Source organism: Grampus griseus (genome assembly GCF_964374135.1).
Source record: "Grampus griseus genome assembly, chromosome: 6".
NCBI lineage: Eukaryota > Metazoa > Chordata > Mammalia > Artiodactyla > Delphinidae > Grampus > Grampus griseus.
The window spans coordinates 10,747,806-11,021,514 of NC_139000.1; the positions used below are offsets into that span (position 1 = coordinate 10,747,806).

Consider the following 273,709-nt stretch of genomic DNA (forward strand, 5'->3'; position numbering starts at 1 on the left):
CCAGCTGCCAGGCTGATTTTCACAATGCACTGATGTGAGGTCCTGCCTGCCTTGGTCTCTGCCGAGTTTCCATCTTCCCACTCCCTCCCATTTAATGCTGTCCAACATGCTTCCACGTGTCTGCTCAGACTCTCCTTCTGGAGCACCCATTCTTCCTGCAACTCCAGCCAGCCAACTTCTACTCATCTGTTTAGCTTTGTTTACAATGCCATGTTTCCGTAAAAGCTCCCCTTGGGGAGCTGTCCTCTTTCTCCCCTTTGGGCCTCTTTGTACCCTGTGCGGTTTCCATCAGAACCTCTGGTCCTCTAGCTTTCTTACATTTATTCCTGTGTCCGTTTCCCTGAGGGCAGAGTCTTTGTGTTACTGAGCCCAGCACAGTGCCAGACACAGAACTGGAGTTTGTTTAAAGGATGCCTGGATGAATGAATGAATGAATGGGATAGCATTTGCCTCACTGTGGAAGGGCGTGGCAGGTCTAGCCAATGGTGAAGATGTGGAGCTAGATGTGCCTGGGAGGCATCCGGGGTCCATATTCAGAGGCTTGGCTTGAGGAAGCATCTGTCAGCTGTGGTCCAGCAACCTCAGGGCACCTTGTTTTGGGTGACACACTCTGCTCAAACTCCCTTTGTCAAGTGGGAATCCCATTCTTCCAAGAGAGGTCACATTGCTTCTCTGCCTACACGCCTCCCATGGCTCCCCAGTGCCCTCGGGACAGGCCCAGATTCTGAGCTAGCCTACAAAGCCCTTCATAATGGGACATATTCTCGTGATTTCCTTGTGACTTGCATACGTCCCAGATGGGAAGAAGGGAAGGATGCCCATTCCTGCTCACCACTGGCTGGGGGCAAACTCATGGCTCATCTCATCTGCTGGGGTTAAGTAGTTAAACTCCCATCTCAGGCCCCACTTGCAATGATTGTGATTCAGTGGGTCTCGGCAGGGTCCCAGAATCTACTAAGTGCCCCAGGAGAGTCTGCAGAGGGTGGGGGGAATTCACATTCGATGCTGCCATGTGTCTGCCATGCCCTCCCACCAGAGCTGTGTTTCTGTGGCCTGTGCAGCAAGACTTGGCACTTGGATGCTGTGCCAGGGCCCTGGAGCCGGGAGCAGCTGCTCTAATTCATGCAAAGGAAGGCGCCCAGGTTTGCCCTGTCTATTTATAGCTTATTTATGAAGAAGGAAAAACAAGGGCCCAGTTGCCTTAGCAACTGGGAGCATCATGGGCTGCTTTCCCTGCAATGGGAAGATGGCCAAGTCTCCTTGTGGGGGGCACCCCCGGATGTGTGTGTATCCTGATAGAGGATGGGGGTGAGCCTTCCAGGGCCCGTCCCACGCTGGGCTTCTAGCAGCCTGCAGGTTGGGGGAGGGTGCTTGCCAGGGCCTTGGAAAATCCAGGCTGGCGCAGGGGCCATGCACAGCTGAACCCTCCGTATGGGATGCACCCTCTGGTCTCCTGGCCTCAGTGCTAACTCCTGTCCTCCGGGTGTCTACCCTGCTGCCTCAGGCTCTCTTGGGAGCCGTTTCCTGGCTGTGCTCTGGTATGTGTCACTTAGGGCACTTAGCACAGTGAACTGGAGGTGCAGTTCCTAGACCAGCGCCCCTCAAGACTATGATGTGGCACAGAGCCTGGCACCAAGGAAGGGTTTAATAAATACTGAATGAATAAATGGATGAACGAATGAAGGAATAAAATGCCTTACAGTTTGCACTGCATGTTCTTACTTGGTATGCCCAAGGCAAGAGAAACATTGTAATGTGCTATCATTTTATAGAAGAGGAAACAGATGAGAGATGAAGAGACCAGCCTCCAATCACACAGCTGGGAACTAGCTGAGTTTGCCTTGCTTTTGTTCTGGCAAACCCCCGGGAACATGGGAGCTCGGGTTCCGGCTGGACTGTAATTGCCAGAGGTCAGGGAAGTGGAGCTGTGTCTGGTCTGGGGCTGGGAGGCATGTGGTTTGAATTGTGGCTCTGCCAGTTAGCTGTGCGCCATGTATCACCTTGAGCCAGTGACTTCACTTCTCTGGGCCTCAGTTGCCTCATCTGTATAGTGGGGCAGTGATACTTGGTCCTCAGGGACTGCCAGCTCCCTGAGGGCAGCCCTGTGTCTGTCTCTTGATCATCTGTTTTCTGTGTTGGCACATTCTAGGTGCTTAGGGTGACCATGAGGCCCTGTATATAAACTGGTTAGAACAGGTTGTGGGGGGCACGCAGGGAATGTTGCTTGTTCCTATATTATTAGGAAACGGAGGCCCAGAGAGTCTGATGGCTCCCCTGAGGTCACACAGCCAGATCCAGAGCAGAAGTGGTAGCTTTACTAGTCAGTCAGTTTGGGTGGCACTGCCAGGGATTAAGTGGGACTGTGTCCAGGTCCAGGCTCTAGACTGGGCTGCAGTCCAGGGGGCTGCAGTCCCAGGGGGCAGCAGTCATGTTGGACAGGGAGGCCGAAGCAGGGTCTCTGGGCGCTGGGGATCTAGGGCTGCCCTCCCTACAGCCCTGACCCAGGCTGAGCGGAGTTGCTGGGGCCTTGGACTGCGCGCCTCAGGGGCCGAGTCAGGCTGCCTGGAAACTCTCTGTCGCCCTCTGCTGGCTCCAGCTCGCTCTGCTGGGCCACCTCTAGAAGCCACAAGACAGACAGTGCCACCACCTCAGCTCATCTGGGTGTGAAAACCATACCAAAGAGACCCAGTTAGGAAGAGAAATGCCCCGGGACAAACTGAGATCACAAATCATCTCCACATCCTTCCCTGGCTCCTCCAGCTGGACACAGATGCCTCGCCACTGTCCTCTGGGGGGCTGCAGGCTGCTGTGCTTCCCTTTGCTGCAGCCGCATCAGATTTGTCACTGTTTCCTGAAAACAAATCACGCCAGGGCTTTTTGTTTGGTTCTGTTTGCTTCATACCCCAGGACTTCGCTTGTGTGTCCATCCCTCCTATCTTCTCACCCCACGAGCTCACACTCTGTCCTTCTGAGCCTCTTGGCTTCTGCAGCAACCCTCCTCCACGCAGCCCTTAGCATGCCAGGCTGTGAGTCTTTCTGGGGTCTTCTCTCCTCCCTCGGACTGTGAACTCATGAGGTGTATTCATTTCTTAGAGCTGCTGTAACAAAGTACCACAAACTGGGTGGCTTAAATAACAGAAATAACAGAAACTTATTGTCAGGAATTCCCCGGCGGTCCAGTGGTTAGGACTTCGCACTTTTACCGCTGAGGGTCCAGGTTCAGTCCCTGGTCAGGGAACTAAGATGCTGCAAACTGCACAGCATGGCAAAAAAAAAAAAAGAAAAAAAAGAAAAAAAAAAAAAGAAACGTATTGTCTCACAGTTATGAAGGCTAGAAGTCTGAAAGCAAGGTGTCGGTGTTGTCAGGGTAGGTTCCTTCTGAGGGCTGTTCCGGGCCCCTGGCCTAGCTTCTAGTAGTTTGCTGCCAATCTCTGACATTCCTTGGCTTGATCTCTGCTGTCACGTTCACATGGTGTTCTCCCTGTGTGAACGTCTGTCTGTAAATTTCCCCTTTGAAAAAGACCTCAATCGTGCTGGATTAAGATCTACCCTAAGGACCTCATTTTCACTTGATTACCTCTGTCAAGGCCCTATCTTCAAATAAGGTCACATCCTGAGGTATTGGGGTTTGGGACTTCAACATGTCAGCTTTGGGAGGGGGGACACAATTCAATCCACAACATGAGAAGAGGAACTCCATCTGGTTCACCTATGGGTTCATTCCCTCAAAGCTGAGCCCAGAGCAGGTGTGGGAGAGTGTAATGAACATTGTGAAAGCAGTCCTTCATTCTATCATTATTTACTGACCCTCACGGCATCCAGGGCACGTTGAATTATGACCTGTCCTGTCTAGGTCTTATGGAGTCGAGCCTCTCTCATCAGGAAGTGGACATTTCTAGGACAGAGCCCGTCTTTTTACTTTTCACATTCACCAAAGCAGAAACTCGGTGACACTGGAGACACTCAAACCTCTTCATCAGCAGATCCCTGTGGGGGTGGGTGGTGAGGCCTCATTTTCCTATGTCGCACAGAAGACCCAAAGAAGTAATGAAAAGGAATTGAACCTTTGACAAATATTTATTGAACACATAGTTGTGACAGGCACGGTTCTGGGTGATTGGGATGCCATTCATTCATTCATTCATTCATTCCTAGAAACAAGCTTGACACATAGTAGGTGCTGAGCAAATAATTTCATTACATAATTGAATCATTTAAATATTTGCTGAGTGAATAAATTAATTCAGCCCACAATTATTGCTGCTGTGATCTACTTGCTATGTAAATTTGAGCAAGTTACTTTACGTCAATGAACCTTAATTTCCATCAGTAAAGTGAGTTGAATTACATAGTTACTTTTGAGGCTTGTTGGCAGGATGAAATGAATGTGCTATTAACAATAATAGCTATTTATGGAGAAGTTCTACATGCCGGGATAAATGCTCTCTACATACAATTTTCTTTTTTTCTTTTTAAATTTAATTAATTAATTTATTTTTGGCTATGTTGGGTCTTTGCTGCTGTGCGTGGGCTTTCTCTAGTTGCGGTGAGCAGGGGCTACTCTTCGTTGCGGTGCGCGGGCTTCTCATTGTGGTGACTTCTCTTGTTGCGGAGCACGGGCTCTAGGTGCACAGGCTTCAGTAGTTGTGGCGCACGGGCTTAGTTGCTCTGTGGCATGTGGGATCTTCCTGGACCAGGGATTGAACCCGTCTCCCATGCACTGGCCGGTGGATTCTTAACCACTGTGCCACCAGGGAAGTCCTCCACATACAATTTTCAATTTTCACAGCAGCTTTTTAAAAACTGAAATTAACATAACAAAAATTTCACCATTTAAAAATGTGCGGGGCAGTGGCTTTTCGTATATTCACAATGTTGTGTGACCATTACAACTACCTAATTTCAGAACATTTTCATCATCCCAAAAGGAGACTCTGTATCCATTAGTCACTCCCCATTCTCTCCTTCCCCCCAATCTCCCAATAACCACTAATCTACTTTCTGGCTGTATGGATTGGTTTAGTAAGGACATTTCATAGACATGGAACATACTATTTGTGGCTTTTTGTCCCTGGCTTCTTTCACTTAGCACAGTGTTCTAAGTTCAATGCTTCATTCCTTTTTACGGCTGAATGGTATTCTGTTGCATGGATGTACCACATTTTGCTTATCCATTCCTCAAGTTGATGGACATTTGGGTTGTTTCCATTATTTGACTATTATGAGTAATGCTGCTATAAATATTTGTGTACAAGTTTTTGTGAACAACTGTTTCCAGTTCTCTTCAGTATATACGTAAGAGACAATTGCTGGATCTATGTTTAATTTTGGGAGGAACTGCCAAATTATTTTCTGGAGCAGCTGCACCATTTCATATTCCCAGCAGCCACATGTGAGGGTTCCAATTTCTCCACATCCCAGCCAACACTTGTTATTTTCTGTCTTTTTGATTATAGCCATTTTAGTGGGTGTGCAATGGTATTGCACTGTGGTTTTGATTTGCATGTCTCTAACGACTAATGATGGTGAACAGCTTTTTTTACAGGCTTCTTGTTCATTTCACAGCAGCCTTTTGAGGCAGCTATTATCCCCATTTGACAGCAGAGGAAACAAATTCAGGCAGTTGAGAGGACTTGCTCATTGCAAGGAGGTGGTGGAGCTGTGCCTGGAACTTCAGTGTCTCTGTCTCTGAAGCTCCATGTAGTCGAATTAGCAGTAGAAACCGCTCTGGTCTGGTGGGCAGGAGGCCTAGTCTCTGGTGTGCCCACCTTGGGTAAGTCCTTTCCCCACGACTTCTCCGGGTGTCAGTTTCTCCTCCGCGCCACTTGGGGTGCTATACTCCAAACATCTCCAGGCTCCTCTAGGAGCCCCTAAGATCCATCACCCTAGCGCGGAGTTTCCTCCGCCCCTTCAGCCCTAGGTTGCCGGCGGCGCCGGAAGTGCATGGCTACTTTCGTTTGCTCCCGCCCCCGGCCCGGAAGTACTTTTTCGGGAAAGATGGCGGCTGTGTCAGTGTATGAGCCACCGGTTGGAGGTTTCTCTTTCGAAAACTGCCGCAGGTGTGGCCATGTCCCGGGCAGGGTTCAGGGCGGGAGTGGGAATGCGGTGCCGGGGTCGGAGTTGGGTTGCGGTCTGAGCCGGGAAGTCCGAACGAATGGTGGAGCGCGGGGCCCGCGGCCCGCGGCACCTGTGACTCAGGGGAATTAGGGCCTGAGCGTGTTTCTCCTGAGGCCGGGTCGGCTCTTCCACTTCCCCAGCGCACCGGGACACCCTCTATCTCCGGTGGTGGTGCGGACCCTCTCAGACGCTCCCTTCGCAGAAAAGCGGGACAGTAGTCCTGCTGTTGGGAGGAGCCAGTGAAACAGATGGGCTTGAAAGCAAATGCTAGTAGTTTTTGCTTCTCCCGAGTTCCCTATTAGAAACTCTTCGTGCCAGTGCGGCGCAATGTGGTCCTGCCCTTCAACCCTTTATTCTCTCATTTGCTCTCAGAAATGCCATCTTGGAAGCCGATTTTGCAAAGAAAGGATCCAAGCTTCCAATGGCCCGGAAAACTGGGACGACTATCGCAGGAGTGGTTTATAAGGTAAGCCGGGACAGGCTGAGAGCAGCAGTGTCAACTAATTTCAGGAACCAGGCCCCTTGGCCTCTTTTACTTCTCTGGGCTGTGTGAGGAAGGGCACATCTTACAGAGTACTATATCAGGAAAAGCTCCTTTAGGAGAGACTATGTCAGTTTTGTGCACTTATAGGCAGTTTATATACTTTGCTCACTCTGCAGTTTTCGACAGGAAGCTAGTTTTCTGTCTTAAGTTACTACTTTAGGAAGCAGGATGATGTAATGGGAGAAAACAAAAATGTTTAACCATTTAGCTTTTTTGCGGCCTCTAACTTTGGGCAGGTCATTTTCCTTCTCACAGCCTCACTTTCTAATCCATCAGGTGGACATAATAACTCCTGACCTAAATTGTTGTAAGGATCAAAAGAGATAACTGGTTATTGTTGTTAATGGTAAAAAGTGACATCTTTTAAAAAGAAATTGACAGGCGTGGCTATTTTTTTTTTTTTTTTTTTTTTCCGGTACGCGGGCCTCTCACTGTTGTGGCCTCTCCCATTGCGGAGCACAGGCTCTGGACGCGCAGGCCCAGCGGCCGTGGCTCACGGGCCCAGCCGCTCCGCGGCATGTGGGATCTTCCCAGACCGGGGCACGAACCTGTGTCCCCTGCATCGGCAGGCGGACTCTCAACCACTGCGCTACCAGGGAAGCCCAGGCATGGCTATTTTAATGGAAAGATTTCTGCATCTTAATCCAGACTTTTCTGATATTGGCTCTGTGATTTGTAAGGAATTCACTGAATCTCTGAGCCTCATTGAAAACAGGAATGATAGTTCCTACTGCCTACTGAGGGTTCAACCAATAATGTTTATTAATAGCTTTTCGTTGAATGCCGAAAGTATAGCACAATATTTCAGCGCGTGGTGGGGTGGTTGGGGGAGCAGGGGATGGTCAACATTGTTTTTCCTAAACTAGAGTAGAGAACTGTGGTTTGTATATGTGAAGTTGTTTTAAAGTATATATTTCTTAAAAATAGGATGGCATAGTTCTTGGAGCAGATACAAGGGCAACTGAAGGAATGGTTGTTGCTGACAAGAACTGTTCAAAAATACACTTCATATCTCCTAACATTTAGTAAGTATTGATTAGTTTGAATGACTCATTTTTAAACATGTCAGGGGTAAAATTGAATTTACTCTTTCTCTCTAAAACCTGTTGTTCAGCCTGTATTTTCTTTCTGTCTCCCTTAAATGGCATTTCCATCCATCTGAGCTAGCCATCCCCAAGTCCTCTTTTTTATTTTAAAAAATATTTATTTATTTATTTATTTGGCTGTGCTGGGTCTTAGTTGTGGCACCCTGACGCGTGTGGGATCTTTAGCTGCAGTGTGCGGGATCTTTTAGTTGCGGCATGCAGGCTCTTAGTTTCGGCATGCGGGATCTAGTTTCCTGACCAGGGATCAAACCCGGGCCCCCTGCACTGGGAGCACAGAGTCTTAACTGCTGGACCACCAGGGCAGTCCCTCAAGTCCTCTTTTTGCTTTAGTCTTCAGTTCATTTGGTACCCAGTTCTGCCTTCTGTGTGCCTTTTGAATCCACTCCCTTCTCTCCTTCCCTCTACTAAGGCCTTAGCGCGGATTCTTTTTTCTCAGCTGGATTATTGCAGTTGTCATTTAAATGGTCTCTCTGCCTTTGGCCTTTTCTTTATTTGTATTGTTCACTCTTCTGTCATGTTGGGTTTTGTAAAACATGGATCTATTATGTCCCTTTCCTGTTTAAAAACTTTTCAAGAGATTTTTCACATTTCCACACTGCTTTCAGGATAAAATCGAAACTCTAGCATGATATTCAAGGTCTTGTACAATTTCACAGAAAGCTTACCTTTTCATCCTATTTAGCTGCTATCACTCTATGTTCCAGTTATACCTGCGCTGTCCCTATTTCCCTCATGTCCCTGTTCTCCACATGTCCAAGCTGTTTTACCCTTGCTTTTGCTAGCCCCTCTGCTTAGAAATGCCCTTTCTTCTTCTCTGTATAGTGTTTTTATTCTGTCCTTCCAAATCCAGCTCACATGAAACCTCTTCTCAAAGATCAGAGTTAACTGCTCTCTTCTCTAATTTCCTACAGCATTTTCTACCTATGCTACTATATTGTATTATGTGTCTCCTCCACTCAAGTTTGAAATCAAGTGCTATTACTGTGTCATATTTTCTTTATTCTCAGCACTTTGGAGCTTAGTACTAGATATTTGGTATCTAGTACTAAATACTTGGTAAATGTAAATTGCAAGGCTTTTGACATTCCTTGCTCTTTTGTACAACTTGGATATTTTCTAGGATCAGTAAAATGCACACTCTGTTCAGAACATAGAAACTAATGATTTGAAATATTCCAATGGGCTACAGAAAATATATTTGTATATAATTAGATGTGCATTCTTAATTTTATGTCTATTTAAGCTTGGTTAGAGCAGTTACAGTGCAGGTATACTCAAAAACATCTATGTCCCTGAACTTTGTGGAAGTTTTCCAAGAAGCTCCACTTCTAATTGAGCCCTTTGGTAATTGAATTTCAGCTACGTTTCTAATTGTATTTTTTAGTTGTTGTGGTGCTGGGACAGCTGCGGACACAGACATGACAACCCAGCTCATTTCTTCCAACTTGGAGCTCCACTCTCTTTCCACTGGCCGCCTTCCCAGAGTCGTGACGGCCAATCGGATGCTGAAGCAGATGCTTTTCAGGTAAGGTTCCAGGATGGGGATTTCTGTAGTATTTTTTTCTCATGTCTTAGATTTTCAGCCAAGGGAAGCCTGGAAGCTCGAGGAAAGGCATTAAGAAATACACATTTTATTCCAGAAATCAGTTGTTACTAAAAAGACACTTTAATTTCATAAGGCTTTTGATAATGTATTTGAATTTACAGGGTCTGGGTTTTTTTTTTTTTTCATGAATGAATCACATGTGACCAATTGAGTCATTTCCTGAGGCTTAGGGTATTGCTGGATAAAAAAACCTTTTTTGTTCATAGTAAGAAAGAGCTGGAAGGAACCTTTGAGTTCTTCTTGTGAACACACACAAACACAAATGATTGTTTTTTCTCCCTTTTTTAGGGGCAAGATAACAGTGAAATGAAAAGTGATTATTTGTAGTTGGCTGTAAGTGGGTAGGATAGCGTTACTATTAACCAACATTTATTTGTTTGTGCCAGGCCCTGTGCTAAGTGCTTTATGCATGATCTCACTTTATCCCTTTAACTCTGAGTTACGGGCTATTAACATGTCTAATTTGTAAGTGAACAAACTGAGGCTTAAAGAGATGCATTCATTTGCCTGACCTGACGTTCACTCCCTGCTGACTCCCACAGAGTTCCTCTTAGTAGTTTTGTTTCTCTTTAGTCCTTAACGATCACATCATCACTTTGTGTTTGTATAGGTCTAGACAGTTTTCAAATTTTAAGTCCATTTTCTCATTTGCTCCTCATAAAGAGAAGAGAAGCAGTGTAGTATAGTGGAAATAGCCTGGACATTTAGTCTTGGGTTGGAATCCTGGCTTCTCCTTTTGTGACCTACCTTAGCTTTAATAAATTCTCTCCTCTTTCCTTCTTTATAGAATGTGTATCATGATACCTTTTTAAAATTTTTTAAAAAGTTGGTCAGAGGCCTATATTCTGGTCCTCATCATTTATTAAGCAACCTGCACAAGACATTTTCTTTTTCTCTGTCCCAAGTCGTAGCAGCTGCATCCAGGCCTGTGAGAGTTAAAGGGGAGCAGGAACAGAAGGCAAAGGTTGTAAGCCGGCAGCTCACAGGCCGTATTCAGCTTGTAAAGAAATTTCATTTGGGTCACATAGTGTTTTAAAAAAAATAGTGGCAAATAATTATAAATTGGGAGCTTTGAATTTAAAATATGGATTTCCAGCTTCTGATAAAAGCTCATAAAGCGGGCGGTGATGTGGGACTGAGTGGCCGTTGTTGCCTTTGGAAGTGGGAGCATGTGTTCTGGCCTGTCAGACCTTGCATGGCTCACTTCTCTGTTTCCTGCCTGGCCCTTGCCTTCCTGTGAACTTGCAGGTCTTCGTCTACAAGTGTAGCATGGCCCCTGGGCTCTCAGGAAGTGGATATGAGGTTTAATATAGCTACGCAGCAAGGCCGATAGAATAGTTCCCATTTTACAGCAGAGGATACCAGGGTTTATGAGTCATATGGGCAGGAAGCCTGGTCCATATCTACCCAATTCCTACTCTGGCTGTACTGAGCCTTTATGTCAGTGATTTCCATTTATTTATGTACATAATCATCATCCTAATCCTGGAGAATTATCACCTATCAAATAAATTCTTCCAGTGCAGTGTGAGAACTTGTTAAAGCACATCTGTTGTCAAGATAACTGAAGACATTTGTGATTTTGAATGTAAAGCTCCCTCTGGTGGTTTGTGTGTTGCATTACATTTAAAACAATTTTTAAATTTGTAAAATTGCAGTAAATATCATTTCAAGATTGCTTGCAGTGTCATTTGGCATTTAGCTAAATCTAGCAGATGTTTCTGTTAATCTCTTTAGAATGTTTCAGGAATTCTAAATTCTCTTTTTTCAGTGTTTTATTATCTTTAGTTTAACATACTTTGTAAAAGTTAAATTTTATCAAAGTTTTGAGAAGAACACAAAAATTTAAACCAGGATAATTATGGTTCTTTATGTCTTTTGACATTTTTGTTGAGTTACGTAAAGTGGGTCACTAGTATAAGAGAAAAATCATAGGATTTGACTTTAGAACTTTGCCTCAGATCCTGTCTACAATGCTCACATTTGTGTAACTTTAGGCTGTTCACCTCACCCTTCTTATCCTCAGTTTCTTCCTCAATAAAATGGGGATAATAGTTCTGTCTCTCTAACTTTTGGGGAGGAAATGAATAAAGAAACAAGGCTTATGCAATGCCTAGTACAGGGCCTGATACATAGTTAGATCCTCATTCAGAGGCTGAAAAAAGAATACAAGGTGTACTCTTGCTGTTTTCTTCCCCCTGAATAATCTATTTCCTTGTATGTGAATAAGTGAGAAAAGAGGGTTTGATAAACAGAAGTGGACGTCTTTTTCCTTCCTTAAGCAGTACTTTTATTTAACTTCTGTGGTGGCTATATGTAGAAGATACCTGTGATACTTGTTCCTTCTGAACATAGAGGCTTCTTGTTGAGTCTAGCAGAAAGCTTTGATATACTGTTCTGTATATACTATTCTGTATATACTATTCTGTATATACTGTTCTGTATTCTGGAAACTATTTGAATATGTAGAGGTTTTAAAATTTTATTTTATTATATTGTAATTTTTTTTTCCTTACAAAAGTACTATATATTCATTGTAGAAAATTCTGAAAATACTGTAAAGCCCAAAGAAAAAATAGGCGAGAATCACATTTTGGCTGGTTGTATATACTCCTAGACTTTTAAATTTATTTATTCGTTCGTTCATTCACTTGATCATCCCTTCCTCCCGTATTATAAGTGCATGTTCACAGTAAAAAAGCTAGAAGATATAGATAAAAAATTATAGAAATTATCTGAATTTCTACCACCTATAAGCAGTCGGTGCTAACAGATTATGGTACACTCTTCAAGGTTTTTCCTATGTTAAATAATACATATTTTGTTCTATAAAAATGGGATCATAGTTGTGCTTTCTATCCCATAATGTAACCTAATCTTTTCACCTACCAGTGCCTCTTCAGTAGTTTCCATGTTGGGGTATTTCAAAAAGAAAACCTTTTTATAAATTATTATAAAAGTAATGTATGATCATTGTAAAAAATTCAGACACTATGGAAATGTGAAAAGAAGCAAGTAGATTTCAGCTGACACTCTGCCACTTAAGCACATACACTGTGAATCTTCGAGATCTGTTTTCTTAGACCTTTTATACTAGGCATGTATACGCATGTATGTATTTGCAAAAATGGAATCCTGCTATATGTGTTGTTTTGTAAGTGACCCTGTTCACATAACAGTATATTGTGAATATTGTTCCCATCAGTAGACGAGCTCGGCATCCAGAGATTTTACCTTGAGCCCATGGAGGACTTCTGGAGATCTGTAACTCCTGAAATAGTGAAAAATTTTTGTGTGTACACTTGTTATGGGCGAGGGTTCCACAATTTTAATCATTTTTTCCGTGGGGTCTGTGCCCCCAAAAGTTTAAGAACCATAGATCGGTATCCTAATTTTTGTTGGACCACAGTAATCTATTTTATTAACCAATTTTTGAAGATTAACAATATTGCTTACTTTAAAGTGTTTAAGGTATTGTAAGGTATTCTGCCGATCCTTTGGAATATAGAATCTTTAGGTACTTGTGTTATTAATTCTTTAAGCTATATTCTAAAATAAATTCCTAGAAGTAGAATTGCTGGGTCAAAGGTAGGCACATTTAACATTTTAATATATATTGCCAAAATTGTCCTTGAGAAAGATTACCATCGGTAGTGCATGAAAAATGCAGCATGGTTTTTAACGATTGTGTAGTGTTCCATTGTATAGCTGTATTAGTTTAGCTAATTCTGACTGTGTCCACTTTTTTAGCATCATAAGCAGTTACCACAAAAAACATTCTTATGCATTCATTTCTGCGTATTTGTCCTTTTATATCAATAGAATTAGATTCCTGGAAACAGAATTTCTGAATCCATTTTTAAGTATTTCATTGACTTGCCAAAATATCTTAGACTCTTCTAAAGTTATCGAACAGATTATGTTTTAGCTTGGAAGGGAACTAGCTGGTTATTAATTGACTTTAACTAAGCAGCGTGTTTGGCAGGCAGTTGATATAGTGGATCAAGCACTGGGCTGCGGGGGGAGTGGTGGATCTGGTGATTCTGGCTTCTCATCCCAGAGCGCTGGGATCTAGTCTTGACCCTTCTGCCAGCTCATGTGGCTTAGGACCAGTTTCTTCCCTTTTCTGGGCCTCTGTTCCCTCTTGAGGCTGCTTTTAAAATCCTTTCCTGCTCTTTATTTTTTCACTTATAAATGGAAGATTTGAAATAATAAATTGGTAATCAAGGGACACAGGAAATACTGGACTCGACCTAGAGCGCTTTCTGATGGGTAGCTATGTCTCAGACAGTCTAAAATTATGACTTTGATTGGTTCTTGTGTTATTTATATCAGTTTTAATGATTGTATCATTAGGCAGATTCAGCATGTGTTGGTTTCATTTTTCTTCCCAGAGATTTAAAGGCTCACAGTGGAGAACTTTAAATCCAGCATGTTTATCTAGCATAGCAGTTCTAATGGTAAAAAATTGAACCAGATACAAGGAAAGCAATCTGTAGAAGCGGAAAACCAACTAAGTAGAGGGTCCAAAGGAACAAATACGTGCAGAATTCAACAGAGGTGGGGGTGAGGCGGAAAATGTATTCTTGCCCATGTTCCTGAGAGATACAGTTTTAAACTGTGGGCAGGAGCAATGGGTTTTATATAGGCTGTCATGGAGTTACTTCATTCACTTCCCTGCATGATGAAATACTTCTTTCTTTTACTCAGTATGAGCTCATATCTGTCATAATTTTGTGGATTTATTCAAGGGAAAGGTTTTTTTTTTTTTTTTTGCGGTACGCGGACCTCTCACTGTTGTGGCCTCTCCCGTTGCGGAGCACAGGCTCCGGACGCGCAGGCTCAGCGGCCATGGCTCAGGGGCCCAGCCCAGCCGGCATGTGGGATCCTCCCGGGCCGGGGCAGGAACCCGCGTCCCCTGCATCGGCAGGCTGACTCTCAACCACTGCGCCTCCAGGGAAGCCCGAGGGGAAAGGTGTTTTGACATTAGCTATTTTCCTATGAGGCTATGGTGAGGTTGATAATTTGAACAGCTTTAGTTGAGCAACAACTCACTGTTGACTTGGAAGGGAACTTATCTGCTAAACACAGAGAGGTATGATGGGAGGGGTGCTGATGATCTTTGGAGTAAGCCAAGCTTGGCTCTGAGGCTTAAAAATGTCTTTGGGTTGGTTTTCTCTTCTCTACCATGAGAATTATAGTGTCTTCTTTTGAAGGGGGTTGTGAGACTAAGATTATGTAAGGCACATGGAATGCCTCACACAATTTACAGTTTTTATTGGCTGATAGTAGATGTTCAAGTATGTTCGCTCCATTCCCTATTTTTTTCCCTTCAAAACAGTAATTATTTAATGAAGCAGTAGTAGTGTAAGAAAAGATTTTTATTGTCTGACTTCAAATACAACTTTCAGTTAAGTTATAGTGATGCAATGTAGACTCATTTTTGTTTTTTCTTATGCATACTCTTATCACCAGGTATCAAGGTTACATTGGTGCAGCCCTAGTTTTGGGGGGAGTAGATGTTACTGGACCTCACCTCTACAGCATCTATCCTCATGGATCAACTGATAAGTTGCCTTATGTCACCATGGGTGAGTGTAATGTTTCCCTGATGTTTCAGGATCGTCTTATTTACTAAGGTGGTCTCTTAAAGTTGGTTTATTTCCTGATAGAGGAGGCAGTGCAGTACAGTGCTTTGATTCCTTCTACAAGTATTACTGAGTTCCTCCTAGGGATTAGGCCCTGTTTTATGTGCTTGGGATATAGCAGTGAACAAAATTTAGATACAGATTCTTGCCTGCAGGGAGTTTATATTTTAGTGGGGGTGGACAGACAATAACAGCAACAATTATAAATATATTTATATGTTAGAAAGAGATAAATCGTAGAGAAAAAAACAATGCAGGTGATATTATACTTCAGTTATGCAAGATATTACCTTTGGGGGAAACTGAGTCAAGAGTGTACAAAAATGTGATGTATTATTTCTAACATCTGCATGTGAATTTACAATTATCTCAAAACAAAAAGTTAAAGAATGTTAATGCAGTGCAAGGGGACTTGAGAAGGTTAAAGTAGGTTCATGAAGAAGGTGAGGTCTGAGTGGATGGGCCTCCTGGGCAGAGGGAAGGCTAGAGTGGAGGCCTCACTGGGGGAATAGGCCCACGCAGAGATTTCTTTTTAAGCTAGAGTGACCAGAGTTCCTCTTTGCCACTTAATCTCTGAGGGATCCTGGGCATGTAATTCCTCTCTGAACCTTGATTTCCTTACTTGTGAAATGGTATCAGTAATACCTACCATGCATACCAGGTTATTTATAATGATTAGAAATAATGTGTATAAAGCATCTGGTCCAGTGCCTGGCCTATAAATAGTAGCTACGCCTGTTAGATCAGCCTTGTACATTTGTATTTTAGCTCTAAATGCTAGATAAGAGTACTTTTTTTTAAATGACTACAAAAGTGATAAAATTATATTTAGAAGAGTTGGGATTTTTGAATTTAACTTTCATGCTAAATTTCTAAGTGAAGTTGCATATGTCCAGGGACTTCCCTGGTGGTCCAGTGGTCAAGACTTCACCTTCCAATGCAGCGGGTGCGGGTTCTATCCCTGGTCAGGGAGCTAAGATCCCACATGCCTCACGGCCAAAAAACAAAAAACAGAAACAATGTTGTAACAGATTGAATAAAGACTTTAAAAATGGTCCATATCAAAAATAAATCTTTAAAAAAAAAAAAGAAAGAAATTGCATATGTCCAGTAACTTGAACAGGTCATTTGTAGCTGGCGTTTTTCCAGCTGTTGTTTACCTTTTGCATTTTTTGTCTTGGTATCTTGGCTCTGCAGAGCCAGGAATAATGGCTGCCTTGAATAGTTTGGAAATTGCTAGCTTGAGACTTTGCTATTCCATTCCATGTAATGCACAAGCCGCTTATAAGATTTGTATGCAACAGATGTTCCATGTTTGTGAGAAGAATGATTTGTCCCCAGATACCGTATGGAATAATTATTTTTAAATGAAGATACTTACAGTAATTTTAGAATTGCTCTGTTCCATTTTATTTGTTATTTCCGTCAAAGTAGTGTTTTTATTTCCCTCCATTTGATGCCTTTAAATGGTAGTAAAGGTGGAATAGCCTTTTCTATTAAGTAGTTTCATTTCTTCTTTTTTTTATTTAAAAAAAATTTCACACTTGCAGGAAAGTAACAAAAATGTACAATGAATAGTCATATATACCCTTTACTCGTGTTTGTCAATTGTTAACATTTTACCACATTTTTGCTCACTCTCTCATACATTATTGTTATTTTTTGGTGTATGGAACCATTCGAGAGTAAATAGCAGACACCATAACCCTCTATCTCAAAATCCTTTAGGATGTTCTCTTACATCACCTTGATAAAGTCATCAAAGTCAGGAAATTTAATATTGATACAAAGCCTTTTCATTTTTAAGATGGAAAAATTGAATTGGTTTCTGTTGCTTTTGAACTGTAGTAATTTGTCTTACGAGCATAATCCTGAATTTAGGAAAAGTTGTTGAAAGTGAGTAAAGCAGATTTGTGTCTGCTCATTTCATTCCTGCAACTCCACTTTGTGCTCTGTCCTGGCTGACAGTGATCTTGCTTCCCTCCAAGTCCAATGTGAGTCCAGGGTGATGGCTCCACAGCTTTGATTTTATGGCATACTTCTGCTCAGAAATCATCACTCTCCACAGTCTGGTTTTGCTTTCATAAGAGATTAAGAAGATTAAGAAGAGCAAGACATCAGTAACACCTGATTTTAGATACACAAGTAAGTTGTTACTTTGAGGTTTAGTTTGTTTGTTCATCTGTTCATTTATCAACTATTTCTTGAGTGCCTTCTGTGTAAAAGCACTGTAGCAGGCTCCACAGAGAGAGGTTGAATGTCTGGATCCTTACCCTCAACATATTCCCAGTGTAATGGGGGAGATAGCTGTATAAACTGACAAGGGCAGTAGGTACAAAGGCCATTGGAGGCCCAAGGGAGAAAGGGTCTAAACTGGAAGATTTCACGGAAAGCTTCACTTCACTTGAGCTGAATCTTAAAAGAAGGATAAGTTACTTTCATTCATTTATCAGATATTTATTTAGCATCTGCTGTGTGCTAGGCACTGGGAATATAGTGGTCAACACAGCACCTATCCTCAGAGCTTATAGTCTCTGCGGGAGATAGGAATTAAGTAAATACACGTTAATCTAAAAGAATGCACTGTGCTAAGTGCCCTGGAGGAAAAAAACAGTAATAAGAGAGAATACAGGAAGGAGCATGTGGATAATGGGTGTTTGGGAAGTCCTTACTGGGCAAGTGACATGAAAACATTTTCTAATGAAAGTAATTTATGAACATGACAAAACATTCAAGTGGGGAAAAATATTACATGAAAAATAAGTCTCTTTCATATTTCCCCAAAGTAACCACTGTTAAGGGTTTATTGTGTTTTTTTCTCAAAAAATGTTTTATGATCCATCTATATATATCTCTATCATCTGTCATCTATCTGTCAATCCCTATTAAAAATACACAGCTGAGGTCATGCTGTAGATGCTGTTCCATTACTATTAACTTGTTTTGAATAAGTTTTTGTATCAGTGCTTGTAGATCTATATCAAATCTACAACAACACCTTCATAGAATTGTATTACATGTCTCTACCATGATTTAGTGACCCATTCTCCTATTGATAAGCATATGTCTTGGTGTACTTGTGTAAGTACATCTGACAAATTCCTAGTAGTGGAGTTCTGGATTAGGGTGTGTGCATGTATTGCTCAGAATTCTCTGTTGTAATCATTAGAATCACTGGATGATTTAGGAAAGGAGGAATTTTTATTTTTTAAAGGATCGTAGGTGGCTCACAGAATAGGTAGGAGGGCAAGAACTGGGTTTGGGGCCAAGAACAGTTTCAGAAATAATGCTGCAGAATGGGCCATTGCAGGCGAAGGCAGAATGCTGCAGATCACACTGCTGGCCCAGCTGGCGCAGGCCCTGGCTCGCTGCTCACTCTGCTGCCCTGGCTGCCTCATCTGGAACTGAGGCTTCCTGCCATCTCATTCACTGTCCGAGAGTTCCTTATAGGGAAGGGTGGTCACTGTCCGAGAGTTCCTTATAGGGAAGGGTGGATGCTTGGTTGGTGATGATTGGTGAGGCTCAGTCATCTGTTTATAAGGTGGGGGGGTTCCCCAGACATAGAAAGGAAGTATAGCTACTGGGCGGCCCCCAAAAGTGACAGATGGCTGGTCATACAGTGCATTTTACCTTTTGAGAGCTGTTGCCAAATTGCCCTCCAAAAAGATTGTACTTGTTTGTATTCCACGAAGAGAATATGAGAATGCCTTTCTCTTATAAACTCTCCTACTTTGGATATTCTTGCCAGTCTGGTAGGTGAAAGATGGGGAAAAGAAACACTTAAGCTGAGACCTGTATGATAAGTAGGAATTAGCCAGGAATTTGCCACCCTACTCCCTACCCCCAAGGGAAAGACTTTTCAGGCCCTGCAGTGCACAAGGGACCAGTATGGTCAAAGAACTGAAAGGCCAGAGTTTGCTGGATGGGTGAGGCAAGTGCAGTGGGTGGGGGGAGTGTTCCATGCTGGGGGCACAGCGGAAGAGGTAGAGGGATGAAGATGTACTGATGTTTAGGAGGGTGGGGCAGAGGCAAGGCTGGAAAGCTAGGCCGGAGAGAGTCCGGACGGTACAGGCTAAGTTGTTTGATTTTGTCCTGGAGGTTCCCATCTACTCTTTTCAAGCCAGGGGATGATAGGATAAGATTCGCTTGTTAGAGCAGCCTGACAGCTGTCGGAAGGAGGATTGGCATGTGGGAAGTCTAGAGGCAGAGACAGAGATTACACCTGGCCAGAAATGTTTATGTGTGCATGGGTCCAGTGGCACAGGGATGGTCACGGTCGTCACAGAGAGCACTCAGAAACCAGCCAGCCATTAGGCCACATGCCGGGTCTCTGACCATCCTCTCCTGTCTTCCTCAGTGCCAGTTCCTTCCTGGCTCTTGACCACAGTGTTGCAGTAACTCCTCCACCGGGGTCATCTTCCTTCCAGTCTGGCTTTAGACCCTTTTTCTTCTTCCTCCTCCACATGTACCTTAGGTGTTTGTGGCAATAGGCCCCTTGCCCCGCTCTGAACTGCCTTTCCCACCCCGCTGCTGCTGTGCTGCCTTCTTTCAGAAATGCGTTTCTGCCCGGAGCGCTCCTGCTCCTCATCCAAGGCCTAGCCCAGAGGCCGTTCCCTCGTGACTGCCCCAGGCTGTTAGCAAGTCCCTCTCTGTAATTTGGTGTGCAGCTTGATTCCAGGATTTCAGCCGTGTCCAGACTCTACTTTCCCCAGCTCTTGTCCTTCCTGCCCCTACAAGAATCTGAGATCTCTGTCAGTAGAATCTGTCTCACTACCAGAGTCTCACGGAGTCCTGTGTGACTCAGTGAATATTTGATGGTGAATTAATTTTCTGATTCTCTGACTTGCTTGTGCCAAAGCATGTGTAACACCTAGTGTTAGAAACCTTAACTGCTGTTTATTGTTTGTGAACAGTTTACAGTACCCCTGGAGTAGAGTTGGTTTAGATTGTGTTCCATCTGTGTGACTCCAGTTGAGCTGTAAGGGAACAGCACAAAGCACTGCATATGTGATAGGTCTTTTTTTTTTTTTTTTTTTTTTTTTGCTGTATGTGGGCCTCTCACTGTTGTGGCCTCTCCCGTTGCGGAGCACAGGCTCCGGACGCGCAGGCTCAGCGGCCATGGCTCACAGGCCCAGCCGCTGCGCGGCATGTGGGATCTTCCCGGACCGGGGCATGAACCCGCGTCCCCTGCATCGGCAGGCGGCCTCTCAACCACTGCGCCACCAGGGAAGCCCTTTTTTTTTTTTTAAAGCTTAGTATTATTTTAAATTTAAAGCATATTTGGAAGTGTCTCTGTGCCAGTGTCTGCTGGTGCCATCGCATTATTTTCAGTTAAAATTCTGTGCAAGGGATGCTATCATTACCTGCTTATTGATGAGAAACCTGAAACTTAGATTTACTAACCTGCCCATTGCTGCCCTGCCTGTAAGCAGCAAAGCTGGGATTTGTCTTTCAGCGCAAGCAAGCCTGAGCTCATCACAGCTGCTTTGATTTTATCATCTTACAGATGTTCTTTCATTAAGCTATTAAGTTTTGCTCCTGAATACTAAAAATATTTATACAAATTCCCAAGGGGCATTTATTTGTTTGGCATATTTTCGACTGTTCTTTGTGTGGATTTTCTTTCCTGCGTATTAAAAACAGTATTTACTGAAACAGCTTTATAGTATCAAAGGAAATTTAAAGAAATTATACACAATTCTACCATCCGAAGACAATATGAATTTTATATGTCATTTCTTTCTGATCCAAGTCCGTTGTGAAGAGGCGCCTTTTATCGGAGAATGTGAACTAAAATACAGTTTTTGTGCTGTCCAGGTTTTGTCTTTGCCATGCTTTTAGTTTCTTTTGGCCGTTGTTCACTTTTGAGCAGGGCTTGATGCCTCTCCCTGCTGTGCGAGGTGTGCTGCGCTGCCTTTCCTCCTGATGGAGTTCTGGCTTCCGTGGAGGTAGTGGTGGTTTTTCTTTCTTCCCTTTTTTTTTTTTGAGGGGATGGGGAGCTGGATATTGAGAGAACCCCAGAAGTGCCAAAATTTGGTGGTTTTGTTTTAATTCATGCGACTTATTTTGGGTGAGCTACAAACCAAACCTCCAGCTACAGATAAAATAGAAGGCCCTCCTAACTGAAATGTGCCCACAGAACGTTAACATTCCCTGTGGGATTGAGGCTTTCCGTAAGTGTGGTGTAAGTGAGAAAATGAATATTTCATGTAAATTCTCATGTTTTAGTGAAAGTAGGAGTTTTTTATTATAAGTAATAAAAATACAACTTTGTAATGAATCTTTTCTTTTTCGTGAGTGATTTGACAGTAAGAGCTGGAAGCTACAAATTACCTGTAAGACAAGGGTGTCTACATTTTGTCTACCCATGGGCCTGTATTGGCGACTAGCCAGGCGCCTGAAGGCTACTCTTAATTTATATCGAATAGAAGACACCTGTCTTGTCTTGCGCATCTCTGACATGCTGGCACAGCTCCTTGAGCACAGGGTCCAGGAGCCTCCTCGCTGAGAGCTTGCTTTCCCAAGGGTTTGCTTAAGAGAAGAGGGTATCAAACTCCTCGTGGTGTGGCCCTCCCTAAAACCTTTTTTGTGAACGGGGTGTTGGCCATATCATATCATGTCATGTGTGGCCATGATAGCAGTGTTCGTCCAGCAGCTTGCCAGCTGCAGCGCCAGCAACTGTTGTGAGACACTTGACTGATTTAGTCTTTGTACCGCTGTGAAGTGGGTACTGTCATCCCTGTCTTGAGGGTGAGGAAATTGAGGCTCAGAGAGATATGCTGGGGTCACACAGCCTGGAGGTGAATGATCTGGCATGAGAGCCCTGGTGTCTGTGACTTTTCCCCCTTGGCTTTGTTATTGCTGTGAGTAGTGTGTGGCATGTGGTCCAGACGAAATGTGTTTTGGTCCATTCTCAGAAAAGAAGAAAGGACCCCTTAGGTTTCATTTAATTATTTATTTTTTAAGAAAATAATTTGTAAGAGACTGCAGGTGGTTGATTAGTGTGATTGTGGAAAACCAGGCAAGATTTTTGACTTTCCTTTAGTAAGAAAGGGAAAAGGGTTATAGTTTTTTTTATAGACAAAATACGGGTTCTTTTAATTCTCAGATTAATTAGCTTATTCTTTTAACTTGCCAGCTTTTCTTTATTAAGCAAACTGAAGTACTGTCAGGAGAAGCTTGGGGACCATCTTTTGCTGTTAGTTTGGCAGTGTTCCTTGTAGCTGCATTGGCAACATATATAAAATTTTTATTTTGCCCACTTATTCACATAGAGAATTAATATGAATGAAATTTAAAGCACGACATTCCTGGAAATGAGGCCCTTGGACAATTTAGGAATACTAACTTAAGGAATAAACATTGATATGCACCATTAGGGAAGACTTTGGGTCACTGCCAGGGCCGTCCAGGTAAAATTCTATCTCTAGATAAACTGGTTATACAATTTCCTAATTACTGGAATGTACCTCAAGTCCCAGTTTACAGAGCCCCCTAGCAATTAAAAAGATTCGGGACAGAGTAGTAAACATACCAGATGTCTCACCTTGTGGGCAAAGAAGAGTCTTAGAATTAAGTTGGAACTTAGGAACATCAGTAGGGAATTCAGACCTGCCATTTCTCCATATTTTTACACTAAAGTGCAACCTTTGTGCAGACATTTTGTTATCTCCACATGACTCGATTTGAAAGATTGTCCTGCGCTGTATCAAATCAGTGCACTATAAGATGGCAAGTATTTCTTCCACATTCATTTTCAATGCTGAAGTCAGATGTGAACTCAGCAGCACTGTATTTAGTTTATAGGCCCACGTAAAGCCTTCTCAGAGGGCACATGACCTTGTAGCTCTAGTGTTGCTGGAAATTCTTTTTCCTGACTAGTGTGGGCCAGGTGACTGTGCAGGCGTTCTGTAAGCATGGGTCTCCATCAGGACTGGAGTGAGTCTTGTCCCCTGATCTCTGTGGGTCAAGGACCATGCGGTGGCGGGAACCCCATCCTGGTGGGAGCTTTGTCTGTACAGCCAGTGACCATCCAGAGCCGGCTCTTCTGTAACCAGCTGAGGTATTACCTAGAATGCTAGAGAAAGGGATGGAAGCCCTGGCTTCAGTCACAGCCCTGATTGACCAGAGCTAGTCATCACCTAACCTCTCTGAACCTCAAACCCCTCATTTCTAAAAAGAAGCTGATTTTTTTTTGACTTGAAGGTCACTGGGTTATTGGGATGCTGCCATGTCATGTGTGTGAACACGCTCTGTAAAGCACTGTGTGCTTTTCCCCTGCATATGTTGCTCTGGAGTTGTTTTTAATTTTCTGAAGTAGGGTGGGATAGTGAAAAGAGCTGGGCTTTGTAGTCATACTGGGTTCAGATCTAAGTCCAACATTTATTAGTTGTTTGACTGTGAGTGTTGATTTCTCCTTCAGGAAAATGGGGGTTAGAGGATCTGTTCCATGGGTAATGTGTGAGGATTAGGTGAGATAACCACATGTAAAAATCTTTGTGTGTAGAACATCATTGATGTTTGATGCATGGTGTTCTGATAATTTTAGTGCTAACACATTCTGTGTGCAGTTCTGTGTACTGAGATTTTTCTGGCAGTTTTTCCTGCTTTGATTAATATATATAAGATGAATTTCAGAAGATTTAAAATGTGCGATGCATGGATATTATATCTTAAAATTTGTACCACTATGGAATGCCAGGAATTAAGCAGCTGGGAACCAAAAGCCCATGAAAGCTGGGTTATGCATCTTGATTCTGGTTGTTGCAATGGTGGTACTAAGCCAATAGATGGTGCCATTATGTTAGGAGATGAGAAAATATTTACTTCTGCAAGTCATCATGTTGTTTCAGGGAATGTAATAGAACCAGTCCTTGCTGGTTCTTTATCTGTTATAATTAGAGTAGACTTTGTTCTTGATTCTGTGTAGAAAATATTAAATGTCTCATAGGTAAAATAGTGAGATATTGAATTAATGTTAGGGTGCTCTTCCTCCTGTTTTTTCTGCTCTGACATTTCACCATGAAGCCTTTTGTGATTTGAGTTCAGTCCTTAGTCTATAACCAAATAAAAGCCCTTGCTAGGAGTACATTTCAGAACTTAAATGCAATGCGCACAGTTTTAAGTCCTTTGCTTTTTAAACCCCATTTCAGAGAGAGTGGGGTTAATTAGTTCATCTTTACCTGCTTTTGTTTCAGAATTGGCCCTACTACAAAAAGTGCCTTTACATTCTCGTAACCTAGTGCTTGATGATCTTTTACTTTCTTGTTGGACAGACCAAGTGGAAAGTCATTTTATACATCAGAAGACTTTTCATGTGGAGATCATGTAACTAGGGATTTGTTGGCAACCAGATCTGCCATTACTAGCTGTGTGTTTTTGGTTAGTTTCCTTTACCTCTCTGACCTTAGTTTTTTTTGTTTTGTTTTTTTTGCATCTATAAAGTGGAGATAATGCCATCTAGTCCACAGAGGAATAAAGTGAAAAAATATATGTAACAGTGTTTTGCACATTTTTCCGGTAAATAAGATTTATTATTGTTTGCACAAGGCTCTATGGACAGATAAACCTTTACTTACAATTAAGACTAAGTGTGTTTTTATAAATTATTAAACTCTGTAGTCCTTTGTCCTAGAGGGTTCTAAGGGACAGGAAAACTTGGAAAAGGCCCGCAAAGGAATTAACTTGCAGTTTGGGAAGATATTTTGAAATGTGGGCCAGAGTAAAGGGAGCCTTTGAAAGACCTGTCAGCTCTAACTGCCTCGAACTCCTGCAGCGGGAGAGAAGTGTGTGCCCCGCGCTCTGCAGTGCTGAGTGAGAGCTAGTTTCCTGGTGGGGCCTGATGATTGTGGGAGCCTGATGATTAGGAGAGGTAATTTCAAGGTAATTTTCATCCTCCATCTTATCCTTTACACATAGGGTTAGGTGATGACTCCTCTGTTTGAAGAAGAACAGTTTTCTGTCCTCATACCTTGTGGCATTTCATAAAATACATTAATAAAACACAGCCTTTCACTTTTTAGGCCTGAATGCCCCAAATGTTAGTCTTTTCTTAAGAATAAGTGTTTATAACCTGTCAGGTCAATGAGACATTGCAGCTGCAATTATAAGAAAAATCCCTGTTCTCTTCGAGTGGTGTTTTACATTATTTACGTAGAGCAAAATTTAACTCCTTTTTGACTACATTACATTTAGAAAAGGAACTGCATTTTTTGAGAAATTAGTTTCTGAATGAAATGTTGTTGGATGCTTTAAAATCTATTTCTTAGCATATTAAATGGAATATATATATATGTATATTTTCATTGGGGATAAAATGACATTGAGGTACATTTGCTGATGAAAAGGAAGCATTCTTTCCCCTCACGAGGGGTTTAAATGTAATACTCAGTGCTTACTCAGGAGTGAAAACATCAAATTAAACTGCTTATGCTGACAAAGGGCAAATCTGGATTTCAGCAACCCATGCAAGATTGTCTGATTGCTTGGCCTGCCTCTCCTGGAAGCTTTTGGCCAAGACTTACAATGAAATGCATGCATACATTTAAACCATTTCAAGTCAGTGTCTGAGTTTTCCCAAGCTCTAAGAGGAGTTCCACTGCTCTCTAGTGGCTGAATGTGGTCCCCCGACACCAACATTCTTTTATTTTCATGAATCAGCTCTTCACACATTGGCAGTATTGGCCTCCAGAGCAGGCACCAACACCAGGAGACCAGACCTTGTAGACAGAAACAGACTGAAAAATGATCCCCATCCATGGGTCCGTGGAGAGCACCAAATTTTGTCCAGGATGAGTGGCCAGTTGACTAACAATGAGCAAGTGTGAGTAAGCACTCTGTCAGGGAGAGCTGACACTGATGGATGAGAAAGTTCTTGGTGTTACTCTTTTATCGCTGCATACATCTTACACGTTGGCAGGCCACGGTGGCAAACAGGTCCTTGGGTGCTTAAAATGGACCACTTCTTAGCAGAAGGAGCAGCTCTTTTCCTGAAAAGATCTGGTTGAACTGATTTGGGGGAAAAGCAGTTAGAAATCCATTTCCTGCTGCCTCTCAGAACTTCATGACTTTGAGAGAAGAAATTTTAAAGACCTCCATTTCTGTTAAAGACCTGAGACTTGTTGAGAATGATTGTATAAAAGAGCCCCTGGAGGACGGGGACCTTGTGTTAGAGTATTTGTAACAGCTGACTTTTATTGAGCTTTTACTATCTGCCAGGCATTCTGTTTTACTTGTGCCATCTCATTCAGGTCTCAGCCGACCTATGAGGAAGACGCATTCTGTCATCTTCCCCTTTGTGCAGGGAGGCAGCCAGGGCAGTAGGGCTGCTGTCCTGTAGTTTCTGGGGCACCATTCACCTTGTGCTTGCTGTGGTGGTGCCACCTGGAGCAGCTTGGCAGTCGTGCAGGGCTGGGAGGGCCTCAGTGGTGTGCTGTGGGAAAACAGGCAGGAAGCTCAGCTGTGCCACATCTTTTGCATCCGTGTTCCAGAGCCTGCCGCTCAGTGGGCACCTGGGATGGTTGGTTTGAAAGAATGCGTGGAGAGTTGCCCTTCTGAAAGGTGCATGGGCTAAAGAGCCACAAGACCTAGATTTGAATCTTGGCTCCTCTTATTGCCTTTAAGTCAGCTGAGCCTCAGTTTCCGTGTCTGTAAAATGAGGAAATACCTGCGGAATTTACCTGAGGAAATAACAATAAATGAGTTAGGGTCTGGGACCGATAAGGTCCTAAGGGTAAATATTTTCCCTTCCCCAGTGTGAGAATTTGTGAGCCTAGACCTTATTAGAAAAAGCAGATTTCTACCTGCTGGCTTTCAGATCCTTCCTAGAGCTTGACTTAGAGCAGCATGTTTTAGAAAATTATTTGTCTTTTATAGTTTCTTCAGCATGTCTGATAAAATAGGTTCTAGAATTGCCAAGTTTGATTTCATACTTGAGTGAACCCTGACATGTATAAAAATAACACGTTTCATGTTTTAAAAAAATTCCCACTCTCCTTAAGCCATATTAATGGAGGTATTTTTTTAAATATATAGAGCAAGTAAAAGCAATATCTTAGTAAAATTTTCTTGATACATTTCAAATTTTGTCCTGAGTTGGATTGTTCTCTCAGAAAAAGTTAGGATTCAAATTGAACTACTAATACTAATGCTGATAAACTAAAATCAGAAACACTCTCAGAGGGTTTAGAAAATGGAGACTAATTTCACTGTTTTATTTTATTTTTTTTGAATGGGGCTATTTAAAAATAAATGCTTAGATACTTGAACAGCATTGCTAAATAGTGAATGGCATCTGTTTAATCATTTAAAACATTTAACTGAAATCCCAGTCTCATTTGAATTTCCAAGCAAAACAACACAAATTAACTGTATCCAGATGTGTGGAAATCATTCTGCTGTAATCTGAGCAAAAAGTAAGTTAGAAAGCATGCTTTTGAGGGTGGAGAGTTAAGAAAATAGAGCTGCTTCCATGCTTACTTGCTAATCTTAATTTCAAGCATTTGGCTCTGTAATTTAAGAGGCAGCACATGGAACAGAAGCAGTGTTGGACACTTTAAATTTAGGATGATTGGGGCTCACATTCCCAGATTTGCTAATCACTAGCTGTGTGATCTGGGCAAGTTCCTTATCTCCAAAATTCAGTCTTCCCTCCTGTGAAATGGGACTGCATTTACCTGCCATGTCTGAGGAGCAGACAAAACTCATGTGACTGTGCTTTGAAATTTCATAAAACACCACGTGGGCTGTGTCTGTTGTGGTCTGTTTAGTAATTTGTTTGCCACATAGTATATACTTCTGGATAAGTGAGATCTGGCGTGGTGCTGATATGCTCAAAGGACTTCATTGTTAAGATGATTTTATCTCTTTTTAAAAAATTTTGGTGCCTGTTCTAAGGAAGCCCTCCTAAGGACTGTGGTAGAGAGACATGGTGTGTTTATTTGTGATGATTGACTGCTGTTGTTCCTTGGGACTGTTGACGCATGCGTGGGTTGACCTTCAGGCCCCTGTGTACAGATTTCAGGACTAAGCTGCCTGCTGCTGCTGTTACACAGCAAGACTGTGACAGCTGGCAAGGTCTTGGTCTTTTGGCTTTTTTTTTTTTTTAATCCCTTAACAAAGTTGAATTCTTATTTTCTCCAAGTGTATATCTTAAAAAATTGTAAGTAATGCATTGTCTTTGAAAAAAAATAAGAAAACACAAGTAAACAAAAGAATGTAGCACCACCCAGAAATAAGCATAATTTTTAAAAATTTTCTTGCAGATGTGTATAATATGTATTATATAAACATATCTGTTAATTTTGCTTGGGAACATCTTTTTCCCTCAGTAAATATTGTATCATGGACATTGCCAAAAAATATTCTATTTAATCACCATGTATATAGTATTTTTTAATTTTCCCTATCTCCTGATTGTTGGTGTTGGACCTTTACATTTACCTCCAGTTTTTGTTATTGTTGCTGTTGTTACTTTTGCTTTTTTCTAATCTAAACAGCGATCATAATGTCATTTGGGTACTTATCCATTTATTTCTTTAGAATATGTTTCTAGCAGAATTGCAGGTTTGGTGGGTGTGTATATAGCTTTATGCTTTCTGATTGATGTTTCTAAATTGTGTGTTAGAAAAGTTCTATCCGTTTGTGCTTCTACAAGAATGTTAGATTGCCCTTTTTACTACATCTTTATCAGCACTGGGTATTATTCTTTTTAATTTTTGCTAATCTAAAAGCCAAAAAGTGGCTATTTAGTTTCAATTTATATTTCTTTGATTACTAGTGAACTTGAACAGTGTCTCTAAATGTGTATAGGCCTCTGCTTTTTTTCTTTTCTGTAAACTGCTGTGTCCTTTTCTCTGTTGGTGTATTGATGTTATTTATCTGTGAGCTCTTTTTACTTATTAATGCCCTGTGTGTTGCACATATTTCTCTGAGTTTCAGGGCTTATATTTTACATTGTTTACAGGTGTTAGTCTTTTTTTTTTTTTTAAGCCAGTCGCTTATTATTAATAAGACAGATACTTCATTTTAAAAGCATGGCTGGTCACAACTACTGAGCCTGTGCGTCTGGAACCTGTGCTCTGCAACGAGAGGCCGCGATAGTGAGAGGCCCACGCACCCCAATGAAGAGTGGCCCCCGCTTGCCACAACTACAGAAAGCCCTCGCACAGAAACGAAGACCCAACACAGCAAAAATAAATAAATAAACTAACAAACGCCTACCCCCAACATATAAAAAAAAAAGAAAAAAAAAGAAAAGCATGGTTGGAGATATGACCCTTGTGGCGTTTATGCCTGAGCCCTCTTCTCCTGGAGGTCTGCAGTGTGGGTGCCCCATGGAGTCATCTTGAAGGTCTGAGGGTGAGTCAGGCCCTGGCAGTCAGAGATGGGGAGCAGGACCGTGCTTTCTGGGACTCACAGGGGCGTCTGTTGAATTCTTTTAATAAGCATCAAACCTGGACAGCCAGGGTAAGGCGGTGCCCACCCAGGTGGCTGCAGTGGATCAGGGGGTGCAGAGCAGTTTCTGTCCCTCATGGATGAAAGAGGGCTGAGTTGCGTACCCTTCCCCCCATCCCTGTCTCTCCCCACAGCCTGCGTGCTGGGCGGTTTGGGAGTTGGTGGTTGAGCAGATGGGTGTGTGTGGATGGCGTGGGTGAGCTTGGGGAAGGACGGTGGGTGCAGAGGCAAGTCAGTGGGTAACTAGGTAGCCGTCACAGTGTCGTGCACACCCTCTCTCTAAATGCTGGTCACTGGATTGTACCTCGTATTGCTGTTTTGAAGAGCTTTGTTCTGGAAGCTGGCTTCTAGTAACTGTGGGTGGGCTGAAAAAGGCAGACTTGGTGGAGGTTGCTAAGGAGCAGCTACCTGGAAACTACTGATGAGACAGAGCTTTGGTAGAAAAATGCAGAAATCCAAGGAGGGCGTTTCATTCCTGTGATATCATAGAGTTCAGACCAGACTAGGACGTATAATAGGACATGGTTTTGTGGGTTTAAAGGCTTCTTTTCTTTTGAAAATTGACTTGCTTTACATTTGAGTTTGTCTTATATTCATCCCGGTATGATAAATTAGGTAATAAATGTTCTTTTACACTTTATCAAGGCATTTATTGCTGTCACTCCTTCAGGGCCAGCTCCGTTTCCCCAGCTCCTCCATTTGAACCGTTGTACTCAAATCAGCCCAGCCTAATGTAGCAAATTCTATTTAGTGCTCACTGTGTGCCAGAGACTGCTAGGTATGGCGGATGCAGCTCTGAAGGGATGGACAGTTGGCAGAGATGAGAGTGATAAACTCTCATGGGGGTGTGGTGGTCAAGGAAGCCTTCTAGGAGGAAGTCATCTCGCAGTTGGGGTTGGATGGGTGCCTCGGAGTTCTGTGGACTGTCAAGGGGGCAGAGGGAATAGCACGTGCCAAGGTGGGATAGGCTTGAAATGGTCTGGGCATTTAGGAAATTCTTGTCAGTTTAGTGTTGATAGAGTGTCAAGTGTGTGTGTACATTGGGGAGGAGGAGGGGCTGAGCGAGCCAGAGACCTGGTCATGGAAGGTCATGTGTGTCTGCTCTGAACTATATTGTGGCCTGTAGAACTTTATGTTTGAGAGAGTGACATAGGGTCACACCTGAGACAGGAATCCTCCCCTGTGCTTGTTAGTCCTGTAATCCTAGACAAGAAGCTTTATCACTTCATTGGGTTGCTGTGAGGATGACCAAATGACAACATACGATGTGTGGCCCACGGTGGGTGCCCAAACAGAATGCTCTTGTTCTTCCCTCTTGGCTTCCTCCTCTCTCCTATAAGAGAAATTGAGGGTAGGTCTCGTACTCCTTGCTCTTAGAGCTCGTCCTGCATTTGTGGAAAGCATATTCCCTCTGACATCCATTTCCTTCACCTGACACGCCCACTGTCTAAAGCAGAGCCCCCTATACCCGGTACACTGTCCCCTGGCTTTTCTGTTTGTTTATTCCTTAATGGGAAACCAGGCCGTTCTGACTGATTGTCTAAGGTGGCCTTGTTTTTGGAATAAAAAATCAGGGTAAATCCTTCAGAGGATTTTTGCCTTGGTTTTGGGTATGAGAGTGCCAGGTTAATAGGTTGATGCTGAAATCATGGAATATCTATGGACATTATTATTATTATGGTTTATGGGGAAAATGGGATATAATATTTAAACATTTTGTGAGTCAACTGGCTGCTCTATTACTATGGAATTTGATGATTTATTATATATAGTTTTAAGTGGCATTGAAATAAAATCTGGGAAACTTGAATTGAAATTATTTAAAAAGACCTGTCTCATTGAGTTTACCATCTTTTTTCTTTTTAATGGCAAACTCCTTGTTCCTTCCCCCGGTTGCATTGCCTTGAAATTATGTGAAGATTTGCATGTTCTCTTGCCATTTTGGGCGTTTGCAGTCATATTTGAAATTCTGTCTTCTCTTTTCTAAGCAGCAGACACACATTCAGAGTTTCCTAGAAACCTGTTGACAAAGTCAATTGCACTCCATTTCCTAGCACTTCTGTGTACTTCTGAAAAGGGGGCGCCAAAGTCCTCCTTTCCTAAAAATGCTAGGAGCAGGAGCTAATTTGCAAGTGATTTAGAAATTGTTTTTAATGTTGAATTTCCCCTTCTTTTCAAGTTTATTTGGAGTCCACTTATCTTTGATCTCAGGGGAAGCAGAATCAGGCAGTTTAGCAAGCTCCTGTTTTCCTGAAAACATCTCAACTCTGTGCACGTGCATGTGTACACCTGCATGTATGTGTGTGTGTGTGTAAGTTGGTGTGTGTGTTTTGGGGGGGTGTGATGTAAATGGGGAAGCAGAAATACAGTGTAATAGGGATCCCTGTGTCCTTTCTATGTTTACCTCTCCTACACCTTCCACTCTAAAAAAAAAAAAAATCACTGTGATGAGAAGCATCACTACATTGATAGACACTTTTTGTTCTAAGAATTTAGATTTAGCATGTACTTCCACTTATGGAAATTTTTTCTGTGGTGGTGTTTCTCATGAAAAAAAGCTTTTGATAAAGGAAGAATTATTATATTAGGAGGGAAATAGTTTTCATTTCTTAAAGTATTAGGTGAAGCTAAGTAGAAGGAAATATATGTGCCTGGGAAAAATTAGAGTAAAATTAATTTCTTGTGAAACTGCGAAAGAAAGGATGGCCCAGGAGAAAATACAGGCTAGTAGTCTTTAGGGAAAGATGTCTTTAAGGTAAGTTGTGTTTCCCCTTTTACAGTAATTGATTACAGTTTTCCACAAAATTGTTAGCTCTTAGGTAAATAGCCGTCCTTCCCCTGTCCTTTTCTAATGTGTATTTCTGGCCTCTGGTGCGTTTACCCTTGGGCTCTTTGCAGAGACATTCTTGGACCTGGTTGGAAAAGAAGTATTTTTTTTCCTGAGGTTTCCTTATTTGCAATTTTCTTGTTTCTTCGTGACAGTTGTCCTCTGTTTTCCATACAAAACCAGCTCGTTTTTTTACTACGAAGTCTGAGACTGGTTCTCACCAATGCCTTAAAACAGGTTACTTTCCCCCCTTGATCCCTGAAACTCAGAGTAAATGTGAGTCACAAAACATTGGTGAACTTTGACTCTATTTCCAGATTTTCCAGGACACATAAACTATGAAATTGCAAGGTTTGATTTTGGTGAATTTGTGTATATATATCTAGTTTTATTTGGGTACACTAGTTTTATATCTGTTTAATTTCTCTTTCCTTTCTAAAGGGCTTTTAATATCTCTTTAGGTTCCTTTTTTTTTTTTTTTTTTTTGTGGAGAAAAAATTGTGAGAGGGGGAAAATGGGGTTGCCTTTTGCTCCCAAAGCTTAAATGAATAGTCATTGCCCGTAATGCCGTCTACGCTCATAGCTTCCCCCTGCTTTAGATGCGATGTATCCGGTGCTGTGAAGGTAATGATCCTCAACCACAGCAATATTCCCTAACAGGAGTATCTGTCATATTCATTGGGATTACCATGTTCATTGATTTGTGTCTGTAAATCTGCTGTTTCTACCCTTTAAATTTGATCTATAATTGGACCTCCTTAAATGGTTCAGATAAGGTAGTCTGTATTTTCTCAATGCAGCGATGCTGTCAGCTTCTCCTTTTTCATTATACATTCAGCAGACTTGATAAAATCAGCAGGACACCTCATTTGAAACTGTTTAATCGCTGCCTTTTTCCTTTGCTAAACCATTGAGGTGGTCAAGCGATGTACACAAATCATTTTAAATAGAAAATATGGTTTTCTCTGTGACCCAGCTAAATAGATAGTGTTATGCAAAACAAGTTAAAAAGTAATAAATGCCAAAAAAATCTTCTAATTGGAGTAAAAAATTGTGGGCAACTCTATCCTCTCTCCAAAAGTAGAGTATCCTAAAATATTGCCAGGACCCTGTAAAGACAAGATGATGGTTTTCTAAAGATTCTCTGGTTTCTGAACAAAACAAGTTTAAATTTTCATAGTGCTGAGCTGCCTTTTATATCCATTCAAAGGGAGCCCATACTTATTTGTAATGCCTTTACATCCTGCTTTTGTAGGGAGAAATTTGCTGTCTGTTAATATCTGTGCAGCATAACCTTTCAGCCATTTGCTATTGTGATAATAAATTTTTGTTTCTTTGTCTGTCATTTTGTCTACTCAGCTGTTACTCCTCAACGTACGAACTAAAAATAATAGCTCCAAATAAATGCCACATAATAAAGTGTTTTACAGTTGTAGCTGGAATAACCTGGTGGCCGTAGCTCACAGTCCTATTACCATTGCTGGTGCTGTAGTTTCTTCCCCGTGTGTCAAGGTGACTCTACCGGGGCCAGCTCATTAAAACAATCTATTCTTTCTAACTGGCTTGGTATTTAGCGCTATACCCAGCAGCCTGCCAAGGCACAGCTTTGGAGCACAAGAGTCACAGCACAGGATATATGAAATTATGTGGCATTCATTTTTGAACAAATACAAATTATCCATAACCTCATTTTCATGCTTCAGGATTTTATTGTGAATGATTTACAGTTACTCCTGTCAATAGTAGAAGTAGGGCCAGTTGCAGGTTTACCCGAGATAGTGGTAAGTGTGACTCCAGGCTTTTGAAGAGCAGTGTTTACCTGGTTTTTGTGGCCCTATAGTGTTAATATTTACATTGTACTTGAATGTGACATTGGGTGTGTTTTGCCATTTTTACTGCCCCGAGGTAAACTTGAGATGGAGAAGCTGGGAGTTGGTAAATATGCTAAAAATGCATCTTTTTTCCTACAGGTTCTGGCTCCTTAGCAGCAATGGCCGTGTTTGAAGATAAGTTTAGGCCAGATATGGAGGTATGTAAGTTCCTGCAGTTTTATTCTCTTTCACATTATCTTTCTAGTTGTATGTTGGACATTTACAAATTGATTGCTGATTCCTCCAAAGTTTGAACAGCACTGCTGTTAGTTGGAATGCTCTTTGGCACAGGTACTGTGTTTGCTGAGAAGACTGGTTACTTGGGAAAGCTTCATTTTGGAGTGGCCTGCTATGCCCTCCCTCAGGCTTGAGGAGCCTGTACTGTTCAGCTTTTTGCTCTGGCCTTTGGGCTGTCTGGGAATCTTCTTGGCTGTAAATGCTGCTGCAGTGTAGCATGTTTTCTTATGCGTTACCACAATATCTCAAAATGACAGGTGTTTTGTTTTTTCACGAAGAATAGAGAAACTGTGTACGTCTTTGCATGTCACACAGACCTGGCCTGAAAACGCGGGCAGTTTGAAAAATCCCTGAAAATGCGGGCAGTTTGAAAAATCCCTATAGGTTGTTCTGCGTTTGGCAGAAGATGGGGACAATACCATGTGTGTAGTGGCCTGTTATCAGACCATGATGTATGTATCTGGTGTCTCACATATATTTATAAGACATTCTTTTGTTATATTTTCTTTGGTAGTGGGGAGGGTGGTATCTTCTGAATGACATTCCACCTGTGTCTGCTTTAATGATAGATGTACCTCCATTAAGCAACCCCCTAGACCCCAAAATCTCCAAGAACAAGCCACAGGTCTTTCATTGTCGCTTTGGATGGAGTGTTCAGTATGCTTGGATACTTTATGGTACCATGTTATTCCTCCACTGTGCTTTATCCTCGCTGCTGAACTAGCTTGTAGGCACATTACGTCCTGAAGGCAGCCCTCATCATCTGCCCTTGTTTTTTCGATAGATGTTAATTTTTTCATGGGTAGTATCAACTTGTTTTCAACAGTTATTAGGCTGTTTATGAGTGGTTTGCCCTATTCCTTAATATGTAGGTTTCTGCTCTTCCTGCTTTTGCAGTAGTGTTTTGTGTAGATACCAGCGGGTGTTTCTGGGAATTACTTTTTGACAATGCTTTATGCCTAATCATCTTTGGAAAAGATTGCATGTTTAAAAGTTTTTGTTCTTCTCTAGCTCATTGTCATTAGCGCATCAAGTGTCATTGGAGCTCGGAAGCTCTCTGATCTTCAGGTTTGGGCCAAGTGCCAGGAGAGCAGAGAATGTAGGGTCGTGGATGCTGCTCAGCCAGGACAGGGGTCTCCTGCCAGAAGCCACTACATCCTTGGTATTTGAGGATAGCACATGTAAGGGACTTGGTCACTGATGGCTAGTTTTCTCCCCTTTCTTGAATTATCTGCAGGAATTAAAACGTGTGACTAAAGATAGAATTTAGCTATAGGTGTTTTGTACTAGAAACAATAGTCTTGCTCCAATTAAGAATAGTAAACAGGTCCAAGTATCAACTGTAAATGAGATTAGAATTCTGTTCTCATTTCTCAGTGTGAACATTTATTCCCATATCAGCATTATTTTCTGTTTGGGGTTCTTAAATACAGAGGAAAAATAAGATATACTAGGTCACTTAAAAAGAAAAATTAAAAACGATCTCCCAGTTTTCAAACTAAAGGAGAGGAATTCCTAATGCTCCACAAATCCATTAGAACTAATGCAGGTATAGAGAGAAAGACTGATGATTTTCATTTAGAAAATCACCTCAGTAGTGTCAGGCCCTCCTTTAAACCACATTAATCTTTTCAAATTTTCTTGAAAGCTGTGTCTGTTTCCAATTGATTGGGACTTCCATACGTTAAAGAAAAATGAGAATTGCATAAAAAGTTGAAAGCATGAGGTATATTAAAAGTGATTTTACAAAAATAAGCTCAAAATGGATTAAAGACCTAAATGTAAGGCCAGAAACTATCAAACTCTTAGAGGAAAACATAGGCAGAACACTCTATGACATAAATCACAGCAAGATCCTTTTTGACCCACCTCCTAGAGAAATGGAAATAAAAACAAAAATAAACAAATGGGACCTAATGAAACTTCAAAGCTTTGCACAGCAAAGGAAACCATAAACAAGACCAAAAGACAACCCTCAGAATGGGAGAAAATATTTGCAAATGAAGCAACTGACAAAGGATTAATCTCCAATATTTATAAGCAGCTCATGCAGCTCAATAACAAAAAAACAAACAACCCAATCCAAAAATGGGCAGAAGACCTAGACATTTCTCCAAAGAAGATATACAGACTGCCAACAAACACATGAAAGAATGCTCAACATCATTAATCATTAGAGAAATGCAAATCAAAACTACAATGAGATATCACCTCACACCAGTCAGAATGGCCATCCTCAAAAAATCTAGAAACAAATGCTGGAGGGGGTGTGGAGAAAAGGGAACACTCTTGCACTGCTGGTGGGAATGTGAATTGGCACAGCCACTATAGAGAACAGTATGGAGGTTCCTTAAAAAACTACAAATAGAACTACCATACGACCCAGCAATCCCACTACTGGGCATATACCCTGAGAAAACCATAATTCAAAAAGAGTCATGTACCAAAATGTTAATTGCAGCTCTATTTACAATAGCCTGGAGATGGAAACAACTTAAGTGCCCATCATCAGATGAATGGATAAAGAAGATGTGGCACATATATACAATGGAATATTACTCAGCCATAAAAAGAAGCGAAATTGAGCTATTTGTAATGAGGTGGATAGACCTAGAGTCTGTCATACAGAGTGAAGTAAGTCAGAAAGAGAAAGACAAATACCGTATGCTAACACATATATATGGAATTTAAGAAAAAAAAATGGTTCTGAAGAACCTAGGGGTAAGACAGGAATAAAGACACAGACCTACTAGAGAATGGACTTGAGGATATGGGGAGGGGGAAGGGTAAGCTGTGACAAAGTGAGAGAGTGGCATGGACATATATACACTACCAAACGTAAGTTAGTGGGAAGCAGCCGCATAGCACAGGGAGATCAGTTCGGTGCTTTGTGACCGCCTCTAGGGGTGCGATAGGGAGGGTGGGAGGGAGGGAGACGCAAGAGGTAAGAGATATGGGAACATATGTATATGTATAACTGATTAACTTTGTTATAAAGCAGAAACTAACACACCATTGTAAAGCAATTATACTCTAATAAAGATGTAAAAAAAAAGTGATTTTAACACCCTGCTAAAGTAATTTTATATTATTTATTTAGACTTTGGATTTGAAATGATTCAAAGGCCATGAACTTAATATTGCTGATTTAGGGAAGCAAAGGGAAATGTGAATCATCCCTTCAATAAAATTTCTGATATTATCAGTCTGAAGAGTTGTGTTCCTTAGATCAATTTTATCTATAATTCAGAGCACTTGTTGTTTTGTATTAGCTGCGAGAGCTTGAAACAGGTTTACTGAATTCCCATTTCAGGTTGTTAATTAAATTTACAATTTTAGGTGAGTGGTTTTTATTCACTGAACTTATTGACACTTGACACAGACTGACAATCAAAAAAAGTCAGTTTATTAAGGAGAAGGTAGTACTTGCTTCTCCAGTGAAGTGAGTTTAAAAGTAAATAGAAGGCAATGGTAATACTTTTAAAAATCTAAAGGGAGGGCTTCCCTGGTGGCGCAGTGGTTGAGAGTCCGCCTGCCGATGCTGGGGACGCGGGTTCATGCCCCGGTCCGGGAAGATCCCACATGCCGCGGAGTGGCTGGGCCCGTGAGCCATGGCCGCTGAGCCTGCGCATCCGGAGCCTGTGCTCCTCAATGGGAGAGGCCACAACAGTGAAGGCCCACGTACCGCCAAAAAAAAAAAATCTAAAGGGATATTAGATAATAAAATTATTGTGAAGACCAGGCAACTAACTGCTGGCCACCCTCCTTTCTTCTGGTGATGATTAAGTGATGTGGTTTCAGTGGAAGGCCGAGACTGCTTAGGAAAGTTGAGAGAACCCTGTTTTAGTGACTTTGCTGTGAAAGAGAATTCGGCCAGGGTGTCATTTCTGGCTCTGCATTTGTATAGAACTCATGGAAACATTTGGTTTCAAATTTCCAAACTTTATTTTTCTTTCCATGGAGGCTTTCTGTCTTTCTGTGGCAAGAAGCCCTCCATAACTTTTCTTTCTTGCCTATTTTGAGACTGAAGGGTTGGAATGACTAAGTCTGCTTATTTCCCTTCAATAGGGGAAAGGATTCTGGACGTGTCTCAAACAAACCCAGGAGACCTGCCTCTCAGGTCTTGCATGGATCTCCAGGACAGTAACTGCTGCTCACTTCATAGAGAATTGCATGGGGAGGGGAAGTTTCAGGCTCTCATAATTACAAATCGTTTGCCAAACAGTGATTTTTAGGCCAGACTCATGAAACAAACTCTTGGCTTTATTGTTAAAACAAATAAATTAGGAAAAGCCCATAGTCTTTTTTTTTTTTTTTTAAACTGCAAACCTGTGCCTTGGACAGTGCTGGGCCTAGACTGTAGTATTTATGGAATGAAAGTCCCTGCCTCCTTAAAAACCTTTAATGTTTTCTCAGTGTCTTTGGCTGCACAGTCTGGTATGGTAGCCACCAACCACATGTAGCTGTTGAGCACTTGAGTGTAGCTAGTCTGAATTGAGAGGTGCTGTAAGTAGAAAACACATCCCAGATTTCAGAGACTGGGTCCAAAAGTTTAAAAACATATCTCATTAGTAATACGGTTACATGTTGTAACAATATTATTTTAAGTATATTGGGTTAAATAAAAATATTATTAAATTTTTTTCACCTATTTTTACTTTTTTATACGTGGCTACTAGAGAATTTAAAACTAAATATGTGGTTCACATATTTCTATTGGACAGGGCTAGTCTTGAACTTGTCATTTGCATACTACATTTAAGGATTCTGCCATGTCTGGATGCCACCTCTACTGTTATTTTTCTTGAAAATTTTCTTTTACATCAGCTCACTGTTTTATAAATTGAGTTATCATTTACATAAAATAAAATGCACAGATCTGAACTGTATAGTGCAATAGATTTTGGCATTTGTAATTACCCAAGTAACCGTCAATCAGATCAAGACAGAACATTTCCTTCACTGCAGAAGTTCTCCTTGCAAGTCAGTTCCCTTTCCTCTCTTCCCTACAGCCACTCTAGTTCACCTATTTAATTTTAAATTTATTTTTAAAATACAGTTTGTATCTATGAAATCCTGGGTTTGATATGATGGTTATTTTCCCCCCAAGACATGAAAATGAGTGCATACTATTAATATAAATAAAAAATGTATTCCTGTATCACCATCATGTAAGCCCAGGGGTATTAATATTAAACTTAGGAAACATAGGTCTGCATTCCTGCTCCACTTCAACCCTTCTCGCCTGCTTGCTGTTCTTTGAATACAGTGTGTACTGGCTTGCTGTCGAATCCTGCTCGCTGCTGGTGCCTGCCAGCAATGCTCTCACCTGCTTCCTCACTTATTTGTGTTCCCGTACTGCATTGTACACACCTGTCCCATTGTTTTATGGCTGTTTTCAGGGGCATCTCCGCTACTTGCCGAGAGAGGGGAGACCCTTGAGGGCAGGGACCATGAAATCATCTCTCCTCTTCAGCTCCTGATGTTCAGTACATGTTTATAGAGTTGAGACAGGATAATCCGGAGCTAAAGCAAAATATGAGTCATCAAAAACCACCTGGGAAACGGAGGGGACTTTCTCTTCTTCCCATCTGGAAAGTGCTGAACTTTTTTCTTTTCTTTTTTTTTTTGAGATAACAGAAGAAGATAACTAGTACATTTCTCATATAATACACAGTATTGGGCCAGAGTCAACAAAGCAAACACCCCATTGAGTACACGGCCAAAATGAAGATGGGCCAAAGGGCAGATGCTCATTGGGAAATTACAGGCCAAAAAGCAGAACAGTGAAACCTAGCTGGGATTCATAAATGCCTAAGATGGGCTTCTGCCTTTAGAAGTAATCTGAACCAGTGATTTGCTTCAGGTAAAAGCTCTGACTCAAGGTTTCGGAGAAACTGCCAGCTAACTGTGAGTTTAAGTCCCATTAAAAATCTTTTAAAATTCTCATCCAGTTGTGGCCCTAACACTGCCTGTCCTAGTCTTGGGATGCTCATTTTCTTGTTTTTCTCCTTGCTGTTAGCCTGGAAGTTCTCTGAGGGCAGGAACTGTGCTTATTCGTTTCTATTTACTCACACCTAAAATGGTGCATAGTAGGTAGTCAGCCAGTATTTGTTGAATGAGTGGATAAAAAGATGTCAGAAGCAACCTTTCTTAGTTGGTCCCAGATTTACATTCCTTTGAAACAGTTTGATAACTTCACCTTTAGTGTTCATAGTTCTCAGATGGATAAAAATGAAGGCATTAAAAAATTGTATTACTGCTGATAAATCTCATTCTTTGTTTTTATCAGCAAAGGTGCTTATTTGGACACTGTACCTATGTATTAGCAGAATAGTGGATTTTGAAATGTGTGAGTTGACCTAATGACAGGGCTCAGTTGTATTAGAGGGTTTTTTGGTGACGATGAATTGTGTGGAGCCATTCCCCTAGAATTTTTTTTTTTTTCCTATTGTTAAGGCTGGCATAAGAACTAAGCCCCTTATCCTGGTTATTATCCACAGGCTAGCTGGACAGGAAATTAGTGATAAACACACTGTGGCCTTCTGAGTCCATTTTCCAGTTAAGTTATGAGGAATTTGACCATTGTACCTGGAAATATGGTGTCAGCTTTGTGTGAGTATGTATCTTGAAAATTGCTGAAATAAAAACTTTTATTTTAGGGTGGGGAGGGTTAAGGAAATGAATCTGATAGCTTAGGTTAGTTTTCCTTCCATCCTGTTTCTTTGTAAGAAGGAATGTTTCCATTTGGCCCAGTGAGAAATTTAAAGTCTTGAAGATTATAATTCATAAAAATGGGTAGAAGATTAATATTTAGTCTGTCAAGATCAGTACTGTCCCCTCTTTGCACTAATTGTCAGAAAGCGTGTGAGGGCTGCTGAAGGGTAGCGGTGTGCGGCAGGACCCTCACATCACAGGGAGATGATTCAAAGGCAAACTGTCCTGCACCCTCTGGTATCGACTTGCAAATTAGCATCTGGAATCTAATTAAACAAGCTTAATGAAAGTAGCAGCTGAATACTGCTGGAAAAGACAATCAGCTTTTTTCCCCTCTCTGATACATACTCTGTACTATTGAAGTTGGTCAACAAACACATCATGTGAGCACAGTTAAAAAAAATTAGCATTTATTTGAAGAATAGAAACTGTTTTTCATTCTGTTACGCATTTGGCATGCTTTGGCGTCCCATGAGAGCCATGCCACAGCAGATAGTGCACAATATTTATAAATCCATGACAGGCAATAATAGCAACTTGAAAAATTCTTTTGCTAGAATCTCAAGTTGAGAGCTGCCAAAAGCTGAGAGGATCAGATCTGCAGTGGCAGCTGCTGTGCCCTACAGTTAGAATTCTAGACTTTGAAGATGCTCAACTTAAAGAAATGAAGACTGCAGGCTTAGCCAATTTTTGCAGGTTTCTAGAGCTCTGGCTCTCTGCCTTTTGAAGATGAGTTGCTGAAGCTTCTACCACTGCCTGAGGCGTGCTAACACCAGCAGGATCTTTTTTTCCCCCCAGTCTTAGTGTGTCTTCAGTTTTAAGTAGCACATGCTTAGTCAGTGCCAACTGTGATGGTCCTTTTTCTGGTCACAATACCGAGGGATGAGCTCTTACCCTATACCCTTTAGAGAGAAGCTGCAAAGATAGATGGTGACGTATACAAGTGCCACTTCAGCCGTCTGATTTATGGAGTCATATTTTATCACTTGGCAAGTGCTGGCCTCTAGAGAAGCCCTTATTGCTAAAGATGTGAGCAGTTATCGCCCTAAAGGCTTGTGTTTACCTCACAAACGTGATGCCAAACACGTAGCTATGGAGGAAACAGAATTAATCTGTCATTGCAGGCAGCTATAGATCCACTTTACATAATGAAAGAGTTGATACCAATATGGTGTTCTATAGCAAATTTTAGAAGTGACTGTAGTTTTTTGTTTGTTTAAGTCTAATAGTAGAAAGACACTGAAGCTTCAGATTTATTTGTGCCATGCAGATGGACAATAGTGTCAGAGATCTGCATTATTTTGATTAAAAAAAAAGAATCTATTCAGTTTGGCACATAGACTGGTCCCAAGGGGAAGCATAGAGCATGAGTTCAATGTGGTCAGATGGAAAAGGGCACAGGAGCTTAGGAGCTAGAGGATTGGCCTGTGAGTGTGTTTCCACTGTACGCACGGCACGACTGTGGGCAAGCCACAGCCCGGCACTGTTCATCCAGAAGACGGGGATCCAGAGACCTGCCTGTGTGTTGCTGTCAGGATTAGATGTGGTCTGTAAAGCACGTCATATGACGGCTCACACAAAATTGGCTCTAAAATATGGCAGCTGCTTCTGTTTTTTAGTAATTCAGTAGTAGGATACAAACATCACATAGCAACGACTAACATTATTTGTACTTGTGTCAGGCTTGATGATATAGATAGATATGATTCTTTTTTAAAAAAATTTTATATTTTATTTATTTATTTTTGGCTGCGTTAGGTCTTCGTTGCTGCACCCAGGCTTTCTCTAATTGTGGCGAGCAGGGGCTACGCTACTCTTCGTTGCAGTGCGCGGCCTTCTCATTGTGGTGGCTTCTCCTGTTGCGGAGCATGGGCTCTAGGTTCGTGGGCTCAGTAGTTGTGGCTCGTGGGCCCTAGAGCGCAGGCTCAGTAGTTGTGGCACACAGGCTTAGTTGCTCCGCGGCATGTGGGATCTTCCTGGACCAGGGCTCGAACCCACGTCCCCTGCATTGGCAGGAGGATTCTTAACCATTGTGCCACCAGGGAAGTCCTAGGTATGATTCTTCTTTCTTATCTGAAAGCTTAAAATCGGAAACAGGCCTAGCTAGTGGTCATGACAGTAGAAGAAGCCTGTTTAACACACAGCACAGGCTATGGAAATATTTGCCTTTTTGCTATGGGGCGAAGGTATTGAAAACACAGCAGTCATAGTAGCTGATGCTTTTTGAGTGCTTATGCTGTGCCAAGCTCTTTTCTAACAGCTTTGTCTGCATCATCTTATTTACTTTTCAACAGTTGTGTGGGGTCTGTACTTTGTTATCCCTGTTTTGTTGAGAAGAAAAATAGGGTGTAGGGAGGTCACATATCTTACCCGAGGTCACACAGCCGGGCAATGATGGAATCATGGTTTGAACCCTTGTCAGTCTGGCCCTCCGATGTGATCGATCACCCTGCTCTTCTGCCTCTTTGCTAGGCCTGTAGTTCTTTGACAACAGAGTGGGGAAGACATCTTATTCCAGGTGAGCGGAGGTGTGGGCTGCTTGGGCTATTCCTTTTCTCTGATGAGGTCTTGTGAAGATGGCACGAAGCCAGACGAATGTCAGAGAAGGTGTATAAACCTCTTTGGTGAGCTCAGTGACTGGAAGGAACCCAGGGATGGAAAGATGCAAAGTTAGAAATACAGAGATATTAGGAAATATAAGTAAGTCATTTGGCTATGGAAGGTTATTTTTTTCTTCTCTTTGAATTCATCAGAATTTATTTTCATCTTTTAATTGTCCTCCCCCGCAAATATCCTGAGGTTGTTTTTTCCCTCAGAGTTTTCAGATATTTACAGGGGAGCTGTTTTTCTCTATATAGCTAATGTTTAGATGGCATAGCCTTCTTCAAATTTAGTAATGAGACCAATAAGCCTTTAAATATTGGTGAATGGCATTTGTCCATTTGAGGCAAATCATAAATAACTTGAACCAAAAATAAATAAATAAGCAAGACTATCATATTTGAATAATGAGGTGTTCTTTTTACCCCAACTGCCAAAACTTTTTAATCTTCGTCAACAATTGTTCTGTCCTCCGTCTTATTTAGGTTGCATCTGTGCGACTCAGCTCAGGAGCCCTGACAAGCGGCATATGAATTCTGTATTCATTAGTGATCTTGATCCAAATGCCTCTGTCCCTGCCACGGGGGCTCAGGTGTGGAAGCTGCTGGCTAATCCCACCAGCTGACATTCAGAGGTTTAATGACTCCATAGGAAGGTGACCACTCGCTGGGAGGTTTTGCTGGCGGAACCCACACAGCAGACAATGGAGATCAAGGAAGATGATCAGTGTTTAGCCGAGCACCTTCCTGTGTGACTTGAACCCTGCTAGCATCAAACAGAGTTTTAAGTAAATGCAAAATTAAAAACAAAACAAAACAAAAAACTTGCCCTCGATAGCTATCATAAACAATGATTTTCCTGTCTGTATTGATATTGATGGTGTTTAAGACTGTTTTTCTTGTAGCAGTTTAATAGGTGTCAGCTTGATAAGCTGAACTGACTCACTTTTCCAGATTTTTAGATTTTAAGGTTATGTTTGTCTGGTACTACATCTGTTTAGGTATCTTGTATATCTGGGAAAAATTATATATATTAAAGCCAAAATTAATTCTTATGAAATGTTCCTAAGAATCTATGCTGACATTTTTGTTTCTTGTGATCTCTAGCTTTAAAAAAATTACTATCACAATGTGAATTCTTTGATTGATGGGTGACATGTCACTAGATGTTTTGACTCTTTTTTAGGTCCTCTGTTCTAAAAATGTTGGATGCCTTATTATTTTAATAACAGCTTCATTGAGATATAGTTTACATGCATACAGCTCACTTACTTTAAGTGTACAATTCTATGGTTTTTAGTATATTCACAGAGCTGTGCAGCTATCACCATAATCCATGTTAGACCATTTTCATCCCCCTCAAAAGAAATGCCATATCCATTAGCAGTCACTCCCCATTTCTCCTCAGCCCTCCCAGCCCTAGGTAACAGCTCATCTGCTTTCTGTCTCTACAGATATGCATGTTCTGGACATTTCATACAATAGGAATCATACAATATGTCTGTTGTGACTGGCTTCTTTAACTTACAGTATTTTCATAATATTTCATCCTTGTAGCATGTATTGATACTTCATTTTTTTATGGTTGAATAGTATTCCATTGTATGAATATGTCACATTTTATTTACCCATTCATTAGTTAATGGACATTTGGATTGTTTTCACTTTTTGACCATTATGAATAGTGCTGCTGTGAACATTTGTGTACAGGTTTTTGTGTGGACATATATTGTCATTTCTCTTGGGTATATATATACCTAGGAGTAGAATTGCTGAGTCATGTGGTAACTCTCTATGTTTAACTTTTTGAGGAACTGCCAGACCGGTTTACAAAGTGGCTGGGTCACTAGTAGTGTATAAAGATTTTAGTTTCTGCACACCCTTGACAACATTTGTCATTTGGCTTTTTGATTATAGCCATTCTGGTGGGTGTGAGTTGGTGTCTCATTGTCTTAACTGATGGATTCCTTATTGGTTAAGAACTAATGCAACTACAGAAATGTTTAAATGTAACTATTGAAACATTTGACACACTTCTTTATGCACTGGATTTGGGCAGTAATTGGGATAGTTGTGTGTTTAACTATTGGAAGGTCCCTTTTAGAGGCTCTCCCTGAGGCTGTTTCTGTCATTTGCTTTTGGTCCTAATTCCTGCTTATTTGTTTTCCTTAAAACCTGAAACATTAGACATAGTAAAGTGTGTCTTTTTTGTTAGATCAAAAATGTATTAATTTTTCTCCAGTAATTTTCTCTTGTTGTATTTAACGTTAAAAAAAAGTTTTTAGAGGTGTCAGAACCCAAAGATATAATCCCTGGGGCCCTGTATAGAATTATTCCTGGTAGTGATTTCCAGTGGAGTTAAAGACTTAATTTTAGAAATGAACAGATACTAAAGTTGGCCTTATGATTCAGTGAGTGATTTGGAGAATTACCATTCAACCTTTAGAATAGATGATAAGACACTGTTGATGGTTTAAAGCTTCTCACCAGCATCAGATGTTTTGAGTTGCCCCCTTTTGAAAGAGTGAGTTTGTTCTCCTGAATTTGAACCCACTGGTGGGCCAGCTTTGGAGAGGCAGAAAAGAGAAAAGGACTTCTTGAGTTAAGTTTACTCCCTTGGATCTTCTTGCTTACATTTTCATTTTGTGGTGTTTTGTAAGGCAGATGCAAGTTCTCTCTGCTGTTTCACCTGATGATTCAAGAGCAGGACTTTGCTCCCTACCATACAGAGTTTGGAATGTCACAGATATATAATTGCTTCTCTCCCTTTGGATTCCTTCGTCTTCCTTGACTTAGAAATGGCCACTTGGGGCCAGGCCTCTGGAATTCAAGAATCAACAAATGTAAGGGAATTGACCCTCTGTAAAATTTGAAGTACTCCATTTCGAATTCTTTGAAGAGTAATGAGAACACTGCAAATGGTATACTGCCATAGTTATTGACTTTGAAAACTCGTTGTTGATTTTTCCACCAAAAATATTTCTGTGCAAAAATTTTTCCAGGTCTTCTGCCCTGCTGCGTATACACTGAACTTCATTTTCTTATATAATCAATAATATGTAATCGATCAGCAGGTGCTAATTGGGTACCAGCTGAATGCATACACTTGGTGCTGTAATTCAGAGGTAGTATTGAAAGAGACCATTCTGTATGATGGTGGAAATTCCTTTAACAGCTATGGGCAAAGTAGCTTGAAAACAAGGGATTATTTTACTCGGTAGTAGATAGGTGATTATTTATGATGCATTTCTTTGGAGCAGGTGTTCCATTTGAGATGTTTTTGCTTTACATATTTACTGTAACTGTGGAAAGGTAGGGGAAAATACACTGTACAGGAGAAATAGTTCACAAAGTATGTTGCTTGCTGCACCTGTGGCAAGGATCCAGCAGACAGAATGTAACTTCTTTGTGACCAGAGACTCTTGAATCAGAGAGAGGTAAGAGCTAGGGATAATGCTGGATAGAAATAAATGTTTGGTGACTTTCAACTGTACAGGTGGAATTAAAAGGAAGGTGTTATTGCTGATATATTCGGCATCATGATATCAAAGAGAAAAATAGACTTCTTTATCTCTTATCAAATTGAATTGCCTTTGCTAACTTGGGACTCAGGGACATAATTTAAGGTACTAAAAAATGCTTCCTTTATGTAGGTTGTCTTTTTTGTTACTCAAGCCAAGCCAAGACTTGGAATGTCATAGCTCCTTGGGAAAAGAAGTAAAAGAAGCTCTTTTATTACTTACTGATTTCATTCCATTCTAGAAATCGTATTTTGTAAAAATTTTGAATCATAAAAACATTGAACGGTGGCTTTCAGGAGAAGATGGGAACCCACACCCTCCACCCCGGCTGCTTGAATTTCACTGTCAGAAGTGAGGCTCTGTGTCTCAAATCCAGGAGGTCATCTGTGGGTAGAGACTTGCAAGCTCTTGAACAATGGATTTCTACTTTTCTTGTGTATAGGTTAGAGAAATATAAGAAATGAAATATAGGACTGAGTGTTACTGGGTGGTAGCTTAGAATCTTATAAGTTTTGCCTTGGCAGGTAATTTGGCATAAATTGTTAATGTAAATCTGGGTTAGTGGTGAAGACGTTATTTTAGTAAAAAAGATAAACTGCTGATTAATTCAGCATAGAACTCAATTACAAATTGAAAGTGTCTCTGCGGGACTCCCGGACCCTAAAGACAGCAGATGTTGAATTGATACTCCAGCATATTTCACAGTGGTATGAAATATTAACATGGTTTATTATACTTGTGTGGTGTGCAGTATTAGAAAGGGGGAGGTAGTGGGCATGTGGGTGTGCAAAGCAGCCACACATTATACATTCGCTAATGTACACTGAAGTGTGATTAAGGATTTTGAGGAAGTTTTGTCTTCTTATTTTTAAAAAATCAAATAGCTCTGTGGAAAAATTAAGTTTAAAATAACATTTGGGGCTAAATATTTAAATGTGGTACCTATGTATGTTTACATTGTACATGTAAATGAACATAAATATGGTAAACTTACTGACACAGGATATTTAAATGTTAAATGGGACCACTGCCTACAAGAGTAGGGGAACTTGAGGGCTTGAACTGTATTTTAATGAGTTAATTGTAAGCTTTCATGGGCTGGAACGTTTTCATGGGCTGCTGTACTGTTTTTACCTTCTGATCTAAAACATATGGTAATTTTTAAATGCCCCTATAATTTTCACAGGCAGAGAAGTTTCATTTCTAGCCAAAAAAAAAAAAAAAAAAAAAAGCTTTTATAAGGTTTTCATATATCTGCATCAACTCAAGGGGGGAAAAGTCAGCAAATTTTATGTATCAGAAGACCTGAATAAATGGAGCTGCCAATATTTGAAGGGATTGGCAATTCTTAAGAGGTATGAGAAAGTTGGCTTAGATGAGATATTTCAAAGCCATTACTACTATTATGACAGTTATTTTTTTTGCATCTCAGCCTGTATCAAGTCTAGGTTTTGCTAACCGAAGTAAAAACAGTTCCAGAAATAGCCAAATGATTACAGTAAGAACAAATGTACCTTGGATACCTCTGCTGTTTTGAAGGCTTTTTTAAAAAGGTGCTTTCTCAAAGACTTCTGAGACACATAAAAATTGGCAAAGGCAAATGCAGTGGGCAAAGAAACCAGAAGTTTCTTGGTACCTACACCACCGGAAGAACATCTTCTATATCCCCATTAGAGTCACCATTAAGGCTTCTGTAAACTATTGAGAGATGGTGGTCATTCTGAGATGTGAAGGGCGGCCTTGAGATCCATTCACCTGAGTTCTATTTATCTCCAACCAGGTGCCAAGCTCTGTGATTATGAGGCAGGGCCCTTTCTTAGTGACATTTACAGCCTAGGGGGGTGGTGGACAGGCCCACAAACAGTACTGAAAGTATGAGAATGGTGCATATAAGGGGGGTGTAGTGGTCACGATCAGAGGAATTGGTGAAATCTGTCTGGGGAACTTTAAGGTGGCCTCAAAGAGTATGTGACTCCTCACTTGAAATTCTTTTTGTCTTGGGGTTTGACGAAGGGGTGGGGTAGGGAGACTGAAGAGGAGAGGAAGCTATTCCAGAAGAGGGGCATCACCACATACAAAGGTGTGAGGACTCCTGCTCTAACTTTCTCTCAGTTGTGTAATCCTGGAAGTTTGGGCAGCTGAACATGTTTGGAAATAGGAAAACAGAACTCCAGACAGTGTCTAAAGTTGTCTGAGTGGTCATTTCCCAAGTCAGTGTGGGCTTTTAATTAGCATCCGCTCTTCAGTGTGGGATAAGGCCGCGCTTAGCATCCCTGTCCCGGCGTGTGAATATTAGTTTAGAAAGCTGCCACGTTCCATTAGAGGTGGTTGTGTTTCGGCAGTGGGTGCAGGAGCTGTGTAGACTTTTCAAATGTCCTTTGAGATTTACGTTACAATGTAATTGGGAGATGCTGGTACTTAGTGTGTTGTGCATGGCAGAATGTGAGATTACCTGCTGTAATGAGACCCCAGCAGCATACCTCAGGAAGGTAGTTAAAGTTTTAACCTTAACAGATAATGTTACTTGCTGGTTTCTGTGAGGTAATTTATACCACTCTCCCCTAACCCTGAAATTGTGCAGAAACAAAAATTTTTTTAAATGATATGAAGTTGTGCTAAATAGATATTTTAAAATTCCACCTAGTAGTACAGATTTTTGAAAATATTTGCAATGAACATTGTATCTGTAGAACACAATCACTCATAGTCGTTGTCACCCTGTCATAATGTTGGAATATGTTTTTTTCTAAAATCAGAACTGTGGTGATATTGGAATGCTGAAAAGACTTAAGGCCTCATTAACTTTGATTCCTTGACAAATATATTAGTTTCTTTTAACTCAGATAAATTGAATTGGGGTGGTAGAGGAATAAGAACAGGGCATGGTGGAAAGTGTATGCATGGACTTGGAAGAGGTTTAGGTTGAAGATTGATTTTTGCTTCTTCTGTAACACCTGTAGCCCCAGTTTGTAAAATATAAAACTCATTTGTAAAATGGGCTTAAAGTCAGTACCTGAAGGAATTGTTAGGAGGACCATATTTGTAAATTGCAGTCAGGCTTAACAAAAGTTTGCTCTCTTATCCTCTGACTACTTCTTGCCCCAAAATGTTAAAAGAAAATTAAAATGCCTTTTCTTGGTCTGTTTCAGTTAAGATTTACAATCAACAAATGGCCTGATGGGAAAATTAAGTTAAATGGTATCTTTTTTATTGACATACAAGGTGGTTAAAAAACAATTTGACTCATTCTGTTTGCTGAGAGGTTTATGCTTTTTTTTTTTTTTTTTTTTTTTTTTTTTGCCGTACGCGGGCCTCTCACTGTTGTGGCCTATCCCATTGCGGAGCACAGGCTCCGGACGCCCAGGCTCAGCGGCCATGGCTCACGGGCCTAGCTGCTCCGCGGCATGTGGGATCTTCCTGGACCGGGGCACGAACCCGCGTCCCCTGCATTGGCAGGTGGACTCTCAACCACTGCGCCACCAGGGAAGTCCTATGCATGTATTTTAGGGAGATATAAACATTTGAATGTAGTACTGATACAGTGAATTTGATAGGCTTTTTGCTTTGGGATTTGATGAATGTACATTCTGTATTAGAAAAATTCATCAGGATGTTCTTAACAAGCCAGATGAATGATGGAATGATAGAGTAGCATTATTTAAGCAATATGTTTGCAACTTTGAAGAATTTTAGAGGTACTTTAAAAAGATAAACCCATGAGTGATTAACCAGTTATATCTAAGGACTAGACAAGTATCATTACTGTTTTTGGATGCTAATTGTTTGGAGGTTCTGCTGTCCTGAGCGAAAAATCCATGGGCTCTGGAGTTAGACAAAACTATGTTGAACCTCAGGCCTTCTAGCTGTTGGCCATATGCCTTTGGGTTAGTCATTTTCCCTCTCTGAGCCTTGGTTTCCTGGATTTGTAAAATGGGTGTAAGGGGTAGTACCTACCTTAAAGGGTAATTTGGAAGAGTAAGTGGAAGAATGTACTCGGCACAGTGCCTGCAAACAGTAAATGTAAGTTCTCTTTTCTCCTCCTTTTAGAATAGAATTTCTAGTGAAGTATAATAAGTGAAAATGTGCTACTTAGTACACTTCTTGACACGGCAGTGAAGTTTATGGAAGATGCTCATGTGAACAGTTTTATGGCATCATTTTGAATTTTATTTGCAGTATAATTGCTTGTTTCATAATTGATTTGCTTTGAACTAGAGGTTGAAAAAACAAAGTGTACTGAGTTATTATCAGTTGCCCACTGCATTGGTAGTTCTGAAAGGGTTAAGCTTTTTTTTTTTTTTTTTTTTTTGCCATACCCGGGCCTCTCACTGTTGTGGCCTGTCCTGTTGCGGAGCACAGGCTCCGGACGCTCGGGCTCAGCGGCCATGGCTCATGGGCCCAGCCGCTCCGTGGCATGTGGGATCTTCCTGGACTGGGGCACGAACCCGTGTCCCCTGCATCGGCAGGCGGACTCTCAACCACTGCGCCACCAGGGAAGCCCAGGGTTTAGCTTTTGATAACTGTTTGTGTAAGTTAGAAAGAGGGGTAGAATCCAATCAGGTTAACATTCATCATGGGTTTCCTGCATACCAGGCACTGTGCTAGCAGTTTCTCCTGTGCAAAGAGTCTTTTAATCCTCATAACTGCCCTAGTGCTAGATGGTTTTAGGCCTTTTTTGCAGATGAGGAAATTGGGACTTAAAAATGTTGAGTGACTTTACCACCGGGGTAACATAGCTGTAAGTAACAAGACTAGATTCATACCTGGATCTCCTGGATCTTAATTCTCTTGCCTCTGCCTCTTCCCTCCTCCTCCCCAGCGCCCATCACCATGATCAATATGGCAGATATATCCATTGGCTCCAGAAGTTTCCTTACGCCCTTTTGGAAGGCTCCCTCTTCCCCCAAAGAACCTTAAGTAACAGTGTATCTGAAGGCCATGTGTGCCTGGGGTCCCAGGAAAAGGTGGTTGCGGAGGCCTCATGGAACAGTATCTGAGTTGGTAGCACCTCATGATCGGGCTCACCTGCCCCATCCTGTCTCTGCTTGTCTGCTTTACTTAGGCCTGTCTGCTTCCGCTTCCTCAGAACTGTACCTTGCACATGGCCAAACCTTCGTGACCATGAATCTCCCGTAGAGCTTCCTTCTTTACAGTCTTTTGGCTCTTGCCCCCGTAGGTAACTACTCCCTTATACTCTTTCTACCACGCTCCAGAGGCCAGACAGGAGTATTTTGAAAGCCCTGCCACCAGTGAAGTGGCATTTACAGGTTGGTTCCGGCCCAGGTCATTTTTTCCAGAACAACCTCAGTATACTTTCATTGGCTTTGCCTTTATCTTGTGCCTTTTTGGTGACACCTTCAGAGTTCCTGCTGCAGAATCTATAATTAAGTTAATCATTGTCTCCCATCAACCCGCCAGAAAAACAGCTGCCAGGAAGTTACAAAAGGCCTTTCTGTGAAGGCTGAGTTTGCTTAGAGTTTGGTCAGTGTTCACGACTGATGCTGAACGTCCAGGTGGCACTCTCTGCTTCTCCCTCTCCTGCACGCCCCCCTGCCTGCTGCCTCCTCCTCTCCCACATTCACCTCCCAGTCCTGCTGTTGGTCCTCCCCCGCCAGCCCAGGCCCACCATCACCGGCATTCCCACCATCACCGGCACTCGTGGGGAATACTATCTCCTGCTTTCCTGTCGCCTGCCTTTGGCCTCTCCTCCCCCACTGCTTCCAGGCTGCAGTTTCAAAAAGCACACATCTAACTACATCATTTGCCAACTTAAAATTTTCCATGTCTTCCCACTAGTGTGAAGGGTCAGCTCTCTGCATGGCCTGTGAGGCTGTCTGGGATTCAACCATGCCAAACTAGCTACCCGACCACACCCTTTCTCCTTCCCATTTTCATAGCTTTATTCCTGCCATCACTTCTGCGCCTTGGCTTGGCTGCCATTCACGTGAGTGTCAAGACTCAGCCCAGTCTTTATCACCCGAGCCCCGTGAGACCTCTGTACGCTCGTAGTTCCATTGTCAGCCTTGCCTCTTAAGGACTCTCACCATATTGTACTTGTTTCCCTCTGGACTCTACACTCTTTGTGGGCAGGATCTGTATCTGTTCAGGCCTTATTGCCAGTGTTTGTCATAGTGTCCGTGGAGTGTATTAGTATCAGAGCAGAGCATTAGTAAATGTTTGCTGAACTAAGCTGACCTGTACATTTGTTTCATGGGTTTTGCATCATTTGAAATTTGCCTCATTTTTAGCCATCTTTTTTTTTTTTTAGCCATCTTTAAATGTCCTAGAACAAGGGTGCTCTGTACTTCCTTGGATCTCCTTCCAGTCCTTCCTGATCCCTGTGGGGCTATAGAAGCAGGATCATACAGTGTAACAGCCCCTGTAGCCTTCCCACGCACCCTACACTCGGCACAGGTTTCCTACCCTACAGGCTTTGGAGGTAGATAGGCTCCATGTGAACGTGGCTATTTTTTACCTTTGTTGTGACCAATTTACTTCATTTCTCCCCCGCCCACCTCTTTTCAGGCCATAGCCCTTGCAACATCTCCAGGAGTTTATCGGCAGAGTTATCACTGACCGCATTGTTTTATGGAGAGAGAGAAATATTATTAAGATCTTATTACTACCTGGGGCGGCTTGGTTTTCATTCGGAGGATTCTTGAACATGTTTCTCACTCTTTCTTTAAACCCAGTCTTTCTTGTATTTTGTTTTTTTTCTCTGATTATATTTGATTCAGTGCAGCCTTGGAAATATATATTTGTATACACATATGCTGTGACTGCTGATTTCTTCTCCTTGTGGAAAGCAATATGTTCCCGTCTCTCTTGGTCCTTTTCCCTCTGGAAGCCTAGGTGTTTTTCCTTCCATTCGCTGTCTCAGAATCCAGCAAAACCTCTTGCCCACCACCTTTTTTCCTGTGGTGGGATAGGAAGACGTAGGCTTTGGTGGTGCCAGGCACTAACTTGGCACAGATCCCTGAGTCCCACTTACACACAGCTGTGTGCCTTGATTGCACCAGCCAACCATTCTTGCCCCTTAGTTTCCTCTGGTACAGGTGGAGATAATGAGGATTAAATAAGTAACATAAGTGTTTGGCTCAGACCCAGGGATGTGGTGGGTGCCATGTTAGTTCTCTCACACCCTTACCTCTTTCCTTCTAACCCTTGAACTTGCTGCCACTTCTCTTTGTAAAGTCTGTGTGTCAGGGGCATTCCCTTCCCTTTATTCCTCCCAACAGCCCTTGGACAGAGGCATTATCCCCATTCTGACGGCCCCCTATGGCTCAGAGAGAGTTAAGCACTGTGTTCATTAGTGACCCAGTTCTTCCAGGCTTCTCTTGTTCTGGGATGGCCTTTCCTGGCCCATTGTGGTTGTGCAGCCTTTCATATCTCTCCTAGCCCGGGTTGTGCTCAGGCTTTTGCATCATTCAGTGATCTGGGACAGGCCAAGTTGGCAGGGACTTGGTTGGCAGTTCCTTGAATATGAACTCCCCTTCCCATCCCGGCTACAAACCTCTTAAATCACTCCTGCACCCTCAGCCGGCTTGTCCTTCATTATTTGCATCATCCAGATATTGGATGCCACAAAAGCTTCTGAGGGAAGAAATGGCAGCACCATCTAGACCTTAAAGACACAGTCACTAACTCACCCCCCACTCTGGACACACTTAGCACCCGCTGCAGCTCAGTTACACCTGACAGTTCAGGTGTTTACACAGGCAGACCGCGTTAACCCAAACAGCTCAAGCCAAAAACAAAACTCAGACACCTTTGCTTTTGTCACACAGTCCACTCTGAAAAAAAAAATTAAATTAACTTTTTCCATTGTAAAATATGTGGCTATACAGGGGATACATCAGGTCTGTTGCATGGTACAGGAAGCACACTGCTTTTGGGGGGACTGTTTTAAACACTTTTTTGAGCTGTTTAAATTTTATTCAACCATCAGCCATGAATGACTCCTTCAGGCCACATCAGTGGCATAGTCAGAACCTCAGCTTGTCAACAGGCCACTGCAGAACATTGTGTTTAAACCTCTTCCTTTTGTGTGTTTAACTGTCTTTGAATCCTCTTGCTCCCTGGTCCCCAGTTGGGACTGGTGCAGTTAGGGAATTAGCCCATTTTGGTATTGATCTGTTTCATAATTAATTTTATGCTTTAGTTTGGCAAAGCCGTGAATGCATTTGAAGTTGATGTGTCATTTTTTTCATTTGTCGACATTCATGCCAAGCACTGTGCTAGCTGCCTGGGATGGAAATGGCATGATTTTGGTCCTCTTTTTAGAGTCCAGACTCTTGTCACACCCAGACTTTAATCTGTTCTGCTGCAGATCATCAGAGCAATAGCTTTTTTTTGCTGTTTCAAATCAGAGTGACAAAAGATTATGCAGATTTTTTCCAAGATGAATTTGGACTGCTTCAATTCTTATTGAGTAAGATCGTTAGTTTTTAGTAAAGGAGCAAACTGTTGTGAACTAAATGGTCCTTGTAGATTTAACTGCAAATAGGAAAATTGTTGAAAATTGTGAGAGAGTTCAGCTATGATGCCACCCACATCCTTATTCCCCTCGAGCAAAGGTAGGAGAGCCACTGTCCCCTGACTCTTGCCTTGCCGGTGGGACAGAAAGCAAAGGGGTGCCTCTGAAATGCCCTGAAGGACAGTAGAGCCAGGGGAGCTCCCTTCTTTATGAAGAAGGCTGAATATTTCTTTCTTTTTCAACCGCCTTAATGTTAGCGCCTCAGCCACATAAATGGAATGTATTTTCCAGCAAATAACCAATTTTATTTTAACTTCCTTAAAAAATTTTAGTTACAAATCTATTGTTTCAAACGACTTGCCATATATGTGTATTTTCAGATTCCAAAGCTGTATTTTAAATAGTATGTTAGGTTTTTAGTCAAATGCATATTTAGTATTTCGCCTGCCCCCAATGTAAGTAAAGCACGGTTCAGAAAGTAGAACTGAACAGTAGAATGTCGAGGGTTTATTTAAAGAGTGTTAATTTGATGCTGAACTGTCCAGGGTGCCCACTGGCTGGAGCACCTACATTTTACTCTGGTGACATTCCCAATCTAAAAATCACTTAAGTGAGAAGAGAAATTTGATTGTAGCTGTAGACAAGAATAATGTGGAAAAGTTTCTTTGCAGCACTACTTTGGACTTGCACCATAGCGGATGCTGAGGTAATCTATCAGTTTGTGAGTGTCTACAAAATGCAACTCTCTAGATAACAGGTTTAAAGTAAAGATTTAATACAGCCTCCATCTCCTGTGATGTTGCAGTGACAGTTTAAAACTCATTCTCTGAATCTCAGCAGACTTTATAGCTAGCAGTGGGCCAATATAAAGTTTAATAGCATTACAACACATAAATCATCTTTTAAAGATGCTACTAGTAGCTGCAATATTAAATGCAGACAATCGCCTGTGTTATAAATAATTTATCAAACACCGTTTCAGATTAGCCTTCCATGCTGAGTTATTTATTTTAGCCTTTTCTGTACGATTCCTAAGGCACTTTTTGAAAGATCCATTACTGGTCAGTTTAATGAACTTGGGGGTCTGTTTTGTCCCCTCAAGCACTTGGGTACAGCTGTGGTGACCATTACATGGCCGACATGGACCTCTTTTTGCCTTTTACAAGTGCTGCCCATTTGTCATGTAGCGGTAAACGGAGCTGCACATTGGAGTCCAGGGACACATTGTGCGATGCAGTGATGGAGACAAACAGATAGCTCTATAAAGTGCTGCTTGTCACAGCTGACTTGTAGTACAAGTAGTACATCACTCTTATTGTAATCTCATTTAAGAAGCAGGGGCGGCCCGGGGGACTGATATTCCCAGTTAGTTTGGTCTTCGTAGCCATAAAGCAGGAAGTGCTCCTTTTATATTCTCTGAACTTTTAGGGGGTGTGCTCTTTGCTTGGATTAATTTTTATAGGAGCTTCTCCACAGCACTGTGTGAAGATTTGTCAGCAGGTTTGTTTGGACCTCCTTCTCCTGGCCTGGGGTTTGGTACAGGCAGTCACTCCTTAGAGATAAATTGTGTTTCTAGGAGCCCTCTGGATTGCTGTATTAATAAATAAGTTACCATTTTTTAAGTAATAGCTATATGCCAGACCCTATAGTAGGTGCTTTCTATACTGCATTTTTATATTACAGAGGAAGAGCATGAACTCAGAGAGGTGAAATGACTTGCCCAAGGTTGCACAGCTGTAAGTAAGTAGGAAACTGGAGATTCAAACCCAGTCTGTCTGCTTCCACATCTGCCAGATGACCTTGAACCTGGGTTGCCCAATTAACTTTCGAGCACCAGGATCATGGTGATCTTTTGGCTGAGCAGCTCAAAGTAAAAGGAAGCTGCCATTGGCGTGGAGAGCCTTTTTTAAAAAAATTCATTAATTTATTTATTTTAATAGCCTGGATGAGTCTGGCCGCTCTGTCTACACATTGAATCCAAGTTCCCTTGTGACTAGCAACGTAAATCCATGAGCAGCTGGCCAGGGGAGCATGCTGGCCCAGCAGTGGGAGAGAGCCTTACAGCTGGGGTCACAGGCTCTGCAGGGCCCTCGTCAGAGCCCCTCTGTAGCAGCTGTCCCCAGGCGGATGCTGCTCAGAACTTATTAGGTCACTTTGCCTCTTCCAGAAAAGGGAGATGCAATTTCCTCATGAAGAATGAATCCTAAAGGAAGAAACAATGCTTCTGCATTTATTGTAAGCCAGAGACAGATAAAAATGTGGTGTTTTCCCCACCTCTTGCTTTTAGTTTATGGTTTTTCTCAGTAGTTTTCCTAAATATTTTGTAGCACGTGTTAAAGACAAGACTTGTTTAATTATGAAATTCACTATAAAGAAAACACAGTATGAATATGCCCAGTAGCATATTTGCATATGTGTCTAGAATTCTGGGTATGGAAATACTGTGGTAAAAGACCATATTTGTCATATGATACAATTCCTGGCACATAGTAGGTGTTTGTAAATATTTGTTGAAGACATTAACTATGTAAGTAATGGGCAGACAAAAGAGCCTTGGTAATTTTCACTCTGCCTTTTGAGGGTTTTTGGTGGAGGTGAGGAATACGTGAAATAAGACTTTGGATCTTAATATTGATTTCTGCCATATCACATTGTAGAAATGTTTAAGTGGTGATCTGTGGGCAGTTTGGGAAACAGTGCCTCCCCCTGCCATGGAAATGACCATCAGAGGGACTGCTAGCTGGCTCAAAGAGAAGTTGGCAACCACCATCTTTCTCTTAAACTTGCTCAGGTTCTGAAGATCCTTGCTGATGGGGGAATGACACCCTGAATCAAGGGACTGCTGTCCACTGTCCCCAACTTGCTCAGGAGCCCCCAGCTCAGAGCTGAGACAGATTACTTATGAGCTGGTGTGGTGCTGTGGCATTCTGGCTCTGGAGCCCAGTGGGCCTGTTTTAACTATTTATTAGCTATGTGACCTTGGGCAAGTCATTGACACTCTCTCAGCCTTAGTTTCTGACAGTACCAACGTCAGAAGATGGTCAAGGGCAGGGGTAAAAATGATGATGATCATCAAAGTGCCTAACTCAGCAGTTGGCACATTATAGTAGGTGCTTAATAAAATGTAAGCTTTATTCCATTTCATAACATCTTCAGTCCTGTGTGTATGAGAGGTGGGTAGGACTGGGGAAAGAAAATCAGGGACTTGTGATATTTCCTTCCTTAATGAATTATCTTCCCTGGAATTGGGGGTGGGGGGGGGTGGGAGGAATTTAAACGGTATATTTCTCCAATTTTTATTTATTTTTATTTTATTATTATTAAATTTATTATTTATGGCTGTGTTGGGTCTTCGTTTCTGTGCGAGGGCTTTCTCTAGTTGTGGCAAGCGGGGGCCACTCTTCATCGCGGCGCGCGGGCCTCTCACTATCGCAGCCTCTCTTGTTGCGGAGCACAGGCTCCAGACACACAGGCTCAGTAATTGTGGCTCACGGGCCCAGTTGCTCCACGGCATGTGGGATCTTCCCAGACCAGGGCTCGAACCCGTGTCCCCTGCATTGGCAGGCAGATTCTCAACCACTGAGCCACCAGGGAAGCCCCTTCTCCAATTTTTAAAAGCATTACACTTAAATAATAGCACACATGATAACTTTATGAGTAACTCAGGCTATATGTAATATATTTTACACATTTTTAAGTTTTATAAGTTTATCTACTCACATTAAAGAATATTTGCAAAATAGAGGAAGATTCACCTGTAATCTCAGCATTGTCAGCATCCTGGTATCAGTGGATTGTAATGGATTGATGTCAGATATGCATGCCTAATATAATGTGTATATTTCAGTTTCTTGTAAGTCTTCTCCCATCTCCGTCCCCAAATATAAAATAATTTGGGAAATTTAAATCTGCAGTACTAAGTGCTGCCCGTAGCATTTGTGACATCCACTTGGTACTATTGGCTGGCTCAGGGCATCAGCAGCAGTGATGAGAAAAGCAGTGATGACAAAGCAAAATAATAAAACAGCAGAGAAGAGAAGAGGAGATGTAGGTCAGGAGCAGAGGTATAAGCAAGATGCTCTGATACACAGGACGCTCCCCACACCCCCACCCCACGGGTTATGTATTAACAGGCGCAAGTTGGAATGGTTTTGCGTTTGTTAAGTTAGTGGTTGGATTTTGCCGTCTCTGTGGTAGCAGCAGCAGCAGCGGCAGCGGCCATCTCCTGCTCTAAGGTGCTTTATTTGCTACCACCTTCACTGGTTCTGGTAAGGCTTTTGGCCTTCTTAGGCTTGGGAATCCCAGGAGAGAACTTCTGATTAGAGGATCATGTTTGAATGAATTCTGTGGGGCTGTATGTGCACAAGAGAATAACTGGTTCCGTTGACCCCACATAGGTGCCACTCAGGAAGTGGAAAAACCTGGTGGGATAAAGGTTAGAATAACCCCCCCAGCCCCTGCTGCTGGGTTGCTGAGGATCCCATTTCCAACAGGGCCTTCTCTATCCTTCTCTGAGTCTGAAGAGGGCGCTCATGTCACTGGAATCCCACTTACTGGCTTAGGGCCGGCAGAGGAGCAGGAGCTCTGAGAGCTCTCTCCCATCTTCTCAGGGCTTGAAGACAGTGGACCTGCTCTTTGATCTCAGGCTGGAATTTTGGGCAGGGCATCCGTGCTTCTCCAAGGATGTTACTTGGATGAGCTCTTTGCTTCAGCTTGCATGTTTATGGACTCTCATGCCCTGGTGTACGGGGAAAGTGGGCTACAGCTCAAGTTAAAGTCTTATTTTTGGGAGATTGGTTCATTTTTTGTCCTTGTTACATAGAGAGCTTGAACTTGGTGTTCCCCGGGTCCTGCCCTGCTGCCTCTGGCGCCTGCCTTCTGTTTCACTGCCCTGTTTTCTGAGTGCCTGGTGTGCAACCTGTCCTTCAGCCCTCCCTGAAGCTTTACGGACCCCAGCCAGTGTTCTCACAGCTTCTTCTCAGTTATCCGTTAGCCCTTATTACACTGCATTGTAGTTAACCTGAGTCTGATGCTTCTTGGTAAGAAATAAATTAATCTACTTTTCCACCAGTAATTGTTGGAGACTTAGACTTGCTCTTAAAGGAAAAGTAAGAGAGTGATTCAAAGAAAGGAATCACTTCAGTGAACATGCAGACTCATTAGTGGGAGGGGATAGATTCTTTTGGGCAAGAGGTCCCACCCTTGGCTCTGCCAACATTTCCCCAGGGCTGTGTTTTGGTGTTAGTTTTTTCCCCATGATATTGACTTTCTTCATTATGTTACCAGGAAGCAGATTCCAGCCATTTTTGGACGTTTTTCATCAGGGGCCTGCAAACTACACTCCATGGGCCAAATCCAGCCCAGCGCCCATTTTTGTTTTACGAAGTTTTATTGGTACAAGCCACGCCCACTCGTTTGCATATTGTCTGTGGCTGTTTTGTGCTACCATGACTGAGTTGAGTAGTTATGACGGAGACTGTGTATCTACAAAGTCTAAAATATTTACTACCTGGCCCTTCGTTAAAAGTTTCCCAACCCCTGTTTTAGATGATAAATTGCCCTGTCAGCCTACAGTTCTCAGTTAGGTGGTGAGCGTCTGACGTGAAGCAGTTTGTTTAAGAGGGAGTGTGTGCATAAGGAGCTTGAAAGGCCTGGGTCTCTCACTTACCAGCTGATAAACCTTGGGCAGATATTGAGGTACTCTGAGGCCTTTCCTTCATTTATAAAACAGGCACTGAAAACAATGCCTACCTCACAGGTTGGCTTTCTTTTTTTTCCTTTTCCTTTTCTCTTACTGCTTGTGAAAGCACTCTGTGGACATCAGAACAGGCCCTCCATTTGACTGTGGACACTATTGTTACTATTTTCTTTCTCAGGAGGAGGATGCCAAGAAACTGGTGAGTGAAGCCATAGCAGCTGGCATCTTCAATGACCTGGGGTCTGGAAGTAACATTGATCTCTGTGTCATCAGCAAGAGCAAGCTGGATTTTCTCCGCCCGTACTCAGTGCCTAATAAGAAGGGGACCAGGTAAGTGAAGGAGATTCTTCCTGTGGCCACCCTTGTTATATTCATGGCATCTGGACAGGGTTTTCTTGATTCTTACCCACGTGAAGTAAAGCCAGAGTCCCCAAGCCAGCTTTATTCAAGAGACCTTTGAATCATTATTTGTTTTATGATTGTGGGCTGCTGTCAGGTGTAGAAAAGTGATACAATTTGTAAAATGTTGATGGAAAGACTCCTAGACTGGGGATTGCGGGGAGAGCTTTGAATCACGTGCTGTCCTTTCTCTAGTCTCTTAAAGATGCCTCAGAATTCCGTATGAAATTCTGTAAGAAGGTACATTCTCCAGGGCATCCAACCCATAGCTTTTCCTCAGAGTGGTTTTCATTCCCTAGATGGTTATCAACCATTGGTTAAGAGTCTCTGAAAGTTAGCCTTGGGAGCTAACTGTTGCTTCCTGCTCTGGAGGGAGCCATGCCATTGAGCCCATGGCACGTGCCGAGCAGGCACTGCTCTCCGTGGTGCAGTCCAGCTCGGAGTCAGGGGCGAGCTTATAGTTGATTTGCTGGCGGAACTGGAAGATGTCCAGCCCTGGTGGCAGGTGAGCTGCTCATCAGCAGTCCTGTATGGCCGTCCAGCTGCCTGACCTCTTCCTGGAGGCTGAGCTGCTCAAAATGTGGCTTCTGAGCTCTGCTCCAGCGTCTTCATCTGAATGCACACAGCAGCATTTATAAACTGAGCCCCAAGCTCCGCTGGAGGAGAGCAAGCACATCACCAGCCACGATGGTGCTTTAACTCCCACCACATGTACTCAACTCCAAGTCAGGAGTAATTCACAAGGAACAAATAGAACATTGAGAACCAGCAGGTATTCACCGCAGTGTGCGCTCAGCATTGCGAAGACGTGTTCACGATGGGGTAGGGCAGCACAGCAGCAAAGAGCTCTGGCTCGGGGTGGGGACCTGTCATGGCCTGGTGTGGTGACTTTGGGCACCTGTCTTGGAAATGATGGAGCAAGACTAGGTGATCGCTAATGAGCCCATGGAATTCTCGGGCCCTAGGTGGGGAGGGAAGCAACCTTTCAGGCCTGGGGCTGTGTTGGACCTGGCCTTGCAAGTTCCCATTGGCTCCTCTGCAGCCCTGTTTTGCAACCCACTGTTGCTTCAGGTAGAAGCCCTCCCTTCATGCTGCTGAAATAGGTGCTGTAAGCCAGGATGGTGAGGAGGCTCTTGTTGTGTCCAGACCTCCCACAGACGTTGTGGTTCAGATGAGTCAGGCGCACAGAAGTCACATGGGGCTCTGGCTCCAAGGCCACAAGCTGCCACGGGTCCATCCAGTGTGGGGGAAGGAACAGCGTCTTCACACCAGCAGGGGAGGGGCGGGGCACATCTTAAAAAGGTGCTGCTGCTCGGATCCTTTCAGAGAACTTTGTGGGGACTGTGGGAAGGTTTCGCAGAAATAAAGGCCAGCTTTTCTTGGCTGTGCCTACTCCTGGTTTTGTACAGAGCTCTGTTGTGTCGCCCTCTTCGAGCACAAGCTCCCATTTGAGAGGCTGGCTTTTCAGGGAGCACGTAGTCGTGGCACAGCCAGCAGCCTCCTCCTAGTCCATGTCAGGCTGACAGCTGGGGACAGATAAGAGACAGCTGGACTTGTGCTGCTGCTTGACAGTGTTGTAATTCCTGGCCCCACTGTAAAATCAGCCGTTGAGATTTTTATCTTCTAGACTGCCTTGTGCTCAGAGAAACCTCTGTCAGATTCACCTTGAGAAGGGTGGTGTTGGGTGTGTCCTCATGCTGAGCTACCATGTCCCTCTTGAGTCTCAAAGAGTGTGGTCAAAAGTGACAAGCCCAGGGCTTCCCCAGTGGTGCAGTGGTTGAGAGTCCGCCTGCCGATGCAGGGGACGCGGGTTCGTGCCCCGGTCCGGGAGGATCCCAGATGCCGCGGAGCGGTTGGGCCCGTGAGCCATGGCCGCTGGGCCTGCGCGTCCGGAGCCTGTGCTCTGCAACGGGAGAGGCCACAGCAGTGAGAGGCCCGCATACCGCAAAAAAAAAAAAAAAAAAAAGGTGACAAGCCCAGAGTCTGGCTGCAGGTCATTTTTATACTGTTTATGCTTCCAAATATTTTTAAAGTGTTTAAGGTAACAGTTATGTCATTCTTGTTACTTCAAGAGAGTGGCCATGGCAGCTTAATGAAAAGGATTCGCTTCCTCCTGGTTACTGAAAGGTACTTTAGGGAGGTTGAAGCTTGAAGGCAGAGGCCCAAATGCTTTCCAGCATCTTCTGGGGATGGTGAGGTGGGGAAGGAGATTTGAATGTCCACCTAGTGCCAGGTGCTCTGTATTATCTCTTTTCACGTGCATCATGTCTATGAGGTATCCCCATTTTGTAGCACTTGAAAGCCGAGGAAAGTGAACCTTGGGGGAGCTGAATCCTCCCAAGGTCGCAGAACTGGGAGTCAGGAGAGCCAGGATTCCAGTCCAGGCGAGCCAGGATTCCAGTCCAGGCCTGCTTGCTGCCTGCATACTTGTCCCTCTCTCCAGCCCTCCATCAGGCCCCTTGGGGGGATCCTAACTCTCTGCGTTTGTTTTTCTCTCATTAGGTTTGGCCGGTACAGGTGTGAGAAAGGGACCACTGCAGTCCTCACTGAAAAAGTCACTACTCTGGAAATTGAGGTGCTGGAAGAAACAGTCCAAACAATGGACACTTCTTGAATGGTGTTGGTGGATGTCTGGTTATTGCTCTAGAAGACTGGGGGCAATGGAGGCTCCCCCTGTAAGACATTCGGCCAGTGTTTGCTGAATGAACCCATTAAAAATGAAAACCAAGTTAAGTGGCTGAAGTCTCGGGGCTGTGTGGTTTTTTGGGCTGCTAAGGCCCATCGACCTGGCCTCCCCTTCAGGATGTTACTCCCTCCCTGAATACTACTCTGCGTGCAGGTGGGTGTAAGAGCAGTTTAACCCTTCTAAAAACAGACGGGGCCTCATTTGTTGCAGGAAGTCAGACTGGGTTGCTCTGATTCTTCAGTTGAACATTTATTACACGCAGCCCTTGTGCTAACTTACTTACTTTCTTTTTGTTCAGGGTAGTCCCAGGTTTTTGTTTTTTTTTAGGATGAGTGCAGCACAGCCTTTTACCCCAACAGCCAAGTAGGAAAGAAATAGAGATGATCAGTTCTGAGTACCAAGAAAAAGCAGGTAGGTGGACAGTTTTGCTTTGCTATAGCTGCATGAACCTGGGTGAACTCCACTTTGTTTGGCCAGTTTCACGAAGTCAAAAGAATGCTTTGAGCCTTACTATCATCTGTAATAATTAGGATATGATCGTTTCTCAAACACTCAAGCCTGGTGAATGGTTGAAATTGTATACCTCCAGAGGGTCCGAGTAGTAGGCAGAATTGTTCTCATGGTGTCGAAAGCGGATGGCATGCAGAAAGCAAGTTCATCTATGTCCAACGCTGATACTGCCAAGGGAGACAGACACAGTAGGGATTCTGAGAGCCGTAAGCAGAGTATTTGCAAAAAATCTGTCTGGAATCAGAAAAACTTTCAGTGGTGAGTGCCTGACTGTCCCCCAGAGTGAGTGAGCATGGCTGGGGGGACAAGAGAAAGAGGCCTGGTGCCATGGTCTTCCAGAGTGAGCCCACTCTTGGGCCAGCCTCCCTCGTTAAACTGCCAGGAGTGGGTGGGGAGAACAATGGAATTATTTAGGATAGCAACTTGGCTGACGATTTATCAAAATTATCTGGGGAGCTTAAAAAAATTCCCAGATTACTTAGAATGTCTGGGGCCTGAGAAATTGTGTTTTTAAAGGAGGCTCTAGAAATTGTGCTGCGGTGTGAAGCTGTTGTAAAATTACTCATGAAATCGTACTCATTCACAGAAGGAACCCCACTTACCCCATTTTATTTCAACCATGGAGAATGAGTACAAAGCAGAGGCTGCATCTGAAGAAAATTTCTCAAACCCGACAGTGTTACAGTAGAACAGAGTTCACACGTGGAAACAGCGCAGTGGCCCAGCCCAAATCCTTTATCCCCAGGGAGGCCTGGTCAGAGCTCCTGACCAGGACACCAGTGGAGCGGACAGGCATGTCCTCTTTCTGGAGGGCTGAACTGTCACTAAGTCGTGGGTGACAACTTAGACCATTTGAGGATTAACTTGAGTGTAAAAACAAAATTCAAACTATTTCCTTCAGAGCTTGAGTTTTCCTTAAGTTCACATTTATAAATTAGTCTTCACAGTTAATCCTATTTGGGAACAAGAAATAAATGAACACATTTCTGGTTTCCTACAAATAATACAGTTGTACATTAACTCTTGACTTACATGGTCCATGGACTTCAGCTTTGTGAAGGGGTGAATGGCTACCATTTTTGGATCATCTACAATGTACTGTAAGGTAACTTACATATTTTATTTCAGATTCTGTCAGCAACCCTGAAGGTAGATGTTATTAGTCCCATTTTACAGATGAGGCAACAGGCTCAGAGAGGCTAAGAAACTAGCCCAGGGTCATGGTAGGAAGGTGCAGAACCAGAACTTGTACAGAGAATAGCCTGAGGGCAAAGCCCGCATATTTTTCGTATCCTGTGCTTCCTTCTCATGGAGGAAAACACTTAACACTGATCATTGATCATTAAATGAACTGCCAGCATTCAAGCAGGTGAGGTGCCTAGTACTAGCAGGTGTTCAGGAGAGGATGGCTGAGCCGGGCTGCACAGAAAACACTCATGGCTTTCAAATACTATTTGCCTCTATACCAGATGCTGGGTTCGCCTCATCGTCATTCATCAAGTTATAAACGTAGATAAAAATATTAGGAAAATCTCCACTCTACTTAAAAAATTATTTCCACTTTCTCCCCTTACAAGGGAGTAAATTAAGCACACAGCTTGATTGTTTGAAAAGATTCTAAGAGCTAAACCAAACTTACTACTAACCATTTTAAAAGGCTCACTACAAATCACACAGTCTCCTGGATTCTCCTGTTAGTTCAAACCTTGACAGGTCACTGAAGGAATTATCCGAAAGATTCACATTACAATCCAGATACAAGAGGTGCCTCAGTGGCTCACTGAACCATCCACCATTGTTAACAACCCAGCTGAGAGTGTTCACAACAGTTTAAAGAAAGGACTTTCAAATTTGACCACCAGTAACACGTGACCAGTGCCCCTCCCCCCAGCAGCCCTGTATTCACCATCTGCTGTAAAGCCCAGCCCCTCTTTGGGGAACCTGCTGAACCCTCTTGTCTTAGTTGGTCTCGGCTACCAGGTGGCCACTTTGGAGAGAAGACTCAGGTAAGGCAGAGCGGCGTGGCTTCTGAGAAGGCGCGCTGCATCCACGCTCAGGTGCTCGAAGTCCACACGTGCATCTGTTTGGCAACCTGGTGCACGTAGCTGATGTCGGGTCTCTGGTTGGGGTCGGGGTGGATGCACATACTGACCAATTCTCGTAACTGCAAGGGAGAGAATGATCACGTATTATTCGTAAGCAGCCTTGTCGAGGCTCTGCATTAACTCATGAACCCTCAGGGCAACTAGAAGATGAGGAATGGCGCTCAAGACAGGTGAGTGGTGGGCGAGGAGTCACAGTCACCAGGGGAGAGCAGGACCCGCACCAGGCCTGTCTGGCCCCAAAGGCCATGCCTGGAGACCCTGAGAGTGGTATCTCCAAATAATTTTGAACTTTCAACTGCCTACACTACTGGCTAGATCTGTGTGGACAGTGTGTGTGTCTGCTGTCAGTCATGCAGATGCCCAAACCAGAGGACAAAACTCAAGGCAAGGGCTTATTGATCATAATAAATGTATTAACATGCAGCAGAGCTGCAGTCTGCCTACCCCCTGGCCTCTTTATTGTGCTCATGAAAGACGGAGCTTTTAATTATACAGACACTGAAGGCTGCTACTGCCTCGGGGTGGGGGAGGGGCACCTTGCTCCTCTGATCACCTCCATTCTTCTGATAGCCAGAGTGCCAATTATTTTAATGGTAATTAAAATAATGACCTTAAAAAGCCTACATCTTAACTTGCATCACTGGGCTCACTGCAATTTTTTCATTTAAATACCTGCTGCTGGAGGGGCTGGCCAGGGCCGCAGCAGGGAGAGGGGAGATCCTGACTAAGGGGGCTCACGGGGACTCTGCGGCCATGGTCAGCAAGTCTGGGGTGGGCACGAGGGTCATGCGGAGGCCCGGGCTACGGTGCACACTCCCTGTTTCACTCCTGAGGTGTTCTAGGCTGAGGGGCCTGGGGTTGCTCCCCCAGGAGATGCTCCAAACTGCCTGCTGCCTTTCTGGGGATTTCACTGCTTTATAAACACTCGGAAGCCCCTGGGCAGATGCAGCTGCGCCTGCAGCTGACTTGGGCCCTCCTGGAGTCTGAGGTTGCCCACGATGAGACCATACTCTTCAGAACCTTACAGTATTCAGGGGAAGGTAGCTGTGGTTGGCCTCTGACAGGTTAAAGTGCCCAAGAGAACCACATTAAGGTAAAGTCTCTGTGGCCCGAATTGCTCATTTATAAACCACACAGTTGGCAATAAGTGCATGTTTGTAAAGTTCAGAAGAGAAAGGGTCTTATTTCCATTTCTAAGAGGACATATAACTTCAAAAGTGAGGTGTGCCGAGGAGCTCCAGTGCTAAGAATTAGCACCTCCAGAAGTTCCACGTAACCAGTGAAAGCCAGGTGCTCTGGGGAGTAGGAGATCTGGACGCTGAAGGACTGACTTGGGAGGGAAGAGGGCTGAGGGCTTTATGTGGACTTGTTCATTTCAGCTTCATAACCATGAGGCAGAGGTTATGGTTCCCATTTATAGATGGGGAAACTGAGGCACAGAGAAGTTGTCATTTGCTCCAGGTGGCATGGCTCCAAGCTTCTTAACAAATTCCAACAAACAAAATTCCAAATTCTAACGAAAGATGGGGAAGAAAAACCAAATGCAACTATTAACTTGGTGAAGAGCTCTAACTAGTTTTTCCTTTCCTGCCAACTTCCACTCCGGAGCATAAGTACTTCCTCCAAAGGTACTCATAAGAACTCTATAGGAATCTGCGCTCCTGACCCTCACTCTGGCTGCTGGGAGCCCGCAGAGCCGCAGGCATGGCACTGGGAGCAGAGGGTGCCAGGAGAAAGGTGGCTGATGACCTTTCTAGCTGGCCTGCCGGGATACAGGGTTAGTGCACACTGGGGCACCTGGTTGCTACAGCTTGGCCGGCCCAGACCCAGGGCCCTGGTGGGCAAGGGCTGCTCCTTCCAGAGCTTTCAGGATTGTGAAGTGAGCAGCATGGATGGCTCCTCACTGTGGCTGGATGACTGGCTATAGAAGAGGGGCGGGTGCCCTCAAGAAACAGGATAGCGCAGTGGCTAGGTGCAGGCCATCTGGGCCAAACCCTGCCTTCACCACGAGCAAGTTACGTGACTTGGGCAAGTTACTTAACCAGTCTGTATCTCAGTTTCCTTCCTGGTAAAATGGCATTAGTGGGGTGGGGTAGGGGGGGATTCAACACAGTAAATCATAAATGTGAGCTGTTATTATTGTGAGGCAGTGGCCTGTGGTCCTGCAGGGTGGACCCATGGAGGACTCAGACTCCCGATTACACACACTAGCATTGACCTTGAACAAAAATAACCCATATTGAGCATTTACTCTGAGCCAGGCCCTGTGCTACGGCCAGATGATGATGGTTGTAAATGCATTGCCTTAATCCTTAATCCAGTAAGGTAGATTCCAGGATTATCCCATTTTACAGATGAGGAAACTGAGACTCAGTTCAGTGATTTGCCCAAGAAAGGTGAGGGGAGTGTGTAAACCTATGCATCTGTTTACACTTTTTTTTTTTTTTTGCGGTACGCGGGCCTCTCACTGTTGTGGCCTCTCCCGTTGCGGAGCACAGGCTCCGGACGCGCAGGCTCAGCGGCCATGGCTCACGGGCCCAGGCGCTCCACGGCATGTGGGATCTTCCTGGACCAGGGCACGAACCCGTGTCCCCTGCATCGGCAGGCGGACTCTCAACCGCTGCGCCACCAGGGAAGCCCTGTTTACACTCTTAACCACGCTGTGCTGTAAGCCTGTCATCTCATCCTCACTTTTTATCCATGAAGGCGAAGTATTAGGCCTGTTTTCAAGATGAGGAAACTGAGGCAGATGATGCTCTCCCACAGCCTCACCTGTCACAGCCTGATGGCCAGACGTGTCAGGCTGTCCTGCGCTCAGTGTAAAATATTGAAAATAAAAGGCCAAGGGGTCTGACCTAGGTCTGTGGTGGCAAGGAGACCAGGCTGCTTGCTTTGGTTCCCTGTCATGGGAGCGGAGGGGCCGCCAGCAGTGGTGTGGGGCCGGCCAGGCCCTGCTACCCCCTGCGTCTGGCTCCTGTTGCTGGACGCCGGGAGCCTGTCTCTGGGCCCCGCAGCAGCGAGCCTCCCACTCGAGCGCTGGGTTGGCAGCCAAACGGGCAGGAGGGTGCTGACGGGGCAGCTCCTGCTGGTTCCTGCCAGTGGGTGGCCTGCAGCCCTGCTGTCGGGGGCTGAGACCTCTGGTAATATCAGCCTGCTTGTTTCCCCTTCTGAGTCACTTCCCCAGAAATCTTCCTTCTCGGCTCTGTTAAGTGAACCCAAGCTCAGCCCCACAGCCCTGGGATCTTGGAGCTGCCCCTCTTCGAGCCCTGTGGGTCGCCTGGAGCTCACCAGGCCCAGCCCCGGCGGCAGCAAACTCACCTTCTCAGAGTAATGCTCTCCGGGGAGAGGCGGGTAGTCACACTGCTCAATCTTCTGGCAGAGGGAGAAGAGGTTCATTTTATCTCCATAGAAGGGGCTCTGAAGAGCTGCCATCTGCAAGGAGAGGGGGATGAGAGATGAGTTTTCAGCCTTGAGGTCCAGGGCAAAAGGGGCCGCTGCAGATGGGGGTGTGGTGCTTCCGGGTCCTCACCGCAGCGGCTGTCCAGCCAGACTCCCCTGTGTCCTAAGGAAGCTGGGGTTCAACAGAAAGTGGCAGTTTTTACACAATCCTTGTTATATAAGCAAATTAAACAGGACAAACGTTTCACTGACAAAACTGTAAAGTCAGTAAAGAAGGGGCAGCTGAGTCCTGAGGGCCAGCCGTGAGCAGGCACACGCCTGGCCTCTGGTTTCCTCATCTAAAGTGGACGCAGCTCCACCTGCAGGGCTGTGGTGAGGCTTGGCTGGCACAGGAGGCATCACAACCTGAGTGGACATCTGGCTCCATCCCGAAAGCAGGCCCTCTGCTGGGGGACCGTGGAGGCCCCAACGGGTTCTCACCCCGTCAGGGAACTACCCGGACTTCCCACCCCACCATTCAGAGCACGACGGGGGGGTGTCTTCAACAGGGGCACACAGGAGCCGTGCTGCCCGTGAGGCAGCCCAGCACGGCGCCCGCCAGCCATCTCCGCAATGGGATTCAAGCTGCCTGTCACTCCCGCTCACTGTTGCCTGCCTCCAAATGACGGCCCGACGACACCTGCTAATGAAGTGCCGTTGGGTAATGTGCCCACCTGTCCGTTTGGCCCTGGTTCCCTTCAAGGAGCCGGGCTGCCAGGGCCACTAGGCACAGACCCCACAGCCGGGGCCTGTGGGACACCTGAGGAATCCTCACTCCCCTTCAGGCTCCGGGAGGTGGGTGGGCGAACCCTGTCTCCGGGCTGGGGGAACCCATGGTAGCCCACCAGCTTTAGTTTCCTGGTCTGCCCCACGCTCTGTTCACCCCTGTGAACAGGTCAGGTGATCCCGAGAGGAAGAGCAGGGCTTCTCCTCCAGAAGAGCACAGGGGCCTTCAGAGCCCAGGCAGTGCCCTTGGGCGTCCAGATGGCCTTGGGAGAGGCAGTGTGGCCTGGAGACTTGGGGGGGCCAGGTGCCTGGGCCCTGACTGAGTGCTTTCAGGTGGGTGTCTCCTCCCCCTGACCAGGGGCTTGGGCCCCTCTGAGGAGGGCTGGGAACCCACCTAGACGGTGAAGCCCCCCCTGCGGGAAGGCCCTGGCACTCGGCGGGGCAGGGTGAGTATGCAGAGGCTCTGCCCGCTGTGGGCTCAGGCAGCCTGACTGAACTGGCTTTACCATCTAGCATGCAAGATGGCGTCACTTGGGTGATGTATTTCCAATAATTAAAATGAGAACCTCAGTGCAAAGGGTTAATTGGGCAGTTTCAAAAGGACATCTGTTGCTACAGTAGAGAGCAGCTGAGGCTCCAGGGCAGTCATTCGGGGTGATGTGGTGCCCTTCAAGTCATGGCAGGAGGATTAAGATGGATTTTCCTGGAAAGCGTGTCTGTTCAGAGTAGAAAGGATGTCGGCCCCACTAACACAGGCTCTGGTTTTTCACGTGTCTGACCTGGGAGAGGGACTGGGTGATCCTTTCGACAAGCCAGCCTGACCTGATTTGCACAAAACTTGCTGTGTGGGACTCCAGAAGAGCCCCAGAATGGCGAGGCATGAGCCCCGTATCTGCCGTTCCCTTCAGAGAATCTCTCCATCCTTCCTGGTACCTTCCCCACACTGTTTCAGAAAAGCTTTCTGAACAGGGTCAGCAGCGAGCTATGCCAGAGGAGCCCTCTCTGCCTCCCTGGCTCCCAGTGGCTTCTGCATCCATAAATGCAGATTCTAGCGGAAGCAGCGTCCCTGCCTGCTGCCCTCCAGCTGCCGGCCACGGGCCTTCCACCCAGATCAGAGCACTGGGCTGTGAAGGAACCTCTGGGGCTGCTTGAGACACTGGGAGTTACCCCGGATGGCGAGATCTCCTCGTACCGGCGACCACCCACCTCTGACTGGTTGAAGCAGAGGAGGAATTGCTGTTTGGGGCCTCATTAGAACTGCCAAAGCCACGGCTCTCAGTGCTGCTCCTCAAACGCAGAACTTTTCCTGCCTGGCGTTACTGGGATGACACATAGCGGGGGAAATGGGAGAGTGTGGCCACTTGCCCCCGCCGGGAGGGCTCAGGGGAACTGGTGTGTGACTTAAGACGTCAGAAGGAGAAGGGGATTCTGACTCAGAGTGGACAGCGACTGCCTTTGACTCTGGCCCTGTCAGGGCCTCGGACATCCATCTCATCACCAGTATCTCCCGAGCTCTTCCAGGAGTGAAGGTTGAACCCAGAGGTTAGTTGCCAAGCAGTCTGCAGCCCTGCTTCCCCACGAGGTAGGGGGAATCCAGACCATTCTCTGGCTCAAGCCAGAATTCCAAAGCAGGATTCCATACAAGGCACGGCTGCACCTGTCCCCCGGCCCACTTTCTTGCTGGTCTCAGCCTCCTCAGCCTGAGGCTGCTGTAAGAAGGCCCCCCACTGAGGATCCTGATTCCTTCAGCTCTGTGCTCAGAGCTGAGCTCCCATAGAAGAATAAATCAATCCTGCAGAGCCCAGGCGGCCTGCTGAGTGCCTCCCGGGGTGTGCCGGGTAATGAAAATAAAGCGCCAGGTCTTCCAACAGGCCGAGCTTGGGCATCCCTGCTGGGAGCTCCTGGAGGGGCCACTGAAGTTGCTGGGGGATCCTCACAACCGGGCCTTCCCCTCAAAGGGGCTCTGAGCAGAGGCCCTGCATCTTTCTCCAGCAGTCACGCCTTCCCTGGTGGCTGGAGAGAAGGGGAGAGGCCCTGGCTCCACAAGGACCACTGGTCCCTTCCTGGCTCCTGCTCACTGGAGGGCAGGCATCGACAACCTGGGTACCAGTGCCCATCTAGGTCACTTCCTTGCTGTGTGACCCTGGGAGGTCTCTCCGCATCTCTGAGCCCGCTTTCTCCCTTACAGCAAAGCTGGGACTGGCCTGGTGTGATTCTTGTGATTCACTACAGTGTCCAGGGCAGTGCTGCTCCCGGAGGCTGAGCTGTCTGGCCCGTTTCTCCTATGCTGACCTCTTCAAGACAGATCCCACTTGGCACCCACCCTGAGGAGCTCAGGCCAGGTATCGTGCTTTGTGGCGGCTCCTCACTAGCCACGGGTCAACATCAGCATCTTAAGGTGACCTCGGGAGGTCCTCAGTGGACATCCGGACGCCCAGGTGGAAGGGGGTGTGGTGGGCCGAATAAAGGCCCCCAAAGATGTTCATGTCCTAATCCTTGGAGCCTGCGAGTGTGCTGCCTTATATGGCAAAATAAATTCAGCAGATGTGATGAAATTAAGGATCCCTGGATCGGGGGAGTGTCCCAGGTGATCCAGGTGGGCCCTAAGTGTAATCACAGTATCTTTTAAGAAGGAGCAGAGGGAGATTTTTGAGTACAGGAGAAGGAGCTGTGTTGACTTAAGTGATACGAGGAAGAGGCTACAAGCCAAGGCATGTGGGTAGTCTTTTCCTTTTCCTTGCCTTTAGTCCACTGAAATCGATTTTGGACTTCTGGCTTCCAGAACGTAAGAGAATAATTTTATGTTGTATGAAGCCAATCGGTAATCTGTTACAGCAGCCGTAGGAACCTAACCCAGGGGGCTCCTGAGACTTCCAGCCCGCACCGGGGCTTGTGGGAAAGGGCAGGCCTGTCCCCACTGTGGGCAGGTTTTCTCTGGCTCTGTGCCGTCACCTGCCGCGTGGCCCAGGTGTGTTCCCCTGGCTCTGCCCAGAATCCTCGGATGTGATCTGGGTGTGCGGGTGAGGTGGGGAGCCTGTCACAGATCTACAGCTGGCGGCCTCAGGACGCACCACAGGCTGTGCAGCGGGGGCTCCGGTCGTGTCTGGGGGTCGTTGCCTCCCAATTACCACGGCCCTTCCTGTCTGCTGGGAAAACATCTGGTTCTGTCTTCCCACAGGGCTCAGGGGTGGCAGCCTGGGGAAGGGCCCCCACCGCCTTTTGCCCGTAGAGGGGCCGCCACGCCAGCCCTCTTCTGTGGGAGGCCCAGGGCCACTGGGTTCAGGTCAGCTGTCCCCGCAGACGCAGGACTTGACTGATTTCATTGACTTGCTACTGCTGACACGCCCCTCCCTGGCTGCGAGCCTCAGTGATGAAATAAACCGGCACCTCCAGGCTGGGGCGCCGCTAACAGAGGCTGCCTCTTTAGAAGTGCGTTCAGGCGCCCAGGGCAGGGACTCAGGACTGCAGTCTGCCTCTAGGGAGCTGGTGGCACCAGCTCGGGAGCCCTGAGCACAGGAGCAGGGCCCAGTCACACCCTCGTCTCTGTTTGTCTACGTTTGAAGACTCACACGATTCACAGAGGGAGGAAGTGGCTTACAGAAATCCTGAACGCAGAATGGAAGAGTAAAGAACCCTGGACTAGGGACAGCATCCACGAGGGCAGGAGGACAAAGCCGAGTCTCCGAGGGGACAGACAACGGCTGGACTTTGGCTCCCCGCTGGCCAAAGCGAAAAGGAAAATGTGGCCAGCTGCTCGCCGGCACCAGCTCAGGGGGCTCTGGGCAGCGAGGTGGGCAGTAACAGCGCTGCAAAGACCTGCCCCGCACTGCCGGAGGGCCGTCTGAGCCAGGTGCCGTCCACACCTCATGAGGCAGGTGTGACTCCCATTACACTTGGGCAACTGAAGCTCCTGGAGCTCCAGGGCCTTCAGGGGGTGAGCGGGTGCTGAGCTCTGACCTCGGGTTGGTCCTTCTGACCGAGGTCTGGGCCACACCAGGCCCCGCCTCTCTCCCACCCAAACTACCACAGCTATGGGAGCTGCGTGCTCCCCACGAGGGAAGGATTCACAGCTTTGCCCTCCTCATCCCCAGGGGCCAGAAGCCACTCTGCACCCTCATCCACTGCGGCCCCACTGGGGGCACCGCCTGGATGCAGCTGCTCCCGTTCGGTGCTCATTAAAAGAAGTCCTCCTACAGCAGACGCCCCTGTGAGTCCCAGAAAGCACGGTCTGCTCCCCACCTCTGATTGCCAGGGCCTGACTCACCCATAAACCTTCAAGATGACTCTGGAGCGCCCACACTACGGACCTCCAGAAGAAGGGGGCTCAGGTACAAATGCCACAAGGGCCACATCTCCAATTGGCTTCATCTTTACCCACAAGGCCACTCTTTTAAAATGAAATGTCTGCTATTAATAGGAGGCCACTGGCTTACAAAGAAAGATGCTGTGAAGTGTAAACCTTGCAGAGGGATCAGAGTTTTGATTTCATGGTCTCCGTCTGTAATGCAGGGAGCAGGGAATCCCAGTGCCAAGAGACCCCGACCGCATAGCTGCCCCGGTCCCTGTGCATCAGCAGTGGGCAGCTGAGTCCCGAAGTTTATACCCACGGGCCATGAGGTCAATTCCCACCATCGATACTCCCAAGGAAGCAAAGAAGTCAGTCTCTGCAACTCCAAGACACTCCTAGTGGTCCCGCAACATTATCCTGTGCATCGCTGCCCTAGGAGACTTCAGCTCATCAGTTCCAAGCCAGATTCCAGGGATGCTCAATTCCACCCCAGGGAGAGCAGAAAAATAATCAAGGTTCCAACTTTAAACCCAAACCATGCTTGGTGTCTCACAGCCCTAGAGGGGTCCTCAAAGTCTTTCATAACTGTTATTTCATTCATCTGGCCTATGACAATGCAGAACAGCTACTATTCCCATTTTACAGATGAGGAGACCAGTGGAATCCCGGCCAGCACGGGATGGGCCAGGGCCAGGGCGGTGGGAGGGTGTGGCCGCCAGCTTGGAGATACTAGAGGGCTCAGGCTTCCCCGCCTCTCACCGGCAGCTGCAGCAGCTTCGTGGCCAAGTGTGGCTTGTGCTCCCTAGACCCCCGGTTATCCAGGGTCCCCGGTGGCTGGCCAAAATGGATGGGGGCTTTACGAGTTCATGTTGTCTCATGTCTGAGCCTACCAGGACTAAGAAATATTCCTGTCCCTCCGTCCAGGGTGGCCAGCAGATCTGGAAACGGCCATCTGGTGGCTCCATCTCCCAGCCCAGGGGAGACAGTGGTGGTCTCTAGGGAGACCCACGTTGCTGAGCTTGGAGGAACGTGACCACCCCTCATTGGGAAGCGTTTCAGAGGCATGGGGCCTGATCCATGGATAAATGCCAAATAGTGAACAGAATCACCCTGGTTACCAGGGAAACCGGGGCAGCCAGATCGCCCTGCCTGTGCTCCTTCCATCAGCAAGCAGACACTGGACTCTCCGTCTGGTTCTAGTTCACCTCCCTTCCCAGATCTGAGCATCCCAAGGGGGAGTGGCACCTAGCCTGCAAGTGACCACCCCTCTAACCTCTTCCAGCCTGACGCTGCTAATCAGGCAGACGTTCGACCGAGGGGTGAAGGACAGGACCCAGATGGTACCAGGCCTGCCTCAGCTGGGTGCCCACCATGCACGCCCCACCAAATGCCACTGAGCTGCAGGCCAGACACTCACCTCGTACAGCAAACAGCCCAGAGACCAGATGTCAGACTTGAAGTTGTAGCCGTTCTCATGGATCCTCTCCGGTGACATGTAGTATGGTGTCCCCACTGAAACACAGCAAATGGATAGGTGCTTATCCTCTGTGCAGGGGCAGCACAGGAGGGAGAGGTGGGGAGGGTGAGGGCTGGGGAGAGGCCTGGCCTCAGCCTCACCAGGATCCTGGGCAGCCCCCTCGCCCTCTCTTCCTGTCCCCTCCTCTGTCAAATGAGAGGGCTGGGACAGACTGGAAGTTCCCACGCTGGCAGGGCCCTAAAAGCCCCTGGAGATAGGGACCCACCCAGACCTGACAATCAGTCTGGGGGCTGAGTGGCTCAAGACTGGTGTTTCTGCCAACTGCCCGGGGGGGAGTGGGACACAGTGGCCAGGCTCTGGGAAGCAACGGACCAAAATATCCTCTAAGGTGACTGTTTGAATCCCAGAAGAGTCCAGATAAGGCTCTCAACAGTGAAAACAACCACTGTGAATGTGGACCAACCACGGTGTGTGTGTCAGCCCATCTTACAGATGGGGAAACCGAGGCTCCGAATAGTGGCAGGACTGAGGTTCAAACACAGATCTTCAGGCTCCAGAAACTGAACTCTTAGCCACCACCCTTGGCTACTAGCACCAATCAGCATGTCCAGACTTGGGGTTGCCTGAGATTTCTTAGCCAGAATAGAAAAGATACTAATCATTAAAGAAAAGATTGATTAACTGGACTTCATTAAAATTAGGAACTTCAGTTCACCAAAAACCCATTCAGAGAGTTAAAAGGCAAGCCACAGAGTGGGAGAAAGTCGTCTGAAAACATATACCCAACAATGGCCTCATATACAGAATATATTTTAAAACTTCTATAAATCAATATACAAAAGACAAACATCCCCCTCCCTCAAATTAGCAAAAGACTTGAAGGGGTATTTCACAAAGGAGAATATCCAAGTGGCCAATAAGCACATGAAACGATATTGTGTTTCTCATTACTCATCAGGGCAATGCAAATTAATAGCACAGTGAGGTACCACCTACCACCTACCCACCTGAATGGTTAAAGTTAAAAAGACTGAGATAAACCAAGGTGGTGATGTGCGGAGCAACTGGAACCCTCATGCATTGCTGACGGGGCCATAAAGTGGCACGATCACTTTGGCAGCATCTACTACAGCTGAACACTGCCTACACTATAACCCAGCAATTCCACTCCTAGGTACACGCCCAAGAGAAATGAGTGCTCTGTCCATCAAGAGACATGATCAAGAACGTGCAGAGTGGCTTTATTCATAATAGCCGGAAACTGGAAACAAATGGTAATCACCAGTAGAAGAGGTAAACTGATAATGTGGTCTATTCACACAATGGAATACTAAACAGCAACGAACAAGAGCAAATCTCAGGTATGCGCCACAAAATGGATCAACTGCACAGGCGCAATGTTGAGGGAAAGTAGCCAGGCACAAAAGAGCACCCACTATTTGATTCCATTTTTATCAAAAACAGGAAAAATTACTTTATGGGGGAAGTGATCAGGAAAGGGCTTGAGAGAGCTTTACTGTATGCATATCATGTCTTAATTAAAAAGCAGAGGAGTCACACTTGAATATCTGGAGCTGGGCAAAGATGGGAGGATTTCCTGACAGGTGGTGAGCTCCCCATCACCAGAGGCGTGCAAGCTGCAGCAGAGGGGCTGAATTGGCATGGCCGAGGAGGGGCCCAGGAATCTGGATTTGTAACCACAGATTTGTAACCTGAGATTCTGATATCAGTCCATTTGGAGGATGACTGTTCTGGAGGCTTTAGGACCAGATTTTAAAGGTTGCTACACAGAGGACATTTTCACTGGCCTGGAGTCACCATGTGAATGTGACAGTGGCTGCTGCTGTTTTGGCCAGAGTCTGTGAAGGGAGCTGGAGTCCAGTGTGGCAGAGGCTGAGGCTGAGATGTGGGCTGATGACCCTAGGAAGGAGGGATGTCCAGCACCACATGTGGGAACACAGGGGACCCTGGGAGGGGAAGAGGCCTTTTGATGAGCTAGACTAGGAAAGTGACGGGTGCCCCAAACCAGGGGCCCAGACTTCAGGCTGTCATGGGCCAAAGATGTTTCAGAGCAACTTATGTTTGCCAAGTAAAGGTGTTTAAATAAAACACAAAATCCCAACTACCATTTCGTGTCACTACTATTCAGTTTAACGCTAGAGCAAGTATTTGGGTTGGCCAAAAAGTTTGTTTGGGTTTTTCCATAAGATCTTAACAGAAAACCCGAACGAACTTTTTGGCCAACCCAAATACAGACTCCATCTCAAGGTCAAGGGCAGTACTTCACATTGAAAAAGTTTAGCTGTTTGAAAACTTTATCATCTTGCTTTTCTCATCTCATTGGAGACGGGTGAGAAATTCTATCATGCCTGACTTGTAGAGGCTGTGAACAGTGTCGGAAACCCACGCTCCTGGCATGAGCACGCTGGCGGCAGGACCGTGTTACCAAAGTGTCCCAGTGCCCTGCCCAGGGCTGGGTCATAGCAGGCACCTTCTAAGCATATACTCACTGAATCAATGAACCCATCTGCATGTTATCAGATAGTATGTAGCAGGGTTAACACTTTTTTTCTTGTAGTCTAACACACTATTTACTTAACTGACGTCTGCCCAAGAGGGACTACCTGATTAGTGCTTTATCAGGGTACCAAGCATCCTTTGATGGCAATAATCCCAGGAGAGCAGACATCACTTAAATACATGTTTTGCGAACTGTGTCATGCTATATGCATACTTAATGGCTGAAATCAGGGGGCTAATTGCTATTCAGCAGAAAGAGCTGTCAGTCAACACATGAACCCATGTGGGATTCTATAAGCAAACTGCGGCTTCCAGTAGCAACCCCTTGTATATTTCAGGCACAAGGGAGCAAAATGAAAATGAACGGGCAAGTGTGAAATGGATGACTTGTCATAGCCAAACCACAGGATGAAATCCAAACAGTTCTCACTTAACAGCGGGAACCTCAGACCAAACTATAAGTGTTTCTAGCACTCAGGGTGCTGTGGGGGCACGTGCCTATGAGGTGAGAACAGTCTCCTGCAGAGAACAACCACAGGGGGCTGATGGGGTGCAGAGACAGCGGGGGAGGGGCAGAGGTCAGAGGCCCTGTCCTCAGTGAGGGACAGCAGTGCCCACCGTCTGGCTGCACCACATCCTTAAGACCCCTGGCCAACCCTTGTCCCCGACCTGGCCAGGTTGGGAGTGTGGGCTGGCCCTGACACCTCTCACCACCCTCAGTCTTATCCTCTGCTCATTCTAGATGAGTGGCCAGGCTTTGGTCTAGGGCTGCCTTGGCCAGGCCCATCCAAAAATGAAGTCTCTGAGCAGCTGTTCTCCCTGCTCCAACCCCGGCCTGCCCTCCAGTTCACCTCTGTGCCTCTGCCTCCCGGTGAGTTCCTCAAGGTCAAGTTAAACTGCCCCCTCCCCTGGCCACAGAGAGCTAGCTGCTTGGTGAGGTCTGGACATTTCGTTTGTTCCCCTGTCCCTCTGCTGGGCCTCCAGATCCCTGCCTCAGCCCTGCTTGGGGTAAAAGCCTGGGGGCACCAGGGAGAGAAAGGTTGGGGGCTTCACCACCCCTTCCCTCCACTCTCCACCCCAACATTCTACCTCTTCATTGCTCCTTCTGCTTGTACCCCAGTTTCCACTGGTGTTAAGGGGGGAAAGGCAAACGCCCAAATGTGATTTGTACTTTCTTCAAAGATGCCACTGCTGCATACGCCATTCCATCCATCCATCCATCCATCCATCCATCCATCCATCCATCCACTCATCCATCCATCTATCCATCATCAATCCATCTGTCTGTCCATCCATCCATCCACCCACCCATCTGTATTCAATGTTAACTGTGCCTTGACGCTGTGCTGGGCCCTCCCAGGAGTGGGTCCATCAGGAGGTGGTGAGTTGCCTGGCCCAGCAAGTGTCCAGAAGGAGCCAGCTGCGCAAGGAAAGACTGGACCGATCAGTGGCTGCAGCCAAACCACCTGGAAGAAGTTGTCAAAAACCTGAACCCCCAGCCCAACCCCAGGCCTGTGGAACCAGAACCTCCAGGGCTGGAACTTGGACACCTGCATCTCCCACAAGCTCCCAGAGTGTCTGATACATGTTACAACCTGAGAGGGGCTGTGCAAAGCCTCCCAGACCTGCCCTCCTTTCAGATGCGCGGAAACATCGTGGAACAAATGAATTAATGAAGCATTAACTGAGGGAAGTTTGGCCGGCCGCTGGGTCCTCATGTTCCTGCCTCTGGGCAGCTTCTCTTGTCCCCTGACCCCAGGGGAGGGGCTGCCCCCCCCCCACCGTCTGTGCTCTGCCTCATCAGAGGGGTTCTCAACTTGTGCTAGAGGCATGCAAAGCTGCAGGGGGCGAACACAGCGCCTCGTCCTGTTTTGCCAGCTTTCCCCGGGAATAAGCCTGTAAAACCCGATTTTTATACCAACAGGAAGTGTTCAAACATTATAAAGGACAATGCACAACCTGCGTGAGTCTTAAAGATAAAAATGAGAGACTTCAAAGAAGTTCCAAGCTTGCAGCGGGCCCTGGAGGATGTGACCCTGAACCCCGGGGGAGCGGTGATTCTGGGGAAGAGAGGTAGAAGCTGGCACGGGGAGGAGCCTCCACAGACAGTGGCCCTGAAGGTCTGGCTCCCTGTCCTGCCCAGGGGTGGGGTGGGGGGTGCCCCTGTGGGCCCTTGCAGCCGGCAAAGCAGCAGCACAGTCCCACGGAGATGCTCAGACGCAGAGCGAACACAGCCAGGGTCTCAAATCCCCTTCCAGCATCTCCCGGTCAGACCTGCAGGCTCCCAGCCCCGCCCCCAGCCTCCCCTCCGGGGATGGAGCTCTGCATATGAAAGAGGAGCCTAACAAACCCTGACCTTCCCCGCGTCTTCACCTGGAACTCCCAGATTTCAAACCGGGCAGATATCAGAGGAGAACGCGGGACCTCAAAGCAGAGGCTGATTAAAGGGCCCCGCTTCCCAAGATGCGCCACTCCTGTCAAAACAAACTCTGCCGTGTTTTGAAATGCTCACGGTGTTTGAAACATGTTCATTAGATATGAAAAAGGCAAAGATTTCACATGAAGGGGAGGCTGCGTCTGTGGGCTGCACTTCTTCCCCGAATGCTGGTTTTGAAAATGGCTGGGAAACGGGGTGTGGGTGCTGACACGCATCTGCTGGGCGGGCCGCGAGGCCTGGGCACCATCCTGACGGCAAAGGAGCTGCACCCCAGCTAGGTCTGAACCCACTGCAACCACTGGTGAGCAGAGAACTGAATGGCTGTCTCCGCCTCGTCTCCCCATCGGTGGAACACGGGGTGAACTCATGGTCCTCGGGGTCCTCTCTGCCACGCTTCAGAGCCTCGGTCTCCCTCTCTGGAAAAGGGGGATAGTTCAACCTCCTGGCACACAGACATGCAGGCAGAAGGGCTCTGGGAAGGCTCTGCTGCTACCACAGACCCCGGGGGGTGGAGCTGGGGGGCAGTGAGGGGAGTGGACTGAGGAAAGGAGGGCTGGGGGTGGCCAAGTGGGCAGAACAAAGGAGCAGGTGAGGACCAGATTCCTCCTCTGTGCTGCACGAGACCCCGGCCTATGAAACTCCCTCCCCGCTGCCCCCAACATCAATCAGGCCTCACATCCTGAGGGGGCTGGCCGCTGCCCTAGCAGCTCCGCCTCACCTGGACGACTGGCGGCTTAGCCCCCCGCTGTCCTGCCCCTTCCCACCCGTCCTACACCCCAAGGCAGGGACCGTGTCCCTGCCCCTAAGGCCGACTGGCTCATCCCTCAAGAGAGAAAAGCCGGGTCCTCAGCCTGGCATTCGACTCCAAACTCCAAACTCTCCCCACTCCCCGCAACGCTGGAACTCTGGGCAGCAACACACACACATACACGCACACGCACACGCACATCCCTACAGGCTCACCTGTGCCGCCACTTGTTATCAAGTTCTTAAATTAATTACCAGCTGACCCCATGCCAGGCTACACTGGGCCCTCTGGAGAAGCAGCGATGTTGAGAAAACACTGCACTTTTATCAGCATTGACTTGATTCCAGACTGTTATATCTGCCTATTTTTAGTTCCCACATGGAACATCTCTAACGGATATGAGAGTCAGGTAGCACGATTCTGCGATTCTACGCAGGACCCTGTGTTTTCCAGGTATCAGGGGCTCATCCAAGGTGGCTCAGGGAGCCTCGGATGGAAACCCTGGCGTGGCCATGCCTTGCCCGCCACGTGGCTCTGGCTGGAGCACCACCCACCTAGCATCACAGAGGTGCTCGCCTCACTGCACCTGGAAATCCTCCCCTGGTAACCGGCTGTGATGATTCCCACCCCCAGGGCGGCTGGAGCACTAAACAAGACACCACCTGGGACATGGTTATTAGAACAGTGCTTCCCCCGCAGGCTGTAAGCTCCAGCGGGCAGGGGCCTCCCGGGTGAGCGGCCCAAACCTCTGAGTGAGTGAATGAACAAGCTGGGGTTTGCATCCTAGGCCCGGGTCGATTCCTCATTGGCCGTCCCCTTGAGCCCTTCCCTTCCCTCCCTGCCACCAGCTCATCTTGTTCTAACGGTTTGTGTCCCTGAAAATGCCAGGGATGCGGCAGACAAGCCAGGAGCCACTCACCAGCCACAGGTGATCTCCCCCCCGCCAGGTGTCAGCGCTTAGAACCTGGGCTCCACCTGCTGAAGCAGGTTTTCTGGGCCAGTTGTTCCCAGGTGTCCTGGGCTGCCAGGACGAAGCAGGAGGTCTCCAGGGACACATCTGCATGACCCTCTGAGCCCACACTGATGGGGCCCTCGGGGCGCCTGGCCGTGGGCACACTCACGGGGGCGCTGTCCTGACAGGAGAGGCTCAATCCTCCTTCCCTGTGGCCCAGGACAAGCCCCAGGTCCCACACGGCCCACAGCTATGAGGCTGGGTGGGCTTCCCCGCAGGGCGCTGTCAGCGTTCCCCACCCAGAGAGCTCACTGGGCCCCAAGCCCACTTCCCGGCTGGTGCCGTGGAGAGCTGCTGACCCCCCAAGGGCCCCAGTCCCTGCCTGCCCAGGGACCACAGGGATGTGGTAGCACCTCTCTGAGCCTCAGTTCCGTCATCTGTCAAATGAAGGTATAAGCCTTATGGGGATAACGTTTTAAGAAGCAACATGTTTTTCAAACATCCTTTAAGCCTTTTCTTTGTTAACCCACCTCCTTGGCGAGTTCAGTGACTATAGAAAACGGAAGTAAAGAGCAGCCCTGGGATGGGGTGAGGCAGCTCCAGGCCCCCAGTGGACCCTGGGCTCCTCATGCACAGCTGAGTCACGGAGCCCAGCACTGTGCCTGCACACAGTGGGCCTGCAGGAGACGGTTCTGCCTGCCCTCACCCAACACCACCCTGGGACTGTCGGTCTCCCCACCAGTCTTGGGGGCCCCCTGAGAGCAGAGAAGGCTGCATCCTCTCATGTCCCCATAACCTCACGTCTCAGGCCCAGCCCAGGGCCAGGGCGTTCGTCTCGGGAACGTGAGAAGGAGGGATTTGTGCCCCACGGCCATGCCGGGGCTCAGCGGCCTGGGAAAGCCAGCATGCCCTGACCGCAGGTACCTGACAGGGGTTGCCCCCAACTGGACCTGTTCCCCCATCCCCCCGAGAGGCAGTGTGGAGCCCTGCACCGGCCTGGGTGTGAGCCTGCCTTACCTCCCACCCCTGATCCCAGCCCGAGGCTGCCCTGTCTCCACTGCGGAGTGGGAAGGGCCTTGCTCTCCCAGCCCCACAATTTGTCTTGCAGCTGCTGCCGTTGCTTGGAGCGAGACTCTTGCTTGTAGCTTGTGAGCTGTGTGTAGGCAAATCTTTCATTTTTCTTTCATTATGCCGGCGTGTACTGTCACTTAATTTTTATGTATGCAATCCTTCCTGACAAATATGGTCTGCTGCCTGGTAATTCGTCTGACGCTCATTCTGTTCTGTGCTCTAATTACGGCTCCTATTCCTGACACCGAAGCAGCCGCTCTGCCACCACTGGGTACCGCACCTGTCAGCCCGGCCATGGCATGACTAATGCCCTTTCATGCCAGCCTCGTGTTAGCAAATACGGAGGCGGGGAGGGGGCTGGGGGAGGAGGAAGCAGGAGGAGATGGGATGTGCATAAGCCCTGACGTGGGTCAGCAGCCTCCGGGGCAACGTGGCTGCCACCAGGGCATCCCCACACAGTAGGTGCGCAGAGATGCAATGGATGCATAATTCCTACCCACGCACAGGGTCTGGAGGAGCCTCCGCCCCCCAAGTCCTTCCCGCGTCACGACGCAACTGCAATTAGTTCAATCTCCTGCGCCACCAAACGTGTGCACAAGACTTAGCTGTGTGCAGAACCTCGCTATGGAAAGGGGCTCTTTCTCCTGTGTCTTGGAGACCTCAGGCCCTGGGCTTTGGCTCTGCACTGATGCCGTCATGGGGCCTGGCCCTCGGTTCTTGGTTCTGGCAGCAGGGCCATGCCGAGCCCATGCTTCTCAGCTCGGTGGGCAAACAGCTCCAGGAGGGCTCCTTCCACCCACCACGCAGCCCGTCAGCCACTCAGAGGCCTCGGGAAGAGCCAGGCTTACCCGGGCGGCCTTCTCCCAAGTTCCAATTCCTTCTCATTAATATAATAAGTGCACCAGTCCAAGTCAATAAACTCACACTGTCGGACGAGCCCGAATTTCTGCCCGTTCCTAATGATGTGATCTTAACCAGCTCTGACGAGTGCCGCAGTCTCTTCCCCAGCGGGACGGAGGAGGGCTGGGGCCTGACTGACAGGGGACGGGAGACAGTGGCTTTAACTCTGCTCTTTGACGGCTCCCCTTGAATTTCTGGCCTTTTTGAAGCTCTTAAACCAGAGGGGTAAACGGTCCCAAACTGACAAGACACACTGATTTTCCCAAAGAGAAGGGTCTGAGGGGAGCGGGAAAGACAGTTTCCTCCCAGGAACGGGGGGCTGGTGGCTGAGTTCCCGAGGGAGATCCTTCCAGGACCCCTGAGCCTGGTCCCCTGGAAGAAGCATGGGCCCTGCCCCGGGAGGCCTGCATTTGGGTCCTGGCTCTGCTGCCACACGACTCAGAAGAATCACTCAAGTTCCTTGGGTTTTAGATTCCTCGTCAGCACAAAGGAAGGATCCCACAGACCCTCACATCTGTTTGAGGCATGAATGAAGTGTCACGAACTCACGGGTTGGCGGGTACACACACACACACACACACGCACGCGCACGCGCGCGCGCGCACACACACACACACACACACACACACACACACACACACACACACACACACACACACACACACACACACACACACACACACACACACACACACACACACACAGTCCCAGCTGGGAGCTGCCATGTTTCTCCAGACTGCGTGCTGCACCCCGAGAGCCTCCAGCCATCAGGACCTGTATGAACAGTGACAGTTTCCACCAGGAAAGTGTGTCTTCCAGAAAGCACCTCCGCCGTCACCAGAAGACGCTGTGTGTCTCCCGGCATGCCGCAGGCTCTCGGGGACAGGGAGACACGAGATGTACTGGCTGGGCCGTGGAGTGCAGGGCAGATGAGTGCAGAACAGAGTGGTTTTCAAGGGGCCAGGCCTGTGGACGCGGCAGCGCACGGGGAGGTGAGCCTCAGGCACCGTCCCCTCAAACGCCACCCCAAAGAGCCAGGAATTGCTCAGGGAAAGGGGAGGTGCCCCTACACCCCTCCCCATCATGAAACGTTCCCCCATGGCCCTGGTCATAGCACATAGGGGACCCTACTTCTGTGTTCCACTGGGGACTTTGCTGGTTTCTAATTAAATGTCATTCTAATTAAACGTAAAATTCTCCATGGGTCCAAGTTTTGCATTCACTCACGTATCCGGATTCCGAAGCTGGGCAGTGCTTAACGTGACCCAAAACACACACGTGACCTCCAAGTCTCCACCGGCGTCCGGCCCTCAGCGCTCTGGCACTCCTGGGGTGGTGCCTACCCACTGAGCTTAGCATTCAAGGCCCCGCCCACCTTCCTTGCCACCCAAGGTCCCTCGACCCCGATCACCTCATCCCTTCCCCCATGCCCTGCCAGCTCCTATTCACTCCCCACAGCTCAGCTAGAAAGTCACCTCTACCGGGTGAGCACTTGGTCCCCACAGCTTTGAAACTGCCTATTTAAAAGCCCAAAACGGGAACAGCTCAAACGTCCCCCAGCAGGAGGAACAGCCCGCGTAGGTGAATGAAGTTTTGAGAACTCGCGGGTTGGCAGGTCCTTGAACATCCTTTCATTCTGACCTAACACAAGAACCACGACGCACCAGCTGCTAAGGAGGCCGGGCCAGGGGTCCTCCGGGGTCAGATGGGGACAAGGGTTTCAAAACAACCAGACGCACACACTCACACACGATGGGATACCATGCGGCAACGAGAAAGACGGAGTGGCTGCCAGTGCGACCACAGAGCCACATCTCCCCACCCCCTAGAGCGTGAACACGTGAGGATGCAGGGGAGCCCCATCCTGGGCTCCTCGGGGCCTTGGTTTACTCCCCTCTGGTCACTGTTCTGAAGAAGAATGTCTGGGGTTCAACGAGGCATTTTGCTGTGCTAACCAACCAAAGGCACCATGGGGACAGGGTCCGCATCTTCCCATGTCAGCCAGGACCCTGCAGGGGGTTGGGCGCGGACAGGCCCCTTACCTAGGGAGTGGGCCGCGGTGGTCTCGGAGCTGAAGAAGCGGCCCAGGCCGAGGTCACCGAGCTTCACGATGCCCGTGGCTGTGATGAACACGTTGGCAGGCTTGATGTCTGCAGGGGAAGGACAGGGGTTGGTGTGGGATCAGAGGTGGGGATGGCTGGGGAGGGGCAGGACGGAGGAGGCGGCCTGGGGGTGGGTGGAGGGGAGGGCCCTTCAGGTGATGGGGGCTGAGCCGCCAGTCCTGCTCCCTCAGGGCGAGGCCCCAGCCCTGCCTCTGCCCAGCTGTGGACCTTGAGAAACGTAGCCTCAGTTTCCTCATCTGTGAAATGGGTCTAACTTCACTCTGTCACAGGGCTGCTGTGAGGTCTAGGAGGGCAGGGATTTTTGCGCTCGTTTCCTCTTTTACAGCTAGAGCAGGCACTCTGAGAAAATTTGTGTAACAGATGAAGGAGGCGCTCAGGGAGGTAACCTGTGCTGTTCCCCAGTGACTAGGGCAATGCCTCGCATACGGCAGACACTGATAAATGCAGGTGGAATGAATGTAGGGACGAATCAGTGAAGTCATCTACGTGACTCCTTCCAGCAGGCTCCTTCCTCACAGTTCAGGATGATGTCAACTTTCAAAAACACTTACCTCCTCTGCCCAGCCAACTCCTACTAAGACTTCAAAGCCCATATTAAAGTTCCCTTTTCCAGGATGCTTTCCTTGCCCTCCCAGGCAGAGCTGGTGGCAGTACTGGAACTGGCCATGAACCGGTCACCTCTCTCCCAGTCTCTCCCCCCAACCCTTGCTGCAGCCCCCTCTGTGCTGGCTCCAGGCTGGTGTTGGGGGCTGGAGAGTATGTGCCGAGCATGGTCCCTGTCCTTGGGGTCCACGTAACTACACGGTATTTGGTGCTCCCACCATGGGGGGCCCCTGACAGGGGCAAGAGCCACGAGGCACGGGTGTACATTCGAGCCTGGGGCCTCACACGCCCATTCTCTGACCCCATAAGGACAGGCGAGATGCTGGACACCCACGGGATGGGGAATACAAAGTGGTCCACCTTCCACATGGCTGTCCCTTAAGAAGCCCGGAGCCGAGGGGAAAGCTGCGTCCTGGGGTCCAGCCTCCCTGCTGGCTCTGGGCCCCGAGGCCCCGGCGGGCCAGCACGTACCTCGGTGCATCACCCGGCGGGAGTGCATGTGTTCCACGGCGCTGCACAGCTGCACGAAGTACTTCCACACTGTCCTCTCGGGAATGAGCCGCTTCTGCTTCTTGAAATACTGCAGTGGGGGAGACAGACACATGGGCAGGCCTGGGTGATGGGCCGAGAGGAAGGGCAGCTGTAGGGTACTGGCCCCGTCCTATCCCCAGCAGTCGTCTGTCCGCCGCCAGCACCAGCATCGGGCCCCCTACGGGCAGGGCAGACCTTACCCAAAGCGGATGTCCTGGACGGCTTTGCTGAAGAAATGCCTGGACCCCATGTTTTTCTTTTTTTAAAAAAAATATTTATTTATTTAGGCTGTGCCGGGTCTCAGTTGTGGCACGCAGAATCTTCGTGGCGGCATGCATATGGGATCTAGTTTCCCGACCAAGGATTGAACCTGAGCCCCCTGCATTGGGAGCGCAGAGTCTTATCCACTGGACCACCAGGGAAGTCCCCCCGGACCACATTTTGAAGGCTACTCTCAATCACCCTTTCCCTGGAATCTCCTGGACACGCATCCGTCTCCTCCCACTGCCCGACAGGGAGTTCCTTGCAGGAGCGACTGGTGTGGACTCTCTGCCCTGGCCCTGCTCTGGCCCAGGATGGGGACACCCAAGCCATGCTTGTGGTTCAATCACAGCTCCCCTCCCTGGAGCCAGCGAACCCCAGCACACATAACCATTAACAAGCATGGCGAGAACCTCAAGGAAGCGGGCTTGACATTCTCAAATGGACCCCCTCAGCTTCGACAGGCAAAACCTACTCTGTTGCCTGGAAAATCACACATAATGCTCCAGAAAAAAAACAAACCAAAAAACCAAAAGCCACCCGGGCTGCACGGAGGGAGCTGTAAGTAACCAAAGGACCTGGAAGAAGTGAACTGGGAACGTGCCCTTGTCCACTGTTCAGATCAGCATCCCTCTGGGGGATCTCCTGTGAGCCAGGCCTGTGTGGGTCAGGGGGCATGACTCACACGCTGGTACCTTGGACCCAGGTTTTTGTGCCCTTCAGAGCAACCATCTTTTTCGAAAGCAGCCAGGGGAGAAGCCTTGGCCCCTTTGTCAGGGCAGCCGAGCTGGCACAGGGAAGACGGGGACCCAGGACACACTCCCAGCCTGGGATGGGGCATGGGGTAGAAGGTGGGACCCGAGCTAACCTCTGCTAGGCACATGTCACATGCAGTGTCTGTGCTGGGCCCCACACAGGGATGACTGCACCCATCTCACAGATGAGGAAACTGAGGGTCACATGGGAGCTAGTAAGGGGCAGAGTCACAACAGCTCAACCCCAGGCCTTCCACTCAGGAAACCCAAGTTCTTAACGCACTTCTAAGGACACCAGTAACCACCTGATGAAGGATCAAGATCAGAGAGGCTCAGTCACTTGCCAAGGGTCACCCAGCAGGGGCGGCAGAGCTGGGATTGGATGTGGGCCCCTCCAATATTGGGACAGTCACAGTGGAAAGCCCCTGGCCTGGCACTACAGCCCCAAGAGGCTCCATTCTCGGAGGAGGCCTCATGTGTGATCTGCCCCAGGCTCCTGGCACGGGCCCCCCAGCACAGGACCCCCATCCCTCCCGGGCCACCCCAGACCTCTGCGGTGGGCCGGGCTGGGGTGTTATTTATGCCATGATGTTAGCTTATCCTCATTAGAGCATTTAAGCGGAGATGTGCACGGCTGTGAGCCGTGACTTTCTAAATGTCACGTCCTATTGGTGTGTGTGACATTTAGCAGGAATGAGCAGAGTCTCTGGTGGGTTCTGGGGTGGCAGCAGCTCCCGGCTTCACCATCCACTGTAAATAATGCCGGCACCATGGCCCTTGTGGTGTTGCTTGGCCCCTGAGGCTGGGGGCCCTAGGGACTCAGGGTCTGCTGGCCAGTGGCCTCCCAGGCCAGACCTTGGTATGGCCCCAGACTGAGCCCTGGCAAGGCCCCTGTTCCCCTCAAAATCCAGAGGTGGCTAGAGAGTGGGAAAGGCCAGAGAAACCGAGCTGCTACCAGGCCCCAGGCACTGTGCTGGGTGCATTACAGACAGGGAAACTGAGGCACAGGGACCCGTCCAAGGTCATCCAGCAGGTGTATCTGACTCTGGGCCCAGGGTCTTTCTACTGCCCTGCCCTGCCTGTCCCGCCTGCTGGGGACAGCACCCAGCCAGGCTCTGCAGGTGAAGGGCCACAGCAGGGGGAACAGGCTCAGGGAGGGGCAGGGCAGGGTGAGGGGCCCCGTGACCGAGGGAGGGGAGGTGCCAGGCCAGGTGAGGAGAAGGGCTCCCGAGACAGGAGGGCCTGAGGCGCCCGGAAGCCGGGCCACTGCCCCCAGAAACCCAGGGGGTGAGTGACCGACTTGAACCCTGAGCCAGGGTTGGCCCCAGGGAAGCCTGGGAAGGGGCACGTGGTGAAGGGAAGGCACCCCACCCCAGGCCAGGCACAAAGGGTGCTGGACACCCACGTGCCTCCCTCCTGTCCCTCCTGGCTGGAAGAAGCTTGCATCCGGGTCCCACAGCTCCCACACAGCCGTCCCCTGTGAGGCCCCCGGGACAGGGGTGGAAACTGAGGTTCAGGGAGGGGAGGGATTTGTAATTTGCCCAGCACCCCCTACCCCACTGTCTGACTCCAGCCCCACTCCATGGACTGAGAGGCTGTGAGGGGGTCTGGGGTCCACTGGGGCTGACAGGGTGCAGCACCCTCACCACAGGCCATATTCCAGGGTCTTTCCTCCCGCTGTTCTCCCCCCAGCCCCGCCCCTCCCTCCACTGGGCATCCAGTCCTTCTTCCAGAACACAAAGCTGATCGTGTTTACTCTGCACCACGAGTCTCAGGAAGCTTCTTGCTGACCTCAGGGCAAGGTTCCAAATCCTAAGCCTGCATATGAAGCCCTGGTTGGTCCGACCACCCTCCGCCTCACGCTCTCCACCCCTCTCCTTGCCCAGTGCTCTCCTGGACCAAAGTACTTTGTGGACCCCTGGGTTTCCATCCCTCTGGGCTCTGGCACAAGCTGTTCTGCCTCTGGGCTGCGGGTATCCCCTCATGGGTCTCTGCTCATGTGTCACCTCCTCCAGGAAGGCTTCCCTGGCTCCCACAGACCCTGAACTTGGCTTGTTCATGGCAGCTCATGACTGCTTGTTCACAGCCCTGCCCTCCCATTGGAAGGTGAGCTCCCTGAGGGCACTGCCCCGCCAGCAGCGTCCCTAGGTCTCAGCATGGGGGCGGGCACACGGTGGATGCTGGAGGCATGCGTGTTCTGTGAGAGAATGGCATGGGAAGGAGAAACAAAGTGGGGCGGGGGTGGGGGGGGGGGAGAAGAAGAAGTAAGACGTGATATAGCACATCTGTTTCCACCAGGGATCTGTGTGGAGATTAACGTCCCTGCAAATGCATTAATATGTCAACGAAAATATAAAAACAGGTGATAACAGCTCAAGTAATGCCACTTCCCAGAGACGCCTGTATTCCTAGGAGCCAAATTTCAGAATAGCAGGCGCCGGGCAATTAACTGCTCAATCCCCAGTGCCTGGTGGGAAAGGTAGAGAGTCCATGTCTGGCCCTGTTTGCAAGTGTGACTGAGAGCAGGGTGTGGGCTTGAGCGTGGCCCAGCATGGCTCACGGACAGACTGGGCTCCTGGGAGGGAGGCGATGCTACCCCACGACAGCGCTCTGTGGATGAGGGTCTAGCCAGCAGGGGAGTGAGAACCTTGAGGAAGGAGCAATGAGTGAAGCTGAGAGCTCAGGCCCGGGGGTCCCATTTAGAGGCTGTGCTGCCTCAAGCAGGTTACTAAACCTCTCTGAGCTTCGCTATCTAAGGACGATGTGGACTTGGTGAGTGATGCATGTGCTCGGCAGGGCTGTGGCCCACAGTAGGTGCCCATCAGTGGAGCCGTGATGGTCCCCGAGTGCAGACTCAGGCGGACCTGGTCCTGGGCCCAAGGAGGTGGGGCAAGGGGGACGGGGCAGTCTGGGGACTGCTTGTGAGACTTGGCAAGTTGCCCAACCACTCCAAGACCCCCAGCCTCAGCCATCATATGGGAAGGAAGATGCTTCTCCAGGGCTGGAGGGGCCTCAGGAAGGTCACCTGGGGGATGATGTCCACTGGAGGGCCCTAGGCCAGGAAGTAGAGACCTGGGCCAGAGGTGCCGGTCTGTCCCCACGTGTGGGATCCTCGGGCAAGTCTTTCAGCCTCTCTGGGCTCAGTTCTCCCTTCTATAAAATGAGCCAGTTGGCCCCAATAGCCACTTTCCCAGATTCCATGAGCTGGGGTCCGACCTCCATGGGGCTCTGTCCCCATCCCTCTGCAAGGCAGAAGTGGCCCACGAGCCACTGCCCATAGCTGGCCTTCTCCCAGCAAGTGCGGGTGGGACCCGAGAGGGGCCACAGCTGAGGCCTGTGAGCATCGGCAAGGGGGGCTGAGTGTCCCGCAGTGGCCACCTCTGCCTGAGGCCAGGGCAGTGAGGAACCCGGTCGGAGGAGGGGCCCCCGACCCGGCCCCCACCAGGCGCCCTCACCTTGATCATCTGCGAGAGGTCGCCCGCGTCTGCCAGCTCCAGCACAATGTTCAGCTCACTGTCCTCAATGAACGAGTCCAAATACTTGATGATGTTTGGATGGTTCAGTTGCTGTCCGAAGAGAGAAAAAGAGGGAGTAGTGAGCCCCTGAGAGGCGATACAGCTGGAGAGGTGGGGTATCTGGGGGGAAAGGCCTGCGCTTGGGAGTCAGGCAGACCTGGGTGACACTGGGAAAGCCATTTTGCATCCCTGAGCCTCAGTTTCCTCCTCTGCAGAATGGACATAATGTTTTGGAGAGAAGTTGTGAAGATTACAGGGGCTGATACCCTTGAAATGTCTGACATGGTGACTGCACAGAGCTAAGACTCACTAGACACTGTGGAAATGACCCCCCTCTTCACCACCCAGGCCCCTCTAGGGCGGGGCCAGGCCCCCACTGCTCCGTCGCTGCACTCGGCAGAGCACTTAGAAGTGTCCGTCTCCTTCCTTCTTCCTTCCCACTTCCTCAATTTCTGACCCACTTTTTTTTTTAATTAATTAATTAATTTATTTATTTTTGGCTGCGCTGGGTCTTCGTTTCTGTGCAAGGGCTGTCTCTCTAGCTGCGGCGAGTGGGGGCCCCTTTTCATCGCGGTGCGCGGGCCTCTCACTATCGCAGCCTCTCTTGTTGCGGAGCACAGGCTCCAGACGCGCAGGCTCAGTAGTTGTGGCTCACGGGCCTAGATGCTCCGCGGCATGTGGGATCTTCCCCGACCAGGGCTCGAACCCGTGTCCCCTGCATTAGCAGGCAGATTCTCAACCACTGTGCAACCAGGGAAGCCCCTGACCCATTCTTTGTGAAATCTTGGGGAAAAAAATCATTCCTGGTGTGAGAGCTGCCCTGAGTGCGGTGCTCAGTGCCAGAGCCCTGCCTCTGGCCCGATCACCATCACCCGTGTGTTCTCCAGACAGGACAGCACCCCACTGACTGGAAGTCAGCCCCTGGCTGGCTAACAGGAGACCCTGGCAACTGCTTCTGTTTACACCAAAATGATTCCAGGATCTGGGGAAGGCACAGGGGACGCAAATATTCTGCCACAGTATGGTCGCCTGCCCACAGGGGCTCCCCTCCAGAGGCCACTTGAAAGCACATTTTCCCAAAGGCCCAGAAGGTTGCTGGGCAAGGGACGTGCATCTATGCTGCATGCCGCCCCGCACCCAGTCTTGGATTCTGAAATGAGGGGAACGTCGGCAGACATCACACAGCCACACATCCGCCTCTTGTTCTCTCCCTAAGCCAGCCCTGGAGGCTCCTACAGGGCTCGCCTTCCTGCCCCACGCCTGGCAGCCTCTCAATGGTCCTGGCATGAACGGTATGAACGATGTCACCCAGTGGCCCCTCCGAGAACCGTGTTTCCCTCTGTTTTGTAGGAAACACCTCGTGCCCTGGAACATCCTGTTTACTTCCACGGGCAGGCCGGGGAGGTGGGTCAAGTTCTGGAAAGGGGCTGGCCTTGGGGCAGAGGTTATAACCATGGCAACGAGGGCTGCCTCTGACCGGACGCTACACTGAGTCCTTCCAATGCATCGTCTCACTAATTCCACCAACACCTCTGAAGACACAGCACTGCTGTCAATCACCCCCTTTGACAAATGAGGAAACTGAGGCCCCAAGTGGTCAGCAGCCTGCCCACAGCCCCACAGCTAGTGAGCAAGGGGTGGGTCTGCCTCGGAAGCCCACGGCCGACCGCACTTGGCGGCACTGCAGCCTGGGGGAGGGTCAGAACGCCCTCCCCCAGAAAGGCCGGGTTCCCGCCACCTGGGGCGGCCTCACCAAAGGGGCTGTGGTCACACACTTCTGCGCCCAGGAACCGAACAGCCTGGCTCAGTGTGCACACGCATACAGTTCCTCACTCGTGTGAGTAGTACACATGTTCTTGGCCACAAGTGGGAAGACAGGGCAGGGTGATCATGACAGCTGTTCCCCAGGGCTGGGTAATCAGTTCCCAGCATCACAAGCAGGTCCCGAATTTGACCATTTCGTAAAACTTTAAAAATGTTATTTGAAGGGTATTTTTGGACCTGTGATAGCTACAAGCCTCCCGTCTCCAGCCTTGCCCCCAGGACCCATCGTGGCCAGGGGCCACCCCAGCGAGCGCTCACAACTCCCATCTGGCCACGGCCCCTTGCTCGCAGCCACTACAGGGCCCCCCCTCTTGTTCCCATGTTCAAGTCTCACATCCTGAGTGTGGCATTCAAGGCCACTACAATCTGCCCCCCTCCTTCCACACTGAACCTTAAGCCTGGGGAGTAGGGCGGGATCCCCAGGAGAGAGCAGCCCTTAGACCAGGCTTGGTCTAGTCCAGAAAGTTTTGTCATCTCTGACTCTCAGGAGGCCAGTGGGGAAGCCAGCGGGGAGGGGGAAAGGAACGACTACAGACACCACCACCATCCCTCGCCTTAGATGGGCCCCTGCACGTCTGTCCTTCACGTGACCCTGTCCAGTCAGCCCAGCTCTGGCTGAACCAAGGACTTGCGCCCACAGAGGCGCGGGCATACCAGCTACCCCCTGGGGAGACCCATCCCCAACTGTGCCTCCTCCTTGTGGGAGACCTAGCAAGAGCCCAACAGGCTGACAGCTCAGCGGCCCTGGGCCCCTCCCGCAGCCAGAGCCCAGGGCCACGTGCTTGGCTGTTAACTCCACCCAGTGCCCCAGGCTGGCTTTGCTGAGTCTCCCCAACAGAGAGCATCTCCTGGTGGGAGTAAGAGGATGGGAGAGAAGAAAAGAGAACACACTGTGGCTGAATATTCAGATGTGCGTGTCACCACGTGGAAATACAAGAATACGAGACTGAGAGGAAAGACAGGATGAGACAGAGAGGGAGACAGAGACAGACAAACTGAAGTTCAACCCAATGCCCACCCTCGCTCCTTCCCCAGTAGCCTGGTCCACGGGCCGCCACATCCAGGATCCACGTGGGACAAGGACAGCCAGTCTGGGGGCAGAATGAGGACTGGGCAGAGGTGAGGCAGGGTCCCTGCTAGGCCACAAGAAAACAAACAAGCTGCTGTCCCCCGCAGGTATGTCGTTTCTGAAGCTAACGGGCTGAGGGCTGTGATGGACATGATGCGGCCCAGACTGGCCCAAGGAAGTGAGGGACCCCCGCTCAGCCCAGGGCATTCACCTTCAGGAGGCCGATCTCCTTGACACAGTCTTGCCGGGCCTTGGCGTCCATCATCTCAAATATCTTGGGTGAGAGGAAACAGAGAAAGAGTGGTTAAAACCCAGCACCCCAGTCTGGGTTCTCCCACCTCCTCGCTGAGGGAACCCTGTAAGGACAACAGTTCGTATTACTGGGTGCCCACCACGTGCCAAGTGCTGTGCTGACCAATTTCCACCAAATCATCAGGGCAACTCCCATGAGGCAGGAGTTACTGTCACCGACTTACAGAGGAGGAGACTGAGGTCCAGAGAAGCCCAGTGACTTGCTGAGGTCGTGCACTGGTAAGTGGCAGGAAACATGCTTGGAGCCTCAGTCTTCACGTCTGTAAATGGGGCCAACAGCCTGACCTCACAGGACCGTCATGTGGACCGAGTAAGAAGAGGGGGTACAGCATGCGCCCCCTGACCCCCAGCCCCCCTAGTGTTCACTGTGTGGGTCCTCCCAGCATCTTCTAACTCACAGGAACAAACAGGAGGGCGACACTGCAGCAGCCCCACCACAGAATCCATCCTGGCACTAAAAACCAACACCAAGAGAACCCGGGTAAGCCCTTCCTTGGCAGACAAAGAGCAGAACACAGGCCTTTTCTGAACCGAGGAGCCCGTCTCTCCTCCGGCCATCAGAGGCCTCACGTGCAGCTCACAGATCAACAAGGAGGCGACCACGCTGGCCGGCTCCAGGCGGGGGGTCTTCGTCTTGTCTCCCCACCTCGTGACTGTGTCTCAGCTACCTTCTCTCTCCTGGGCCTCCTCTGCCCAGACTGTTAATCTCCTTCTTTAAGGTAAATGAGCAAATAGAGGGACCCTGGAAGCTCTGCTGGAGGATTCAAAACTGTTCCTGCAGCAAAGCAGCGTTCCGACGGGCTCAGTGGCTCTCATGGAAAAGCTTCCTGCCTGGGCTTTGCTGCCTAAAGCCCATCTGTCCAACCCCCCTCCTCTGTCCAGGAGGGACTCAGAGGTCGGGCAGGGCACTCAAGCCCAGAGCTGACCACAAGCGTCAGTGGCCACAGATCTGAGTCTCAGCTCCCTCCATCCCTGGTGAGTTAGTTTTCCACCTCTGGGAGGATGATGACCCCTACCCACAGGGGTGCTGTCACAGTTCCGTGAGCGCCAGCGTGATCCAGTATACAGCAGGTGCTCAGCACATGCTCCTTCTTCTTTTCCTTTATGGCTTACAGTGAGCTTCCACAAAGACAAGTCGCCCTGATTCTCCCACAGCCCCGTGAGTGAGATGCTTCCCTCATTTACAGAGGAAGGGGGAGGGGGAGGGGAAGGGAGGGAGAGAGGGAAGGGAAGGGAAGAGACGGGACTAGACCAGAGCTACCATGTTCGGACACAAGCCACTCCTGCCATGTGGTCTTGACCCCATGGGGCTGTTGGCTCACCTGCACCTTCTTCAGAGCCACTGTCTTCCTGTCCAGCAGGCAGGTGGCCTTGTACACCTCGCTGAACTGCCCGCGGCCGATCTTCTTCTCAATCTGGAAGTCAGCCAGCGAGCAGCGAAAAGACAGGGCGTTCGGGTGCCTCTGGAGGGGAGGAACAGAGGGCATCGGTGACCAGCCAGGCAGAGCGGAGGGCCAGGAGTCGTGGGGGGGGGGGCGGGGGGCTGCTGCCCCTTCCTGAGCTCCAGCAGTGCCCCTACAAGGTGAAGGAGGGACCCTGGTTGCCAACCCCACTATCAGAGCCCCCCTCGCCCCCTGGCGCTCTCCACACCAGCTCCATTTGATGCCAAGGACCCCACTCTGCAGATGTGATCTCTTCCACAGCATTTATCACCACCCCTCAGTATGTGATCACTTTTTCCTTTGCTCATTTCTGTCTCCGCCCCCTGAAGGCTGGCTCTGTGGGCCAGCGCCTCGCCTGCCTTTGTCACTCCTGAATCCTTTCTGTCCCGGTGGAGCCGGGCAGCAGAGTAGGTACAATAAATGTCTAAGGAAGCAACTCACCGAAGTCACACAACCACGGGGAGGCCCTGTGGGCCCTTCATGTGCAACCTCAACCCTAACCCTGCAAGTCATCCTAAAAGCGGCAGCTTCCCTTCCCGGGGTAGCCAGTCCCATCACAGAGACGAGAACACGAAGGTTAAACTTGCAGCCTGACGCTCTGAGCCCATTTTTTGGATACACTGCCTCCTTTATGGCAACGTGAAGAATCTGGAGACTTCGTGATGACTCTCCAGGGGCCAGCATTGAAAGCCATGATTAAGCTGTAGGACCTGCCCAGGGATGGAGCCAACAGGTGAGGCAGCAGTGGCCAGGTACCTCCCCGCCGCCGACACACACACAAACACACCTGCAAAGGTACTCTCGGGAAGAGGAGAGGAGGGGGCGCCAACGCTGGGCCCTGGGAGGGAAAGGGGGGGAGAGAATGCCCCACGTCAGCCTGGCGAGATGCACCCTCCCTCCTGCTACTCTCAGGCGGGGGATCACTGACACTGGGGACCCTCCCCAGCTGGATGGTGGCATGAGAAAGGGTGTCTGTTGTTGCCAGATGACCTCCATATAGCAGGTGTGCAGAAATGTGTGCAGGATTCAGTCTGGGGAGCAGGGGTGGGGCAAGGAACCCTGAAAGCCCCACTGCAGCAAGAATAAGCCGCTGAATTTTCTGAAGTGAAAAATGTCTCTTCCAGACTTGGGCCAGATCATCTGAGAGTGTGGAAGATCAAGTATTTCACTGGGCTGTGTTCTGGAATTCTCCCTACTAGGAATGCCAACGACAGACCAGTAGGCCCTGGAAGAGCCTTGGGAACCCCGACAGTGGAGCCAATCAGCCTGGGTCGCTGGCTGGTGACCTTGGCGGTTACACAAGCCACCCTGTGCCTCAGTCTCCTCGTCTATAAGGGAGAAGTAGGGTGGCCGTGAGGGTCCCATGAGATCGCTGAGCCCTGCACACAGTAGGTGCTTAGTGGTTGCAGTCATGTTACGGGCAGGAGTGGGCAGGGCAGGAGTGAGGAAGCCAGGGGGGCCCCGAGCAACTACCCACCGCCTCTGCACCGGCCGAGGCTCAGCTGTGGGCCAAGGAGACCCTAACGGGGACCCTCTTGCCAGGAGTGAGAAATGGAACTCAGCCTCGCAGCCCGCAATCCCGCTGCCTCCTTCCCTCAGCAAGATGACAGCTGGGCCCACCCCGACTCTGAAGTCTCCAGGACTCCAGAGATTTGAAGATGCTCCACCCGGGGACCCGAGCAGAAGGGAGGGTTGGCGGAGGAAGAAGACGATGCTCTTACCAGCACCTGCTGGTCTCTGTCAGGTAAGTTCTTCAGTCACAGCAACTGACCTACCTATACACTGCGTGTCCACCTAAGACGAGCAAGCATGCATTTACTGAGCACGGACTGCATGCCAGGCACCGTGCAGAATGCTTCCCAGGACCCTGCGAGCGGACATCATCGCAATCTCCATTTCAGGAAACCGAGCGGAGGCTCGGAGGGGAGACTCCAGACCCCACCACGTGTAACGGCGGGGATTTGAACCCGGGGTTGGGTACTCCAGAGCCTTCACCCTTCACCTATACCCTTCACCCGGTGCTGTGTGGCCTCCCAACTCAGACGCCACTTCTGCGTTTCCTCTGAGAGCCTGTGACTAGCCAGGCCTACACCTCCTGCTTCAGCCACCTGGGTCCCACCCATCCCCCCACCATGGGCCTCACCAAGTGGGCCCCTGTCTTAGTCCCCTTTCTGCCCCTCGAACTAAGGCTCTGACCCACTCGAAGCAAGTGCTCAGGGCATGTTTGTCAAATGACACAACGAAATGCACCCAAAACAGCCTGGTGCAGAAGGGACTCTGTGACACAGCCACTATCACTTCTATGGGTGCAGCTGAAATCACACACCCTAGAAAAAGGTAGCTTTCTCGGCACTTGGAGGGATCACACGTGGTCCTGAAAATAACGACGACAAGCTTTCATGTCTTAGGCAGCTACTGTGCGTCCGCTGCTGTACTAGATGCTTAGATAGGTCTCAGCACTAAAGTCTCCTAACGGCCTTGGAAAACAAGACTTTTTTTTTTTTTTTTTTGCGGTACGCGGGCCTCTCACTGTTGTGGCCTCTCCCGTTGCGGAGCACAGGCTCCGGACGCGCAGGCTCAGCGGCCATGGCTCATGGGCCCAGCCGCTCCACGGCATGTGGGATCTTCCCGGACCGGGGCACGAACCTGCGTCCCCTGAATCGGCAGGCGGACTCCCAACCACTGCGCCACCAGGGAAGCCCAAACAAGACTTATTAATCCCACTTTATGAATAAGGACACTGAGGCACAGGCAGTGGGGAGCTGGGACTTGAACTCCCTGACGATAGAGACCCAGCTGCGCTGCCAGGTGACGTGGGGCAGTGAAGAGTCTGGGGGATGTGCTCACTAACGATCCTGGCTCTGCCAACGTGGGGCTGCTTCCCTCCGTGGCGAGTGGTCAGTCCCCAGTGCTCTCCACCCACCCCGAGGATGTTCCCCAGAGGCCACGTGGCCCAGCTCCACAGCCACTGGAAGCTCCCAGAGGATGTGGGCGACTTCCCAGCCACCATCGCTGAGACTCCCCTGCACATCTGCATATGCGATGACCCAGATTTGCGTTTCCTGTCACAGCCCATTCGACCTAATTAGAGGAAAGCTCTGAGGAGGGGGCAGGTTACCCGGGCAGCAGCACAGCGGTGAGGGGGCTCAGGGGCCTCTGCTGCCCTTACAGGGGTTAGGACCAGGCCCTGTCCCTAGAGGGGCCTCTGCTCAGGTGGGGGTCACCACGGGACACGGGGCTCCTGGGCGCAGCTGCCTGAGCCAGCAGAGTCCTGACCCCGATTTAACTCAAGGGCTCGGAGAAAAGCTGAACTGAGCTCTTGCCCCCAAAGGCCAGGCCTCTCCCTGCTGCCACTCACCTCCTGGGTGGGCCCTGGCAAGTTCCACTCTTGCTCCTGCATCAGAGAGAGGTCACCCATGATGGGGGATGTTAGAAACACCAGCCCAGGACTTCCCAGAGGATTCCAGGACAAGAGGGTCTGGGGAGCTCTAAACTGCTGGGCAAACACGGCGCTGGCCCCGAACAGCTCCCATGATGGCGGCTCCAACACATCCTCCTGATGGCCTTTCTGCAAATGGCTCATGCAATGCTTACTGTCCCGTTACGTCTGGGACCCCATGCTGCCTCCCGGGGAAAATAAACACAATCCCTGGACCCAGGTTGGCAGAGAGGTGACTGCCACTCTGGCTCTGTCGGTTGAGACACTAAAGCTGGGGCCTGGAGGCCTGGGTTCAAGTCCTGGCTCTGCCACTTCCCGGTGAGCCCTCTGGGCCTCGGTTTCCTCATCTGTCCAACTGAGATAATCAGCGCGCCCTCCAGAGGGTTGTTGGCGGTTAAATAAGTTAATGAGTGAACACTTAGAAGAGGGCCCAGCACTTAGGAAATGCCGCGTGTTTGTGTTATTATTACTATTGGGTTGGCGTTGTAGAATGTCTGGAGAATGGCAGCACCCAGGGGCTGGGGGTGAGCTGAGGCAGGGTGTGCCTGGCCTGGCGGGAGCCTGGCCCAGGGACCCAAGCACAGGGAGTTGTCAGCTGTCATTATCATCACCCCCGTCCACACCCCACCAAGGGTCTGCGCCGGGCATATTTCTAGCCCCAGGCTCTTTAGCTATAAAAACTAAAATGAATGTTTCTTCTTCTTCTTTTTTTTTTTTTTTGGCCGTGCCGCATGGCCTGTGGGATCTTAGTTCCCTGACCAGATATCGAACCCAGGCCACAGCAGTGAAAGCGTGGGGTCCCAGCCACTGGACCACCGGGGAATTCCCTGAAACTAATTTTAAAATACAAGAATAAGATCAACGACATCCCATTTCCTTAACACCCCTGATGCTGGGTACCATGCTGGATGTTTAAAGTACACCATCTCACTTAGGTCTCCCCAGCCCCATTTCACATATGAGGAAACTGAGGCTCAGAGAGCTCATTTACCCAACATCCTCTGGCTACAGGAAAGTGGTGAGGTGAATGTACCTGCAGCTTCTGACTTTACCGACCTTGTGCCACTCACCCAGGGCCTGTGCTAGACAACAGGCTCGCCTTCCTTTCTAGGCTGTGCTGTGGGCACCAGAGGCCATTTCTGACCTACTCATCCCCCTTCCCCAGGGTGGGAGCCCCTTAGCTCTCCCGAAAAGGTAGAAGAGATGGGTGGAGGGGCAGGGAGGAGGTGGGGGTAGGCCTGGGGAGGACTCGCGATCTCAGAAAGGAGGAGCCTCTGGGAGCAACTCCCTGGGCAGCAGGAGGAATTTGGTGGGATCAGGAGTCGATGACGCGGCCGAGGTCCTGAGTCACCTGCAGCCCCGATCGCACCCTCCCAAGAAATGGAGGACATGACCAGACATACAGCAGGGGGAGGGAGTGTCTTGGACCACCCCAGAAAGCTCGGAGAGACCCAGCTCTCTTCCCCAAGTCAGATCAAATTAGGCCACAAATGCTCCCCCCCCCGCGCTAATTTGAGTTTAAAATGTTTGAACCACAATAAGCCTCAGTCATCGACAAATCCTTTTTTTTTTTTCAAACAGGAGCATAAAATTCCATGTTAAAAGAATAAAAATGCATTCGCCCAATTAATTTTCTGAAATCTCATTAAAAAATTTAGCCTGACTAAGTCAGACTTCTGACCTGAATTTTAATCATCTTTACACTGGATGGGTCTTTTTTCCCTGATATTTGCAATGCATCATTAATTTTAAGGCAACCGCTTCTATGATTTTAAAAAGCACGCTTCATCAGAATGACATCTCCTGTAAACGAGTTTCACCTTTAAAGACATCTGACATGGTGTGCAGGGAACTTCTCACGGATGCGGTACATGCGTGTAGAGCAATGTGCTTTAAATCTGTGTGGCACGAAAGAAGGGTGCGATTTACAAAGAGTCCATATTGTCAGACTCTGTACGAGGCCAGCCCCACTCAGCTCTTCACGATCTGGCTAATTTTGTCCCCGAAGCCAGTCTCCCCTCCCGCAGCCCTCGTGGCAAGAAAATGCTCTGCGGGGCCACAGGGCCTGGATCCACCCCTGGCTCTGGGCTCTGCCCCTCAACAGCAAAAAGGACAAGTTACCACTCATCTTGGTTTTCCTCCCCTGCAAAATGGAGCTCTGAATAAGGTCTCCTTCTCTTGAGTTGGTAGGAGGACGAAATGAGGTAACTGCCAGGCATCGTAACGTAGGTACAACCACCACTGTGACTGTCTCAGCTTGGAAGTCTGTCTACACTCAGCTTTGTGCCATCAGCTCATGGGAGCAGCGAGCAAGACGCCGGAACATGGGAGACGCCTGATGACAAAGCCTAAGGTCACCTCAGTTGTGGTAGCTCCCCCAGGACGAGCCTCACTGACCCAGCTCAGAGAAAGCTGAGCTTAAACACACGGATGAGAGAACCTGGAACCAGCTCCAACGACTAACAAGCAAAGACTTGAAGGGAAACAAACCATAAAGAGCGTCGGCCCCCATGCCAGCAGGCTGGCCACGTCCTCTACCTCCCTCTCCCGAATCCCTTCAGTTACCAAGGGCAGTTGGATTTTCCCCCTGGAAGTCTCTGGCGTCTTCCCTCCCTGTGTCGGGCCCATTTAAGGCCAAAGCATCACGTGACCTCCTATTTTCACCTGACTTGTGCCTCGGGCCCCAGCTACCAGTGACCTAAAACCCAAGCCCCTTGTCAATTTAAACCCCAAATGGGCTCCCCATTTGCTACAGATTCAATTCCAAATGACAATGTGGATTCCAGGCTTCTCATAAACACCAGCTGTTACCTTTTCTAAGCACAGGTATTTAAATCCTTATCCAGCCTGACTGGTCCTGCACCTTCAGGGCTGGCTCTTTCCTCTTCCTGGAACATCCTCCTCTCCCTGTTTTGCCCCAAACTCCTGCTCATTGTCAGCCCACGTGTCATCTTCTTTCTAGAGAGAGCTTTCCTTGTCAACCCTGATGCCCCGAGCAGAACAAGCCACCCCATTCTCTGGGCTCCCCCTGCATCGGTCCATCCCTCCCTGGGAGCCTCACCTCTGCATCATCTTTATTCACTTATGTGTAGGGCTCGCCCGCAGACCCAAGGCAGAAACGAGACAAGCACTTGCTGAATTTACAACACTTAGCAAACACTTCTTGAATTTTAATGGCCGTTAATATTTGGTCATTAAATCTTATCTATCATCATTGTTTTGGGAAGATTTTCATAAAGATTTTGGTGCAATGCAGAACTAATGACAGCTGTCCCCATCCCCTGCAAAGTTATGCACAGTCCTCCGTCTCTGAACAGTGCCGAATATAACTGAACTTGGCACGTCCCAAGCAGGTTTGCAAAGACTTTCCAGATGGAAGACACATCAGCCAGGGATTTCTCAGACAAGAACACCTTTCTCCTTCTTGGAAATTCATGTGTTTCTTAGTGGGTCAGCTGAGCCCTGCGTTTCTTTCCTGATGAAAATGCTCTGAAGCAAATTGGTAAAACCATAAACCATGGGGGCATTTTAAGCTCTTCTTCTCAACTCCACTCATTCATTCATTAGAAACCTCAATAAAACCAAGCATGTTCAGCTTTCCCAAGTATATATGAATTTCACATATGATTCAACCCAGTTCAGCAAACATATTTTCATAGGCTGACAGCACCCAGAGCTAGAAAGTTCCTTGAAATGAACAAACCACTAGCCTTGGACACAGAAGGTTAACAAAAGCCAGAGTTTGAGTATTCGCTAAATTGTTCTTTCTACACTGGGGGTATTTCCAGCCCTGGGCTCTTTAGCTGTGAAAACCAAAATGATTTTTAAAATATAAGAATAAGATCAATGACATACCATTTCCTTAACCCCAACAATGCTAGGTACCATGTTGGGTGTTTAAAATAGACCATCTCACTTTCTTCATGGCCCCATTTTACAGAAGAGGAAATTGAGGCTCAGAGAGGTCATTTACCCAATGTCACCTGGCTGGTGAGGGATGGAATTGGGAACCAAACCCAGCCTGGTCCAGAGCACAGCATTTTGCCATCATGCAGCCCGGCTCTTTTCTCTCAGGGTGATTTCAGGGAAACAGCAGTGCCTCCTACCGTAAAGGAAAATGCCTGTGCCGTCACTTTGAGGTGTTTCTATGTCCTGAAAACAGGCAAGATTCCAGCCGTGATCTCTCCCCAGACAGTGCTTAAATACCAGTGCTCTATGAGACGAGGAGAGAGAAAGCGCCTGACTGTTTTCATTCCAGCCCTGACCTGCAGCAGCCCCAGCGTCAATGCAGCTGTGCCCCAGTTCTGCAGACCCGGCCAGATGCTGGCGAACCAGGGGCATCTTTCCCGCCAGCCGCTAGCCAACGCTGAGTAATCGTATCTAATTACACTTAACTATGTCATTACCCACTCCAACATGTGCGAGGAGACACCCAGAAGATGCCACTGCCACGGGAGCCCACCACCTCCTCGCCTTGTTTGTGACATAATTATGGGACTCTCTGCTCTGCCAAATGAGGCTGTAATTAACCCTAATTGCTCAAAATGCAACTGGCTAATTCTGGGAGATTAATCAAGGGGGACTCAATTGTTAGTGAATGACTTAATATGACAAATTGCTACATTACCCGAGGAAGCCCCACTGCCCCCAGCCATCGGGGAGGTGTTCTGGTGGACCCTGGACCAGCAGTGTCTATGGGCTTCCCAGCTTTCTCCCCAAATTCCACCTAGGAAATGGGCCCCTGCATCCCAGCCAGTAACTGGAATGGGGAGGATGAACAGCATAGATGCCTTTGGACCCCCTGTGCGTGTGTGCACGCACATACACGGTTTCTCCTACTTAACGTGTCACCTCTGTGTGAATCTATAGATGTTCCCCTTCCCTTGGGCTGATGCAGCGTCACACCGGGAAGCACAGTTTGATGACAGCTCAGGCGCAGGAGAAGGATTTCAGACTCACCTGCCTCCTTGGCCAGGCACCTTTGGGCAGTGTAGAACCTATACAACTGTACATGGCAACCCTGCCCAAGCAGGTCAAACACCAGTCCACCTGAAGTCCTCCAACAGGACTAGGCAGTCAGAAGCTGTGACAATCCCTTCCGTGGCTCAGGAAGGTGGCTGACTCTGAGTCTCCTCCTGACGTAGGTCTCACAGGCCTGGGACACAAGCCAACTCTGGACAATTACTTTTCATCATTCCAGGCTGCCCACAGGATGCTACAGCACCCGGCCCTGGCCAATCTGCCCAGCCAAGCTCTCTGTCCCCTCTAGTTCTTTGCAAGCCACTTCCTCCAGGAGGCCTCTCTGGTCCCCTAGTTCAGACCACGTTCCTTGCTGGAGTTCCACTGACCCCCAGTTTCTTCTGCTTTCTTTCTTGTCTTTCTCTCCTGTGAGGCTATGTGCTCCCTAAGAGCAGACCTGGGTCTGTTCACACACGGCGGTGTCCCGGGTGGTGCACTCCATGAATCTGCAGTCCATGAACTAGGCAGGCGAAGCCCCACCCCAGAGGCTTCTGTCCAGGAAGGGAGGCAGACCCAGGCGCCAGTGACCCAGCGGATGCGATCACGGCCATGACCTAGTGCCTGTGCGCAGGTGTGGAGACAGCACAGAGACGGGAGTGCCGTGGAACAAGAAGGCTCCCCAGAAGCAGCGGCGTTTGGACTGAGGCCTGGAGGTGTCAAGGCGGGCACCCCAGGCCCAGGGAATGGCATGTGCAAAGGCATGGGGTGTGCGAGCAGCTCACAACCCCAGAAGCCACTTTCCGAAAGGCTGCCAAAGGCTGCCTGGCTGAAAGGGTGGGGCCCGTGTAGGGAAAGCAGCGTCCCCGAAGCTCCGCGGGTCCTAGACAAAGCGGCTAAAGAGGCCCAGACACAGCTGAGACCAGAAAGGAGGCAGACCAGCTCAGAGCCAGGAAGCGCACCCAGTCCGCTCGCCTGCGCCCCTCACTCTCCTTGGGGCCTCCACGACTCCCTCTACGTCTGTCCTTCTAAGCAGTGCTGACTCCTCTGAGATAACACTGTCCCATTCACACGGAAACCCCAGGGACAGGACCAGGGCCTGGCATCCCAGCCCAGAGTGTGGGACAGAGAGGCATCTGTGCGTGTGGCTGACTGGGACGGAGGGCAGAATGGTCAGGTAGTGACTCTGCTCCCATCACTGGAAGCATTCAAGGTGCCTGGGGGCTGCCAAGGGGCATCCTTCCGTGGCCGGGACAAAGCAGCCTCAGGGATCTGTGTTCCTCCAAGACTCTCCAGTGCACTGCAGATGAAGGAGGAGGGCTTACCTGTGGGTCGGGAGGGTGCGCGGGCCCCGGGGTGTGGCAGAGGTTGTTCGGGCTCCCTCCATGGGGCAGGTGGCTAGGCTGTCCTGCCATCCTGCATGCCAGCCGCACGAGGACACGGGCTGCAACAGAAAAGAAGGGCTTTCTTACACACAGGCCTGTGCACATTCTCTTCTCGATGGCCCTCGGATCGAGGAAGTAATTTCACTTGTCCCATTTTACAGATGCGCAGGCTGAGGTGCCAAGCTGTTAGGTAACTTGTCCTTGGTTATGCGGCTTGGAAGTGGCAGAACTAGCTCGACGGCCCGTGTGACACACCTCCCTCCATCACGCTGTCCCGACTAGGTTGCTAGGGCTATCCCCGTTGGATAGAGGGGAACACAGATTCTGTGCAGGGAAAAGTCTAAAGGTGCCCCCACCATCCAGCAAGGGAGGCGCCAGATTCAATGCCACACGTGCCGGACTCCAAAGCCTGTTCTTGCCCCGTTACTGTCCTCTGGGCCTCACCCCCATAGAAACCCAGGCTGGCAGCCTAGTGGCCAGAAGAGAGAGACCTTGAGTCAGACTGCAAGTAGCAGCTGCAGGAAGGACCCCACACGCCCGTCCTTGCTGGGACCTGGCGCACCCGACACTGGGAAGGCCGAGGCCACGGGTCCTACTCAAGTCCTGCACAAACCTCCAGGCAGGGGCAGAGCCCTCTGCACAGGGAACAGCCCCCTCAACCTCCAGGGCTTGGGCTGCCACATCGGAGGCCCCCAGGACAGTCAAGGATGCCACTCGCCAGCGGCCATAGTAACCGCAGTAGCTGTCCTGATTAATTGCCCACCATGTGCCCAGGCCTGAGCTAAAGGCCATCTCCGTACCACTCCCAAGATCGCTTCCACTGCTGGTGTCACAGGCAGCCTCTGCTGGCCTCCCCAGCAGACAAGCACCTCCAGGGCAGGACCCAGGATGAGGCGCACAGAAGACGCTGTGTGGCTCACGGTGCTCCTGGACGCAAGAGGGAAAGCGTTCCTCCTCGGGAGGAAAGCCCTCCGTTCACCCACAAGCATTTCTACAACACCTAAACCTCGGTGTCCAGGGCCAGGCCTGGGTTCCCCCAGGATGCCTGGAAGACACGGGGTGCAGGGCGGGCATGTGGCGAGGGCCCCCTAATCAGGCTGCTCTTCCTTCCACCAGACCCCGCCCTGGCATTCCCACGGGCACCTCTCACTTGACCCTCCCCAAACAGAACCCCGAAGGGCTGGCCAGGCTATCAGAGCAGCTTCGTCTATACCCTCTGGAGCGCTGGAGTCCCTAGGAATCAATGACCCAGGGGGCGAGTGTGCAAGCCAGTTCCCCTGCCTCCGGTCAGGACGCTCTGGGGGTAAGTCACTCCAGAGACCCGAGTGGGGTAGTGATTTGGTCTGAGATCACACCCTGCTTGTCTGCCTCCCCCACTCCCTCGTGGTTTCCCCCATACAGTCTCGTCTCAGGGTCTGCTTCTGGAGAACCCAACCCAGGACATCGTCTTTCTCTCTAGACGGACTCTGCCTCTCGCCACCTGTAAGTCACCTGGTCACCTGCACCCCCAGCCATCCCCACCAGCGAAAGCCCAAGCGGATAGGTGTCGCCTGGTCCAGTGGGTTGGCAGGTCCTGCTGCGTGAACCGGGTGATCTGGGCAGTGGGAAAGGAACCCACACCAATGGGGCTGTTACGGTCAGTGCCACTGAGATCTGGTCACAGATCACACTTCCTTCCTCCCCACTGTAGCTCTGTCTGGTAGCTGATGGGCCAGCCCTCCCGGGCTCAGAGATGTCTACGACACCTGTCAGAGTCTGGCCACCAAGCCCTGAACTGCCTGCCGAGCTGGACCTTCGGCCTCCCCGCCTCTGCCCTTGAAGGCACTCCGAGCCTCTCTAGAATCTGCACGCTGGCGTCCAGCACCCATCCTTCCTCTGTGTCCTCAGGGCAGGCCCAGCTCCTCCCTCACACCCCTTTCCTCAGCATTTTGGGGTAAAACTGCTCTCTAGCATACAAAGTAGATGGCAGAAAGCAAGGACACATGGAGCAGGGGCACGGTCTGCTGATGGTACCCCCCTCAGCCTAGCGGGGAGGCCCTGGTGGCTGAAAGCAACCCGTCAAACCCAGCCCGGCCTGTGCCGTGTCCTGCCTGTGCAATTGCCGGTTTTGCTCCTCACGCACGGCATCTTACGTGCTTCGTCCTAACGTGTACATATAAAGAGGTAGATCTCGTGCTGTCGTCTCTTTGCTCTTATCTCAAAGGGGTGTCATGTGGAGGGTATTAAGGGGTGTGCCTGTACTTCTGAGGCCTCTCCCCAGCCCCATACTCCCACCTCTGCCCCAGCCCAGGCCTCGCCCCCGCCTGGACTCCTGGGTCTCCACCAGTGCCCGGTGCCCTTTCCGCCAAGCCCTCCTCCTCCAGATGGGCCACCAAGGTGGCTTCCTGCAATGCAGATGGGGCCACAGCACCTCCCCACCACCTGCGCCCGAGCTTCCGCACTGGAGCGCACACCCCCCGGGTGACACAGTGAGGACCTGGGTATGAAAAGCCCCAGGATAAACAGATAAACACGAGCAGCTTCCCAAGGCAGTGCTGTTACTCAGGAGGGCAATGTGTGCGGCAGTAAACGGGACACAGCGGGGACAAAATGTAAAATGCGCATGAATTTTAAGATAAAGCCGGAGACTCCTGCAGGCTCTGCAGCTGCTTCGGGCTGCAGCCCCAGACCCCTCGGGGTGACATGTTCACCGTCCTCTGCCCTTAGGGAGACCTCCGGGAGAAGGCTGGAGGAGAACTGTCTTCAGCAAAAAGCTTCTGTCTTTATCTCAGAAGGCACCAGGTGTGGCCCAAAGGCCAGGTCCACACGTGACTGGCTCACCTGCCCACCTGCTCACAGACCACGCGGGCTGGAAAGCACGGTGCCTCCATCTCGGGCTCCAACGTCCCGCCTCACCCAGCCTCCTAGGGCCAGCGGGCCTGGGTTTGTATCTCCACCCTGTCACTCCCCAGCTGGGACCTTGGGCAAGTCACACTGGGCAGAGACCTAGGAGGTATTTGCGAATGTCATTCCCCACGTGGCGATCTAGCATCTGCACCCAGAGGCGGTCTGCAGGCTCTCAGGAGCTCACCTTGTTCCTCACACAGGGCTCCAGGAGCAAAGTAAGGGGCTCTGGCCTCATCAGAAATAATAGTAATAATGATGGTAAGCCATCATTAAAGGGCCCATGCTGGGCCCTTTCTTTATACATTTCACCTCTGTTAGCCCATCTCACCACCATCTCACTAACACCACCTCCACGAGACAGCTTCTGTTACTGTTCCACTTTACAGATGAGGAAACTGAGGCACAGGGAGGTTGAGAGATTTGCCCAGATCACACGGATCACAGGTGGTGAAGCCAGGACTCACACCTGTGATGCCACCTTTGCCCATAACCCCTGCACTGCACCCCTCACAGGCTCTTACCAGCAATACATCACTTCCTTTGCAGTGGCTCCTTCAAGCCCCCTCCACTCAAGAATGGGGCAGTGCTGAGTGGGTAGGGGTGATCCCAGGGCCGGTGCGCCACGTGGAGCCATTCCCCCGACAGGGGGCCCAGAGCCCTCTCCCTTCGGGATGGCAGCGAGCAGATGCAGCACTGCTGTCCACACGCCTGGTGTGCCAACCCCCTGGGGTAAACTGCTGTGCCTAAGAGCAGTTCTGCCCGGAACCTAATAGAACCGGCTATACCTCATGTCCCCACGAGGAGGAAGGGCCTTTGCTCCAGGAAAGGAGTCTGCAAGTCACAGCCCACCCCCGCACCCTGCCCCCCAGTGCCAGAGAGGGCCAGATAAAGGGCAAGGAGGCAGAGGGGGAAGGAAGGGGGAGGAGAGAGGGAGGAGGAGGGAGGAAGGAAGTGAAGGTTCTCTGAGGCGTCCAGTGGCCAGATCTCTTCCACTTAGCCTGGGCTGTTGACAGACCCATTTTACAGACGGGGAATCAGGCTCAGAGAGGGGAGACTCAAGGTCGTGTTGTGAGTAGGATACAGAGGGCAGATCTGAACCCAGCTCTGATTCCAACGCGCCTCCCAGGTCCAAGACAGCCTCGGCCTCTTGAGGCTCTCCAGGGTGTTGGATTTCAGAAGATTTGCACTCTGTTTGTCTGCACCCCAACAGAAGCCCAACCCCTTTACCCTGGACATTCCTGCCAGAAACTCCTTCTTAGGGGGTTCAGATGCAGAAAGACCAAAGGGATCCGGAGGGACGAGACACGGAGAGCAGGGAAAAGCCCGGGAAAAGCCCCTCCGTGCACTGGGCACCTCCGGGAGCTGCCTGTGCCCTGCGGCTCCTGCCAAGTTGCAGAACAATGGGGCCCAGGCTGCCAAGCCCAAGTCAGGGGCCAAAAATCCGTGGAATGTGAGACCCGGAGCCCCAGGCCACACGGAGCTGCCACCTCAAAGAGGGCCTTTCTTCTGCCGGGAGCCGGCGCTGGGGTGGCAGAGTGCTTCCCAGCCTGGGTTCCACACATGTGCCCGTCTACCAGGCACCCGGGGCCTGGATGAGGATGAGTGCCAGGGTAAGGCCGCGGGTCTGTTTGGGAGCCTGACTTGCCTGGGTTCAAATCCTGGCCCGGCTTCCTTTAACCACGCAGTGTCTCAGTTTCCTCATCTGGAAAATGGGGCTAACAGTAAGATCTACCTTTCAGGGTCACTGAGAATTAAATGTGTTAACAGATGTAAACTCCTCAGGACAGAGCCTGGCACATGTGAAGGGCCCTCTGAGGCTTTAGCTGTTACCAGCGTCATTACCACCGACCATCCCTGGGCAGTGGAGGAGGAATTGTCTCCATGTGACAGACACGGGAACTGGGGCTCAGAGAGCGGCAGGGACTTGCCCAGGGTCACACAGCTGGTAAAAGAGCTGGGGCTGCTGGACCCCCAGATCATTCTGTCTACCGCACTGCACGGCCTCTCTGGAATGGCTCTGGAGCAAATACCCTCCTCGTCACTTACGAGATATGGGGCTGCCTTTGCAAAGCCCCCCGACATGCTCCTCCCGCCCTGGCCTTCGGCAAGCCTCTTACTAACGTAGGGTGTGTCCCAGGGAGACGTGGGGGCTTGGGTTTAATCCAGGCACTTCCTGGAAGCAAGAGGTTCCCACACTGGGCTGGGCTCTGAGGCTTGCCGAGAGGCTTTTCTTTTTTTTTTTTTGCGGTACGCGGGCCTCTCCCTGCTGTGGCCTCTCCCGCTGCGGAGCACAGGCTCCGGACGCGCAGGCTCAGCGGCCATGGCTCACGGGCCCAGCCACTCGGCGGCGTGTGGGATCTTCCTGGACCGGGGCACGAACCCGCGTCCCCTGCATCGGCAGGCGGACGCTCAACCACTGCGCCACCAGGGAAGCCCCCAAGAGGCCTTTCTGACCGTGACTGTCACCTGGGGCGCTTGCTTCCCAATTTCTAAAACTTCGTTTAGGGGAAAGTCACATCCCTCCTTTGTCTCCTGCCAAATACCACACTTCGTGGAGGCTGGCGGCTCATCGAGGCCGTACCCTCCCAGTAAAAGACGACCCAAGACACCAGAAGGCTCAGGCCAAAGACCCAGCTCGGGGCAGGTTTGGGGGCCTGAGTGGATAGGGTCGTGTGGGTGCAAGTCTCTGTCTACACCTCACCTGGCTCCCCAACCCTGAGGTGGAAGCAGCGAGTGTCTGCCTGCCCTGTTCTGCATGCTGTATGTGCATGTATGCGTGTACGGTCAGGCCACAAGGCTTTGAGCCCAGCCGTGCTCTCGGTCTGTCCACTGGGGTAGGGGCGTCACTGCCCCTGGTTTGGGTGGGGCTGGTAAAGGCCCACGTGGCTCCCAGGCTGACAGGGAGAATCACAAAGGCAACCTTGGAGACTCAGCTTCGGCTGGACCCGGACCCTGTGCCGTTTCTCTGGGGAAGAGGCCCCTTTTCACTCCTTCCTGCTCAATGAACAGCTTCACACGTTGTTTTCCCAAAGGAGGAAACCATCCTGGTGACTTCACACCCTCCTACACACACGGAATGAGTGACCCAACGCCAGTGCAGGCACCAGGGGCTATCTCTGCTTGTCCAGCAGGCTCCTGGCAACAGAAGCTTAGGATAGGTGCCCGCTGCTGGGGACCTTCAGCCAGCCGGGAGAGGAGAAGCGCCACAGACCAGTACGGCCCAGCACACCCCTACACAGATGGCGCTCTGAGACCCAGCGGGAGACCAGGCAGCTCACAGGCTGGCCACTGGTGAGGCCAAGGCCGGACCAGCTGCAGCATCAGCCAGCATCCACGGCAACACCTCCCCTGAGCTGAGTAACTTGACATCTCCCAAGAGACCCAAGCGGCGCTATCACCCACCTTTTGCAGGTGAGGAAACCAAGGCTCCAAGGGAAAACGTGACTTGCCAAAGTCAGTCCACACAGAGGAGAGAGCTACCATCTGAACCTGCTCCTCAGACCAGGGAGCCTGTGAGTAACGAGAAAGGGATGCCACCGACTTCATGTCCCCACACGAGGCCTGGGCAGTAAGGAACGCCCCACCCACGCAGACCGGCTGTAATGACGGCGCATCGCTAGCGGAGCCCGCACTGTGGGTGCGCCAGGCACGCGCCAAGGGCCGTGCACGCCTCGTTCCACCTCACAGCCACCCTAGGTGGGGGCCGCTATAATCCACGTAGTGCAGAGGAGGAAATGAAAGTTCAGACTGGTTAAGCAACGGGCCCAAGGTCACACAGCAGGCATTAGGCAGAACTGACACTTGAAACCACGTCTGCCAGACTCCCGTAGTCCACACCTCCTTGGACAGTGAGGGACTGAGTGAATGAATGAATGAATGAATGAATTCTGGCCCAGAGGCGTGGCTCTGGCTACTGTATCCTTCCCCCACCCCGGCCCCCCTTCCCTTCTGGTCTTGGGATAAGCAGACGTTGCCCATTCATCACTTGACAGGAAGCAGCTCGATCTCAGGCCAGAGTCACGGGGGCCTTGGGAGCTGTAGGGGATGAGCCACAGATGGTGTCTGGTTTCCTGACTGGGCCTGGGAGCCCTCACCACCCGCCCCCCCCCCACCAAAAGCCACACTTGCCACTCAGATTCCGCAGCTCCACGACCAGCAGGAGCCTGGCTTCTCTGAGACACGGGACCCCGTGCAGCCCCGGGAAGGGCGGTGCAGCCTTGCAGAGAGGTCCCTGAGCCCCCTCCTCAGGGCAGTGGGGCCTCTCACGGGGTGGGTCTGCAGAACCCGGAGGTCAGCGGCTGAGGGGCAACGCAGCACCCACCCAGCTCACCTCCCCGGCACCCTACCCCATCCTTTTCTTCCAGCTCCCCTCTCCTCACCCACCCCCCACCCCCAACTCTCTCCAGCCTGGGGCCTCCCTCCAGAGCTCCAGACGCCAACCACCAAAAGTTCCAGGCACTGAAGACTCACCTGCCCTCCCCTGGGTCTTCATCTCAGCGACGGGGTCTCCTGTCTGCCCAGGAACGCGGCAGGAACCCAGGCTCCTCCTCCGGACGCCTCGCCCTCCCTCATAGCCCACACCTGGTCTTCATCCAGCACTGCTGATTCTTTCCCCAAACAAGTCTCCACTTACCCAGAGCCCCTGCCCTCTGCTGGCCTGGCCCCTTCTCTGTGGGGTCCCTGTAGTTGCCTCCTGCCTGATGACCTGACCTCTAGCCCCACCAAAGGAGGGTTCCCCCACCAAGACACAAATCTCAACCTGCTTCTCCCCACCCAAAACCGCGCAGAAAAATGCCCACACGCCTGAGCAAGGCGTCCCAAACTCCGTCCAGCTGGCGCCGGCCTGCCCTCCTTAAAGTCTACCCCGCCCCAGGCCCCCGCACGTGGGGGCCTCCCCTTCCCAACCACACAGCACCCCGGACCTTCCACACACCAGCCTCTGCCTGGAACCTATGACCTCTCATGGGGTAAAGTCCCCCTCCTGCGTCAGGACCGGGTCCTGGGTCGTAATCAGGCTCAGCACTTCTCGTGGGATCCTGGGAGAGACCCGCCCCCTACCTCATCCATAAAGAGGAAACATCTGGACCCCGCAGGGTGGACTCCCAGGGGCAGCCGGGTGGTACCAAGCAGCCTGCAATCTCCCAGTCAGTGGAGGGGGGCTCCTCCACCCTCCTGACGCCCCAAGCAAGAAACATCTGTGTCCACGCTCAGGATCCCCGAGGTCTCAGAGCAGGAGAGACCACCAGGCAATTCACAACACATCACACCCACACTGCAGGGCTTCCCTGAGCCTTTCTACAACTGAGGCGGCTCCAGATCGCCTTTCACTTTCTCCTTCTCGGGTAATAAAACCCAATTCTGGAAGAAAAAAATGTAGGAGCTGTAAACATCTCTCAGTTCAAGGAGCAATGAGGCATTTGGGTTCTACCCGGGAAGGCCTTTAGCTCCAGGACCTGGTGAAGGAAGATCTGCTGAGCACTTGCTCTGCACCAGGGAGTGACACGCAGCACCTCGACACACTCCTCCACAACGTCTGCGCTGCCCTCTTACAGATGAGGAAAGATCGGTGCCGAGCAGTTAAGTGACTTGCCAAGGCCTTGCCGCTGGTAAACGGCACGCACCCGTGTTAGAACCCAGATCTGACTCTCTCCAAAGTCTGGGTTTTAATCTCATCTACCTGGGGACATCCTTGGAGACCACTACGGAGCTGGGGGAAGCTGCGGGGTCTCACTCTGCGAGGAGCCTCAGACCCCTCAGGTAGGTCCACCATCCCAAGGACCCCTGCCCTCCAGGGAAAGGAACCTGCTCTCTCCTCGAGGCCTTGGCAGGCTCTGCCTCCCTTGCCTGGAATGAACTGCCTCCCGGCAAACCTGGATCCTCCTTCCAGGCCCAACCCAGGGCACCCGCTCTAGGCAGCCTTCCTGGACTCCTCTAGTCAGCCACTCCCAGGTTCCACCGACCTGGTCTCTGTGCCGTCACTGCCTGCACACATGTCTTCTTCTCCCTCAAGTGGAGATTTCCTCAAGGGCAGAGACCAAATCACTCTCCTTGTGGCCCCAGCAGGCCGCAGAGGGGGGGGTGACCCAGTACGTAAACACCAGAAGCCAGGAGGGAGAAGCCCGGGGAGAGCAGAAATTCCTCTTCTCCCATATCCTGTCTCAGACCACGGCTCCTGCCCTGCCAACCGACAGCCGAAGGGGGAAGCCCAGCAGAGCAGCCCTCAGGCAGATGGAGGCTCAGGGTTTGCAAAGAGCTTGCCCCGGGCCCAGGAGGACATCCATAATCCCACCAGTGGCCTCTACACAGGGGAAGTTCTTCAATCCCTGGCCTCCCCTAATTCCCTCTCCTGCTCTCTTTTTAAGGTTTGAAAGGGTGGCTGTTCCTGGCAAGAGAAACTTCTGTGGAGAACTCACTGCTCAGACATCAGGAAGGGGCCCAGGTAGCCAAGACCCAGGCGGGAGACATAAGAATTCCGTCTCCTGTTTCCCTCGTCACCTTGGGAGTTCTGGCAAAGCCCGGGATCACCCAGCATGAAACTTCCCCCCATTAACCTGAGCAGTGACAAAGGTCATGCCAGGCTGATGGCACTGGCCCACGGGCAGCTCCCACCAGGTGGGTGGTCAAGGGGGCAGCGGTGGCAGAGGTGCAGCCACGGTCAGGTGCTCTGTGAGCCCAGGCCCCGGAGGTCGCCAGGGCCTGCCTCCCTGTCACTTGCTAGGCACACCCTCAAGGGCAAAGGCTGTAGCCCCAGGTGGCAGGAAGGGGTGAGGGGCTCCCCACAGCAAAGGCAGGGCAAAGGCCGGTACCTTGCAAAGTGGCTCCTGAGAAGCTCTGGGGAAGGTCTCGGCTCAGGGTTGAAGTAGATGTGAGCACGGTACCGGGACTTCTGGGGATCTGGGTGGCCTCCCCGTGCCAGGGCTGGTGAAGGAGGGGAGGCCAGCCCTGTCTCCATATGGGACTTCCCCTGCCCAAGACTCCTGTCCCCGGCCACTGCCAAAAGGGAACTCCCCCACCATGAGCTGCTCCAAAAATAGCTCTGGCTGCCACCTCCGTGGTGAAAGGGACTTGTCACTGCCACCAGGGAGCCCACTGCTCACCAGGGACTGGAATCTGATGGCAGTGGCCGTGGGGTCAGTCCTGGAGAGAGCGCAAGTGTGCCGGAAGCCAGGGGGCGGCATGCAATTACAGTCCACTCTGGGATTGCCCAATCCTGCTCCCCCATTTTACCCTCCAGGAAACTGCGGCAGGAGGGCAAGAGACTGGCCCCGGGCCATGGGCACAGCAGTGGCAGTGCCTGGCTAGGACCCGGCCTCCTAAACCCACTCCATACCCACATGGTCAGGCAAAGGAACTTGCCCTGTAGGCTCTACCAACCCCTCACCACCACCCCAGAACCCAGAACACTGACAGTAAACGCCGAGGTCCAACCAGCCTGGGAGGGATGAAGGGTGCTTCCCTCACCCACAGGGCTCCATTCCCACCCACCCCCATGGGGGCCAGCCAACGCTAAGAATCATAAATGTTCTTGCTGTCCCTTTAAAAGCTTAACCCTGGGGGCTTCCCTGGTGGCGCAGTGGTTGAGAGTCCGCCTGCCGATGCAGGGGACACGGGTTCGTGCCCCGGTCCGGGAAGATCCCACATGCCGCGGAGCGGCTGGGCCCGTGGGCCATGGCCGCTGAGCCTGCGCGTCCAGAGCCTGTGCTCCGCAACGGGAGAGGCCACAACAGTGAGAGGCCCACATACTGCAAAAAAAAAAAAGAAAGAAAAAAAAAAAAGCTTAACCCTTTCTAATCTCTCTTTTGTGAGCTGAACCAAAAATATTTGCTGCCTAAGAGATGACAGCCTTGGTAGGCAGCAGCCCTGGGTTCAAGTCCTGGCTCTGGTGCACCCCAGCTACGTGGGCCCCAGGGTTCTCGCAGGTAAAACTGGGACACAAATAGTGTGCATCGCCCCGGGCTGTGGAGGGCTCCATAACATCAGGGGCCTCAAAAGTGCTTAGCCCCAGGCCTGACACCGAGCAGAGCCCCAGTCACTGGAGCTACTGTTGATTATTAATCCTTATCCTGGCCCCGTGCTCTCGCACACCAGGCTGTGGATCCAGGATCTGAGTCTTCCCACCTTCCCTTCCTTCTACACATCCTTCCAGCTGCTGGCTCCGTTGAGGGCCTGTGCTGACCACGGGTGACCCCAAGATCGCATGAATGGAAACCCCCTTGCTCTTACGGGGTCACAGGAGAGAACCCAGAAACACAGGGACGGATAACCGCAAGCCAGAAAGAGCATGAAAAGTGTCCCCAAGAGAAGGACTGAGAGACCCTCACTTTGTGACCCAGGCAAGATCACGGACAGCTTCTTCCAAGGGTTGGAGTCTGGGGTAGCCTGGAAGGAGAAGCAGGGTGAGCACCAGAGGGACGGGAATTCCAGCTGAGAACGCAGTGGGGTCAAAGGCACGGAGGCTGGCGGACCTGCGGGCATGTGGGAGAAGGCAGGGACGCCTCCAGGCCGGCCCCAGCCCTCCATCTCCGAAAAGAGCTCCCGTGGTCAGAACACGCCTTCCTCTCCAGAACGAAAGCCAGCTCCACCCTGGGCAAAACCCACCCCCACCCCCCGCGCCCCATCTGCAGCTCGACCGCGGGGACTGACGAGGGCATATGCCAGCTGAGGCCCCAGAGGACACACGGAGCCAGATCCTGGCACCGGGACTCGGCCACCTGCCAGCACACCTTCCCCGCCAGCCGGGCCCAACTGTCAGGCAGATGCCAGGTGCCGGCCCCTGGGTGACTGCAGCCGGGCCCAGGCCAGCCGTCCACAGGCCTGGGTGGACTCCCCGCCCAGGCCCCGGCTCACGGGGCACCCCTAGAGGACCGTCCTCCACGACCCGGCGAGGTGGGCGGCATCAGCCTGCACGCACAGCAGAGGCTCCAGACGGGCCGGTCGGGCCCCCAGGTTGGGCACTTTCTGCCTAACCATTGCTTTTCTTCTGCTTCCGGCCTCCTTTCTGCTGAGAGGAATTCCCTCCAGGGCTCCCATCTAGGACACGGTAGCACCCAGGGAAAACACAGATTCCTGGAGCCTTCCTCTTCCTCCTGGGCCAGGATGGCAAGAACCTTCCTGAAGTTTACCTTGGCTCGGATCAGCCTCCATGCCCGTGGGCACACACGCACTGCCAGTCACTCCCCGCCTGTCCACCTGGGACACAGAAGGGAGGGTGGAGCTGTGCTGAGGGGCACAGACGGGCTCGCAGTGCCCAGACTCTCAGGGCCGCCTGGGTCACCGGGATCCTCCAGCGCGACCTCCATGCAGCTCAGCGTGGCTCGGTCTGTGGGTGACAGTGTCTCGTCCATCTAGTCCTGCCACCCCACGCAGAGTGACGGGCCAGCGCACCATCTCCGCTTCCAGGCCACACCACAGTGGCCCTGGACCTTCCCGTGTCACATTCCCCACGGGATCCTCGTGGACTCCGCGTCGGGCCTGGGAAATTATGAGGCCATTTTTAACCCCTCGAGGGTGAATCCCGCTCTGAGCCACGTCGTGTGGCATGGTGGCTCAGGACTCACAGGGTCTGGGACTCTCAAAGGGCCGCATGGCCTTGGGACAGTCATGGCCTGTCTCTGGGTCTTGGTTTCGCCACCTACAACACGGGTGGGTCGGGCTCTGCAGTCTTGGGAGGGCTATTCTTGTGCCAACACTTTTTATGAGGCTGAGAGAGAATTTGCAACTCGCTGGCGTGCCCTGAAACTGAGCTCCAGGAGCTTGTTATCTAATCCTGTGCTCATGTCTGGGAGGAAAACCAGACCTTCTGGGTCTGGAATTGCTAAGGGACACTCTCTCTGACCTTGGAAGATTTTGTGAGCCCCCCAGCCCCCTGCACACTGCCCTCCCCACTCGCAACAAGCCACAGCCATGTGGGGGGATGGCTCAGAGGCCTCCCAGCTCCCAGACACACAGCCACGGGAGTGGCGATGTGTACACAGTGCGGTCCACACACAGAGCACCCCTTAACTGCCAGGTGCAGGGCCAGATCCTTGAGGGGTGCTGGCAGCTCATGTGCTTACAAAACGACCCTGTAAGGCAGAGAGTGCGTCCATTTGACAGATGAGGAAAGTGAGGCTAGTGAGGTCACGTGACTCGCTGGAGGTGTCCCAGCTGGAGAGAGGCAGAGCCTGGATGGAAATGTAGGTCTGAGTCCTCGTGGTCGTGGGGGAACCAGACCCAAATGCTTAACTGTGTTGCAGAATCAAAGTAGGGGCCACTGATTCCAACTTGGGCCAATCAAGGGGGCTGCAGGGAGGTAGTGGCACTGGATCTGGGACCCAAGGGCCAGGAAGTGAGGTAAGGCCGCCCAGCACAGGCTCTGGAATCTGACGTTCAAATCCTGCACTGCCTCTGTCCAGCCGCAGGAGCTCGGGTCAGGCCTGTAGCCGTGTCTCTGCAGTTCCCTCCTCTGTAAACTGGGGGCTGTGTAGGACCGACCTCGTGGGGCTGGTTATGAGGAACGCGTGGAGGACACGCCGGCAGAATGCCAGCAGCTCAGGGCTATCAGGACTAGGTATACACAAGAGCTCAATCAATGTGGCTGTTGCTACTATTATGCTTACCGTTATCACCATTAAAAACCAGTGCTGGGCTTCCCTGGTGGCGCAGTGGTTGAGAATCTGCCTCCAATGCAGGGGACACAGGTTCGAGCCCTAGTCTGGGAAGATCCCACATGCCGCGGAGCAACTAGGCCCGTGAGCCACAACTACTGAGCCTGCGCATCTGGAGCCTGTGCTCCGCAACAAGAGAGGCTGTGACAGTGAGAGTGGCCCCCGCTCGCCGCAACTCGAGAAAGCCCTCGCACAGAAACGAAGACCCAACGCAGCCAAAAATAAATAAATAATAAAAATAAAGGAATTCTCTTAAAAAAAAAAAACAGTGCTCATTCAACAGCGATATCCCTGCAACAAATATTTCTGGCAACCCACTCTGTGAACCAAGTGTTACAATAAGGCCGGTCTTCCTTCCCCAGGGGACCCCAGTCTCGTGGCCAACCAGGCCCCTGGGCCTGTGAATGTGGCAGGCGGGGCCCACGGCCTCTGGGGATCTCCCCCTTTTAGGGAGGATGGGAGAGGCCACACTGGCTCCTGCTGCATTCTCCCAGAAGCTGGAAGTGATGGCAAAGCATTTTACAAAGTTACCAGGACGATGAACCTGAGTCATCCCCCTCCCCCCACTGCCTCAATAAAATAAATCTTGGCCGGTGCTGGCTGGCGAGAGACCCTATATATTTACATGACGATCGTGCCTCATGATCACACGGCTCGTGATTCCAGCAAGCAGCGTGTGGCAGGGATGACAGTGGTCCTAGGAGACTCACTATTTTCCGGCGACTTTTATTGTCCATTATATCCCGGCGTTTACAGGGCTCTGCTCCGGGCCTGGCAGGAATATCGCACACGGCGAGGCTGGCAGGCCTTACTATTCCAGTCGCAGTGTTGCGGATCAGTTTTCGCATCTCATCCACGCCACCCCCCGAGTCTTTGTGTGATACCGAGACCGCAGGCAGCTCCAGGGGCCCTGGAGGGAGAGGGTTGAGGGGTCTACAAGCACAGGTAGGCCCACCCAAGCCATCTGCTTGGTTCCAGTCTGCTGTCCCAGACCAGCGGACACTGCTAACTCCGTGGCCTTCCTTGGGCATAGGAGGGGGCTGCACAAAGCAGAGGGGTGCACAGGTGCACTGGAGCCGCGACTAATGGCTTGCGGGGGCTGCTTGCTAAATTCTCAGGGACTTTGTGAGACAGTTACCATGTTGGTGCCTTGCAATCAGGCACGCTAGGAATACTTACACCCTGGAAATTGGCAAATGCTACAAATCAAGGCTTTGTACAAATCCCTCTCCCTCCCACCCCGCCACCCCTCTGCCCAGGGACCTGTTTGTTAAACACCGGCATATCCCAGGGAGCGGGTGGCCCAGCAGGCCCTCGTGAGCACCTGGAAGGACACGCGGACTTAAGAGCCGGGTGTGAATCCTGACTTCCTCACACGCCACTTGTGTGTGAACTTAGGTGAAGTTACTTCACGTTTTGAGCCTCAGATTTCTTATCTGTAAAAGGGTGACACACCTAAACTCCCAGGTTGCTGTCAGGATTACAGCACCTCGTGGCAAGTTCCCTGGGTGATGCCTGATATATAGCAGGTGCTTAATAAATGGTACCTATTGTCATTCACTCATGCAACACTTACTGAGCACCTACTCCGTACCAGACACTGAGTGACAGGGATACAGAAATGCCCCAGGGGAGGACAAATATCAAATCCTTCACATCCGGACAGATCTTGATTCTCTGCAGAGGGATTTTTACCCACACCATCTTACGAAGCCTCATGACAACTTTGATAGGTGGGCACAGCAGGAATGGTGCCCAATTTTGAGATGAGGACATGGGGGCTCAGGGCTGGGCATGACTTGCCCGAGGCCCCTGCCAGGGCCTATCCAGATAGGGCTCAGCTCCAAGTCCACTCCAGGCCCACCATGGCACCCATCTCTGAATTCCCAGGCCCAGCCGGGCTGGCCCCGCTGATGGTGCCGGGAGAACCCAGGGCGAGGGGACTCCGGGTCTAGGATCCTCGGCTCTAGCCTCGGCTCCACGGCCTCCCTGCTCTGGGTCCTTCCCCTCCTGGGCCCTCAGCTCCCCATCGGAAGGCTGAGAGGACTGCGCTCAGGACGCTGTTGGCCCTGATGGGTGAGGGTCTGCCTCTAGGCTTCCTGGCTTGGCCAAATGTCCCTCTGTCCCCCCAGAGCCAGGGAGGCCTTGGGCATATAAACATCTCCTGAGCCCCAGCCAGAGCCCAGGAGAGCCAGGACCTCTTAAGCAGGAAGGAAGAGGGCCGTGAGCTGGGGCTCCCATCCCCCTATTCTGGGCTTGCCATCTCACCCTGCTGGCGGGGCTCACCCACCCATTTCACAGATGAGGAGACTGACGCTCAGAGAGGGGCGGTATCACCAGCCTGGGAGCAGGATTCATCTCCTAGGCTGGCAGCTTCCAGAGCTCGTGGCTGCAGTGCCCACCGAGCCCCTCGGTTCTGACGCCTTGGCGGCCTGCAGACGAGACCGTCCTGGCCACCCAGCCTCAGCCCAGAGTGGTCGAGGAGCGTTTCGCTGAAACAGGAGAACAAGAAAAGTACTGGCAACTCTGATGACTCAAATAACCTTTGAAACCAGGAGGTGGGCGGAAGCGGGCGGCATTTCTGATGGGTTTCACCTCACTTCCTAGAAGGATGTATCACCAGCTTCAGTTCAGTCAACACTCACCCGACCGTCAACGCAGACCTGTGCTCTGGGCGGCACGTCTCAGCTCGCTTGTCACCGAAGACATGACAGGCTGGCAGGTGGGAGTCACCCAGCCTGTCGTAGGGGGTGGGGGGGAACTCTTCTCATTTTACAGACGGGGAAACTGAGGCCCAGAAAGAGGGCAGGGGTTGGTTCAGGGATGCACAACAGGGACTTAAGTCTTCAAACTCCTTTGCCAAAAGGTTAATTTTTCTCTTTGGGGAGCTAGAAAAGGAGACTCTCTCGAGCTTTCAAAGGAAAAAAGGGAAGAAAAAAGAACTAGCAGCTGAATGGAATTGCGACAAGGCCCCCAGCCAGCCCGAAGAGGTTTCCGAAATTCTGCACAGTCTGAAATCTTACGGGCTGAGGGGTCACACGATTTCCTCTTCAGAAGGCAGAGTTGAAACAGTCTGACTGAGGGGGCCGGGGGAGGAGAGAAGTGTCCACAAGACTAGGAATCCTGAGTTTCTGTCTGGCTGCTCTGATGACTTTCTGGGTGACCACGGTCAAGTCCCTTGCCCTCTCTGGGCCTCAGTTTACCCTGATTTATTTACTATGCACCAAGCCTTACTCTAATGCACTTAAGTGAGGTTAACCTACTTACCCCTTATATAACACCGCTGGGGTTTGAAGCCAGCTAGCGTGGCTCTGGCACCCACACTCCAACCACTGAGCCACAGGGCCCTCCGGCCTGCAGCAGGCATATCTCCAGAGTCCTTCCTGCCCTCAGGGGCTTTGCCCATCTGTGGCCTGGATGCCAGCAGGCAGGTTTCTAAAGACACTACACCATCCTCCTTAACTCGCCTGCTGCTCTGAGCTGCTACCTTATCCGTGAACTCTGATTCCTTCACTTTGTTCAGCAGTCTTTATAACTATTTTAGCTTGGGAGACCCTCGGGAAACTCCCAGGTCACGGCAGCCAACGACCCATCTCTTTGAGCCTCGCTGGGAGCCGAGAGTCCAAGCAGGAATGGATGACCCTGCTCTGATGTCCATTTTGGAGTTTTACACTCAGGTCGGCCTCTGGGACCGCAGGAGGGAGACTGCCATTCAGGCATCCAAGAAAGAGAGAAAAAAACATCTATTCATAGCCAGACAGAACCTGCTCTATGGAAATCACGCTACCGACGCGACAAGCAGCCCAGCTATGCAAGAGATTCCCGAAGAGCCTGACCTGGGAACATCCACGTGGAAGGCTCAAAGGCTTGGGTGGTCACCAAGCTTATAAAATCTGCCTGGATGCTCAACCATGAAATTCCTGAGGGCATAAGGTTCTGACCCAAAACCTGGGCTTGTCTTCCAAAACAAAATTCTTCAGACAACGGACATTTTTTGGCTTCGACGAACAAGCTGCTGATCTCTGTTTCACTCTGATCTCTATCTAGAGTAAGGAACACCATGGTGAGAACATGCTCCCACCCCATGCCACGCACTGTGCCACGTGTTGGGGTCCACCCGGTCATTCCCAAGGGTGGGTGTTACTATCTCCATTTTGCAGATGGGGAGACTGAGGCTCAGAGAGGTGCTGACTCCCACAGCTGGGAGACGGCAAAGGTGGGGTTTGAAATCTGGTGCCGGTCTGGAGCGTAGGGGGTTGGGGATGAATCCCAGTGGAGCCTGCTGTCTGCATCATGAAGGGGAGCTCCAGCCGGACATGGAAGCGTAGGGAGAATTCTGTGGGGCGGGTGCACACGGAGTCTCGGACCCTAGACGCACACAGGCTTCCCTCCGCACGTGGGAAGAATCCCTGCAGAGGGACGGGTCGGGAGGGGTGGCCCAACAGCAATTAAAATCACCCCGTCGAGGCTGCCTCAGTCCCGCCTTTCTAAAGACACTGGAATCCACTAACTGGGAATGCGGAGCTGAGCACCCAGAAAATCTCCCACGCTGCGTTCGTATCATTGCATCAATGGCAGGTGATCATTAAACACACGTGCAGTGGCTGCCACGCCACTGGGAGCGGGAGAAACCCTGAATCCACTCATCTGAGGCCTCATTGTCTCACCAGAGACCTCAGAAAAAACCCCGAAGGATCCGCCAGTCTACTTCCTATACTTGAAAGCAGGAAGACAGGAAACCGAGGCTCAGAGCAGAGAAGTGATGTGTCCAAGGACATTAAACCGTTTGTTCAATCGACCAACACATAGTGGAACCAGCCTCCGTCCTCAGTGGGGCTCCTTGTTTAGAGAGAGACAGGAGCCGCATAAGCCGACACCTACAGCCCCACGGGATGGCTGCTTTGTACACCCAGGGTGTGGAAACACAGGGAAAGCTCTGTGCGGTCCGCCTGTGGAGGCGGGGGTGTTTCCTCGTAATAGGAAGCTGCTCTGAGCGGAGGAGCAGGGGGAGGCCACTCCCAGCGGAAGGCACAGCCTGTGCAAAGGCCTGGAGGCTAGGCGAGCCCAGCATCAGCTGCGGGACAGAGGCGCTAAGGACAGCGGTGGCCTCAGGTCTGCAGAGGGGAGGGACCGAACTTCTGCACACAGAGCTGGTAAGGGGTGCAAAGCCAGGGCCAGAACTTGGGTTTCCAGACCCCCCTTCCAGGGCTCTTTTGCACACTCTGCCTCCTGTGGTACCAAATCTAGGTATGATTTACTCAATGGGTTACGTGATGAATTAAAGCCCCAGTCACAGTTTAGCAGCACCCAGCCTCCACCTCTGCTACGTGCACTCTGACCTCCCCACCCCTTCCCTGGTCATCCCAGGTAACTGGCCACGGACAGGAGGAAGGAAATGCCTCCCTCTCAAGAGACCCTGCTGGGGCCCTATCTCAGGAGGGCCATAAAGTTTACATTCTGGGCTCCAAGACACTCTCTCCTATTTGGTATTTATTGAGCATCCAATGTGTGCCAGCCTCCGTGCTAGGCACCGGAAGGATTCATAAAAGGTGGTTACAACCTCTAACTCACTCAGCCATCCCCTAATCCTGAGATGGGCAGAAATCCCTACTCCTATCACCCGGGAGAGGAGCTGTGAGGCTCAGAGAGGCCTGGGACTTCCTTGATCAAGATCACTGGGCCAGGATGGGTCGGGCTGGGACGCTCCCCCGGACACGTCTGGTTACAGGGCCTTTGCCAAAAGAGATAAGCGTCCCTGGGGAAACAGAAGAGCCTGGATCCCTCCTTCCCGCCCTGCAGGCTGCCCTTTACCCACAAAGCAGGCAGAGGCTGCACTGGCAGGCGCCACCCAGAAGGGCGGGGCACTGTCATTATGGGGAGGGGCCCCTCTCCCAGCTCAGGGAGCACAGCCAGGGTTGGCGGCTCATGCAGGGAGAGGAGAGGCTCTCGGCTCTAAGCTGCCCGGGCCGGTGCCACAGAAGGACTAAGGGCTTGTGGCCAGTGAGGCTAGGACGCAGAGCACGGACACTGGGGTCAGCGACCCCCTGGCCAGGTCACCTCCCGAGTCTCTGAGTCTATTCAGCGGGGGTGACATGACCCGGCCCTGGCTATGGTGACAGCTCTCCCTCCCTGGGCCGGGGTCCCTGGGCGCCATCCGTCTCCTCTGTGGGAATGTTGGTGGGGCCCCTGGGTACCCTAGTTAACCCAACCCAAATGGCTGCAGACACGCCGAAGTACTAAGGCTCAGCTACGTCCTATCCAGACAGGGCTGCCTCCTCACCCCTCCTGTACCAGGTCGAACAGCATCCCTACAAAACTCACGTCTACCTGGAACCCGGAAATGCGGCCTTAACTGGAAATAAGGTCTTTGCAGATGGAATCAAATTAAGATAAGGTCACACGAGATTAGGGTGGCCCTAATCCAATGGCTGGCATCTTTAAAAGCAGAGGGAAACGTGAACTCAGAGATGCACAGGGAGAAGGCCATGTGACAAGAGAGACAGAGATTGCAGCGATGTGTCTACAAGCCAGGGAACGCCAAGGACTGCCGGTAACCACCAGAAGCCAGGAGTGAGGCATGGAACAGACTTGCCCTCAGAGCCTCCGGAAGCAACCAACCCTGCCAACACCTTGAATTTGGACTTCTGGCCTCCAGGACTGTGAGAGGATAAATTTCTGTTGTTTTAACCCACCCCGTTTGTGCTGATTTGTTATGGCAGCCCTAGAAAACGAATACACTCCCCACCCCGGCCCACCAACCGCAGCACAGCTGGCTTTCACGTGCAGCTGCAGTTTCCCAGGTTCTCCAGGCACTGCAGACTTATCGAAGAGTCCCTCAGCCTCAACTTCTGTTTTGGGTGCTGCAGAGGAAGTAAATCAGTGGTTCCCAGGTCTGGGGATTTCACAGGCCTGTAAAGCGTCCCCCGAATTCTGAAGACAAACATAAGGTTGCCAACGTTTTCTGACATCTAAATAAAATTTCTATCTGTGATCACCATCCTGCGTAAAAGAAGGACACCCGACACAAGAAAGTAGCTGATGCCAGGCCTGTCCTTAAGTTTTCTCATGTCACCATGGATCAGCGAGAATGTCACACAGTTTGGGAACCAAACTCCAGCCGCTGTGCCCTGCTGGGTGACTTTTTTCAATCCTCGCCGAGGAGAAGGGAGGCTAGCCTCCTCCACTCTCCTCTGAGTACAAAAAGGAGGTTTTCTCCATCTCAGAAACTTGGCAAGTATATTCCAGTTAACCTGTGGGTAACTCCAGTTAATCCCCTCTAAGGACTGGGTGATCTCCCAGCCCGAGGGAGGCGTTCCAGGCCAGTCAATGAGGGAGGATCAAGAGGAAAAGAAAATAAAAAGGAAAAGGAGGAGGGAGAGGGCGAGAGAAGCACTGACCCTTCTTGTGAAAAGAAAATCAAATTGTGAAATCATGCAACAAGCAGACATCACGGTCCGCATGACTCCAGCCCTCTTCAAAGACACCTCGTAAACCCACGCCCAGCCTCGGAGGGAGAGGCCAGATGCCTGGCGCTGTGGGGAGGAGCTTTCGAAACATCTGGCCCCGGAGGCCTGATGACCCAATGGAAGCCAGTCACCCTGTGCTCCGTGACCGCTGAACCCACGTCTGCCTCGTGGTGACCAGAGGTGTGCTGGCAGAGCCGCTGGGGATAAAAAGCTGTCTGAGTTCAAGGAATGTTTCTTTTCCAGTAACTCGAGAGCTCTAATCCCACCTCAGAGATGCCCCCCAACACTGGGGAAACTCTGGCCTGGCCGTGCCGGGGTGGCCTCGCCGGGACAGTCTCAAGAACCTCAGATGATAAGGCCGGATGCCCTCGCCTTGCAGGGCTGGAGTCCATCCCTCCCTCCCTCCCCTTCTGCACGCCCAGGCCAGGGGCAGGGTGGGCCCCAGTTCTCAGGAAGCCAGGAAACACACTCTTTTCTGGGCTAAATGCCCAGATTCCTTGAGCAGTCATAGGACACGCTTTTTCTGAGCTGATCCAAAGCCACAGGCACGGACTGGAAGCTTCTTTGGGCGGCATGAACCTGCGGGGACCCAGGCGCACCTGGAATTCCAGGCTGAAGGCCGGTCAGCGAGAGAGGCCCCAGCTGGCCCCGGATGGGCAGGGGCTCCATCCTGCCCCGGTGGGTGACTGAGGGCTCAGAGCTGTACTCTTGTGGGCCTCTGTTTCCTTTCCAAGAAAACGAGGTTCCTTCATTCCGTCATCATTTGCCAGGCTTTTCTTGAGAGGCTCGCGGAACCAAGCACTGTCTGCGGCACAAGGCAGAGAGGGCCTTGTCCCTCCAGAGGTGTGTGGTCAAGAGGTGGATCCAGACATGGCAGCAAACAGACACGGTCATTTCTGACACAATAAGTGCTACGAGGGAAATGCAGCTGAGGAGTGGGCCGGCGGGTACAAATAAGGCTTCACGGGGTCGCTGGGACAATGAAATCAGATGGTGCAGCAAATTGCTTAGCAAATAATCAGCACTCAGCAGATATGTGGTGTCCTCCCTTCGTCCCACTGCACAGGTGGGGCAACTGAAGCCAGAAAGAGAAGGGCTGCAGCAGGCTGTCTAAGGACTGGGGTGCTTTGGGGGCCTTACTGCCCCACGTTTCCTGGGCAGCCAAGAGAGGCCCCACCGGCCCCACCTGACCCTGCTGGACTCCCTGCTCTTTCTTGGTGGGAAAGCCTCTGATATCATGCCCCAGGCTAGACCACTGAAAAAGTCTATCCTTCTAAATCATCAAGCCCCCGGCCAGCCCACAAAAACCACCCGTTCTCCACCAGCAAGACTGTTCCAGCAGGTGAATGTCCCCCCTGAATTTAAATCTGGGGTCCTTCGCCTATTTGCTAGGAAATCTTGGCCAACTTTCATCACCTCTCTCAGCCTCACTTTTCATGATCTGAAAACGGGGAGCCCTCCCTAAAAAGCTTGCTTGACACGTTCAATAAGATCATGGAAGCAAAGTGCCCAGGGTGTGCCTGGCACACAGGAGGCCCACCTGCCCTGCCTCCACCTGCACCAAGGGAAGGGGGAGTGTGGACCTGGTCTGGGCAGCCGGGTCCAGCCCTAGGAGAGCTTGGCATCAGGAGGGAAAGGCTAAGTAGAGGGGCTGGCGCTCTAACCGGAGTGCAGGGTCAGACACGTGTGAAGAGCGGCCCCGCGCCTTCTTTGCTGGGTGTCTTGGCCACGACCCTCACCTCTCTGAGTCTCAGTCTCCCCGGCAGAAAAATGGGTTCTGGTGATGATGCAATGAGACCTCACCCAGGTATGTGAAGTCACCCAGACAGTATGTGGCACGTTAGTCCACTCGCCCTCATTCATCCATTCTAAAATGTCTGGGCTGCATCCCAAGTGGGTGCTGGACCCTGTGGGGGGCCAGGGTGGGAGGGGTGCGGCCCAGCCCCTTGTTGGTGGGCAGACCCGTCTCCTCTAGAACCACCCTGGCTCTGAGAGGGGGCACAAAGGGGGTCCTGGGTTAAGCTAGGCTCACCCTCTGTGGGAAACGATGACCGGACAGATCCTGGGAACAGCCGGCTCACCCCCTGGGTGCCACTGACCCCATAACACGGCCTCACACCAAACCTGACACTGTGAGCCCCTCGCTGCGTGCCACACATCAGCTGTAAGACAGGCCAACGACCGGGTAGGCCAGGGGAACCTCTGAGCCCAGCCCGCTCCCTGCAACACTCCGCAACAACGTGCCACAGACAAACATTAAAGCTCAGAGCTGCTCGTCTGAACAGCTTCCCCTCTGACTCCCCCAGACCAACCAATCAATCAGTCAGTCAGTCGATAAGGCGAGAATGGGAATTCAGTCATGGTGACAATACAATGGGCTCCCCAGGAAGCGAGTTAGAAAACCGGGGCTCCTGCAGATTAATGAGCCTGCCTGGAAATCTGGGAAAATAAATGTATTCCCGGGGCGGACGCACTCCCATTACCTCCGGCTTCTCATCCCAAGAAGACAACACGCAGAAATTCAGATTTAGGGAAAATAACACATCCCTGGCACGTTTTTTCCCTTCGCAAAGCGGCTGCTGTGAGCTTTACATATTTTATCATTTATTCACACACTGTCCCCAGCAAGTTGGTAGGCGCCGGCCTTGTTTTTCACAAGAAAGCTGTGAGAGAGGCTGGGGATGTGGAGGTGAGGGGCCTCCCGCCCCGACACCCAGCTGACAACGGGCTGGGGCGGTGGGTGGGAGAAAGCCAAAGGTTCTTTTTTTTTGCGGTACGCGGGCCTCTCACTGTTGTGGCCCCTCCCGCTGCGGAGCACAGGCTCCGGACGCGCAGGCTCAGCGGCCATGGCTCACGGGCCCAGCCGCTCCGCGGCATGTGGGATCTTCCCAGACCGGGGCACGAACCCGTGTCCCCTGCATCGGCAGGCGGACTCTCAACCACTGCGCCACCAGGGAAGCCCCAAAAGTTCTTTTTGGGTGGAATTTCAGCCTCAGGCAGCTGAGAGGCTCTGGGGGAGCCCACAACGACAACCACACCAGCCTCCTGGGCTGAACACCCTCCATAACACCAAACTGTTTGCCACACACGCCACCAAAAACGCCATCCTGGCCACACCTCCCTCCCTTATCAACCTTCAAGGCTTCCAGGTAGTCGTGACTCCAGAGCACAGCATCCAAGGCCTCCTTCCTCCTGACCCCAACCCCAGCTGACACCGGTCATCCACCACATCAGCTCCACAGAGCCTCTTACTATTTCCTGCAACCCACTACTGCACACCTCTGGCCCCTGCACATCCTGTGCCCTCCACCTAGCCCCCCCCTCCCCCCACCTGGCTAACCCTACTGATCCTCAGGTGCTTCCAGGGGAGACAGATCTGGGTTCAAATCCTTGCTGTGTGATCTTGGATGAGCCACTTCATGTCTCTGGGCCTTGAGTTTACTTATAAAATGAAGCCATGCAAAGGTGAAAACCAGATGATAGCACATGTAAACCCCTGATGAATGCTCTGTTAAAAAGGAAATAATAGCAGTAGGAGGAGGAGTTGTTTAAAAAAAGATAGCTGATACTTCCATATAAATAATTCCATACTGTTAAGAGAAAAGAGCTGGCATTTGTGGAGGAGGCACCGGGCGTGGGGCATGGAGCCCCCACCCCAGCCAGGCCTTTCCCCTCTCAACACACCCCCGCCACACGCAAGCCCCCTGCTCACAATGAGCCACTGGGGAGTCAACAGCCCCTTCGGTCTCTTGCAGGAATTCCTTGTTGCTTCCTGATTCTTCTTGTTCCCCCCTCACTCTTAGTGAGACCCTCTGCGCCTTGGCCTCACTCCATCCCCACCCCCACCCCAAGTCCAGGCATCAAGTCAAAGGGCAAAGAGCTCATCACTCCTTCTTTACTGATGAGGACACTGAGACGGGCCCATAAGGAGTCACTCCCGAGGCCCTGAAGCAGTTTAAGCCACAGCGGAATATTCTTTCAACTTGCAGCCTCGACTTCGCCCCCTGACACAGGTGTCTCCAGGTAGGAGCCCAGACTGCTGACACTGGGCCCCTCCTCCTCTCTGCTCCAGGCTGCCCATCTCTCCCCCACTCACCAGGCCAGCCCCCATCCCCTCTCATCCACCCTAACACCTGCAGCGCCCTCCCACATCGCCACCACCAGCCTCCACACAGGCCACGCATGTGCTTCAGGGAGCCACTCCCAACTCAAGACCCTTCCAAACGCCCATCGCCCATAGGCTCAAACCCTGGATCATCATAGGATCGTAGGATCATCGCCCATAGCCTCAAACCCTTCAGGAATCACCTGCAGCAGCCCCATAAGGTGTGTGAGTCATGACATTCCTCCCCTTGCAACAGGTTCTATTCCTCCAGCCAACCCATTTGCCCCCAACAGAGGCCTGGGCTTTGGACACAGTGTCTAAGTCTCTGAGTTTCAGCTGTCTCCATGATAACGACGCCTGAGGAGCAAACTGAGGGTGCATCACTCCTTCCCCCTCATCACTGTCACCAAGGCCTTCATGGGGCCAGGCCCTGGGCTGGGCCTTGGGCTCACAGAGGAAAGTCGGCTTGTCCCAGCCCTGGAGAGGCTCCAAGTCCAGGGGACTGACCCATCCGTGGGCCCAAGGGATAGGGGCACGCCAAGAGGGTAAGCACAGGGGGCTGCGGGGCTCAAAGCAGAGTCCTAAGTAGTGTCCTGAGGTCAGAGGAGACTCCAGGAGGTGGTGAGGTTTGAGAGGCAAGAAGAAAGGCATTACAGCCCAAGAGAGCCTCGAGTGCAGCACAGCAGAGGGATGGGGCCCGTCTGGGGGAGAAGGGGTGCAGCTGGACTGGACATTGCTGAATGCCAATCTGCCCACCTGTGGGCTCTGGGTTCCCTGATTGTTACCTCCTTGGCCACTCCTCACCACAGTCCCATGAGGAACTTCATTTCAAAGACGAAGAAACCGAGGCTTGGAATGGTTATTTACTCAAAGGCAGCCAGCAAATTAGTGGCATGGAGGGGAGGGTCTTGGTTTAAATATGTGGGCACCTAAATCTCACCCCTAGAAGTTTAAATATGTGTTTTTAAAAACATTCACTATAAGAGAATCCCAATGAACAGTTCTTTCAGAGATGGCAGAGCCTTCATCTATCCTTCCTTCCGGTATTTGTGGAATTCCCAGCGTGTGTCAGGCACACAGTCTCGCCCTCCCCAAGTTTACAACGTGATGAAGCACACAACTAACTCATAATGAGAACAATGACCCCTGGGGTCAGAGCTCAGGTTAAGAATTGTATTAACTTGAGTCTGGTCCCTCTCAGACCTCCTCTCTTCATTCTTGTGCACACAGCAGACATTGCTAATCAATCCCAAAGCCTTCTCAACATGCCCTCTCAGGCAGCCATTACCAATCTATCAGAACTGGCACTGGAGGTGACAATTATTGCCATCCCTGTTGCCAAGGGGCACACAGGACGTTAGGCAGAGTGAGTAAAGAAAGTTCCTCCCCACTTCCCTCCTCCATTCTCAGGGGCCCAGATGCCTGAACTCCCACCATCAGATAGTGTTCAGCACTGCCCTCAGCCAGCATCACTGTATAACAGCAAAGACCCCTGGATGCTGGCTCAGTCGTGTGGAATCAGGGGCTGGAGCAGGGCAGGCTGGTGATGGGCATCTGGACTTGGGAGGCCTCGCTCTGCTACTTCCTATCACCTCTTGGAGGGGCACTGCTGTTCTCCAGAGGGCGGCCCAGGAAAACGAACAACCCCCAGAGCTACCACGTATGAAATATATGATCTGAAGCAAGTTTCTGGATTCTCTGAGCTTCTGTTTCATCTGAAAACAGAGCCAATGACACCCACTCCCCATGACATACCCAAAGCGGCTGGCACAGGGTCAGGCATATGTGACGACCCCATAAATACTGGGTCCCCCTCCTTCACTTCCTCTGAACTCAAGGTGTGAGTTCAGGGTGACAAGCCCTTTCCTTATGCGTTGGGGGTAGGAGCCATCCAGGTCCTGTCCACTCTCCTCCGAGAGGTGTCCCCGTGTGGCCTGCTGCCCCCTTCCTCCTTGGCCCAGTTTCTTAGGACCCAAGGCCCCATCCATTTGTAAGAGTTTGGTTTCTCTCTCTCTGTTTTTCTTTCCTTTCCCCTCTAAGCAGAACTGCTTGGTGGCTGCCTGCGTCTGTGTCCAAGGCAGTTCCTAAGGGCCCATGTTGTCCCGCAGAAGTGATGGCGGTAATTCCGTTAATGGGAAGCAAGACGAATGGTACCTGGTGCCCAAAGGGTACGAAGCGAGCCGGAATTGGAGGAAAGTGTTGCCAGAACACACCCTCCTTTGGGGCCTTATTAGGTCTTGAAAGAGCTGCCGCACTCTCTAAAACCTGCTTTTGCCAGCAGAAGCTTCATTTTACAAATATACAACAACACAAAAACCCGTAAATGGGAAGAAAACCCTGAAGATTGCACTCCCTTGCTGCAGCGAGGCGGTGAGCTGCCACTCAGAGCTGAAGTCTTTAGCCCCGACGGCTCCGGGTTTAAATAAATGAGCCTGAATGCCAGCTCACCATTTTGTGAACACAGAACATGGATGTTTCTTTGCCGTTTAAGGACTGTTTGCCAGTGGTGGGACGGGACAGCTTTGGGAACGTTTTCTTTTAAAAGGCTTGTTGGTCCCAGATGCCATAAAACCCTATGGCCCTTTCATCAGTCCCAGGAGGAATCCCTGACACAGCTCTCTTCCCCCAAGTCACACCCACAGGCCCTCATAACACACCATCATCTCTCCCGGCTTCTCCTGCCCTGAGAATCAGTGGCATCTCAAAAGCAACTTCACTGCAGAAGGGGCGTCCGTTTCCACAATGACCCAAAGGGCTCACCCCTCCCCCCAGTTGGGGGTCAAGCTGCTGAACTGTTTTGGGGGCTTCAGTGTGTCCAAATGCAAAATGTGGGTGGAGGCCGAAGCTGGGACGGACATAGCCAAGGCAAACGACAGGCAGAGCAAGTGGACATGAAGTCAGGCTGCCCGGGGCTGTGTGACCTTGGCAAGCCGTGGAACTCCTCTGGGCCCTGGCCTCCTCATCCGTAACACAGGGCTAACCCCACCCACCTCCCAGCCCTGGAGCATGGAGTAAATGCAATCCCAGCTCACTGGGCAGTGGTCACTTCCCAGGCCACTTTGAGCACTGATGGTCTTTCTGTTCTCAGCACACCCTCCCATAGTACCCAGCATCACCCAGACACATAGTAGGCCATTCACACTAGAGCAGACTGGTTTAGGACATATGCTTTGAGAGCCAAAGGCCTGGGTTCAAATCCTGGCTCAGCCACAGACCCACCGTGTGCCCTTGGGCAAAGGACTCAGCCTCCCTTCCCTCGTCTGTAAAATGGGACTAATAGAACCTGCATCACACAGGGTCACTGAGGGGAGTCAGTGCCATAATACATGGCCAGGGCCTGCCTGGGGTGGCCCCGGGGGCCAGCAGCCCTGAGAGGGAGTGGTTGAGAGTCCTGGGGGAGCCTGAGAAAAACTCCTACCTCCTAACTGGGAAAACCACTTTCTCAAAGACACTGGAGGCAAAGCAACCCAACGAGGCCATCTCGGGCCCCCTGGGAGAGCCGGGACCTTGAACAACAGGCAGCATGTTAAATCCCCAACAACAACCTTCCCAGGGCGTTAAGAGACTTCGGAGAGCCTCACCCCATGAAGCAGACTGGGGACACCAAGCCCCCCACATCCCAGCCCCTGGTCATCTGTCTCTAACGCCTGGACCAGGGAGGCTGAACCTACTTTCCCCATTTCTTGTTTCCGGTCGGTCTCCCCACAGGAGTGCCAGCTCCATTTTGTCTCTTTTGTTCATTACGCGTCTTAGGACAGTGCCTGGATCTGTGGGATCAATGAATGACCAAGCCAAGCAAGGAAGGGATGAACTTCCCGGGGAGGGCGGTCCTGGGCTGAGTGATTTCCAGCGTGTCCCAGCGTGGAGAGGTGTTCCTGAGTGTCACAGGTGCCACCACGCTGCAGTCCTCGCCCCACAGCGTCATGAATTATCAATACGATAACAGCCGCCAACGGCTGAATGCCTGTTATGTACACGCTCACCTCACTGGATCATGAAAACGCCCCCAGAGACAGGAACTGAAATTACCCCCTGCTTTGCAGTGAGAAAACTGCGGCCCCAGTGCGAAGTGACGAGCCAAGGAGACGCGGTGAGCAAGAGGCAGGAGTGTGACCTGCATCCAGGTGTGTCTGACCCACCATCGCCCTCCTTCCTCTCTGATCCGAAGAGCAGCCCCAGGGCTGGCTGGATCTTGGAGGAGGAGAGCTGGAGTTGGAGCCTCGGGACCGCTCCCTGCCAAGAAGGGTGACTGCCCAGAGGCAGGAGCCGGCAGACAGCGGAGGCTGCGGTCCAGCTCCCTTCCCGTTCCACGCACACGCGGCGGTGGGGGCAGTGGCTCAGCTGGGCAGTGACCCCAGCCATCCAGCCACGCCTGGGAGTCTTCGAAGAGCAGTGGCTTTGGGGATCACCCGGGCCTGGGTTCAAACCTCAGTTTTCCAACCATGTGGCTTATGGCTTTGGACTGATGGCTTCTTTCTCTGAATTTCAGGTATCCTCATCTGGAAAATGGGGTCAGCCTAAAATCGTTGCAAGGGTTAACTAAGGGAACACAGATAAAGCACTTGGTCAGATCGCTGGTGCACAGTAGGTACTAAATAATAAGCATTAGTGAACTTTCCCAAGGCTCCCTCATTCATCGCTTTGGGAATGGCCAGACATGTACATCCTGTGGCTGCCTGGCTCTCCAGTTCCAGGGCTGGGAACAGCGTGGGTGGCTGGTGGAATCCGAGCGCCCAGCCCTCTCTGATCTCCAGGGCAACACCTGCTTGGCATCGTTCCCGAGGAAACAGGTCAGCAACCTTATCATTCGATTTCTGACCCTTGTCACTCAGGAAGTCAGAGGCGATGGGTTTGTCAACACAATAACATCTGGCAACAACGTAAGGGATTAAAGCAGGGAGGGCATTTCCAAGGAGGCCCATGATCACGGTGTGTCCTTTGCACGAGACGCCCAGGGTGAGGAGGGAGCCCAGCGGGCCACCTGATAGCGGTCACGTTCCGGGCCAGCGGTCTGTAGACAGTACCTCACAGCAGAACTTTCCCTTCCAATAAGGCTGGCCTCGACCACATGTCGAGACCCGATACCGGGACCTTGCTCTTTGTGAAGGGCTGTAGTTCTCCCAGCAGGGGCAGCTTCACGGGCAAGAGATCAGCATCGGCACATGTGGCCCTGTCCTCAGGAGGGAGACCCTCGCTTGGAGTTCCATGCTCTGTGTGCACTCTCTCGAAAGTCTTCACCTTATCTTTGAACTTGTGTTTTCTAAGCGAAGTTGGTGGAACAATGGTGCATGTGCTGGGGGTGTGAAGTCTCAGCTCACGAGTGGTCCTGCCTTGCCCAGGGCGGGTCTCAGCTGCCCACCTCCCTGCCTCCAACAACCTCTGCTGTTCTCCACCCTTGGCAAGGGCCTGGCTGCAGACATGGCGAGGGCTGGGGTCAGGTGTGCCTGCCCACCGAGCCACAGGGTGGAGCCGTGGGCACCTGCGAGGGTCTGTACTCACCCTGTGAGTGTCCCTGTGCCCAAGGGATCATGGGCACAATAACAAATTAAAAACATCACGACAGGTGGGGAGAGAGACTGTGAAAGGAAGGAAAAAGATTTCTGCCTGCTTTTTGAACAGGGGACCTACATTTTCATTTTGTACTGGGCCCCCCAAATTACGTGGCTGGCCCTGCCTTCCATTTATTTATTGATCCTTGGGGACACCCCTGCACCTCTGCAGAGCTAGAAGACACCGCTCTCGGGTCTGAGGCCATCACTGCCTAAGAAGCTTCTCAGAACAAGGCCCCCCCACTCCCTACCCACCCTGCCTGCCAGGCTTGTTCTTTGAACCCCTATCATTGGTCACTTATTGCTGTCTTGTGGGCCAGGCCTGGTTTTCCGGTGCCGGGGATGTGACGGTAAACCAGATCACAGAGCACTGATGGAAACAGGCAGGAACGTTGGTAGCAGAGTCAGGCGGTCCCGCAGAGCAGCAGGGGGGGCGAGGTGGGAAGAGCTGGCACGTGCAGGCTGCCTCTCGAAAGCAGGGACGTGGGGGTCGGCTCTGGGAGACGGGCAGGAGCTCCTCCATCAGTAAGGTGGGGCCACCCTGACTCACCTCCCGGGGCTGTAGGAGATTGAAGGGGCTATCGTGCCTGAGGGGTGTCTCCAGCCGGCCGGGGCAGGCACGGCAGAGAGAGGGGACGGCACAGGCACGAGACACTAATGCAGGGCAGTCAGCAGCCGACTCCCCAAATGACTGCAAAGCCAACAATGAAAAAACATCGGAGGCGCAGCACCACCATATCCTGAGCCCCTACCACACGCCAGGCACCTGGCTAAGGTGGCTTGATCTCACCACCGGCCTCCTCCTGGGGTAGATATTTATTCCTGTGGTTTCTATTCCCACTTGACATTTTACAAACACCACCTTACTTTCTGTGGTTTAAAAAGTCCAGTTGGTACCGAGCACGGGGTCAACCATGCTTTTCTGATATGACGCGTCACGGACAGAGAAGAATTCACACAGACTAAGAGCTCAGACTGCACAGTTGGGCCAACCTGGGTGTGATCTTGGACCACCCCCCAGCTGTGGGTTCTGGGGCAGATCTGACCCGCCCTGGGCCTCAGTTTCCCATTTGTAACTTGGGGTTAACAAGAGTCCCATCCTGGAGGGGTTGCTGTGATGAGTAAGTGAGGTGATGTCAGTGAAGGACGCAGCACACAGCCAGTGCTTGACAAACGTCGGCCAGTGCTCAACTGCCCTGAAACCCCAAAACATCCAACGAGAAACCCGAGCATCGCGTGGCGCTTCCCGGGACCGTGCGAGTCTGCTCCCTCCTTCCTAGCATCTGCCACAACTCTGCTCCGAGACCGCTCTCTCCCCCCATTGTCATGTCACATCAGTCCATAAATATTTAAACAACATGTCATCAGATTATTATAACATATGATCTATAGCACTGATGTGCTGCAGTTCTGCGCTTTTGGGCTTCGTTTTCGGAATATCGAGACATAAAATATTTATATATTTAGCCAACCACGAGATCTCACATTCTGTCTCAAAATGCTGGGTGGTGGCAAGACGCTGAACTGAGAGGCAACGTGTGAAGGGGATGCCTTGTTCTCACGTCGGTTCCTGGGGCATCTGGATTGTTTCTGGTTCATTCTGGGGACGTCATTGTGTGGCCCGTGAATGGGTTTATCGCAGCAAGCAGAGGGCCGGGACTAAAAAAACCCCGTAAGGCGGGGCAACAGTTCAAATCACTTGGGCTCTGTCATTTTCCTTTCTGTATCCATAGATCTGCGCATAGTAGGTGCTCTTAAACGTCTACTGGAAAACAAGTCAATTCACCTGCAGCCCACAGCACCACCCAACGGGCTGGCGTCCAGCAGGGATTCAGTCACATTTGCTCCCCTGTTTCATTCCATCCCCACTGCCCAGCACCAGGCCTGGCCCGGAGTGGGATCCAGTGAATGTTGCCGGATGAACGGCAATTGAAGGAATAAACGCGTGACCAGATAAATCACTTAATTAGCTAATAAATGAATGCGGGATAATGACTCTGGTCATGTCTGCTGGTCGGAATTATACTGGGTAAGACCCTCCTCCAGAGAAACAAAGGCTCTCCAGTCACCCGTAGTGGGTAGGCAAAGGGGTTTTCCTGGGTAATTAAATACCTCGATTGCTAACATTAGCACATCACAGTGACCATATGTCCTGGAATTTTCAGTACTATGCAATTTCAAAGATGCCACCCCCTAAGCCATTCGAGCATCCAGGAACTTCTCACACACCAGCGACGAAACAGCTTCGTCCAAAACTGCCTCTCCTGTCCCCAAATGTCACTAAAATGCTTTTACAGACCACTGCTGTTTTGGGTGTTTGGAAACAGTGGTCATCATGTGTCCAACCTAGAGATGATCGACATCTGACGTCCTGGGAGGTCACAAAAGTATTTGCAAATTAAAGTTATTAGCTTGGAGTAAAAGTATTTTCTTTGTGTGTTCCCCAAATGCCATGCTGTCACCATCAAGAGCTGGCATGCCCCACCTTTGTCCCCAGCCTCTGCATAAAAATCCAGTCTTCATTTCCTCTTGGGTTGGATGAGGCTGGCATTTAAAACAAACACAAAAGGCCACTAAAATTCCTGAGGGAGACGAACAAAGGAAATGCACACGCACTGAGTCAGGCACGCCAAGTCCATGCTTGAGATCCCGGTGTAACTAAATCCGGCTGGACTTGGCTGGACCCGCCAAATGCATGGGGTGGGCTCCCTGTCTGTCTGCCATGTGCTGCCCAGTGGTCCTGCCACCTGGGCACCCACCCTGGTGGTCCACCAAGGCCACACCAGCTAGGGAATCGTTTCCTCTTTCAACCCAGGATTCCCTGTTTTCTGGGCTGGGGCAGAATCTGGGCTCTTGTTCATTTGCTGCCTAGCAAATGTCTGTGCCCAGAGGTGGCGTGGGAGACTTAACGCCTTCCCCTTCCCTGAGCAACCCCCCCAAAGATATGTCCTCTAAAAAATAAGCGTGGTTTATAGACAATGCAGCTTTAAGACATGGCGCCCACCAAATCCTACCCAAAGCCCCCCCTCTACAGACTTCAGGAGGCACCTCTGCAGAAAAGGGGCAAAGGAGGGAGACCCCTGTAACTCTGGGAGGTAACCTCCGTGTTTAGGTCCCTCTACTTGGAATAATCCAAGGACAAGTCTTTCTCTCAGAAACCTTCTCTGCACAGGGGAGGGGCCGTCGGGCACAGCTCAGCCTTTTGCTGGCCACTGGAAGGAATGAAGAGGGGGTGCTTGCAGCCAGTCGAGTTTGCCACCAGCTTCAGTAAGTCCATAGAAACATTCTTCAAGGATCCTGTCACTTACCCACTCAAAACTTTCCATCCATTCAGCAACTATTAATTGAGCACCTGTGTGCCAGGCACGGTACTGGACACTGAGGTAGAGCTGTGGTCCACAGACCAACTCTTACCCTCATGGAGCTCACATTCCAGTCTGGGAGGCAGCTAACAAACACACGACGTCAGGGATGGATAAGGGCCCTGAAGAAAAATAAAGCAGGGCCAGGGAATGGGGAGTGAAGGACGTGGGATTAATTTTGACAGAGTGGGGATGGTGGGGTCTCTTTGGAGAAGTGACTTTTGCAGTGTCCCTGTGAAGGCTAGGAACAAGTCATGGGAAGATTAGGAGGAAAAGGATTTCAGGGAACAGCAAGTACAAAGGCCCTGAGGTGGGAGTACGCTTGGCATGTTTGAGGAAAGGTAAGGAGGCTGGGGCGGAGTGAGTGAGGGGGAGACTGCTGAAAAGTAAGGCTGCGAAGTAGCAGGGGCCCCACTGCTCTTGCAATAAAGACCAAAGCTCACAGATCCTGGGGGGCCTTGGCAGCCTCCTCTCCCACTATTTGCCCCCTTGGTTCATACTTTTCCTCCCAGCTGCCTAGGAGGCCCTCGGCCTGGCCTGGCCACCAACGACAGCCCACACAACGGGCACTTCCAGAGGGCAGCCTTCAGACCAGACCCCAGGACACAGGTTTCTCACAACACTAAGGCTTCTTTACGTCTGTTTCTCTGTCCATTAAATGGGCATAATGGTACCTGTGTCACAGAACTGCAGGAGGATGAAGTGAGTTAATCCACGTAAAGGGTTAGAACAGAATGTAACATGTGGTGAGCGCCTGGTACAAAGGCTCTATTGAAGGGTCCAAAGGCTGAGAAAGTGGTAGGAAGTTCCTGGCTTCGCGCTGCTTGGGGTCTGCCTGCAGCACAGGACCGCAGTCTGGCTCCCAGCTTCCCATCCCACGGCCCCACCTACCCACTCACGCTGTGGGCTACCTGCCCTTCACCCCAGCCTTCTCAGGCCTCCAGGCCTCCAGCACCTTGCCTGGCAAATCTCACGTCTCCCTCAAGGCTGGGGAGTCCCTCCCTCCTGGAAGCCCTCCCACTTCCCCAGAGAGTGAATCCCAAAGGTGTGCCTGCTGTAAACTGTTCACGAGCACCTACAACGGGGTCATGACACAACTTCTGCAGCTACAGGTGGTGGGTGGGACCATTAGAGGGTCTCTGTGCCAGCTCCCAGCATAATGCCTGACTCAGAACGTCAGGACGTATTTCTTGAGTGAATGAGCGGACAGATGACCACATAGCAGCCAGCAAGGGCATATCTGCTTAACAAAATGGAGTCCACTTAACCCGAACAACAGTGAAGGGTCTGTGTTTCCGCACTGAACTGTTCGCCCACATTCTGGGCCCAGGTGCCACGCACCCAAGCCTTGGCCTGAAAGTTGGGAGAACGATCTGATTTCAGCCACAGAACAGCCGCAGCCTGCGTGGGAGACCTTAGGCTGGTCACAATCTTTCTGTGGGCCTCATTCTCCCTATCTGTAAAATGGGAGGCTTTTAAGCTTTTATATTTAAGCATCAGAAACTTTTCTTTTTTTTTAATTTCTTTTTTACTTTTGGCTGTGTTGGGTCTTCCTTGCTGTGCGCGGGCTTTCCCTAGTTGCGGTGAGCGGGGGCTACTCTTTGTTGCGGTGCACGGGCTTCTCATTGCAGTGGCTTCTCTTGTTGAGGAGCACGGGCTCTACACGCGCTGGCTTCAGTAGTTGTGGCTCGTGGGCTCTAGAGCGCGGGCTCAGTAGTTGTGGAGCACGGGCTTAGTGGCTCCGCGGCATGTGGGATCTTCCTGGACCAGGGCTCGAACGTGTGTCTGCTGCATCGGCAGGCGGGTTCCTAACCAGTGCACCACCAGGGAAGCCCAGAAACTTTTCTTATAAAAATTATTTTTCCAAATAAAATTAACCATTTTAAAGTAAAAATTACGGGGCATTTAGTACATTCCCAATGTTGTGGAACCACAACCTCTACCTGGTTCCAAAACATTTCCATCATCCCAGAAGGAAACCCTGTACCCGTTAAGCAGTTTCTCCCCATTCTCCCCGCCCCCACACCCCCGATAACCACCAACCTCCTTTCTGTCTCTAAGGGTTTATAGATTCTGAACATTTCGTATAAGAACCTTTCTTAAAATGACACCTGAGCAAAACCTCCTTATATAAAACAGGAAGGAGGAGAAGGGCCGAGGCTGAAGACGGTAGGTTTATCTCTTCCCCTCCCTCTTCGGGGAGCTGACATCCCCCATCCTTAGTGGCCTTTCAGGGAAGGCTCTGATCCCAGACCCTTTCTTTTCAGAGTTCTAATCCTAAACTTGGGTTTCTAAGGCAAATCATCCCAAACGGTGCCCGAGAATCAAGGGCCTTGAGCCTGGCGTTACTGGCCCACTTGCCAGATGAGGAAGTAGAGGCTGGGCCCACATGAAGCCCTAGCCTGAGCTGACCGCTGGGGAGGAGCTGGATTCAAAGATCTCCAGAGCCCGCTGATGCTCTCCCCTCACCACACACACCAAGGTGGGGGTCTCAGATGTGAAGAGCTGGCCAAAAGCCCACAGAAGCTACCTCACGAGGGCAGCCAGTCCCGGGGGACAAAGGTCACTCCTCTCCCTCGGGGAAGACAAGCCAGCCTGAGGGAGCCCCAGTAGCTTAGGGGGCGCCAAACACGCACAGTCTCCCTCAGCCCTCGCTGTGCAGACTCTCTGTGACGACCCTGTTGGTGCAGAGGGCCACCTGCTCACTTCCAACCAAGAACTGCCTGCCCCCGGCCCAGGTCTGCGACAGCCGCTCCGTCAGCACAGACCTCTGATGGGGCCAGTGCTGTGTAAATAATTAACAAAACATCTGCCTTGCTTAATAACACACCGTGGCTGACACAGCTCTCGGGGCCTCCCGAGACCCTTCAACTCCAAGACGACGCACCAAAGGCTCACTTTCCTCTCCATGGGGCTGGCGGGGGGGCAGGGTAGACAGGAAAGCAAAATACTGATCTCTAAACATTTCCCTGAGATGCCCAGGGCTACCCTGACATTTAAATCTTGCCTCTTGGGACTTCCCTGGTGGCGCAGTGGTTAAGAATTGCCCTGCCAATGAAAGGGACACAGGTTCGAGCCCTGGTCTGGAAAGATCCCACATGCCGCGGAGCCACTAAGCCCGTGCGCCGCGACTACTGAGCCCGCGTGCCACAACTACGGAAGCCCGCGCGCCTAGAGCCCGTGCTCCACAACGAAGAGTAGCTCCCGCTTGCTGCAGCTGGAGAATGCCCGCGAGCAGCAATGAAGACCCAATGCAGCCAAAAACAAATAAATAAATTTATTTTAAAAAAAAAATCCTGCCTCTTTCCAATCCTGCCAAATTGTCATTGTCTCCTCCACTCTATTTTGAGGGTCATGATCATCGAAAAGTGCTTCAGTGGCACCTACCTGGAGGGGCCCCCAACACCCCCTTTTAACCTTGTTTCGGGCCTCAAGATACAGGGGCACTGAAAATGCTGCTGACAAAGAGATGACCTTCCCGGCCCTGTGACCCTGGGCGCGTCCTCGGTAATTAAATAGTTCCTAGTCTCTCACCAAGCACCCACGTGCTGAGCGTTTTGTATGCATTATTTTATTTAGTTCTTCCCTCGCACTTTATGAGGTCTTAATACTGCTCCTGTCTTCTGGATGAGGAAACAGGCTCCCAGAGGTGAAGGACTATTTCACAAGCAGCAGGTCTGGGCCTCCTACCTCACTCATTTGGATTGTGGGTGAGTGCCTTCCCCCTCTGGGCCTCAGTTTCCGTCCTGTAAAATGGGCGTGCAGCTCTTCTCTGGATGGCGAGCCTGCCGAATTCCTCACCTGCAGCTTGGACTGATCAGAGCTGAGGGTGGTTTGCATGGTAACTCTGTCCCTTTGCAGGTCTCTTCCTGACAATCCCCAATTTCAAAGACTTTGGGGACAATAAGGAACAAGAGAGGGCAGGCCTTGGGGAAAGGGGTCGAGTACAAATTCCACCTCCACTGCCCACTTGCTGTGAGAACGGGTCTGAGGGACTAAACCCCATGGCCTCAACTACAACTCAGGGACCTCGGAACATTCTCCTTAAACAGCTCTCGGCTCTCCATTCACTAGGATCGAGCACTGCCCCCTCCCCCAGCCTAATTTTGAAGTGTGAGGGTTAAACAACTCCGGGAAACGCAGGCCCTGCAGGCTCTCAGTGGCAGCCTCCCTCCCCCTTCCCTTGTCGGAATTCCTTCACACTCTATGGAATTCTTACATAAAGCCCCTTTTTCTTTTCTGTGAGGTCACCATCATGCAGATGTCTAAGAGAAAGAAAGACTGGCTCCACATGGATCGAGGCCGTTGGAACTGAATGCGTTTCAGATCCCAGCTGGCCACCTTTCAATTCTGTAGGCCCCTCATCCAGCCCCCCTCACCCCCCAAAACAGAGCCAGCTACAGTGTCGAGTCGGGTTTGGGGTGCAGTGATCCTGCTGGTACATGCTGAGAAGGCCTGGCTAGAAGACCCGGCCTTTGCCACCAGACCACCCGAGAAGTTGTCTGTGGAAAAATCCAGAATTGGAGACAACGGCAGAGGTTATGTATGAGGGTTTGTTTCCACACAAGTAAGTCTTGTTAGAGGGACAGATGTCAAAACGCTAGATCACTCTCCAAGTTCAAGTTCCCGAATTAAACGTCACAGGAAATTACACCACCAACTGATTTGCCCGAATGTCAGCTCCTGTCTGAGGAGGCCGTTGGTCTATTTCAGTTTGGGCCAAAGGAAGGGGCTGTGCGTATGCCACCCAGCTCAGATAGGGATGGATGAAGCCACTGGCCTGCTTTTTTTCTCTTTAAGTTAACATTTTCCCAAAAGGCTATCTTGTCACTGCCCAAGAATCAGAAGTGAGAAAATAGGCAACTACCAAAAGCCACCGAGGGTCTTTGGCCAAGCGTGGCCATCCTTCACCTTTCAAAGCAAATTCACAGACATCCAAGGGTGCCCAGACCACCCAGACAACCCCTCACTCCACAAGCACCCTTTCCCCAGAGCTCCAAGTTCTGACCACCATCTGAGGCGATGGCCAAGGAAGGGCCCATGGGCAAAACAGTTTCCTAAGAATGATGTCAGCAAAAAAAAAAAAAAAAAAAAAAAAAAAGAGAGAGAGAGAGGGAGAGAGAGATAAAAATGTAGAAACAAGGACTATTTTTACCTCCCCAAATCACAGGCCAGACGGGAGAGAAATCCATCAATGCCAGAAATGCGGCTGGGCCTTCGCACAAGATCTATTATTTCACACCTTAAATTAACGCATCTCAAAGCAATTTGCAAATGTTCATCAATTTGCAGAACATACTTGCAAGGGAGAGAAACCTTTATCTTTTCAACACCAAAGGACGCTCGCAGGAGCACCCCACACCCAAAACCACACAGGTCTTCGCACACAACATTCCTTTCCAGTACAGTGTAGCATAAACCGTGATGGAAATGGAAATGAACGGGGAAGAGAGACAGACACGGGACTGAAATGGTAAGGAAGTGACAAGAAGCCTACGTAGAAATGATGCTGTCGTCAGATATTCAGAATTGAGAGTCCGGCCCCGAGGGGGTAACTCGCCATCATCAGGGGTCAGGACGCCGGGCTCTTCCTGAGGGCAGTGTCCTAGGTTGCTTCCACCCCACACAAGCCTGGAGGTGCCAACCCGTATTCAATCTCGGATGACTCACCAGGGCCCTCCACTCTCCACCCTCTACCTCCCTGGCTCGGTCTGACCCAAGAAGGGGAAGGGAATAGTCTTCTCTTTTTGACAACTGTTTTTGACACTTCCCTTCTGAAACCAATTTTTGGCACTTTGAGAGGAAAGAAAAAATGTGAACTGTGGCCCTTTCTATCTGACAGCTCTGGCTCCTCTGCACCAGAGGGGCAAGTGTGGACGAGGAAGGATGGCAGTGCCTTCAGGAAGACCTCTCCCAGAAGTCTGGAGCACAGCAAAGAACCCAGCGTGTCTTAATCCACAGCAGGACAAAGGCAGACAGACCTGGTTTAAAGTTAAGAACTTCAACTCCGGAATCAGAGATGTGGGTTTGGATCCTGACTTTGCCATTTGCCAGTTTACGACCCTGCCCAAGTGACTTAACTTCATCTTCCTCTCTGTAAGATCAGGATAACAACCCCGAACGTTCGCACTGGGCCAGACACATGGTGCACAGCCACTGTGACCTTCCAGGTTCGGTGCAGAGACTATGGGCTCTGCGCAGTCACGCCTGGGTTCAAATCCAAGATCAACCGTATGTTATCATGTGATCTCCAGCACATGATTTAATCTCTCTGTGCCCTAGTGCCCTCACCTGTAAAACGGGCATCATGATCGTTCCCATCTCATGATGTTGGTGAGTGGACTGAGTGAAATAAGGCAATTAAAGCTTTTAGTACCGTGCCTGGCACATGGAATACCCTCCATGAATGGTGGCCACTAGCCATGGTGCATAACTTTCATAAAATTGTGCACATTTCAGCGCTGAGCCTCATTTTTCTCATCTGTAAGATGGAGATAATAACCCCTACCTCACAGTGAAAACTAACTAAGTGTATGTACGTTTAAAGCACTCAGCACCCAGTCTGTGCCCCTTCAGAAGGCAAATCCTGGTGCAATGGAAAGAGGATGGGCTTGAAGTCAGGCAGGTGATAGGATTCTGCTGCCACCTCCTCTCTGTGGTCCCAGGACACTGCTCGAACTCTCTGAGCCTCAATTTCCTTGTGCGTATAAAACCAGAAGCCACGCTCCACAGCCTGACTTTTGGGAGGATTGTGGCGCCCAGAACAGTGCCCGGCACACAGTGGGTGCTGCATAAATGTGAATTCCCTTCCCCCGCTCCTTCCTTGCTTGAAGCCTCCACAAGTCCCATCTGGCAAAGCCAGGAGCTCCGTTTCTTGAACCCTGAACGGCCCTCTACCCAGACCAACCTGGGCTGCTGCTTACGTCGGAGACGTTATTTTGCGGAGGTAGAAACTACTTTTTAGTCATTTCCGAAGCAGACGGGACGGCAGAGGCTGACAAACCGCAGGGACCATTTTAAATCCTGGGCCTTTCTTCTGGGAAGTTAGGCAAGAACCTTCCCAAATGTTTGCCCGTGGGGCTCTCTGCCAGGGAGTGACTCATCCACAGCTCCCCACAGGCATATTTTATTTGGGGGTGGGGGATTGAGGGAGGGCCTGGCCTTGCTGGGGGAGGGGAGGCAGCATTTCCAGCACACCCAGAGGTGGGTTTGGGTTTTTTTTTTTTCAGTTTTTAGGACAAAAAAGAAAAAGAATGTGGGTCTTTTTTGTTTCCTTCCAGGTTTTGTTTGCTAAAAGAAGACATCCAGAGTTCACTCAGTAAGCTGCTGCGTGGGGAACAGGCGTTTTCAGCCGGCTCTGCAGCCCTTTCAATGAAATTCTTCTTCCATTAACGCCACAGTTTTTAAAATGTCCCTCCAAGGTTCGCCTGCGCACACACTGAGCTCCTAAGACGACATGTTCCCCTCAGAAAGGCAAGCCAGATTTTGACAATCCAGAGGAACTAGGGAGTTCCAGAGATCCAAAAGTTTGCCTTAAAGCAATTAAGACTTTCGACTGCAGAGATTTTCAACATTTATAAAGCACACCAAAAACTGGCAGTTAAAACATCAAGGACAGACCTCGGAAGACAGTGTCCAAAGCCTGCTGTGATCAATTTGTTACCGTCTTGGGGGCTCACACTTGGAGCCCAGGCTCGATACAAATAAATCAGATGAATTATCTATCTCCTTAGTAAGGCAGGCAGAGAGACGCCCCCAGATACACAGACAAGTGTCCCCGGACCCCTGGTCTCCCCAGGGTCAGCCCCACCCTGGGCCTGGGGAAAGGGTTAAAATTCACCAGGGCCAGAGAGGGGCAAGAACAAAGCCAGGGGACACAGAAGAGTTTTTGGGAAAACTGAATACAGGTCCTCCAGTGCCAGGCCAAGAGGCTCCACCAGGCCCAGCGCAGCCCCAGCCCAGTCTGGAGCCCCTTGGAGGGTCCTGCCAGTGGTCCTGCCCAGGCCCGGCTGGGCTCTGCGGTCTGACCTCTGGCCTCTCATTCACCAAAGAAAACCCAGCACCCACGGGGTGCCCACACCAGGCCTGCTTCTCTCCACGGGTTCCCCTGACATCCGGGCCAGCGGCGGGCACATCACGCAGTAGGCCTGGTGGGCGCAAAGGGGGGCCCTCAGCCTCCACAGCAAACATACTCGCATGCTCCTGTACACAAATTACACACTCACATCCACATATGTACACTTTTGCCCTCAAGGGCTCATAAATACACACAAAAATCACTTGTGAACTCTCCCACGTGTGCGCGCGCACACATACACCCAGAATCCACACATTCTCGGTCACAAAAATGAGATCCCACACGAAGCGCCTGGCGCATAGTAAACACTCAATAAATGGCTAAGTGGGAGCCATGCCCGCTTGCCCCGCACTCACTCACACCAAACTCCACCACCCCACCACGCCGACGCTCCGAGGTGCACACGCACCAACTCGGCCACAGGCACGCGCGCACTCCTGCAAACACACCAGGAGGGACAGATGGACACGCCGCCCACGCACGCTCGGACGCACGGCCGGGGACACACTCAGATACGCACGCTCACGCGCGTCCCGACCTCCCGCATGCACACCCGCCCGCTGTCCCCCGCGGAGCCTCGGGCGCGTGCGCGGGCACGCGCGCCCCGCTCGGCCCGAGAGTGGGTGGCTGCCCCGCGGCCCGGCCTCCGCCCCTTCCCCGGCCCGCGCCGGCCCGATCCGGTCGGGCCCCGGCCCCAGGCCACTCACCGGCTCGCGGGCGGGCTCGGCTGCCGTAGGGAGGACCGGCGCACGGTCGGCGGGAGCGGTGGGTCCCACACGAGTTGGCGGCGCCGCAGCTGCACGCTCGTCCGCTGGGTTCCGCCGCCGCCTGCGCGGGCCCGCGCGCGCGCTCCCGCCCCTCCCCGCCGCGGGGCCGCGCCGCCCCCTGCGCTCGTGCGCGCTGCCGCCACGCAGGCTTGGGGGGCGCCCGGGCGGCGCCCTCACCGAGGCCGGATCCCCTCACTCTCCCAAGCCCACTTAGCCGAGGACCCCCTCCCCATTTCAAAGCTGGGGAAACTGAGGCCCAGATCACACAGCGAGTTAGGTCCAGCATCTCCCCTTCTTCTCGGGCTCTAGACACTTCGGGTCTGCAGTCAGTCAACCCCGTGGACCCCTCCCACGCGTCTTTGCATACCCATCACCTAACTTTGCTCCCGTCACAACCCTGGAGATACTAAAATCGGTTAATCAACAAGCGCTTATTTTGCGCCTGAATGCGGGCACTGAAGTAGGCTCCAAGGGTATCTCGCTGTGGTGAAGGCACTGCTCTCTGCCCTCAGAGGGCCAACGTCTCCTCATCTGGAGCTCCCCACTTCCTGTACACCCCAAGACCAGTAAGAATCAACGTGCAGAGGTTTCTGGAAGAAGTAAGACTCTACTAATGAATGCTTAACACCCCCTCGAAGGAGACAGAGTCTGTATGGGGGCCCAAAGGCAGCAACTCAGCTCCCTGCTTCACTTCCTAGGGGGACCCCACCCACCAAAAGGGGACGCTCCTGGCCCAGACAGTTCCTGTTTCCACACTCGCTGCTTTTCCTCTACATGCAAAACTGTGCTGTGTCCCGCAGGAGGGCAGGAACCAGGGACTGACGCTGGCTGCCTGCCAGCTGTCCAGCTTGGTCACTGTGCTGGGCACAGGGGGATATCCACTGGGCCTGTTTGCCCAGTGAATGGACATGTTTCAGCTGGCTCGGATGTCTGACAATGATGACACCAACTGAACACCCACTGTGTGCCAGGCTCACGGCTGCACACTCTGCCTGCCTGGTGCTGTTCAGTCCCACAGCCATTATTTGAAGGAGACTTTATGCTGCTTTCGTGCCCATTTTACAGATGGGGTAAATGAGGCCTAGAACTGAAGCTTAGAGTAACAAATTCTCTTGCCCAAAATCACCCACCTGGTAAGTGATTGAGCTAGAAACTGGACCACAGATGATCTGATTCCTGTGCCTGTGTGCTTAATTTAGGATGTGAACAGTATGGTTCTGTGCTGCTGATACAAGAAGGGGCAGACGGGGCAGCAGCCCATCCAGAGGAGCCAGCCCTTCTACAAAGCGACAGGGATGAAATGGATCATTTTGCAAATTGGTTAGCCGTTAGTTGGGGATCTGATTACAGCCTCACCTCACATGATATACTTCACAATAAATGCCAGATAGATTGAACAGTTAAATGTAAAAAATAAGCATTGCAGAAAACAAGAGGAAGTAATAGAAGTTCTGAGATTGTGTGGCAATCTTACTAGTAGGTGAGTGATATTGACTATATTCCTGCAGGAAACATTCATTCATTCATTCATTCATTCACTCGACACATACAGCACCTTCTATGGGTCAGATGCTATTTTAGGCACTGGGTTACAGTCATGAACAAAATACAGCCCAGACTCTCTTGGGGCTTCAATCTGGGGGTGGGAGGGGGGAAAAGAAAAGTATCCGGCATGGCAAGGAAAATAGGTTTGATGGAGAAAATAAAGCAAGGAGGGGGGAGGAAAGCCCCCCAGGGGTGCTTTTTCATAGAGAGTGCTGGGAGAAGGCCTCTCTGATGAGGTGACATTTGAACAGAGGGCTGTATGAGGGAGTGAGGGAAGAGGTCCTCTGTGTATAGGACAGGTTCGTGCTCCAAGAACCATCCTAGTACGCTACAGAGCAAGAACCTGAAATTCCTCTTTGAAGGAAACTTTGGGAGCAGCACCTGACCACCGAGGAAAGCAGCACTGGGACCCCCACGCATGTCTGTATAAGAATCTACCATTTGTAAAGCCTGTTCCCAGCCTCACAGAGCCCCTGTAACAGGTACTCCCAGTGTCCTCATTTGCCATTTAGGAAACGGAGGCTCAGAGAGGTCAAGAAGTGTGCCACAGGTCACACAGCCAACCACCATCAGCAGAGATGGGTCTGGCTGCAGGCCAGCTGTTGGCTGCTGCTGAGTGTTAGGGGACTGAAGAAGTCCTGGCCGCCACCTTCCCTCCCTCTGGGACTATAATTCAGGAACAGGAGGGCCTAGGGCATCTGCTGTAGGCTTCTAGAGACAGGAGGGTGCAGCAGCAGGACTTGAGGGGTTGCGGGGGAGTCATCCCCACCCTGTTTTCCTGGCCTTCCTCTTCCTCACCTCCTACTTACTTCCCTCTGGCCTGGTCTCAGCCCCTGGTGACATGCTGGGGGGAAAATCAGGTTAAACTCTGCCCAGAGACCCTCCAAGTGCCCTGCACTACCCTCACTACCCTGGCCATGGCAGGGGTAGGTAGAGAGAAATGGTACAATGCAACCTGAGCCCCACTCAACTTTTGTTTTTAACGCAAAGCATTTTTCTGTGAGTCCCCAAATGAGTCACTGTTAAGAGGTGCTTTGCAAAACGAGTCCCAGAATTAGAATCAACATCTCCCCACACACAGTGCCTGACGCTCCCTCCCACGGCATTTGTGAATCTTGTCTAGGAGAAAGGCTCTCTGTTCACCCCCAAGGGTTTCAGGATTAAGCCTGTGTCGTTTCATTATCTCTCTGCATTAGGGGAAGAGAAACTACTCTTGCTGGGCACCTTCTCCATGCCGGGCTCTGCATTTTCCCAGCATCCCTCGAGGTGGGGGTCAGGATTTCTGTTTTACAGATAAAGAAGCTGAGGCTCAGAGAAGGAAGCTGGTTTGGACCCGGGTTTACCAAAAGCTTATATTGTTGTCAGTATTTTGGGGGAGTGGTAGTGGGGGGAGAGGGAGCCATAAAGTACTAGGATCACACCATGTTCTTTGAAGCCCCTTTGTCCCAAATGTCCTCTTGCCAGCTTCCCGTTGGTGGGCATTTTGGGGGGATGGTCTGGGTTTTCCCAGGAACTCTTGTTTGTTCTTATCGTCTGAGTGTGATTATTAATAGCACTCCTTTTCACTTCAAAAGTGTCTTGGTTTATTTGATAAACTTTAATTTAATTAAAGTTTAATTTAAACTTTAATTTAATTTAATTCAAATTTTACTTTATGAAATAGAGGCCTCTTGTCTGCTGGGCTCCTCTCCACCTCCTGATGTCTGTCTGTGTATCTGACCAAGAACTTTCACAAGAGTTTATGGGGATTTTCAGGAGCAGCAAACCCAGCTGGCTGGGAAGGGAGTCAGGACTGGAGTCAGGGCTCCCTTCCACCCCAGCTCTGCCCTTTGCTCCCTGTGTGACCCTGGGTCAGTTTCTTGACTGGCAAAATGCGACCTTGACCTTTTAGGATTTCCCGTTGCTCAGTGCAAGCTGGAAAACCAATTGAACATTTTGGTAAGGGCTGGGAATGCAGGAAGCAGCACTGCCCTCCATGCCATCATATGGCTGACTTTTTAACATAGCAAACCTTCTTTTTAGCTAGTTTAATTTTTTAAAGATTTATTTTTTGAATAAATAAATGCCCACAGTTGCCCACAGTTCAAAGTTCAAAGGTGCAGAAAAAAAATGGTGAAAATTTCCTTTCCACCCCAATCCCCAGCTACCTCCTTCTTTTCTCTGGAGGGAACGAGTGTTGCCAAACACACTCTGTTCCCAGACAGTGTGCTTTGTGTGTGTGTGTGTGTGTGTGTATACACGTGTGTGTATTTTTTCTTCTCTTCTTTTTCATGCAAATGATAGCATCTGATCTACAATGCTATACAACTTGTGTTTCCTTCACTTCTTGGAGACTACTTCCTATCACTCCATAAAGAACTATTTCCTTGGGCTTCCCTGGTGGCGCAGTGGTTGAGGGTCTGCCTGCCGATGCAGGGGACATGGTTTCGTGCCCTGGTCGGGAAGGATCCCACATGCCGCGGAGCGGCTGGACCTGTGAGCCATGGCCGCTGAGCCTGCGCGTCCGGAGCCTGTGCTCCGCAATGGGAGAGGCCACAACAGTGAGAGGCCCGCGTACCGCAAAAAAAAAAAAAAAAGAACTATTTCCTTTTCTATGACTGTGTAGTATTTCAGAATATTTGCATTTAATCCACATTTAGCAAGCACCTTCTCTGTATACTGTTCTAAGCACTGTGGGATATGACAGAAGTTTCAGCCATGGTCCCTGCCCTCAGGGACTTATGGTATGATTGGGGAACAAGAAAAACAGAAAACACTGGAGGGGCATAGAAGAGCAGTTTCTCCAATGGCCCCCATGTTCATTGTGAGGTTTGGCTTTGGGGCTAATTTTTCTTTTTTATTATTCTCAGCTCCAGAGATGCGTTGGGTGGATGAAAGAGCCCAGACATGGGTTCTTTTGAAACTTGAAAACTCAGCTGTGTGCGTTCAGGCAATCCACTTCTTCATTCTGGGCCTCAGTTTGCTCATCTGTAAAATGGGGACAGTCAGCCTCTATCACAGGATGACAGTGGTCACATGAAATTGTATTCCTGAAAATGTTTGGTGAAGAGTTAAGTGCTGTGCTCCTAGGCTGGAAGATCTGAGGAGGCTAAGACGATGCCCTAAGAAATGGTACATTAAGTGCAAGGTGTCAGCGCTCTTCTGCCCAGAGGGAATCATCTTGTAAGCTTTTCACGCTTTGCTGATCCTGTGATAACTGCTAAACTGTTATCTCCTCCAGCCTTTGGCAGCCTTAGTCGCCAACTTTGAGTCTGTTAGAGGCTTGACCTGGTAGACCCACCCCCAACCCAGGAGGCCCCGGGATGTGGGAACCACACAAGTTAACTGTCTACAGTTAAGGTGGTGGTGGAGGGGGACTTTGGGGATTATCATTCCAGATGGGACTGGCTCAAGGGCATGCAGACAGGAAGAGGCAGAGATGCACCCAGCGATGTTGCTACATCCCTGCAGGTCCTGCCACCAAACCTCCAATGCTTGGTGTTTCCACAAACAGATTCAAACCCTGACTCGTAATGAGCACCAAGAACTGTGCCTTTCATGTATGTTCTCTTAACTGACCTCCTCAACTACAGGTTGAGGTAGTGATGCCCATTTGCCCGTTTTACAGATGAGCAAACTGAGACTTAGAGACTGTTGGTACTAAATTAACAAAGGAGTGGGTGCTCTGTCAGTCCCCGCTAGGAGCACTCAAAACCACTGCGCCCCTATGTAAAAGGGTTGGCATCAGATGTGGAGATGGGGGACTGTGGAAATGTTATTTTGGCCTCCGAAGGATTTTCATAAGCTCACAAAACACCGGGACTTTGGCCCAGCTTTGCTTTCTGGATGCCTGTTCTCTCCTGATATTGAGCTGAGGGAGACTGTCTGGCTGTGGCTTCTTTTCTCTCCTCCCTGGGGGAGGGGTGCTGATGGATTCGCCTGGGCCTCATGCAGCTGCCCGGAGCCTGACACAGGGGAGACATGAGATTCATGGTGTGACTGGAAGTTCTTGCGTGCCCAGGACAGTTCTGGGCTATGCCTACTGTCTCAGCATCGATGGTAGTGTCCCCTTTCACTCTCAGAAGTGTCCTGGATTGGACAATAAGTTATATGGCCACCCTGTTATTCATGTCAAATAAAACAATAACTTGCCAGGTGAATAAGTAACTGATCATCTTAGTCGGGCACTGAGTCATGCCCTTGTGTGGTCCACTCATTGGCTCTGTGTGTGACATGGGTGTCAATGTTCGGATGAGAAAGTTTACAGATGAGAAAATTAACGTGGTTAACCAGTCTGTCTAAAACACAATTTAAGGGGGCATCTGATGAGTCCAGAATTCTGCTTTGAGCTGAGTTAGCAGGGTCCCATGCTGGCCATATTTCTCTCCCAGGCATCCAGGTGTCTACCTGGCTTTGGGGGCCAAGTGATGGGTCCAACTGCCCTTCCTGAGATTCCTGGGACATGGGGCTAAAGTGAGTCTCCTCTGGGCCTGAGGCCTCCCCTGTGCCCACCACGGGGCTGGATGCTCTCAGAGCAGATGGAGGCTGGGAGACCTCTGGATTTAGGGCTGATGACACCATCCATCCATCGACCCCAGATACCCCAAATGAGGGAAGTGTTCTGAAGGAGGAGATGCGCCTTTGGTTGCTAGGTTTCCCAGCCCTGCCCCTGGCTTTCTGGGAATGGGTGTCATTTTTCCAGGCATGAAGACATGCCAGGATTGTGCTGGGGGCAACGGGGTGGAGGGACCAGATGGAGGCTGGAGGCTGGCAGAACGGGCACGGGAGCAAAAGGAGGAAGACGGCTGCAGCGGGAATCAGAAGAGGCTTCATTAGGTTCCCCTGAGGAGGGGCTTCGCTGCCACTCCCTGCCCCCAGCCCCAAAGCAGCCCTCTGTGCCAGAAGTGGGAGCAGAGAAGGTCTAACCCATTGTTGGGAAAGAAAATGCATTTCCCCTCATTCAGTGATAGTCTGAGGGACTTGGTCCGGGGCGGCCATTGCTGTTTTGGGGTGATTCCCCTGAGGCAGGGTGTATGGGTAGAGAGGTACATCAGAGGAGATGCAGTGAGTTCTGGGGGCTCCAGAGCCCCTGAATAAGGAGCTGTGTTTGGGCACTGCTCAGTTCAGAGCTGCAGGCTTTGGGTTCTGAACCGTGTTGCTCAGGCCGACCTAGGCAAGGCAGCCACTTTGACCCCACGCATTCTGCCTGAAGCCAGTTGCCAAATACCACGACCCAAGCTCTGCAATCAGCCCCCCAGAGCTGGGCTGGGGCCAAGGCCCTCGGCAGAAGCTCAGCCCTGGAGCCAATCAGACCAGGCTCCAAAGTCTGCTTTGCCACCTACTGGCAGCACAGCCCTGGATGAAGCTACCTCACCAACCAGAGCCTCAGAGTCCTCACTGGGAAACCTTCTCACCAGGTTAGGATGAGATGAAGATACCAGGCCAGCTCCTGGCTGAAAAGCACATCAGTATCAACTGTTTGTCAGGCTCAGAAACTAGCACTTTACATTTTACAACTGTCATTTCTTTTAATCATCCCAACAAGCCAGTGAGATGGGCGCCAGGGTTACCTCCCTTTGCACCACCCATCCAGCTGGGTGTTTGCTTCAGTTTCTCTGCCTGACAAAACAGGCTCAGAGAGGTCAAATGGCTCACCCAAGCTCACACAGTGGGGAAATAGTGAAGCTGTAATTTATGTGATATGCAGATACATTTCACTGGCACAGCTAGCTCCAGGGTCTCATCTATAAAATAAGCATAATGATACCATGAGTCACTTCCTACTTCCGGCAAATCCCATACTATATGCCTTTACTAGAAACAAAAAAATCCCTTAGTAGTGTTTGCCAATTTCCATGGTGTAAAGTACTCCCAGCACAGCCGATTTAAACCTATCAACATCTGCTCTGGAATTCCCAAATATTTAACAATCTGCTCTTATTCAACAGTTAGCTCTCACCAGCCAGTGCAAACCAGCTCTCATATGTCACTGGGTCCTATTATCCCCCCCTTAGGCCCTGTAAAGGGGTGGCCCTAGTCTCAGTGCTTTAAGGTTCCATTTTCCTTTGCTAGGAAAGAAGGAAGGCAGCCAGCCTGTACTGAGTACCTACCGTGTGCCAGGAGCTATGGCACTGCATCCAAACCTAGAACTTCCTTTAATCTCTACAACCCTTCAATGATCCCCATTTAATAGGTGAGAAAACTGAGGCTCACAAAGGTAACACCTACTGGCCACGGTCATGCAGAAAGTAAATGGCAGATTGACATGTATACACTATTGATACTGTGTATAAAATAGATGAGAACCTTCTGTAGAGCACAGGGAACTCTACTCAATGCTCTGTGGTGACCTAAATGGGAAGGAAATCCAAAAAAGAGGGGATATATGTGTAGCTGATTCACTTTGCTGTACAGTAGGAACTAACACAACATTGTAAAGCAACTATACTCCAATAAAAAATGTTAAAAAAGAAAAAAAACAGTAAATGGCAGAGTCAGTCTGCCTGACAAGACTCCACCTGAGTGGGCTGCGTCTTGGGAGCTCCGGGTCTGACGTGGGCAAGCCCTGGCCCTTTCTGGGCTTCAGTTTCCCCATCTGTAAGAAGGAGTTGGACAAATCAATTTCTAACCATCCTTTCTGGACTAAATGAGTCATCATTTTAAGATTCCAAGAGCAGAGCGGGGTGAGGGTGAGGGCTTACATCAATGGAAAGAACAAATCCCTAAAGGGAAGGGTTTTGCTTGTTAACAGGGGAGAGGTGTGCAGGAAGGGCATATTTCCAACTGTGCCTGGGACACATGTACTTGGAGGTGGTGTGGTGCTGCAGAACCAGCCTGGATTTGAACTCTAGCACCTCCACTTCCTGGCTGTGTGACCGTGGGCTACTAGCTTCACCTCTCTGATTGGTCCTGCAAGTAGGATCTTCCTGTTGTTCTGGAAGCCTAAGGGTCAATGAAGGGTCCCCGATGTGCAAACTTCTGCACCAGGTAGATGTGGCAACGTCCCTCTACCTTTACAAACCATCACAACTTCTTTCCTTTTCTGGCCCTCATCTCCCCAAGTGGATTGAGCAAAAGCCAACCCTCTTTTCTCCCTGGCCTGGAAGCCCAGAGCAGCTGAAAGGGGAGGGGAAAGCCTGAGGTTTCTCTTTCCAGCGAAGGCAGAAGCCAAGCCCCACCTCCCACCCCCCCACACACACCCCCGTCTGGGCCCACCTCCCTCTGGCCTGCACCGGCTGGTTGGTCTTCTCAGATTTCTGAAAGCCTATGTTCCCAGAGGAGGCATTAAGGATGGAGGAATGCAGACCCGGGTGTGCCGCGCTGAGGGGGCTGTGAGAGAAGCAGTCTGGGGGAGAGCCCCCCCCCCAGCCCCGCCAGCTGCATCCCAGCCCCCACCAGAGAGGAAGAGAGAGGAAGCGGAAAGGACAGCAGTACAGCAGCTCTCAGAGGAGTTCAGGATTCTTGCATGGGGAGGCGTGGGGAGTCGGGAGGGCCCAGACAACTTGCAGAGTATGAAGGCACTGGTGAGTCTGGGGGGTTGCGATGACCGTGGACAGGGTCCCGGTGCAAGGGCGCTGTTGCTGAGGATGATGGAAGGGGAAGGATATTCTCTGAGCAATGATTGTTTTCTGAGCATCGTAAAGCTCTTTACCTGCAGAGCCCAGCTGTAACTGGGCCCTCCTGCCCGCAGCCCGAGAGCAGGCTTAGCAGGGAGTCACAGCCAAGAGGAAAACGAAGCAAGCAACCAGCAAAGCAAATGCATGAGATTAAAAAAAAAAACATCCAACTCAAATCCAATTCCCAAACCGCTGCAAAGAGGAGCAGCTCTTTACTGAAGCTCTTCTGGAACACTGGCAAGGGGAACTAGACTAATCAGCACGTCCTGCAGGAGAACGTCCTAAAGCCAGCGTGAGACCTCACGCCCTCTTCTCACGGTGCCTGCTCCCGCCTCCCCTCCCCTCTGTAGCTCATTCTCCATTTCTGCCTCTCCTCTCATCGCCAGGGTCATAGATTCCAGTTTCCGTAGGACACACCAGGCTCGTGTCTGTTTATTACTAATAGTGCCCTCTTCCGTGCCCGAAAGTGTCCTGGCAGAGCAGTAAAGGGTACGGCCTTCCTCCCCACGCCCCACTGACCTCCAGCTTCAGCAAAGGCCCTGCCGCTGAGCAAAGGACACCCATAGAAGGCGAGGGAGGGAGCGAAACTCTTGCCCGAAGTGTTCTCGTTTATTCTACACCATATCGACCTCGCCAATCAAGTCCACGTTCTAGAGATGAGGAAATGAAGGCCCAGAACTTAACACTTGCTCAAAGTCAAAGATCCAGGACATCCCAAAATTGAGACTCAAACTTGGCTCTGCCCGAGTTCAAATCCCTCACGTTTCCCACAAGGTCAGGTAGCGTGGCTGGTCGGAGAGGATCAGCTTGGCGCTCTCTTCATTTCCAAGGGAGAAATCAACAGGCTTCCTCATGCTGGCTATGGAGACCCTGAGGCCCAGAGAGGGTTTGTGCCTTACTCAAGATCACACAGTACATAAGCAGCAGAGCTTGTGCTAGAACCAGGCCCCTTATTCCCAAAGCATCCCTGAGTTTTCCCTGAGCAGACAGGGGGCCTCAGTGACACTCTGGGGCCCTTGACTGAGCCTCTCCTCCTAGCCCACGCTTGTTGGACCCTCTCCCAGGAGAATGGAGCCAGACCCCAAGCAACGCCACTGCCCCAAGTAGATGTCATGGGCCTGGGATGGGAGGAGTGTACAGACCCCGGAAACTCCCACTGCTGTGCCCGTTCGTCAGGGTCACAGGCATGGAATGCCACATCAGAAGTATCCTAAGTGAAAAGAAGGAAAAGAAAGAAGTATCCTAACTGTGTCCCCCAAACTTAGTTTGGTTTTCAAGACCTTCTCTTCTCCCCACCCGCCATGTGCATCTTACGCTCCAACCATATGGTTCTAGGCAGACCCTGCTTTTTCTGGTCCTCAGGCCTTAGCACATGCTGTTCCCACTGCTGGGAGTGCCCTTTTTCCCCACATGTCTGAAGAATTCTTATCCATCAGGACACAAATCAAATGTCCCTTCCCAGGGCATCAAAATCACACTGATGGGTCTAGGGATTGTTACAGCCAGTGTCCTTTCTGATTGGCCAGTGACCATGGCAAGCAGGTTGTTAAATATTTAGACCCTCCCCTGTGAAGTCTCTCCTTTCCACCTCCTGGCTGTGTTGTGCATCCCTCTGCTGCAGCCCTTGTCCCACCGGTTGGCTTGGTTCTGCCAAGCAGGAGCCATGACTGGTCCATCACGGCATCTCCCCAGGGCTACACCAGTACCCAGGCAGGTGTGCTAACTGTTTGGACACAGGTTCTGCTCCTTGGAGCTGGAGGGGCACCAGGAAACCTTAAACAGCTCTCATTCCTTGAAGGGAAGCGCTTCCTATGGGCTCACCCCTTCCATCTGATGAGTATTGGTCCCAGATGGAGAAACCAAAGCACAGTGAGATGAAGAAACTTAGCCAAGTAAGTGATGGGACTGGGACTTTTGGGGGAGGGGGAGGGGAAGTCACAGGGTTCAGCACATCTGGAGTGCAATGGATGAGCCGCACCCTGGGAAAGCCACCTTCGTGACCATGGTATCTCTCCTGCCAGGTAAGTTGGGGACTGGGATTTGAAGCCAGGTTTCAACCTACAGTCTCTGCTCTCTCCATGCAGTCTCTGAATCCCAGGCAGCCCTGTTTGGGGAAGGGCAATCTCAGCTTGGGGGACTCTGCCCCCGCCTGCCAGACCCCTGCTCAGAAGAGTGAGGAGGGTGCTGACGAACGCAGGCTTACTCCACACAGCTGCGGGGCCCCTGGCCGGGAGGGCCACACGACATGGACTGAACCTTTGCCCTCAGCCTCCCTTCTCAGGCCTCCAAGGGCAAGCCTGGTCTTCGGCTGCCCTCGGCAACCATTCCAGATAAGGATACTAGGAAGCAGTTCTGCAAAAGATGTGGGACTTTCCAGGACAAACCGAAAAGAGAAGACAGGAATGACCCTCCCACAGGGTCACATTAGCCCTGACCACTTAGGTCCTCTCTGTCCCAGATATCACCCACATGTCCAACTGTTTTTAACTCTCAAGGGGACTTGAAGGTGGCTTAGTGGAACCAGCCCCAAGCCTGGAGTCATGAGATCTGGGTTCAAATCTTGGCCTCAGGGCTGAACTTGCCCTGTGACCTTGGCAAGCCACTTGACCTTTTTGACCCTTGCTGGCTTTGTACATAAAGGGATTGTTGGAAAAATTAAACGGAATAATACATACCAAGCGCCTAGCATGGGGCTGAAGTTCCCTCTACAAATGGGGATTGAATTGGAGTCTGAAATATCCCTGTTCCTCCAGAGAAAGTCCCTTGTTTCCTTCCCTGCCAGTCTTGGTAATCTACAAATTCCCCAGATACGATCAGCACGCCTCCTTGCCTTAACTAATCTAGTTTGACCTTCATGCTCCGTGGGTGGGGAAAGCACAGTCTCCGCTTTCCTCTTCTGTCCAGAGCCCTCTCCTTTTGAGTCCGCCTAGGGAGGCCCTGGGCCTCTTTTAGATGAGATTATTGCTCCGAAGAAAGTCCCTGTACTATGAAAATCATAGAAATCGGAATCTTGCCACCTCCACCTCCAAGTGGTTTGAACTATTAATAATTTTTCAGAATTCGGCTGAGCTGCAAACCCAATAAATGAAAGTTCCAATTTACTGAACACAAAAGTCATGCCTGAGGATTCACTGCTGGGTTCATTTAAGTAGTCAGTTCCCCCGTGCTGTAAATGGGTCTCCCTTGATAGAATTTCAATCTCCACACGACTTCTCAGATGCTTCCATGGAGCCAGATCAAGCTGGGTCTACCTGTTCCACGTTCTAGAAGTCACCTGAGCAGGCATTTCAACTGGAAGCTTCTACCCTGAGCTTCGTAGATCACGAAGCCAGCTCACATCCAGAATCTCACCTACAACAGACAGCAGAAGCTTACTGCGTCCATTTTCCAGTCTGAGAAATGGAGGCCCACAGGGTGGAAGGGGTTCACCTCAATTCCTGTGTGGAGTCAGGGCCGATGAGGACTACAGTGACCTCTCCCGGTGTCCCTGAGCACTCTCCAATCTTAAGGCAGAGTTTGTAACCTTTCCTTCCCTGGTGATTTCTCTCCTCCCGGCTCCCTGTAACCAACAACGTGAAGTCCCAGTTTCTGAGGATGACAGCCTCGTGTCCCGGCATCTACTGACTTCTCCAGCCCCACTTCCGGTGCTCCCTTTGTGTTCTAGCTTCACAGGACATCCTTCTGGCCCTGCATGTGACTTAGAATTGTTGCCCATGTCAACCCCTCTGCCTCAAAGCTGCTGATGTGCGTGGGGATGGCGGGGACGTAGGGATGAAAGTCATAAATGGGTGAGTGTGCACTTAGGGCTGCGCTGGGATGAAGCACCCTAGACGCTCAAGGTGCAAAATGTAAGGAGATGGTTCCTCAATAAGTTCAACATAGATTAGCATATGGCCCAGCAAATTCCACTCCTAGGTGTAAACCCAGAAGTACTGAAAACGGGGGTTCAAACAAAAATTTGTCCGTGATCGTTTATAGCAGCAGTATTCACAATAGCAAAAGGTGGAAACCATTAAAATGTTCATCAACAGATGAGGGGGTAAGCAAAATGGGATACATCCACATAATGGAATATTAGTGGCCATGGCCATAAAAAGGAATAGAGTAATGGTATATGCTACAATGTGGTGGAACCTTGAAAACATTATGCTAAATAAAAGAAGCCAGTCACAAGTGGCCACATATTGTATGATTCCATTTATGTAAAATGTCCAGAATAAGGAAATCCATAGAGACAAAAAATAAATTAGTGGTTGCCAGGGGCTACACAATGGAGAAATGGGCAAGGATTACTAATAGGTATGGGGTTCCCTTTTGGAGTGATGAGAATGTTCTGGAACTAGATAGTGGTGATGGTTCCACAACATGGTGAAGGTCCTAAAAACCACTGAATTGTACGCTTTAAAATGGTTTTAATGGTAAATTGTATGTAAGGAAGAATCACTCTTGGGTGCCAGCCTGCGCTTGCAAGCCCCGAGGGTGACTGCCTTCTCACATTTTGTGCCCTGGTTGCCTCACTCTAAGCCTGGTCCTGGTGTCCACAGCCTCCCCCATGGATGAGAGAATTCTGTTTGCTTGTAACTTCTCCTCCGCCCACCACTTCCCTGGAGAATCCTTTCGTTTGGCAGTTCAGTTCATGGGCTGATGCAGAATAAGGACGTTTGGTAAAAAGAGGCAGAGACAGAGAATTAAGAACAGGAATTGTTTGGGAACAGCCAAGAAATAATGAAGAGAAGAAAAATTATAGAGAAAGGAAGTGGAGAGGGAAGAGACAACTCACCAGGCTCAGTTTTTTAAACGGCTTTATTGAGATACAATTCTCATACCATACAACTCACCCATTCAAAGTGTACAAGGCAGGGACTTCCTTGGTGGTGCAGTGGTTAAGAATCCGCCTGCCAATGCAGGGGACACGGGTTCGAGCCCTGGTCCGGGAAGATCCCACATGCCCAGAGCAACTAAGCCTGTGAGCCACAACTACTGAAGCCCGCGCACCTAGAGCCCGTGCTCTGCAACAAGAGAAGCCACTGCAGTGAGAGGCCCGCGCACTGCCACGAAGAGTAGCCCCCGGTCGCTGCAACTAGAGAAAGCCCGCGCACAACAACGAAGACCCAACACAGCCAAAAATAAATAAGTAAATAAATAAATTTATAAAAAGTGTACAAGCCAGTGGTTTTGAGTATTCAAAGGGTACCAACTTCCGGTTATAAGAAGAGTAAATTCTGTGGATCTAAACTACAGCATGGTGACTGTAGTTAATAATACTGTATTGTATACTTGAAAGTTGCTAAGAGAATAGATCTTAAAAGTTTTCACCACAAACACACACACATGATAACTAGGTGAAGTGATGGGTGTGTTAACTAACTTTGTTGTGGTAATCATTTCACAACATATACATATATCAAGTCATCTCATTGTACTTTAAACTTACATAATGTTATATGTCAATTATCTCTCAATAAAGCTAGAAATGAAACACATTTAAAATCTGGCTTTTAGTATAGTCACAGATATGTAAACTTATCAGCACAGTCAATTTTAGGACATTTTTAATCCCCAAAAGAGAAACCATCCTCCCCTCCCCAAGCCCTTGGCCTCTGCATCAGTGACTCAGTGTTCATGCCTACAGGGATGAGGAATCTCTGGAAGGAGGGGGTGAGCCTAAACCAGGAAGCAGCATGGCAGCAAAAGGCCCTGTGCAGTCATGGGTGGAGGGGTGTTTGGTTGGACCGCTGAAGAGAGCAACCTCACGGTCCCTAGTAAAGGCAAAGATTCGCATGCCTAATGACCCAGCAATTCCACTCCTGATTGAAACCCTTGAGAAACTTTTGTATTTGTGCACAAGAAAACTAAGTAAGGGCATTGGCTGCAGCAGTTTGTGATGGGGTGGAAAAAAGGACACAACCTAAGTGTCCCTCAACAAGGAAAAGAATAACTATATTTTGAAACATGCACACAGTAGGCTATCCCATGACTATGAAAATGAATGACTACAGGTGCATGTTTCAACATGGACATGTTTTGAAACCATGATGTGGTACGAAAAAAATCAAGTTGTAAAAGAATGGATGTTGTCTAATGCCATATATGCAAGTTTTTATCATACAAAAGCAATCATATATAATTTCTAACTTTTTTTTGAAACAATTTCAGATTAGAGTTGAAAAACAGAACAAAGAATTTCTGTATACTTTCGGTTTCCCCAAATGTTAGCATTTTACCACGTTTGCTTTATCATCCTCTCCCCCATATTAAAAAATATATATATATACATATACAAGTGTATCTATACATATATATTTGTATGTATATCTGATTTATCATTCTTTCCCCTCCAATCTCACTCGGTAGGCGTATAGATATAGTTATAGATATATACACACATACATATATACACATACATACATATGCATGTGAGAGGCATGTTTGTGTGTGTATATATACCCACATATACATAAGACATCATTTTTCTTTGAGCCATTTGAAAGTCAGGTTTATTGAGAAATGAGTTACATATGGTAGATTCATCCTTTCTAAGTATAGGCTTTGATGAGTCTTGGAAATTGAATACAGTCTTGTAACCACGACCTCAACTGAGATACAGAACACTTCCATTACTGCAAAAGTTCTTCGTGCCCCCTTGTAGTCAATCTTCACCCCATCTCCAAGTTCCTGGAAACCAGTGATCTGGTTTCAGCTCCTTTAGTTTTGTGATTTCCAGCCCATTACATAAATGGAACCATGGAGTGTGAGTCTTTAATATCTGACTTTAATTATTATCATGCTTTTGAGATTTATCCATGTAGAGATTGTCCCATGTTTCAGTAGTTCATTGTGTCTAATTGCTGAGTGGTATTCCACTGTGGGAATGACCAAGTTTTGCTTATCCATCCACCAGTTGTTGAGCATTTGGGTTGTTTCCAGTTTTTGACTATTATGAATAAAGCTGCTATGAATATTCATGTACAAGTCTTTGTATGGACATGTGTTTTTGTTTCTCTTGAGTAAATATCCAGGAGTAGGATCATTGGGTCATATAGTTAACTAAATGAAACCGCCAAACTATTTTCCAATGTGGTTGTACAACTGCAGGAATCTGCCAGCAATGTATGTTTTAGTTGCTCCACACCCTTACCAGAAGTTGATGTTGTCAGGATTTAAAATTTTAGCCATTCTGTAGGTGTGTAGTGCTGACTCACTGTGGCTGTAATTTGCACTGACTAATGAATAATGGTGTTGAGTATTTCATGCACTTATCTGCCACCCATCCATATGTCTTCTTTGGAGAAGTGTCTCTTCAAAGCTGTTGCTCATTTTATTATTGGGTCGTTTGTCTAACTTAAAAGAACTTTAAGGGAATTTCCTGGCTGCCAAGTGGTTAGGACTTGGCACTTTTCACTGCCAAGGGCCTGGGTTCAATCCCCTGGTCGGGGAACTAAGATCCCACAAGCTGTGCAGCATGGCCTAAAGAAACAAACAAAGAAACAAATAAAAGAACATTAAAATTTTTAAATTCTGGATCCTAGTTCTTTTTTTTTTTTTTAATATTTATTTATTTATTTGGCTGCGTCAGGTCTTAGTTGCAGCATGAGGAATCTTTAGTTACGGCATGTGGGATCTAGTTCCCTGACCAGGGATTGAACCCAGGCCCCCTGCATTGGGAGCGTGGAGTCTTAACCACTGGACCACCAGGGAAGTCCCTGGATCCTAGTTCTTTATCAGACATTTGTTCCCAGTCTTTGGTTTGGCTCTTCATTTTCTTAACAGTGACTTTCATAAAGGAGAAGTTTTTCATTTTGAGGAAGTCCAGTTTATCAATTTTTTGTTTTTTATGATTTGTGTTATTTGCATCCTAACAAATCTTTATCTGTCAAGGTCACAAATATATTTTCCTATATTTTCTTCTATAGTTTTCATAGTATTATATTTTACATTACATCTAAGATCCATTTTTGAATTAATTTTTGTATCTTGTGAAAGGTAAAGGTTGAGGGTTTGTTTTTTTTTTTTTAAATAGATGTCATTGTTTCAGCATCATTTCTTTTTTTTTTTTAACATCTTTATTGGGGTATAATTGCTTTACAATGGTGTGTTAGTTTCTGCTTTATAACAAAGTGAATCAGTTATACATATACATATGTTCCCATATGTCTTCCCTCTTGCGTCTCCCTCCCTCCCACCCTCCCTATCCCACCCCTCCAGGCTGTCACAAAGCACTGAGCCAATATCCCTGTGCCATGCGGCTGCTTCCCACTAGCTATCTACCTTACTACGTTTGTTAGTGTGTATATGTCCATGACTCTCTCTCACCTTGTCACAGCTCACCCTTCCCCCTCCCCATATCCTCAAGTCCGTTCTCCAGGAGGTCTGCGTCTTTATTCCTGTCTTACCCCTAGGTTCTTCATGACATTATTTTTTTCTTAAATTCCATATATATGTGTTAGCATACGGTATTTATCTTTTTCTTTCTGACTTACTTCACTCTGTATGACAGACTCTAGGTCTATCCACCTCATTACAAATAGCTCAATTTCGTTTCTTTTTATGGCTGAGTAATATTCCATTGCATATATGTGCCACATCTTCTTTATCCATTCATCCGATGATGGGCACTTAGGTTGTTTCCATCTCTGGGCTATTGTAAATAGAGCTGCAATGAACATTTTGGTACATGACTCTTTTTGAGTTTTGGTTTTCTCAGGGTATATGCCTAGTAGTGGGATTGCTGGGTCATATAGTAGTTCTATTTGTAGTTTTTTAAGGAACCTCCATATTGTTCTCCATAGTGGCTGAACCAATTCACATTCCCACCAGCAGTGCAAGAGTGTTCCCTTTTCTCCACACCCCCTCCAGCATTTATTGTTTCTAGATTTTTTGAGGATGGCCATTCTGACTGGTGTGAGATGATATCTCATTGTAGTTTTGATTTGCATTTCTCTAGTGATTAATGATGTTGAGCATCCTTTCATGTGTTTGTTGGCAGTCTGTATATCTTCTTTGGAGAAATGTCTATTTAGGTCTTGTGCCCATTTTTGGATTGGGTTGTTTGTTTTTTTGTTATTGAGCTTCAGCATAATTTCTTGAAAAGTGAAAAGACTATTCTTTCTCCATTGCATTACCTTGGTCCCTTTGTCAAAAATCAACTGACTACATGTGTATGGATCTATTTCAGGACTTTCTATTCTGTCCCATTGATTCATAGGTCCAAACTTAGGCCACTATTACACTGCCTTTCTTACTGTTGCTTTATACTGTCTTAAAATAATGTAGAGTGAGTCCCTCAACTTCATTCTTCTTTTTCAAAATTGTTTTGGCTATTCTAAGTCCTTTGCTTTTCTGTGTATAGTTTACAATCAGTTTGTCAGTATCTACAAAAAAGTCCTCTGGGATTTTGATTGGGATTGTGTTGAGTCTATAAATAATTGAGGTAGAATTGACATCTTAAAGTATTGAGTCTTCTGATCCACGAACATCGTATATTTCTCCATTGATTTAGTCACCTTTGTTTTCTCTTGGCCATGATTTTCAGTTTTCAGTGTACAAATCTTACTTCATTAGATTTACCCTTAGTTTTTTCTTTTTTTTTTGCAGTACGCGGGCCTCTCATTGTTGTGGCCTCCCCCGTTGCGGAGCACAGGCTCCGGACGTGCAGGCTCAGCGGCCATGGCTCACAGGCCTAGCCGCTCCGCGGCATGTGGGATCTTCCCAGACCGGGGCACGAACCCGTGTCCCCTGCATCGGCAGGCGGACTCTCAACCACTGCACCACCAGGGAAGCCCTCGTGGTTTTTTTTTTTAATGCTATTGTAAGTGGTATTGATTTTTAATTTTAATTTCAAAAAATTTATTCCTAGTACATAGGAATGAAATTGATTTTTGCATATCAGTCCTGTAGCCTGCAACCTTGATAAACTTACTTATTATTTCTGTTAGATTTTTAGTAGATTTGGGGGATTTTTCTACACAGATGACCATGTTATCTATGGATAATCAGAGTTTTAGTTATTCTTTTCCTATCTCTTTGCCATTTATTTGTTTATTTGTTTGTTGTTTTATTGGACAGGCTGGGACATTCAGTACAATGCTGACAAGTGGTGACAGTGGATATCCTTGCATTGTTCCCAGTCTCAGGAGGAAAGCATTGTCTTTCACCGTTAAGTGTGGTGTTAGCTGCAGGTCTTTTTTTGGATGCTCTTCATTAGGCTGTAGAAGTTCCCTTCTATTCCAAGTTTGCTGAGAATTTCTTTTTTCTATCATGAGTGGGTTTCAAATTTTGTCAAATGTTTTTTCTGCATCTATTAAGATGATAATATGTTTTTTTCTTTCTAAATCTGTTGATATGATGAATTATTTTGATTGATTATTTAGTGTTAAACCAACCTTATGTTCCTGAGATAAACCCCACTTGGTCTTGATGCATTATTCTTTTTAGATATTGCTGGATTTTGTTTTCTAATATTTTGTTAGAGATTTTTGTACCTATATTCATGAGGGATATAGGTTTATAGTTATCTTTCTTATGTCTTTGTCATGTTTTGGTTATCAGAGTAATTCTGAACTCAGAGAATTAGTTGAGAGGTACCCTCCCCTTCTATTTTCTGAAAGAGTTTATATATAATAATATTTTTTTCTTAAGTTAATTTAACTTGGAGAATTTACCAGTGAAGTGAAATTCACTGTGAATTTCCAGTGAAGTGAAATTCCAGTGAAGCCCTGGAATTTTTTTCATGGGAAATCTTTTATTAGCCATTCATTCGTATTCCTTAATAGATATAGAACTATTTGGGTTATCTATTTTTTCCTGAGTGTGCTTTGATAGTTTGTGTCTTTCAAGGAATTTGCCTGTTTCATTTTTTTCTTTCTTTTTTTTTTTTTTTTTTTTTGGCCGCACCGCGTGGCTTGTGGGATCTTAGTTTCCCAACCAGGGACTGAACTCGGGGAGCTGGCAATGAAAGCGGTGAGTCTTAACCACTGGACAGCCAGGGAATTCCCTTCCCTGTTTCATTGAAGTTGTCAAATTTATGGCCATAAAGTTGGGCATAAACATTCCCTTACAGCTTTTTAATGTTCCTAGGATCTGCAGGGATGTTCTTTTTCATTTTTGATATTGGTAATTTGTGTCTTCCTTTTTTTCCTGTTCAGTCTGGCTAGAGATTTATCGATTTTGTTGACATTTTCAAAGAGCCAGCTTATGGTTTCATTTATTTTCTCTTTTGTTTTTCTGTTTTCTATTCACTGATTTCTACTCTTATCTGCATTATTTTAAAATTTCTGCTTGCTTTGGGTTTAATTTGCTCTGCATTGTTTAGTTTCTTAAGCTAGAAGCTTAGATAATTAGTTTGGGAACATTCTTCTTTTTTAAATGTATCATTTAATAGTATAAGTTTTCCTCTATTATATGGCTTTAGCTTCATCACACAGACTTTGATATGTTGTGTTTTCATTGTCATTGAGTTCAAAATACTTTCTAATTTTCTTTGTGATTTCGTTCCACGTATTATTTACTGATGCATACAGGTATACTAAAAGTTAAAACAAAATCCATAGATGAAAATTATACACAACAACTTCCAGATGGGGCTTATCCCTGGGAGTGAGGGATAGATGGAAATGGGATGGGGAAAGTGGTAGATATTAACAATGCTCACCAACATGTCAGTTCTTATCTTCTTCTAAGCACATGAGAGGATTACACTTCACTGCTCCTTTGAAGTTGGACATAGACACATGACTTGCTTTAGCCAGTGAAACATGCACAGAACTGACTTATGCCACTGCCATTTGTGAACATTTAAGAGCAAATGTGTGAGTCTTCATGCTCCTTTTCCTACATGGTGAATCCTGAAGTCTCCTACTGAGATCACAGCATCATAAAATGGTGGGGCATTCATCAGCCTGGGTTCCTGAATGACTACAGTGAATACAGCTCTCTCTGGTCAACCCTCATTGGATACAGAGAATGAGAGAGAAATAGACCTTTCTTATTTAAAGCTTCTGCGATTTGGGGATTGTTTGTTATTACTACATAACCTAGTCTTGCCTGACTAATATAGGGAGCTTTGATTGTATTTGTTACGTTTTGGTTTTGGTTTTTTACAGATCTAAAAATTCATTTTTTTAACATGGGTAGTTGGTACATGAGTATTTGTTACAAAATTTTCTATAATTTCTGTGCATTTCAAATATTTAATTTTCTAAAGAAAAGAAGTATTAGAGGAAGAGAGGAGGTTGAAGAGGAAGAAGCAACTAGGGAGATGAGTTCCTTTGTTCTACAACCCACATTTTTCTCCATCTGTCCTTTGGATTTGGTTGGGTAAATCAGGGGAGAGAGGCTTGACTGTTTCTCCAGCCGGATCATCATCTATGAACAGGTGCTCCTTGCCCTACTTCTTTATACCACTTGTCACCATCTGGTACATTATATATTTATTTGTATGTTTATTGTCCTTCATCCCTTAGAAGTAAACTCCTTAAGATCAGGGACTTTATTTCATAACACCAGTGCTTAGAACAATGCCCGACACGCAGAAGCAATTTAATACCTGTTTATTAAATGAACACATGCAAAAGGTTGCTTCCACTGGCCATCTCTGCTCAGAGAGGAAAAAGCTCCATCTTCTTCCTGTTCCACATTCCTTCTGACCTGCCCTTCCACCAAAGCAAACACACAATGCAGTTGATAAAAGTGTAAACATCCCTTTACTCAAAGGTTCAGATACAAGTTCCAAAACCATGTTTTGGTGTAAAGTGTGTGTGTGTGTGTGTGTGTGTGTGTGTGTGTGCACGTGTGTGTGTGTGTGTGTGTGTGTGTGTGTGTGTGCCTGTCTGTCTGTCTGGGGATGGAATGAGGGGACCTGGGGACTGTTCTCTTTGTGTAGCCATCTCCTTCTACTCCTTTGTCTGCCCAGGTGGGAGTCTGGCTAAGAACATCCAGCAAGGCATGAAGGACAGCACCTTTCCACCAAGACCCTCCCCACAGCCTCAGAAAGAAGCCTGGAGGTTGGCTTTCTCCAGCAGATGCAGGGAACATGGGCTTAGCTCCCAGGGCTGTTGTAAGGACCTTTGGCAGCCCCTGCCCCAACACTCAGCTGCAGAAATTCCCTGGCCACCTGGGCACAGAGACACTCTGGCTCCACCAGCCCACGCAGAAGCCTCAACTCATGTAATTAAACATAATGACACATGGTGTGAGCTCCCAGCATCTCATGCTCTAATGACACATCTGCTTCCCAGCTCATCTCCGGGGCCAGCGAGGCTCTAATTAGGTCTGGCGTCAGCAGGTGGGAGAGCCAAAAGGCGAGGGAGCAAGAGAACCCTGGCCTTAGAGTTCATCAACCTATGTGCCAAGTCCAGTTAGGCTACTTTTTGACTGTCTTTGGAAAGTCAGTTCATTTCTCCAAGCTTTCATTTTCTCATCTGTAAAATAGGGTTATAAATTTACACCACACAGGGCTGTTGGGAAGAGTGTGAGTCCTCTCCTTCAGGGAGGCTGCCAATCGGATTGGAGCTGGACCTGGTTGAGAATGGCCTGGGTCCTGGGGAGTGTCTTTGGATGCAGGGGAAACCACCAAACCTCCAAAGGCCAATTTGGCCAAAGTTAGTTCTCCAAAGGCTCATTGAAGGACCACTGCCCCATATTACTAAATTGACTGATTTTCCAAAAATCTGTTTAAGAAATATTCTTTTTATGTTCAATGTACATTTTTCTAATGGAACACCTAGCAGTGTTTCAAGGACTATTCAACGAGGCCAAAGCTAAGGGTCATATTTACATATTTACTCATAATACCCTATGAATAGCTTTTCATAGTTTCACACGGAAAATTTTCATTAGAGACTGATTTTTTTTAAAAAATCCCTTAAAAAGTCGTTTTCTGTTTCATCAGCACTTTAGCATCTGGCAGATTCTTTTGTAGATTTTGCTAAAGAGTTAACTCCACCGATTGTCCACATTTACTGCTTTGCTCAAAATATATTTCTTTTAATTATCTTTTTCTATTTTGATTTCAACTTTTATTAAAATTACACATGCACTTTGCTCTGGATGCAGTCTCCTGTCTAATCTGCCTTTGCCCCCGATTCCCAACCACCAGAGGCAACTGCTTTCAGCAAGATACAGCAGCGTCTTTTTCCTTTGCCTTTATACTTCTAAATAACAGGCTTGCATGGTTCTTTCTTTTTAAAATTTTTACATAAATTTATTGTTTACTCTGACTTATTATCTTTATTGAGTTAAATGTATAAAATAGCAATGTATATATAGAAGGATTTGACACATAATATATACAATCATCTTTAAAAAGTCAGGATGCAAGTTATGATAAAAAGTTCTTTTCTATCCCAAATATAGGGTTATTTCTTTTTTAAAAAATAAAATTTAGTTATTTATTTATTTTTGGCTGCTTTAGGTCTTCCTTGCTGTGCGCGGGTTTTCTCTAGTTGCGGTGAGCGAGGGCCACTCTTCACTGCGGTACGCGGGCTTCTCACTGCAGTGGCTTCTCTTATTGTGGAGCACGGGCTCTAGGCGGGCGGGCTTCAGTAGTTGCAGCACGTGGGCTCCGTAGTTGTGGCTTGCGGGCCCTAGAGTGCAGACTCAGTAGTTGTGGCACTCAGGCTTTGTTGCTCCGTGGCATCTGGGATATTCCCGGACCGGGGATTGAACCTGTGTCTCCTGCATTGGCAGGCGGATTCATAACCACTGTGCCACCAGGGAAATCCTAGTGTTATTTCTTGATTTTCAGTTTTAGACATAATCTAAAATCCCTTTCCCTGCTTCTCCTGGTCCATCTTCCTTATATGATCATATTATACATTTTGGTTAGATAAATATTCTGGGTTTAGTTTGTGACAATGTAAATATTGTTGACAGCCCAGCCATGTAGAGTACTATGATGGTACTGGATTCGTTTTTAGGGGAGAATGGTGTTTGGAAAATATAGCTCAGTGCTAGGTGTGCTCATGGCTACTGAAGCATTGTTGCTCTCAGTCCTTCTCAGTGAACAGAGCCGAGAAAACGCAAGCACACGCACACACGTTAAACCATGTCTGTCACTCATAGGTCCACTGGTAGTCCAACGCGATAAGGTTCTTCAGGGTCCTCCTTTCCATACTTGTACCTCCCTTGTCCATGAGAAACCTGGCTCCTTTAATCCTCGGTGGGTTATTCATCTTCTCCATCCCCCGTATAGACCCGTTCTCTGAGCTACCAGGCTGCTGTCCCACCCAACTTTAACTCTGACCATAACGGCCACCATACCGCCCCATTAGGAACTGCCTTGTGAATTTCAGCTGGATGAGATGAGGAATGCACCCAGGCAGGAGGAAAAAAGGATAGGGGGAGGGGAAGGAGGGAGGGAAGGAGAGAAGATAGGCTGCCGGAGATGGGATGGTTTTGAATAGCTGTAGATTTCAGGGGTTTTCAGGAATATTCAGTTTGTCTCTACCCCACCTCCCTGATGCTGCCGTTGGAGGGACTTGGAAGAAAGACAGGAGGGAGAAGAGGTGGCACCCCAGCCTAAGCTGCAGCTCCCGGAGGTGGAGAGGGGTCTGGCTTCCCATGGCCCTCCAAGGCCTCGCCAATTCATCTCATACACCTTGCTAGAAACGTTACAAATGAAAAACAAATTTTTTTCATTTGGGGTAAATTTGGTTAGCTCAATGAGTTGGCGATATGGCAAACTGATCCTTTGATGAACTAACTCAGTCATGGTGGAGGCTGAGGGGTGAAGGGTAGTCTCTACTCACAGACTCTGGGGTCCCTGCGTCTAAACCCAGAGTGGCTCTGCTCATTTGCATTAGAACTACTGAGATTCCTTAGGTTTAGAGAGAAAATTGAGCCTGGGTGCCAGCCCTGCTGTGCCTCCAGCTTGCTGTGACCCTGGGCCAGCCTCCTGCCTTCCCTGGGCTTCAGCTCTCCAGCTGGCAAAGAAGAGATTAGGTTCTAAGTTCTGTGCGTCTCTGCTTCAGGTGGGTGACACATAGAGCTGGGGACCAGTAGAGTCCTCTTTGGCCGTCAGTTCCCAGGGCAAGGGAGACAGGAGCCACCTTCCGCACCCTCCCCAGAGAAGCAGGTCAGCCGGCTGGGCCTGGGCCTGCGGCCAAGGGGAACCTGGAGACAATGAGCCGGGTCACTGGGCACTGGGGCAGGTTTATGCAACTTCCGCCCCGCGCCTGCAAACAAGACTTTGGCCCCAGACTTTGAGCTGGGCAGCCCTTCCCCTTCCCCCAGGACCCGGGCCACCCAGCTTAGGGGACAGGGCTGGGGAGTGGACAAGGTGCTTTCTTAGTCCCAAGGGCAGCCAGGTGGCTACTGGTTCCTTGAGGAGGGTCCCCCCAAGAGGTGTCAGAACACCTGCCGCAGGGAAAGTGGAGGAGGCTCCTTGTGACTGTGTGTGTGCACGTGGGCAGTTGCGCCGTGCCTGCGGCTGTGGTTATCCCCGCGGTCACCTGCATGGGCGCAGTCCTGGAGGGTTGTCTGTCCGCTCGCGTGGGGGACAGGGATGAACGCAACAGCCTGCACGGTGGGAAGTGTATCCTGGTGTTTGAGGACACCTTGGCGAGCTGATGTGTGTGTGTGTGTGTGAGCTCTTTGCATGCACACATGTTATGGGACGTGTAGCAGATTGCATACATGTGAGATTGTGCATGTGGATGTGGTTCCCTGGGGGTTTGTGTAGGTGTGTGGCTGTGTGTGCTGATGAGCGCGCATGTGGGTGAAAATCCATGTATGTGTGTGCATTGGGGGTGGGTGTGTCTGCCCATTGGGGTGCACGTGCACTTATGCATGTGTGAGTCCCCAGATTGCTGAGCCTGTGGCCTCTGTGGGAGTATGACGGTGTGTGGCCTTGTGTGGCCTCTTTGGTACCTGTGAGTGACGTGAAGTATAGATGCTCCTCCAGGTGCTGGTGCAGGACACGTGCCCCTTGGGCCTTGGTCCAGCTTCTCACATGCTTCACCCCTATGGCTCCCCGCAACCTGCCGATGACTCTGCAGACTTCCAGCAAGTCTCTGTTCTGAGCCCTCATTTCCCCACTTACCATGGAGGGTGAGGTTAACCTGGGGGAATTTGGGGGCTCCTCCTACCTTGTGGGGGCCTGTGCAAGCACCCCAGAAACATGCAAATAGGGGAAAATTGAGAGCCCAGAAATCCTAGGATTTACAGTGGTCCCTGGGTGAGGGGCAAGAGGCTTCAAAGTGACAGATGAAGCCAGGGACCCAGAGCCCCAGATGGGACACACCCAGGAAGGGCCTGTGAGACCCACCAGAGCCTCCCATGTGACCAGCCTCTGCTGTGGCCTAGAGGCAGGGGGCTGGCTAAAGTGACCTCTACCCAGGGCTCTGGAAGGGAAGAAGGGAGGGGAGGACCTCTGTGAGCAGCCCCCAGTAGGAGTCCCAGAGGTATGGTTGGGAGGCAGGACTCCACCCCTCTACTCACTCAAACGAGTCTGTCCCTGCCTCCTTTGCTCTTTGGGGAGTGGGGCCCCGGGGCAGCTGTCCTGGCTTGGAGAAAGCCTTCATTCCCCTTAGGGCTGGTTTTAACATTCAAGGCTTTGGCCTGAGTCCCAGGGACGATCCTGAAGGGGGAGGACAAGGTAGGCTTGCTGAATGGCTGCTCTGTCCAGGTCCTCTGCAAGTGTGGCCAGATGGGGCTTCCTTTGCCTCTTTCACTGCTTTCTCCTCTCCCCCGACTTCGTGCAGGCGAGCCTTTGGGAAGCCATAGTGAAGAGACAGCCTCGCCGCACATGACACACTCCAGCTGCAGGAGACGGTGTTAGCACCAGACAGCTTTGTTCGCCTTGGAGCAGTTTCACTGCAGAGAGCTAGAAGGAGCTAGAGCCCTGTCCAGCCGCCCTGTCGTGTGCCCTCAGGGGTCTAACTCCAGCCCTCCAGTATAAAGACTCTGGGCTTGGAGAAGAGGGAGGATGCCTCTCTCTATAGATAGATAGATAGATAGATAGATAGACGCCTGCTGTAAGAGTCAGGGCCAGTCAGAAGCCTCTCTAAGTATTTCAGACAGAAGTTTAATACAGGGAATTGATTACACAGGAGAGGGAAGGGCTGAAAAGTCAGACAGCAAATGGTGAGGCAATCCCATTTGGGCAATGGCAGAAGCGGCTACCGCTCGTGGGCTGGAGGGGGAGGTGACGATACTGCCAAGCAGTAGTTTGAATCATGGCAGGAGCCACCACCCACCTGAACCACCGAGGAATGGGTGGTTCTGCAGGCGCTAAAGACACAAAAGACAGCAGCCAGTGCTGGAAAAATGACACGCGGTCCCCCCACCCCGGCCCCCACTAAGCAGAGAAGGTAGGGGGGAATACCCTGGCTTCTCCCACTCCCCAGTCTCCTACCAGAACCTCCCACTGGCTCACCCTGGCAAAGGAGCCGGGGAAAAGCAGTTTGCAGGAGATGGGCAGTCGCATTTGAAAGCAAACGGGCGGTGGCCAGCCTGCTTTCTCATCATGTACTCTGAAGACTTGTCGGGAAAAGCAAAGCAATACCTGTACCATCCCCAGGACTGTGGATATGATTAACTTTTGATAAGAGTTTGACGGACCGCACACCCTTCCCAGTGCCACAGGCTCCCTGAGTGGAGTTTCATGCCGTCCCCACCACAGTCCAGCAAACCCAGGACAAGACTCCCTGCGCCGTAGGTGAGGAAACGGAGGCTTTCGGAAGGGAAGTGGCTTCTCCCAGGCCCCACAGCTGGAAAAGGCAGAACCAGGGCTCAGGCCCACATCGCGGGGACTTCAGGGATCGGAGCCTGGGAGAAAAGTTATGTCAGGTGTCAGGTGCTACCGTTGAGAGCAGATGCTGATTATCAATCTGGGTTGGGGGCTCTGGGTAAAATTCTGAGACGGAGAGAGGAATTGAACCGGGTGAGGCCAGCTAGGAAGAGAGCCGCTGATGGTAAAATCTGGGAGCGTGGCGTAGCAGTGAAGAGCGGGACCTTGGAGCCCAAAAGACTGGGTCACATCTGCTCTGCCACTTCCCAGCTGCATGACGGGATCTCTTTGTGCCTCATTCCTTCACCTGTAAAATGGGTGTAATAGTGATAGTAGTACCTGCTTCACGGGTCTGTTGCCACCATTATGTGTTATTTTTATTTTTATTTTTGCAAGTGAGGAAATGAAAGCTCTGAGAGGGAAAGCAAACAAATGAAGATGGCACTACGAGGATGCATGACTGAAGTCTGTACTGAATCTGTGGCATTCTCTTGCATCCCTTCGTTCTCTGCCTGGCCCCCCCAGACTCTTTCCTCTTTGGCCCACAAGCCCACAACCCCTCACCACTGTCATGTGGATTCTCTCCACTCCTCTCATGCTCCACCCTGATAAGCCACCTCCTCCTGCCGGCCTCCACGCTTCCTGCTGTCGCTGATCTCTGGGTGGTGGCAGCATCCCTAGTATAGTGTCTCGGCTCTTTTACACTCGAGCAGCTAGTCTCTGTATTAACTTCCTTCTATTGAGAACTTAGAGTGTTTCAGTTTTCCTGAGGAGACCCTGTCTGATACTGTCATCACCCCCATTGCGGGTCTCCTTGGACCAGGCCCTCTCTGCACACTTTCCATGTGTTCATGGATTTAATCATGTTGCACTAAGTCTAGGTTAGGTACCGTTACCCCACTCTACAGAAGAGGAAGTAGGGGGTACGGAGAGGGGAAGCATCTGCCTGAGGTCGTGCAGCTCATGAGGGGCAGAGCTGGGGCTCCAAGTCAGGAGGTTCAAACCCAGAGCCCACGCCTTGACCACTGCACGTACTGCCTCACTTGCTGTCAGCCATCGTGACTGCCAGGGGACCGCTCAGCCTCAGAACCCTGCCCCAATGGTGGACAGTGGCCTCTGTGACTTCCCTGTCTAGCCCCAAACACCCTGCAACAGTGCTCAGAGATACAACAGGATGGTGTCTCCCACATGTTCTCTTCTCCAAGCTGAAGACCCCAGGGTCTGGGGAGGGCCAGGAGGTGATTTCAGGCCCTTCCCCTCCAGGCACGCTCCCAGGTCTTCCTCCAGGGTCCTGGGAAGACCTCCCGCTCTGGCGTCTCTTCGCGTCCAGCCTTTCCCTCCACGCTGCCCCTGGACACTCCCAGGACCCTCGATGACTCACCCGCACAGCACTTTCACTTCCTCCTTCTCTGGAATAGGTTTTTGACCTGCCGCAGCTGCAGCAAGGAGGCCTCCTCACTGGGGGCTTGAAAGGCCATGAGGGGTGTCCGTGGGCCCAGGCCTGAGGGGCTGGAGTGCTGCCTCTGCTGAAGGCAGGGTGGTGGGAGACTTCCTGGGCCTCCTGGCCAGACACTGACCTGAGCTGGACTCTGTCCGAATGGTCAGTCACCCCCAGCACCTACGCAGGCTGGCACACAGGGAGGTCAACTTAGTATTTTTTAAAAATTATTTATTTATTTATATATTTTGGCTGCGCCACACGGCATGGGGGATCTTACTTCCCTGACCAGGGATCAAACCCATGCCCCCTGCTGTGGAAGTGCGGAGTCTTAACCACTGGACCACCAGCGAAGTTCCCATCCTAGCATTTTGAAGCTGGAATGATGCCACTCGTATTTATTGATGACACTGGAGGGACCCATCTTCATTCATTCGTTCATTCCCTCATTTAACAAATCCATCCTAGCCTCCTGTGTGCCAAGCAGGCTCCCGCGGACCAAGAACCCAAGGCTTGGTCTCTGCCCGTGAGGAGCTCACAGTTGGCAGGGTGGTGGGTGGGGTTGGCCAGGGGGCAGATCCATAAACAGAAAACCCAACTCAGTAGGAAAGCCTTGGAGCTATTTCTGAGATCTCTTCACACAGTTTACCAGAAATGTTTACACCCAAGTGCTTCCTGATTACAACCTGGCTTCCTTTCTCCCCTTAGAGCACACGATAGCTCCCAGCTACTCCAGCGAGCAGGCAGGGGCACGGCTGAAAGCTAAGCCTCCTTAGCATCTCAGCCCAGCCTCCTGGGTGCAGGGGTGCTGTGCTACACTGGGGGCAACATTCACACCCTAGTCTAAGTGGATGGCACCTGGTGAAATGACCCAGCTGTGGAGGTTACGCTCTTGGCTCGGCCATTGTCTGACCGTGTGATCTCAAGTAAGTTGGTCAGCTTCTCTGAGTCTTGGTTTACTCATCTGTAAAATGAAGCTATTGATAGAACCACAGCATTGTGTTTCTTAAGAAGTCAGTAGATCATCCAGGCAGAGCACCTGGCACTCTAAACATGAAATGCCTGCTGTCACAATGAATGCTACTATTTGTGATGAGGGTCTGTGAGTACCTGATCCTGAGTGCTTGCGAGTGTGTGTGTGTGTGTGTGTGTGTGTGTGTGTGTGTGTGTGTCTAGGGGGTGATCAGGGAAGGCTTCCCAGAAGAGGTGACATTGGTGTTGGGTGTTAAAGGAAAAAGTGGGGAAAAGCATTCCAAGCGAAGAGAAAAGGGCAGACATGGTTGGGGAGTGAGGAGGCTTTGGGGGATCCCAAGAGTGGCCTGAGGTGTTCTCCAGCTTCTGGGCTGAGTTAGGGCTAGGCCTGAGCTCCCCAGGCCCCAAGGCTGCAGGCTGGCTGAGGGCCCCTGTTGTGTCTGGGTGGGTGGGGGCTGCCCCAGCTTGGTGTCTGAGGTGCTGGCAGCAGTTTCAGGCCTCCCACATTTCTGCCCCCTCCCGTTTCCAGGCCCCCACTTCCTTCCCCTGCACAGACCGCAGAAGCCCTTCAGAGGAAGCTGCTACTTATTTTAGCAGTGATCCCTGGACCCTCCCACCCACAGCTGCCCCCGCGCCCGGGCCCCTTTAGAGGCACCAAGTTATTCTCCGAGCCTCAGCTCAGAGCACTCAGGGGTGAGGAATATTCTACCTGCTTCCCTTCAGCTGAACCAGGCTGATCTTGGAGCTGGGAGACACGACTCAAGCCCAGCCCTGACACTAACTTACAGTACGCTCTCCAAGTTCATCTTCCAAGCCCCCATGTCCCCATCTGTGCTACAGGACCTGATACTAGGCAGGAACTGACCTCTGGGTAGAGAATGGAGTGGGGTAGGGGTGGATGTTCTGCAAGCCGGCCTGGCGTTTGGCTGGAAAGGCTTGAGAGAGTGTCTTGGGGAAGATCAGATTCGGGGGACCTGAAGCTTTGAAAAGTACTTTGAAAGTCCATCTTTAATAAAAAGAAAAGAATCACAAATACAAATTTACTTACGTAAGTGAATTTTTATTTAGAAAGAACCAGTGCAACCGAGGAACCATGAAGCCTCAGCTTTTCCAGCATAGTGGAAAACTGCCCCTGGACAGGGCCCCCAAAGTCCTCGGGAGACAATGGGGAAACTGAGGCAAAGGGAGAGGGTGTCACCAGCCCAACGGAGTCACACAGCTGGTGAGTGGCAGACTGGGATTTGAACCCAGATTTGTTAAAAATCAATGCCCATGTTTTACCCATTACCCTCGTAGCCTCACTGGGGTGAGGAGGGCATTAGGGAGGAGGGAAGAGTGATGGGCACACAGGGAGCTAGGGCAGCGCAGCACAGAGAGAACACAGGCTCTGCCCCTTTCTAGCTGTGTGACCCTTCCTGAGCCTTGGTGTCCTCATCGTAAAATGGGGTGATGTAGGGCAGTTGTGGCCACTGACGGCAGCTGGCACATGGCAGTTCTGTTTCTCCTTCCATTCAGGGCTTCTAAGTTCATTCCAAACCACGTTGATGATAGTAAAGGCTAACACTTACCTAGCGCTTACCTCATGCCAGGCACTGTTTTAAGTACAGCGTCTTAAACCCTCAGTCATCTAATCCTCACAACAATACGATGAAGTACGTAAGATAATCAATCCCATGTTCCAGATGAGGAAACTGAGGCCTCAGATCCATGCTGGGCTCTGAGTTGGGCACCAGGACTACAGATGTGACACAGCTGTGGTCTGTGTTCTTGAGGAGCCCAAAACTGGTGGGGACAGAGGTGTCAGCACGTGTATTATTAGAACCCCAGATGGATGCTGGTTTGGGGTCCCAGGAAAATCCTCAGGGAGCAGAGGGGAGGGAGGGATTCCTTTTGACCAGATGGCTTGGTGCAGAAGATGGCATTCGGGGAGAGCCCTGATGGATGCTTAGAGGAATTTTCCAGGTTGATCACAGTGGAAAGACGTTCCAGGTAAAGGGAAGAGCACATGCAAAGACAAGGAGGCAGAAGAGAGCTTGTGGGGAAGGGAAGGAACCAGGAGGTTACGGATCTGGGGGGTGCAGCCAGGAGCAGCACAGATGCGGCTGAAGAATTAGCTTTTTGCCTTCTGCTTTCCTTCTTGGGTTCCACGCCCAAGCAGCAGGTTCAATACGGTGGAAGAAATGTCTGTGAGGGAAAGGCCTGCTGTGTGATGGTCAAGGGCAGGACCTGGCGCCTCAGCTAGAGGCAGTCCCTGACACCAGTCTATTGGATTGGCCCAAAAGTTCATTCGGGTTTTTCCATAACGTCTTATGGAAAAACCTGAAAGAACTTTTGGGCCAATCCAATAGAATGGCCCTTTGCTGCCTCCCCTCCTGCTTTTCTAGCTTTGACAATTCAGGGGCCTTCGCCAGTCCTGCAGGGGAAGATGTGGGCCCCAGGTTACCCCAATGACCAGCTTCTCTCCTCCCCAGTCAGAGAAAGCTCACCGACCTCCACATGTCCATCCATGTGTCTGTCCACCCTCATGTCCATCTGTGAGTCCGTACTTTCAGTGCTTACCCAGAGCAGATGCTCTTCATGCACTGCCCGAATCCCCTTGGTCCACCTTTGAGGTCCCTGCTCTGCAGTGATGGTGTCCCCACCACAGAGGCATCTTCCCATCCCCAGCTCCCCCATCTCCACTTCCCTGCCTGAAACTTTCTCTGGTACCACAGGAACCTGACCATTTTCTTGCAGGGCACTCAGAAATACCAGGGCTGGAAATGTCCCCAGAGGGAGCCCTTGCCCAGTGAGGAACAGAGGCCACTGGCAAAGCACTCCAGCTTGCCCATCGCCAAGCCTGGGCACATTTCATAAACCACCCTGCGGGATCCCCATGGGACCCACCCAGTAACCTGTTCACTTGCATACTTCTGCTTCCCGAGATCACTGTCTCCCAAACAATCCACCTGCACCCCTTGCCCACCCCATCCCCCTCCCGTTCATCTGTTCACGTGTTTGCCCAGGCAGCACATGCTCACGGTGTCTGCTCTGCTGGACGCTTTGAGAGATGAAATGGGCACAGCCTTGCCCTCAGGGCCCACAGGCTTGTGCAGGTTGACGTGGCCTCCCGAGGGGTACTCCTGAGCACCACAACCCCCACAGGATGAGCTGGGGCAAGAGGAGAGCACGTGCCATGCTAAGCCACTTCCTCAGCGACTCGTGGTTCCCCACCCTCGGCTTTCTCCTGCATGTAACTTTCCAAGGAAGTTTCCAGCAGCCTGTGCCATGGCCGAAAGGAAGGAAGGAAGAACAATAATTAACACTTGTACCCCCTGCACACGAGCTGCTTGACACATATTAAAATGCACTCGTCTTCCCAGCAGCCCTAGGCAGTAGGTACTCTTAATCCGAACACCATTTTACAGATGGGGAAAATAAGGTGCCAAGAGTCTTGCCCAAAGTGGCTAGGTAATGAGGCATTTCAATCCAGGCAGTCTGACCTCAGAGCCTGTGGTTTAGTATCTGTGTTTTACTGTTTGAAGAAGGAGGGAAGGCAGGAGGGGAATTGCTTTGATGCAGAAGAAATGATTCAAATGCACATGAGGGTCTGGGAGGAGAAGGCAGGTCAGCTTAGAATAACATGCCTGAACCCACACTTCCACACCAGCGTGCCATGTGTACACAAAGACAAGTCTGTACAAGCATGTGTGTTTTGCCAATGCAGATGTATCACATAAGTGTGCAAATACACACATGCTTTACGCACTCGGGGATGTGTTTATGCATAGGTGCATGCATCGGGGGGTCCAGAGGCTGCCACACAAACACACGTCTGCATGTGCGAACAGGCATCAGCACACGTGCATATGCACAGACAGATGCACACGCGTGCACCGTACACCTTTATTTGCACCCATGAATGTCTCACCGCCCATGGGCACACACACAGGTACCCGCATCCGTGGACCCCTGTGCACAACGACACACACAAATACAAATCAGTGGCCGGTTCGAATTCTTTGCTTAAAGAAAAGTTGTGACTGTATTAAAAATGTAGGACACATTAGCCAAATAATTAAAGTGAGGAGCGTGGCAGTGGGACTTCCCGCCACTCTCTCGGGGCCACCTGCGCCAGGCTGGGCTCAGCGTGGCTTCATCCTGTGCATTTGAGGGAGAGGCACTTTATTGCAGTAATTTATCACCCCCATAAATGTGGCTCCTCTGCAACGTGGAATAATTTGGGAAGAAATATGTTTTCAAAATTAAAAATGCAGTCGGCATGTGCCCCGTCAGGTCTGCAGGGAGACATCGCAGCAACTCCAGTAACTGCCCGTGTAGCTCTAATACCTACAACTTCCATTATTTAAAGTGTGATTATATTTTTCCTGCTTGGAGCTTTGTCAGCTATAAATAAAATATAAGGGTGAATTGTTGTGGGGCCTGGTAAGCACTTCCATTATTGGTACTTAAGGGGGCTTGGGGATGGAGGGAACGGGCAGGGGGTGGGGAAAAGAAGGGAGGCCATTTGCGGGGTACCGACTGGGCCCGGAAGCTGAGCTGTGGGTATGGATGGGCCCAGTCCATTTTCTGGTCGAGAATCCTTTGAATCCAGAACGACATGACCTCAGGAACATCGGCTCTGTTGCCCGAGTCCACCTCCAAGCATAGCGGGAAAACCACCCACAGCAGTTGCTGTCCGCAACGTCTCCCTACGGGCCTGCCCCCTCCCGGCCTCCCCAGGGAGTCCACAGTCATGGGACGCCCAGGGAAAAGGGGTCTGTAAGAGAAAGGGGTTCATCAACTAGAAGATGTTTGTTTTTCCACAACCAGGAGTTGTTGGTTCCAATCGAGTCCAGAGCTGTGGCTGGGTGAGAAAGGGGGATTCACAAGGAAGTGTGTATATGGATAGGGGCGTGGGTTGCTGGCTTTGAGTCAGAGAGCTATTCCAGAGAGAGAGCCACTAGGAAGGGAAGGACACTCTTCCAAGAACGACCAGATTGGAAAACATATATATTTGTTTTGTCAAAAAGAGAAAAGGAGCAAATCAGAGCTGGATGCAAAAGAAAACTGGAAATCATCTCTTTGCCCTTCCTCCTGTGTCTTCCATGTTTCTCTAAACCTGAAAGCTTGGATTGGTGTCCTGGAAGCTTGGATTGGTGTCTGCCAGTTCATAGATACGTGACCGGGGGCAAGTTTTTTTTTCACTTCCTTGAGCCTCAGTTTGCTCGTCTATAAACTGGGGATAACAGTGCCCATTTCCAGGGTTACCGTGGCAGTTAAAGAAGATAACATCTATAGAGAGTTGGGATTGGCTCTTGCCGCACTCCAGGTGCTCAATCACGTTGATGAAATAAAGTCGAACAGGGGTCCAGCAATCATGCTCCTTGGTATTTATCCAAATGAGTTGAAAATTTAGGTCCACACAAAAACCTGCAAGCAAATGTTTATAGCTGCTTTATTCATGATTGTCAAAACTTGGAAGCAACCGAGATGTCTTTCAATAAGTGAATGGATAAACAAACTGAAATGAGTTGTAGGAACGGGAAGTTATTGTTTAGTGGGGATGGAGTTTCAGTTCGGGAGAAGGAAAAAAGTTCTGGAGAGGGGTAGTGGGGATGGCTGCACAACTTAAGGCCAGGGAACTGTACACTTAAATGTGGTTAAAATGGAAAACTTTTATGTTACGTATATTTTACTACCAAAAAAAAAGACGAGCTATTAAGCCATGAGAAGACTTGGAGGAAACAAATGCATATTGCTAAATGAAAGAAGCCAGACTGAAAAGGCTACATACTGTATGATTCCAACCATATGACATTCTGGAAAAGGCAAAACTGTGGAGACAGTAAAAAAGATCAGTGGTTGCCAGGGGTGGGGAGTGGGGGAGGGGAGGGAGGGATGAGTAGATGAAATACAGAGGATTTTTAGGGCAGTGAAACTATTCCACATAATACTATAATGGTGGATACATGTCATATCATGTTTTCCAGAACCCACAGAATGCACAACACAACGAGTGATCCCTAATGTGAACTACGGACATTAGTTGATAATAATAATGTATTGATATTGGTTCATCAGTTGTAACAAGTAAACCACAGTAATGCAAGGTAGGGAAAATGGGGGGTTATATACGAATTCTGTGTACTTTCTGTTTCTTTGTAAACCTAAAACTGCTCAGAAAATCAAAGTCTCTAAAAGTGAAAAATTAAAACAAAACGTCTAGGGCTTCCCTGGTGGTGCAGTGGTTAAGAATCTGCCTGCCAATTCAGGGGACACAGGTTCGAGCCATGGTCCGGGAAGATCTGACATGCCGCGGAGCGACTAAGCCCGTGCGCCACAACTACTGAGCCTGTGCTCTAGAGTCCTCGAGCCACAACTTCTGAAGCCCGCGCGCCTAGAGCCTGTGCTCTGCAACAAGAGAAACTACCGCAGTGAGAAGCCAGCGCCCTCAACGAAGAGTAGCCCCCGCTCGCCGCAGCTAAAGAAAGCCCGCGTGCAGCAGCGAAGACCCAATGCAGCCAAAAATAAATAAATAAAAAAAGTAAAGTTCCCTTTAAAAAAAAAACAAAAGGCCTAAAAATTAATAATAGGGCTTCCCTGTTGGCGCAGTGGTTGAGAGTCCGCCTGCGGATACAGGGGACGCGGGTTCGTGCCCCGGTCCGGGAAGATCCCACATGCCGCGGAGCGGCTGGGCCTGTGAGCCATGGCCACTGAGCTTGTGCGTCCAGAGCCTGTGCTCCGCAATGGGAGGGGCCACAACAGTGAGAGGCCCGCGTACCGCAAAATAAAAAATAAATAAATAAATAAAAGTAATAAGAAACACTGGGCAGAGGTCAGCACTGGCCTTTTCCTTAGATGCCATAAAGAGCAGGGCTAAGAAAGAGTGGATATACGTACATGTATAACTGATTCACTTTGCTGCACACCTGAAACTAACACAACATTGTTAATCAACTATACCCCAATAAAAATTATTTTTTTTAAAAAAAGAGCAAGACTGGAAGGCATCTTAAGCAATTGTTCCCCTGGTGGTTTCCAAACACTTTTTTTTTTTCCAAGCAAAAATGTATGGGGTTCCCAATATACTTAAAAAGTTTACTACGACCAGAGCAAACCGGATGGGACCAGCAAACAGGTTTGGACTGGCTCAAGCTACATGCTATGGAGCGGGGGGGTGCCCCCTGACTCTACCTGTCCACAGCTCCCCGGGTTGGCCTGCTTCAGCCCTGCTGGATCAGCGGAATTTTTCTGAGCTACATAAACTGATGCAGCTGCTTCCAACCTTTTGGAGCTGGCCCTAGCTGGTTGCATTTGTCCTAAACTAGCTCAAACCACTCTGAACTGGCTGAAATTAGGCCCAGATCTAGAGTCAAGGGGTGTGTCCCCAGATGGAGCCCCAAAGGGAAGAGAAGCTGAGATTCCATTTGGGAGATCAAACAGGGAGTCTGGAGGGCTCAAGCTGGATCAGACCAGTGGAGACAGATGAGCACATTGCTGCTGAAGCTGGAGAGAGAGTGGGGGACACAGGCCTCTCGCCTCTGCCTCACCCCCTGGAGAACCTCCCTGGAGGCCCAGGGCTGGGAGGAACAGAGGTCGTTTGTGTTGGGCGATGGGGAGGGTCATGGGAAGTGGGGGAGGAGGAGACTCTCCTGAGGACTTGGGAGGCGGGAGGGATGGGATGGGGCCCGAGGGAGGGCTTTGTAAAGAGGCAAGACCTGGAGCAGGTCTGTGTGCTGATGGGAAAGGACCAGTGAAGAGGGAGGGGCTGATGACGGAGGAGAGAGGAGACAACATGAGGATTCAAGTCCTTGAAAAGGTGAGAAGGAACGGGACCCAGAGCACAAGAGGCAAGATCGGCCTCTGAGAGGAGAGGGGACATGGCCTTTGGGCTTCGGGAGTGAAGAAGTGAAGGCGATGGCAGATACAGCAGGTTCACGCGGTGGGGGGAGACTAGGAACCAGTCATGGCTCCTGGCACCTGCTCTCCGAACCTATGTCTGGGGCGAGGTCATCTACTGAGAGCCAGAGGGGTGGCCAGGGGGTGGTAAGTGTGAAAGAGAGACGTAGGAAGTGGTCACCCCAGAGAAGAGATACACAGAGGGCTCCGTGGGCCAGTTCGAAGTGCCCATCTGACGTCTGGGTGGTGAAGTTAGAGTGAAACCCGATTTAGAGTGAAACCAGGCAACTTGGCTGTGTGATTTTCTCCAGCAATATTTACCGGTGTGAGATGGCATGGGTGTCCGGAGTCACCAGGGGAATAGGGTGGTGCGGTGATGGGGCTGATCAAGATGAGAAATGAAGCCAGGCGGGGGTCATTGGAGGGGAGCAGTGGTTAGTGGGAAGGGAGCTGGGCTAATGGATCGGAAGGCTCCACGAAAATCTGGAAACGACCGTGGTGGGGGCACCTGAGCAAGGGGCTGGATGGCTAGGAGACGCGGGTTTGTGTGGGGTGTTCATGGGGTGGGAAATTGAGGCCACGTCAGGAAGGAGACTCTTCCAAAGTCACACGGTTATTGATAGCTGAGGAAGAAACTCCTAGCTCTCGGTCTCTTCCTAAGTCATTCACTCATTTATTCAATAAGTTCCTGTCAACTGTTTGTATGCTTTAGTAATTTCAATGCATGTGTATGTTGATTCTCAGCGGACTGGTTGCAGCAGCCATTGTGGGTGCCCCACCGATGTCCCCTTAAGCACTTGCTGACGGTGTCTGATGCAGGCACCTGTGATCTTCTGCCCGAGTGCTTCCTCTTTACCCTGCTACAGAGTTGATTATCAGAGGCCAGAAGCACTGAGCTGTTCACACCTTGAGAGGCAGCAGTCAGCCAAGGGTGCATAGCAGTGCATAGCAGTCCCTTCGGGCAGGACAACGCTAGGGCATGTTCTACTCTGTCGGTCTCCCAGGGAGACAGAGCCTCAGTTGTCCATAGTGCGAATCTCCTTATTAATACTCACTTTATTGCCTTTCCTTCTCCGTGTTCCTTCTCCATTTCCCTACTTCTGTTTTCCTTGGATAAACTTTAAAATAAACTAGCTGCTTATACTCCATCCTCATCTCAGGATTTGCTTCCAGGGACACCCAACCAAAGACAGCTGGAAATTCAAATGGTCCTAGGAACAGACTCTCAGGATGGGCTTCGGGAATGGAATCACTGACCAGCCAGAGGGCAACAGTGACCGTATTGTTGGTGGTGAGTGGAGTGGTGCTAACCCCTGGCGTGCTGTAGCCTCACCTTTGCTGAGACTCTCGTCTTACTGGGTTAGAGGTGCAGGTGAAAGAGAAGGCGCTGATTTATCCAGTAGCTCCAGCGCTTGAGAGATAAGGGGGCAATGGTAACTCAAAGGACTGCAGTTGTTTTGCAACTGCCATGACAGCCCTGAAGGATGAAAATGACAGGCTCAAGTCAGCCCACTATCAACATGAGGCCCAGTGAGAAAGCCAGAAGGCTACCAGGGCAGCACTTAAATAAGAGCCTTTTAATTCCTGAAGCTGGAGGGCAGACTGTGCTGAAGATCAGACCCAAGACCTACCTGAAAGAGTAGTGGAGGAAAAAGGGGCTAAATTCACAGCCGCAGTGAGTCTTCTAGGCTGACAGAAGAGCTGGTATAGAAAGGCTGGGACCCCGAGACCTGGGATGGGAACCTGAGCCCCAACGTCCCCTGAACCTCTGGATGGTAGAAATGTTTCCTCCTCTTTGCTACAGCCTCCCGGTGGTGGGAGGTAATGCCAAGGCCTCACCTGGGGTGGCTGCCTCTCAGAATGATGTGGGTTCCTCCACAGCACCCCCTACTTCTCCTAATGGCTATGCAGACTGGTCACTAAAATCAGTTCTCAGCGTGGTCTGAGGGGGGGTTAGCATTTCCTCTTTAGTAGGAGGAAACAACTTATCTACCAAAAGAACTGCAGGACCTGGCTCATGTGTAGAGCACCCCTGGGAGGGGGTCTCGAAGGTTCTATATCAGGGCAGGGAGGAAAGAGGCTGTCTGGGGAGAGGACTGGCAGGGGGCGCTGTCTAACGACTCAGGAGCCCTGAGCCACTCCTGACACTGCTGGAATGGCTCCATGAGGCTGCGACATGTAGACATGGGGCTTAGTCGGTCTACAGGGAGATGGAAATGACAAAGCCACCAGAGCCCTGGGGAAGGGGCCAGGAGGCTCCGAGGGTGGACATGTGGGAATGGATGCGTCATGTAAGACCAGAGAATCACCAACATGCCATCCTGGGGTGGACAGAGGCCACAGATGAGTGCCGGCTTAAGTCCATCTCACGGTGGGTCTAATGGGTCCACGGACCCTCCCATGGTCATCTCTCCAGTCCCTGAGTGTGTAAATGGGACGGATGTACCTAACAGTTGGCAGAACCCTCACTTGGCTCCCTGCCCTGTGGTGTAGAAGTCTTCATAATAGGGAAGGTGGAGGGGAGGGCCCTAAACTGCCCCCACCCCAGCCAAGATAGTAAATCAGAGGCAGGAATGGCAGAGATCGGCGCCACCCACAAAGATGGGAAGGATACAGGAGTCGTGGCTCCTATTATATCCCCATTTGGTTCAGCAAGGGGAGCCCCTGTAAAAACCCAGCGGCTCAGAGATGACAGTGAATCACCATAAACTCAAGAGCGCGGCAGGCCCCATCGCAGGTGCTGCATCAGAGCGTCACAGCCGCCGGCGCCTCGCGTGGTTATTGATCTGTAGAATGTTATTTTCCATCCCCGTTGGAGAGGAGGGTCAGAAGCAGTTCATATCCACCTGGGCAGAGGGCAGTATTTTCACTGATTTACCCCAGGTGACCTTAACTCTCGTGCTCCCTGTCACGGTGTCGCCTGAAGGGGTCTTGAGCCTCTGAACTGGGGTGGTTTTGCACTGTGTCGACTTAATTAAGCGAAACTGCATTTCCCAGAATTTCTTTCGCTGTGTCACTCTGGGGTAGTGGGTCACAGGACTCGCAGAGGGAGATTTGGAAGATGGAAGTGAACAGCACCATGTTCATTTCACGCCTGGAAGGTGGGTGCCCGGGATGGGGCGCTGGGGCAGCCCACGAGCGGCGTCACTGAGCTGCTGACTCCCGGGCCGCCTGTCGAGGGCAGCAGCCGGGTCCGCGGCTTCTCCGCCTCCTGCCTCTTCTGTGCGCCAGGCACTACCCCAGGTGCCGGGATGTGGCAAGACAGGCCAAGTTCCTGCTTTTTGTCATGCTTATAACTCTCTTGGAGGTCAGTGAGGGGCCCAGAAAATGCTTCCAAAACCGGTTCTTCGCAGCAAGCCTGTATCCTCCACCACTTCCCTGTACAGTGTGATCCCATTGTTGTGGTTACAACAGTCAAGGCCATTCATCTTCCCATCTCTCTCTATTTCCATCTTTGTTTCTATCTCTCTCTTCTGGGTTTGTATCCAGAAGAACACTCTGAACCATTAGCAGCGGTTATCTCTAAGAAGTAAAATCGGGAAGGAGAGTTTTCCTGTTTATTTTACATACAACCGAGGCAAAGAGAAATTATGTCATGTGCCCAGGATCACACAGTTGGTGAGCGGCAGAGCTGAGGCCTTGTGCCCGCCCCGGCTTACACATCCCATTGCCTCCCTGGCTAGGACGCAGTCCCCCGCCTCTCTCACCCCGTTCAACCTCGCCCGGCCTCTAGATTTCCAACCCAGACTTTCCCCTGAAAGCCCCTTATGCTGTCACTGCCTTTGTCCTGGCTCTGTGGTGAAAGGACAGAATTAGAACCTGCCTCATGGGGGAGGGGGTGGCGATGGCTGCAGAAGAGAAGTGACTTTCAACTTCTAGGAATCGGCTCTGACAATCAGATAGGGCAAGGGGCTGAGTCACTGGCGGGCCCCACCAGCTGGGTTTTAATCAGGTCAGATGGTGGCAGGGCGTGAGGGCGGGTGGCGGTGCAGAGGCTCCAGATGCACTTCCTCTCTCAGAGGCCCAGGCCCCTCGATGCTACTTCTGCCTCATCGGTGGGCAGGACTTGCCCAGCACGTGTCAATCCAGGCCAGCTGGCGTGGCCTAAATGTAGGTCCTAGGACGTCAGAGCTTGAGAACCCAAAATGTCATTTTGCAGATGAGGATACTGAGACCAAGTGAGGTCAGGAGACTTGCCTGAGGCCACACAGCAAGTCAAAGTCGCAGCTGGAACTCAAACCCAGGCTTCCCCGAAAGCTACCACTTGCCTCCAGAATGAGTGCTCTTCCCAAATACCTCACTACCAGCCTGGGACACTGTCCTGCAGCCAGTTCCCCTGGTGGGGAGGGGAGGGAATAGGGCACTGCATAAAGGATATTGTCAGATTAAATGTGCAAATGTGTACACAATTGCCTAGAACATAGTAGATACTCAATAAACGTGGCTTTTGTTTTTGCCGTACAATGATTTCCTAACTGACTTTGGCAGAATCCTGGGCTCTCTAACCATATCTCAGTGATCCTGGGTGGGAGGGGGTGAAGAAGGAGGCCGAGAAAACGGGGCTTGGGGTTCCCCGCTATTCTCCCTTCCCCCCACCGCCACACACACATATCCCCTACAGACCAGAGTATTTCTGTCTTTATCTGTCTTACGTTTTGGGGTTCTGCTTAATCTTTTTTAATGGTTCTGCTAAAACTCTAGCAGTCCACCTCTGCCTTCAGGTTGCAAACATAGAGAGGACCTACTGGGATCACAGAGAAATAAGAATCACGGTGCTGTTTTAACACATGCATTTATTACGCGTTTGACATACGCGTTAAGAAATATTACATTTCATTGTCAGTTTCCTGAGGCCACAGGAGACTGTGGCCGCATCTGTGGGTTCCCACTCAGTTGCTGTGGGCTACTTCCTCCCTGGCTAATGGAACCCTCTCGGTTTGGTTGACCACTGGACACTGCTATGATTCACAGAGGCCCTTCCTCACCGCGAGGAGGGAGGAGATGTTCTCTAATGAACCAACCTCCGTGATTTCATCCCTCGTGCCTGTGATCGGTTAGAGCACAGGTGACAGGCCCGTGACGTGACTTTGCCCATTAGACAGGAGGAGACATGTATGGGGGATGAGGCTTCTGGGGAATGAGTCCCCTTTGATGAAAACCAAAAGATACATGAAGAAAAGCTGCTTCCTTCTCCTGCCTCTCCTCGTGGCTGCGTGAAGACATGACTCCTGCCCCTCCAGCAGCCATCTGAGACCTGAGGGGACAGGCCTGAGGAAACTGACGCCACTGCCCAGAGTGTCCGGACTCGTCAGCTGTTGCTATGATAATACCACAAAACAACAGTCCCCCAAACTCAGTGAGTGACACCTCAAGGTCACGGGTCAGCAGGTTTACTGTGGTTCAGCTAATTCAGGCTGGGCTGGGCACTCCGCTGCAGGCTGCATTGGGTTCCGGTCTATTCAGCGTGTGTTTATTCTGGGGTCCAGGCTGAAGGGGCCGCAGTGAGCAGAAGACAGCTCCTCTCCTGGCAGATCACAGGGACTTGAAGACAAAGCAACTCACACAAGCACTCTCATTAGAGACTTGGCTCACATTCCAATGGCCAGAGAGCTACACAGCCACACTCAGCACAGCGGGTTGGGATATACACGCTGCCCGCCAGGGGAAAGGGGGCCAGCAAATATCTGCTGACTGACACACTGCAGCCTAGCACAGAGCCGTGGACCTGGGAGCAGCCCCGCCCCCCTTCAGCTTTCTCATCTGTGAGACGGGACATTCTGCCAGCAGAGCTGGGGTTTCTGCTGCTTGCAGATGGGAACGGCCAGCAGAAGCCGGGGTACAGGGAGGGGCTGCAGGGCCTCATAGGGAGAATGAATCTTTAGAAAACACGGATTCTGGAGTAAGCAACAGGGCCTGAGCAAAACGGAGCATTCCAGATTTGAAGCCCCCCTAATTCTACTATCCCAGTGAGGTGTGTGCCACACAAGGACAGGGAGAAAGCTGTCGTGTGGTTTGAACTGAAAGAGGATCTTCATCAACATCTGTATCACGTTGGGGCTTAAGCAACTCCACTGTAGGCACCTCCTGACTGAGCATAAAGCGATTTGTCGCAGACCTAGGAGCTGCCTGGGCTTTGGGCTGGGAGACTTCAATAGGGTCTGAGGCTGGGCCGAGGCAGAGGCAGGGTCTGGGTGGAGCAGACGCTGAGTGCAGTGTCTCAGAGGCCAGCCGAGGTGCCCGCAGGGCCGGAGAGGTCCACGGCCCAGTGAGAGAGGCAGAGGCAACAGAGGCCAACACAGCCCAGTCAGGTTCATGGGCCCATGCAAGACTCCGCTGGGGAACAACCGGAGCTATCTCATGGGGGTGGCAGAGAGGGGGTTTGAGGTGGACTGGCATTCTGGGACGAGGAGGTGGGCCGGGGACTGGGTGTGCATCTTCATGGGATACTTTTGCACCCATAGGCTGGTGAGACCTGGGCAGCCTTAGGTCATTGGCTGAGGTTCTCAAGTTCAGCACCCACTCGGCTGCCCCTCCAAATCTCCAGTGCCCAGCCCCCAGCCAGAAGACAATGGGGAACGTGTGCTCAATGGATGAGGAAAGAACAGCAACAACAAGAAACATAAAGCAATAGCTGCTTCTGTCCAGGGGTTGTGGAGGGTGTCCAGGAGGACTTTAGAGACACCTGGGGCGTTTAATGTCCTATAGACACTGGGGTTTCCTGCCTCCCTCCCTCTGATGTCTGGTACCCCCTACCTGATTTCAGGCAGGGGGGCTGGGTGGCAAAGGCTGGTCCACAAGGAGCCCATCCAGACTGGCCATGAGGCTCAGTGACCAAAACGATGGTCAGAGTTTGTGGTTTCAGTAGCTAAGCACGGGCACCCTGGTGTGTGTCCCAAATTAGTTATACATGTGTGGTGAGGGGGGCCGGTGTGTCTCACTGAGCATGACCACAAGGCATCCAGGGACCACACTGGCAGTGGGGGAGGATGGTGATGGCAGGAGAGGAAAAAGGAGGAAAGGGTAGGCGGGTGAAGCCCAGAGGAACTTCTGGGACTTTAGGGAACTCAAATGTGTCATGGTCAATGTGACCAACAGGGCCTTGGGGACTCTGCCCACAGAATGTCACATAAGATCTTGCAACTGCCTTGCTGGGAGGGGTCGTTGTCACCATTTCACAGATGAAGGAGCTGAGGCTCCAAGACAGGAAGTAGCTTGTGCTGGAATGAAGAGGATGGGGACCCACCAGCAGCTCAGATGGCAATGGCCAAAGGGCCGGGGGATTCAAGCTTGATTCAAGTCAAAACTGATCGCCAAGAGGGTCCACCTGGGCAGGCAGGTGCGGTGAGCATTCTTTGTGCTCCTCCAGCCTCCCATCTCCCTTCTCTGAGACCTGCCCGCCCCCCCACCGCAGGGCAGAGTCCCACAGATCCTGTTAGTACCCCATCTCTCTGCTCCCCTGACAACAGCTGGCTGGACTAGGGTTGGATGCTGACTCAAGCTGAGCCAATCAGCTTCTCTCTCTTGTGACTTTGGCATTGAGATTCAGAAATTCTGGGCTGCCTTTTTGGCTGGTTATTTGAAATGAGTCATAAGGCTGAGTCGGGGGCCATATTTGGCCACCTGTTCATAAAATAGCTGAGAAAGGACTCGATCACAGAGAAGCTGAAATGTGCTTACAAGACAGAGAGATGAGAGAGAGAGAGAAAGATGGGAGAGATACAGCCATACAGGAGAGATCATGAGACAAGGAGAGAGACAGAGAAAAGAAAGTGAGACAGAAAGACAGTGAGAGGAAGAGAAAGGCAGACAGAGATGTGTTTGTGAGGAAAAAAAATGAGGAGGCAAAAATGTAGAAAACCAGAAGTGTGTGGTATGATGGAAGGTGACAGGGGAGAGGGGTTTTCAAGATGGAACCATTCCTCAGCCTTGAGTGCTGCCAAGAGGGTGAGCGATGCAACCACTGGGCCAGGAGTGGGGCTGGGGATGAGGGATGAGGTCCTCCGGGTCAGCGCTTCTCAAATTATAATATGCACAAAATCACCTAGGGGTCTTTTCCACCTTTGAATTCCGATTCCTCAGGTCCAGAGTGGGACCAGAGATTCCACATTTCTAACAAGCTCCCAGGGGATGCTGACGCTGCTGGTCCTCGGACCAAACTTTGAGTAGCAAGATCCTAGGGCAGTGGTTTTCACCTTTGGGGGCATGGTAGCAACACCTAGGGAGCTTGACCAGCATGGAGCACATCTGGGACTAATTAAGTCAGAATCTCCAGGGATGGGGCCAAGGCACTGGAATGTTTTAAATTTCCACTGGTGATTCTAATGTGTAGCTGGGGTCAAGGACTCTTACTAAGGAGTTCAGAGCAGAAGCCAGTGGTTGTAGATAGCTCTTCCTGTTGAATTCTTCCATGTATATTATTATTATATATATTATGTATATTTATTATTATCATTATTTAATACTATTGTTCTTAGCGTTACTATTTATTGCAGTGCATTGATTATCACCATCGATTATCATTATTATTGTTATTTTAAAAATAGGAAGTGCTGATGTTTATTGAAGGATTGCCCTGTACCAGATACCATGCTATATGGTTTGCATGTGTTATCGTATATCACAAATGAAGAGGTTCAGAGAGGTTAAGAATCTTTCCCATGATGACACAGCTAATACGTGGTGGAGACAGTTTGCAATCTCAGATCTCTCTGAATCAAAATTTGTATCCCTTATTCTATAAAACTGTGTTTCTCAAATGTTCTTTGTGATAAAGATGATCTGAGACACATTAAAATACAGATTCCTAGGACATTCCTCCTGATAATTGGATTTATTAGCTCTGATTTAGTAACTCAGGTCTCTATATTTTGATCCCCAGGAGATTTTATTACCAGGCAAACTTGAGAAACACTGCTATAATAATTAGTGATAGGGTTGTGGCATATTATTTTATTGTTGACAATTATTCATTCCCTTCCCTGTAAGAGGATTATAAGCCCCACCCTTGCCATGCCTCCTAGTAGGTGGATAGAGTTCTCAGCACCACTGCCAGGCTCAGCTGTGTGAGTTGCTCTGACCTTTGGAAAGTGATTGATGTGACACCCAAATGTCTAGCACAAGACTTGAACACAGCTGCATGGTTCACCTTGCTCTCTTGCCCTTTGCCCTCTGCCATGGGAATGACACATCCCAAGGAGGAACTGATCCTTCTGCCTAGGTTGCAGAAAAAGAAGACACATGGGGCAGGGCTAACCTACAGTCCTTCTTGTGAGAAATAACAATTTGTTGCTGTAAGCCTTTGAGATTTGGGTGATTATTTGTTACACAGCACAGCTGACTAATATAATATTTATTTATAATATTATATAATAATAGTGGCCTCTATTGAGTGCTTTTATGTATGAAGCACTATATATATATAAATGATCTCTATTCCTAGCAAAAATAAACTGCAAGCTTAAGGATTATTATCTCCATTTTAGATATGAGGAAACTGAAGCTCAAAGAGGTGAGGTGACTGCCTAAAGTCACACTGCTAGGACTGGCAGAGCCACTGTCTAATTCCAAAGCTCTTCACCCCACAACTGAGCTTTCTTCCCTCTTCCCCTTCCCCTTCCCTCTCTTTCCCATCTCTCCCCTCAGCTTTCTGCCAGCATCGGTCCCAAGTGCAACCTGTTGGCAGAAACAGACATATGCAATGTCTAATTCACTTTAATTAAAATATATTTTAGTGGATTTTTTTTCCTGCGGCATAACTCATTTTGATGGGAACCCATTGGATTTTAATGGGAAACCTATTAGAGGAACATATTGTGATCTTTAATGAAGCTGGGCTGTGTGGAGAACCACCTACAGGTAATTAGAAGCCCTCCAGGCTCTTGGGGAATAAGGTGAAATGAACTTCGGTTTGTTTAAGACAATTAGTGCAGACAATGATCTGGGAACGAATTAAATGGTCCTTGATTAGGAGCAGCTGTGCAGGTGGCATCTTCAGGAAAATGGGACATGCAAGTGGGGCTTTTAAGAAAGCGTGATTATTAGTGCTTATCTGTTTGTATTGGCAGCCGGCACTTCCACCAGGCTGTCGATTTGATCAAGTGGCTCCCTCTCCCCACCCCGCCTCTCCACGCTGCCTTCCCTCACTGGTACATGCTCCTTCTGGGTCTGCCAGGTGTCTCAAGGGACCTGCCTGCCTCTGGTGGCAGAGGGGTGCGTCCACATTGGCAAGGCTGGGGGCCTCTACACTCCCACCAGGAAATGCTTCCATACTAATGGGCACTTCTGCACTGGTAGGGTTGGGAACCTCTGTATTCTCAAGGATCACTGTTTCTACACTAGTTAGAATGGGTACTTCTATGCTTATATGCATATATGTTTTTATATTTGAAGCTCTAAGAACCACTGTCCTCTTAAGAGGAGGCATTGCCCCAGATCTGGGATGGGCTCACCCCTGCTGGAACCCTTGGCAAATCCACACTGGGAGGAATAATAAATAGTGAATCGACCGTGCTAGGAACTTCTATACTATAGAGATGAGCATGTTTCTCCTTTGCCCTGAATGAGAGCCTCTGCACATGCAGGGAAGAATGGGAAGGCTGCCTGGAAGAAGAGACATCTAAGTTGAGTCCTGGTGGGAGTTAGCAAGAGGGTAGTGCTGTATTGAGGAGAATAGAGGGCACAGCTGTGGATGCTTCTACACTGATCAGAACAAAAGCATCTGCAGTGGTTGAGCTAGGAATGACCATCAGAAAGAATGGGTGAATCTGTACTGGCAGGGAAGGGTGCATCACACAAGTAAGGATGGGCATTTCTACCTGAGTGGGAATCCCTAAATTTGCTAGAATGATGGACACGTCTGTACTAGCAAGGATGGGCACTTCTATGCTGGCAGGGGTGTGGTCCTAGAAAAGAATAAAGTTTTTGCACTGAGAGGGAGGGGATTCTCTTCACTGGTGAGAATGAGCGCTTCTACACTGGTCTCTGATATCTCCTAACTCTTGACCAGTAAAACCAGAGTGATTCCTCTGACTTCCTCAGTCCCAGACCATTCCCTGAGCTTATGGTGTCTCAGCTCACAGCACAGAGGTCCTCTGCCCAGAGATGGAGGAGACAGCCATGCTGTGGATGGCATGGGGCAGGAGAGGAAGCAGGACCACAAGCTGTCTACTTGCCCAGGCACAAACTAGGAAGAGAAGAGCCCCCATCCCGGGAGATGCCCAGAGTGGATTCCAAGCAAACTTTCTGATACTCAGAAAGAGACCAGAGAGGGTGGCAGCCAGGACCCCCCACCAATACCAAGCAGCTCTGAGCCCCTTCCCCATCCCCTCACAGCTCTAGCTTCTGGCAGGGGCTGCTGTGAGATTCCCCGTGCAACCCTGACACGGGGCTGTAGCTAAAACATTGGTCTGGCAGTTTTCCCTCTTTAAGTTGAAGTGTGATGTTGGCAGGCAGTGAGCTGTGGTGGCAGGCTGCCAGAGGGAGCATGTGTTGGAAATCCTTGTTCCACGTTGCAGCAATCTGGGGCTCCCCCACCCACAAACTGCTCCAGAGCCAGCCAGCCGTGGGGGCCGGAGCCTCCCACTGATGCGGAGCAGCCACTGAGATTAGGGGACGGGGAGGCAGAAAGGCTTAGAGAAACCAAGGAGAAAGATGTAAATAGAGAGAGTTGGAACTGAGATGGAGCCAGAGAAAGACAGAGAAACAGAACCACAGTCAGAGACAGAGACACAGAGAGACAGAGAGTCCGAAGGACAGAGAGTTCCAAGGAAGACAGAGAAGACAGAATTTAAAGAAGATAAGAAGCATGAGAGGTTGGATTAAAATGACAGGTTGGGTCCAGTCCTATCTCCTCAAATCTCTAGTTATAACAGAAAAAATATATATGTATTGATGTAAATGTGTTCTATTGTAATAGTTGTATAAATCAAGAAAGAAAGTCCTCAATGAACCAGAAACTTTGTGGAATTCCAGGAAGATGGAAGGTAGACAGGCTTGGACTGACAGAGGAGCCCATAGCCTAAAACACATGAGGAGGGCATCACTGTGCAAGGAGGCAGGGGGTGGGGGTTGGCTCCAGGAATGCTCCCAGCTCAGAATCAACAGGACCTCGGGGTACCCAGAGCAGCAGGGGGACCTGGGAAATCATGAGACTGAGCAATTGAGAAGCTGCATTTAGAGCAGCCAGGCTGGCCCACCTCTGCCCAACTGCCCCCCACTACTCCACCCCCCACCACCATTGCTCATAGAGCAGCCAGGCTGGCCCACCTCTGCCCAACTGCCCCCCACTACTCCACCACCCCCCCACCATTGCTCATGTGAGCAGCAAGGAGTTTACCCACAAGCCAGAGCAGTGAGTGGATATATTTGGGTCTGAGAGTGAAGGACATGCCCTGGGGAATCCAGTGACACACTAGGAAGTAGGAAGAAGACCAACTTCTATCACATACCATTGGCGGAACTCCTTCACAGTGATGATCAGAGACAAGCTTTTGTGATTGAAACCATCCTTCAGAGACAGGCAAAAAGGGATTCTCAAAGCAAAGGTGAACAGAAAGTCAAGAATACCCAAGCATTTGAGGAAAATCAACACTCTGCAAGAGAGGCATAAACTTAACAAAAAGAAGACCTAAGACCAAAGGGAATAGACCCAAGAGAGCCAACACAAACAAAAAGAAGACTTTAAAATAGTATAATTACCATCCCTAGGGAGATTGGAGAAGATATCATACCCATAAATTGAGAACAGGCTGTTACTAAAATGACTCACTAAGAGATCTTGAAATTTTAAAATAATTGTTCAAATTTAAAACTCAGTAGGTTGGCTGAATAGTAGAATGAATATAGCCAAAGAGAAATTGGAATAAATTTAAATATATGCAGCCCCTATGCCACTTCTAGGTGTATGCTCAGAGAAACTCTTATGTTTGTGTGTAAGGAAACATGTATGAGTGTTCACTGCAGAACTGTTTGTAATAGCAAAAAATTGGAAACAGCCAATAATCCAACAGACTGGATAAACACCTTGTGGTCTGGTCACGTTATAGAATCCTATACAACAGACAAAATGAATCATCTAGAGCTATATGTATCCAAAGAGATAAATTTCAGAAATATAATGCTGAGTGAAATAAAAAAGCAATGCAGAATGATAAATTGGTATAATACCTATTATATAAAGTTAAAACATGAATATAATAGTGTATATTTTTTGATGCATTCACTATAACATGGATGATTATACTCCAATAAAATTTACATTAAAAAACATACGTGAAAAGTGCGTATCCAAAGTACGTAAAGAACTCTTATGATGTGAGAGTTCTTTATATAGATTTTAACAGAAATTCCACAAAAAATATATGAGAATGGAAATAGTTACATGAAAACATGCTCAGCTTCACTAGTCATTAGAGAAATACAAATTAAAATAATAATGAGGTACCATTACATACTAAAGTTAAAAAGACTGGCAATACCAAGTGTTGGCAAGGATATAGAGCAACTAGAATTCTCATATACTGCTGGCAGGAATGCAAAATGGCACAGCCACTTTGGAGAACAGTATGTTAGCATCTTATAAAGTTAAACACACACTTAACATATAACATAGCAATTCGACTTCCAGTTATTTACCGAAGGCAAATTAAAACATATATCCACACAAAGATTTGTACATAAATGTTCATAGTTGAATATTACTCAGAACAGACCCAAACGGGAAGTAATCTAAATGTTTATCAACTGGGTAATGGATAAATGAATTATTGTATAGCCATACTTGGGAATACTATCCAGCAATAAAAAGTAATTAAACATTAAATAAGGCATGCAAAAACATGGCTGAATCTCAAAAATATTATGCTAAGCGAAAGAGACCAAACTTAAAAGACCATTCACTGTATAATTCAATTTATATGAAATTATAGAAAAGGCAAAGCTATGAGGACAGAAAGCAATTGTTGTCTAGGACCAGGGTTGGCAAAGAGGATCAATTGCGAAGGGGTACAAGGAGGGACTTCCCTGGTGGCACAGTGGTTAAGAATCTGTCTGCCAGTGCAGGGGACACAGCTTTGAGCCTTGGTCCTGGAATATCCCACATGCTGCAGAGCAACTAAGCCCATGCACCACAAATACTGAGCCTGTGCTCTAGGGCCCATGAGTCACATCTATTGAGCCTGCATGCCACAACTATTGAAGCCCTCTCACCTAGAGCCCAGAGTGGCTGTTAGCAGTTTACATTCCCAGCATCAGCGTATTAGGGTTCCCTTTTCTCCACGCCCTCTCCTGCATTTCTTGTTTTTACACTCTGTGAGGACGGTCATTCTGACTGGTGCAAAGTGATACATCTTTGTAGTGTTGATTTGCATTTCCTGCATGTCTGGTTGGCCAAAAAGGGCATCTGCAACAAAGACAAGCCACTTCAATGAGAAGTCTGTGTACGCAAGGAAGAATAGCCCCCACGTGCCTCAACTAGAGAAAGCCCCGTGCGCAGCAATGAAGACCCAACACAGCCAAAAATAAATTAATTAATTAATTAATTTAGAAGAAAGGGGGGCACAAGGATACTTTTTGGGGTTATGGAATTGTTTTACATCTTGATTGTGTTGGTAGTTACACAATTTCACACAAATGCCAAAATTTATCAAATGGCACACTTAAAATAAGTGAATTATATACTACAGAAATAATACCTTCATAAAAGGCATTTAAAAGTTATAAAGGCCAAATTCAACATAACTGTTATCCTTAGACAATGAAGGAAGGGAATGGAATTGGTAAGAGAACAAAAAGAGCTTCAACCGTATCGGCAATATTTTATTTCTTAAAAATATAAATATGAAAAAAATAAGGCAAAATTGTAATAACTGACAAAGTTGGGTGGTGTGAACCAGTATGTTTGTTGTATTATTAATTCTTTATACCTTTCTGTATTATTGAAATACTTCAAAGTTGTTGTCAAAAGAACAAATTAGTGGGAATTCCATGGTGGTCCAGTGGTTAGGATTCAGCACTTTCACTGCCATGGCCCAGGTTCAATCCCTGGTTGGAAAAATGAGATCCTGCAAGCTACACAGTATGAAAAGAAAGAGAGAAAGAGAGAAGGAAAGAAAGAGAGAAAGAGAGAGAGAGAGAGAGAGAGAGAGAGAGAGAGAAAGAAAGAAAGAAAGATGGAAAGAAAGAAAAGAACAAATCAGTGAGTTAAAAATAAGCTGAGGGGGGCTTCCCTGGTGGCGCAGTGGTTGAGAGTCCGCCTGCGGATGCAGGGGACGTGGGTTCGTGCCCTGGTCCAGGAAGATTCCACATGCCATGGAGCGGCTGGGCCTGTGAGCCATGGCCACTGAGCCTGCACGTCCGGAGCCTGTGCCCTGCAACCGGAGAGGCCACAACAGTGACAGGCCCACGTACCGCAAAAAAAAAAAAAAAAAAAGCTGAGGGATTCTCTCAGACTGTTGTGCAAAATGACTGAGATAAAGACAATGACAAAAATAGTTAAATGACATAGAGACTAGATACAGAAGTTTCAAGATTCATCCAGCACTTTGTAGGTGTTCCGTAAGCAGAAGATGGAGAAAAGAAAACAATTAATTAATCAATAAGAGAACATTTCCATTGAAGAAAGGCAAGAGTCTTCAGGGTGAGAGGATCAATCAAGTGCTAAACAGATAAATGGAGGAGGGGGGTTCACCCCTTGGACACACTGTGGTAAAATTTCATGGAGAAAAGTCTTAAAAGCTAAAGTTAGAGAGATAAAGAGAGAGAGAACTGCTCATCCAATTGTAAAATAATTTCTCTTTGGAAGACAAGGAAAAAGAGATTCAAATTTCTGGAGAAAATTGTTTTGATCTTAAGATCCTATACCCAACCCAACTAATCTTCAAGAGTGAGAGGAAAATGAAAATGTTTGGGACAGATGCTCTGAACAAAATTTATTATTCACAGAATCCGTGAAGGAACTACTCAAGATTGCACTGTCATAAAAGAAAACAAAAATGAACACAAGGCCATAAAAAAGATGGGATACAGGAAACACTGATTTTAAAAAAGAATATTAGAGCAGAAGCAAGAAGAACTACAATCCTGCAGCCTGTGGAATGAAAACCACATTCACAGAAAGATAGACAAGATGAAAAGGCAGAGGGCTATGTACCAGATGAAGGAACAAGATAAAACCCCAGAAAAACAACTAAATAAAGTGGAGCTAGGCAAACTTCCAGAAAAAGAATTCAGAATAATGATAGTGAAAATGATCCAGGACCTCGGAAAAAGAATGGAGGTAAAGATCGAGAAGATGCAAGAAATGTTTAACAAAGACCTAGAAGAATTAAAGAACAAACAAACAGAGATGAACAATACAATAAATGAAATGAAAACTACACTAGAAGGAATCAATAGCAGAATAACTGAGGCAGAAGAACAGATAAGTGACCTGGAAGACAGAATGGTGAAATTCACTGCTATGGAACAGAATAAAGGAAAAAGAATGAAAAGAAATGAAGACAGCCTAAGAGACCTCTGGGACAACATTAAACGCAACAACATTCTCATTATAGGGGTCCCAGAAGGAGAAGAGAGAGAGAAAGGACCTGAAAAAATATTTGAAGAGATTATAGTTGAAAACTTCCCTAACATGAGAAAGGAAATAGCCACCCAAGTCCAGGAAGCACAGAGAGTCCCATACAGGATAAACCCAAGGAAAAACACACTGAGACAAACAGTAATCAAGTTGGCAAAAATTAAAGACAAAGAAAAATTATTGAAAGCAGCAAGGGAAAAATGACAAATAAATTACAAGGGAACTCCCATGAGGTTAACAGCTGATTTCTCAGGAGAAACTCTACAAGCCAGAAGGGAGTGGCATGATATACTTAAAGTGATGAAAGGGAAGAACCTACAACCAAGACTACTCTACACAGCAAGAATCTCATTCAGATTCAATGGAGAAACCAAAAGCTTTACAGACAAGCAAAAGCTCAGAGAATTCAGCACCACAAAACCAGCTCTACAACAAATGCTAAAGGAACTTCTCTAATTGCGAAATACAAGAAAAGAAAAGAACCTACAAAAACAAACCCCAAACAAGAAAATGGTAATAGGAACATGCATATCAATAACTACCTTAAATGTGAATGGATTAAATGCTACAACCAAAAGACACAGGCTTGCTGAATGGATACAAAAACAAGACCCATATATATGCTGTCTACAAGAGACCCATTTCAGACCTAGGGACACATAAAGACTGAAAGTGAAGGGATGGAAAAAGGTATTCCATGCAAGTGGAAATCAAAAGAAAGCTGGAGTAGCAATACTCATATAAGATAAAATGGACTTTAAAATAAAGAATGTTACAAGAGACAAGGAAGAACACTATATAATGATCAAGGGATCAATCCAAGAAGAAGATATAACAATTATACATATATATGCACCTAACATAGGAGCACCACAATACATAAGGCAACTGCTAACAGCTATAAAAGAGGAAATCGACAGTAACACAGTAATAGTGGGGCACTTTAACACTTCACTTACACCAATGGACAAATCATCCAAACAGAAAATTAATAAGGAAACAGAAGCTTTAAATGACACAATAGACCAGATAGAATTAATTGATATTTATAGGACATTTCATCCAAAAACAGCAGATTACACTTTCTTCTCAAGTGCACACAGAACATTCTCTAGGATAGGTAACCTCTTGGGTCACAAATCAAGTCTCAGTAAATTTAAGAAAATTGAAATCATATCAAGCATTTTTTCTGACCACAACGCTATGAGATTAGAAATGATTTACAGGGGAAAAAACTTATAAAACACAAACACATGGAGGCTAAACAGTACGTTACTAAATAACCAAGAGATCACTGAAGAAAGCAATGAGGAAGTCAAAAAATACCTAGAGACAAAGGACAATGAAAACACGACAACCCAAAACCTATGGGATGCAGCAAAAGCAGTTCTAAGAGGGAAGTTTATAGCTATACAAGCCTACCTCAAGAAACAAGAAAAATCGCAAATAAACAATCTCGCAAATAAACAATCTAACCTTACACCTAAAGGAACTAGAGAAAGAAGAACAAACAAAACCCAAAGTTAGCAGGAGGAAAGAAATCATAAAGATCAGAGCAGAAATAAATGAAATAGAAACAAAGAAAACAATAGCAAAGATCAATAAAACTAAAAGCTGGTTCTTGGAGAAGATAAAATTGATAAACCATTAGTCAGACTCATCAAGAAAAAGAGGGAGAAGACTCAAATCAATAAAATTAGAAATGAAAAAGGAGAAGTTACAACAGACAGCACAGAAATACAAAGCATCCTAAGAGACTACTACAAGCAACTCTATGCCAATAAAATGGACAACCTGGAAGAAATGGACAAATTCTTAGAAAGGCATAACCTTCCAAGACTGAGCCAGGAAGAAATAGAAAATATGAACAGACAAATCACAAGTAATGAAATTGAAACTGTGATTAAAACTCTTGTAAAATACAGAAGTCCAGGACCAGATGGCTTCACAGATGAATTCTATCAGACAGTTAGAGAAGAGCTAACACCCATACTTCTCAAACTCTTGCAAAAAATTGCAGAGGAAGGAACACTCCCAAACTCATTCTATGAGGCCACCATCACCCTGATACCAAAACCAGACAAAGACACTACAAAAAAAGAAAATTACAGACCAATATCACTGATGAATATAGATGCAAAAATCCTCAACACAATACTAGCAAGCAGAATCCAACAACACATTCAAAGGATCATACACCATGATCAAGTGGGATTTATCTCAGGGATGCAAGGATTCTTCAGTATACGCAAATCAATCAATGTGATACACCATATTAACAAATTAAAGAAGAAAAACCATATGATCATCTCAATAGATGCAGAAAAAGCTTTTGACAAAATTCAACACCTGTTTATGACAAACACTCTCCAGAAAGTGGGCATAGAGGGATCCTACCTCAACATAATAAAGGCCGTATATGACAAACCCACAGTAAACATAATTCTCAATGGTGAAAAACTGAAAGCATTTCCTCTAAGATCAGGAACAAGACAAGGATGTCCACTCCCACCACTATTATTCAACATAGTTTTGGAAGTTTTAGCCACAGCAATCAGAGAAGAAAAAGAAATAAAAGGAATACAAATTGGAAAAGAAGAAGTAAAACTGTCACTGTTTGCAGATGACATGATACTATACATAGAGAATCCCAAAGATGCCACCAGAAAACTACTAGAGCTAATCAATGAATTTGGTAAAGTTGCAGGATACAAAATTAATGCACAGAAATCTCTTGCATTCCTCTACACTAATGATGAAAAATGTGAAAGAGAAATTAAGGAAACACTCCCATTTACCACTGCAACAGAAAGAATAAAATACCTAGGAATAAACCTACCTAGGGAGACAAAAGACCTGTATGCAGAAAACTATAAGACACTGATGAAAGAAATTAAAGTTGATATCAACAGATGGAAAGATATACCATGTTCTTGGATTGGAAGAATCAATATTGTGAAAATGACTATACTACCCAAAGCAATCTACAGATTCAATGCAATCCCTATCAAATTACCAATGGCATTTTTTACAGAACTAGAAAAAAAAATCTTAAAATTTGTATGGAGATACAAAAGCCCCCCAATAGCCAAAGCAGTCTTGAGGGAAAAAAGCAGAGTTGGAGGAATCAAACTCCCTGACTTCAGACTATATTACAAAGCTACAGTAATCAAGACAATATGATACTGGCACAAAAACAGAAATATAGATCGATGCAACAAGATAGAAAGCCCAGAAATAAACCCACGCACCTATGGTCAACTAATCTATGACAAAGGAGGCAAGGATATACAATGGAGAAAAGACAGTCTCTTCAATAAGTAGTGCTGGGAAAACTGGACAGCTACATGTAAAAGAATGAAATTAGAACACTCTCTAACACCATACACCAAAATAAACTAAAAATGGATTAGAGACCTAAATGTAAGACCGGACACTATAAAACTCCTAGAGGAAAACATAGGAAGAACACTGTTTGACATAAATCACAGCAAGATCATTTTTGATCCAACTCCTAGAGTAATGGAAATAAAAACAAAAATAAACAAATGGGACCTAATGAAACTTCAAACTTTTGCACAACAAAGGAAACCATAAACAAGATGAAAAGACAACCCTCAGAATGGGAGAAAATATTTGCAAACAAATCAACGGACAAAGGATTAATCTCCAAAATATATAAACAGCTCATGCAGCTCAATACTAAAAAAAAAATAACCCAATCCACAAATGGGCAGAAGACCTAAATAAACATTTCTCTGAAGAAGACATACAGATGGCCAAGAAGCACATGAAAAGCTGCTCAAAATCACTAATTATTAGAGAAATGCAAATCAAAACTACAATGAGTTATCACCTCACACCAGTTAGAATGGGCATCATCAGAAAATCTACAAACAACAAATGCTGGAGAGGGTGTGGAGAAAAGGGAACACTCTTGCACTGCTGGTGAGAATGTAAATTGATACAGCCACTATGGAGGACATTATAGAGGTTCCTTAAAAAACTACAAATAGGGCGCTTCCCTGGTGGCGCAGTTGTTGAGAGTCCACCTGTCAATGCAGGGGACACGGGTTCATGCCCCGGTCTGGGAAGATCCCACATGCCGCGGACTGGCTAGGCCCGTAAGCTATGGCCGCTGAGCCTGCGCGTCTGGAGCCTGTGCTCCACAATGGGAGAGGCCACAACAGTGAGAGGTCCTTGTACCACAAAAAAAAGCAAAAAACCCAAAAACAACTACAAATAGAATTACCATATGACCCAGAAACCCCACTACTGGGCATATACCCAGAGAATAATAATAATTATTATTATTATAATTATAATATAGTAATTATAATTATTATAATTCAAAAAGACACATGCACCCCAAAATTCATTGCAGCACTATTTACAATAGCCAGGTCATGGAAGCAACCTAAATGCCCATTGACAGATGAATGGATAAAGAAGATGTGGTACATAAATACAATGGAATATTACTCAGCCATGAAAAGGAACGCAATTGGATCATTTGTTGAGGCGTGGTTGGATCTAGAGAATGTCATACAGAGTGAAGTAAGTCAGAAAGATAAAAACAAATATCCTATATTAACACATATATGTGGAACCTAGAAAAATGGTACAGATGAACTGGTTTGCAGGGCAGAAATTGAGACACAGATGTAGAGAACAAACGTATGGACACCAAGTGGGGAAAGCGGTAGGGGGGTGGGGTGGCGGTGTGATGAATTGGGAGATTGGGATTGACATGTATACACTGATATGTATAAAATTGATGACCAATAAGAACCTGCTGTATAAAAAAATAAATAAAATTCAAAAATTCCAAAAAAAAAGAATGGACAAACAACAAGGTCTTACTGTTTAGCACAGGGAACTATATTCAATATCTTGTGATACACCATAATGGAAAAGAATATGAAAAAAGTAATGTATATACAGGTATAACTGAATCACCTTGCTGTATATTTGAAACTAACACAACTATATGTCAATAAAATAAAAAGTTTTTAAAGTAAAACAAAATAAAAAAATAAAAAAGAATCGTAAAACTTTGTGGCTAAGTCTAATTTTTAATAGATAATAAAACAGCAGCAGTGGCAATGGCAACAACTACCCAGGAACTAAAACCCCAGATGATCTCAATGTGGGGTGTATTCAGGGGTGGGGAAGGGAAGTGACAGTGTTCTTAACTTGTTCAAGGAGAGAGTGTAGATACTGAGGAATCCTAGAAACATATAGAAAAATGTAAGTTTAAATATATGTTAAACATTTAAGAGAAGGAGATTTCTCTTTCTGAGTAAGATGTAGTAGGCTATGGCAGGCCAGGACTCTCACTACATTAACTAGGAATAAAAGAGATGAATTGCAAAATCATATTATTAAAAATATCACAGAACTATGGTAATGAGAACTAGATGAACTAAAATCCAGAGGAGTAAGAGCCCTTCCCATACGAGTTGGTGATCTGCCTCAAGAGAATTTTCCAATTCTAAGCTGGACCTGAGGATCTTATTTAGCTCAGGCTGAGGATCTACGTAAGGAAAGAGAAGAGAACAAAACTTTTGATGATCTTGTAGAGCCAGTGGAATGGGTGGAATCTATAGGAGTACACAATGCAATGCGCCCACAGAACATTTTTTGAGTTCTGGGTTATGTGGGAGGATGAGTGGCTGAGCCCAAAACTTCTAAAAAGTGGAGTGAAATCTGTGCTTTAACAGTGCTTTATTGCACTAGAAGGAGGAGACTGCCACAAACACTGGTGCTCTCATCATCAAGAGGCTCAAAACTCCAAAGAGAAAAACGGAATCTCTCATAGTCATTTAGAGCTGAGGAGTCAAAGACATTCCAGTCTCTTAATCAAAAGCTCCCAGGGGTTTGGAAAAATCAGAGGTAGGCTGAGACTTACTAAAAGGGCAACTCAGCCCTGACCCAGCTCAATCCCTCATTGTACTGAAGTGATCAGTTCCCCCATTCTATCTGCCTAACAGAGGATTGGGGAAACCTTCATCTGGAGCCTCTATGATTCTTTTATATACAATGTGTGGCATATTTTTTTTTAATTGCTAAACATGTATAAGGGCAGGGAAATGTGAAAAATAATCAATTTTTTAAAATAGAAGCAAACACTCAGATAAATGAAATATTGGAATTATCAGACAAGGACTTAATAACTATGAGTAATATGTTAAATTGAATCATGGAAAAGAAGGACAAAATGAATGATAAGATGGAGAATTTCAAGATATTTGAAATTTATAAAAACAATCAAATAAGCATTCTAAAACAAAATTATGAAAACGAAAATTAGAACTCATTAAATGGGCTTAACAGCAGTTTAGACACAGCTGAACAGGTAATTAGTGAAGTGGAAAATATGTCAGAAGAAAATATTCAGATAAGTCAGCAGCATGGAAAGAGGCAAAGATGGCAATACATAGAAGAGTGACAAAGAGCTATGGGATACAACAAGAACAGGGAGCCTTCCTCTCTTTTCTCTGTTATAATTGTGTAATTGTTGTTCACGAAGCAGGGAAGAGTGGTAATGTGGCAGAAAAGGTATTTTGGAGAGATAATACCTGAGAATTTTTCAAAGCTAGAAAGGCAGTAACCCCAAAATACAGGAAGTTCAGCAAACTGCAAACATATAAAACCAAGAAAAACCACATCTGAGGGCATTATAGGCAAAATATTGAAAACAAAAAAGAAAGATCATCTTAAAAGGGAAAAGAGACAGGGCGAGAGAGAGTCATGGACATATACACACTAACAAACGTAAGGTAGATAGCTAGTGGGAAGCAGCCACATGGAACAGGGTTATCGGCTCGGTGCTTTGTGACCGCCTGGAGGGGTGGGATAGGGAGGGTGGGAGGGAGGGAGACGCAAGAGGGAAGAGATATGGGAACATATGTATATGTATAACTGATTCACTTTGTTATAAAGCAGAAACTAACACACCATTGTAAAGCAATTATACCCCAATAAAGATGTTAAAAAAAAAAAAAGGGAAAAGAGACACTGAAGAGGAAGAGACACGTTACCACATTACCTTCAAAGAATTACAGTAAGACTTACAGCTGACTTTTCAATGGAAACCACAGAAGCCAGAGACAGTGGAATGAAATCCTTAAAGTGTAGAAAGAAAAAATCTGGCAACATAGAATGTTATACACAACAAAAATAGCCTTCAAAACTGAAAGTGAGATAATGATATTTCATATAAATATAGGTTGAAAAATTCATTGTCAGCACATTGGTGCTATAAGAAATACTAAAGAAAAAATTTCAGATTACAGAAAGCTTTTTCAGATTAGGAAAATGAGCCCAGATGGGCATATGGAACTGCAGGAACAAATGGAGAATGAAGAAAATGGATAAATATAAGGGTAAACACTGTTTATAACAGCAATGATGCAAATATGTTGTGGAGCTTATAAAATATATTAAAGTAAAATATATGACAACAATACTACAAAGGTTTGGAAGTGATAAATGGGGTTAAATTGCTGTAAGATGCTTGCATCCTTCAGAAAATGGTAAAAGGACCCGCAGCTGTGGTACAATATCAAATGGTCTAATATACATGTAACTGGAATTCCAGAAGTAGAAAAGAGAGAAAAATCAGGTCAAGAAATATTTGAAGAGATAATAACTGAGAATTTCCCAAAATTAATGAAAGACACCAAATCACAGATCCAAGAAGCTCAGAGCACACCAAGGAGGATACTTTTTTTTTTAAGAGAGAGTTACAACATATTCAAACTGCTAAAAATTAAAGATAAAAAAAATCTTAAATCTTATAGGTGCCAGAGATAAAAGGCACACTGCATACAGAGGAACAAAGATGGGAATTATAGCAGACTTCTCACAGAAACTACATAAGCAAAAGCCCTTAGAATGACATCAACAAGGTTTTAAAAGGAAAAAAAAAATGTCAACCAAGAATTATCTACTTAATGAGAATATCTTTTAAAAATTTAGGAGAGGGTTTCCCTGGTGGTGCAGTGGTTGAGAGTCCACCTGCCGATGCAGGGGATACGGGTCCGTACCCTGGTCTAGGAAGATCCCATATGCTGTGGAGCGGCTGGGCCCATGGGTCATGGCCACTGAGCCTGCACGTCTGAAGCCTGTTGCTCCACAGCAGGAGAGGCCACAGCGGTGAGAGGCCCACGGACCGCAAAACAAACAAACAAACAAACAAAAATTTAGGAGAAATTTAAAATTTTTAGATGAACAAAAACTGAGAAAATTCACAATCAGCAGATCCACACTAAAGACATGTTGGAAGATTTTTTTAGGTAGAAGGAATAAAATACCAGACAAGAGCTTGGATCTACACTAATAAATGAAGAACAAAGAAAATAGCATAAGTTAAATACAAAATTCAATGTATTGTGTGTTTATAGCATATAAAAAATAAAATGTATGACTAAATAGCACAATGGATGGGAGAGAGAAATTAGAAACGTACTGTTGTATGATCCTTACACTATGCATGAAACAGTATAATATTCAAAAGAAAAAAGAATCATAAATATTGAATACTAATTAAAAATATGTATGCTAAAGTGCTTAAGGATGAGGTGTACTGATGCCTGAAACTTACCTTTAAAGACATAAAATATAAGATAGATTGGTGATTTGGTATTAATATTGAAAAGCAAAGACCAACTATCAGTGTTTGAAGGCAATAAGTGTAGAAAATCCAAGAGGGAAAATGATGAAAAGCTGTAATAAACTAGTAGGAGAATTTAGTAAAGAGTCTGGATATTAGAACAACATACAAAAATCAATGACTTTCCAAACCATTAGTACTAACCAATTATAACATTTTACACAGAAATTCTCACTCATAATAGTATCAAAAAGTGTAGAGTACTCAGGAATAGACTTAATAAGAAAGGTGTCTAGCCTCTATAAAGAAAAGTGCACAACTTTATTGATGTAAGTAAAAGAATACTTAAAGAAAGATATACAGCGTTCCTGAAGGAGAAGATTTTTAAACCACAAAAATTCTGTTCTCCCCAGATTAATTTATAAATTCAATGCAATCCCAATTAAAATTCTAATGGAAATTTTCAAGCTGATTCTAAAGTTTATTGGAGGAGGCAATATATACAAGAAACCTTAAAAAGAGACTTTTTAAAGAGACTTCATGGGGCTTCCCTGGTGGCACAGTGGTTGAGAGTCCGCCTGCCGATGCAGGGGACGTGGGTTTGTGCCCCGGTCCAGGAAGATCCCACATGCCACGGAGTGGCTAGGCCCATGAGCCATGGCCACTGAGCCTGCGTGTCCAGAGCCTGTGCTCCGCAACGGGAGAGGGCACATCAGTGAGAGGCCCGTGTACCACAAAAAAAAAAAAAAAAAAGAGACCACTATAATCTATCCAAATGCAAAGTTATATCTATGAAAGCTTTGTGGTATTGATGAGGGAAGATATCAGTGGACCACCAAAACATATGGGATTTTAAAAAAATAACTATAGGCACTTCCCTGGTGGTGCAGTGGTTAAGAATCCACCTGCCAACGCAGGGGACATGGGTTCAATCCCTGGTCCAGGAAGATCCCACATGCTGCAGGGCAACTAAGCCCATGCACCACAACTACTGAGTCTGTGCTCTAGAGCACACAAGCCACAACTACTGAGCCCACATGCCACAACTAATGAAGCCCGCACATCTAGAGCCGGTGTTCCACAACAAGAGAAGCCACTGCAATGAGAAGCCTGGGCACTGCAGTGAAGAGTAACCCCTGCTGGACGCAACTAGAGGAAGCCCGCGTGCAGCAACAAAGACCCAACGCAGCCAAAAATGAAAATAAAAAAACTATAAAAGTTTTAGGAAAAAATAGTAAAAGAACATTTTCATAATCTCATGGCAGGAAAACCTTCATTACAAAAAAATAAAATAAAGTAAAAAGCAAACAGTACCTAAAAGGAAAATATAGACAGATATAACAAAACATATATAAAATTTCTATATGTACCTTAAGAGCTAGACTAGACAAAAGAATGACAAACAAATAACAAACGTTCCGTGGCTTACTCATTTTCTACCTGTGGCAGACATCATTAATCAATCTTAGAACAATTTCCTGTTGAAACTATACAAGGTTTTACAGTTCTCTCCAATAAGACAATTTGGGCAGACACTACCAGTCCATTGTACTTAGCATAAAAGGTGAAACCCTTTGATACCCCAGTGATATACAATTCTTTCCTGTAGATGTGACCTATAGAGGTATTCATGAGCTTCCCAAGATAAAAAACTTTTGTCAGTACGAGATCATCCTGTTCCCTCAGAGCTCTCCTTGGTGCTGAAACTTGGTCTGATTCTCCCTGCGATGGATCCTGCCACTTCTCACGCTGCCACCATTGTTCATTAGGACCAAATTTCCCAAAGCTACCAGAGATACACCTTGTAAATAAACAGGACCCAGACTATGCTAAAGGATGAGAAAAGAATAGTTCGAAAGTAAATAATTCTGAAAGGGAAGTGTTAGAATTTGTTATGAGGTAGGATCTAACAAGACCAGAACCCAGGCAATTGTGGGAGTCAGAATCAGAGAAGCTGTGATGAACATTAGAGCATCCTGTAAATCATGAGTGAAAGTGTGGGTAGGGGATGGGAATCCAATAATATCAATCTAGGTATCACACCTGGGACAGAGTGAAGATGGGGCAGGTCTTAGAGACAGGAAATCAGACCCAAGTTCAAGCAGTGGGAAAGGGGAGTTAGAAATAATTATATGGACATTGATTAAATACAAGTGGACAGACTCTTGCTGGCTAATTGATACTTATTTCTTCATGGATACTTTTTTATCATGTGTCTCAAAGCCTCAACCCTCTAATCACATGGTTGACTTTCTGGATGGTCAGCCTCCATCCTGAGTCATCCCATTAGCATAAACTTTCTAAGGGCCCACCACAAGTCACCTTACTAGCATAAACTATCATATGTGGTCTGAGGAGGCCATCACGAATAACAAAGATACTCCTGTCACTCAGGAAATGAGAAGGATTTGGTGGTTACCTTCCGGGAACCAGAGATAAAGGCCAGCAAAGTTCTTTATTACACACTGCCCATACCTTCATAAATTGTCCCTATGTTTAGCTCTCCCCAGTTTACCCAATTTGAGGATGCCGTCTCTTTCCTGCTGGGACCCTGACTAGTACAAGTGAAACTAAAATTAAACGCATCACTTCTAGCACTTCCTTTGACAAGAATTTAGTCACATGGCCATACCTAGTTGCAAAGGAGCATGGAAATATAGTCTCTAGGTGGGTGTGCATGTGCCCACCTACAACTCTGCTGTGATGGAAGAAAGAAAGGATGTTTTTGAGGGAATAAATGGCAGCCTGTCACACTGTCTAGGCATTTTTTTAAAAATAAATTTATTTATTTTTAAGTTTTTGGCTGCATTGGGTCTTCGTTGTGGTGCACGGGCTTCTTATTGCAGTGTCTTCTCTTTTTGTGGAGCACGGGCTCTAGGCTTGCAGACTTCAGTAGTTGTGGCATGTGGGCTCAGTAGTTGTGGCTTGTGGGCTCTCTAGAGTGCAGGCTCAGTAGTTGTGGCGCACAGTTGCTCCGCGGCATGTGGGATCTTCCCAAACCAGGACTCGAACCCGTGTTCCCTGCATTGGCAGGCAGATTCTTTTTTCTGTTTTGTTTTGTTTTTGTTTTGTTTTGTTTTGTTTTTGCGGTACGCGGGCCTCTCACCACCGAGGCCTCTCCCGTCGCGGAGCACAGGCTCTGGACGCGCAGGCTCAGCGGCCATGGCCCACGGGCCCAGCCGCTCCACGGCATGTGGGATCCTCCCGGACGGGGGCACGAACCCACGTCCCCTGCCTCAGCAGGCGGACTCTCAACCACTGTGCCACCAGGGAAGCCCCTGCAGGCAGATTCTTAACCACTGTGCCACCAGGGAAGTCCCTGTCTAGGCATTTTTGGGTTTTTTGTTTTGTTTTGTTTTTGTTTTGTTTTTTTGCGGTACACAGGCCTCTCAGTGTTGTGGCCTCTCTCGTTCTGGAGCACAGGCTCCGGACCCACAGGCCCAGCGGCCATGGCTCACGGGCCCAGCCGCTCCACGGCATGTGGGATCCTCCCGGACCAGGGCACGAACCCGTGTCCCCTGCATCGGCAGGCAGACTCTCAACCACTGCACCACCAGGGAAGCCCTGTCTAGGCATTTTTAACATCTTAAAATCCTTGCCAATTTGATAGACAAAAGACGATATTTTGTCTTTTTTTTAATTTATTTTATTGAAGTTAGAAAGGTATTTTGTCATTTTAATTTGCTTTTTTTTTTTTTGCTCACTAAAAAGGAAGGCCACATTTTCACTTTTTACTGGCCATTTGCCTTTATTTTAATGTGATTTATCTTTTAGGTCTTTGGTCTACTTTTCCACTGACTTTTTAGAGAGTTTTACTGATCAAATGAGCTCTTTTAGGTTTAAAAATAATAACTCTTTTTTTGTCAAAGGGACTTTAAAAAAACAACAAACCTAGTTGAAAACTGAAATGAAGAAAGTAAATATAAAAATCACAAAAAAGGGGGACTTCCCTGGTGGAGCAGTGGTTAAGAATCCACCTGCCAATGCAGGGAACATGTGTTCGATCCCTGGTCTGGGAAGATCCCACATGCCGCGGAGCAACTAAGCCCATGTGCCACAAATACTGAGCCCACGTGCCACAACTACTGAAGCCCATGTGCCACAACAAGAGAAGCCACCGCAATGAGAAGCCCAAGCACCACAAGGAAGAGTAGCCTCTGCTCGCCACAACTAGAGAAAGCCCGCACACAGCAACGAAGACCCAACACAGCTATAAATAAATATCCTTTAAAAAAAAATCACTAAAAAGAGACTTCCCTGGTGGTCCAGTGGGTAAGACTCTGTGCTCCCAATGCAGGGGGGCCCTAGTTCGATCCCTGGTCGGGGAATCCCGTATGCATGCCACAACTAAGAGTCTGCATGCTGCAATTAAGAAGTCTGCATAGGGCTTCCCTGGTGGCGCAGTGGTTGAGAGTCCGCCTGCCGATGCAGGGGACACGGGTTCGTGCCCCGGTCTGGGAAGATCCCACATGCCGCAGAGCGGTTGGGCCCGTGAGCCATGGCCACTAAGCCTGTGCGTCCGGAGCCTGTGCTCCAGAACGGGAGAGGCCACAGCAGTGAGAGGCCCGCGTACCGCAAAAATAAATAAATAAATAAGCTGGGCAATCCAAAGGCATTGATTACAAATCATGGCACGACCATTAAAAATGAAGACAGTTTGCAGGAACTACAGCAGACAGAGGACGTGGTGAATTGTACTGAACAAAATCCAGACTGTGAAAACCCTACAGGCCAAATGGGCAGATTTCCTCAACACATAGATTTTAAGGAAAAGAACAAGATGAAGGGGGAAGCTGTAGATTAAAAGAATTTAGGCATATTGAATTTTTTTAAATGTCCAACTAAACTATAGTGTCTAAGTGTATCCACTAGAGTGATAAAACCACAAAGAAATGCAAAGGAGTAACTGACATAAAAATCAGGGTAGTGGCTCTTTTGCAGGGAAGGAAGCAGTTGTGACTGGGCAGGGCACCGGGAGGCATTTGGGAAGCTGGCTAAGTTCTCTTTCTTGAACCAGGTGGTGGCCACAAGGGTGTCTGTTTATTATTTCATTAAGCTATACATTGTGCTGTGCAGCTTCTATCTCTCTATTTTATCTTATAATAAGAAGGTTTTTACAAAAGAAACGATGTTTCCCTAAAAATAAGGAAAGATGTTATAGGAGAATGTTAGATTACATGGGAAATGCTCACACGTAACGTGAAAAGGCAGACTGAACTTATCGAGCGATGCCTTTTTGTAGGTAGATGGATGGACGGATGGATGGATGGATGGGTGGATAAATGATAGATGGATAGATAGGTAGGTTGGTAGATAAGACAGATGAATAGACAGATGACAGATGGATAGATAGACAAATGCAGTGAAAGAAATGATTATGGATGAAAATATACCAAAATATTGTTATTAGTTAATATCTAGACATGGGCTTTTTCTGACTTTTGTTTTCGTTCATGTTTCTGTACAATCTGAACCTTGTCCAGTGAATCTTTTTGTTTCCAAGGAATCTTTTAAATAGACTACTTTTATTTAAAGATGGTTTAATTTTCGGGGGAAAGAAGAGAATAAGGCACATACCAGACACCAGGCCAACCCCATGCCACCTGTCCCCGGCCGGCCCAGCCCTCCTGCCCTTCCCTCTGCTGCTGTGGTTCCAGCAGGCACAGCATTTCACAGAGGCCCGCGTTTCTCGAGCCCTCACTCTGGGCCTCAGCCTCTGGTGTTGGCTTCTTTATTCCTCTTGTCTGCACTTGTCAGGAACATCAGGGTGCTGGGAGGGTCCTGGAGAGAGCATGGAAGCTCTGGGCTACCCCCATCCCCATACCCTTATGCATCTCTTTCATTTGGCTGTCCTGGGGTTATAGCCTTTATGATAAACTAGAAAATGCAAGTAAAGTATTCTCCTGAGTTCTGTGAGCTGTTCTAGCAAATTATTGAACTGAAATAGGGGTCGTGAGACCACCGATTTATAGCCAGTCGGTCAGAAATACAGAGGCATCTGGCATCGGAGGTGGGGGCAGTCTTGTCAGACCTTTAACTTGTGGGACCTGATGCTAATTCCAGGTAGGTAGTGTCAGAATTGAGTTGAATTGGGACTTCCCTGGTGGCAAAGTGGTTAAGACTCTGCGCTCCCAATGCAGGCGGCCTGGGTTTGATCCCTGGTCCAGGAAGTAGATCCCACATGCATGCCACAACTAAGAGTTCTCATGCCACAACTAAGGAGCCTGCCTGCCGCAACAAAGGAGCCTGTGAGCCACAACTAAGGAGTCCACCTACTGCACTTAAGACCCCATGCAACCAAATAAATAAATAAATATTTAAAAAAAGAATTGAGTTGAATTATTGGACACCAGTGGGTGTCTGGAGAACTGGAGAATTGGTTGTTGGGTTCAGAAAATACTGCAGAATTCCCATGCCCATTTAGAGGATAAACAAACTGAGGCTCCAACAGATGAAAATAACTTGCCTGTTGTTCAAGATGTGGAAAGACCTAGCAGGAGTTCACAACCGGGGCTGTCCGAATTCAAAAGTGGGTCCTTCATCCCTAATTTACACAACCCCACCCACAGGGACTCTTATTTGGTACCTTTTGCCTGATTTTTTTCTTTTAAATTTTTTGTAATGGCATTTATAGTAGAAGTCTCAGAAGAAAGAAACATGTGTGGCCAGGCTTTTTCACAAATATATCTATTCTTTCTAAAACACTGAAAAGGTCTTGGCATCCTAAACACTCCCCAAATGACATATTAGGAGGAAATCTTACGTTTTTAAAGAAGCTCTTACTTTTCTGGTAGTGGTATTCATGTTGACTCAGGGAGAACACTGGAATCACACAAGGAAAAGATCCAAGGCCTCTAAGTGCACCTGCCCTGCAGGGCCGCCAGGCCCACTCAGCATGGATTTCTGCTGGGAGTCCAGCAGGGCGCTGGGAGTGTCTCTGAGGCTGGATGGGGGACCCCAGATCTGGCGAGGAGACAGCCAAGGACATGGGGCTCTCCTGGGAGACTCAGCTCAGAATAGGTCATTGTCTGAGTGAGGGTCAGGGCCAGGAGGAAGCTCATGGGTCTTCTCCTAGGCTGCAGAGGCAGGTAGGGACTGGTGGGTGGGTGCAGGATTCTCACAGGAGCTGGAGATGCAGTATCCCCATGTCGAGCTCATCCTCCAGTCCCCCAAGTGAGTGAAGAGCCCTGCCAACTGCCCAGAGCCCCCAAGATAGTCAGGACACATCCTCCACTCCTCCCTCCTTGCCCTCCCACCATGTCCTACCCACTCCGCCCCCTACATCTCTCAGGTCCTCCCCCTTCTCTCCTGCCCAGAGCCGCTTTGCCTGTCCAGGCCGAATAGCTCATGGCTGTGGCTCTGTGATGGACAGCACATGGCACAGTGCGTGAGCACTGCCTGCCAGGCTCTGTGCCGAGCCCTTTACATGCATCAGCTCGCTTGATTCTCAAGGCCCCGTGAGGTGGACGCTATTACTAACCTCACTTTACAGATGAGGGGACTGAAGCCCAGAACTCTGTCAGTTGCCAGCATGATGTCAGAGTCACATGTTCTAGTGAAGACTAGAACCCAGGCAGCCTGGACCCAGAGCCCATGCACTTCACCCCAGGCTCAGAGACTGAGAACGAGGGCTGTGGCATCAGACGTGTCTGGGTTGCAAGCTGTGTGACCTTAGGAAATTCACTTCATCTCTCGAGTCCCGGTTTCTTCATCTATAAAACCAGGATATTGATCTTACCTTGAGTTGTGGAAAAGGTAAGGTGAACTAACACACATAAATCAATGGATGTTCGCTATTATTTCATCACTGACAGCCTTCCTGCCTCCCATCTCGTCTCCTGTGTCCCGCCCAGCAGGCTGAGTAATCTTTCTAAAATGCCATCTTGATTCCATTATTCCCTGATTAAAACCTTCCACATCTCTCCAAGGCTCCTCATTGCTTCAAGATACAATCCTCTCCCTTTACCCTGGAATTCAAGTGCTCCCTGATCTGGCCTCTGATGTTCTTTCCCCAAATCCTCTCCTCCCCCAGCCCCTCCTGATATGGACCCTCCCTCTCATGTCCCACGCTTCATCCCCCCGCCTTTTCCCTTACATGCCAGACTCCTCACGCCCCTCCCTCTGCACAGCCTGTTCCAGCCTCCCCAGAACACATTTCCCCTCCATGTCCTCTTGGCACTCTCTGGCTCAGACCTCAAGACTCAAGTTGAAGTTCACCACCTCTGTGGCTCCCTTTCTTTTCCTGGGTGAATTGACCAACACTTTCCCCTCCACCCAGCCTTGTACCGCCTTTATTGTTACCCTTGCCATGGCTTATGGAGTTGTAGTTTCTGTCTCTGCTACTAGAATATAAGCTCTTTGAGGCAGAGACCGTATGCAGATGAAGCATGCCTGGCTTGAGGTTGGGAGTCCCAAGTGGCCCTGCCCCCCAGGGTTCCGAGGGCCACTTGGGACTTCCAAGCAGCCTTTCCATCTGTTTCCCTGGGGAGAGAGAGAAACACCTGCCCGGGGAGGATGCTCTGACACTAAGGGTTGGGAGTGGCCCTTGTTGCAAGACACCTTTGGAGGGATCTGCCTAGCTCACAATGGCCCCCTTCTCCCCAAACTTTTCTCCCACCAGAGGCAGACTTGGGCATAGCTGATTAGACTATAGGTGGTGGCCCCAAATGGTCCAATCTCAGCCCAGAATCACATTCAAAGACACAAGAAACAGCCGTCCAATAGGATGTTAAGAATTCCAGCCTGTCCCTGAATTTCAAGAACATTGAAGGGGATCCAGGTCAGAGCTCACGCTGCAACTTCTCACCAACCCCTCTGTTCTCCCCAGGCTCTCACGCTGCCTTTTCCACACCCAGTCCCCATGATGCCCCCTCCAGTTTCCCTCTCCTTCTTCTCCCTTCCTCCCAGTTCTTTATCATGTACATCATCTCAGCCTCTTGCCTCTCCTTCCTTCTCTCTGCTCCTGCCTCCTATACCCATTCTTCTGACTCTTCATGACTCAAGATCTGGGAACCAGGTAGGCAAATGGTGGATGGAGGGCCCGGGCAGGGGATGTAATGCACTTGACACTGGCACATTAATAAACACTGTCCCCAACATGTACACCAGAGACCGGGCACATTAGGGCCTGGCACTTCCTTCTACTATTCTCTTATTGCTGATACGAGTCTCACATGCGATTTGAATAGTATTACTGTATTTATCCTCAGGACTCACCGCAAGCCCGTATCACCTGTCTTTTCCCACACCCTGTCAGCCTTTTATAGTTCACAAAGCCCTTTTACATTCCCTGTTTCCCTAGAACTCCACGGTAACCCTATGAGAGTGCTACTAGTATTGTCCCCATTTTACAGATGGAAAACTAAAGTTCACAGACACGAAATCGCCTGCCCAAGGTGCCACCAGCAGAATTTGAACCCAGGCCTTCCTGAGTCCAGGGTAGAGCTCTTCAACACTGCTCTCCACTGTCTTTTAAATGAAATCCTCTCAACAGCTGATGCTGAGACCACCATCTTTATATTAAGATACACACAAGTGCACAGTCACACCCACCCACATGGAAATGCCCCCAGGTTTACACACACATACACTCCGATGTGAAAAATGCCTTGCAGACACCCACTGGCGCATACATACACAGAACCCCGCAGGGGTGAGGACACAAACTTGGGTACACGTGTCCGCACGCAAATGTACAGTCTCAGGCAACACACGTGTGCACCACTAGAAAGTTTCATTAGTATGGACGAGAGCGGGGCCAACCCCACAGCTCCCCCTGTGGTCCTGTATCGCCGTTGATCACCCCCGGATCCCCCAGTACCATGGCCTGCCCTGCCTGAGCCCCTCCGCACCCTCTTCCTCCTGTACGTTCTTTGTGCCCCTCCCTGAACTCAGCTCTGCCACCAGACTCTGCTGGGACCTTGTTAATTTTACAGCTGCAGGGAGCAAACCCTTAGAGAGAAGGGAAGGCTTTGCTAAGAGGTCGGGTGCCTAAGGCTCTGGGTCACTGCCAGCCTAGCCCCGCGGGGCGAAGTTTCCCCAGCTCAGCTGAGATGAGGCTGTGGTCAGCCTGGACCAGCTCCAGTGTCTGCCACAGGGACCTTCCCTGGCAAGCTGGCTCAGTGCTCCTGCCAACTCTCCCCTCGGGGCTGGGGACACCCTGGGTTGGCTCTGGGCCTGGAAAGGTCCCTAGACCAGCAGCCAGGGGAAGGGGATTCTGCATCAGTGAGGGTGGAGGCAGATCCCTGGAGTCTCCCTGATTCACTTCCCCTTTGAGGGCAGAGAGCTTCAGGGCTCTGTCCATTTGTGTGGATCAGAGAAACTGCAGGGGGTTTGTAGGACCAAGGGGCCCACCCAGGAGCCTGGAGGGGGGCAAGCTATTTCTGGGTGGGGATCTTCACAAGAGGGAAGGAGAGAGTGGAGGAGAAGGAGAGGGAGAGACTTGGGGCTTGGGGACAAAAGGAGGGAAGCAGAGTGTGTCTTATCATGGGTGGAGTCTCCTGTTGGATGCAGAGACCAGGGAAGACCACCTCCTGAAGACACTTTCATCTTGCCATCTCGCACCCACCTCCATGACCCCTCACCCATCAGCCTGCCGAGACAGTAGAATGACTTTTTGGATTCATATTGATAACTTCTATTCCACTCAGGGCAATCAGTTTAGCCAAAGTGATGTCCTTCCTACCAGCCTGACATCTGGCTGGAAAGACCCTCCCAGGGTCCCTTCCTTGCTCTCCCACCTCTGAGACACACACGCAGCCTCCTGGGTCCCAGAGCCTCCGCCAAGGGTTGTCTACAAAGTTGGGCACCTCTGAGTCCTTGGCTGTCAAGGAGCGGCTCCCAGGACAGCCTGGGGGCACCTTTTCGGGCCCAGGGCCTGGGAGAGGTCTCTGAGAGCTCCCCGAACACACCCACCCTCTCTCTGCTGCAGAGAGGGAATGTTGTTGATTTCAGTGTAGAGACCTCATTATTTTGCTTTCCAGACCAGAAAGCCCCACACGTGGAGTTAATTCCCCATCCTGACATAGGGCTAGGGCCAGCCAGAATTGGGAGATTTGCTGAATACACACTGGACACCACTGTTTCCATCACAGGGTTAATTAGTCCCCAGGAGCCTCAGCCGAGGGAGGCTGCTTGGGCTGGGAGTCCAGAGACCCAGATGCTACGTCTGCATCTGCTGGTGACTATCTGGGTGAGCTTCATTAGACAAGCCCCTTTTCTCCTCTGGGCTTCAGTTTTACCATCTGCAAAATGAGCAGGTGAACCTGGAACCCAAAGTCTTTTCCAACTGACTGGAACTTTCCATGACATTCTGTGATGCTGACATTCTGTGATGCTGACATTCTGTAACAGCCTACCACAGTCTAGGAGATCTAGGATGACGTTCCAAGTCATTCCATGACATTTACAGCCATCTACAGCATTCTAAGATGACATTGGAAGGCAGTCCTTGACATCCGATGACATTTACAACCATCTACAGCATTCTATGACATCTTTTGACATTTACAACAATTTATGACATTTACAAGAATTCACGATATCCTGTGACATTCTCTGACATTCCAGAGCATTTTACGACATTCCTTGACATTCAACAGCACTCTATGGCATTCTAGCCACGATATTCTGTGACATTATGTGACATCCTAAATTTATATCATGTGGGTTTATCTCTCTTCCAAGGGGTCTCCCTGACATAGCCGGAGAGACCATATCTCCCCTCAAGACCCTCCTCAATTTTCCTCCTGCCCAAGATGCATGACCCTTCTGTGGTCAGAGGTCCTTGAACTGGGGCCTATAGAGCCAACTGGCCATTCCAGAATCCTGATATGGGCTTTGGGGTTGCAGGAGACAATCTCTCCAGCAACAGTCATCTCCTTAGGGTGTTTTGCTCCCAAAGAAATCTTTCTCCCATCCCCCGCTGCCACCAGAATATTCCAACTGATGACCCCTTCCTTCAGGATAAGAGAGTCTCTTTGGCACAGTATTGAGCTTAAGCATATAATAGCAGATATTTTAAAAACTTTGACCTCTGGGAATGGCAATGTTATATGGTTCTACCTAACGGAGCAGAAAGAATGTGGGAATGAGACAGCCCCAGGGACAAATACCAGCGCTGCTATTTCTTAGCTGTGAAACTTTGGGCAACCTCGTGTGATCTCACTTTCCTCATCCATAATTGGAGATAATAACTTCTTATCTAAGGGGTTGGTAGAGGATTCAATGAAATAATGCAGGTACAGAGTAAGGCCAAAGATCTGAACAGCATAAGAAGACCACGAAAATCTTCCTTCTCCTTTTTTCCTTCCCCTGGAACAAGAGTAAAATAGCTCATGCATGAGATGGCACAAGTTGAAAAAGAGAACCCAGGTTTTGGTCTTGGTCCAGCTAGCTACCTCCCCACTGTGTACTCCTGGGGTCTTTTCTGTGGACCTCAGCTTTCCCATCTGTAAATGGGGTGGGAGACATTCAGATCAACTTGAGGACCTTCTGGCTCTGATGGTCTGGGCTTCTCTGGGGAGGGGAGGGTGACAGAACAGGGAATCCTGAAGTCTGGTGGGGTAAGCATGGGTAGCAGTGGGTCACCATAACCTGTGAGGACAGGACACTGCAAAGTGGGAGAAGCAGGTCAGACCTGAAAAGTGCTTCTTTCTAACCATTGTGAGATTACAGTCTTGGTTATTATGCTCCTCCTCCACAGCGTTCTAGGAGAACGGCCCCAAGATCTCTGGCTGACGGGGTGGACAGGTACCTCAGCCGGTGAGCGGTACGGTCTCCAGCCCTCCAGGCCCCTGAGGAGTGGGAACGACTCCGGCTGGTGTGGAAACCTTAAGAGACTGCGCCCCCTGGTGGCCAAGCGCTGTCGTTGCAGTACAGGGCTCCCAGTCCGGGGAGGTGACACTCGCTGACCGGTGGCTTGGCTCTGGCAAATTTCTTTCCAAGAGAATACTGGTAGCAGGGCTTGGAAAGAGGGTGACCCAAGTTGGGGCAAGCCTATAGGGCGGAAGGCTAGTAAGAACCCTTAAGTAACCTCTTCAACGGCACCTACTGTGTGCCAGGCAGCATGTTGGGCTCTCCAGCCCGGTGTTGAAAGTGAGGCATTGCTCTGCGAGGAGCTCACAGCTCGGCGGGCTGAGGACCTACTATGTGTCCAGTTCTTATCTCCTGGACTCCTCACAAGACTCCTGGGTGGTGAGAATGATCGTTCCCATTTTACAGGTGAGGAAACCTATGTCCGAGGCCACACAGCTCTAAGGGGCAGAGCTGGGATTCATTCCTAGGTCTGGATGATCTCCAAGCTGCCCATCACATGATGTGTGTGTAGTGGGAAGAGCCCACGCGCTGCCAGGCAAACAACTCATCCCGGGTAGCCTCCTTCGGGAAATGGGGCCTGTGAGGTGCCTGGGGGTCCCACAGGGGGGAGGGAGTGTCCTGATGCCCACGCCCTGTGCCCAGTGGGACCTCCTCGCACAAGTGGGATGCTCCCCAGAGCCCAGGCATTGTTCTCATTGTCTCGGCCCTCTCTTTGTCTCAGGAACCTCCCGGGCTGGCTCCTCCCCTGGCGGAGATGGGGGCCAGCTGCCTGGAGAGCCGGGCCGCACCGGCTGGCCATTAGAGTCCTCACAAATGCCTCTCTCACGGGACTCCCCACCCCAGGGTCTGAGGGAGTTTGACACGAATCTACAAATAGCCGTTGTTTTGTTCCTTTGTTGGAAGGAAGGGGCAGGCAGAGGGGCTCCAGCTCCTCTTAATGACCTGCCCACGAAGAACAAAGCCTTTTCTCTGCATCCGCTCTGCTTCCGCAGCAGCGCCCGGGCCTCCTCAGCCCACTGAGATGCAGCCTGAATAGTGGTCCTGCTGGCGAAGGCAGGGCCTGGGTCCAGGCCTCCGAGTCGGAAGACCCAGGCCCCAGGTTGGCCTGCGGCAGTGCCCAAGGTGTAGTGAGGCCTGTGGGCGGGGCTCCGCGGAGGGCGGGGTCTGCCTGTGTCCCCTGACATCGTGTGTGATGTCACACCACGCGGCGCAACGGATGGAGTATGGTACTGCAAATCGTTGTGTGTGGCTGCTTGTGGGCAGGTGACTGTGGGGTTGTGTGTCACTGAGCTGGGGACACTGCGTGGCTGTGTGCAGGTGACACCATGAGTGAGTGAGCCTCACGACACACAGGTGATGCACAGTTGGTGTGTGTGGCTTGACACGGGGTGATGCGGCTGGCTCTGCAGGTGACACTGTGTGTGACTCTGTATTGCTGACCCTGGAGGTGGGGCTAACTGTGCAGGTGACGTCGCAAGTGGCATTGGGGGAAAAAAACTGGGCCAGAGGTAAACACACCACATTCCTGCTGAAGCTTGTCCCGGGGAAAGGGGGGAAGAGTGGGACTTGGGAAGTGGTCAGGAGGGTCCCAGCTTCATCTGCAACGTTTGGGTTCATTTCTCGAAGGAAGAACATATGCATATATTACTGTCTAATTTTAAAAAGATTTGAAGCAGATGTGACCAAAAAGTTATTTGTTATTAATCTAGGTGGTGTAATTCTGAGTGGTTATTGTACTGTCCTTTGGGGTTTTCTGAACTTTCAACCTCTCAAAATCATTAAAAGCAATACATGCTCATGATGGAGTTTGTTATACACAAAAGTTAACACTGACTTCATGTCAGGCACTGTGCTACACGCTTTACATAGATTATCTCATTGAATATTTACTACAGTCCTAGGAGGGAGGTACTCTTAGCATCCCCCATTTTATAGATGGGGAAACTGAGGCTCAGAGGCCCTCTGGCAGTTCTGCCAGCTCTCACCTCAACTTCCACACCACATGGGATTTCAGGAAATTTCAGAATCTCCTTATGACTTTGGTTAACCTTAATCCTTATCTCCCTATCTCCACATACAGTCACATTGTGGGTTAGGGCTCTAACGTATGAATTTTGGAGGGACACAATTCAGTCCATAGCAAGCTCCAGGAGAGTTGGTCCCAACAGGGATTAGCCAGAAGGTGACCATGAGGGTCACCTCAGATGACCCAGGTTTTGAGGTGGCATCCTCAGATGATCTCTTCCTGAGGTGAAAATGGGGAGTGGAGGCCGTAGCCTCTTTGTTATTAATTATAACATCCCTTCACTTACCCCCTTAACCCACTGCCATCCCTCTAAGCCAGGCCCCAAAAGGTGGAAACTGGGGCCCTCCTGGCTCGCTGCCTCACTGCCTTCCTGCCTTTCTCTCACTGCTCCATCTTTGGGGTAGGATTTCCCCAGTGTCACCTCCTCCTTCCCAACTCTAACCACATGGCTAAATTTTTAATTGATAAATAGGAACTACAGGTAGTTGACTATCGTCTAGCTACAAAATCCTATTTTTGAATGTCTGAAGTTGAATGTGCCTTTCTCTTTTTACTTCTTCTATAATGTTCCCAATTCCCCCCAGGCCAATGGATGTTCCCTGACCAACTGTTGCAAAGATCAGAATTTTATTTTTAAAGTACATTAATAATTTTCAAACTATTAAGCCCATTTACACACAGAATTGTTCAGAAGCACAAGTAGAATCATCTAACACATACTGTTGTAAATTTTGCTTTTCATATTAGAAAACATATTAGAGATTCTATATCAGTAATATACATCTACTTTATTCGTTTTTGATAGTGCTATAGTATTCCAGAGTTGTAGATATACCACAATTTACCCAACCATAATTCTTCTGAAGGACACTTAAGTTGTTTCAAATATTTTTGTATTACTGGCAATGCTGTAGGGAGTAACCTGATCCTTGTATGCATGTGCTAGTAATTTTGTAGGATAAATTTTTACAGTGGAATTGCTGGCAGATAGAATATACATACTTTTCATTTTGATAGATATTACTAAATTGCCCCCTTAATTAATTACAATTAATGTAAAATTAATTTACATTTCCTCTAACAGCATATGAATGTGCTCATTTCCCCACCCCACTCCATCACTGAATATCACCAGTTTTTTAGTTTAGTAAATCTGTTGGGCAAAAAGTGGTTTCCTCACATGTTTTAATTTTCATTGTTACTAATGAGCTCAAGTTTTCTTCATCTATTTACTGACCATTTGTAATATTTCTTTCTGAAATACTTGACCATATATCTAGCCCATTTTACTATTGGATTGCTGTTGTTTTCTTATTTGTTTGTGGGAACTCTTTATATATTGTCGATATTACTCTTTGTCTGCAATATAAATTACAGATACTAACTCCCAGTCAATTTGTTGGTCTTTTAAATTTCTTTGGTGCCTTTCACTGCATAAAATATTTTATTTTTTGTGGAGTTGGATCTGCTTATCATTTTCTTTATAACTCCTGGGTTTCATGTCTTTCTTGCACAAGCCTTTGATGGAGTAAAGATATTAACCCTTTCAGTAAGAAGGGGTCTTGCTCTCTGAACATTGTCGGATGCTGCACCTGATTTGAGGTCCTGAGACTGCAGCCAAAGGAAGTCACCTACCCCCAGCCTGGCATGGGGGAGGGGGCATCCCAGAGGGTAGCGATGGAGGCACTGAGGGCCCCCAGTGATGTTTGTTGAACAAAACAAGCTGAACTCTTGCGAGCTGGTCCCTTTGGAAGGGCATGGCTTCTTAAGAGGCCCCAAGGGGGACCCTGGGAGGAGCCACTCGTTGATCCTCAGCTGCCTGGGAGCCTGCAGGAGGAGCCCGTGCCTGCCACTGTCAGGTCTCCTTCCTGCTGTGGCTCTGGCAGCCCACATTCATAGCCACTCACAGTCATTCCCACCCCAAAGCACCAAACACAGATGACATACACACGGCCATGCAGAAACACAATAAAAAATGCATACGTGTATACCCACATGGGCATCCATGCCACTCCCAGCCAGAGGAACTTTTCTGAAATGTAAATCAAATCATTTTCCTCTCTTGCTTAAGATCCTTCAAAGGCTCTCCCACACCCCATGCCAGATAAAGTCCCAACTCAGCCTCTTCTTGCACCATCTGGTCCCTGACTCCATTCCCAGCGTCAAGGCTCACCAGCTGCCCCATCCCATGCTCCCAGTTCTCTAGGTGTGCCAAGCCCTCTCCTTCCCCTGGGCCTTTGCACATGCTGTTCTCTCTGCTTAAAAGCCTTTACCCCAATACTTCGTCTACTGACTTCTCCCAAACTAGAGCTTCTCAAACTATCTATGGGGTGGAACCAAGCTGGGTTTTTTTTTCACTTTCCATCCCATGATGGAGAGATGTTTTTGTAGAATACAATAAAATAAGTTACTTCAAAAAACTTAAAAACAAAGTGAGGTATAACCACCTTGGAAAATAGTAGTTTTACATAAAGTTAAATAGTCACTTACCATAGGACCCAGCAATCCCACTCCTAAACATGTACCCAAGAGAAATGAAAACCTATGTCCACACAAAACCTATATGATAATAGTCATAGTGGTTTTATTTACAATCATTGTAAACTGAAAACAACTCAAATGTCCCTCAATGGTGAATAGATAAACTATGGTACATCTATGCACTGGAATACTATTCAGCAATAAAAAGGAAAGAACTATTGATACCCACAGTATGGGTGAATTTCAGATGCATTATGCTAAGTGAAAGAATCCAGACTCAAAAGCCTACATTCTGTATGATTCCATTTACATGACATTAAAGAAAAGCAAAACTATGGTGACAGAAAACAGATCAGTGGTTGCCAGGGGCTGGGTTTTGGGGAGGGGAGGGCACTGATGATAAAGGATCATGAAGGAACTTTTTTTTTTTTTTTTTTTGCGGTATGCAGGCCTCTCACTGTTGTGGCCTCTCCCGTTGCGGAGCACAGGCTCTGGACACGCAGGCTCAGTGGCCATGGCTCACGGGTCCAGCTGCTCCGCGGCATGTGGGATCTTCCCGGACCGGGGCACAAACCCGTGTCCCCTACATTGGCAGACGGACTCTCAACCACTGCGCCACCAGGGAAGCCCCATGAAGGAAACTTTGAGTGATGGAGATGTTCCGTATCTTGATTGAGGTGGTAGTTACATGACAGTGTTTGTCAAAATTCATAGAAGGATACATTCAAAAGGGTGTATTTTAGTGTATGTAAGTTATACCTCCAATAAATCTGACTTTTAAAAAAATGTAAATACAAACTCCATTTGCTTATTGTGGTAAAATCTACATAACGTAAAATTTATCATTTGAACCCTTTTTGAGTGTACAATTGAGTAGCATTAAGTACTTTTGCATGTACAACCATGTTACATAACCGTCATCGCCCTCTATCTTCAGAACGTTTTTCAGCTTACAAAACTGAAACTCTGTCCCCATTAGACAACAGCTCCCCATTCCCCCTCCCTCCGGCTCTTGGCAATCACCATTCTACTTCTTTCTCATTGTATGTATAGACCACATTTTGTTTACCCATTCATCCGTCAACAGATACTTTTGCTGTTTCTGCCTTTTGGCCATTGTGGATAATCAGACTGTTACAAACATTGATGTACAAATACAAGCCCCATTTTAAAATGTATCAGATTCAACAGACATAAAATTACTCTGTCCATTTTCTCTCAGTTTCATTATCCATCTCCCTAGTCTGCCTTTGGAGTAGCAAAGCCAGCCTGGTCCCTGGGCTGGCTGGACTCTACCTTTCCTGAGCTCCCAGTCATCCCCCACAATCCCCTGGGTGTGTCACACCTGCTGGGATGGTCTGTTTGGGATCCAGAGCCTCCTGAGGTAAGACTAGGTCTGAGTCTTCTCTAGCTGCAGCCTTGGGGCTGGGGTCAGGCCCAGGCAAAGGGCTCAGGGAAACTGCAGCCAAGTGCAACACTCCTGGGTCTGGGGGCCACTGCAGGGACGAGGCTTGAACTCGTATCTATCTGACGTTGTTGGAAGGTACATGCGGTGACACTGGCCCTGAGCTGGAGGCAGCGTTCAAGGCCTGCCCCTCTCTAGCTGTCATGCTCAGGACTCTTCCCGCTTGCAGGCGCTTCTGCTCCCTTCCAAGCTCAAGATGGAATCACTCAGTCAAGGAGTACTAGTTTTTGCCCACCTTGTGTTGGCCCCTGAGCTGCGGGCTGGGCTACACAGGTGAGCCATGGACGATCATGGACGTTAATATGTGTATACAGGTGTGCACTACATACATGTTTCCTAGGTATGGGGGTTTGATATGTGTGTGAGTTCCAGATAACTCAAATTTTGATTTTTTGAAAGAACAATCATCTCCTTTCAAAATCTAGGGGTCAGGGAAGGTGGTTTTAAGGCATGTTAGGAATATAAATCTCATTCCTAGTGGTTACCCTGGCACCTGAGCTTCCAGGGGACCGTAGAGAGTTTTTTTTAAAGGTGAAATATAGACACATGTCCACACTGACGTATGTGCTTACACATAAACACAAAATACTGTATGACTAACCCCAGACTGGCCCATAAACGCATGCTTAGATATACACATAAACTCACAGACAACCACACATAATACAAAGGCCAATTGCCAATATTTATTATTTCCAATGAACCAAGCACTGTGTTAAGTATTTTACATATACTGCTACCTAATCCCTTTGCAAAAATCAGTCAGGATGAGCATTATAATTTTCACCCCCATTTTACAGATGAGGAAAACAAGGCTCAGAGAGGTGAAGTGAATTGCTTAAGGTCACAGAGCTTGGAAGTGGTTGAAGTGGGATTTGAATCCCAGTGGGTGAAAGTCCAAGGCCAGCGTGCACAATCATTAGACTGTTTGCTAACACACAGCTGCATATGTCACAAACCCACGAGTTCACACACAGATCACAGGCACTGACACATTGACGCACACCTATAGGCACACACATGCCTGTGGACCCCCACCTATGGCATACTTGTGTGCAAAGACACACACAGGCACATAAACACGCAGTCAGTTCCCGGTAGGCTCACAGCCACACATTTTAATGTAGGCCACTTGCAGCTGCATACGCTGAGTTTACTGACTTGAGTTTGTGCAGAGCTAAGTCCAGACTCAGAGCTGGGTCCTCGCATAGATTTCCTCCCTGCCTGCCCCCTCTTGGCAGGTAGGAGCTCGGGGGTTGGGCAGTGCTGCGTTGAGCCCTGCCAGCTGGTGGCCCCGATCCTCTGAGGACGCCTCCCACTCCAATCCGCCAGGTAAGCAGAGCCACCCTTGGGGCCAGCTTCACAAAGCCCCACCCCTGGGAGCCTCCCAGGAGAGGCTGAGCTCAGGAAGCCTTCCAGGCGGCTGCCACAGTGGCGCACCCCGGCCCCAGCCCACGCCTCCTGCTGCTTGCAGCTCCCTCTCTGGCCACAGGTGTGGATTATGGAGGCAATGACCCCCACCTCTCCTGCCTCATTTTCCATTCAGCCCCCCAAGTCACCCCACGCCCCAGTGCACATGGAGCACAGAGCAGTGAATCCTACCCCAGCTAGCAGTCAAGGAAGAGGGGTCTAAGCTGAGGTCTTAACCTGAAGGTGTAACAGGAATTAGCCAGTGAGTCGGAGTGGAGGAGAGCTTTAGCCAGAGGGCAGCATGTGCCAAGTCCCAGAAGTGAGAGAAAATGACACCTCTGGGGACTTGCAATTGATTTGTCATGCCTGAAGCGGAACAAAAAGGATTGCAGAGTGATCAAAAGCCTTGGTTATGGGGTGCTTTGAGTCTTATGAGACTGAACCTTCCCAGGGTGGGTAGGGGTGAGCTCAGAACCACAAAGGCCTTGGGCAGCTGCCAGAGTGGCCACTAATTTAGGCCTCCCTTCGTTGGCTACCAGACCACAGAGCACGGCCACTGACTCTCTCAGACCCAGAGCACTGACTCACTGTCCTGGGGCCACTTGGCAGCCCAGGGCTTGCCCAGCCAAGCCGGTGGCCATGTCTCACCCTCATGAGCCAGGCCAGTGACACTTCTGGGTGGATATTACTATTCCCACTTTACAAATGAGGAAACTGAGTCTTGCAGAAGCATCTTTTTAAAGCAAGAGATTGATCCGTCTAGAGCTGGCCATGAGCAGAAAGATCCCTCTGGGCGTGGCCTGGAAGGACTGTTCTTTCATCTGGGAGGGGCGGGAGAGAATCAGTGGGGCTGGGAGGCCTGGGAACAGAGACTCAAAGATTGAGGCTGGATTCCCTTGGATGGGAGTGGGTCTCTGGTCTTTGGAGTGACCTCTCATGCCACTCCCAGCTTTAGCCCCCTCCCTGAGAGTCCGGAGACCACCACCCCCATTGCCATATAGACAGCCCCAAATAAATCTTTTTAAGAATCCTAGAAAATGCCGTTAATTTGTATGGTTCCCAAGTAATTTCCCTGTGAAGTAGGTTTATGGCTGCAACTGTGGTGACTCCACCCCTCATGAGAGAGACCCTAAATCCCTTTCTGTCCAGCCTCCAGCTCAAGCTTTCTCCTGAGCCCTGGGTCCTTGGTCCTCAGCGGATCAACGTCCCCTGGCCATGAGAGAGTAAGCACAGAATTAGGAGTTACACAGGCCAGAGTTTTCATCCTGATTCTGCCCCACAATCAGCTCTGTGACTTCAACAAGTCCCTTCCCCTCTCTGGATCCCAATTCCATCAACTGTAAGAATCGGGATGATTGTTAACTATTTCATGGTAGTTTATTGCAATACTGCAGTGATGATTTAATGATAAAATGTATAGAAATAGCCAAGCACTATGCCTGGCTCTTAGTAAAGACTTTAAACTTGGATGGCGATTCTTAGAGGGCTCCATATTTTCTGTGTAAAAGAATCTAAATTCTGGGGCTTCCCTGGTGGCGCAGTGGTTGAGAGTCCGCCTGCTGATGCAGGGGACACGGGTTCGTGCCCCGGTCTGGGAAGATCCCACATGCCGTGGAGCTGCTGGGCCCGTGAGCCATGGCCGCTGGGCCTGCGTGTCCGGAGCCTGTGCTCCGCAACGGGAGAGGCCACAGCAGTGAGAGGCCCGCGAACCGCAAAAAAAAAAAAAAAAAGAATCTAAATTCTGTAGCTCAGAATTCAAATCTCTTCTAAATCAGACCTCAGCCCAGCCCTTCAGACTTATCTTTCCCAGAGAAAGCAGTGGGGCTCAGCAGTGGGACTCAGGGGGCAGGAGGTTCTAGCTGTCCACTGGGCAGCACCCCCTGGGGGAGAGGGGCTGAGACTGCTAATGCAGCCTTATAACCTCTGCTAGTCTGGAAGGGCTCTGAGATGGGGTATCTGAGCCTGTGGGTGGAGATCCCTGTGCCTCCATTTCAGGTGACCTGCATGACACCTCTTCCCCTTTATCAGCTAGGGCTGCCACTCTCTCCCGCTGATCAAAGTTTTGGCCATGGTTGGAAGACAGGTGTGTGCCTGGGAGTGAATAAGACACTCCATTTCCCAGTGGCCCTGTTCCCAGTACTAAAAGACTCACAGACCAGGCCCTCACCAGCCTGAGCCCAAGATCACCTACGTTTGATGATTGCCCTAGAGAGATCCAAGGTGGACTCCCCACCCTAGTGAGAATGGAGAGTGGGAGGCCTTTAGTATCTGTGGAGGCAGCAAGGAAAAGGGGCTAGAGCAATAGCCAGATACTTGTAGATTCAGATCCCAGCTCTATTATTTGCTGTATGCATGTGGACAAGATGCTCTCTGTCACTGATCTTCAATATTTGCATTTGTAAAATGGGAGAAATGACATCTACATTGCAGACCCATTGGGCATATTATTTATTTACTTATTTACTTATTTATTTATTATTTTTTACTTTTTGGCTGCATTGTGTCTTCATTGCTGTGCGCAGCTTTCTCTAGTTGTGGCGAGCAGGGGCTATTCTTCATTGAGGTGCGCGGGCTTCTCATTGCGGTGGCTTCTCTTGTTGTGGAGCTCAGGCTCTAGACTCACGGGCTTCAGTAGTTGAGGCACACGGGCTCTGAGCACAGGTTCCGTAGTTGTGGTGCACGGGCTTCAGTAGTTGTGGCTCATGGGCTCTAGAGAGCAGGCTCAGTAGTTGTGGCTCATGGGCCCAGCCACTCCGCGGCATGTGGGATCTTCTGGGACCAGGGATCGAACCCGTGCCCCCTGCATTGGCAGGTGGACTCCCAACCACTGCTCCACAAGGGAAGCCCCCATTGGGCATATTAAATGAGATGACATATGTACAGCATTGGAATAGTGCCTGGCACATAGCCGACTTGATAAATGTCCTCTTCTCCCAGCTGTTAGCACTAGTACCCAGGACAGCTCCCCATCTTTGCCCTCTTGGCTGCTGTCCACGGTGCTGATAAAAGATAACAGTCTTTTCCATTCTCTCCCCCTCGCTCCTCGTCCATTGACCTCTGTGATATTCTCACAGGTCTTAGAGATCAAGGGTAGTGATTTCACAATTTTCTCTCAAACCATTATCACCAGGCTTAAAACACAGTTGTAGAATGAAAGCTCTCATTCCCACAGTGGGCTGATGTGTGTCTTTTTCCTCCTGTACATTCCATTGAATGCCCATTGTGTTGGGTCCAAGAGCTCCAGATTAATAAGTAGAATTATAATAAAACAAGAACAAAGCACAATACTGGTTGTTGACCACGGATTGTTAACCAAGTCTTCTCATTACTCCAATCTCATACACCACTGTCCAGAAATCCAAATATTTTCAACAGCACCTAATAATTCTTGCCTCCTCTCTTCCTTTCCAGTACTGATAATCTGTAGAAAGAAAGCACCAAGGCTCCCAAATCTCTGTTACTACCCATTTCTCCATTCAGGGGTGTGGTCAAAGCCATGATGATTCTCAGCCCATCTTCCAGCAGGGCGAGTCAGATACAGACAAAGCAAGAAAAGAGCACGGGATTTGGAGTAAGCCAGATCTGGGTTTGAGTCCTAGCTCTGTTACTCACTAGCTCCCTGATTTGGTAACTTCTCTGAGCCTCAGTTTTCTTTTCTTTTCTTCTTCTTTCTTTCTTTCTTTTTTTTTTTTTTGGAGCCTCAGTTTTCTTATCTATAAAGTGAAGTTAGTAACTGCACCTCCTCCATAGGGTTATTGGGAGGATCAAAGGAGATGTTGCGCCTAAAGTGTTTAGTAGTATCTCAATAAATGCTCCATTAATTGGTAACTATAATTACTTCAGGTATCTGACTCTGAGACTCAAAGAGGAGACACCCATCACCATGTGTCCCTTCCAGTGAAGTCAGCTTTAGACTCCTTAATGTTGGAGGCTGTCCTGGGGGCTTGGCTTTCCTCCCACTCCCATGGGCTGTTGTACCTCCCAGAGCACCAGTTTACTCCTCTTTCTTTCCCTGTTCATTATAACACCCCCACCTCCCCACACACACATAATACCCGTCTTGTCAATTTTTATTTAGTACAAGTCCACCTCTTCTGAATCTCATACAGAGTTTGGTTAATATCTGTTGGAGACAGACAGGCAAACTTGGGTTTGAATCCTGGCTCAGCACATGCTAGATGTGGTACTTTAGACAAGTCACTTAGCCTCTCTAGCCTCAGTTTCCTCATCTGTAAAATGGTGATGATAATATCTCTTTCCTCATGAGATTCTTACAAGGAGCAAAGGAGAAAATGCATTAAAGTTCTTAGCACAGATGCACATGGCAAGTGCCGAATACCTATTAGCCATTATTGTTGCTCTTCTTGGTTTCCTGATTTTTGTTTCCATCATTCTTTTCAAGGGATGCTCTGCTTTCTCCCTGACAAGTTGGAGAGTAGAGAGTCTTACCTCAAGCTCTTTGGAAGCAGAGTGAACACCTGTATTTGGAGCCCATCTTGTGTACTCTCATCTCTTCAGGAAAGACATGCATGGAGCACAGCCTGAGTCCTCTGGGACTTACTTAGGGTTGGGATCCTAAGTGGAGTACTCAGCCTTTGTGGTTGTCTTTTTTATGTTGTGTGTGTATGCGTGCATACGTCAGATTGTGTGCATGTATATCTGTGAGTGTAGGAATAGGTGTGTCATGTGATTGTGTGTGACTTTTATGGAAGTGCACATGTAATTGGGTATGGAAGAACATGTGAAAATGAGAAATGGTTGTGTGTGTAAGGTTACGTGTATGTGTGTAACAGGGGTGCAGCTGTTGGATGTAATGCCAGCTCTTCAGCCATCTGCAGGCTTGAGGGGTCCTGGGCAATTCACAAAGTTGCCGGTTGCCAGCACCTGCCACTCTGAGCACCATCTCAAGCCTGTCGTTTTGGAATAGCACGCTTCAATGACTCACAATCCTGCTTACTCGGAATTTTTCATCATCCAACCTAAGTGGCGTATCATGAAAATATTTGCCAAACACACCAATGGTATACTGGGAGGATGGGTAGCTTTTTTAAGAAATTTTTCCAGTGCTTTAAAAATCACTCAGTTTGTACCCTCTTGTTTATAGTGAACGCTTAATTACCCATGATTCTTATCTGTTCATTAAAGCAATGCTCCTAAGGGACCGTGTCTTGACAATACAGGGTTAGTCATTAATTCGCATTAATTTGAAAGTAATAAAAATTTCGCAGTGTCCCATAATTCAGACTTATCACTAATTCACAAACACCTTCCCCCCAATTATTCCAAATCAGGAAAGTTCTATTATTTAATAGCAATATATACAATACTCAAGGGAAATAATTTCTATGTCACTATTCAGAATTCAATAACAATAACATAAGATCTTCATCTGAATAGAGCTGACTTCTTTCAAGGCGCTTAGCCACCTATTGTTTTCTCTGATTCTCATAACAGGTCGGGGTGATGATGCCTGCTTGTCGGAGGGAAACGGATGCTCACGGTGGTGAAGCGAGCTGCAAACCAGGCTCACAGTCAGTTAGTGAAGGCAGTCAGAATTAAATCCAAGCAGTCTCAGTGGACTCAGTTTCTCAAAACACAGTGAGTTGACCCCCCAAAAATTCAGAAGGAACTCTCACCCTTGACTGTGGGAGCAGGAAGGATGTAGTTCTCAGCAGTTTGTCATTTCATCTGCCCCAGGGCATTGTTTCAGGAAATAGTAAGAAGCAGAAATTTTAGCAACAGGAAGGAATTCCTCAAAAACCTCTTCCTCTGTGCCTCCTTCCGTTTTTTCTGCCTATGTTCAGCCATCTCCTAAACACCTACTGTGTGCTGGCCTTGTGCTAAGGTCAAAGGCAGGCTCCCAAGTGGGTCTGTCAGCTGGACTCAAGGACCTCACAGTCTAATGAGGGGAGGTGGAGACATAAAAAACAGTTACTCCAACCTAGCGTGCCCTGTGGGGGCAGGGCAGGCAGTTCAAGGGATCGCAGAATAGGGTGGCAGATGCCACACTTTGGGGTGTGGAGTGGGGGAAGGGGAGGGATAGGGAGTTGAGTTAGCCAGGCCAGGTGTCAGGGGCTGAACTGTGTTCCCCAGGAATTCATATTGAAATCCTAAGCCCCACTATCTCACAATGTGACTGTATTTGGAGACAGGGCCTTTGAAGAGGTAATGAAGGTAAAATGAGGTCCTAAGGATGGACCCTAATCCAATATGACTGATGTCCTTATAAGAAGAGGAAATTAGGGCTTCCCTGGTGGTGCAGTGGTTGAGAGTCCGCCTGCCGATGCAGGGGATGCAGGTTCGTGCCCCGGTCCGGGAAGATCCCACATGCCGCGGAGCCGCTGGGCCCGTGAGCCATGGCCACTGAGCCTGCGCGTACGGAGCCTGTGCTCCTCAACAGGAGAGGCCGCAATAGTGAGAGGCCCTCGTACCATAAAAAAAAAAAAAAAAGAGGAAATTAGGACACAGACATGTACAGAGGGAAGACAACGTGAAGACACAGGGAGAAGACAGCTGTTCACAAGCCAAGGAGAGAGGCCTGGAACAGTTCCTTCCCTTAACCCTGCCAACACTTGATCTTGGACTTCTAACTGCCAGAACCGTGAGAAAATACATCTCTGTTGATTAAGCCATCCAGTCTGTGATACTGTGTTATGGCAGCCTGAGCAAACTAATACACGAGGACAGAATCTGTCATGTGAGGGGAGCTGCACGTGCTCAGCTGGCTGTGGGGGTAAGGGTAAGACTAGAGAAGGACTCCAGGATCAGAAGATGGGGGCATTGTGTATGCCAGGCTCAAGATTTTAGAGTTTTCCTAAAGGCCATGTGGTACCATGAAAATTTTTAAGCTAGAGAGAAATAGGTCTCTAACTATAAGTACCCAAAAGGAGGGAAAAACCCCAGCAAGACCATAACAGAACAAAGAAATCTTAGGAGTGGTCCCCTGAGTCTTCTGGCTCATGGAGATGACTACAAAGAAAGCCTTGCAGCAGAGAGCGAAGGCCACAGGCTACGAAATCAGACAGATCTGGATTTGAATTTCAGTTCCACTATTTTGTTCATGCATTCATTGATTCACTTGGTTCACAAATATTAACTGAGCACCTACTATGCGTTCTAGGCACTGGGAATGTATCCATGACTAAAATATGAAGCCCTTGCCTTCAGAGAGCTTACATTCTGCCATACGCAATAAACGACTTCATCAGTAAATGTGTAATATGTCAGGCCGTGATACTGTGGGGAGAACAAAGCAGGGAAAGGACACAGAGGGGAAGAGGGACACTTTTTTCAACCAGGTGGTCATTGGAGCAGAAACCTGGAGGAAGTGAGGGATTGCGTCGTACAAAGATCTGGGGTATCTAAGAGTATCCCAGGCAGTGGGACTGAGGGACAAAGTCTCGGCAGGTGTGGCAGACAGACTCGTAGCTGCTTTCCAACACTTCCAGAAGTGGCTTGCAGAAGCCAAGTTCCTGGACTGGGGTGCCTCGAGCAGAGCGTCCTCAGGAGTGGTAGGGATGAAGGTCTAATCAGGTAGGCTGAGGAGTGAACGGAAGAGGAAGGGGCAGAAACAGCAGCTCCAGACCACTCTTGCAAGACTTTTTGCTCAAAAAGAGATGAGCCAAATGGGGTGGTGCCTGGAGGAGGATGCAGGGTCATGGGAAGGTTTTCTTCCAGGAGAAATCACAACATGTTTGTGTGATGGTGGGATGGATTGAGTGGAGCCGGAAATTGCTGGTTCAGGAAGGAGAGGCAGTACTTGCAGGGGTTCGATCCTTGCTGGGTGAAGGGGAGGGTTCTGGGGCATTCCCAGGCAGGCACTTGCCTCACGAAGGAGCAGGGGCAGTGGGGAACACTCTGTGAGAGCAGGGAAGGTGGAGAAAGTGCGAATTCATTGGTGCAAGAAGGTTGGAGGGCCTGGGGCAGGTAGCTTCAGGCTGGTGGTGCCCCGGAGCTGGCTTGGAAGAGCTGACGGTTACATTTTCAGGAACGTTTTGTGAGCTGGTTAGTAAACCATTGGCAGCTTGAAGTAGGCTACAGTGGGAACATTTACACCATGGAAATTGGCAAGTGCTACAGATCAATGCCTTCTTATCCAGAGAGCCATTGTCTAACATTTTCCAACACATTCAATCCAAAGAGATGGTTCTCTTCCAATTGCCTCAATGTATCAGTGAGCCTGGAAAGCAAGACAGTGAGCTGAGCATGAGGAAGGGGGAGGGGCGTTAGAGATTTCAGGAGAAAGAGAGAGTTGTATGACAGTCGTCTTGGAGTCATGGAAAAGTCATGTCGACCAGGAAACTCTCTGGCTTGTACAGCAGTTCTGGGAACCCATTCCCTAGCCTCACGCCCCTGGGCAATTCGCTTGGCCACTCTGAGCCTCACTTTACACATCGGTAAAATTGGAGTTCTGATTCCAAGGTTATCGGAAGCATGAAGTAAGGTCAGGCACATGAAGCGTGCTGCCAGAGAAGGGGACAATGTACTGGCTGAATGGGCTGTGCTCTGGATCTTGGGTTTGCAAAAGAAAGGCTGAGGACATCTCTTGCTTTCGGCTATTCAAGGAAGGTGCCTGATGCCCCTCCCCCCAGCCAACCTCCTCCATGGATTGGGATGGATGGAGTCCAGCTTCAGGCTCAGAACATATTACCCCAACTTCCCCCGATCTACATATTTATCACAATACTGCAACCGCATAATTTAAAGTGGGTGTTAAAAAATATTCCAATGTGTTATGTGATTTTTGCATTCCTGGGTGAAGAAAAATTGCTGCAAGAAGGTGGTTAATTATTTCAAAAGGCAAATTCCATGGAATGAAATAAAAATAGACTCCCTGTCCAGAGGGAAAGTGAGAAACAAAGGGGGAGACATGAGGAGTGGTCCCCTCTGAATAGAATGTGGATGTTTCAAGTAGTGAGTGAGTATATGGGACGAACGCAGACTCTGGGCCCCTGTCACATGGCCAGGAGAGAAGAGGACAGTGGGCAGAGAGGGTGCCGGCAGGGAGAACGGCGAGGGAGCTGTGGCTGCTTGGGACATGGTGGCGTCCTCGACAAGGGAGAAGCGTGGTGGTGCAGCGAAGTGGTTGAGTCTGGCAAGCATTGTGTTGACAAGCATTGGTTAAACTCGAGGCATGGAGGTAAGGGAAGAGGTAAAGTGGACTTTTTATTTAAGGGAAGGGTAGACGGTGGTGCCTTTTGCTGGAGGTCTGGATGAAGTCCAATAAAGAACCACATTCTTCCCCATCTCAGTTCTGATCAAATTAAGAAATAAGGCCAAGGCTGATGAAGGTCAGCTGTCACCTTCGTTCCTGACGAAAGCATATTTGTGGCTGAGAGCCAAACAGGCCTGCAAGCCGAGCCTCAGAATAAGGTCCGTGTACCCCTGGGAAGTGCTGAACTGGGGAGCCTGCCCAGGGGCATAGAGGAGCAGAAGAGAAGCCCTGTTCCCTGTGGGCAGCTTGCTCCCAGGGATAAAAGGGAAGCCCTGAGCCCAGTTGATTCTTCCCAAACTCATCAATCAGAAAAGTTACTCTGCCTCCTCTGGGGCAGGAGGGTGAAGGGAGCGAGGGAGCCACGAGTTATACTCACTAAGGCACAAGGAAGGCGGCGCCTGGCATTACCCCGAAACACCTTGCACACAAATGGGGCGGCCAGAGAGACAAGGGGCTTTGGGGAGGACAATAGATTCAGTGTTGGCTGCGGGGGACCCAGGTGCTATGCGACTGGTGGGTGGAGGTTTGCTTTGCCGTAGGGTGCAGGAGTCCCAGCGTCGAAGCTTCCCTCTCACTTGCTTCTAAATGATTTCTTGAGCAAAAGAGGAGGAAGTGGGAATTCCCTGGTGGTCCAGTGGTCAGGACTTGGCGCTTTCACTGAAAAAAAAAAAAAGGAAGAAGAAGAAGAAGCTGCTTTAGGAAAAGTGACAGGAACTTTGCACAAAGCCTCCGTCTCCTCTCTCCGTCGCTGCACTGAGGTCGGCTGTGTGTCGCTAACCCATTGGCTCCCTGCTTCTGATTCTTTTCTGCCCACATCTCCCAGTCCAGAGGAGTCTCCGGAGGTCTGTTGAATGAGTGGATCATTGCTGGAGAGGAAAAGGCAAACCCTTCTCTCTACGGCAGCATGAAATTTCCTTCTCGAAACGGCTGGGTGTGTCACTGAACACAGATCTGCTTGCCCCCCACTGCAGGTAGGGGTGTGGGTTCATGTCTCAGTTTCTTCTCCAACTCAGACGTGGCCTCAGCCAGGTGAGTTAGATCAGCATTGTTGTGTGACGGGTGGTAAGTCTTGTGTCCTGATGCAATGAGATGGCAAAAATTGCTTTTATGAAAGGTGGCAGTGCTGTGAGCTGGCTGGCCTGGGAGGGTGCAGAAACCCTTCTTGGGGAACTCTGCTCCTTTATTAAGGAGGCACCCCCGTGAGCCCATTTGGTCAGGCCAGGCCTCTGGACAGGGCCCAGGGGGAGAAGGTCAGACAGTGGAGGGTCAAACGGCTCTGCCTGGAAAGGAGTTCAGAATTGCTCAGGGGCACTGAGAAGGAGGGGCTGGGGAAGAGAAGAGCCTAGAGGGGGCCCCCACTGTGATGGGGGGAGATAGCATAGGTGGGAGGTGGGAGGGTTTGATGCCTGCCAGCAGGGACCACCTGACGCCCATGCAAAATTGCTTCCTCTACACACAACAGCTTTGCATGGGTCACTCTTTGGGGAATGAAGGAAGAGAGCTGGCAGCGCCAGGATGCCTTGCTGTGCCCAGCAGCCGGGGGAACCATGGCCCGTGAGGGAGCTGGGCACGAAAACGTGGAGCCATTGGAGAAACAAGCTGCAGCGTGGGCTTGAGACAAGCCCCCCCCTCAAATAGACTGAAGGAAAGTGACAAGGTGACCGTGAGGGGGCAGAGGCAGGAGGGGGACCAGGTCCTGCTCTTCAAGGAGTCAGGGTGGTCGTTTTGTCTAGATACTAAGGTTAAAGGTGACTCCAGGATCCTGAAGGCCTCGGAGGCCCACGGGCAACACTAATAATGAGTCACGTGCCCAGCGGTTTAGGGTCACCGCTATGATGACATCGCTTCCGCTCACTGGCTTTCTGTCACGACTTCTTGAGTGTGAGAGAAAGGGTGGGCCTATCAGCCTGTGCCTGCGAGCACCAGGGTGTGAGCAGGTGGCTCATGTGAATGTCACATGTCATGTGTGTGACAGTGGAGAAAATGTCGTGTCTCACTGGCGTGGACGTAGACAAAGGACCAGATTGGTGGTGGACGGTGGGCACGTTTGGCCATCTCGGGGGCTGTGCGGGACACTGCCTCCTCCAGCCCCTGCAGCCGGGCAGTGGTGAGAATGCCAGGAGCTCGCCAGCCCCACCGCAGGCCCCAAAGAGGCCAACACAGCCCTGCCCTGAGCGAGTGGGGTGGAGGTGCAGCTCTGTAGGGACTGTGCCTGGTCTGTGTTCAGAACTGTAAGAGGTGAGCCTGCGAGGGGTTTTGAGGTTGGGATCGTGCTTTACCATGTTTGAGATTAGTGCAAGTGGCTGTGTAAGGGGGGATGTGGTGTATTCGCGTTTGAGGGGGAATGTATGTAGGTGGTGGATACACCTGTGTGCTTGAGGGGGCCACATTTGCATGTGTGATCACGTGTGTGTGCGTGTGAGCGTTGGTTGGGAAGGCAGGCGAGTATTTGGGTGTTTTCGTCGAATGTTTGTGAATATCTGTAAGTGGGAGCGTGTGTGGTGCAATTGGAGGGGCAGGCATGCTCCCATCTGTGTGTGTGTGTGTGTGCATATCAGTGCACCGGTGACCATGCATTACTCACTGTGAGCCCTCTATGCCTTAGTCTCCTGGTGGGTGAACTGGAGGTGGTGAGCACACACCTCCCGGTTTGTTTCAAGGATCTGATGAGACTGTGTGTACAGAGACTTAGCAGAGTGTCTGGCGCGCAGTGTGGCTCTACCAGCACTTGCTACTATTATTGCAAGTGTGGTTTGCATATGCGGATTAACATCTGCATGTGTGAGTGGGTGTGTGGATGTGAAGGGGTGGAGGTGCCCAGGTCTCAGGTGCGTGATTCCTGGCGCAGGAAAACGGAAGACAGACGGATGGGAGACCCCAGGCCTAGGTGAGGCACTAGCTATAGCCCGAGAGGCCAGACCCAGGCTCAGCTAGTGTCCCAAAGGCACTGAGCCCTTTCCCGCTGCCTCCTGGGAGGACCGAGGGCCTGGCCAGACAAGGGTTCAAGGGGCCACCCTGCCCTCCTGCCTCTGTACCTACCCAAAGATCTGACAGGAGGTAGTGGCTGCGACAGACCAGCCAAGGGACCAATCCCTTCCCTTGCAAACTGACAGCTGTGGCTCAATTAAAATCAACAGTTCACAGGTGTTCCTGGTAATGACTCAGGCACGGAAAGCTGCACTCCCTTTAGGGCTCTTCTAAAAAATGTTAGAGCTCTTTAAATTTTATTCACCCCCAACATCAAACCCACAGAGGAAGTAATAAAAGAGGTTTGGGGAGGGGCACTGCACGCACGTGTGTGCACGCACATGCTTGCTCACTCATAGACACATACATGTAGTAGCACACACAGGCACACCCCTTTGCCACTCCCACACACATGGACCCAAACATCCACACACCGAGATGCACACTCAAACACACACACACACTCTCCAACACATGCCATCCAAATCCACACCCAAGCTCACAAAGCCCCTGAGTGACCCACACCTCAAACACACTCAGCTGTATTGACGTTCTCTCGCCACATAACAAATGCCCACAGACAGCTGCCTAAAACAATGATATTTATTATCTCACAGTTTCTGCGAGTTGGGAGTCTGGCATGGCTTAACTCCAGGTCTCAGAAGGCAGCAGAGAAGGTGGCTGCTGGGCTGTATTCTCATCTGGAGGCTCAAGTGGGTGGAAACCCCTCTCCACACTCATTCAGGTTGTTGGCAGCATGCATTTCTTGGCGGCCTATGACGGAGGGCCCCAGCTGTTTGCTGCCTGCAGCTCCTTGTCTCACGGGCTCCCTCAACATGTCCACTTAACTCATCCAGCCAGCACAGGTTTGTGTTAGCGAGATGGAGCAGTGTGTGTGTGTGTGTGTGGTGTGTATCATGTGTATGTACCTAATCATAGGAGTGACATCCCATTACCTTTGCCGTGTTCTATTGGTTAGGAGAAAGTCAGAAGTCCCACTTCACTTGCTCACGCACACTTAGCCACCCTGGATGCACACACTCAGAGATCACACACCGCATAAGACCATCCGCCAACCCCCCTACCAACCCTGTACACGCACACAGCACATCCAGCCCACCTTGGAAGGTCCCACATAGGCTGATCAGACAGATGAGCACTTGACGCTAAAGCCACCCTCGTGGCCAGACACCCTCAGAAACGAGAAGCAAAGCCACTGCCCAGCACCTGCTCCCCACGTCACTGCCTCTTGTGGCCTTTTCTGGTTTCCTGGTTCCTGGTCCCACCTCTTCTCCACCCTCTGTTCATACTCCCAGCAACTGCACAGGCCTGATCCCTTGACTCCACCCCCAGATGGACACCCACCACCCCTTCCCCCAGCCTTGGTCTTGTCACAGCCTAGACCTCACCCCGTGTGACTGGCAGCTCCTTTTCAAGTAAAATCCGTGACACTTTTTAAAGTCCCAGCACTTGCACCATCCCTTCCAGCTTCACGTCAGCACAGATCCATTATTTTGGTGTCTTTGACAAGTCTATTCAATTGTCTGAAAATGCTCGTTAACAATATAGAGCCCCATAGCACATCACTAGAGACCTCTCCAAAGGCTGATAGTGTGGGAGGAGATGACAGGAACCTGGGCATCCTCGGGTGAATCACTTCTCTCTGAGCCTCAGTCCCCTTGTTTATAAAATGTGAATAAGAATTTTTCCTAATCAGTATCAATTAAAGCTAAGCCTACACCCACCCCATGTCCAGCAACTCCACTTCTAAGTATCTCCCACAGAAATGCATACACGTTTCCATCAAAGCACAATTATAGAATGTCCACAGCACAGCTATTCGTAACAGCCCAAACTGGAAACTACACAAACGTCCATCAGAATAGAATGGATTCCCACTCTCTCCCCTTTTTCTCCTTCTCTTTCTCTTTCTCGATATACACACACACATACATACTTTTTTTCTGAACTAACACAAGGACATTCTCTTTCATACCTTTTTCTTACTCAAAAAAATTTAATCCCGATTGAACGTGGACTGTAGAATAGAAGGGGAAAAAAGACTAGATTGGATACACACATTGTGGTATATTCACACAATACAGCAATGGAAAAGAACCGTCTAGAATTGCAGGCACCAGCGTGTATGAGTCTCGCAAAATCAAGTGAAAGAAGCCTGACACAAAAGTGAACGTACTTTGTGATTCCATTTACAGGAAGTTCAAAAAGAAGCAGAACCAATCTAGGGCATTAGAAGTCAGGGTAGTGACTACCCTTGGGGGAGACAGTGACTGGAAAGGGGACAAAACGGGGGCGGATCACATGGGTGTGTTCAATTTGTGAGAAGCCGCTGAGCCGTACACTTATTATTTGTGCAGTTTTCTGTACGGATGTGTTACAGCAACAAAAACTCTAAAATAACAGAAGACTGATGCTGGATGCCTGATGCGCGCCTGGTTCATAAGAGCCACTCCCGTTAGGATGAGCTCTTCCTTCTCTCTGAGAACATTCTCCTTCATGAGGGGGAGGGGAAAAAACAGAATGTTCTGTTTTCCGTTAGCATTATACTCGCACCCAGTAGTGAGTCTCTACCTCATGTCTCTCTCCCCAGACCCAAACCTGAACCTAAACCCTTTGGTTCTGTTCTAAACATTTTTCACAAGCTCTGACCTTTCCCCCCAGCCTTCAGACCTTCAAACCCTCGTTCCTACCCTGTCGTGCTCCCCCGGGTCCTCCTTAATTACTCTCCTCCTTCCGTCCTGGCTGGGCTGGGTAGCGCGCCCGGGGTGTTCGCGCTGATGTCTCTGGCTGCCCCTCCCCTCCTCGCCTGGCCCTCACAGTCAGATTGTCAGCATTTTCTCTCTGCCATCTCATTCTGCAACTTCATAATCAGCCTCAGCTTTCCTGTGAATTCTTTGACATCTACTCTCCAAGGGAAGAGAAAGCGCAGGGAGCAGAGTCTGATCCAGGCGCTGCTGGAATGCTGGCTCAGCTGGGGACACCGGGCATCCTATCTGTGCGAGGACTCCCCAGGCCTCCGGGGATACAACCCAGTAGTGACTTCAGAACTGACAGGTGGGCCCTGGTAAACCAGGACTCACACTTTTGAATTAAAAACAGGTTTTAACCTGTGCATCTCGGAGGCTGTCTCGGTCTCACTCTGTGGAGCAAGAGATTTGTGGTCCTTGGTCTCTGGGGCTGGGTGACAGTGGCAGCGAGAGGGAGCTAGGATCCACTGATATGGAACAGGAGTCAGAAAACCTTCTCTGTAACGAGCAGGGAGTAAATATCTGGGGCTTTGCAGGCAAAACAATCTGTAAATGAATGAGTGGGGTTGTGTTCAAATAAAACTGTATTGGACTTCCCTGGTGATGCAGTGGTTAAGAATCCGCCTGCCAATGCAGAGGACACGGGTTTGAGCCCTGGTCCGGGAAGATTCCACGTGCCACGGAGCAACTAAGCCCGTGCGCCACGACTACTGAAGCCCGCGCACCTAGAGCCCGTGCTCCGCAACAAGAGAAGCCACGGCAATGAGAAGCCCGCACACCTCAACGAAGACCCAATGCAGCCAAAAGTAAATACAAATAAATAAATAACTTTTTTAAAAGAAAAAAAACCTAGCAGTAACAAAGACAAACAAAAAAAAACCCAACTGTATTTACAAGAGTAGTTTTCCAGCTCTTGATACAGAAGCTATGCAGCCTTTGAGAACCTCCTTGAGCCTCTTGGCTGTGAAAACGTCAGGCCCATATTCCCTTCACGAGATTAATAAGATCATACCAACTGCTTTCTCCTTGTATTGAGGATTAATCTCAGATCTCCTCTTCTCTTTAACTACCCTGGGAAGGGATTCAGGTGGATTCCAAGTGTGAAATATTGGCCTTCACCAGGGTTCAGACCCATCACCCACCACAGGAATGACTCCCAAACAATGAATGGGTCCTAAGTCACCGAGACCACAGACAGGATTCATCCTGACTCCTTCCTGTCACTCATTCTCCATTGATTTCCTGCATCCCACACCTCTTCTTCTTGCTTTGTTACCCTTTAATGCAGGTCCTCATCACTTCTGTCCTGGAAAACGGTAGTGGCCTCCACTGGTCCCTCTCTGCTCCTTCTTCTTCTGCATACCTATGAGAATAATCTTTCCTCATTCAGACGGTGCTATGCCTCTAAAACCTTCCATGGCTTCCCATGGCCTATTTACAAAGCCCACATTCCTTAGTTTAGTCTAGTGGACACTTACTATTTGGCTGCCCAGCCTCTTCCCATTTCGGGGACCCCTGTCCTCTTTTGGAAACCTCCCCTTAATCTCACGTTCCCAACACAAATGCACATTTCATCCGGAGGATTACAGCATAAGCAACTATATTAGGCAGCATGACCCCACCCTGAGCCACAGTTGATTGGCCCAGTGGTGGGCACGTGACTCAAGCTGGATCAATCAGAGGCCGTCCCTGGAATTTGGGCCCTGAAATAGATGAGAGGTCAGGCTCTTTGGATGGCTGACCCTTAGGACGCATAAACTTAAGAGGCCTTGTTGGCCATGCCCTGCCATGTGGACCCAGGAGAAGGAAAAGTCAGGTGTCAGAGAGAGCAGACAGAGAAGCACAGAGAGAAGTGGGGCATGAGACAGAGCTCATTTCCTGGGCTGGCTACCAGGGGCTTCAGGCCCTGGTTCTGTCTGCACCCAACCCTTGCCCTCAGGGAGCCAGCCAGGTCCTCCAACTCACCTTCACTTGGACTTGGGTCTCCCAGAGGTGCTTTCTGTTGCTAGCAGCCAAAAGTGAGATTCCAAATACGTAACAGTTGGACCATGTGGCCCTAACAATCAGTGACATTGGCCCTGGAGTAGGGTCTCAAAGATCACCTGGTATTCAGGACATTAACCCTTTAGTTGCTTGAGGATAGAAAGATCCAGCTGTTCCAGGGGGAGCCAGGGTGGCCTGGTGTCAGAAGTGGCAGTGGTTGCTGTCCAGGGATTTGGGCCAGCAACTATTTACCAACCAAACAGAAGTGTTACAGTATCTGAAGAAAATGCCAGCAGAACAAACCAAACCAATACAGCCAGACCCGTCACACTCAGACTCCCCCAGCTTAGTCAGCCTGAGTGGCCATAACAAAAGACCGTAAACTGGGTGGCTCAAACAACAGAAATTACTTTTTCACTGTTCCAGAGGCTGGGAAGCCCAAGATCAAGGTGCCAGTTGATTTGATTCCTCGTGAGAGCTCTCTTCCTGGCTTACAGATGGCCTTCTCACTGTGGCCTCATGTAGCCAGGGAAGGGTAGGCAGGGAGGAGGGGAGGGGAGGGAGAGGGAGAGAGAGAGAGCCCTCTGGTGTCTCTTCTTATAAAGACACTAATCCCTTTATGAGAGCCCCACCCTCATGACCTCATCTAACCTCAATTACCACCCAAAGGCCCCACCTCCAAATACATTGGGGATAGGAATTTCAACATATGAATATTGGGGAGACACAAATATTCAGTCCATGACACCACCCTACCTTCAACATTCACTCAACAAACATTTATTGAGTGCCAGGTGCTGGGAATCAGTAGTTGGTCCCTGCCCTATACTGATGGTCACCAATGGTTACCATTCTGTCAGCATGCCCCACAGCAGTCCCTTTCCTTTCTTCCCTGACCTCTTACCAGCCTCCAAAACTTCTCCTCCTCTCAGAAGACCTCTCAGAACCTCCCTCTGCCCCTTTTATTCCCATCACTCTTCATACTCCTCTCCCTGAATCTATTGGAATTCACTTTATATTCATATCCTCCGGGTGTCTGTCTCTACCACCCCTCACCCTAAACACACACAGGTCGAGAGCTTTCAGCAGATGGAGATGAGGTCGGGGTTATCTTCACCTCGCAGAACAGCAGCTAGCCCTGAGCTGTGTGTATAGCAGGGGCTTTGACTGCCCTCCTCATTGATTGCTGGTAATCCAGTTGTATTCTGCAGAGATGCTTTGCTGATGGGGTTTGGTGAGAAGCTGGAGCCAGTGGGATGACTGATAATTCTACAAGGCAAAGCTGATTGCTCTCTCCCCACCTTAAGCTTTTCACTGTTTTCCCCATCCATTCCTTTTGGATAAAGGTCAAGCGCTTTAACCTTAGGGGTCAGTAAGCTGCTTCCTGATCTGGGCCCTGTGTACAGATCCAGCTTCACCTGGAAATTCCAGTCACGCTGAACCACTAGCCCTTTCTCCCCTCTCTTGCCTCTGACCCTTTGCACATGCTATTCTGTCTGCCTGCGTCAGTCTCCCCAGCAACCCTCCTCTTTCTTCTGGCTAACACGTAGCTTGCTCCAGGAAGTCATTCCTGCTGCCCTCCCACCTCCACTCCCAGAGACTGATCTGATGGTCCCCTATGCACTCCCACAGGGCCCTGTACTTCTCTTGTTGTAACCTTTATCATGGTCATCGTCTATTTAATTGTCTGTAATCCTTGTAAGATCTACGTAGGCAGTAACTACCTCTGCCCAGCCTAACTTGGTACACACAGGACCTGACAGTGCCTAAACCTTGTTATTCAAGCGTGGCAGCATCAGTATCACCCATGCACTTGTTGGAAATGCGGCTCTTACTGGCCCTGCCCCAGTCCCCCAACCTACTCTACCACAATCTGTATTTTAACAAATCCCAGGGAACTTGTGTGCACATGAAAGTTTGGGAAACACTTATCTAGGTCAGTGATTCTCAAACACTGGGGAATTTAAAAAGCTGATGCCAGGGTCCCCTTGCCCTGAGATTCTGACATATTTGATCTGAGGGGGGCCTTGCACGTCTGGCCTGTTTAAAGCTCTTCACGTGATCTAATATAGAGCAGGGCTTAAGCATCCCGGATCTGCTCAGTAAATAGCCCTGAATGAATGAACTAACATCTAATGAGCATTTCATAGACTCCTCACAACGACCCTGTGGGTGGGAAATAATACTGTCCCCATTTCATAGATGAGGAAGGTAACGCTCAGGAGGGGGGGAAGAATTGCCAAAAGTAGTGGCAGAGTCCAAAGCCCATGATCTTTGCCCTCCTCTGAGCTGCCTTCCAGGACAAGGACGAGGACAGTCCTCAGGAAGGAGGCTCCGTTCCGTCCTGCCTGTTCTCCCCGCACAGGCAGCAGCCCCTGTAGGCACGTGGGAAAACAAGCCCCTGAGGGCACCAGGAGGCAAAAACACACATAAATAAAACTTGAACCTCAGTGCCCGCCGTGAAGATGAGGCATATATTTATAAAAACCAGCAGAGCCACTGTTCCTCGGTTTCGTGTTTCATTTACGGCGAACACAAATAGCTTCAGCACGAATATCTGGGATCAAAACAGAGCTGCAGGTTCCGGAGCATCTGTGCTATAGGAGGTGCAGTATGCACTGAGATAATTTTAGCCAAATGTGTTATAAACAAGATCTGCAGAACCGCGCGGCGGGCTGAGTTTTGAAAACTTAGGATTCTAAATGTATAAATTGTTTGGAACATTTAACATCTAGTCATTAAGCAGTCACCCCCTTGCCCTTCGTTTTCAGTGAGAAGCTTGCAGTGCGTCAGCCTCCAGCTGACACCCCCTTCCCAAGTATTAAATAGGGACCACTAGGCTGTGATACACACACACACACACACACACACACACACACACACACACACACAGAGGTATGAGCGCACACACCAGCTGGTCCAGACCATTCCTTGGAAGGCAAGAGCAACACCGAGGCAAAACGTCCGTTCACCGCTGTGCAGTAAAGAATGTTTCTCAGGGACTGAGGCCTTTTTTTTTTTTTCTATTGAATTTTTAAAGTAGTCTTACACCTCAGGTTCCAAACAGGTCCCTAGGATGTCAGGAGGGAGGAGGGGAGGCAGGGAGGGAAGAAGGAAGGCACAGGGATAGTTATACATCATGATGTAGTCTACACTACCTGACTAGGCAAGGGTATTGTTCCCCTTTTACAGGAGATAAAACTAAGGCTGAGAGAAGTGACATGCCTAAATCATAGAACTGTCAGGAAGCAAAGCTGGGATCTCAACACAAAGGGAAATTGTTTAAATGGCAGCCAGATGGCAGACAGGGAGCCTTGAACCCACTTGAGTCGTTTCCTTTAGAATATCTGGAACCCTTCTTTTTCCTATTAAACAACACTATGCCTACATAGTAACAAATGGTACAGAAGAGGCTGTGATAAAAAGCAAGGCTTCTACCTTTTCCACCCAACCCCAGCCACCCATCCCACCTGGGAAAAACAACTTTTTAAAAAAATAGTTTGTCTTTCTGACTCTCTGGTGGGTAGCTCGATAAGTCTAGCTAATTTGCTTTTCTTTCTGTTTCTCGGTTTATCATCTTTACACAATATCAACCCCATGATCTGAAAGATGGGAATTTAGCTTTCTTAGTCTATCTCTTTTCCTGTTATTCTTCCAATGCTTGGAACTTAAATAATTATTTTTAAATCTTCCAACTCTTAACCTTTGAAACTTTAAATGGTATGTAAATAATTTACTTTAAACCATTTCTTGTTCACTACTGTTAAACCATCATTTATTTTAAAGAATATTTCTTGGCTCCCTACTTTGCACCCCTGCCCTTTGTTCCTCCTTTCTTCCGGCTACACTTTTATTTTCACATTGTCAAGGTTGCTAGTATTTATATTCTGATCTTCAGTCACAGCCAATACCTCTGTGCTTTGGCCACAGTTTGACTCTAAAAACTGATATTCAAGAAAGGACATTTATACTATTGTGACTATGTAAATATTATCCATTAATGAGTCAAGTAATATCTTAGGATTCCATTTCTTCTCTTAAAATCCAGTGTCAGGACCCCTGGGTCACTGGTAGGAGACGTTTCCTAGCATCACAGTCAACCTGATTCTCTTTTCTAAGCTCTGTCAAACACTCAAAACATTGCCACATTTTAGTTTGATTTGTATTTGGACCATGATTTTCTTACAAATTTTTGCTTTTCCTGGAGTTTTTAATTGCATTTTTTTCTTTCATACACTTTATTATATCTTCCTTTTTTTCAAATTACTAAGAGTCTATCAAATCCCCCATTTCCTCTTTCTGACCCATCCATTCTCCTTCTTCCTTCTGGACAGGTTGCTTTCTAACCCTGCAAACTCATGGTCCTCCTGCTGCCTTGGGTAGGGCCCACTCTTCCTGAGTCTCATGTCTTCCTCTTTCTGGGTGTATTTACTTTTTATTGCTAGAACACATCCTAAAAAGGGGTACATGGAATTATACATTGCTGTGTGTCTAAAAAATCCTCTCCCTTGTGTTTGACTGACAATAAGAATGGATTTAGAAGCTAAGTTGAGAATAATTTTCTTTCAGAATGTTAAAAGTATTTCTCCTTTGTCTTAGAACCCCGTGTTGCTGATGGAATGGCTAGTGCTCGTCTGATTCCATTCTTATGTTGTTGGACTGCTTTTTCTCTCTGAAATTTTTTAAGATTTCTCCTTTACCTTGATATTTCATGAATATGTGCCTAGGTATGGGTATTTTCTCGTTCATTGTACTAGGTACCTTGTGGGTCCTCTCACTGTAAAGATTCTCTTTGGGAAATTCTCTATTTCTTCGGCTATTTCCTCCCTTCTGTTTTCTGTTCACTCTTCCTAGGGCTCAAGATGGTCCATATAGAACTCATCTTTATAATATATATTATATAAATTAAACTCTTTGAATTTTTGCTCTGTGTTCTGGAATGTATCTTCACCCTTATGTTCCAGGCTTTCTGGTGAAGTTTTTCTCTACAGTCATAATTTTAGTTCTTCAGAGTTATTTCTTGCCCTCTGATTATTCATTTTTTCATGACAACCTGACTTGGTTTCATGACTATAATATTTTCTAACCTGAGTATATTAATTAAGGATCTTTAAAAGTTATCTTCCATTCTCTGAATTAGTTCTATTTCCTCCAGATCAATTCTTTTAAATAGTTGAGGACTTTATTTTTTTTTAACTTTTTGTTTTATATTGGTGTATAGCCGATTGACAATGTTGTGACAGTTTCAGGTGCACAGCAAAGTGACTCAGCCGTACATATACATGTATCCGTTCTCCCCCAAACTCCCTTCCCATCCAGGCTGCCACATAACACTGAGCAGGGTTCCCTGTACTATACAGTAGGTCCTTGTTGGTTATCCATCTTAAATATAGCAGTGTGTACATGTCGATCCCAAACTCCCTAACTATCCCTTCCTCCTACCTTTCCCTGCTGGTAAGCATAAGTTCATTCTCTAAGTCTATGGGTCTGTTTCTGTTCTGTAAATGAGTTCATTTGTATCATTTCTGTTTAGATTCCGCATATAAGGGATATCATACGATATTTCTCTTTTTCTGTCTGACTTACTTCACTCAGTATGACAATCTCTAGGTCCATCCATGTTGCTGCAAATGGCATTATTTCATTCTTTTTAATGGCTGAGTAATATTCCATTGTATATATGTACCACATCTTCTTAATCCATTCCTCTGTAGATGGTCGTTTAGGTTGCTTCCACGTCTTGGCTATTGTAAACAGTGCTGCAATGAACTCCAGGTCAACTTTTCTGTTTAGCTTCATCTTTCTCTTTCATGATGCTGGTTCTCTTCCTATGCCTGCTGCTCTTTGGGTGTCTGTTCATATTTATAAAAGGAACGGGTAACTGGGTTTCCTCTGCTGTCTTGTAAGGAGATTAGTTTTCTCTGAGGCCTCTCACCAACTGAAGATTTTGACTGTGTGGTCTGGTGGGGTAAGGTGGGGCACGTGACGACTTGTGGGCTTTGTTTTAAGGCAAATATGTTGAGAGCCAGCTGGAAGGCCCCCAGATGTCAGAATGAGGAGACCTTCACTCTAGATCACCAAAATGCATACCAGGAGCTTCCCCAGACAACATGCTTACTCTCTTTACACAAGAGCCTTCTGCTTTTCAGCCTGGGGTAAATGCTGCAGGCTACTTCCTACACAAGATTAAAGACAGAGCTGGAGAGACACACAGCTGTAATCCCAGGTCCAGACCTACAGGTAGTGCACTGCCTTCAGCACCTCTTCTGCCTTGACTCTAGGGCAGAATCTCTCCCTTGGCGTCCACTGCCACCTCCTCTGTAACCCTCTTGGAGTGTATTCTAGGCTGTGCCCATTCCATCCATCAGCCCACTCCCATCTGTTTTCTACCTTTCACACATTTGTTGAAATTCCTTGTTTCCAGAGAAAGATGGTGAACCCTCTCCCTCTCAACATTTGCTCCTGTGGACTTATTCTTTGTTTAACTTAACTTTTCTCCTTTTATTTTTATTTTGTCAGGATAGGAGATGGGAGACAAAGGCATGGACCCAGTTGTGCATCTTGGAGTGGAAGAGCTGAATGCCTGGATTCTACCAGGAGTGACTGATGAGTACCATATTTTACAGGTTCTAAATATTAATGACTTTACATTAAAGTTATTTTGTATAATAAGATTATTTAATATTGTAGAGATTACATTAAGTAAATGACCACCCACCACAATGATGATGTCTTTACACATTCGAAGTAGATTTCAGGTAGATTCCAACTGTAAAGGCTGTCAGGAATTACATTTAACCAGGTAGCTTTCATTTCCTTACCACGTTGTTTCTCACAATGACGCAGGCATTGTGAAGCAAGCATCATGGCCCACCCTTTGCAGATGAGGGAACTGAAGCTGAGAGGAATTGAGTTACTTGCTCATGACCACACAGTCAGGAAGCAGCATCCCCCAGAGAAGTTTCCAGGATTTAGCAAAGCTGAGATCAGGTGGAATCTGGAAGGAGAAACTCCAATTTAAGAGAGAATGAACCCACAAATGGGAAAAAATATTTGCAAATCATATATCTGATAAGGGATTTGTATTCAGAAGATATAAAGAATGCTTACAACTCAATAATAAAAAGACAAATTAAAAAAATTACACGTTGGGCAAAGGATCTGAATAGACATTTCTTCAGGGAAGATATACAATGGCCGATGTGTGAATTATATCTCAATAGAGATGTTTAAAAATAAGAGGGAAAACAGATGGGAAAAAAATGAGGGAATGAAACCAGAATATCATCGTTTAATTTGTGGTGCAGTGCCAGGACAAAGCAGGAAGGACCCAGGCCAGCTGAGGTAGGGGTGGGGGACAAGTGAGACCTTATTAGGAGTAGGGGGGTAGGTGGCACAAGAAGGAAAAGAGACAAACAGGGCAGGTCAGTGAACATTTTTAACAGTTACTCCTGACCCTTTGGGTGGCTGCACCTGTTTTAAGGTGACAGTAATCCTGTGTTATAGGGTGTAGTCTCCTGCTGGGAGGGTTCCCCCTCCCCTCACCCACCCCTGTCCTGCCCCCGCCTTCCAGTAACAGGCTCCACTTATAATAACAGTTAACTTTAGTGGCAGGCACTGGTATAAAAAACTCTTTTACAATCTTTTATGACAGAAAATTTAAAACATACATAAAAATAGGATGAACTCCCACGTCCTCATGCCCTAGCTTCAACAGCTATCGATGTTTTGCTAATCTTGCCCCATTTATGCATCCCCCACCAGCATGTTCTAAACTCTCTATTTATACATAGATCATCTTGTTGAATTCTCACAACAAGCCCATGACGTCGATACTCTGATCATCCCCAATTTTTAGATGAGGAAACTGAGGCTCAGAGAGGTGGAGTCACTTGCCCAAGGAAGTGGCAATGCTAGGATTTGAACCCAGGACCACATGATTCCAGACCCTGTGTTTTATATTAACCCCAGCTGTGTGCAAAAGAGGAGTAGAGAAGGATGCCCCCATCTCCCTGCAAGCAACCCCCAATCTCAACACTTCCTGCCATCTTGGACCCATCTTGGTATGAGTGTTGACCCAGAGAGGTTAAGTGCTGTCAGTGCCAGAGTAGAAATAGCAGAGTCAGAAGCAGGAGCTCTGCTATAGCTGACTCTGTGACCTTGGGTAAGTCACTGTCCCTCTCTTGACCTCAGGTCCCTCGTGTGTCAAATGGGAATAAGACTTCCTACCTCATAGAATTGTTGTCAGTTTTCACTGACACAAATAATAAAAATGCCCAGCATATAGTAGGTGCTCTACAAATAGTAGTCACTCATTATTTTTTTTAGCAGCAGGAAAGTCATATGGAAGAGAAGGTGGGCAGTACAATCTACAGGCTAGTCTAAGCTGGGGGTCTGGGGTGTCAGGCAAGCAGAAGAAGGAGGGCCAAACCCATCTGGGTTATCCCTTTTTGGTTGGAGTGGAGCCTCTGTAGAAATCAGGAGCTTTTTCTCTGTGTTTTCTTCTAGGAGTTTTATGGTTTCAGGTCTTTAATCCATTTCAAGTCCATTTTGTGACTGGTGGAAGGTAAGGGGTCTAGTTTCATTCTTTTGCATGTGAATATCCAGTTTCCCCAACACCATTTATTGAAGAGATTGTCTTTTCTTATTAAAGAAAAGTATGATTCTTGGCTCCCTTGTCAAATATTAGTTGACCATATATATGTGCGTATGTTTCTGGGTGCTTGATTCTGTTCCATTGATCTATGTGTCTATTTTTATGCCAGTACCATATTGTTTTGATTAGAGCTTTGTAGTATAGTTTGAAATCAGGAAGTGTGATGCCTCCAGCTTTGTTCTTCTTTCTCAGGATTGCTTTTGGCTATTTGGGATCTTTTATGGTTCCACACAAATTTTAGGATTTTTTTCTATTTCTGTAAAAAATACCATTGGAATCTTGATAGGGATTGCATTGTATCTTTAGGATGCTTTGGGTAGTGTGGACATTTTTAACAATATTAATTCTTCCAATCCATGAACACAGGATATCTTTCCATGGGTGTCTTCAGTTTCTTTCATCAATGTCTTACAGTTTTCATTATATAGATCTTTCACCTTTGTGGTTTAATTTATTCCTAAGCATTTTATTGTTTTTGATGCTATTATGAATGGGATTATTTTCTTTATTTTTCAGATAGCTCATTGTTAGTGTGTAGAAATGCAACTGATGTTTGTATGTTGTTTTTGTATCCTGCAACTCTACTGAATTTGTTTATTAGTTCTAACAATTTTTTTGGTGGAGTCTTTAGGGCTTTCTACACATCCCAATTGTTCTAAACAACCCATTTTAATGATGTGGAAACTGAGGCTCAGAGTAGTTAAAGAACATGCCCAGAGTCACAGCTAGAACTCATGGTCCTGACTCATTTCAAAGTCTGCCTAACTCCAAAGTCTTCCTAACGCAAGATATTGCCTCTGCTGTTCAGTCCTTGAAACAGTACGAAGGACTAGATGGTATAACACCCATTTTTGAGAAGTAACAGAGAAGGAGAAAGTTCAGATTATGCACCTCAACACCTGTAGCTTCTTCCCCATCCCAACTGCTCTGCCACTACCTGAATGCATATGTGATGAGTGGCTGTCTATACAGAGATTGGGAGTGACCGTGTGCATCTCTTTATGCCTCTGGGTGTTTGTGTATCTGTGAACGTGTGGTGCATATGTGTGTGCTCCCATTGTGGCATGTGTTGATATGTGTCTGTATGATGTATGTTGGGGGAGTGTCTGTGGCGTGTGTTGGTATGTGTCTGTATGATGTGTGGTGTGTGGCGTGGTTGGTATGTGTGTGATGTGTGGTGTGTGTTGGTATGTGTCTGTGTGATGTGTGGTGTGTGTTGGTATGTGTCTGTGTGATGTGTGTGGTGTGTGTTGGTATGTGTCTGTGTGATGTGTGTGGTGTGTGGCGTGTGTTGGTATGTGTCTGTGTGATGTGTGGTGTGTGTTGGTATGTGTCTGTGTGATGTGTGGTGTGTGTTGGTATGTGTCTGTGTGATGTGTGTGGTGTGTGGCGTGTGTTGGTATGTGTCTGTGTGATGTGTGTGGTGTGTGGCGTGTGTTGGTATGTGTCTGTGTGATGTGTGGTGTGTGTTGGTATGTGTCTGTGTGATGTGTGGTGTGTGTTGGTATGTGTCTGTGTGATGTGTGTGGTGTGTGGCGTGTGTTGGTATGTGTCTGTGTGATGTGTGGTGTGTGTTGGTATGTGTCTGTGTGATGTATGGGGGGAGTGTGTGTGGTGTGTGGTGTGTGTTGGTGTGTGGATGGTGTGGTATGTGTGGAGATCTGTTTATATGGGGTGGTATGGGTCTTCAAGGCATGTTGTGCTGTGTGCATATGAGGGAGAGACGTGGGAGATGAGTGGCGCAGTGTGTGCTCCAGCAGAGGAGCTCCAGCGACCGGTCTCGGGCGTGTTTTCCATCCTCGAGCATCCCAGCATCTTGCTGACACTGATCTGGGTCTGGGAACATCCTTCCTGAATAAACATGATGTCATTTCCATTCCATTCAGCCTGCACTGGGACAGCTGCTGTCAGCATCACTGAGGGAAATGCCACCTCGGCCCTGACAGCTGCCACTTGGCACACTTTGTAGAGAGCTTCTCCGGGAAGAAAAAAACCAACCAGTCATGCAGATGCTATTTAAAGTATGTTGCATCTTGATGAGAAATGTAGAGGAAGCTAAAGTGTGCTGGAGGGATGGCTCAGGACCCTGGGCTGGGAGGAGGGGAACTTGGGTGCCCATATCACACAGGCTCTATGTATCTTGGGCTAAGTATCGCCCTACCTCCCATTTTACAGATGAGGAAACTGAGGCCTAGAAAGGGGAAGGGGCCTGCCAAAGATCAGAGAGCAAGTCAGAGTCACAGAACATGAGAGCTATAAGTCATGGTCAAAATTCCCAATCTAACTCCCACATTGTACCAATGGGGAAACTTTGGCCCAGAAAGGACAAGCAGTTTGCCCCAGTTCATACAGCAAATCAATGGCAGAGCTGTGGCTAGAACCCAGCTCTCAGGCATGAGTATTTGACCTTTGACTTGAACACACTGATCGTCTCTGTCTTGCATATAGTAGGAGCTAAACAAATATTTGTTAAATGAGATTTGCATTGCTTCGGATGGCTTAGAAATGCATTGGATTATTCTTTTCTCATCCCTGCCTTTCACAACAAGGAATATCACGTGCCTGCCTTATCCAGCTACTCTGGAACCTCTAATATCCTGGAATTAGTTTCTACTGCAGCAGGAAGCATGTAAGATGCTCCTGGTCAGGCTGACTCTCACTCTTTTAAGTTGGTGCCTTGAGTATTCAGCAAACCCAGGTTTGAGTCTGACACTTCCCTGACTTCTCCTCCTTATCCAAACTCCTAATAGTGGCATTCAAGGTTTTTCACCACCTGATCTCTTTCCACCTTCCCATGCTCATCCCCATCTCTTCCCATTAACCAGTGATCCTGAAATTTGTCTTTCTCCCTGAGTAAGCCATGTCCTTTCACATCTCCATACGTGCTTTTCTCTGGAAAGACCTTTCTCTGCCTGTCAAACTCCTACTCATCCTTCAAGACCCTACTTTAATATCACAGAACAGGCAGAGTAGCTGATCTTGGGCTCACAGCCTCTTGGATATCCCTTGGTCATAAATCTTACCACAATGAGTTGAAGCTGATGATCTGACTCCCCTAAAACGTCAAGAGCAATCAAGGGCAAGAATAGAGACTGAGCGATGTCTATATCCCCAACATCTAACTCAGAGCCTGAAATAAAAAATGTTCTGAAGAAATGTTCATTGAATGAATGCCCTGCACAGTGACTTGCTGATAGGCCATGGCAGAAACCCTGGTCCGGAAGGCCAACCTGTCCCTGGAGAAGTGAAAGAAAGAATGGTACCAGCATGGCATTGAATTCCAGGCCAAATTAAGAAGTCACCCTCGAGCAATTCATAAAATTCAGTCAAATGTGTCTTTAAGATCTTAGCTCAGTCCTTTCTGGCCCACCCCTCCCACTGTCTGACAGCTCCACTCTCACACCCAATCCTGCTAACTCGCTTATACCTAAAGCATCCACCAGGCTTGCTTTCTTTTTGTGGCCTAAAGCTCTAAAATAACTTATTTCAACCTTAATCTCCAGAAAAGTTCCATTACTCTCCTTGAGACAGACTGTCTTGGATGTTGGGAAAGCAATCTGACTCATAAAAATGTGTAAAGGAGCAGGACCTCATTCAACTTTCTCAGAGATCTCTGCAAAGGAGAAGAAAGGAGTTGAGAAATATTAGTAATAAAGGGATTTAGCAATAAAACAGAATTGGAAGTGAACTCAGACAAAAAGCACTTTCCTAATGTTTACAAAAGCTTTGAATGGCAGAAATTTACACAATAGATTCTCTATGGTTCCTTTGCTTTCTCTATCACCCCGTCTAACTACTTTATTTTATTTATTTATTTATTTATTGCGGTACGCGGGCCTCTTACTGTCGTGGCCTCTCCCGTTGCGGAGCACAGGCTCCGGACGCGCAGGCTCAGCGGCCATGGCTCACGGGCCCAGCCGCTCCGCGACATGTGGGATCTTCCCGGACCGGGGCATGAACCTGTGTCCCCTGCATCAGCAGGTGGACTCTCAACCACTGCGCCACCAGGGAAGCCCCCTAACTACTTTAGAATATTGCTGATATTGGCATCCTTCTGATAGACACCAGTCTCATTGATATGTAAAGTTCAGATAATCTTTGGAATCTTCAAAAGTGCTTACTTTTAACTTATGGAAAACTTATTATCTTTCTTATTTTTCTTTTAACTTATTGAGAGTACAACATAGGCAATGCTTTTGGACAAGATAGGAATAGAAATCTCTCCTCCTGCCTCTTTTGAAGTCAATTATCATGGTCACAAAAGGGCAGAATTAGGAGAAGACTAAAGAATATATTATAAGATTGAGGTTATAAAATAACTGTCAAAGTATCTCAGAATCAGGTTAGGACTCAGACATCAGTCAGCTCCAACTATCAATGAATTCTCTGTAGATCTGTGAGTCAAACAGCCTGAGACTTAGGTCTCCCTAGGTCTCCCAGATGTGGGAGAGTAGATGGGCGGGAGGACTGATCCTATCGTTTCTAATAGAGTAAAGGAAGGCATTGATGAACAGCCCTCTTAAAGAAGGAGTCATAGGGGCATAGCTGGAGAAGAAAAGGAAACGACTTGAGTTGAGAACCTACATGATGCCATTTAAGTATATGATCACAGTTATTACAACATCTCACTAAATAGGGTCAGCAATTTTCAAGGTGTGATTTGCAGATCCTAGACATCCTCAAGACTCTTTTGGAGGCTTTGCAAATCAAACATTTTCATAGCAGTACTTGGACGTTATTTGCCTCTCTTTCCTGTAGTTTGACATTAGTGCTGATGGGGAACAAGCAAAGGTGAATCGAGACAGTGTCATCAAGCTGTACTAATGATCATTATATTCTTTATCACCACACGCTGCAGTATAAAAAATGTCCCTGATGAATCGGTAAAAATTACTATGATTAAGTTTCAGCCCTGGAGTAAATATCTTTTTAATATTAATGCTGTGTAAAAAAGTGGGAAGTACACGGGAAGCCCTTCTGCTGTGTATTTCAATACAACATTTGTCTCAAGGAAAAGCACTGCGTGACCGTTCGAATTGCGAGCTCAACTACCCACTTTTTTTTTCACAGAATACGATTTTCCCTGAAAGTTCTTTCGCGCGCTGTATAAATTTTGATTAATCAGACTTGGGCATTTGACAGACATTTCTTCAAAAATGAAAGAAGGAAAACAACTCTTGGTGTTTGTTGCCAAAGATAACATTTGAGCTTTCAGGGGAAAACTGAGTTTGCTTCCTTACACTTAAAGACTAATGAGGTGTTGTCAAGTATAATTTTTTGATATTATATATTGAGATGTGTCACTATTTGGAAGATACGCCTAGTACAGTCAACCGATATTTTCCAAATGATGCATGTGTAGGTAAAAGACCCATTCAAAATGCAAGACAGGCCAATATATTTTTATGAAACAATACAAAATGTTTACTGATATGATTCAGAGTCTACATTGCAACTCACCTTTTAAAAAAATATTTATTTATGGCTGCGTTGGGTCTTCTCTGCTGTGGGCGGGGGCTACTCTTCGTCGCACTGCGTGAGCTTCTCATTGCAGTGGCTTCTCTTGTTAGGGAGCACAGGCTCTATGCGTGCGGGCTTCAGTAGTTGTGGCACACGGGCTTCGTTGCTCCACGGCATGTGGGGTCGTTCTGGACCAGGGCTGAAACCCGTATCCCCTGCATTGGCTGGCAGATTCTTAACCACTGCGCCACCAGGGAAGTCCCTGCAACTAACCTTTTAAAAACTACTACTTGTCAAGTTTTGGTGTAGTATCAAAGAAGAATAGCCATAATTATCTGAAAAGTCTATTAAAATACTCCTCCCTTTTTCAACTACATACCTGCATGAGATCAGATTTTTTTTTCACATAATTCAACCAAAACAACATATCACAACAGACTGAATGCCAAAGCAAATATGAATCTAGTTTTCTTCTATTAAGCCAAACATTAAAGAGACTTGCAAAATGTAAAAGAATGCCACACTTTCAACAAATATTTTTTTTAAATATATTTATTTTTCATAAAAATGTGCTATTTATGTTACTAGGTAATGGGTTTTGTGTTGTTCTTTTTCAATAAATTCATGAATATGCTTAACTTTTTACTTTTAATATTAATATAGTAAATATCAATAAATATAACTAACATAAATTAAAACTCTTCTTGTTTATAAAAACAATAATTTTTAAGAGTGTAAAGGAATCCAGAGACCAAAATGAGATCAACTGCATAGAGTTATTATCTCCACTTTATAGAACAGGAAACTGAGGTCCAGGGAGGTAAAGGGACTTCTCAACAGTCACCCAACTACTGGGTGATGAACCAAGATTTGAGCTCATCTGATTGCAAAGCCCACATTCTTCATTGTTCTCTACTTTATTGCCTTGACATTCAAAAAACATCTCAACAAGCACAGGAATCCTGCTCTGCAGCTTTCAAAGAGCTTTTGCTTTCGTTATCTGCTTTCATTATCACAACATCTTGGCAAGACTAGGATTATTTACATCTTCTCTGAACAGAAAGGGATACTGAGGCTCAGAGCATTGTAATGACTTTGCCCAAGGCCCCAGCTGGAAGGTGCAGGGCTGGGATTTGAGCCAGGATTTTCCAATTGTAGAATTTGCCTTCTTTTCACTACTCTCAGGTGAGCCAGTGTATGTGTCCATCTACACAGGTTCTCATACAATCACTTGTTGGAAACACTTTGACTATTTGAAGTCATTCTGTGATATTTACTTTATTTTTATTGAAGTATAGTTGATTTACAACGTTGTGTTAATTTCTGCTGTAGAGCAAAGTGATTCAGTTGAACATATCTATATACATTCTCTTTAATATTCTTTTCCATTATGGTTTATCACAGGTTATTGAATATAGTTCCCTGTGCTATATAACAGGACCTTGCTGTTTATCCACCCTGTATATAATAGTTTGCATGTGATATTTACTTTAAAAGTACTTTATAATTTGGAATTAGGCTGGTTCATGTTTCTCACATACGGAAAAGTTAGTACATTTGGAAGATGGGGGGAGATTATAACGCCGGGATAAAACACCGTAACTATTTTTGTTCCCTAGAACAATGCGTTGATTCATAACTACTCAAATAAATTAACTTTCTTACATTGAGTGATTCATGTGCTGAAAGACAAAATTTTCATATCATTTGTCTTAGCTTGGGTTCCTCAAGACAATGATTTGGGTGCAAATAATTTATTTGGGACATGATCCCAGGAAACGTGGTGAGGGGGTAGAAAAGTGACAGAGAGAAAGGAAAAAGCTGATAAAGGAAGGGTCCATTTATGCAGGGGTGACCACTGTGGGCAACTGGGTCTTAATCCCACTGAGGATCCTCAAGAGGCTGTATGGAACATGCATGCCTTAAAAGTGTCCGGCTGAGGGGCAAGGAAGCTGGAGTTTTGGGTTTTTTTGTTTTTTTGTCCGCACGGTGCTGCACGTGGGATTTTAGTTCCCCCACCAGGGACCTAACCCATGCCCCCTGCAATGGAGTCTTAACCACTGGACCACCAGGGAAATCCCAAGCTGGGGTATTTATCCACTAGTTCCCTTCCCTTGTTGTTGAGGATTTCTGCTAGGGCAGTAACTCTCCATCACTTGTGACTACCCACAGGTGGGCTGAGAATGACCAGAGACGCCCTCAGGTGGAGAGAGAGAGTAGGCCCCCAGCTTGTAGGGAATTGTCTGCAGGTGACCTTGGGATAGGCTGATGGAACATGGGTAGGGCACTGGCAACATGTTCCTAATAGCCACACCGTTCATTCCTTTATTCAACAAATCCATATAGGAGCCTCCTCTGTGCCAGGTCCTGTCCTGGGCGCTGGAGCTACAGAGGTGATTGACCACCTCAAGCCCCGCCCTCATGAAGTTGCACATGGGCGGGCTCTCATGACTGTACTTCATTGAAACGGAAGAGTAGATCATGCTGCTTTCACAACAGCAACAGATGTTGGTTGAGTTAATGGATAACAAACACTTTAGAAGCAGACTTTATTTAATTAATTAATTAATTTAAATGATGCTTCTGTGAACCTGTGCCTGGGCATTTTGTTTAAAAGACACACTTGTAAAAGATTAAAGGTTCAATTGAAAAAGAAGAAGAAGAGCTCCAGGGAAAGGGTAGAAAGAATGCAACAGATGGATATTCAGAGTGTGTCATGATACTAATGGCAGCTCTCTTTTTTTTTTTTTTTTTGGTAGTTAGGGTGATATTCTTATAAATGTAAGAGAGGCTGATGGTGACAATTGTATTGATAAAAGCAATAACTACAATTCTGCTGTCCCTGTTATGAGACACTTTGCACACATTTTGTCATTTAATTCACACAACAACCCTGATGGTTGGAAACTGTTAGCTCCATTTTACAGGTTAGGAAACTGAGGCTCAGAGAGGTACAGTAACTTGACCAAAGATATAGCAGCTTAAAACCAAAGTTGATCTAAATCCAAAGTCCTGACTCTTCCCCAGCCATGTGGTGAAGGAAAGAGTAAAGAAAGGAGAAGAAATGGGTAAGAGATGGGGAAGGGGGAGGAGGGGCGAAGAGGAAGAAGAAAAGGAGAGGAACAAGGCAGAAGAAGGAGAACCCGTGGGAACAGAGCCACCTGTCACCTAACAGTTGTCTTCATCTAAATTAGGAAGAGGCACCCCTCTGAGCCGTCACAGCCCTACAAGCTTGGCTGGGAGGAACACATTGTGTGTAAAGAAAATGATGCCTCTTCCTGTTGATGGATGAAACTCTTACCAAGGCATGCAGCTTGGCAAGCAGAATGAGGGCTGGATTTCAGACATTCTTTGTCCCTTGCTTGGCGATATTGAGGGAGGTGAATCAGTAGAGAAAAAGGTTCCAGTGTGAATGGGTTCAAGAGAAGTAGGAGAGCTCCCAAGAGGGGTTGTCTTTGGAGGTCCCTCAAGTAGAATCATGAAGATGTTCAGTGTCCAGAAGCGACAGGAGAGCATTTGATGGAGAGAAACCTTTTCTCATCCACACTTCCATCTCCCTTCCATCTTACTCATCTACCCAGCATCCACAAACTCATTTGTGCTTCCATCTCCTTCCCACCATCCGTGCACCCATCCTTTCATTGTTCAGTCACTCCAAAAACCCTTGGAACCCACTCTGTGAAAATGTCTCAGTTGGATTCTGGGGGCCCAGAGGTGACTCAGTCAAGGTCCCTGCCCACCTTAAGTCCGAAACGGGAGACAGATGTAGTCAAGAATGCAAGTCCTCAGGGCCTTCAAAGAGATGCGAACAATAGATGTTAGGAATCAAAGCAGGAAAATGAAGAGAGAGGATGGGAAGGGAAGGAGGAAGACAAAGAGAGAGAGAGAAAGAGAAAGAGAGGGGGAGCAAGAGAGAGAGAGAGAGAGAGAGATCACAGTCTAAGAGGAACTGTGTGGAGACAGGAAGATATGGGAAAACTACATGGAGGAGGTAACATCTGGTCTAAGCTTTGAAGAATGGGTAGGATTTATTAGGGAAATGTAAATCAAAACCACAGTGAGATGCCACCTCACACCTATTATGATAGCTACTACTAAAAAAAACATACAGTAACAGGTGTTGGAGAGGATGTGGAGAAATTGGAACTCTTGTACACTGTTTGTAGGAATGTAAGATGGCACGGTCGCTGTGGGAAACAGTACAGAGGAGCCTCAAAATATTAAAAATAGAATTACCACATGATCCAGCAATTTCACTCAAATTAATTGAGAGCAGGGTCTCAAAAAGATATTTTTACACTCATATTTATAGCAGAATTATTGACAACAGCCAAAAGGCAGAAGCAACCCAAGTGTCCACTGATGAATGAATGAATAAAAAATACAATACCGTATACACATACAATGAAACAGTATTTAGCCTTAGAAAGGAAGAAAATTCTGATGCATGCTACAGCATGACTGAATCTTGAGGACATTGTGCTGAATGAAATAAGCCAGCCACAAAAGGACAAATACTGTATGATTCCACTTATATGAGGAACCTAGAGCAGTTAAATTCTTAGAGACAGAAGGTAGAATGGTGGTTGTCAGGGTAGGGGTAGTGGGGACAGTAAGTTGTTTATGGGTATAGAGTTTTAGATGTACAAGATGAAGAGAGTTCAGAAGGTTGGTTGCACAACAGTGTGAATGTATGTAATACTATTGGACTGTACACTTAAAATGATTAAGACAGTAAATTTTATGTTATGTATATTTAACCACATTTAAAAAAAAAAAAAGAATGGGTAGGATTTAGACATATGGAGATAGGGAAGAAGGAAATTCTAGGCATAGATAATGTTGAGAAAACCCTGGAGGTACAAGATGAAACTGAAGGCAGAGAAACATTCATTTTACCTTCAGCGTAGACAAGAAGAAAGAGGCATGGCTAAGACACAGCTTCCTCAAGGACCTGGGCAGGTGGCAGAAAGAGGGCTTGGATGGAACTGACAGGATGCAGGCACAGGAACATGTCTTGATAGAGAGGACGTAGGATCCATCACTCCTTAGAGACCTCATAAGGTCTTGGAACTTTGACCAAGTCATCTCAGTTGTTTCCTGCAAGATGGAGATGGGGATACCTGCATCATGAGTCTGTTTGTGAATACCAATGAAGATCATGGCTGGGAAACGGTTTTTTATGCTAGAAATTCCTGAAGAAGAATAGCTATTGCTGTTATTATGTAGCAGCTAAGTCCAAACCAGAAATTAGAGTCTGGTTGATTATGGAACTACTAAACTAGTCATCCTTAGCATGGGTTGACATCATGGAAGTTTTAGTATTGTGATTGTTGAATAAGAATAAATTATTTTGATGCAGAGGATCCTAGAAAAAAGAGTGTGGATGTTCAAAGACCTTGTAGCAAAAGGGATGGTTTTCAGCCCTCTATTAGTCAGCTATTGCTATAATAAAGCTGTATAACAAACAGCCCCCAAACTCAATGGCAAGTAACAATAAGTATTTACTTTTTACTCATGAGCCTGTGGCTGTGCCAGCTCTGCTGGGCTCTCCTGTTGCTGGCTGGGTTTGGCTCCAGGCTGCAGGTCAAGTTTAAGTCTGCTCTGTGTGTTTCGCATTCTGGGAGCAGCAGCTACCCAGGGCATACTCCTCTCATGACGGATGGCTAAGACCAGGAGGCCAAGCAAACAACAGGAGTACCTTTAAATCTCTGCTGGCATCATGACTGCTAACTCTTCATTGGCTGAAGCATGTTACCAGGAGGCCCAACCCCAAAGCAAGCTGGAAAATACACCACGTGCTCTACTGGGAGGCACTGCAAAGTTGGATGGGAAAGCGTGTGACTGTGTATTTCACAGAAGCAATGAAGAGCTAGGAGCAATAATCCAGTCTTCTCTAGGCCTCTGTGCCAGAAGGATCAGCCGAAGAGACTGAAGGAACTGGGTTTGGGATAGATCCAATGAGGCCCCCAGCCCAGGTAATGCTGCTTCCGGGCCCAGCAGACAAAAAGTGACCCAGAGACCCAGAGGTGGAGAAAGGAGAATCCTGCTCCCCTGCCCACAGCCCCCATTGCCCCTCCACAAACCAGAATGCAACTTGGCTATTTTGAGGGCTCCTGGCAGCAGGGGACAGCAAAGGACATCTTGCTGTGCCTGACAGGGACCATGAGGGGCACCTGCAGCACAGGTGGCTCTTTCTCTCTTGTGGGCTGGTGAATGGCCATGTGGTGCCTGGAGTGGGAGGATGTGTTCTGAGCACTTACCGGTCCTTCCATTGCTGGGGACAAACCAAACATCTGGGGAGACTGGTGGCATGGCTGAAGTCTCGCAGGCGACTAGGCCGAGACCAGGACCAGTTGGGGATTGGGGGCTGAGGTCGGTGGGGCAGCGTTTGTATTTACAGGCTGGTGAAGTCTGGGGTGGCCAGGCTGCCACTACAGTTCTACTCTAAAGATAGTTATTTAAAAGAAAAAAAATGCATATGCTCTTTGACCCAGCAGTGCCACTTTTAAATTTAACCTACAGAAATACACCAGTGACCGAAAATATGTGTATAGAAGGATGTTCATTGTACTATAGCTTGTAACTTGACAAGACTAGAGACAACTTAAACATCCCTCATTAGGGGGTTAAATTCATTCTGGGAATTCATCTAATGGGAGCCTAGGGCATGCCATCTTAGAAGGTCACAAACCTCAGGGGCCACCATGGGGGTACCCAGGTGGAATTGTTTGCCCCAACTGCTTCCTTCCTTCCACTCAGGACCTGGGAACATAGCTCTAGACATGAGGTCAGCTCAGCCCACCACTGCCTGGGCCCACCTGGGCTGTGGGAACTTCCATGGGACACTCACAAGGGACCTGGAAACTGGGTGTAAAAGGCAGGGTCTTTCTCTGGTTTTCAGAAGGATGTCTGGCCCTAGGCAGTGCCGTTGTGCCTCCAGTACTTATGCCATGTGTGTTCAGTGGTAAAGAGCACGGGCTTTGGAACCAGACACCATATCAAGTCCTGGCACTGGGCTCTGAAGAGACAGAGAAGAAGACCACGCCCTCAAGACGTCCCCACAGTGCAGGGTGTCAGTCACGGGCCCTGACAAGTCAGGGTGACAAGTGCTATGACAAGATACACAAGGGCAGCAGGCAGAGCCACAGGTCACTGAGTGCCCCCATGGGCTGGACCTGAATTATTTCTTATGCTCCCAACAGCCTTGTGACACGTGTTCAGTAAAAGTTATCTTAACTGACCTGCATGTAACCAACTTACCAGGCCATTGGCTGCCTTCCAGTCCCAGGTCAGAAGACACTGACGCCGCCTACCAGCGCTGGTGGCTCAGGCTTCCGTAGCATTCTTCACCTCACCCAAGCTCTGCTCCCACTGGCTGAATCAGGAGAGTCTGATCCCCAGAAGGTTTGGCCAATTTGTATTTATTGTTGTGATCATATAATTTAGCTAAATAAAACAAAAATCATGAAATCTGACTGCAAGAAAGAGAGAGAGAAAAAGTAATGTTTTGAGAAAAACTAAGTCCAATGCTTTGGAAATATGCAATAAAGATGAATTGCTAAAAATAAATCTGTTGATTTCGTGTGGGAGAGTTTCTGGGAGGGAGGGGATAATAACAATGTGGAATTACAAATTCAAATTGCTTCATAAGTGTCCTTGCATTCCATTTAAAAAGAAAAAAAGAACTGGATATTTTTAGTGCCGCTCTGTGGGTACAGGCAAAACAGACAAAGCAGAACTCCAGCCAGAGGACTTGAACTCAAAGCAGTAGCTTTGGCCTATACTGATTGTTCTATGTTAGAACAAAATGTTTAAAGTATTTATGACTCCATTTTTAATAACTGCCTTTCTTAGCCAACATTTTGATTATCTAAACAGCTACTTGGACCAATCAGTTTACCTGAGAGTTTTCTACTGGACTATTATGCCCATTTTACAGATAAGGAGAGTAAGGCTGGGAGAGACAAAGTGTCTTGTTCTAGGTCACACAGCCAAGAGGTCCTGGTATTGGAAACCAGGCTGAGTGGCTTCCCAGCCAGGATCCTCTGGTGGGCGAGTCTATTGAGTGTGAACTAGAAACTGAGTGTGAGGGTGTGGGTGTGAGAATGAGTGTCTGTTTGTATGTGTGTGTGTGTGTATGCACATGCACATGTTTCTGACACGGGCTCAGTGCCAGCCTGGCCCACCTGAAGTTTCCTTTTACAATTGTGCTCAGACACCAGCCCTGGTCCCACCTGCGTGACCTCCATGCAGAGGCAGGTCTAGACACCCCCAGGGAAGAGCCTAAGGGATCTAGGCTCTGAGGAGCAGGCTTGCACATAAGCAATCAGGACACAGCCCAGAAAGGCCCCCAGCTTGCC

General features: G+C 48.5%; 2 protein-coding genes across 3 annotated transcripts; one reads left to right on the forward strand and one right to left on the reverse strand.

The window, feature by feature from the left end:
• The first annotated feature begins 5,955 nt into the window (after positions 1 to 5,955).
• PSMB7 (proteasome 20S subunit beta 7) lies at positions 5,956 to 64,563 on the forward strand. Its single transcript, XM_082655791.1, has 8 exons — positions 5,956 to 6,059; positions 6,490 to 6,583; positions 7,589 to 7,686; positions 9,152 to 9,292; positions 14,849 to 14,964; positions 34,273 to 34,331; positions 61,601 to 61,752; positions 64,324 to 64,563. The coding sequence occupies exons 1-8, from the start codon at positions 5,998 to 6,000 to the stop codon at positions 64,433 to 64,435; spliced, it is 834 nt and encodes a 277-aa protein (XP_082511917.1). The 5' UTR covers positions 5,956 to 5,997; the 3' UTR covers positions 64,436 to 64,563.
• A 1,033-nt stretch (positions 64,564 to 65,596) lies between these two features.
• Positions 65,597 to 150,806, reverse strand: NEK6 (NIMA related kinase 6). Of its 2 annotated transcripts, none has more exons than XM_082656740.1 (10): positions 150,693 to 150,806; positions 107,835 to 107,953; positions 97,995 to 98,135; positions 96,572 to 96,634; positions 93,408 to 93,518; positions 88,877 to 88,985; positions 87,722 to 87,829; positions 76,992 to 77,086; positions 70,441 to 70,554; positions 65,597 to 67,181 (listed from the first exon to the last, which is right to left on the reverse strand). In XM_082656740.1, the coding sequence occupies exons 2-10, from the start codon at positions 107,922 to 107,924 to the stop codon at positions 67,071 to 67,073; spliced, it is 942 nt and encodes a 313-aa protein (XP_082512866.1). In that variant the 5' UTR covers positions 107,925 to 107,953; positions 150,693 to 150,806; the 3' UTR covers positions 65,597 to 67,070. The 2 variants fall into 2 exon arrangements, with proteins under 2 accessions (XP_082512866.1, XP_082512867.1); XM_082656741.1 differs by lacking the exon at positions 150,693 to 150,806 and adding an exon at positions 148,816 to 148,903.
• Between the last annotated feature and the right edge of the window lie 122,903 nt (positions 150,807 to 273,709).

Coding starts and splice junctions, on each gene's coding strand:
- NEK6 (XM_082656740.1), bottom strand. CDS start 107,924: ATGGCAGGACAGCCTAGCCACCTGCCCCATGGAGGGAGCCCGAACAAC. Junction 87,830..88,876: donor CCGCCGGGTGATGCACCGAG/GTACGTGCTGGC, acceptor CTTCCCCTGCAG/ACATCAAGCCTGCCAACGTG. Junction 67,182..70,440: donor GAGAGCATTACTCTGAGAAG/GTGAGTTTGCTG, acceptor TCTCCCTTGCAG/TTACGAGAATTGGTCAGTAT.
- PSMB7 (XM_082655791.1), top strand. CDS start 5,998: ATGGCGGCTGTGTCAGTGTATGAGCCACCGGTTGGAGGTTTCTCTTTC. Junction 6,584..7,588: donor TCGCAGGAGTGGTTTATAAG/GTAAGCCGGGAC, acceptor TCTTAAAAATAG/GATGGCATAGTTCTTGGAGC. Junction 7,687..9,151: donor TTCATATCTCCTAACATTTA/GTAAGTATTGAT, acceptor TGTATTTTTTAG/TTGTTGTGGTGCTGGGACAG.